The sequence below is a fragment of the Microcebus murinus genome, chromosome 8 (genome assembly GCF_040939455.1).
Source record: "Microcebus murinus isolate Inina chromosome 8, M.murinus_Inina_mat1.0, whole genome shotgun sequence".
NCBI lineage: Eukaryota > Metazoa > Chordata > Mammalia > Primates > Cheirogaleidae > Microcebus > Microcebus murinus.
In genome coordinates, this window is record NC_134111.1 from 98,647,013 (window position 1) to 98,935,370 (window position 288,358).

The 288,358-nt window shown below is 39.7% G+C and overlaps 4 protein-coding genes, 2 long non-coding RNA genes and 1 pseudogene across 13 annotated transcripts in view; 5 read left to right on the forward strand and 2 right to left on the reverse strand.

Annotated features, from left to right (window-relative positions):
* The first annotated feature begins 1,406 nt into the window (after positions 1-1,406).
* On the forward strand, positions 1,407-38,837 carry LOC105862860 (nuclear body protein SP140-like protein). Its single transcript, XM_012749455.3, has 9 exons — positions 1,407-1,538; positions 14,718-14,880; positions 15,964-16,132; positions 18,267-18,350; positions 31,268-31,414; positions 32,295-32,357; positions 36,635-36,739; positions 37,242-37,384; positions 38,562-38,837. The coding sequence occupies exons 2-9, from the start codon at positions 14,719-14,721 to the stop codon at positions 38,601-38,603; spliced, it is 915 nt and encodes a 304-aa protein (XP_012604909.2). The 5' UTR covers positions 1,407-1,538; position 14,718; the 3' UTR covers positions 38,604-38,837.
* Positions 29,312-29,860, reverse strand: LOC105862861 (chromobox protein homolog 3 pseudogene; annotated as a pseudogene).
* A 5,729-nt stretch (positions 38,838-44,566) lies between the features above and the next one.
* On the forward strand, positions 44,567-70,185 carry LOC105862859 (nuclear body protein SP140-like protein). Of its 4 annotated transcripts, none has more exons than XM_076006023.1 (11): positions 44,567-44,714; positions 45,937-46,232; positions 49,390-49,552; positions 50,631-50,799; positions 52,896-52,979; positions 53,360-53,422; positions 53,832-53,969; positions 59,030-59,092; positions 67,992-68,096; positions 68,599-68,741; positions 69,924-70,185. In XM_076006023.1, exons 3-11 carry the CDS (start codon positions 49,391-49,393, stop codon positions 69,963-69,965), a joined length of 969 nt encoding a protein of 322 aa, XP_075862138.1. In that variant the 5' UTR covers positions 44,567-44,714; positions 45,937-46,232; position 49,390; the 3' UTR covers positions 69,966-70,185. The 4 variants fall into 4 exon arrangements, with proteins under 4 accessions (XP_075862138.1, XP_075862139.1, XP_012604908.3 ...); XM_076006024.1 differs by having other exon boundaries at positions 44,567-44,689; XM_012749454.3 differs by lacking the exon at positions 45,937-46,232.
* A 5,978-nt stretch (positions 70,186-76,163) lies between these two features.
* LOC105862858 (nuclear autoantigen Sp-100-like) lies at positions 76,164-166,394 on the forward strand. Of its 5 annotated transcripts, none has more exons than XM_076006026.1 (13): positions 76,164-76,714; positions 94,157-94,319; positions 95,394-95,562; positions 97,678-97,761; positions 98,151-98,213; positions 98,617-98,766; positions 99,229-99,303; positions 110,093-110,239; positions 110,897-110,995; positions 131,373-131,435; positions 132,517-132,621; positions 164,002-164,144; positions 165,328-166,394. In XM_076006026.1, the coding sequence occupies exons 1-13, from the start codon at positions 76,683-76,685 to the stop codon at positions 165,367-165,369; spliced, it is 1,335 nt and encodes a 444-aa protein (XP_075862141.1). In that variant the 5' UTR covers positions 76,164-76,682; the 3' UTR covers positions 165,370-166,394. The 5 variants fall into 5 exon arrangements, 4 of the variants coding, with proteins under 4 accessions (XP_075862141.1, XP_075862140.1, XP_075862142.1 ...); XM_076006025.1 differs by lacking the exons at positions 164,002-164,144; positions 165,328-166,394 and adding exons at positions 133,121-133,263; positions 134,447-134,990; XM_076006027.1 differs by lacking the exons at positions 164,002-164,144; positions 165,328-166,394 and adding exons at positions 133,121-133,263; positions 134,447-134,990 and having other exon boundaries at positions 76,164-76,584.
* Positions 137,374-148,823, reverse strand: LOC142872390 (uncharacterized). The gene is made up of 3 exons (XR_012920631.1): positions 148,634-148,823; positions 143,081-143,159; positions 137,374-137,461 (listed from the first exon to the last, which is right to left on the reverse strand). It is a non-coding gene; the product is annotated as an uncharacterized LOC142872390 (long non-coding RNA).
* On the forward strand, positions 149,222-163,995 carry LOC109731000 (uncharacterized). The gene is made up of 4 exons (XR_012920630.1): positions 149,222-149,440; positions 158,723-158,776; positions 162,271-162,333; positions 163,394-163,995. It is a non-coding gene; the product is annotated as an uncharacterized LOC109731000 (long non-coding RNA).
* A 5,683-nt stretch (positions 166,395-172,077) lies between the features above and the next one.
* Positions 172,078-288,358, forward strand: part of LOC105862812 (uncharacterized) — a 121,097-nt gene continuing 4,816 nt past the window's right edge. The window contains exons 1-35 of the mRNA XM_076005400.1: positions 172,078-172,439; positions 182,767-182,929; positions 184,058-184,226; positions 186,367-186,450; positions 188,531-188,593; positions 188,996-189,145; positions 191,941-192,033; positions 193,514-193,594; positions 200,682-200,744; positions 202,172-202,276; positions 202,774-202,916; positions 204,104-204,141; positions 209,173-209,395; positions 210,565-210,905; positions 211,103-211,281; positions 211,552-211,648; positions 233,068-233,210; positions 234,257-234,331; positions 235,894-235,977; positions 236,480-236,575; positions 237,466-237,540; positions 239,094-239,177; positions 245,873-245,994; positions 246,037-246,071; positions 249,161-249,222; positions 252,955-253,101; positions 254,099-254,173; positions 265,252-265,335; positions 268,254-268,370; positions 269,044-269,100; positions 269,313-269,366; positions 279,952-280,008; positions 285,045-285,149; positions 285,513-285,655; positions 286,835-286,870. Of these exons, the coding sequence (XP_075861515.1) occupies positions 172,408-172,439; positions 182,767-182,929; positions 184,058-184,226; positions 186,367-186,450; positions 188,531-188,593; positions 188,996-189,145; positions 191,941-192,033; positions 193,514-193,594; positions 200,682-200,744; positions 202,172-202,276; positions 202,774-202,916; positions 204,104-204,141; positions 209,173-209,395; positions 210,565-210,905; positions 211,103-211,281; positions 211,552-211,648; positions 233,068-233,210; positions 234,257-234,331; positions 235,894-235,977; positions 236,480-236,575; positions 237,466-237,540; positions 239,094-239,177; positions 245,873-245,994; positions 246,037-246,071; positions 249,161-249,222; positions 252,955-253,101; positions 254,099-254,173; positions 265,252-265,335; positions 268,254-268,370; positions 269,044-269,100; positions 269,313-269,366; positions 279,952-280,008; positions 285,045-285,149; positions 285,513-285,655; positions 286,835-286,870 (3,675 nt within the window). The 5' untranslated portion in view covers positions 172,078-172,407. The remainder of the gene's footprint in view (positions 172,440-182,766; positions 182,930-184,057; positions 184,227-186,366; positions 186,451-188,530; positions 188,594-188,995; positions 189,146-191,940; positions 192,034-193,513; positions 193,595-200,681; positions 200,745-202,171; positions 202,277-202,773; positions 202,917-204,103; positions 204,142-209,172; positions 209,396-210,564; positions 210,906-211,102; positions 211,282-211,551; positions 211,649-233,067; positions 233,211-234,256; positions 234,332-235,893; positions 235,978-236,479; positions 236,576-237,465; positions 237,541-239,093; positions 239,178-245,872; positions 245,995-246,036; positions 246,072-249,160; positions 249,223-252,954; positions 253,102-254,098; positions 254,174-265,251; positions 265,336-268,253; positions 268,371-269,043; positions 269,101-269,312; positions 269,367-279,951; positions 280,009-285,044; positions 285,150-285,512; positions 285,656-286,834; positions 286,871-288,358) is intronic.

Genomic DNA, 288,358 nt, shown 5'->3' on the forward strand with positions numbered 1-288,358 from the left:
ACAAATACTGTTCTGCTATATACCCCTGTTTTGATTATTATTGTGATGCTTATTATTTTATGTCTTTGTAATTGCTAGATGTATTGCCATATGAGATAATTGTATCATGCTTTCATGTTCAGACAAGCCCATGTAAACTATGCATATTCCCCCAAGCAGCCCTAGGACCGAATTGTACTGAGGTACAGAATATTAAGGCCTGCTTGGGGTCATATAAATTTATAAGGCTTGAGGTATGCACCCATTTCCTGGAGAAGTTGGCCACTTCTTGAGGAAATGGGAATTGACAGCTCTGAGCTATGTGCCTGGGGACTGTTTATCTTGGGCTGTCCAGGGATGTTTACCCTAGGCTCATGCCCGGAACTGATATGTGAGACCAGTCACTACAGGCCCCAGTTCCTGGCCAGATCTGGGACCTCGGTGACCAGAGCATATGCCTTTTTGGCGCCAAAAGCCTTCCTTTGTTCAAACCACTATATAAGCAGTATAAGAAAGTCCCCGAGCAGCTTTTTCAGCCACCTCTCAGCCGCTTCTTGTCTATCTAACATCTCCGTGTTGCCTGAGAGACTGCCCGTGAGAATTAGGTGTTGAGATTACCCGTGGTGATAAGCCTCCCGTGCTGATAATGGGATCCTAGTGGTATGATTACTCTTTTTTTTTTTTTTTTTTACATTCCATACTGACTTTATTATTCCTACTCTTTACAATAATTGTTCTAGAAGGTTTTGATTTTTTTTTTAATTTTTAAATTTTCTTTTCTTTCTTTCTTTTTTTTGTGTGTGTTCTTTCCCTGTGGTACTTTTCTCTTACTTTCTCTCTTTTTCTCTTCTCCCTTAATAAATGGAAGTAAAACTGGTGTGGCTTGTGGTGGTGTGTCCTGCGGATCGAGCTTAAATTAGAAAATAGTCTGTGCACAGCGATTGATAAAATTAATTATCAATACACCAGCCCTGTGTGCAAATGAGCAGACCTAACTCGGTCCAGTCCAGACTCTCCCACTAGCCCAGGAGAAGATTTGAAGTTTCTGGCTTTCCCTCCAACCTCCCGCCCACTACCCCAGCCATCTCAGCAAGGGGAAAGGAAACATGGAGTTTACCCCCACTCCCAGTAGCCTTGCCACTTTCTTGGAAGGCAGAAGCAGCTGAGGGCTATTTGGGTTCGAGTGGATGTTTTTTCTGTCCTTTACACAAACATGTGGGCTCCTGGGAGCTGGCCCTGCTCATCCTGGGGTCCTCCTTCCCTGCTCCTCCAGGTCTTGCCCAGGGCCTCTTCCCATCCCTCTGCCACATTTCAGGAAGCTGAGAACCCTTTGGTGTCATGGAGGAGACACACAGTGTCCACGGCTCGCCATGAGCTTGGACCAATACTTTCACTTCTTATTTCCCCATTTGGGCGGAGCCGTCTCGGGGTAAGTCAGTCTGTCAGCTGACTTTCTGCCCAGAGTCCGGGCAGCCACAGGGGACACATACCAGGCAGACGGGAGGGATTGAATGCCCGGCTCTGAGGATAGCAGGTGGGCGCTGCGACCTGAGCGACAGGTGAGTCCTTATCTCCCTCCTCATCCCTGACAATATTGCTGCTTTCATGCCGTTAGTGCAGTTCCTGTCTAAAGCTTCACTTGAGTTGAGTCTTGCTTTGCTAGGACACAGGTATGCAAAATAATGAAATCAAAGTGTATATAATGCGGAAATTGTGTTTTTAAACTGCAACAGGACAGCTGTTGGTGTGAGTCCAGCTTGAAATAACACATGTGGCTTCCTTGTTTGCAGCTGCTGCTCAGCTGGCCAGGACTCTCTGAACACAGGAGTCCTTTGAGGCAGGGATGTGTTATATCCCCATGAGCTCTTAGCCCTCTCGTGTCCCTCTGCCTTCTTCTACCTTCACATAGGTCATGTCAAAGAAAGTAGCTCAGAAAATAGAAGCTCTGGGATAAACACCTGGCTTACTTCAAACATCGGATTCCGTGGTCTCACCTGTCCTGGCACAGGGGGTCCTGCCACTCCTGGGCTGTTCCCATGACTGGCTTGGGGTCTGATTTTTTCCTCTATTTTCCTTGGTCAGAAGAAGGAAAAGGACGAGAAAGGCCCAGGATGGCAAAAGACGAGTGCAGGCTGAATATTTTTAGCTTCACTTTAATTTCGTGTTTCAGGATGCTGGATACCTCTGCAAAGAAAAGGGATAGAAATCCTAACTTTTCTCTAGTAATGGGTTCAGAAAGAACACTACCTTATTTTTTAATTTAAAAATTTCTCAACACAAAAGAAACACATTATACATGGTTGTTCATAAAGCTTCAAACAATGTAAAAGTACATAGACAGAAACACCCTCTTCACCACTCGCCCCCCATCCCCAGTAGCTTCCCTTTCTGGTCTCATGGAGAGTCTTGTGTTCAGCCTTCCTCATCTTTTTCTACACATTTACCTATATAACATGTGTTTCATAAACACAAAATTTGTGTTCCAGTCTTGTAATAAATGGGATCATGTTTCACATGCTTTTCTTTTTCACTTATCTTAATAGTGGAAATCTTAGACATCTTTTCACCTTAATACATGTAGACCTACCCCATTCTTTTTAATAGTGACATGCCATTCCATGGAATTGATATATCATAATTTTTTAACCCTTTCCCAATTGAAGGACATTCAGGTTGTTTTCAATTGTTCACTTTTACCACTAGGTTGTAATAACAATGATTATCTATTTCTTTTTGGGTTTTCTTTTGCATGTATACAAGTATTTAACTTGTGTCAAAACCTAAATAAGTGGAATTATGGAGGCAATGGGTGCTGATAGTTACTTCTTACAGATCCTGCCAAATTGCCTAAGTGGCTGAATCAATGTACCTTTCTTCCAATAGCAAATGAGACAGATGAGCCGTCTCCCAACATCTAGCCAAACTTTACAGAGCTATGGATAAGGAGTTGCTCCTGATTTAATTTGTATTTTCCTGATTATGTGGAAGTTGAACAGTTTTTTATGTTTATTGGCCATTTAAATTCCCGCTTCTATGAAATGTTCATTTATTGTTGCAAGTGTTATTCAGTTGAGGTGTTTGTCCTTTCTTTCATGATATGAGAGAGTTATCTAAATATTCCAATAAGGATACATATACTTTTCTTGTCCTTTAACTGTATGGTGACTTTTATCTTACCAAGGCTTAAAAGTTGAGGTATCCATCTATCATGGTATTAATTTTATAAGAGAGATGCATGCTCATTGCTACAAATAAAGTCCTGGGGAAAGTTACTGACAAATTCCATGAGCACTGCCAGGATTAAGGTAGTCCTTGTGATCTTCAAGGTGGCAGATTTGATTCTACCTTTATTCAAGGAGAAATTTCCTCTGCAGTATCTCTGAAAACATTTTCTTTTTCAACTTTCAGGGCCAATTATTCTCTCTCTTTTTTTTAATTTCAGAATATTACGGGGGTACAAATGTTTAGGTCACATATATTGCCTTTGCCCCACCTGAGTCTTAGATTGATGGAACTTAAACTTTGAATACATCTTGTCTGCGCCCCTAGTGCTTTGAACTATTCAGTTTTTTACTTTGTGTTCGTACTGGCTGTCTCTTCCTTTTCTCCATGGACATTATTTAAGTCTTTGTAAGTTTTGTTTCTTGTAATTTGTGATTAAAAAAAAATTGGATTGTGTTTCTTTTTCATGGGGATCTTCTTTTCTACAGCTCTGTAAGCCCCGCTTTAACTCATATTTCGTTAAATATTTGGGGGCATTAAGCACTGTGGAGATATTCTTATTGTCTTTAGATTGCATTCTGTGTTCCTTTGTTTCTTCCTGCGCCTGCCATGCGTGGCTTTACAGACCATCTTTCTATGCTTCGCCCCAAACTTCACACTTCCTCAGTCACAATCTGAGTGAACACTTTGTCACGTTTCCTGCCTTGTCTGAGAACAAATTGTGTCCTATCTGCGCTACAGTTTGAGGGCTCTATTTTCATTCTTGCCAATTTTTCTGAGGACATGATTAATTTACTAAACCATCCTTTTCCCCACTGATTTGCAATGCTATCCTTTTCATTAACCAAGTTGCCATAGAGGCAGGTACTTTCTGTGTCTCTTCTCTGCCATTGGTCTGTGATTGCCTCTGCTTGTCCCAGAACTACACTGTCACAAAGGTGACAGCGTCCCAACAACTCCTGATACATGCTACAGCAAATATTCTCCTCCTCTCCTTCCAAAGTGTCTTGACCTCTGTGCTTCCAAATCAGCTTCTCAAAATCTTATTGTGATTTTGTATGAGATTGCATGGAGTCAGTGGATCCGTTTGAAGGAAATTGACATCTTAACAATATTATGTCTTCCATGTCATGAATGTGGTATCTGTATACTGCTAATTTTAGAGTATTTTCTAATAAAATTTCTATTTTACTGTCTGATGGTTTTGTATTAATATTTCTAGATTTTTCCATTGATATTTGCTATTTTTATACTATTATAAACTACAGTAGTCCTCCTTTATCCACAATTTTGATTTCCATCGTTTCAATTACTAGTAGTCAACTGAGGTCTGAAAATATTCAATGAAAAATTCCAGAAATAAACAATTTATAAGTTAGAAATTGCATGCCATTCTGAATAGTGTGGCGAAATCTCATGCAGTCCCTCTCAGTCCCACTTGGGGTGTGACCCATCCCTTTGTCCAGCACCTCTACACTCTAGATGCCACCCGCCTGCCTGTTAGTCACTTAGTAACTGTCTCAAGTATCAGAGCAACTGCTGTAGTATTGCAGTGCTTCTGCTCAAGGAGCCCTTATTTTACTTAATAATGGCCCCAACGTAGGACAGTGGTGATGCTGGCAACCAAGATATGCCACAGAGAAGCCATAAATTGCTTCTTTTAAGTGAAAACATTAAAGTTATATAATATAAGGAAAGAAAAGAAAATTGTATGCTGAAGTTTCCTAAGAGCTACAGTATAATGAGATATTTTAAGAGAGCGACCACACTCACGTAGTAGGCACTATTGTACTATATTCTCTCTTATGTATGAACATGTATAGGTGACCCCTGTTCTGATCCGTGGTTCTATTTTTTATTTGTTTCCTACTGAAATGTTTTAGTTACTGTGATTTTATAGGTAATGTTCTGTAACCTATCTTTCTGGGATTCTGTTGAGAGACACTGAATGAAAAAATAAATTTAGGAAGAATTTACATTTTAGACAACTCTGAATGATCCCAGCTACAAACATGTATATTTCTTCATTTATTCAAGTGTTCAAGTATTTGAAGTTTCTATAGTAATGTTTAATGGGTCCTGTGGTATTCTCATTGTATCAACTTAGTGCTAGGCATATAAAATTTAATTTGTGAGTGGAAGTTCATTTTTCTTTTACATTTCCTAATTATTTATTGCTGGCATAAGGGAAATCTATCAGTTTTTGTTTGTTGATCTTGCACATAGGAATTTTACTAAGTGGTCTTCTTCTTCCTAATATTGTCTTGTATTTTTCTGGAGAAATAACTACATATTCAAATATAGTAGGAGTTCTGTCTTTTCCTTTTCAAAATGTATACCTCTATATTTTTCTTTTTCTTGTTTATCTTTCTTTCTCCCTCTTTTTTTTTTTTTTGTGTGTGTGTTTGTCTTAGTGTATTAGACATGACTGCCAGTTAAATACTGAATAGCAGTAAAAATGACCATTTTAATTTTGTTCCTGATTTTAGGGGAATGTTTATAATGTTTAAATTGAGGGTTTCTGATACATGCCCTTTATCCCTGTGGTCCCCAACCCCCAGACCATGAACCAGTACTGCACAGGAGGAGGTGGGCGTCCTGTCAGATCAGCAGCAGCATTAGATTCTCACAGAAGCACAAACCCTACTGTAAACTGTGCATGTTAGGAATCTGGGTCTCGTGCTCCTCGTGAGAATCTAATGCATGATGATCTGAGGTGGTGATGCTAGTGCTGGGGAGCGGCTACGAATAGAGATTACCATTAGCAGAGAGGTTTCACTGCACAGAGACCATAATAGACAAATTGCTTGTAGACTCATATCAAAATTCTATCAGTCAGTTTTAAGTGACAAGCTGCATCTGGTGGCAGGCTTTATAGTGGCCAGTGAGCATCTTACTTCAACTGTAAAGCTGTATTTGGTGGCAGGCTTTATAGTGGCAAATGAGCTGATGTACTTCAATTGTACAGCTGCATCTGGTGCAGGCCTTAAGTCAGAATCCGACACTTATTTCAGTCTGTACATGGCCTGCCCATTGTTTTATTTACCATTTCCATCCATGCCTCTTTCCTATACTGTGCACTTGTCTCAGTCACAGTTTTGGTAAGCCCACTAGGTAGCGCTAGCAAAAATAAGTAAAAAACAAATGTTGCTGGAGAGCTTCTTTGAAAGGGGGGAAAGACCCAATGATGAGACAGAAGATAAGGAAGGACTACCTACCAAAAAAAAAAAAGCAGCCTTTAAAAGAAAATATCAAGAGTCCTACTTAAATTACAGGCTCATTGCAACAGGTGATTCACATGACTGACTATCCAAGAAGTCATGAAACCTTCAAAACTGCTTCAACACATGAAGACCAAGCACTCTGCATTAACAGACAAGACTTTGGAGTTTTTCAAAAGAAAAAAATGTGAACACAAACAATTATTTTTTTTTGTTTTAATTTCAGCATATTATGGGGTACAAATGTTTAGGTTATGTATATTGCCCTTGCCCCACCCAAGTCAGAGCTTCAAGTGTGTCCATCCCCTAGACAGTGTGCATTGCACTCATTATGTGTGTATATACCCAACCCCTCTTCACCCCTCCCATCTGCCCGACACCTGATGAAATGTTATTCCCATATGTGCACTTATGTGTTGATCGGTTATAACCAATTTGCTGGTGGATACATGTGGTGCTTATTATTCCATTCTTGGTATATTTCACTTAGTAGAATGGGTTCCAGCTCTATCCAGGATAATACAAGAGGTGCTATATCACCATTGTTTTTTGTGGCTGAGTAGAACTTTATGGTATACATATGCCATGTTTTATTAATCTACTCATGTATTGATGGACACTTGGGTTGTTTCCACATCTTTGCAATTGTGAATTGTGCTGCTATAAACATTCGAGTGCAGATGTCTTTATTATAGAATGTATTTTTTTCCTTTGGATAGATGCCTAGTAGTAGGATTGCTGGATCAAATGGTAGTTCTATATTTAGCTCTTTGAGGTATCTCCAAATTACTTTCCACAGGGGTTTACTAATTTGCAGTCCCACCAGCAGTGTAAGAGAGTTCCAATCTCTCCACATCCATGCTAGCATTTGTTATTTTGGGACTTTTTGATAGAGGTCATTCTCACTGGACTTAGGTGATATCTCACTATAGTTTTGATTTGCATTTTCCTAATAATTAGAGATGTTGAGCACTTTTTTATATGTTTGCTGACCATTAGTATATCTCTTTTGAAAAGTTTCTGTTCATGTCCTTTGCCCATTTATTGATGGGATTGTTTGATTTTTTTCTTGTTGATTTTTTTAAGTTCTACATAGATTCTTGTTATTAGCCCTTTACTGATGTACAGAAAGCAAATATTTTCTCCCATTCTGTAGGTTGTCTGTTCGCTCTAATGATAGTTTCCTTGGCTGTGCAGCAGGTTTTTAATTTGATAAGGTCCCATTTATTTATTTTTGTTGCTGCTGTGATTGGTTTTGGGGGGATCTTCTTCATAAATTCTTTTTTGTTTTTTCTTGAGACAGAATCTCACTGTGTTGCCCAGGCTACAGTGCCATGTCATCAGCCTAGCTCACAGTAACCTCAAACTCCTGGGGTCAAGCGATCCTCTTGCCCCAGCCTCCCAAGTAGCTGGGACTACAGGCATGCACCATCATGCCTGGATAGTTTTTTCTATATATAGTTTTAGTTGTGCAGCTAATTTCTTTCTATTTTTTTTAGTAGAGACAGGGTCTCACTCTTGCTCAGGCTGGTCTTGAACTCCTGAGCTCAAACGATACTCCCACCTTGGCCTCCCAGAGTGCTAGGAGTACAGGTATGAGCCACAATGCCCAGCCCATAAATTCTTTGCCTAGATGATATCTAAAAGAGTCTTCCTAATATTTTCCTCCATAATTCTTAAAGTTTTACACCTTAGGTTTAAATGTTATCCAAAGTGAGTTGATTTGTGGGAGAGGTGAGAGGTAGGGATCCAGTTGCAATCTTCTGCATATGGATATCCAGTTTTACCAGCACCACTTATTGAATAGAGATTCTTTCCCCCAATGTATACTTTTGTCTGCTTTGTCCAAGATTCGATGACAATATGAGGGTGGTTTTATATATGGGATCTCTATTCTATTCTAAAGGTCTATATCTCTGTTTTTGTGCCAATACCATGCTGTGTTGGTTACTACAGCCTTGTAGTAAAGCATGAAGTCTGGCAGACTGATGCCTCCCAATTTGATCTTTTTGCTTAAGATTGCTTTGGCTATAAGAGATCTTCTCTGGTTCCAGATGAAGTGTAGAATTATTTTTTCTAAATCTGTAAAGAAAGATGGTGGAATTTTGATAGTGATTACATTAATTCTGTAAATCACTTTATGCAGAATGGACATTTTAACAATATTGATTCTACCAATCCATGAGCATGGTAAGGATTCCCATTTGTCCACTTTTAATGAAGTTTCAGGTTCCAAGTGCACCACAGTTACATAACAATTTCAGAAGAATTGATTTAATTACTATTTTTTTCAAATTCAGGGCACTGAATATATTTTCATTTATTTATATTTTATTTAATTTCCTTCAATAAGATTTTATAGTTTTCTTCATATAGATCTCATACCTTTCAAAATTTATAAATATATGCATATTTATTTGTTTTTGTGCCTGAGATTTTATTTTTTTCAATTTATGTTTTTTCAAATGAAATCTCTACATTTTACATATCCATTTTTATTAATATTTCTTGGCAACTTATTTTTCTAGTTCTTATGAATTTTATTAGTTCTCTAGTGTTTCTGTGTATATAATCATAGAACATATAATGTACACTATTTTAGTATTTATAACAATTATTTCATTTTTAGATTCTATTGCATTAGCTAATGTTTCATGTTTATTCTAGCATTTCCTGGTTTTAGAGACTTTATATTGTGTTAGTTTTTATTTCATATAGAGTTTTTATAAAAATAGCTCCTAAGACTTATCAACTTCTCTTTTAAAATCATTTGTGGATACATTTACTTTTTCTCCTTTTATTTATTGATGTAAAATTATAGAGAGATTTCTTAATGTTGAACCATCTTTGTTTTACTCATTCTCATTACTTTTCTCTTTTTTCTTATGTTTTTAAATAATCTCTAGCTACAAGTTTTATATCATCTTTGACAAGACACAATGTGCTCTGTTTTATTTTCTAAAATCTCTAAGTAACTAATTTTCTTTAACATGTAGTGTATTTAGCTTCTACTGACTTATTACTTATTGAGACTTCTTTTGTGACCAAGATTATGCTCAATATTGGCATATATTTCAAAGATATTGAGAAAGCATGTTCTCTGTGTTTAAGCCACAAGATTAAGTAATAAATTATTTAAATTTATCCAGAGCCTATATATTTTGCCTATGTAAAGAGTCCAAAACTGGAGGTGAATTGTTTTCCAATGCCAATAAAACATATGTCCTGTTATTTTTTTTCTTGACTTTTGATTTAACATTGATGGGAACACCCTTGCTTTGTGTATTGTTTGCAGTTGCATCCCATAACATGCTTATCTTTGATTTTGACAAATTTGGGATCATTTTGTCTTAGTTGTGCTTTCAGTTGGATTCTATGCCTTTCAATATTATCATTTTTTCATTTACATTTAGTGTTATAAATAATTTTTCATACCTTTGAAAAACTATGTTTTATAACTCATTGATTTTTTTCTTTTTGTCTCTAAAAATGCAAACTGTATTATGTGCTTTTTAATTTTATTTTCAGTCTTTCATAAGTCTTTATAGGGTCTAATTTTACTCAATTAGTTGTTGCTTTCAACTTTTCAAACTCATTCTTTAATCTATATTTCTGTAATCATCATAGTTGAATTTAAAACCATATAATTCACCTACATTGTTTCATGCATGAAATAAATCATTTAACTCACATTTCCCTTTCCCAGTTAATTCAATGTTGTGAAGTTATTCATATAATTTGAAGCTTTACATTCAAATAATTACTATTTGGAATTTTTCTCCCATTCCTACCATATCTCTGTTTCTCGTATAGTAATTTTTTTTCCATTTTTAAACATTATTCTTTCTAATATTGGAGTATTTCCTCAAATGTATGTTGATTTGTGTATCTACTCCAACTTAAGAAGAGACTCTGGAAATCAACCAATGTGATTTACCAAATTAAAGAATAAAAATAAAATTTATATGAATATCTCTGTAGATACACTTGATAAACTTCCACATCTATTCATGCTAAAATTCTAAGCAAATTAAGAATAGTATTTATTACCTTAATGTGTTTCAAAATGTATATTTATGTGTATTTAATATATGTGTGTGTATACAGGTACATAAAACATCATACTTAATGGTGATACTCAATGCTTTCTCTCTAAAATTGGAAATAAGGCAAGAAAATCCCTTCTCACCACTTCAGCATTGTATTTAAACTCTTAACCAGTGCAATAAGACAAGAAAAAAGAAATAATTGTCAGAAAATAATCACTAAAATGTTCTTATTTGCTGATGACATGATTATTTTCTATAAAATCCCAAGAAAATGTAGAAATGCTTTACTAGGACTGATACACAAATTTAGCAATATCACAAATATTTGGTTAATATTTTTCAAACAATTCTATTTCTATATAACACTAATAATCAATTTAAAAAGCAATACTATTTAAAGTAGCATCAAAAAAGAATAAAATAAGGCCAGGAGTGGTGCTCACACCTGTAATCCTAGCACTCTGGGAGGCTGAGGTGGGTGGATTGCTCAAGGTCAGGAGTTCAAGAGAATAAAATAACTAGGTATACATTTAATGAATAGTGTATTCATGACTTACATACTGAAAACTATAAACAGTGCTAGGCAAAATTAAATAAAGCTAAATAAACGAAGATATATACAATGTTAACAGGTTGGAAGCTCAATATTCTTAAGATGTCAATTCTTCCAAATTTATCTGTTGCCCCATAGAGATGTTGCCTCATGAAGATGTTGCTCCATAGATTAATATTGCTATATAGAGACAGAAATGATTTCAAGAGTTTTGCAGGGCTTTGCCCTGAAGGAATATGTGAATGTGTTAGTTTGCATATCAAAAGCTGCTTTGCCTCAAGAGGGCACCTCAAAGGTCAGTGACAGTTGCTTTTGAAGGTGAGGCTGCAGTCTCAAACTTGTGGCTTTCACCTGTTTTGTATGACAAAGCAGGTTTGCATGGAGCCATGAGATGAGAGCTGATCAAAGAGTGCCCACCCCACAGATAGACACCTGCAGCTAAAAGCAGTCAGCCTAAGGGACAGTTCCTGCTTCACTCCTAACTACCTGTCTCAATCCACAATATTTAGATAAAGAAATATAGAGCCACTATATCTCTGTTTAGCCTTTCTGCTAAGTAATAGCTTTATCTTAGAACTTAAAGGTTTGTCTTAGAAAGATTTTGTAACTGTTTGCTCATATAGATAGAGTTAATTAAGGGATTTCTACAAGCCTTTTAGGAGACTTTTAACCTAAAACAAACTACCTGTTATTATGTAAATCTGTTACTCCTGGCAACCAATCACTGTACCAATAAATACCCATGTGAAACTTTACTCTGGGCCTCACAGATCATGGGAATGCTGTGGGGTTTCTGGAGCCTTCACCTATAAAAATCTGTGCTTTATAATACTGTACTTTTGTCTCTGTGTATTCTTCTATTTCTCTATTCTATTATTTTCTATTATTTCCTTGTCCTTTGCAATGACCCCAGCCTAAGGGACCCAATTTTTTGCTGGGAGCGTAGCTACGGCCCCACAAGTTCAGTTCAAACCCTATCAAAATCCAAAAGGCTTTTCTTGTAGACATTGGCAAATTGATTTGAAAACATGTATGTAAAACCAAAGAACCTAGAAAAACCAAGACAATTTTTCTATTGACTTCAAGGTTTTCTTTAAGCTCTAGTTTTCAAGCCAAAATAATGTTGCCATTAGGGTAGACAAACAGGTCAATGATGCAGCATGGAAAGCCCAGAAAAAGACTCATGTTTATATTCATAATTGCTTTTGGAATTGTTTCATGACCTTGGGGTGAGCAAACATTTCTTACATAGTACACTAAAGTTATTAGTGTAACTAAAGTTATTAGTGTACTATGTAAGTAACTAAAGTAATTAACCATAAAAATAAAAAAAATGATAGACTAGACTTTCTCAAAATTAAAAATGTCTCCTCATTAAAAAACATGCTTAAGAAAATGAGAGGCAAGCCATAGACCTGTAGAACATATTTATAACACATAAGCCAAACAAAAAACTCCCATGTATATTACACAAAAAAGCTTCTACTCATCAATAAGGAAAAGAAAACTTAATAATATAAATGGGCCAAAGACTTAAACAGACATGCATACACAAACATATACATGTATATATCCAGTAAGCACATAAAAATATGTTTGATATCATTAGTAATTAAATAAATACAAATTAAAACTAAAATACAGTATCATATCATACACTCTACAATAGCTGAAATTAGAAAGACCATCTCTACAGGTGTGTGCAAAACAGTTTGGTAGGTTCTACAATAGGTACACATACAGCTACACAAGGACCCAGCAATTCCGCTCCTAGGTATTTACCCAAGAAAAATGAAAACATCTTGCCACAAAAAAACTTATACAGTTTTATTCACATTAGTCCCAAATTGGAATCAACCTATATGTCCATCAACAAGAAAATGAATAAACAAATTGTGGTAGATTCACAACATGGAATACAGCTCAAAAATTATAAAAAAAGAGTAAACTGCTGTTCAATGCAACAACATGGTTGCTGAGCAGAAGGTGGCAGGCACAACAGCATATATTATGTGTTATCCCTTGATGCGAAATTGAATAACAGGTAGTATTAACATATGGTGAAAGAGATGCCAGCAATGTTTGCCCCTGAGAGGCTGCCTGGCTGTAGGTAGTCTGCATGGAGGTTGACAGGCAAGGGATGCACTGTTCTGTGCTTCATTTTTCAAATAACACATCAAGTTTTAGCCCTATGTCTTCCTCTCAATCTCCACTGCCTCTTCAGAGTTCTGCAGGGCACACTAACTGTTTTCTGATCTCTGGGAGCATCCTCCACCTACAATAGCAAGTCTCTCCTCTGGTTGAAATATTTCATATACTCATTGTTCCCTACTATTCTCTTTGTCATTGTGAATCTAATTCCTTTCTTAGCACTTTATTGGGGTCTTCAATAAAAGAGAAGATATGCTTCTCCCTACACTACATTTTTTTTTTTTGAGACAGAGTCTCACTATGTTGCCCAGGCTAGAGTGAGTGCCGTGGCATCAGCCTAGCTCACAGCAACCTCAAACTCCTGGGCTCAAGCAATCCTCTGTCTCAGCCTCCCAAGTAGCTGGGACTACAGGCATGTACCACCATGCCTGGCTAATTTTTTCTATATATATTAGTTGGCCAATTAAATTCTTTCTATTTATAGTAGAGACGGGGTCTTGCTCTTGCTCAAGCTGGTTTCAAACTCCTGACCTCAAGCAATCCGCCCACCTCGGCTTCCCAGAGTGCTAGGATTACAGGCGTGAGCCACCGCGCCTGGCTCTTACACTACATTCTTTAAGCAGAAACTTTTTTTTATAGGAATTAAAAAACAATGGTGTGGCATTATTATTCCCTGCTGTATTTTGGGTACTGGGAAGTGCTGATAATTTCCTTGTGCTTTGATGAAGGAAGTTGATGAGTTTTCATAGCATTTAGGAATATAGAGATGTTGCTTAAAATATTACCATAGCAACGAAGTGATCAACTAGAGCCAGAATTACAGACTAAGGTGTAACATTAATTTCACAAGAAACAGCAGCAATTTCTGAAATTCAGACGCCTAAAAAAATTCACTATGTATAACACTAGCACAAACAAATTTATATTAACACAAAGCAGAAACACCTGTCCCAGGAGATATCACTGATATATTTGTGAAATTCTCAATTTATGCCTTATCATATCATTATCATTATTAAAACACATAATATTTATCAATTAAGTTTACGATGTAGGATGGTATTTCTCCCTTAACAGCTTGTTTTTATCTTTCTGACATTGTTTTATCTTTCAGATATTTATTTTCTCTTGATTGTTAATTAAGATGCATTTTTAAGATTGAATTTTATATTTATACCATTGTTTTTCATTTTTCTTTGGATGACCTGGTTACTCCATCTTAATTTTATAGGAATTAGATTTTTTTTTTAATTCAAAAATGTTCCAGTTATGTTTAGGTGAAGATATCTTTACGATGGCTTTGATCAGGATGGACAGGAATTTTTCAGTCCTATATAGTAGTCATTCTTAACCTCCATGCTTTCTTCTATTGCATATTTGTTTGTTGCTTCAATTCCATTTACCCTGGCCTCTACCCAGGACCACCTATTTTATATATGTTGATTCTTCAAAGCCTATCCTTAACACATGAAATCTTACATCCTCTACAAACATGTCAGAATTTTGATGACTATTTCTATGTGGTATCTTTTTTTCCCCTAGGATGGCCACAGAAGAGCAAAACATAGAGGACAGGCTTATCTATGACCCTATATTCACTCACTTCAAAAAACATAAGGTGGAGATTTCATGTGCAATAAGAAAGACATTTCCATTCCTTGAGCTCCTCCGTGACCATGAATTGATCACAGAAAAAATGTTTGCAGTAAGTAAAGTTTATTATGCCATAATCTGCTAAACCAGCTCCAAATTAAATTGAGCTTTGATATCCTAGACCTAAACTTTGGGGTACAAGTAGCTGAGGGGTGTTCTATGAGTGGGGAACATTTTCAAGTGTTTCTGTAAGTGCTCCTGTAAGGCAGGGGGGGAGGGGAGAAGCAGAAATCACCAAAGATGATCCTGCTTCTCACTGAGGGAGTGGGGTCCCTGGTGCCCTGTGGTGTCAGGGTGAATGGCACTGGAAATATGCTGGGTCAGAAATAGACACACTCCATAAACGTACAGTGTCTCGTAGGGAAACACACACTAGAACATAAACTAAAAATTCAATATAATTTTATGGATTCATGAACAGTTTTAATAAATTGATTTACTGAAACAGTAATTGGCATGAAATTTTATTTGAGCTAATTAAAATATCTAGATTTAAGAACATTAAAACCCACAGGAATTCGTGTCTGGTTAGGACAAACTTGGGAGTAGATGTTTGCGATTCTTTCTCCAACATCTTTTAGGGTTCTTTTTCTTTTTCCATTTTTTAATTTTTTACATTTGGGTAATTTCACCAATAGGCCCTGTTGGAGACACAGAACAGCGAGTATTCTCTTTGCCTATGAGTATGCCTCCTCTGTGGCCAAGTTCATGGCAAGGGGAGAATGGTCACCTGGTTTCCCTGAGCCCTTCAGGCCAAGACAGTCCTGGGGAAAGGGCAGAGAGTGTCCATCAAACAGAACAGACACTCATCACCTGCTAAGTCTATTCCCAAACATCTTAGCCAGGCTCTTAAAGGGCTACACATCCTTTACGTTTAACCCACTTTTATTCTTCAAAACTGCTTCTTTTTGCATCTAATATAAATGAGGTTGAAGAGATCAGACTCATCAATGGATATTTTTAAGGAGGATGGATTTATTTGTTTCATTTAGTAGCTATGTGAATATATAAAAATTACAAAGCATTACATGAGAAGATACCTACATAGGGAAACTGGAATACATCAATCATAAAATTAATTTCCACAGCTCTTTGAAGTCTGTCTTTGTATTTTTTCCATTCAATATTTTTTAAGGATTTTGAAGAATCTTGTAGAAACCTGGTCCCTGTAAAACAAGTGGTGTACAGTGTTCTCAGTGAGCTGGAGAAGAACTTTAACCTAGAAGTTCTGAAGATAATGTTCAGTAACATCAACATGAAGGAGTACCCTGCTTTAATTCCTATTCGTGAAAGCTTCAAAAGTGGTAATTAGATTTACTACCTACCTTTTGAGGTCCAGGGCCAATTTTTTTCAATAAGCATATATTGTTCTTCCATCACACACTGTGCTGAGCAGTAAGGATATAGTAGTTAACAAAACAGGCATGTCATGATCCTTCTTGAAGCTATGGATGTAATAGCTATGGTATCACAACCATCTGGAGGTCTGCTTAACTGGACATTTAGACTCACAAGACAACCAGAGCTACACTGATACCAGCTTTACTAAGAAGAACATAGAATAAACAACACAGAATCCCAACAGGGCAGCATCAGTTGCTTCTCTTCAGTGGGAGCCTTTGCAGTGATCTACACAGTAGTCCACCAAGTTGACTGTGACTTACCTTGAGTGACAGCTTACCTGTGGTTGAAGGATTCACCTTGGTCTACCACCACATGCCTGTGAGAAGCAATGTCTCTTTTAACAGCTCCACAGTCATAACTTTTAGGGACCACACAATGGATAAGCTGAGTTATAAGAGTTGCCACATTGAAGAAAGGCCAAAATATGGCTTCCACCAGTTATTTGTAGTTGATATTTAGTCTATCCCAATGTGACAGTTATGGGTCTTTTCTAAGCCCAGTGTTTCCCTAGTAACAGAGCAAAAAAGCCACAACTTCCAGATTAATGAAGAAGGAAGTAAACCCTGGGTCAAATGTGCCTTTAATAAAGGTAAATTTACCCTTTATCCACAAGGGGTGAAGCAAACACTAACCAAATGATCACAAAACTGATTGGTCTGCCAGTGACTATTTTTGGTGGCATGTAAAACTAACAGTTTCATTCTAGACTTTCTCCTGATAAGGCATATTTTACTATTTTATTGGGACAGAGTAAAGAGGATGCCCTCCATTTTTTTTTAACTTACCTAGAAAACTTTTTATTTCAACATAGTTTGGTCTCAACCCAATTCTCCAAATAAGGCTAGAGACATCACAGGAAAGGTGGGCACATGCCCTGAGCAGGGTGGATGCTGAGGGAACAGGAATATAAGTGTGGGAGCATATCTGCAAAACAGAACAAATCAGATTTGGCCAAATCCAAAAGTGCAAAGAGTGTAGAAGCTGATTCAACAGAAATAAGTTGGAGAAACATTTTGAAGGATCTGGCAATGAATGCTAAGGAATTTGAAGTTTATTTAAGAGGCAATAAAGAGACATTCCAGGTTTATAAGCAAGGGAAAAAAATTTCAGGATGTATATATGGCTTGTTGGTTTGTGTCAATAGTAACTTTATCTACTTAGGAATAAAATAATTTTTATAGCACATCATTCAAATCAGAAGAGGAAATTAAAGGCAGGCAAATACATGGGCACAAATTTCAAGTCAATATTATATTTGATGTCCCCAGGCTGTGGGAGCCCGTGGAATGGTGGCACCTTTACTGTTCACATCTCAGGGGCTCCCATACTCTCCATGGACTACAGTTCCTCCTCCCTGTTCCCAGAGCAGCTCCCAGAGCTTGGGTGATGCACACTGAGGGTAACCGCTGGCCAGGGCACTGCCCACCACCTCACTCAGTGCAGTTGCCCCCCCCCTCAGGGAGACACTGCTTCCTCCTGGACCCGGAAGTCCATGCGAGCTGCCCCTGTGTCCTCTGTCATGTTTCTTTGGGAATCGCTCCTCCCCCTTGACAAAGTTAAACCAAAAACTTCCTCTTTTCTAGCCCCATTACTAAAGCTGTTGGGGATTTCTGTTTTATAATCAGCTCTTTCCAGGCCCTAGACCTTCTCCCCAAGAAATCCCTGTTTCTTCCTTCATTTGAACAGGTCAGAAAACACACTTCACTTTTATTAGTTATTGTGAAATGTGCTCTCCCTGCCATCTGAAAATTTTTCTGGGCAAGTAACATGGCTCACAATGTTTTTACTTCTCCTTTACCCTTAAATCTTGAGTATCTCTTTTCAGTGTGGGAGACAAAGTCTTCCTTGACAGGATCTTCTCCTTTCTGTCCAGGGGATGGTGGGAGAACATTGAGTCATGTGGGACCCACTGAGCTCTTAGTGACTCAAGGGTGGAAATTCCAAAATGTACAATTTACAGATGTTGTCGCTGGTCTCTAGTGGAGATAACTAACTCCCTTCTCTCTCCCATTGACTCTGTCTCTGGCTCTTCAGTGCTCCCAGACAAATGGTGTTTACAAGAAAGTCCTGAAGAAGGGAGAGAGGAGGGGCCCAGCAGCCAACTAACCCTGGAACAAGGTAATAACGACAGGGCAGAACGTTCTCAGCTGCTAAGAGGAAAAGGGGCCCCAGGTGCTGAGTGGAGACTGTGACTCGGGGAAGAATGAGGAAGGACCGTGGGGACGGCAGGGCAGGGAGTCTGTCTGAGCTCCCACCCAGGCGTGGGGTCCTGGAGGAGCAGCCATCACAAGACACTGCTGGCCCAAAAACAGGATGAAGGGAGCGAGTGTGTCAGTAGCCAGACAGAAAGACACTAACTGCCTGGAAGTAATGGTGACGTAGAGAGGTCCCTGCAGCAGAAGATCCCTGTGAAGCTGTGAAGGGCTAAGAACTGTGGCCCATGGTCAATACTAAAGAGAAGGCTCTGGGTGAAAGACAAACACCGTCTTAGTCATCTGAGCCCTCACACTCACAGCACTTCTGGCAGTGTACGTGGGGGGTCTTCCCCACACCAACCAGTTCTCCAAGTGTCCTCTGATTTAATTCAGTTCTACCAGAGTTAGCACAGACTGTGCATGTTAAGGGCTCAGTCTCACAGGACTGTCCCTCACTTCAGACGCCAGTCACAGGTCTCAGGTTCTGACCTGTGCTCCTTACCAACTGGCTATAAATCGAAGGTTCCCATGGCCTTCACTTTGGGTTTGACACTTGGCTAGCACAGCTCACAGGACTCAGGGAAACATTTACACGTTTGCCATGTTTGCCAATGTATTGTAAAAAATAAAACTCAAGAACAGCCAAATTAAAGAGATGCATAGGGCAACGTATGGGGAAGGGTCACACAGCTTCCGTACCCTCTCTGGGCTCACCCCCCCCCCCAGCACTTCCATATGTTTGCCAGTCCAGAAGCACTCTGAACCCAGTCATCTAGGGTTGTTACAGAAATTATGTTATATAGTTATGATTGATAAAATAATGGGCTGTAGGAGATCAAGTCAAGCTCCATTCCATACTCCCCTCTCTAAAGGCCAGGGGGAAGGGCTGAAATTCCCATCCTCTAATCATGTGTTCACTTCCTCCACCTCCTTCACCAGCCCTCCATCCATAGGGATTTTCCAAAAGGCACCTCATTAAAATAATCTGAGTGTAGCTGAAAGGGGCTTGGTTTATCTATGACAAAAGACGCTGTTTTCACCTTAAAGAGATGCATAGGGCAACGTATGTGGAAGGGTCACACAGCTTATGGGGAAGGGTCACACAACGTATGGGGAAGGGTGCTGGTTTATCTATGACAAAAGACGCTGTTTATCTATGACAAAAGGGGCTTGGTTTATCTATGACAAAAGACGCTGTTTTCACCTTAAAGAGATGCATAGGGCAACGTATGAGGAAGGGTCACACAACGTATGGGGAAGGGTCCCCAACGTATGGGGAAGGGTGCTGGTTTAGTGCTGCCACTGGAGATAGTGTTATTTATGTGTCCATCTTGCAGACAGGGAAACTGAAATCTAGGGAGAGCACATGTGGATTTTGCCTATGGTCAGATGAGCAAGTATGAACCCAGGTGTTCTGAACCCAGAGCCTGTGCTTAACCCAGTGCTGCTTACCCAGATAATCTAACAGGAAAGGCAGAAACATGGAATACAAATTAGGACATATATGCAGAGATAAAAATACAGAGAAAAGAATAATAGCAAGAGCTGCAGGAAGTGGAGGCACATCAGATGCTGAAACCCCATGGAAAGGTCCACAGTAAAGAGTGAACAGAAGGGGATGAAAGGTGGTGAGGCCGAGGTGACCATGACTTGGCAGGAACTGAGGCAGGGGCATCTCTGAGACAAAGGCAAATTCACTTTGGCTGGGGATGTCAAGACAAGCCATGGCCACTTACCAGAGTGTGAGGTGGCCTGCCTGAGGCCTCTCAGCCGGGGATGCGGCTGACCAGGTGGATCTGCCAGTTCCAGATGGGCTCTGCATTGAGACTTAGACGGCTCTTTAACTCCTACACTATAAAGACTAAAAAGGGACTAGGGGAAAAGGGCAAAATCCATACTTCAATTTCTGAAATAAACTTCTAATTTCTTTCTTCTTCTTTTTTTTTTAATGCCAATGCTATATTTTTATTTTTTTTATTTTGGCATATGATGGGGGTACAGATTTTAAGGTTTCAATAAATGCCCTTTCCCCCTGCCCCCCACAAGTCTGAGCCTCCAGCATGACCCTCCCCCAGACGGTGCACATCTCACTCATTAGGCAGTAGCCACAATCAAGCAGACACAGGCAGAAAACTGTGAAGCAGGCACATGAGTAAAACATCCAGGCCCAAAGCCAGCAGGAACTGGCAGCAGTATGGGAAGAGGAAACCCTCCCAGGCAACACGGAGGATAAAGACCTGTTATTTAAATCCTGAACTTGAAACACTTCAGATGCAAAGACTGAAAATTCTGGGCAATCAGTTACACAAGAGGCAGCCCCACAGCACATTCCAGAATGGGATGAGGTAATAAAGAACATAACAGTCAACAGAAACAGACCAGTGGAAAAGGAGGAACCTGAGTGTGGTCCAGACAGGCTTAGAAAGGAGTTTTCACCAGTTCCTGGGAGAAAGAAATTAGAAGTTTATATACATAAACTTCTAATTTCTCTGCCTGTGTCTGCTTGATTGTGGCTACTGCCTTAGTGCTGTGACCTCCATCCAGCAGTGGCCCATGCTGTGGTGGTGGAGGGGACAAGGAGAGATGAGCAGCAGGGGAAAAATAAAATATCTATGAATAAAAACATGGTTTAGGTACAACCCCACCTGAGAGTGGACTCTTGGAGCACCTCTGTGAAACAGAATAGGCAAACACAAGGAGACATGACATGATCAGAGACAAAAATGATGCACTAGGACACCAATGAGCAAATCAACAATGTGCCCAAGACACTGAGCCAGCAGATAAGACTGACTCACTGGGTTTGCATGAGTGTGGAGGGGCTGGGGGAGGGGCCTGGCTGAGGGCAGGGAGTGGACTAATGCAGGGCACAGGAAGACAGTTATTTAACAATGGGGAAAATCACACAGATGCAGAGAGTGCAGGAATGGAGCCTGATATCCTGATGAACAAACCTGGAGGAAGAAAGTTATAAAAGAAAACTGGAAGACAAGGGGGAAAGAGTTGCAGAACTCACCAGGAAAGAGAAACAGAAACAAAAAGCAAAAGGAGAAGTTAGAGAGAGGCTGGCCATGGGCTCAGTGAAGCACAGACACCTTCAAGGGTGGAGGCAGCAAGAGATGCAGACAGGGCTATTAGGTAGAAACTTGAGAAGGAAAGAGAGGCAGGGTGAGGTATAACAGAATGGAAATAGGACAGAGCAAGGCTGTGTTGTATCTCAGCTGTGCTCTCTATTGTCTTCAGAGTCCTGTGGACCAGTAGTGACTAATGGAGATGCAAGAAAGGAGACATCCAGCCCATTGCTCTGGGATGAACAAAATAATTATTACTTACCTATAAATTTTCTTTTTTTTTCAGATGCTCTATATTTTTTGTTTGTTTCTTTTTTACCATGTATTTGTTTAAATTCACAACAAAAAAATTGTATATATTTATCATGTGCAATGTTCTGAAATATGTATACATTGTGAAAAGGCTAACTTGAGGTAATTAATATATAAATTACCTCACATGTTTATCATTTTTGAGAGAAGAACTATTAAAGTCTATTCTCTTAGTAATTTTCCAGAATCCAATGCATTATTAACTATAGTCACCACGTTGTGCCATAGATGTCTTGAGCTGACTCTTCCTACCTAACTAAAATTTGTATCATTTGAGCAACATCTCCCCAAACCCCTTCTCCACCAACCATTCCCCTTTACCAACACATACTCTCACTCCTATGAGTTCAAATTTTCTACACTCTGTGTATAAATGAAGTGTTAGATATTTGTCTCTGTGTGTTTGGCTTATTTCACTTAACACAATGTCCTCCAGGTTCACCATGTTGCTGCAAATGACAGGATTTCCATGGTTTTTAAGGCTGAATAGTATTCCATTGCGTGTCTATGTATCACATTTCTTTATCCATTCATCCATTGATGGATACTTAGGTTGATTCTAAATCTTGGCTGTTGTGAATAATGCTGCAATGAACATAGGAGTGCAGACATCTCCGCAGTGTGCAGACAGTCCTTGATTTATAATTTATGATAGGTTTATCAAGGTGTTAAATGCATTTTTTGCTTACATTATTTTTTATTTAGAATGGGATTATTGAGATGTAGCCCCATCATAAGCCTAGAAACATCTGTATTGATTTCATATCCTTTGGATATATGTCCAGTAGGGGGATTGCTGGGTCACATGGTAGTTCTATTTTTAATTTTTTGAGGAAACTCCATATTGTTTTCCATAATGGTTGAACTAATTTACAATGTCACTAAAAATATGCCAGGATTCCCTTTTCTCCATATCCTCACCAACGTTTCTTATGTTTAGTGTTTGCTAACACCCATTCCAACAGGTCTGAGGTGATATCTCATTGTGATTTTAATTTGCATTTTCTTGATTAGTGATACTGAGCATTTTGATACTGTTGACAATTTGTATGCGTTCCTTTGAGAGATGGCCATTCAGATCCTTTCCCCATTTTTAAATTGGCTTTAAATTGGTCTATTTGTTTTTATTTTACTATTGAGTATTTTGAGTTCCTTATATATTTTTGGATATTAACCCCTTATCAGATGTATGGTTTGCCAATATTTTCTCCCATTCTGAAAGTTGCCTCTTTACTATGTTGATGGCTTCCTCAGCTATACATAAGCTTGTTAACATGATGTAGCCCCATTTGTTTATTTTTGCTTTTCTTGATTATGTTTTGGTGTTCTAACTGAAAAATCATTGCTCTGACCAATGTCATGGAGCTTTCCTGCTATGTTTTCTTTTAGTAGTTTTACAAATCAGGCCTTACATTTAAATCTTTGGTCCATTTGGAGTTTATTTTTTTATATGGTGTGAGATAAACATCTAATTTCATTCTGCATGTGGATATCCAGTTCTCCTGATACTATTTATTAAATAGACTCTCATTCCCCAGTGTGTGTGCTTGACATCTTTGTTTTAAATTGATTGACCATAAATGCATGGATCCAGTTCCCTATATTTGTTCCATTTGTCTATGTCTCTATTCTTATGTCAGTACTATCCTGTTTCAATTACTATGGATTTGTAGCATATTTTAAAGTCAGATAGTGTGATGCTTTCAGCTTTGTTCTCTTTGTTTAAAATTGCTTTGGCTATACAGGGTCTTTTGTGCTTCCACACAAATTTTAGATTTGTTTTTTCTATTTTGTGAAAAACACCATTGGAATTGTCATACAGATTGCATTAAATCTGTACAGCACTTTGAGTAGTATGGAAATTTTAACAATATTAATTCTTTCAATCCATAGACATAGGATATCTTTCCATTTCTTTGTTTCTTCTTCAATTTCTTTCATCAATGTCTTAGAGTTTTCCATGTAAAAATATTTCATTTCCTTGATTAAATTTATTCTCAAATATTTTTTGTACTTATTATAAATTGGATTGTTCTCCTGATTTATTTTTCAGATACTTTATTGTTTGTGTATAGAAATGCAACAGATATTTGCACATTGATTTTGTATCTTTCCACTTTATTGAATTTGTTTCTTAGTTCTAGCAGTTTTTTGGTAAAGTATTTAGAGTTTTCTACATATAAGATCATGTCATCTGCAAATAGGGACAATTTAACTTCTTCCTTTCCAACTCGGATGTCTTTTATTTCTTTTTATTGCCTAATTGCTCTGGATAGGGCTTACATTACTATATTGAGTAGGAGTGGTGAAGAAAATGTATCCTAATACTATTCCTGGTCTTAGAGGGAAAGCTTTCGACTTTTCTCTGTTGAGTATGATGTTAGCTGTGAACTTATCATACAAGACATTTATTATGTTGTGGTCCATTTCTTCTATAGCTAATTTGTTGAGAGTTTTTATTATGTTGAGGGTTTTTACTATGAAAGAATGTTGAATCTTGTCAAATGCTTTTTCTGCATCTATTGAGATGATCATATGGTTTTTGTTCTTCATTTTGTTAAGGCAGTGGATGACCTTTATAGATTTGTGTATCTTGAACCATCATTGCATGCCAGGAAGAAATCCCAGTTCATCATAGTGAATATCTCTTTAATGTGCTATTGAATTTGATTTGATAGGTTTTTGTGGAGGATTTTCATCTATGTTATTAAGGATATGGGCCTGTAGTTTTCTTTTCTTGTTGTGTTTTTGTCTGGCTTTGGTATCAGGGTATTGCTGGCCTCAAGAAATGAGTTTTGAAGTATCCCCCATTCTACATTTTTAAAATTTCATCGTATTATGAGGGTACAAATGTTGTTAAGATTACATATATTGCCCTTGCCACCCCTCCCCTCCCCCCAGTCAGAGCTTCAAGCGTGTCCATCCTCCAGGTGGTGCGCATCACACTCATTATGTAAGTATACACCCATCCCTTCCCCCCTCCTCCCACCTGCCCAACACCCGATAAATGTTTTTTTTTTTTTGGACATTTTGGTTACATTTTATATCTTTGCCTCTCCCTAGGAAGGGTTAAAGGTATGCCCTTCCCCTCCACAATGCTCACCACATCCCTAAGATGTGGGTCTACTCCCCTACCCCCGAATCCCTGGTGAACACTACCACCATTTGAGCATCATAGTTTTAATCAGTCAGTACCAATTTGATGGTGAGTACATACGGAGCCCATTTTCCTGATCTTGTGTCAACTCACATTGGATAATGGGCTTAAGCTTAATCTAAGATCGTTTAAGCGGTGCTAGCTTGCTGTCGCTTCTTAGAATTAAGTAATATTCCATTGTGAACATAAACAAATTGTAATTATCCACTCATGGATTGACGGACACTTGGGTTGTTTCCACGTCCTTGCAATAGCAAATTGTGCTGCCATAAACATTTGGGTGCAGATGTCTTTATGATAGAATGCCTTATGCTCTTTTCGGTAGATGTCTAATAATGGTATTGCTGGGTTGAATGGCATTTTTATTTTTAGTTGTTTGAGGTATCTCCAAATTCTTTTCCACAGAGGGTGCACTAATATGCAGTCCCACCAGCAGTGTAAGAGTGTTCCTGTCTCTCCACATCCTCACCAGCATTTGTTGTTTTGGGATTTCTTGATACAGGCCAATCTCACTGGGGTTAGGTGATATCTCATTGTGCTTTTGACTTGCATTTCTCTAATGGTTAGAGATGTTGAGCATTATTTAATGTGTTTCCAGGCCATTATTCTGCCTTCTTTGGAGAAGTTTCTGTTCATTTCTATTGCCCATTTCTTGATGGGGTTGTTTGATTATTTCCTGTCAATTCTTTTGAGTTCTAGATAGATTCTTGTTATTAGACCTTTATGAGGAGTGTAGAGAGCAAATATTTTCTCCCATTCCGTGAACTAGACAAGGATACCCACTATCTCCTCTTGTATTCTACATTTTTTAAAATAAGAGTTTGAGAAGAATTTGTATTAGTTCTTTAAATGTATGGTAGAATTCATCAATGAAACCATGTGGTCCTGGGCTTTTGCTTGCTGGGATGTATTTGATTATGGATTAAATCTCTTTACTTTATATTGATCTGTTCAGATTTTTCTATTTCTTTGTGATTCAGTCTTGGTAAGTTGTATGTATCTAGGAATTTATCCAATCATTTCTTCTAGGATATCCAATTTGGGTATAATTTTTCATAGTATTCTCTTATGATCCTTTGTTTCTGTGGTATGAGTGATATTGTCTCCTCTTTCATTTCTGATTTTATTCATTTGAGTCTAATTTCTGTTTTTCTTACTCTATCTAAAGCTTGGCCAATTTTGTTTATCTTTTCAGAAAACCAACTCCTTGTTTTTTTATCTTTTTGTTGTTTTCCTAGCCTCTATCTCATTTATCTCTGATATATTTATTATTTATTTATTTCTGCTAGTTTAGTGTTTAGTTTTTCTTCTTTATCTAGTTTCTTGAGGTATAAGATTAGTATTATTTGACATCTTTTCTCTCTCTTGGTGTAGATGTTTATTGCTATCAACTTTCCCACTTAGAACTGCTCTTACTGAATCCCACAAGTTTTGGTATGTTGTATTTCCATTTTCTTTACCTGAGGATATTTTAAATTTTCTTCAGGAGCATGTTGTTTAATATCCATGTGCTTGTGAATTTTCCAAAATTATTCCTACTATTCACTTCTAGTTATATATCATTATGGTCAGAGAAGATACTTGACATAATTCCAGACTTTTTGACATTTTTAAGATTTGTTTTATGGCCTTTCATTTGCTCTATCCTGGAGAATGTTCCATGTACAATTAAGAAGAATGTGTATTCTTCTGCTGTTGGTTAGACTACTTTGTATATGCCTGTTAGGCCAATTTGGTCTAAAGTTTAGTTTATGTTTAATGTTTTCTTATTGATTTTTTGTCTGGATGATCTGTCCATTCTGATAGTAAGGTTTTTGGGGTTCCCTACTATAATTGTATTACAGTCTATCTTTCCTTTGAATCTATTAATATTTCCTTTATGTATTTAGTTGCTTGGGTATTGGGTGCATTTACATTTATAATTGTAAATCATATATCATCTTGATAAATTGACCCCTTAATCATTATATAATGACCTTTTTATCTTCATTTATAGTATTTGACTTGAAGTGTATTTTACCTGATATAAGGATAGCTACTCCTTTCTTTAGTTTCCATTTGCATGAAATATCTATTTCAATCTTTTCACTTTTATTCTATGTATGTCCCTAAGGAAGAAATGAGTCTCTTGTCAGGTCCATATATTTGGGTAACTGTTTTTTATTCCCTCAGCCCTTCTTTGTCTGTTGATTGTGAAATTTAATCCATTCAAATTTAAGGTTAATTACTGATCAATAAATAATTACTACTCCCATTTTTAAAATTGCTTTCCAGTTGTTTTATTTATCCTCCTTCCTTTCTTTCACTCTTGCTGTCTTCCTTAGTGTGTAGGTGATTTTTCTCTAGTGTTAAACTTTCATTTCTTTTTATTTTTGTATATTTACTATGGGTTAGTTTGTGGTTAACATGAAACATATAAAAAGCATCTTATAACAGGCTACTATAAGCTGAAAACAATTTAACTTTGATCACATACAAAAATTCTGCACTTTTACTCTACCTCCTAATTTAAATTTTTGAAGTCACAATTTACTTCTTTTTATATTGTGTCCCTTTAAAATTATTGTAGATATTATTTTTACTTTTTATCTTTTATCCTTCTTACTTGAGAAACAAGTGATTTTTACACAACTGTTACTATTAGAGTCTCTGTATTTTGACTGTGCTCTTATTTTACCAGAGAGTTTTATACTTTCTTGTGTTTTTATATTATTAATCAGCAACATTTTCTTTCAGCTTAAAGAACTTTTAGATTTCTTGTAAAACAGGTATGGTGGTAATGAATTACCTCAGCCTGTGCTTTTCTGGGAAATCTATGTTTGCTTCATTGGTAAAGGACATTTCTTTCTTTTTTTTTTTTTAAGGAATATAAAATTATTTATTGACCACTGTTCACCAATATTTATAATAAATTAAACGATATACAGTTGAGTAATATTCTGATTACTACAAGCTTGTTTTTGCTGGCTTCTGTAGAGGCAGTAACCCAAATACTGAAAAGATTGAGCCTACATGTAAGAAATGAGTCAGGGTAAGGAAAAAACATGCAGGTCAATAGTTTAGGTTACTAAAAGTTAGTTTACCCATTTATGTCAGCAGGTCTGAAACTGCCAACATTTCTAATCATCTGATTAAGTTTCCATGAGCCAAGTCTCAGATATTCCATTAATCATAAACTTTTGGTCAGTGCAGCACAGGGATTTCAAGTTTTTATAAAAGAATTGCTCACTAGGAGAATCTTTAATGTGCCTTTAAACTAAGTCTTGTTTACTGTATTAGAAGACACTAGTATTTGTTCAGTTTCCTCATCTGGGTGGGGAGATTGTTGATAGCAATAAAGCTTTTTCTTTTTCTTTTCTTTTTTTTTTTTGAGACAGAGTCTCGCTTGTTGCCCAGGCTAGAGTGAGTGCCATGGCGTCAGCCTAGCTCACAGCAACCTCAAACTCCTGGGCTCAAGCAATCCTGCTGCCTCAGCCTCCCAAGTAGCTGGGACTACAGGCATGCGCCACCATGCCCAGCTAATTTTATATATATATTAGTTGGCCAATTAATTTCTTTCTATTTATAGTAGAGACGGGGTCTCGCTCTTGCTCAGGCTGGTTTCGAACTCCTGACCTCGAGCAATCCGCCCGTCTCAGCCTCCCAGAGTGCTAGGATTACAGGCGTGAGCCACCGCGCCTGGCTTAAAGCTTTTTCTTTTAGAAATTTTGCAAACTCAATGTTACATTTATATGAATATATATGTAGATACAGATTCTGATATGGCTGCCTTTAAATTATACAATTAATTATGAACCAATTATTTAGTTTGAAATGTTATGGCTTCAGGAAAATTTTCAATTGTAAGGTTGCTCAGAATGATAGCATCGCAAATACATGGGCTTACCTGTGATTTTTGCTTTGGTGAATGTTTAAAAACAAAGAGAATCATTTACATATGCATTTTACATATACACACACAAAAAATTAAAAAACCCAGAATGGTCCTTAGGCATGAGTTCAACACAAGTTCTGACTGAATAATGGCTATGGAAAATTTCCCAAGTATTTAGAAAATCTGTTCTTTAGTGAAAAAGAAATAGTATACCATGGTATCATATGTTCTTTTCTGATAAAGAAAGCAACTACAGAAAGCTTTTATTTGTTCAAAGTAACCAGTGCTATTGATGCAACTCCCCCCAACAACTCTCTCAATACTACTTTCAAAACAAATGTATCAAACTTGATTTATTAGATGTAGTTATTTTTTCACATTAGTAAATCAAAAACCAAGACCCAGATTATATCTATATCTATATCTGTATTTGTATCTGTATCTATCTATATATATATTAATGCAAACAATTATTGAGGTTCATCTTCTGGACAAGAATGCCAAGTTAGTCTCTCTTCATAAAAAGCAATTACAATTTGAGGACACTTCATATTTGCCTCTTTTGCCAGCACCAGATCTGCCTCATCTGAATCTTTCCATTTCATAAGAAACATTAATTCTCCACTGCTATCTGTGGCACCAATTATTCTTTCAGGATCAAGACCTCTGGCAAAGTCTCTTGGTTTGTCAGCAGCATCTCTTTTCTTCTTTAATTTGCTATCATCAGATTCACTGTCAGACAAAGGTTTTCTTTTTATACCATCTTTTTCTTTACCAGCTTTTTGAGAATTAAGAAATGCTTCAATTAACTCCGGACAATCCAAATTTTCTTTAGGTTCCCAAGTATTGTCAGCATCTGTAAATCCTTTCCACTTTAGGAAATACTCCACTTTCCCATTTACATGTCAATCCATTACTTTTTCCACCCCAAATTCTTCAGACTCTGCCTTTTCAACCTTTTTACACTTCCCATTCTGTTTCTTTCCCATTTTTTGCAATGTAGTTTTATTGGAGACCATTTTTTTTTAAAACAGAGTCTCACTTTGTTGGCCAGGCTAGAGTGCCATGGCATCAGCCTAGCTCACAGCAACCTCAAACTCCTGGGCTCAAGCAATCCTCTTGCCTCAGCCTCCTGAGTAGCTGGGACTACAGGCATGTGCCACCATGCCAGGCTAATTTTTTCTATATATTTTAATTGGCCAATTAATTTCTTTCTATTTTTAGTAGAGACAGGGTCTCACTCTTGCTCAGGCTGGTTTTGGACTCCTGACCTTGAGCAATCTGCCCATTTCGGCCTCCCAGAGTGCTAGGATTACAGATATGAGGCACCGTGCCCAGCCAGAGGCCATTTTTTATTGCAGACTTGAAGAGCTATTATTCACCACCTGTGAGCTATTCCAGATCTCAGGTCTATGGTATCTCATGACATTTCTTAAAATTACAGTATTCTTAGTGGGCAAGATTATTTTTCCTTTAGTATTTTAAATATTTCATCCTACTCTCTTTTGGCTTATAGATTTCTGCTGAGAAATGTACTCCTAGCCTTATTGAAACACCCTTATATGCCGTTTGCTTCTTTTCTTTTGCTGTTTTCTGGATCTTCTCATTGTACTTAACTCTTGGCAGTTTGCTTATAGTATGTCTTAGTTTAGTTTTGTTTAGATTGAATCTAATTTAACATTTCTGACCTTCCTGTACATAAAAATTTATGTCCTTCCCAAGATTTGGAACATTTTTTGCTATTATTTCTTTTAAAAACTTTCTACCTCCTTTGTCTTTTTCTTCTTTTTTATGAATTCCTATGACTCAAGTATTAGCTATTTTAATGTGTCTCACAAACCCTGCAAACATTTTTCATTCTTTTTTCTTCTCTGACTGTATATGTTCAAATAACCTGTCTTTGAGTTCACCATTTCTTTCTTTTACACTATCAGTTCTGCTGTTGATGCTCTCTGTTGCCTTTTTCATTTCATTTATTGTATTTTTCAGCTCCAGAATTTCTGTTTGATTTTTTAAAAATAATGCCAATATCTCTATTAAAATTCTCCTTTTGGAAGTTTATTGTCTCCCTGATTTCAGTGAATCATTCCTCTATATTTTCTTGAAGTTTTCTCAGATTCCTTAAAATAATTGTTTTGAATTCTTTGTAAGACAGTTTGTTATTTCCATGCTTTGGGATCAACTACCAAAAGATTGTGTTTTATGGTGGTTTTATATCTCCTTGGTTTTTTATGTTTCCTGTTGCCTTACATTTATGTCTGTGCATTTGAGGAAGTAGGGACTTATTCCAGTCTTTGCCAACTGACTTTGTCTGGAAAAGACTCTGAGCCCATACAGAGACTTTGGGAAGAGGGGGTTATCAATGGTAGTGAAGAGCCCAGTGAGAAAACAAATGAAAATTCTTCATTCCTTACAATTTGGCCCAGGGGCAGAGCTCTCTCACCAAGGACTCCAAAGTAATACCTGTTTGGTGCCATTGATGAATATAATGAAGGAAAAACCAGTTTTTAACTTAGAAGATAAGCAGCAAGCCCAAGCAAGAACTAACCACAACCAGACATCTCAAATAATAGGTAAGGCTGACTGGATTAATTTGCAGCTGTAAATCACAGGTTACCAGATAAGGGGCTCAGACACTTCATCAGGGCCCATTGAGGCAGTCCAGGTAGGCTGGGATGGAGGCAAGAAGGGGAGGGGGCCAGTACCTCAAGCAGTGAGCCCTCAGATTAACAAAATAAAGTCCCTAGGATTTGGGAAAATAACAAAAGATGGAAATGGAGGTAATAAGTATTGATGTTGGAGAGGTTATTTCTTAAGGAAGAGAGGAAGGCATAGGGAAGAGTCAAAGAGTAGATTAATAAAATGTGGTATATTTAAACCACAGAGTACTACTCAGCCACAAAAAATGGTGATCTAGCACCTCTTGTATTATCCTGGATGGAGCTAGAGCCCATTCTACTAAGTGAAGTATCACAAGAATGGAAAAACAAGCACCACATGTACTCACCATCAAACTGGTATTAACTGATCAACACTTACATGCACATACAGTAGTAACATTCATCCAATGTTGGACAGATGGGAGGGGGGAGGAAGGGATATGGATATTCACATTTAATGGGTGTGGTGTGTACCATCTGAATGATAAACACACTTGTAGCTTTGACTGAGGCAGACCACAGGCAATATATGTAAACATGCATCTGGAATGACTTACTTATTTGTGGACACACCCAGTCAACATATATTAATATATCAGAAACTACATTCTTCTGAGATATTTTTAAGGTCAATCCTTTATGCTATATTTAACTCCACATCTCTTAGACCTTGGGACTTGATTTCTACAAATTCCCTGAAAAGTTACAATTGAATGATGTTTTGTAAAACTCTAGTATTTGTGATGCAATGGCATAAACAAGAGATGTTGGTGTTATTTTTTTACTTTCTCAGAGAGAAAAACTGCCATCCCTGGAACTTTGAGGAGAAGAAGAAAGAGAAGACGCAGAAAAAGAGGTAAAAAAGTGATCAAAACACTTTTAATAGTTAACCATCTAGATTTTTATTTTATATTCTGTGCACTGAGTGAAAAATCAGTTTTCTTAATTGGCTTATGGCAGCCAGTACGGGAGTTACAAACTTGGCCACAAGGTCATTTTAAGACCTTCAATACCTGCTCCAGCTAAATCCAATCCCTAGTGCCCCACTCACGTGGTGTGTGGGGATCCCTGAGCAACGTACGAAGTATCATTTTTATTGATTCATTGAGTGATATGTAATAGATGTACATGCTTTGGGTGTGTGGGTGATAATCTGATAGTTTCATATAATTGAATCAGAGTAATTGGGATAGCCATCACTTAAAATGCTGATCTTTACACTAGGAACATTTGAATTATTCTCTCCTAGCTATGTTAGAATGTACAATTAATTAATATTAACCCTACATCTCCTACTGATCTATCAAATACCAGGTCTTATTTTGTCTATCTAACTGTAGATTTGTACCTATTAATCAACCTCTGCTCATCCTCCCTCCTGAAGTGAGAAGTTTCTTCTAGAAACCCCCACCCTGAGCTTCCCTTTCAGCCACAGAAAAAGCTTAGGTGAGGGAGAGTGAAGCAAAGCAGACTGCAAAACAGGGGACAGACACCAGCCTATTTGGTGCCACATCCGCTACTCTTGTTGCCATCCTGCTCTCTGCTCCCCCAGGTGATGCCTCAAATAGGAAGACAAGCCTAAAATTTGACAGATTTTTCACCATCTCCATAACTTCAAAGCAATAAAAGGTCTAGAAATGTCTCCTCAAATCACCAGGAGGCAAGTCATTGTGGGAGCAGTGGATGTGGCCACCAAGATTAAGAGCTCAGATTCTGTTGCCCCAGGCTGCTGCGGTGGGCTTTTGGAGGGTGGAGCAGAGGAAGAAATTATCTATAGGTATTTTAAAAGAAGACCTTGAAATGTAACTAATTCCTGGGGAAGATCCCTCCAATCTATTTAAATTAGAAAAGAAGGATCTTTTGTGTGGAACAAGAGAAGACCTCGTATATCCAAAGCAATCTTAATCAAAAAGAACAAATTGGGAGGTATCAGTCTCCCAGACTTCAAACTTTACTACGTGGCTATGGTAACCAAAACATTATGATACTTGCAGAAGAACAGAGATATAGACGTTGGAATAGGATGAGGAGTCCAGATAAAAAACCATCCTCATATAGCCATCTAATCTTCAACAAAGCCAGAAAAAAGTATATATTGAGGAAAAGAATCTCTATTCAATAAGTGGTCCTGGGAAAACTGGATATCCACATGCAGAAGATTGCAACTGCATCCTCACCTTTCACCTCTCACAAAAATCAACTCATGATGGATAGCAGATTTAAACCAAAGGGGCGAAATCTTAAGAATTCTGGAAGAAAGTGTTGGGAAGATTCTTTTAGACATCAGCCTAGGTAAAGAATTTATAAAGAAGACCCCAAAGCAATCACAGCAGCAACAAAAATAAACAAGTGGGACCTGATCAAATTAAAAACCTTTTGCACAGCCAAGAAAACTACCTACAAAATGGTAGAAAATATTTGCTTTCTGCATATCAATAAAGGGCTGATAACAAGAATCTATATGGAACTTAAGAAAATCAACAAGAAAAAATCAGATAACCTCATCAATAAATGGGCAAAAGACATGAACAGAAACTTTTCAAAAGAGACAGACTACTGGTCAGCAAACATGTAAAAAAGTGCTCAACATCTCTAACATTAGGGAAATGCAAATCAAAACTATAGTGAGATATCACTTAAGCCCAGTGAGAATGGTCTCTATCAAAGAGTCCCAAAATAACAAATGATTGAAACACTCTTACACTGCTGATGGCACTGCAAATTAGTACAACCCTATGGAAAGTAATTTGAGGATAACTCAAAGAGCTAAAAATAGAACTACCATTTTATCCAGCAATCCCATTACTAGGCATGTATCCAAAGGAAAAAAATGACATTCTGTAATAAAGGCATAAGCACTTCATGCTTATAGCAGCACAATTCACAATTGCAAAGATGTGGAAGCAATGCAAGTGCCTATCAATACAAAAGTGAATTAATAAAATGTGGTACATGTAGAAGACTGAAAAAGGATCCACACCTTTCACCTCTCACAAAAATGAACTCACACTGGGTAACAAACTTAAACCTAAAGTGTGAAACTATTAGAATTCTAGAGGAAAATGTTGGAAATACTCTTCTAGATATTGGCCTAGGTAAAGAATTTATGAAGAAGATCCCAAAGGCAATCACAGCAACAACAAAAATAAATGAATGGGACCTGATCAAATTAAAAAGCTTCTGCATAGCCGAAGAAACTGTCAAGAGAGCAAACAGACAACCCACAAAGTGGGAGAATATTTTTGCAAGCTACATATCCGATAAAGGGCTGATAACTAGCTATTTAGAACTCAGGAAAATCAGCAAGAAAAAATCAAACAACCCTATCAAAAAGTGGGCAAAGGGCAGGAACAGAAACTTTCCAAAAGAAGACAGAATGATGGCCAACAAACATATGAAAAAATGCTCAACATCTATAATCATCAGGGAAATGCAAATCAAAACCACAATGACATATCATTTATCTCCAGTGAGAATGGCCTTTATCAAAAAGTCCCAAAACAATCGATGTTGGCATGGACATGGAGAGATAGGAACACTCATACATTGCTGGTGGGACTGCCAACTAGTTCAACCTCTATGGAAAGCAAAATGGACATTCCTTAAAGCAATATAAGTAGATCTACCATTTGATCCAGCAATCCCATTACTGGGCATCTACCCAAAAGAACAAAAGTCACTCTATGAAAAAGACACCTGCATCTGAATGTTTATAGCAACAGAATTGCTATATTGTCATGGATGTGGAGAGATAGGAACACTCCTATACTGCTGGTGGGACCGCAAACTAGTGTAACCTTTGTGGAAAGCAATATGGAGATACCTGAAAGATACAAGTAGATCTACCATTTGATCTAGCAATCCCATTACTGGGCATGTACCCCAAAGAACAAAAGACATTCTATAAAAAGACATCTGAACTCAAATATTTATAGCAGCAGAATTCACAATTGCAAAGCTGTGGAAACAACCCAAGTGCCCATCAATACATGAGTGGATTAATAAAATGTGGTATATGTATATCATGGAGTACTATTCAGCTATATGAAACAACAGTGATATAGCACCTCTTGTATTTTCCTGGACAGATCTGGAACCCATTCTACTAAGTGAAGTATCCCAAGAATGGAAAAGTAAGCACCACATGTACTCACCAGCAAATTGGTTTCACTGATCAACACCTAAGTGGACATATAGGAATAACATTTATTGGGCGTCTGGCAGATGGGAGGGGAGAGGATGGAGGAGGGGATGGGTATATACATACATAATGAGTGGGATGCGTACCATCTGGGGGATGGGCATGCTTGAAGCTCTGACTGGTGGGGGGGCAGTGGAAGCGGGTGGAAAGGCACCACATGGAACCTGGACATTTGTACCCCCATAATATGCTGAAATAAAAAAAATTGTAAATAAAAAAATGTGATATATATATATATATATATATATATATATATATCATGGAATACTACTCAAGTACATAAACAATGGTGAACTAGTACCTCTTATATTAACCTGGATAGAGATTAAGCTCATAGTTTGAAGACAAGTATCCCAAGGATGGAAAAACATGCAGCACACGTACTTGCCATCAAATTGGTATTAAATAATCAACACTAGGTGTTCACGTGGTAGTAACTCTCATGGGGTGCCGGTCAGGTTGGGCAGTGTGCGGGGCAAATCCACAGCTAATGGAAGTGGGGCATGCACTGTGTGCCCCATTACAAGCATGAAGGACATGCTTATAGCCCTGGTTTTAGCCAGGCAAATGCATTACACATAACAAAAATGTTTGCACCCCCATAATATCCTGAATTAAAATAAATAAATAGATAAATAAAATTTAAAAATAAAAGCTGTTCATCATCTTTGAGACTTCTATGAGGTTCATGCTGAAAATTTACAAGACACATAGTTTTGTGAAAGCCAAAAGCAGTGTTTTGTGAATCTCTATTGATTTCTCACAAATATATACTGGTTATAAAAGGATTTGTATTTAATTAATTAATTTTAATAGATTTGCATTTACTTATAAACTTCTATCTTAATAAAAAAAGAAGGATCTGAGGATGGGTGGGAGAGATGCTGCCCAGTTGTAGAGGAAGTTAGAATAAAAAAATTGTTTCCTTTCAGGTCCAAGAATTCCCAAAGATGAAAGTATGAATTTTCTACTTCCTGAGCTTCCCGTGATTTGTGGTGACATAAAGGGGATTCTGTATAAGGAGAAATTTCAACAAGGTGAGTTTCCTGGTCTTCTAGGATTTTCAACTGGAAAATACCCATGCAAATAGCACACTGTTGAGGAATAGATATCTGCTTTGGGGGACTCCAAGATCACCCCAGGTCTCATTTACTAGGAGCTCTCCTAGGACTTGGTACAAAGTCACACTCACAGCTCGGGTCTGTCAGACTGAAAGGACACAAAGCAAAGTCAGCAAAGAGAAAAGGCACGTGGGGCAAGGTCCAGAGGAAACCAAGAGCCAGCTTCCAAGAGTCCTCTCTGGGTGGAGTCTCACAGGACTCACTATGCAAATAGCAGAGAAGTATATACACATGGCAGGGAGTTCCTTCCTTCCACGGCCTATCAGCCTGAGTGTGGGGCCCCTGAAGACTGAGGGGACAATTCAGACTTTCCTGCTACTGATCCTGAACCCAAAGTGGTGGCTCCAGATCCAGTGTGGGGGGAGGCCAAGTGCAGGTGTTTTCACGGTCGGGAGCTCACCTTGTCTTGGTCTTCCAGGAACCTCAGTGAAGTGTATAAAGAGTGAGACTGGAAGATGGTTAACTCCCAGGCGATTTCAAGGTCGAGGAGGCTACAATGAATCCTGCAACTGGAAGCTAAGCATACGCTGCGGTGGATTTACTCTGAAAGAACTAATTAAGGTATTCCACTGACAAACAGCTCTAATCAAGGTTTTGGCTGTTACACCAGGCTTTAGCAGAAATTCTCAGTGTCCAGAAAACCAACAGACTCTCCTTGCCCAAGGCCCAGTGCATATGCTGTTACTATTAATAACATTTCCCCCAGGTGTGACTGTGACTGGCTTATACTACAGCTTACTCCTCTAAGCACAGTAACTCTTCTCCTTCTGAAGGTAGGACAGTAAATTGTGCACTTGACTCTGCCATGAATAAAATGTGCAGTGTGGTCACATGGAGGTAACTTAAATTCGTGGGAAAGGGGTCCTAAACTTTGGGGATCAATGTTAAACGTAACATAATAGAATTGTATATCAGAAAATAATACATCAGGATAGTTCCTACTTTACACAATATATCTACAAATATTCCTTTACATAAGCCACCTCAAATTTGTTCTTGAAAGAGAATACAAATATTGCATTTTAAACTATCTGCTTTGCTCCTCATATGAATCCCCTGATGTAGACAAAGCAGGGACAGGGTTTGCTGCAGAGGAACCTGTGTCTTTTGACTCCAGCTACCATGGTTTCTCAGTTGCTCACCTCAGACAGCCCTTCCCTGGGCCACTCTAACCACAAAGAAAAGGTCTGTGTTAAGCAAATGTTTGCTGAGACACATCTAGAGCCACGAGGGAGCACAGGTGTGAGCCCTACCTGGGCAGGGGCTGTGCCTTAGGAGCCACAGGCTGCACAGTGCGAGTGCTCTGAAGAGAGACACCTGCAGGGAGGGATGCGGCAGGAAGGAAGGTCATTTCTGGCTTTGAGGTTGATGACAGTTTCCTGGAACACTTTGCGATGAGCTGGGTGTAAAGAGCAGAAGAGTTCTTACAAGTGAAAATGTAGAACAGGACATTCTACATTCATAAGAAAGGATGGCATGAAAATCTGCTCCATAAAGTGCCAACAAGTTGTGGATATTGAGGCGTGATACATTCACTGGACTGACTGTGGACATCATGAGGCCAGAGAAGTAGTCTGAACACTTCCTTTATCCTCTAATCCCTGAGGAATCATGGAAGATACCTTGAATTGAGTTGAAAGTGGGATATGCAAGTAGAACTATCTGGATGACATTGAGAAATGTTGAGACATAAAATAAAAACAAGGACCCACCCTATCATTAATCTCTTGTCTTTCAGAAAGAATATCTACCAAATCCACCAAGAGGCAGAAAAAAGTGATTATCAAGTGACTTCTGCTGATGCCTCATCGCTAATGTTGTTGGTTTCCATCTCTGTAGACTTGCTGTCTTTAAATTGACCAATCATGATAAATCTTGACTGTATAATATGGTGCTTGTGCAGTTCCTGCTTTCAAACATTATATAATGTATAAGGCTGGGACTTAGGGCCACAAAACATTTGAGATAAAGGTGGGAACAATCATTAAAAATAAATACGACAGATGTCTTTTTAGTAGAATGTCTTTTGTTCTTTTGCATAGATGCCCAGTAATGGGATTACTGGGTCAAATGGTAGTTCTACTTGTAGCTCTTTGAGGTATCTCTGTATTACTATCCACTGATACACTGAGGTTGTCCTATTTTGCAGTCCCACTGGCAATGAAAGAGTGTTCCTATCTCTCCACATCCAAACCAACATTTATTGTTTTGGGACTCTTTGATAAAGGTCATTGTCACTGGATATAAGATGTTTGAAGCTCTTATATGTAACCTAAACATTTGTACCCCCTTAATATACTGAAATAAAAAAAACACATAAATAACACAAAATTAACCATGTGGGTATGATTTAATAACAGATCTGAATGCCATACTTTCTCAAAATTAAATATAAAAGATGGAGCTGGAGTTGGAAAAGCAAGTGTGATTATGAAATGCACAAAATACAATACATGGAACAACTATTATCTTTACAACCTCTACTTAAAAATTGATTGTTTTTCTTTGGTTTTTATAGTTTCTGTCTTTAATAAAATAAGAATGAAGCAAAAGTTCCCGTAGAAACATTCAATGCTCATTACAGATAACCTAACGTAGAGTTCGCTAGGAATGTGTGTATAGCCATATTCACCCAGGGAAGCAAACAACAAAACACTGTCTTGTTCTTTCTTTTGTCTTGTTGCTCCACTACATACACACACACACACACACACACACACACACGCACGCACACGCACACAGGTTTTCCTTCAGGCCACCCTTGAGAGCAGAGTGAGTGGGAGGCAGAAGTGTCCTGCAAAGCTGCTGACCAGGAGAATGGTTTCCTGTGTGCGGAGGCTCTCTGCCCCACCAGAGACGCTGTGCAGACCTCACTGCCATCCAGGAAGTGAATCCTCCCTCCATGGAAGTGGCATGTGGAGTTCACGGACCACAGTTCTCCAGCTGGGTGATTTCCAGGGCAGGTGGTGAGAGCCTGTGTGCTCTCCACGGCCTCTCCAAGGCTGAGCGTGAGGGGAACCTGGGGAAGGAAGGAGGTGGACGAACTTCCACTTTCCTAACCTCTGACACCAGTGACCTTGCATAACTCTGCCACACCAGGACATCGTGGTTTTCACAGAGCTGGCTTCTGGGGCTATTAGCTACCCTGGCTTGATGACTAGAGACTCAGTGACTAGGTCCCGCAGCCACTGGGATTTCTGGAGAAGGAGACATTATTTGATCTATTTCTTAAGGCCAAATATGTCTTTCAGGTGCCAGAGTAAAGGGAAGCTCAGTTCCCGCCAATCAACTGAGTTGGCCTCCCCCATCCCTTCATTGCAGGCTCCCTCTCTCTATTCCCTGTGGCTCCAGGGCCCTACAGGGACAACTGCCTCAGTTCTCAGAGGGTCTCTCCAAAGGGTCTCCTTCCCCAGACCCTTGACTTCTGATGCTCCTGTCACTCACAGCATGACATGGCAGGTGCTGCTGTTGGCAGCTTCCCTGCCCCTAAGTTTCCTGTTAAACCTGCTGGTGGTAGATGACAGGCTCTGGATAGTAAGGCATAAAAGTCCAAGCTGATCATTTACTGGCTGCTAAGAAATCTCTTCTCCCGAGTGACAACTGTGTTCACTCGTTCACACACTTATGTGTCCATTCAACAAACAAACATGCAGCAACTACACAGGCCCACGTGATGGGGCCAGTCATGGCAATGCAAAGCAGGACCAAAGACAGCCTTAGGGGCTGTGTCAGCCACGTTGTCTTAACTGTGGGATAACTAGTGGGGTGAGGTGAGGGATTCCAGGCCACTCAGATACTACACCAGCTCTTGGCCGAAAGGCCAAGAAGTAACAACCCAGGCCAAACAGAGACACTGACAAGTCCTCTTCTCCCATCATTGCGCCTTGGATCACACTGGGTGCTTTGTCTGTGGCCTCTGCCCTGGCTGGAGGTAAACGCTGAAGCAGTCACTGTTCCAGAGCAGAAAGAGGCCGAGTCACTCCACAGATATCCAAGCTCAGTGCAGAGTTTCATGAGTTGTCCTTCTGAAACCCCCACAATTTTTGGGAATTAAAACTTGTATTCCATCCCCAGGCCAGCTATCAAAGGGGTAGAAAAATGTTCTTTGCTATTTGTTCCTCATTATCTTTAATCAAGATTGTCCAGACAAGGACAAGGACTACAAGATCATAGTCACTGGAGATAAGGTCACTGTCGCCTAAGAACCAAGACCCAAGACCAAAAATACCAATTATAGTTTAGCAACAATAGCCCACAGTGACACTGGTCAAGCAGGCCCAAGCTCCACTGCTGAAAATCCCATTTTAAAAAGCCCGTGTTTCTGCTTAAAGAGAGGATGGTAGTCTTTGAGACACCATACGCTGTCCTCATTTGCCAGCAGATTAATAAATTCCCTTTGTCCTCAAACCACTATATTCTCATTGATTCCACCTCAGGGACAGAAACGGAACGTTGGGCTGTGTTTGGACAGCTACAGTCTTGAGAATAGAAACATTTTCAGTTTCCACAAACAGAGCACAGCTATAAGGAGACTGTAATGCCAATCACTGCCTCTCGAGGGGAGTGTGTACATGGCCAGAGCTAAGTTGGGGAGGCGAGTGGGTACTGGGCAGGGGTGACAGGGACACTGGGCTACTAAAATGAGAGGCGGAATCACAGGCCCTTCCTTGCCTTGCGCGCACACAGTGTGTCTGTGGCTGGCCTCGCTGGCTGGGCTGGTCATGGGAAAAGTACATGAGCTGGCGTCAGTGGGTCATGGGAGTCTGTGCCAGGGCACAGGGGATAGGCGCCTTGTCCTGTTGTGCATACAACAGGGGCTTAAACTGAAGAAGTACGGGGGACCATGCAGACTGTCAGTGGGGACCAGGGTTTTGTCGCCCTGGCCCAGCCCCCTTCCTCCTCCTGCTGCACAAGGGCTGAGCTTCCTCGGGGTGTTTCCCATGGATGGTCCCTGGACCTTCAGCAGGTGCCCAGAGGGACTTCCTGTGCTCCCCTACCCTTCCTCTCTCCCTACAAGCCCTCACCCTTCAGCCTCTTCCTCCTCTGCCATGACAGCTCTTCCCCCTCATCCCCTTTTCCAGGGATCCACTCCCTTCCAACTGAAATAATCACATTTGCACCCCCAACAATGCCTCTGGCATCCTCCAAACCTGCAGCCTCAGGTGTCCAAAGCCTCCACCACCTGAGCTCTGCCAAGCAGAGGACCAGGAGAGGGAGAGCAGAGTTGGGCTCAGTTTCACCCTAGGCCCGAAAAGCTGAAATATGGCCACCAATGCCCGCTGAGCCCAGGGGATAATTGCATGACAATTATGCAATTGCAGTGGTGTTATGTCCCCAGCCTCTGCCCATCTGGGCACATGTAGGACAGAATCTGAGGAGAGAGATGTATACTTATAAGCTTGACCCCTTTAGGGTGTGAGAGCTTCTCCAAATTGTATCACTTTTTCATACCTGAGTTCCAAGCCAACTGAGAGGTAGGCAAAAAGGGGAGACGGATGTGGATCAAAATACCAGTTTTATTCTGACAAAAGCTGCAGTTGGGGGTGTGGCTTTGATATGTGGCAATAAAGGCATCACGAATACTGAAGCCTAGAATTGGGCTTATCCACATGGCCTCAGGCTGCTCCAAGCACCCACTCCTCACCCCACCCCCATGCAGGTCCCTGTCCCTGTGCTCCTGAGCTAGGAGAAGCCAGCAGAGCCCTGGTCCCTGCAGACAGGATGACTCCAGGGAGACCCAACAAGGGGCAGACAGTCCCATTCCCCAAGGCCCCCAGTCAGAGAAGTATCACCTGTGAGACAGGAGGGGTCAGGAAGAGACCGGTGTGTGGCCCTGATTGGTGTGTGGCTCCCAGAAGGAAACGCTGCAGCAGGACTGAGTGCTCCCCTGAAGATCCGGGGCTCCTGCTCTTCACTCCCCATTTCTACCCCCTGGAGGGAAGCCAGGTTCTCCATCCTCAGGTCTCACTGGGCACCTTTGCTCTGTGTGCAGCTGCGTCCTGCCCTTGAACTCTTCAGTCCAGGATGCAAACTCCTTTAGTCATGGGGGATGCACCTCTGGTCCCCACAGGGTCCCTCCCAGCTTGGAAAATCACCTCGACTTCTAAAGTCTGAACCGAAGCTAGCTCTTGTTGAAGTTTATGAAGCCCCTCACCTTGCCAGGTCCTCTACTGGTGGGGCAGCACCGGCATGGGAGTGTCCACCTGAGAAGGTCACCCTGTGTATTGCCCCACCTAGCACGCTGCCCATTGCCCTGGAATTGCAGGTGCTGACCTTAGCAGACCCTGAGCAGACCCAGGAAAAGCTGGCACATTTCTGTCAGTGCTGGCTCAGCTGTGGCCTGGGCCTGCCTGCTGCCTAGGGACAAGAGCAGAGAGAGATGGGACGCCACAGCAGGCTGGTCCGGTCTGTGCCTGGCCTAGTTGGGGCCACCGTGCCATGGTGGAGGCTGGGAGCAGACGGCAGCTGTGCCCAACAGAGGCTCAGCTCACCAGCTCCTCTGCCCACAGTAGGGGGTTGGGGACAGAGACACAGAGAGAGAGACCTGAGGGTGTGCAGCACCTGGTAGGCACAGGGACCCTGCCCTCTGGAGAAGATGTCCTCATCAGTGTCCGGGAGTCTGTCCCAAGCAGGCTGGTGCTCACGTGCTCCTTTGGGGACAGAAAGAGCAGACGTGGACGAGGGTGGAAACCCCTTCTCCCACATTGTCACGTGTGACCGACAGTCACCCTGTCCACAGCTGGAGGGGGCGGATTCAGTGGGAGCCGATGTGGAAAACATCCCTGGAGCCCTGTCTCCCCGGCCCGAATCCCGCCTGCTCCCCCCGCTCCCCGGCCCTGGATCCCAAGGCCCCGGCCCCGAATCCCGCCTGCTCCCCCTGCTCCCCGGCCCTGGATCCCAAGGCCCCGGCCCCGCGGCCTCCCCGTCTCCGCCTTGGCTGCTGGGCGGACGCGGGCGTCGTCCAGGTCGCTGCGCACCCTGTGCGGACCGAGGGCTCCGAACCTGAACGCACCGTCTGGCAGTGACGCAGCTCCGAGGCTAAGTCCCCCGGCCGGTCACCTGCCCGTTCCTTCTGGATCACCTGGCTCCCACCTCCAGCTCCCCAACGAGAGCGTTCGCCCTCTCAGGTCCCGGTGGCTTCCTCGAAGCTCAGGCGTCTCTCCTTCACCCCGGGGTTGTAGCAGCCCCGCAGTCAACGCGCCTTCAACCCTCGCGCCTACGACGTCAGCCGCTGTCAGCACTTGGCTCCAGCCTCCCGCCCCAGCGCGCCCTCCCGCGTCCGATGCCGCGTCTCGGCTCTCGCCAGCCCGTGTGCGCATGCGCAGACCTGACTCGTCCGTCCGGGCTCTGCCACGGGCCTGGGAGAGAGTCGAAGTTTCTGGCTTTCCCTCCAGCCTGCCCCCACCACCCCAGCCTTCTCAGCAAGGGAAGAGGAAACATGGAGTTTACCCCCACTTCCAGTAACCTTGCCACTTTCTTGGAAGGCAGAAGCAGCTGAGGCCAGTTTGGGTTCTAGTGGATGTTTTTTCTGTCCTTTGCACAAATTCGTGGGGCGCCTGGAAGCTGCCCCTGCTGGTCCTGGGGTCCTCCTTCCTGGTACTCCAGGTCTTGCCCAGGGCCTCTCCCCGTCCCTCTGCCACATTTCAGGAAGCTGAAAACCTTTTGGTGTCAAGAAGGAGAGACACGGTGTCCACGGCTCGCCATGAGCTTGGACGAATACTTTCACTTCTCATTTCCCCTTTTGGGCGGAGCCCTCTCTGGGTAAATTAGTCTGTCCACCGACATTCTGCCCAGAGTCCGGGCAGTGACAAGGGACACAGGCCAAACAGATTGGAGGGTTTGAACGTCCCGCTCTGAGGACACCAGGTAAGGGCTGTGACCTGAGCACCAGGTGAGTCTTTATCTCCCTCCTCATCTCTGGCAATATTGCTGCCAGAGTGCAGTAAATTCGTGCCGTTAGTGCAGTTCCTGTCTAAAGCTTCACTTGAGTCCTGCTTTGCAAGGCCACAGGCATGCAATACAATGAAATCAAAGAGTATATAATAAGGAAATTGTGTTTTTAAACTGCAGCAGGACAGCTGTTGGTGTGAGTCCAGCTTGAAATAACACACGTGGCTTCCATGTTTGCAGCTGCTGCTCAGGCCAGGACTCTCTGAACACAGGAGTCCTTTGAGGCAGGGATGTGTTATTTCTCCATGACCTTTGAACCCTCATATGATCCTCTTCTTTCTTCTACCTTCACATAGGTCCTGTCAAAGAAGGTAGTTTAGAAAATAGATGCTCTGATAAACACCTGGCTTACTTTAAACATTGGATGCTGTGGTCTCCCCTGTCGTGGAACAGGGGGTCCTGCCTGTCCTGGGCTGTTGCTATGACTGGCTTGGGGTCTGAGTTCTTCCTCCATTGACCTTGTTCAGAAGAAGGAAAAGGAAAAGACAGGCCCAGGAAAGGAAAATGCTAGTGCAGGCTGAATATTTGTATTTTTACTTTAATTTCCTCTTGCAGGAAAGGGGATATCTCTGAAAGGAAAAGGGATAGAAACCCTATCTTTTCTCTAGTAATGGATTCAGAAATAATACTGCTTATTTTTTAATTTAAATTTTTATAAAAAAGAAATTGATATACCACAAAAAGGAATTGATATACCACTATTTTTAAAGCATTTATTTATATGTGTATTTATTTATGAAACAGAGTCTCTCTGGCTGGAGTGCAGTGGCCTCATCAGAGCTCACTGCAACCTCAAACTTCTGGGCTCAAGTGATCCTCCTGCCTCAGTCTCCCAAGTAGCTGGGACTACAGGTGCATGCCACTATGCCTGGTGAATTTTTCTATTTTTAGTAGAAATGGGTTTTGTTCTTGCTCAGGCTCGTCCTGGACTCCTGAGCTCAAATGATAGTCCCATCTTGCTGATATACCATAATTTTTTAACCCTTTGCCAATTGAAGGACATATAGGTTGTTTTCAGTTCACTTTTAGTAATAATCTGTAATAACAGTGATTACATATTTATTTTGGGTTTTTTTTGCATGTATACAAATATTTAACTTGTGTCAAAATCTAAAAAAGGGGAATTATTGACACAATGTGTGTTAACATTTACTTGTTTATAGATTCTACCAAATTGCCTTTCCTAAGTGGCTGAATCAATCAATATATTTCTCTACCAATGATGAAACGAACAGGCCATCTCCCAACACCCAGTCAAACTTTGCAAATCTGATGGATAAAAAGTTGCATCCTGTTTTAATTGGTATTTTCTTGATTGTGTGGGAAATTGAACAGTTTTTCATTTTTATTGGCCATTTAAATTTCCTCTTCTATGAATTACTCATTTTTTTGCCAATGTTATTCAATTGAGATGTTTGTCCTTTCTTTCATCATATGAGAGAGTTCACTAAATATTCCAGTAAGTATAAATATACTTTTCTTGTCTTTTATCTTAATAAAGCTTAAAATTTAACATATAGACCTATCTTGGTCCTGATCTTATAAGATAGATGCACACTAATTGTTATAAATAAAGTGATGCAGAAAGTCACTGACATTCCATGAGCACTGCCAGTTTTAAGGTAGTTCTTATGATCTTCAAGGTGGCAGATTTGCTTCTACCTTTATTTCAGGAGACGTTTTTTCTGCTATATCTCTGAAATTTTTTTTCTCTTTCAATTTTTAGGCCAAATTATTCTTATATTGGAGTAACTTTAGCTTTCACAGCTAAAGTTTATCTATTGCCTAGTGCTTTCATCTTTTCAGTTCTTTACTTTGTGTTAATAATGGTTGTGTCAAACTTTTCCTCCATGACAATTATTTAATTTTAATAGGTTTTTGTTTCTTGTGATTTCTAATTTTTTTTAAAAAATTGAGTTTTTCTTTTTGGGGGGATCTTAATTTGTTTCTACAACTATGCAATCTCCACTTTACCTCATTATTTTGTTAATTTATTGTCCCATTTTCACCTTCTTGCTTAGGTTTTGTCTGACATTAAGCACTGTGGGGACATCCTGCTTACCTTCTTCAGATTGCATTCTGTGTTCCTTTGTTCTCCCCTGCGCCTCTTCTGGCTGTTGTGCTTCACCCCAAACTTCTCACTTCCTCAGACTCTATCTGGGTGAAATGTGTTTTTTCACATTTCCTGCCTTTGCTGAGGCCAAATTGCTTCCTATCTGAGCTACAGTTCAAAGGATGTATTTTAATTCTTAACAATTTTTCTCAGGACATGATTAATTGATTAGACCATCGTTTTTTCCACTGATTTGCAATGTTACCCTTTTTGTTAACCAAATTGCCATACAGGCAGGTGCTTTTCTGTGTTCTCTGTTCTCTGCCATTGGTCCGTGGTTGCCTCTGCTTGTGCCAGAACTACACTGTCACAAAGGCGACAGCGTCCCAACAACTCCCGATACATGGTGGAGAAAATCTTCTTCTCCTCTCCCTCCAAAGTGTCCTGGACTTTTGTGTTTTCAAATCAACTTCTCAAAATCTTATTGGGATTTTGTGTAGGATTGCACTGAGTCTATGGACCAATTTCAAGAGAAGTGACATCTTTACAATATTATGTCTTCCATCTCATGTGTATGGTATATGTATATTACTAATTTTAAAATATTTTCTAATAAATTTCTATTTTTCTATTTGAAAGCTTTGTACTTATAGATTTCTTGGTAGACATTTGATATCTTTATGATATTATAAACTACAATAGTCCTCCCTTATGCATAATTGTGTTTTCCATGGTTTCAATTAACCTATGGTCAACCAATGTCTGAAAATATTCAATGGAAAATTCCAGAAATAAACAATTTATAAGTTATAAATTGCATGCCTTTCTGAATAGTGCGATGAAGTCTCATGTAGTCCTACTAAGTCCCACCTGAGACGTGACCCATCCCTTTGTCCAGCACCTCTACCCTGTAGGTGGGACCCACCTGCCTATTAGTCACTTAGAAGCTGTCTGAGGTATCAGATCAACTGTTTGGTGTCGCAGTGCTGTGTTCAAGGAGCCCTTTTTTTACTTAATAGTAGCCCCAACGTAGGAGACTGGTGATGCTGGCAACCTACATAATGCCATAGAGAAGCCATAAATCGCTTCCTTTAAGTGAAAATGTGAACATTCTAGATGATAAGGAAAGAAAAGACAATTGTATGCTGAGGTTCCCTAAGATCTACAGTACAATGAGATATTATGAGAGAGAGAGAGACCACCCTCACACGGTATGGAGTGCTGTAGTATAGGTGACCTCTGTTCTGACCTATGGTTCTAGTTTTTGTTTTTTTCAATACTGAATTGTTTTTCTCACTGTGATTTTATACATAATGTTCTGCAGCCTATCTTGCTAGGATTCAATTCAGAGACACTGAATGAAAAGTTAAATTTAGGAAGGATTTACATTTTAAACATCTCTGAATGATCCTGGCTACAAATATGTATATTTCTTCATTTATTCAAGTGTTGTGAAATCTTTGTGATTTGTTTTTTGTCCTTGATGTTCTAGATTTTCATGATAATATATCTAGGTATGTGCTTTAAATATTCATTCTCTGAGCCTATAGGCTTTTAAAAAATGTATGTAAAACTGTGTTATATAAGAATAGCACAAACGAATATCTGTTAACGCAAACCAGAACTGGATGTCCCAGGAAATATCATTGATATATTCATGGAATTCTGAATTTATACCATATCATTGTTATTATACCACATAATATTTATGAATTAATTTTTTGACTTAGGATGATATTTTATGACTTAGGATGATATTTCTCCTTTAACAGCTTGTTTTTATCTTTCTGAGATTGTTTTTTCTTTCAGAGATTTATTTTTCTGAGTTGTTAATTAAGATGCATTTTTAAGGTTGGAATTTATTTTTATGCCATTGTTTATCATTTTTATATGGATGACCTGCTTACCCCAACTTGATTTTATATGAATTTAGAATTTTTTTTTTTTTTTGAGACAGAGTCTCATTTTGTTGCCCAGGCTAGAGTGAGTGCCATGGCGTCAGTCTAGCAACCTCAAACTCCTGGGCTCAAGCAATCCTCCTGCCTCAGCCTCCCAAGTAGCTGGGACTACAAGCATGTGCCACCATGCCCGGCTAATTTTTTCTATATATATTAGTTGTCCAATTAATTTCTTTCTATTTATAGTAGAGACGGGGTCTCACTCTTGCTCAGGCTGGTTTGGAACTCCTGACCTTGAGCAATCCGCCCGCCTTGGCCTCCCAGAGTGCTAGGATTACAGGCGTGAGCCACCGCGCCCAGCCTAGATTTTTTTAATGAAACAAATATTCTAATTATGCTTAGGTGAAGATATCTTTACAATGGCTTTGGTCAGGATGGACAGGAATTTTTCAGTCCTATATATTAGTCTTTCATAACCTCCATGCTTTCTTCTACTATGTCTTTGTTTGTTGCTTCAATACCATTTACTCTGGCCTCTACTCAGGTCCACCTATTTTATATGTGTTGGTTCTTCATAGCCTTTCGTTCACATATAAAAATCTAACATCCTCCACAGACATATCAGAATTCTTATCACTGTTTTTACATGGTATTCTTTTTCCTAGGATGCCCGCAGAAGATCAGAACATAGAGGACAGGCTTAACTATGACGGTATATTCAGGCACTTCAAAAAATTGAAAGTGAAGATTTCACGTGCAATAAAAAAGACCTTTCCATTCCTTCAGCTCCTCCGTGACCATGAATTCATCACAAATCAAATGTTTGAAGTAAGTAAAGTTTATAATATCACAATCTTGTAAACCAGCTCCAAAGTAAATTGGGCTTTGATGTCCTAGACCCAAACTTCGGGGTACAAGTAGCTCACTGAGTGATGTTCTATGAGTGGGGTATCTTTTCAAGTATTTGGTAAGTGCTCCTGTAAGGCAGAGGGGGAGGGGAGAAGCAGAAATCACCAAAGATGATCCTGCTGCTAACTGAGGGAGTGAGGTCCCTGGCACCCTATGGTGTCAGGGTGAATGGCACTGGAAATATGCTGGGTCAGAAATAGACATACTCCATAACTGTACAGTGTCTTGTAGGGAAACACACAATAGAACATAAATTAAAAATAATTATAATGAATTGATCCCTAATTTAAATAAATTGATTTATTGAAACTAATTAGCATGGCATTTTATTTCAATTCATACCAATTTAAAATATCTAGATTTAAGAATATTAAAACCCACAAGTATTTGTGTCTGGTTAGGACAAATTCGGGAGTAGATGTTTATTATTCTTTCTCTAACATCTTTCAGGGTTTTTTTTCTTTCCTTTTTTAATCTTTTAAATTTGGGTAATTTCACTAATAGGCCCCATTGGAGACACAGAACAGCAAGTCTTCTCTTTGCATATGAGTATGCCTCCTCTGTGGCCAAGTTCACAGCAAGGGGAGGATGGTCACCTGGTTTCCCTGAGACCTTCAGGCCAAGTCATTCCTGGGCAAAGGGCAGAGGGTGTCCATCAAAAAGAACAGCCACTTATCACCTGCTAAGTCATTCCCAAAACATCTTGGCCTGGCTCTTAAAGGGTTACACATCTTTTAACTTTAACCCATTTTTATTCTTCAAAATTGCTGCTTTGTACATCTAATAAATGAGGGTGAAGAAATCAGACTCATCAATGGGTAATTTTAAGGAGGAAGGCTTTGCTTGTTTCTTTTAATAGTTGTATGAATATTAAAAAATTATAATACTTTATATATAAGAACATATGTGGGGAAATTGGAATACATTAATCATGAAATTACTTTCCAATGCTTACTGAAATGTGTATTTATATTTCTTCCATTTGATATCTTTTAAGGATTGTGAAACATCTTGTAAAAACCTGATCCCTATAAATAACGTGGTGTACAATGTTCTTGAAGAGCTGGAGAAGAACTTTAACCTAGAAGTTCTGAACATACTGTTCAGCGATGACAACATAAAAGAATATCCTGCTTTAATTCCTATTTTTGAAAGCTTCAAAAGTGGTAATTACCTACCTTTTGAGGTTCAGGGCCAATTTTCTACAATAAGCATGTATTGATCTTCTACCATGTGCCACACTCTATGCTGACCAGTGGGGACACAGTAGTTAACAAAACGGCGTGTCATGAGCCTTCTTGAAGCTTATGGTACAACAACCACCTGGAGGTCTGATTAACTGGACCTTTAGACTCATATGACAATGAGAGCCAAGTCAGCATCAGGTTTACTTAGAAGAACATAGAATAAGCAACAGAAAATCCAGCAGGGCAGCAGCAGTTGCCTCTCTTCAGCAGGAGCCCCTACACTGGTCTACACAGCAGTCCACCAGGTTGACTGCTGCCTATCTTGAATGACAGCTTAGCTGTGGTTGCAGGATCCCCCTTGGCCTGGCGTCACATGCCCGTGGGATTCAATATCTCTGATAACAACTCCGCAGTCATAGCTTTCAGGGACCCCACAATGGATGTGCTGAGTTACAAGAGTTACCACGTTGAAGGAAAGCCAAAGTTACCACTTCACACCAGACATTTGTAGTTCATGCTTAGTCTTTCCCAGCCTGCCAGTCATGGGCGTTTTCTAAGCCTCGTGTTTGCCTCATAACACAGCAAAAAGGCCACAATTTCCAAAGTAATAAGCAAGGGAACTAACCCTGGGTCAACTGTGCCTTTAATAAAGGCAAATTTACCCTACATCCACAAGGGCTGAAGCAAAAATTAACCAAATAATCCCAAAACTGATTGCTCTGCCAGGGATTATGTTTGTTCGTATACAAAACTAACGGTTTGACTCTAGGCTTTTTCCTGAGAAGGCATATTGTACTGTGTCATTGGGACACAGGAAAGAGGATGCCTCCATTTGTTTTACTTGCCTAGAAAACTTTTTATTCCAACACAGTTTGGACCCAACCCAGTTCTCCAAATAAGGCTAGAGACATCACAGGAAAGGTGGGCACATGCCCTGAGCAGGGTGGATGCTGTGGGAACAGGAATATAAGTGTGAGAGCATATCTGCAAAACAGAACAAACTGGATTTGGCCAAACCCAAGGGTGCAAAGCAGTGTAGGAGCTTCCTCAACAGAAATAATTTGGAGAAAAAGTTTGAAGGGTCTGGCAATTTAAGCTAAGGAATTTGAAATTTATTTAAGAGGCTATAAAGAATATGCTATAGGTTTATGAGCAAGGAAAAAATTTTAAGCAGGTATATATGGCTTGTTGATTCATATCAATAACAACCTTATCTAATTAAGAATAAAATTATTTCTATAGCAAGTCATTCAAATGAGAAAAGAAAATCAAAGAAATACAAATACTTGGGCACAAATTTCAAGTCATTATTGTATCTGTAACCAAGATGTCCCCAGGTGCCGAGTGCCAAGTGAATGATGTTACCTTTTCCCTCACATCTTAGAGGCTCTGATCCTCTCTGTGGACTACAGGCACCACCCCCTCCCTAGGCTCTGAGCAACTCCTTGTGCTTGTGATACACAGGCAGAGAGGCTCACACTGGCCAGGGCACTGCCCACCACCGTGCTCAGCTCCGTTGCCCCGTTGCCCTCAGGGAGATGCTGCCTCTTCCTGGACCCTGGAGTCCATGTGAGCTGCCCCGTGTCCTCTCTCATGTTTCCTTGGGAATCGCTCCTGTCCCCCCCCCCAACCACTTAAGCCAAAACCTTCCTCTTGCCTAGCCCCATTGCTAAAGCTGTTGATGATGTCTATTTTAAAATCAGCTCTCAAGGATCCAAGACCTTCTCCCCAAGAAATCCCAGTTTCTTCCTTAGTTTGAACATGTCAGAAAACACACTTCACTTTTATTAGTTATTGTGAAATGTGCTCTCCCTGCCATCTGAATATTTATTTGCAAGTAACATGGCTCACAATGTTTTTACTTCTCCTTTAGTCTCAAATTTGAGTATCTTTTTTCTGTGTGGGAGACAAAGTCTTCCTTGACGGGGTCTTCTCTTTTCTGTCCAGGGGATGGTGGGAGAACCTTGAATCATGTGGGCTGGAAATTCCTAAATGTACCATTTACAGATGTTGTTCTTCGCCTCTGGTGGCGATAACTAACTGCCTTCTCTCTCCCGCTGACCCTGGCTCTTCAGTGCTCCCAGACGAATGGCGTTTACAAGAAAGTCCTGAAGAAGAGAGAGAGGAGGGGCCCAGCAGCCAACTAAGCCTGGAACAAGGTAATAATGACAGGACAGAAATTTCTCAGCTGCTAAGAGGAAAAGGGGCCCCAGGTGCTGAGTGGAGATTGTGAGTCGGGGAAGAATGAGGAAGGACCATGGGTCGGTAGGGCGGGGAGTCTGTCTCAGCTCCCACCCAGGTGTGGGGTCCTGGAGGAGCAGCCATCACAAGACACTGCTGGCCCACAAACCAGGATGCAGGGACTGGAATGAGTCCTCCCACAGGAGGTACAACTGACCTGGTGGGTCTGATGGGCCCTCCACTGAGACTTAGAGGGGTCTTTAATGCCTATACTGTAAAGGCTAAAAAGGGACTGGGGGAAAAGGGAAAAATTCATACTCAATTTCTGAAATAAGCCTCTAATTTTTTTTTCCCCCAGGAACTGGTGAAAACTCCTTCCCAAGCCTGCCTGGACCACACTCAGATTCCTCCTTTTCCACTGGTCTGTTCCTGTTCACTGTTCTGTCCTTTGTTGTCTCATCCCATTCTGGAATGTGCTGTGGGGCTGCCTCTTTGTTTATCTGATTGCCCAGAATTTTCAGTGTTTGCATCTGCAGTGTTTCAAGTTCAGGATTTAAATAACAGGCCTTGATCCTCTGGGTTGCCAGGGAGGGTTTTCTCTTCCTAGACCCCTTGGACACACCTCCTGCCAGTTCTTATTGACGCTGGGCCTGGATGTTTTACTGATGTGCCTGCTTCATAGTTTTCTGCCTGTGTCTGCTTGACTGTGTCTACCGCCTTAGTGCTGCGACCTCCATCCAGCAGTGGCCCTTGCTGTGGTGGTGGAGGGGACAAGGACAGATGAGCAGCAGGGGAAGAATAAAATATCCATGAATCAAAACGTGGTTTAGGTACAGCCCTACCTGAGAGCGGACTCTGTGAAACTGAACAGGCAAACACAAGGAGGACTGATACAAACAGAGACAAAAATGATGCACTAGGACACCAACAAGCAAATCAACCATGTGCCCAAAAGCCTGGGCCAGCAGGTAAGACTGACTCATGGGGTTTGCCTCAGTGTGGAGGGGCTGGGGGTGCCCAGGCTGAGGGCAGGGAGTGGACTAATGCAAGGTGCAGGAAGACAGTTATTTAACAAAGGGGAAAATCACACAGACGTAAAGGGGGCAGGAATGGAGCCTGATATCCTGATGAACAAACCTGGAGGAAGAAAGTTATAAAAAAAACCCTGAGAGACAAGGGAGAAAGAGTTGCAGAGCCTCACTAGGAAAGAGAAACAGAAACAAAAAGCAAAAGGAGTAAGAGAGAGGCTGGCCATGGACTCAGTGAAGCACAGACACCTTCACAGGGTGGAGGCAGCAATAGGTGCAGACAGGGCTATTAGGTAGAAACTTGAGAAGGAAAGAGAGGCAGGGTGAGGTATAACAGAATGGAAATAGGACAGAGCAAGGCTCGACTGTATCTCAGCTGTGCTCTCTATTGTCTTCAGAGTCCTGTGGACCAGTAATGACTAATGGAGATGCAAGAAAGGAGACATCCAGCCCATTGCTCTGGGATGAACAAAATAATTATTACTTACCTATGAATTTTCTTCTTTTTCAGATGCTCTATATGTTGTTTCTTTTTTGCCATCTTTTTCTTTAAATTGACAAAAAAATGTGTATATTTATCATGTGTGATGTTCTGAAATATGTATACATTGTGAAGAGGCTAACTTCAGCTAATTAATATATAAATGACCTCACATATCATTTTTGTGATAACTCTTGAAGTCTATTCTCTTAGTAATTTTCCAGAATCCAATGCATTATTAACTATAGTCACCACGTTGTGCCATAGATGTCTGGAGCAGACTCTTCCTACCTAACTAAAAGTTTGTATCATTTGAGCAACATCTCCCCAACCCCCTTCTCCACCAACCATTCCCCTTTACCAACACATACTCTCAACCTCTATGAGTTCAACTTTTCTACACTCTGTGTATAAATGAGGTGTTAGATATTTGTCTCTGTGTGTTTGGCTTATTTCACTTAACACAATGTCTTCCAGGTTCACCCATGTTGCTGCAAATGACAGGATTTCCATGTTTTTTAAGGTTGAATAGTATTCCATTGCGGGTCTATGTATCACATTTCTTTATCCATTCATCCATTGATGGATACTTAGGTTGATTCTAATTCTTGGCTGTTGTGAATAATGCTGCAATGAACATAGGAGTGCAGACATCTCCGCAGTGTGCAGACAGTCCTTGATTTATGATTTATGATAGGTTTATCAAGGTGTTAAATGCATTATTTTATTTACATTATTTTTTTATTTAGAATGGGACTGCTGAGATGTAGCTCCATCATAAGTCTGGAAGCATCTGTATTGATTTCATATCCTTTGGATATATGTCCAGTAGGGGGATTGCTGGGTCACATGGTAGTTCTATTTTTAATTTTTTGAGGAAACTCCATATTGTTTTCCATAATGGTTGAACTAATTTACAATCTCACTAAAAATGTACCAGGGTTCCCTTTTCTCCATATCCTCACCAACGTTTCTTATGTTTAGTGTTTGCTAACACCCATTCCAACAGGTCTGAGGTGATATCTCATTGTGGTTTTAACTTGCATTTTCTTGATTAGTGATACTGAGCATTTTGATACTGTTGACCATTTGTATGCGTTCCTTTGAGAAATGTCTATTCAGATCCTTTCCCCATTTTTAAATTGGCTTTAAATTGGTTTATTTGGTGTTTATTTTTACTATTGAGTGTTTGACTTCCTTATATATATTTTTGGATATTAACCCCTCATCAGATATATGGTTTGCCAATATTTTCTCCCATTCTGAAAGCTGCTTCTTTTCTCTGTTTATGGTTTCCTTGGCTATACATAAAACTTGTTAACACAATGTGTCCCATTTGTTTATTTTTGCTTTTCAGATTATGTTTTGGTGTTCTAACTGAAAAATCATTGCTCCGACCAATGTCATGGAGCTTTCCCACTATGTTTTCTTCTAGTAGTTTTGCAGTTTCAGGTCTTACATTTAAATCTTTGGTCCATTTGAGTTTATTTTTTTATATGGTATGAGATAAACATCTAATTTCATTCTGCATGTGGATATCCAGGTCTCCTGATACTATTTATTAAATCAACTCTCATTCCCCATTGTGTGTGCTTGGCACATTTGTGTTTTGTTTTTTCTTTTTTCTTTTTTTTTTATTTTGGCATATTATGGGGGTACAGATTTTAAGATTTCAATAAATGCCCCTTCACCCCCCCCCACAAGTCTGAGTGGCACGTTTGTTTTAAATCAATTGAATATGAATGCATGGATCCAAATTCTCTATTTTTGTTCCATTTGTCTATATCTCTATTTTTATGCCAATACTATTCTGTTTCAATTACTATGGCTTTGTAGCATATTTTAAAGTCAAATAGTGTGATGCTTTCAGCTTTGTTCTTTTTGTTTAAAATTCTTTTGGCTATTCAGGGTCTTTTGTGCTTCCACACAAATTTTAGATTTGTTTTTTCTATTTTTGTGAAAAACACCACTGGAATTGTCATACAGATTGCATTAAATCTGTACAGCATTTGAGTAGTATGGACATTTTAACAATATTAATTCTTTCAATCCGTGAACATGGGCTATCTTTCCATTTCTTTGTTTCTTCTTCAATTTCTTTCATCAATGTCTTAGAGTTTTCCATGTAAAAATATTTCATTTCCTTGGTTAAATTTATTCTCAAGTATTTTTTGTACTTATTGTAAATTGGATTGTTCTCCTGATTTATTTTTCAGATACTTTATTGTTTGTGTATAAATGCAATATATTTTTGCACATTGATTTTGTATCCTTCCACTTTACTGAATTTGTATCTCAGTTCTAGCAGTTTTTTGGTGAAGTATTCAATGTTTTCTACATATAAAATCATGTCATCTGCAAATAGGGACAATTTAACTTCTTCCTTTCCAATTTGGATGTCTTTTATTTCTTTTTATTGCCTGATTGCTCTGGATAGGGCTTACATTACTATATTGAGTAAAAGTTGTGAAGAAATATTATAATATTATTCCTGGTCTTAGATAGAAAGATTTTGACTTTTCTCCATTGAGTATGATGTTAGCTGTGGACTTCTCATACAAGACTTTTATTGTGTTGTGGTCCATTTCTTCTATAGCTAATTTGTTGAGAGTTTTTATTATGTTGAGAGTTTTTATTATGAAAGAATGCTGAATGTTGTCAAATGCTTTTTCTGCATCTATTGAGATGGTTATATGGTTTTTGTTTTTGATTTTATTAAGGAAGTAGGTGACCTTTATAGATTTTTGTATGTTGAACCATCATGGCATGCCAGGAAGAAATACCAGTTCATCATAATGAATATCTATTTAATGTGCTATTGAATTTGATTTGCTAGTATTTTGTGGAGGATTTTCATCTATGTTATTAAGGATATGGGCCTGTAATTTTCTTTTCTTGTTGTGTTTTTGTCTGGCTTTGGTATCAGGGTATTGCTGGCCTCAAGAAATGAGTTTTGAAGTATCCCCCTTCTACATTTTTTTAGAAGAGTTTGAGAAGAATTGGTATTAGTTCTTTAAATGTATGGTAGAATTCAGCAATGAAACCATGTAGTTCTGGGCTTTTGCTTGCTGGGATGTATTTGATTATGGATTAAATCTCTTTATATTGATCCATTCAGATTTTTCTATTTCTCTTTGTGATTCAGTCTTGGTAAGTTGTATGTATCTAGGAATTTATCCAATCATTTCTTCTAGGATATCCAATTTGGGTATAATTTTTCATAGTATTCTCTTATGATCCTTTGTTTCTGTGGTATGAGTGATATTGTCTCCTCTTTCATTTCTGATTTTATTCATTTGAGTCTAATTTCTGTTTTTCTTACTCTATCTAAAGCTTGGCCAATTTTGTTTATCTTTTCAGAAAACCAACTCCTTGTTTTTTTATCTTTTTGTTGTTTTTCTAGCCTCTATCTCATTTATCTCTGATATATTTATTATTTATTTCTTTCTGCTAGTTTAGTGCTTAGTTTTTCTTCTTTATCTAGTTTCTTGAGGTATAAGATTAGTATTATTTGACATCTTTTCTCTCTCTTGTGTAGATGTTTATTGCTATCAACTTTCCCACTTAGAACTGCTCTTACTGAATCCCACAAGTTTTGGTATGTTGTATTTCTATTTTCTTTACCTGAGGATATTTTAAATTTTCTTCAGGAGCATGTTGTTTAATATCCACATGCTTGTGAATTTTCCAAAATTATTCCTATTATTCACTTCTAGTTATATATCATTATGGTCAGAGAAGATACTTGACATAATTCTAGACTTTTTGACTTTTTTAAGATTTGTTTTATGGCCTTTCATTTGATCTATCTTGGAGAATGTTCCATGTACAATTAAGAAGAATGTGTATTCTTCTGCTGTTGGTTAGACTACTTTGTATATGCCTGTTAGGCCAATTTGGTCTAAAGTTTAGTTTATGTTTAATTTTTTCTAATTGATTTTCTTTCTGGATGATCTGACCATTCTGAAAGTAAGGTTTTGAAGTTCCCTACTATAATTGTATTACTGTCTATCTTTCATTTGGATCTATTAATATTTCCTTTATGTATTTAGTTGCTTGGGTGTTGGGTGCATTTATAGCATAATTGTATATTATATATCATCTTGATAAATTGACTCCTTAATCATTATATAATGACCTTTTTTAGATGGGAGGGGCAGATGGGGCTGTGGATATTCACATCTAATGGATGCGGTGTGCACCATCTGAGGGATAAACATGCCTATAACTGACTGGGGAAGAGTAAAGGCAATATATGTAAACATGCATTAGGAATGACTAACTCTTTTTTGGACACCCCCAATCAATATATATTAATATATCAGATGCTACATTCTTCTGAGATATTATTAAAGTCAATCCTTTGTACTATCTTTAACTCTACATCTCTTAGTCCTTGGGACTTGATTTCTACAAATTCTCTGAGAGTTACAATTGAATGATGTTTTTCTAAAACACTAGTATTTGTGATGCAATGTCGTAATCAAGAGATGTTGGTGTTATTTTTCTACTTTATCAGAGAGAAAAACTGCCATCCCTGGAACTTTGAGGAGAAGAAGAAGCAGAACAGGCAGAAAAAGAGGTAAAAAGAAGTGATCAAAACACTTTTAATAGTTAACCATCTAGATTTTTATTTTATATTCTGTGCTGTAAAAAATCAGTTGTCTTAATTGGCTTATGGGCAGCCAGTACGGGAGTCACAAACTTGGCCACAAGATCATTTTAACAACTTTAATACCTGCTCCAGCTGAATCCAATCCCTAGTGCTCCACTCACGTGGTGTGTGGGGCTCCCTGAGCAACGTGAAGTATCATTTTTATTGATTCATTGGGTGATACAAAACAGATGCACATGCTTTGGGTGTGTGTGTGTGATAATCTGATACTTTCATATAATTTAATCAGGGTAATTGGGATAGCCATCACTTAAAATGCTGATCTTTACACTAGGAACATTTGAAATATTCTCTCCTAGCTATGCTGGATTGTAGAATTAATTAATATTAACCCTACATCTCCTACTGATCTATCAAATACCAGGTCTTATTTCATCTATCTAACTGTAGATTTGTACCTATTAATCAACCTCTGCTCATCCTCCCTCCTGAAGTGAGAAGTTTCTTCTCTTAAAATTAAAAGAAAGACCTTGAAGTGTAACTAATTCCTGGAAAGATCCCTTCAATCTATTTAAATTAGAAAAGAAGGATCTTTCGTGTGGAACAAGAGAAGACCTCGTATAGCCAAAGCAATCTCAATCAAAAAGAACAAATTGGGAGTTATCTGTCTCCCAGACTTCAAACTTTACTACATGGCTGTGGTAACCAAAACATTATGATACTTGCACAAGAATAGAGATATAGACGTTTGGAATAGGACAAGGTGTCCAGATAGGAAACCATTCTCATATAGCCATCTAATCTTCAACAAAGCCAAAAAAATTTATACATTGGGGAAAAGAATCTCTATTCAATAAATAAAAAGAAAAAAAGAATCTCTATTCAATAAGTGGTGCTGGGAAAACTGGATATCCACATGCAGAAGATTGCAACTGCATCCCCAACTCTCGCCTCTCACAAAAATCTACTCATGATGGATAACAGATTTAAACCAAAGGCACGAAATGTTAAGAATTCTGGAAGAAAGTGTTGGGAAGATTCTTTTAGACATCAGCCTAGGTAAAGAATTTATAAAGAAGACCCCAAAGCAATCACAGCAGCAACAAAAATAAACAAATGGGACCTGATCAAATTAAAAACCTTTTGCATAGCCAAGAAAACTACCTACAGAATGGGAGAAAATATTTGCTTTCTGCACATCAATAAAGGGCTGATAACAAGAATCTATATGGAACTTAAGAAAATCAATTAAAAAAATCAAACAACCCCATCAATAAATGGGCAAAAGACATGAACAGAAACTTTTCAAAAGAGACAGACTACTGGTCAGCAAACATATAAAAAAGTGCTCAACATCTCTAACATTAGGGAAATTCAAATCAAAACTATAGTGAGATATCACCTAAGTCTAGTGAGAATGGCCTGTATCAAAGAGTCCCAAAATAACAAATGCTGGCCTGCAGATTATTCAAGATGGTAGACGAGAAACACCACCAGACAGAGTGTCTCTGCAGAAAAGACAGATTCTAGGAGAAATGAGAAGAAAGAAGCAAGCAGATGAACATACATAGGAGGAGGGTCAGGAGGAGGTGTACCTGAGACCATGGGAGACTCCACAGGAGGAGGCTGGGGTGGAGAACTGGAAGCAGACACATCCCTAGTAGCCTGGAGACCAGGGGCAAGGGTAGGTGGAGTGGTTAACTTTCCCCTCCCTTGCATCTCAGACTGCTTGTGGGCTCCCCAGCGGTTGGAGAGACCTGCAGACACCAGCGTAGAGATGGCCACTGCCAGTGAGCGGTAAGCCTATAGCAGAAACGGCACCAGTCTCCCAACTCCCGCGGGGCACCTCCCTGTGCACAGACTTGAGCTGGGCGGCAGGTTCCATATTGCCTCATTCTCCCCTCCCCCATCCCTATCCACAGCTGCCGAGAGAGACAATATAGCCACCAGCCAGAGGCACCTCCAGGGAACAGGACCTTCCCTTTTTGGGCCCTACAGCTGACTGAGGGGAACTAGACAGTGAGCTCCCTACCTGCCAGTCCTCCCAGGTGCTGCTGGCCCGGTGATCCCAGGAGAATGGGGCAGACCCTGAGGCTGAGAGACATCAACCCAGCTTGGGCTCCCTGTGGGTGAATTGGGACCAGCACTCCTCTCCCTGGTGTGGATGTAGTTTGAACTCTGAGCCCCAGAGGTCAGACCTGCCGACCAGATCCCATGCACCCAGGTCTTGAATGCCAGGGGCACAGAAGGGTTATACCTGAACAGCCTATTGAGGTCTGTGTGCCTTCAGGGGAAGATCAGCATCCTTGAGGGCAACCCTCCTCCAAAATGGGGAGGCTGTGCACCCAGCCCAGGAGGCGATACTGTGCAGGGAACCTCCCGGCCAGCATCACAGCCAGGGGAGGCCTGGTGGCATAAGGACTGGCCTGGTGGAAGAGGCCCAGGAGTAGCCATGGAGTTGGGGAGGGTGGAAAGAAGCAAAACCCGATCCAGACTGCAGGTCTCAGACAGCCCCACCCCCACATGCAGACTTTCTGACTGAGAGGGGCCATTCCAGCCCCTCCCTCACAGCTTTTCTCAGAAGCAGAGAACAGAACTTTGACCCCTGATAACAGCATTGATCGTGCCTGAGGGCAGGCTTGCCCAAACCAGCTCCGCCCAGATTCACTCCCAGACCATCCCTGAGGAGGAGAAAAGGACACACTTGGAAGTCCCAGGGCCCCACCCACCACCTGAGGCACTAGAGTGCCTTCCTAGAGGAACAAGAGCTGGTTACAGGACACAAAAACAACAGTGTAGCCTGTTCCTCCAAGCAAGCACCACCTACAGACAGGGAGGACATCCTGCACACCCTTTTAACCACACCTACTGACTCATCATACAGGGAGTGGTCGAATCTCACCTACAGACACCACTTACCAGCTCAGAAACTAAACAAGGCGTGTGAATACCCAAACGAAATCCTAAAGGAAAGAAGCAACAACTGATCCAGATAGGAAGAAATCAGTGAAGGAACTCTGGATATGTGAAGTCCAAATGGAAACCACACCCCCAAAGAGGAGCACCAGCCCCTTAGAAATGGACACCAATCAAAATCAGGCAATCAAAATGACAGAAGAGGAATTTCGAATGTGGATCATAAGAAAATTCAATGACCTGCAAGGACAACTCGATAACCAACACAAAGAAAACACAAAGAGACTCCAGGACCTGGACCAAAAATTCATTAAAGAAATTGATACAATGAAGAAAAGTTTAACCGAACTCCTGGAAATGAAGAATCAATTCAGGGAACTACAAAACACAGTGGAAAGCCTCAAGAACAGGGTAGATCAAACAGAAGAAAGAATCTCAGAGATTGAAGATAACACCTTCCAATTAAATAAGTCAGTCACAGACATAGAGCAGAGAAACAAGAGAAAAGAGCAAAGCCTACAAGAGATATGAGATTATGTGAAGAAACCTAATGTGAGGGTCATGGGATTGCCAGAAGGGGAAGAAGAAAACACTCAAGGGTTGGACAAACTATTTGAAGATATAATAGAGGAAAATTTCCCAGGCCTTGCTAAATATCTCCAGATACAAGTTCAAGAAGCCCAAAGGACCCCTGGGAGATTCAATACAAACAGGAAGACCTCACAACATGCAGTCATCAGATTGACCAAAAGATCAACTAAAGAGGCCCTTCTAAGAGCTGTAAGAAAAAGAAGAAAGTAACATACAAAGAAAAGCCAATCCAAATAACACCAGACTTCTCTACTGAGACTTTATAAGGAAGGAGAGACTGGGGCCCCATTCTCACTCTTCTGAAACAAAACAATGCCCAGCCTAGGATCTTACTCCCTGCAAAATTAAGTTTTGTATGTGAAGGAGAAATCAAGACATTCTCAGATAAGCAAAGACTGAGGGAATTCACCAAGACAAGACCAGCCCTTCAAGAAGTACTTAAAGCAGTGTTACCCAGGGATCAACACAAACACTCACGAATGTAAATCTACTCAAAGCTAAAGATCAAAGCCCAGATACCATAATGGCTCAAGAGAGAAAACAAAGCAACAAAGTTCAACCCAACATAATGGACAGAAATATGCCCCACCTATCAGTTATCTCCATAAATGTGAATGGCTTGAACACCCCACTCAAGAGACATAGTCTGGCCAAATGGATAAAAAAAACACAAGCCAAGTATCTGCTGCCTTCAGGAAACACATCTAACCTGCAAGGATGCAGTGAGACTAAAGGTAAAGGGGTGGAGAACAATATTTCAAGCAAATGGAAGCCAAAAGAAAGCTGGTGTGGTGGTGCTGATTACAGATAGCTCAGTTTTTAAATCAACAAAAGCAATAAAAGACAAAGATGGTCACTATATAATGGTAAAGGGTAAAGTTCAACAAGAAGACATAGCAATTCTAAATATGTATGCACCCAACATTGGTGCACCCAGATTCATAAATCAAACCCTACTGGATCTAAACAAATGGATAAACAACAACACCATAATAGTTGGAGACTTTAACACCCCACTGACAGCACAGGACGGATCCTCCAAACAGAAAATCAACAAAGAAATAATGGACTTAAACAGAACCCTAGAAAAACGAGCCTCACTGACATTTACAGGACATTCTATCCCAAAACCACTGAATATACATTCTTCTCATCAGCTCATGGGTCATTCTCTAAGATTGACCATGTCCTAGGACACAAAGCACATCTCAAACAATTTTTTAAAAAAATAGAAATTATACCATGTATCTTTTCAGACCACAGTGGAATAAATGTAGAAATCAATCCTAACAGGAGTCCTCATTTCTACACAAAGTCATGGAAACTAAACAACCTTCTGCTGAATTATCACTTCATAAATGAGGAAATCAAGATGGAAATCAAAAGATTCTTTGAACTAAACGACAAAGGTGACACAAGTTACCGAAACCTGTGGGACACAGCTAAAGTAGTCCTGAGAGGAAAGTTTATTTCCATAAATGCCGATATCCAAAAGTTGAAAAGATCACAAATAGACAACATAATGAATCATCTCAAAGAGCTGGAAAAAGACGAACAGACCAACCTCAAACCCAGCAGAAGAAGTGAAATCATTAAGATCCAATCAGAACTAAATGAAATTGACAACAGGGAAACTATATGGAAGATTAATAAAACAAAAAGTTAGTTCTTTGAAAAAATAAAACTGACACACCATTGGCTAAACTAATGAAAAGCAGAAAAGAAAAATCTCTAATAAGCTACATCAGGAACAATAAAGGAGAAATTACAACTGATGCCACAGAGATATAAGATATAATTTATGAATACTACAAAAACCTCTATGCACACAAACTGGAAAATGTGGAGGAAATGGACAATTTCTTAGAAACACACAGCCTCCCTAAGCTCAACCAGGAAGAAATAGAATTCCTGAACAGACCAATATCAAGTACTAAAATTGAAAGAGCAATAGAAAACCTCCTACAAAGAAAAGTCCTGGACCAGATGGTTTCACACCCGAATTTTACCACACCTACAAAGAAGAACTGGTGCCTATCCTGCAGAAATTATTCCACAACATTGAGAAGAATGGAATCCTCCCCAACACATTTTATGAAGTGAACATAACCCTGATACCCAAACCAGGAAAGGATGCAACAAAAAAAGAAAACTACAGACCAATATCCCTTATGAATATAGATGCAAAAATTCTCAACAAAATCCTAGCCAATCGAATACAGGTGCTTGTCAAGAAAATAATTCATCACAGCCAAGTGGGCTTCATCCCAGGGATGCAGGGATGGTTCAATATAACGCAAATCTATAAATGCAATTCACCATATAAACAGAAACAAAAACAAAGACCACATGATCCTCTCAATGGACGCAGAGAAAGCATTTGACAAAATTGAACACCCTTTTATGATAAGAACGCTCAACAAAATAGGCATAGACGGGGCTTACCTAAAAATGATACAAGCCATGTATGACAAACCCACAGCCAATATCATACTGAATGGGGAAAAATTGAAAGCATTCCTACTTAGAACTGGAACAAGACAAGGTTGCCCACTATCTCCACTCCATTCAACATAGTGCTGGAAGTCCTCGCTACAGCAGTCAGACAAGAGAGCAGAATTAAGGGCATCCAAATGGGAGCAGAAGTGATCAAACACTCACTCTTTGCTGATCACATGATATTATACATAGAAAACCCCAAGGATTCAACCAAGAGACTCCTTGAATTGATAAATGAATTTGGTACAGTCTCAGGATACAAAATCAATACACAGAAATCAGAGGCATTCATATACACCAACAACAGTAAAAGTGAGAACCAAATCAAAGACTCAATTTCCTTCAAAATAGCAATAAAGAAAGTAAAGTACCTTGGGATATATTTAACTAAGGAGGTAAAAGACCTCTACAGAGAGAATTATGAAAAACTGAAGAAGGAAATAGCAGAGCACGTAAATAGATGGAAGAATGTACCATGCTCCTGGTTCAGTAGAATCAACATTGTTAAACTGTCTCTACTACCCAAAGTGACCTACACAGTCAATGCAATCCCTATCAAAATACCATCATCATTTTTCACAGATATAGAAAAAATAATTTTATGCTTCATATGGAACCAGAGAAGACCCTGTATAGCAAAATCAATCCTAGGCAATAAAAACAAAATAGGAGGTATCAATTTACCAGATTTCAAACTATACTACAAGGCTATAGTAATTAAAACAGCTTTAGACTGACACAAGAACAGGGACATTGACCATTGGAACAGAACAGAGAACCCAGATATAAAACTATCCTCATATAGCCAACTAATCTTTGACAAAGCAGACAAAAACATACACTGGGGAAAAGAAACCTTATTCAATAAATGGTGCAGGGAATACTGGATAGCCACATGTAGAAGACTAAAACAAGACCCACACCTTTCACCTCTCACAAAAATGGATTCACGCTGGGTAACAGACTTGAACCTGAGGGGTGAAACTATTAGAATGCTAGAGGAAAATGTTGGGAATACTCTTCTAGACATTGGCCTAGGCAAAGAATTTATGAAGAATACCCCAAAGGCAATCACAGCAACAACAAAAATAAATGAATGGGACCTGATCAAATTAAAAGGCTTCTGCACAGCCGAAGAAACTGTCAAGAGAGCAAACAGACAACCCACAGAATGGGAGAAAATTTTTGCAAGCTACACATCTGATAATGGGCTGATAACTAGACTCTATTGAGAACTCAGTAAAATCAGCAAGAAAAAATCTAACAACCTTATCAAAAATGGCCAAAAGAGATGAACAGAAACTTCTCAAAGAAGACAGAATAATGGCCAACGAACATATGAAAAAATGTTCAACATCTGTAATCATCAGGGAAATGCAAATCAAAACCATAATGAGATATCACTTAACTCCAGTGAGAATGGCCTTTATCAAAAAGTCCCCAAACAATAAATGTTGTCGTGGATGTGGAGAGATATACTGCTGGTGGGACTGCAAACTAGTGCAGCCTCTGTGGAAAGCAATATGGAGATATCTTAAAGAGATACAAGTAGATCTACCATTTGATCCAGCAATCCCATTACTGGGCATCTACCCAAAAGAACAAAAGTCACTCTATGAAAAAGACACCTGCACTCGAATGTTTATAGCAGCACAACACATGATTTCAAAGATGTGAAAACAACCCAAGTGCCCTCAATAAATTAGTGGATTAATAAAATATGGTATATGTATACCATGGAGTACTATTCAGCTCTAAGAAACAACGGTGATATAGCACCTCTTCTATTTTCCTGCATATAGCTGGAACCCATTCTAATAAGTGAAGTGTCCCAAGAATGGAAAAGTAAGCACCACATGTACTCACCAGCAAATTGGTTTCACTGATAAATACCTAAGAGGACATATAGGAATAGCATTTATTGGGCATTTGGCTGATGGGAGGGGGGAGGAAGGGATGGGTATATACATACAAAATGAGTGTGATGTGCACCATCTGGGGGATGGACATGCTGGAAGCTCTGACTCCAGGGGGGTGGAAGTGGGGGGAAAGACAGCACATGTAACCTGGACATTTGTACCCCCATAATATGCTGAAATTTAAAAAATTATAAATAAAAAACTGTGGCATATATATATATATATATATATATATATATACACACACCATGGAATACTAATGAACTACAAAAAACAATGGTGAACTAGTACCTCTTATATTAATCTGGATAGAGATTAAGCCCATCCTCTGAAGTTGAGTATCTCAAGGATGGAAAAACATGCAGCACATGTACTCGCCATCAAATTGGTATTAAATAATCAACACGGAGGTGTTCATGTGGTAGTAACTCTCCTGGGGTGCCAGTTAGGTTGAGCAGCGTGGGGACAAACCCACAGCTAATGGAAGCGGGGGATGCACTGTATGGGGGAAGGACATGTTTGTAGCCGTGGTTTGAGCCAGGCAAATGCATTACATGTAACAAAAATGTTTGCACCCCCATAATATCCTGAATTAAAATAAAAATAAATAAATAAAATAAAATAAAAAAGAAAAGTTGTTCATCATCTTTCAGACTTCTATGAGGTTCATGCTGAAAATTTACAAAACACATAGTATTGTAAAAGCCAGAAGCAGTGATTTGTGAATCTCTGTTGACTTCTCACAAATATATATTGCATTTATATTTAATTAATTTAATTATTAAATAAAAGGATTTGCATTTAATTAATTAATTTTAATAGATTTGCATTTACTAATAAATTTCCATCCTAATAAACAAAAAAGAAAGATCTTAGGATGGGTGGGAGAGATGCTGCCCAGTTGTAGAGGAAGTTGGAATGAAAAAATTGTTTCTTTTCAGGTCCAAGAATTCCCAAAGATGAAAGTATGAATTTTCAACTTCCTGAACTTCCTGTGACCTGTGGTGACATAAAGGGGATTCTGTATAAGGAGAAATTTCAACAAGGTGAGTTTTCTGGTCTTCTAGGATTTTCAACTGGAAAATACCCATGCAAATAGCACACTGTTGAGGAGTAGATATCTGCTTTGGGGGACCCCAAGATCACCCCAGGTCTCATTTACTAGGAGCTCTCCTAGGACTTGGTACAAAGTCATACTCACAGCTCGGGTCTGTAAGACTGAAAGGATACAAAGCAAAGTCAGCAAAGAGAAAAGGCACGTGGGGCAAGGTCCAGAGGAAACCAAGAGCCAGCTTCCAAGAGTCCTCTCTGGGTGGAGTCTCACAGGACTCACTATGCAAATAGCAGAGAAGTATATACACATGGCAGGGAGTTCCTTCCTTCCACGGCCTTTCAGCCTGAGTGTGGGGCCCCTGAAGACTGAGGGGACAATTCAGACTTTCCTGCTACTGATCCTGAACCCAAAGTGGTGGCTCCAGATCCAGTGTGGGGGGAGGCCAAGTGCAGGTGTTTTCACGGTCGGGAGCTCACCTTGTCTTGGTCTTCCAGGAACCTCAGTGAAGTGTATAAAGAGTGAGACGAGAAGGTGGTTCACTCCCAGGCAATTTCAAAGTCGAGGAGGCTACAATGAATCCTGCAACTGGAAGCTAAGCATACGCTGCGGTGGATTTACCCTGAAAGAACTAATTAAGGTATTCCACTGACAAACAGCTCTAATCAAGGTTTTGGCTGTCATACCAGGCTTTAGCAGAATTTCTCAGTGTCCAGAAAACTATCATGACTCTCCTTGCCCAGGGCCCAGTGCATATGCTGTTACTATTAATAATGTTCCCCCAGGTGTGACTGTGACTGGCTTATACTACAGCTTACTCCTCTCAGCACAGTAACTCTTCTCCTTCTGAACATAGGACAGTAAATTGTCAACTTGACTCTGCCATGAATCAAATGTGCAGTTTGATCACATGAAAGTAACTTAAACTGGTGGTAAAGGATGCTAAACTTTGGGGATCAATGTTAAACGTAACATAATGGAATCATATATCAGAAAATAATACATCAGGATAGATAGTTCCTACTTTACACAATATATCTACAATATTCCTTTACATAAGCCACCTCAAATTTGTTCTTGAAAGAGAATACAAATAATTGCATTGTAAACTAGCTGCTTTGCTCCTCATATGAATCCCCTGATGTGGACAAAGCAGGGACAGGGTTTGCTGCAGAGGAACCTGTGTCTTTTGACTCTGGATACAGTGATTTCTCAGTTGCTCACCTCAGACAGCCCTTCCCTGGGCCACTCTAACCACAAAGAAAAGGTCTGTGTTAAGCAAATGTTTGCTGAGACACATCTAGAGCCACGAGGGAGCACAGGTGCGAGCCCTACCTGGGCAGGGGCTGTGCCTTAGGAACCACAGGCCTGCATAGTGCGAGTGCTCTGAAGAGAGACACCTGTAAGGAGGGATGCAGCAGGAAGGAAGGTCATTTCTGGCTTTGAGGTTGATGACAGTTTCCTGGAACACTTTGCGATGAGCTGGGTGTAAAGAGCAGAAGAGTTCTTACAAGTGAAAATGTAGAACAGGGCATTCTACATTCATAAGAAAGGATGGCATGAAAATCTGCTCCATAAAGTGTCAACAAGTTGTGGATATTGAGGCGTGATACATTCACTGGACTGACTGTGGACATCATGAGGCCAGAGGAAGTAGTCTGAACACTTCCTTTATCCTCTAATCCCTGAGGAATCATGGAAGATACCTTGAATTGAGTTGAAAGTGGGATATGCAAGTAGAACTATCTGGATGACATTGAGAAATGTTGAGACATAAAATAAAAACAAGGACCCACCCTATCATTAATCTCTTGTCTTTCAGAAAGGATATCTACCAAATCCGCCAAGAGGCAGAAAAAAGTGATTATCAAGTGACTTCTGCTGATGCCTCATCGCTAATATTGTTGGTTTCCATCTCTGTAGACTTGCTGTCTTTAAATTGACCAAGAATGATAAATCTTGACTGTATAATATGGTGCTTGTGCAGTTCCTGCTTTCCAACATTATATAATGTATAAGGCTGGGACTTAGAGCCACAAAACATTTGAGATAAAGGTGGGAACAATCATTAAAAATAAATACGACAGATGTCTTTTTAATAGAATGCCTTTTGTTCTTTTGCATAGATGCCCAGTAATGGGATTACTGGGTCAAATGGTAGTTCTACTTGTAACTCTTTGAGGTATCTCTGTATTACTATCCACTGAGGTTGTCCTATTTTGCAGTCCCACTGGCAGTGAAAGAGTGTTCCTGTCTCTCCACATCCACACCAACATTTATTGATAAAGGTCATTGTCACTGGAGATAAGACGTTGAAGCTCTTATATATAACCTAAACATTTGTACCCCTGTAATATACTGAAATAAAAAATACATAAATAACACGAAATTAACCATGTGGGTATGATTTAATAACAGATCTGAATGCCATACTTTCTCAAAATTAAATATAAAAGATGGAGCTGGAGTTGGAAAAGCAAGTGTGATTATGAAATGCACAATACAATACATGGAACAACTATTATCTTTACAACCTCTACTTAAAAATTGATTGTTTTTCTTTGGTTTTTATAGTTTCTGTCTTTAATAAAATAAGAATGAAGCAAAAGTTCCCGTAGAAACATTCAATGCTCATTACAGATAACCTAACGTAGAGTTCTCTTGGAATGTGTGTATAGCCATATTCACCCAGGGAAGCAAACAACAAAAAACACTTTCTTGTTCTTTCTTTTGTCTTGTTGCTCCACTACATACACACACACACACACACACACACACACACACGCACGCACACGCACACGCACACAGGTTTTCCTTCGGGCCACCCTTGAGAGCAGAGTGACTGGGAGGCAGAAGTGTCCTGCAAAGCTGCTGACCAGGAGAATGGTTTCCTGTGTGCGGAGGCTCTCTGCCCCACCAGAGACGCTGTGCAGACCTCACTGCCATCCAGGAAGCGAATCCTCCCTCCATAGAAGTGGCATGTGGAGTTCACAGACCACCGGTCTCCTGCTGGGTGGATTCCAGGGCAGGTGGTGAGAGCCTGTGTGCTCTCCACGGCCTCTCCAAGGCTGAGCGTGAGGGGAACCTGGGGAAGGAAGGAGGTGGACGAACTTCCACTTTCCTACCCTCTGACACCAGTGACCTTGCATAACTCTGCCACACCAGGACATCGTGGTTTTCACAGAGCTGGCTTCTGGGGCTATTGGCTACCCTGGCTTGATGACTAGAGACTCAGTGACTAGGTCCTGCAGCCACTGGGATTTCTGGAGGAGATATTATTTGATCTATTTCTTAAGGCCAATATGTCTTTCAGGTGCCAGAGTAAAGGGAAGTTCAGTTCCCGCCAATCAACTGAGTTGGCCTCCCCCAACCCCTCATTGCATGCTCCCTCTCTCTATTCCCTGTGGCTCCAGGGCCCTACAGGGACAACTGCCTCAGTTCTCAGAGGGTCTCTCCAAAGGGTCTCCTTCCTCAGACCCTTGACTTCTGATGCTCCTGTCACTCACACATGACATGGCAGGTGCTGCTGTTGGCAGCTTCCCTGCCCCTAAGTTTCCTGTTAAACCTGCTGGTGGTAGATGACAGGCTCTGGATATTAAGGCATAAAAGTCCAAGCTGATCATTTACTGGCTGCTAAGAAATCTCTTCTCCCGAGTGACAACTGTGTTCACTCGTTCACACACTTATGTGTCCATTCAACAAACAAACGTGCAGCAACTACACAGGCCCACGTGATGGGGCCAGTCATGGCAATGCAAAGCAGGACCAAAGACAGCCTTAGGGGCTGTGTCAGCCACGTTGTCTTAACTGCGGGATAACTAGTGGGGTGAGGTGAGGGATTCCAGGCCACTCAGATACTACACCAGGTCTTGGCCAAAGACCAAGAAGTAACCCAGGCTAAGCAGAGACAGTGACAAGTCTTCTTCTCCCATCATTGTGCCTTGGATCACACTGGGTGCTTTGTCTGTGCCCTCTGCCCTGGCTGGACACAAACGCTGAAGCAGTCACTGTTCCAGAGCAGAAAGAGGCCGAGTCACGCCACAGATATCCAAGCTCAATGCAATGTTCCATGAGTTGTCCTTCTGAAACCCCCACACATCTTGGGAATTAACTCTTGCATTCCATCCAGGTCAGTGATCAAAGGGGCAGAAAAATGTTCTTTGTTGTTTGTTCCTCATTATATTTAAACAGGATTGTCCATAGAAGGACAAGGACCACAAGATCATAGTCACTGGAGATAAGGTCACTGTCGCCCAAGAACCAAGACCCAAGAACAAAAACACCAATTCATAGTGAAGCAACAATAGCCCACAGCGACATTGGTCAAGCAGGTCCAAGCTCCGCTGTCCCGGCCCGCGGGACCTTCTGTTACTCGTGGGGTCAAGGGGGACCGTGCCTGAAAGAGATAGGCGAGAGAAAGGAATGAGACCAAGCAAAGTGTTGTCAAGGTCTACTTTACATAGATTTTCTGCTGGTTTTATAATCATACAGAAACAAGGAAGTATGAACAGAAAAATAGAGTGGGGGGATGATGAGGCTCGGGTTTGGGTCAATCAGCCCCAATCAGCATCTTATGGCATCGAAACTGTTTGTGACTGATCACTCAACCTCAACTGGCAGGGGGTCGGGAACAATTGCAGGTAGCACACCCTGGAGCAAACAATTGCAGGTAGCACACCCTGGAGCAAGCACGTCATGGAATGCATTCTTCTCGGAGCTATAGCTGGAGGGTTGGGTGCTTATTTTCGTCCTGGGAATTTTCCAGGGCGAGGCCCGTGCGTAGGACAAGTCGTTGGGGTGTTGAGGGTCTTAGTCTCTAACACTCCGCTGCTGAAAATCCCGTTTTAAAAAGTTCTGTGTTTCTCCTTACAGGGAGGATGGTAGTCTTTGAGACACCATACACTGTCTTCATTTGCCAGCAGATTAATAAACTTCCTTTTCCTTTGTCCTCAAACCACTATATTCTCACTGATTTTGCCTCAAGGACAAAAACAGAAGGTTGGGTTGTGTTTGGACAGCTACAATCTTGAGAAGAGAAACATTTCATTTTGTTTCCACAGAGCATGGCTATAAGGAAACTGTAATGCCAATCACGGCCACTAGAGGGGAGTGTGGATGTGGCCAGAGCTCATTCAGGGAGGATAGTGGGTACTGGGCCGGGGTGACAGGGTACTGGGCCTGGGTGACTCTGGGCTACAAAATTAGAGATGGAATCACAAGACTTTCTTTGCCTCGTGCACACACAGTGTGTCTGTGGCTGGCCTCGCTGGCTGGGCTGCTCATGGGAAAGATACATGAGCTGGTATCAGTGGGCCGTGGGAGTCTGTGCCAGGGTACAGGGGATAGGTGCCCTTGTCCTGTTGTGCATACAACAGGGGCTTAAACTGAAGGACTGTGGGTGATGATGCAGCCTGTAGGTGGGGACCGAGATGTGGCCCTGGGACAGCCTCCATCCTCCACCTGCTGCACAAGGACTGTGGGCTTCCTCAGGGGGCTTTCCCATGGATGGTCCCTGGACCTACAGCAGGTGCCCAGAGGGACTTCCTGTGCTCCCTCCCTTCCCCGATCCCCACAAGCTGTCACCCTTTAGCCTCTTCCTCCTCTGCCATGACAGCTCTTCCCACTCATCCCCTTTTCCAAGGATTCACTCCCTTCCAACTGAAATAATCACATTTGCAGCCCCAACAATGCCCGCTGAGCCCAATTGCATCAAGAATATGCAATTGTAGGGGTATATGTCTCCAGCCTTTGCCCATCTGGGGCACAGGTAGGACAGAACCTGAGGAGAGAGACATATACCCATATGGTTGAACCATTTGGGGTGTGAGGGGATCCCTCCAATTGTATCACTTTTTCCTACCTGAGTTTCAAACCAACTGAGAGGTAGGCAAAGAGGGGAGACAGATGGGGATCAAAATACCAGTTTTGTTCTGATAAAAGCTGTAGGGTGGGGTGTGGCTCAGACCAGTGGCAATAAAGGCATCACTAAAACTGAAGTCTAGATTTGGGCTTATCCACATGGCCTCAGGCTGCTCCAACCATCCACCGCTCACCCCACCCCCATGCAGGTCCCTGTCCCTGTGCTCCTGAACTAGGAGGAGCCAGCAGAGTCCTGGTCCCTGCAGACAGGATGACTCCAGGGAGACTCAACAAGAGGCAGACAGCCCCATTCTCCAAGGCCCCCAGTCAGAGAAGTCTCCCCTATGAGACAGGAGGGGTCAGGGAGAGACCCAGCATGTGGCCCTGATTGGTGTGTGGCTCCTAGAAGGAGACACTGCAGCAGGACTGAGTGCTCCCCTGAAGGTCCCAGGCTCCTGCTCTTCACTCCCCATTTCTACCCCCTGGAGGGTAGCCAAGTTCTCCATCCTCATGTCCCACTGGGCACCCTTGATGTGCCTGCAGCTGCCTCTACATTTGAACTCTCTGGCCAGGATGCCGACTACCTTAGACATCACGGGGGTGCACCTCTAGTCCCCATGGTGTCCCTCCCAGCTTGGAGAATCACCCTGACTTCTAAGGTCTGAACTGAAGCTGCTCTCGCTGAAGCTTATGAAGCCCCTCACCTTGCCAGGTCCCCTGTTCTGTCCTTCCTCAATGACTCCTCTCTTGCTCCCGAGTTTTCCAGACTCCATTAACATGAGCTACTTCTGTGACAGCAGAAAGGTTCCCCGTAGCCACTGCTCCTTATAGCCACGGAAAATGCCCCAGGAATTCCGTTATTTCTTTCCCATCACTCCAGCAGGATTTTAGAAGTTCACCCTGTTTCTTAATTTGATCCTATCCCTTTCCTAATCGCAGTGGGTCTGACATTGTTGTCTGGATCAAAGAAACATTGCTTTCTCCTCAAAGACCTACAGATTCTTCATAAACTGTCATTGCTTTTGCAGAGTGTATGTCGTGCTCACCTTTCTCTACCCCCACCTGCATGAATGTCCCCTTCCCCATTGCCAGGGGCAGCACTGGCATGGGAGTGTCCACCTGAGACGGTCACCCTGTGTATTGCCCCGCCTAGCCTGTCGCCTGTTCTCCTGGAATTGCAGGTGCTGACCTTAGCAGACCCTAAGAAGACCCAGGGAAAAGCTGGCACATTTCTGTCAGTGCTGGCTCAGCTGTGGCCTGGGCCTGCCTGCTGCCTAGGGACAAGAGCAGAGAGGGGACGCCACAGCAGGCTGGTCCGGTCTGTGCCTGGCCTAGTTGGGGCCACCGTGCCATGGGGAGGCTGGGAGCAGACGGCAGCTGTGCCCAACAGAGGCTCAGCTCACCAGCTCCTCTGCCCACAGTCGGGGATTGGGGACAGAGACACAAAGAGAAGGAGACATAAGGGTGGGCAGCACCTGGTAGGCACAGGGACCCTGCCCTCTGGAGAAGATGTCCTCATCAGTGTCCGGGAGTCTGTCCCAAGCAGACTGGTGCTCACGTGCTCCTTTGGGGACAGAGAGAGCAGACGTGGACGAGGGTGGAAACCCCCTCTCCCACATTGTCACGTGTGACCGACAGTCACCCTGTCCACAGCTGGGGGGGGCGGATTCAGTGGGAGCCGATGTGGAAAACATCCCTGGAGCCCTGTCCCCCCGGCCCCGAATCCCGCCTGCCCCCCCTGCCCCCCGGCCCTGGATCCCAAGGCCCCGGCCCCGCGGCCTCCCCGTCTCCGCCTTGGCTGCTGGGCGGACGCGGCGTCGTCCAGGTCGCTGCGCACCCTGTGCGGACCGAGGGCTCAGAACCGAACGAACCATCTGGCAGTGACGCAGCTCCGAGGCTAAGTCCCCCGGCCGGTCACCTGCCCGTTCCTTCTGGATCACCTGGTCCCCACCTCCAGCTCCCCAACGAGAGCGTTCGCCCTCTCAGGTCCCGGTGGCTTCCTCGAAGCTCAGGCGTCTCTCCTTCACCCCGGAGTTGTAGCAGCCCCGCAGTCAACGCGCCTTCAACCCTCGCGCCTACGACGTCAGCCGCTGTCAGCACTTGGCTCCAGCCTCCCGCCCCAGCGCGCCCTCCCGCGTCCGATGCCGCGTCTCGGCTCTCGCCAGCCCGTGTGCGCATGCGCAGACCTGACTCGGCCGTCCGGGCTCTGCCACGGGCCTGGGAGAGATTCAAGTGTCTGGCTTTCCCTCCAGCCTGTCGCAAATACTCCAGCTGTCACAGCACGGGGAAGAGGACACATGGAATTTACTCCCCCCCCTCCACCACGTGCACTGTGCTGCCCCCTTGAGGCCAAAGCAGCTGAGGACAATTAGGGTTCAAGTTGATGTTTTTTTCTGTCCTTTGCACAAAAACGAGGGTTCCTCAGAGCTGGCCCTGCTTGTCCTGGGGTCCTCCTTTCCTGGTCCTCCAGGTCTTGGCAAGGGCCTCTGGCCATCCTTCTGCCACAATTCTGGAAGCTGAGAATCACTTGGAGTGAGGGGAGAAACACAGTGTCCACAGCCTGCCAAGGGCTCGGCAAAACAGTTTCACTTCTCTTTTCCCCATTCGGGCGGAGCCGTCTCTGGGTAAGTCAGTCTGTGGGCAGAATTTCTGCCCAGAGTCCGGGCAGCCACAGTGGACACAGGCCAGGCAGACGGGAGGGACTGAAGGCCAGGCTCTGAGGATGGCAGATGGAGGCCACGACCTGGCTGTCAGGTGAGTCTTTATCTCCCTCCTCATCTCTGGCAACATTGCTGCATTTGTGCCTTTAGTGCAGTTCCTGTCTAAAGCTTTACTTGAGTTTAGTCCTGCTTTGCAAGGACACAGGTATGCAATATAATGAAATCAAAGAGTATATAATGAAGAAATTGTGTTTTTATACTGCAGCAGGACAGCTGTTGGTGTGAGTCCAGCTTGCCGTAACACACGGGGCTTCCTTGTTTATACCTGCTGCTCAGCTGGCCAGGACTCTCTGAACACAGGAGTCTTTGAGGCAGGAATGTGTTGATGGGATGTGTTATTTCCCCAACACCTCTGAACCCCCTCGTGTCCCTCTTCCATCTTCTACCTTCACATAGGTCATGTCAAAGAAGGTAATGTAGAAAATAAACATTCCGGCAAACACCTGGCTTACTTTAAACATTGGATGCTGTGGTTTCACCTGTCCTGGCACAGGTGTCCTGCCACTCCTGGGCTGTTGCTATGACTGGCTTCGGGTCTGATTTCTTCCTCCATTGACCTTGAGCAGAGAAGGAAAAGGAAGAGAGAGGCCCAGGACAGGAAAATACTAGTGCAGGATGAATATTTCTATTTTTACTTTAATTTCCTTTGCAGGAAGGGGGATACCTGTGAAATGAAAAGGGATGGAAATCCTATCTTTTCTCTAGTAATGGGTTCAGAAATAACACTGCTTAATTTTTAATTTAATTTTTTTATAAAAAAGAAATATAATACACATTCATGTTCATAAAGTTTCAAACAATGTGTAAGTACATAGGGGAAAAGATCTTCTCCACTCACCTCCCACAGCAGCTTCCGTTCCTGGCTCCACGGAGAGTGTTGAGTTTAGCCCTCCACATCTTTTCCTATGCACTTACCTATGTACAGTGTGTTTTCCTAAATACAAAATTTGTGTTCCTGTGTTGTAATATGTTGCGAATGCTGTTCTTTCTGCATTTTCACTTATTTTAATAGTGGAAATCTTAGACATCTTTTCATTCAAATGCATATAGACTTGCCTCATTCTTTTTACCAGCTAAATGCTATTCCATAGAATTGATATATCACTGTTTTTAAAACATTTATTTATGTATTTATTTAGTTATGAAATAGAGTCTCTGTGGCCCTGGCTAGAGTGCAGTGACATCATTGTAGCTCACTGCAATCTTAAACTTGTGGACTCAAGTGATCCTTTTGCCTCACAGTCTCCCAAGTAGCTGGGACTACAGGTGGGCACCACTGTGCCCAGCGAATTTTGCTATTTTCAGTAGAACCTGGGTTTAGCTCTCGCTGAGGCTCCTCCTGAACTCCTGAGCTCAAAAGATAGTCCCATCTTGGCCTCCCAGAGTGCCCAGATTATAGGTGCAGCCACTGCTGCTGGATGATATACCATAATTTTGATCCCTTTCCCAGTTGAGGGACATATAAGTTGTTTTCAGTTCACTTTTACCAATAAACTGTAATAACAATGATTACATTTTTTTTTTGGTTTTTTTTTTTGCATGTATACAAGTATTTAATTTGTGTCAAAACATAAAAAGAGGGAATTATTGACACAGCAGATGTCAATATTTACTTGTTTATAGATTTTCAATTCTGAAAAATTGCCTTTCTAGAAGTGACTGAATCAATCAATATTTTTTTCTACCAATAGTAGATGAAATGAACAAGCCATCTCCCCACACCCAGCCAAACTTTGCAAAACTGATGGGTAAAAAGCTGCATCCTGTTTTAATTGGTCTTTTCTTGATTATGTGGCAAATTAAACAGTTTTTCATATTTATTGGATATTTAAATTCCCCCTTCTATGGATTACTTATTTATTTTTTTGCCAATGTTATTCAATTGAGATGTTTGTTCTTTCTTTCATGATATGAGAGAATTCATTAAATATTCCAGTAAGTATAAATATACTTTTCTTGTCTGTTATCTTATTCAATATTAAAAGTTAACATATAGACCTATCATGGTACTGATTTTATAAGATAGATGCACACTAATTGCTATAAATAAAGTGATGCAGAAAGTCACTGACATATTCCATGAGCACTGCCAGGTTTCAGGTAGTTCTTGTGATCTTCAAGGTGGCAGATTTGCTTCTACCTTTATTTCAGGAGAAGTTTCTTCTGCTATATCTCTGAAAACTTTTTCTCTTTCAATTTTTAGGCCAAATTATCCTTACATTCAGCCACTTTAGACTTTGCAGCTTTTATCTGCTGCCTAGGGCTTCCATCTTTTCAGTTCTTTACTTTGTGTTAATGATGGTTGTCTCAAACTTTTGATCCATGACAATTATTTAATTTTAATAGGTTTTTGTTTCTTGTAATTTCTAATTTTTTAAAAATGGAATTTTTCTTTTTCAGGGGGATCTTAATTTGTTTCTACAACTGCGCAATCTCCACTTTACACCATTATTTTGTTCATTTATTGTCCCATTTTCATGTTCTTGCTTTATTTAGGTTTTGTGTGGCATTAAGTACTATGGGGACATCCTGTTTATCTTCTTCCAATTGCAATTCAGTGTTCCTTTGTTCTCCCCTCTGCCTGCCATGGCTGTTGTGCTTCACTCCAAACTTCCCACTTCCTCAGACATAATCCGGGTGAAATGTTTTTGTTTCTGTTTTCTTTCACATTTCCTGCCTTGTCTGAGGCCAAATTTTTCCTTTCTGAGCTACATTTGAAGACTCTATTGTGATTTTTAGCAGTTTTTCTGAGGACACGATTAATTGATTAAGCCATCCGTTTCCCCACTGATTTGCAGTGCTACCCTTTTCTTTATCCGAGTTGCCATAGAGGCAGGTGCTTTTCAGTGTTCTCTCTTCTCTGCCATTGGTCCGTGGTTGCCTCTGCTTATGCTAGAACTACACTGTCACAAAGGTGACAGCGTCCCAACAACTCCTGATACGTGGTAGAGAAAATCTTCTTCTCCTCTCCCTCCAAAGTGTCTTCTGCTTTTGTTTTTCCAAGTCAGCTTCTCAAAATCGTATTGAGATTTTTAAAATTTAGTATCTATTTTTTTCTTTTTATTTCATCATATCATGGGAGTACAAATATTGTTAAGGTTACATGTATTGCCCCTGCAAACTCTCCCCCCTCCCCTCCCACCGAGTCAGACCTTCAAGTGAGTCCATCCTCCAGGTGGTGCACATCGTACGCATTATGTAAGTACACACCCATCCCCTCCTCCCCCCTCCCACCTGGCCAACACCCGATAAAAGTTTTTTGTTTGTTTGTTTTGTTTTTGACATTTTGGTTACATTTTGTATCTTTGCCTCTCCCTAAGAAGGGTTAGAGGTATGCCCTTCCCCTCCACCATGCTCACCACATCCCTAAGATGTGAGTCTACCACCCCCAAGTCCCTGGTGAGCACTACCACCATTTGAGCACCATAGTGTTCATCAGTCAGTACCAATTTGATGGCGAGTACATGTGGAGCCCATTTTCCTGATCTTGTCTCGCCTCACTGTGGATAATGGGCTTAAGCTTAATCCAGGATAGTATAAGTGGTGCTAGCTCACTGTCGTTTCTTAGAATTGAGTAATATTCCATTGTGAACATATACCAAATTTTGATTATCCACTCATGAATTGATGGGCACTTGGGTTGTTTCCATGTCCTTGCATCAGTCATCCTGACTTCAAGCTGTACTATAAAGCAATAATAGTTAAATCAGCCTGGAATTGGCACAAGAACAGAAACACTGATATTTGGAATAGAACTGAGATTCCAGAGATGAAACCATCTGCATATGGTCACTTAATCTTTGATATAGCAGACAAATATATACCATGGGGAAAAGAATCTCTCTTCAATAAATGGTGCTAGGGAAACTGGATAGCTACATGCAGAAGACTGAATCAGGATCCCTGCACCAATTTACATTCCCACCAACAGTGCACAAGGATTCTCTTTTCTCTCCTTCCTTGCTAACATTTTTATCTCCACATTTTTATAATAGCCATCCTAACAAGTGTGAGGTGATATCTCATTGTGGTTTTAATTTACATTTCTCTGGTAATTAGTGATGTTGAGCACATTTTCATCTACCTGTGGGCCATTCATTAGTCTTCTTTGGAAGAATGTCTATTTAGGTCTCTTGCCCATTTTTTCAATTGGATTATATTTGAGGTTTTTTTTTTTTTTTTTTTGTATTGAGTTGTATGAAGTTCTTATATATTTTGAACATATAAAGGTTACTATTATCAGGTAAATGGTTTGCAAGTATTTTATTCTGTTCTGTAGTTGCCTTTTTAAAAAATTTTGGAATATTATGGGGGTACAGATTTTAAGGTTTCAATAAAGGTCCTTTCCCCCCTCCCCCCACAAGTCTGAGTTTCCAGCATGACCATCCCCCAGACGGTGCACATCTCACTGATTATGTATTTATGTACCCGCTCCCTCTCCCCTGCCCAATTCCCTATTACTGTAGTACCTATGTGTCCACTTCGGTGCTGCTCAGTTAATACCAGTTTGCTGGTGAGTATATGTGGTGCTTGTTTTTCCATTCTTGGGATACTTCACTTAGTAGTATGGGTTCCAGCTCTAACCAGGAAAATATAAGATGTGCTATATCACCGTTGTTTCTTAGAGCTGAATAGTACTCCATGGTATACATATACCACATTTTATTAATCCATTCTTGGATTGATGGGCACTTGGGCTGTTTCCACAGCCTTGCAATTATGAATTGTGCTGCTATAAACATTCGAGTGCAGGTGTCTTTTTTGTAGAGTGTCATTGGATCTTTTGGGTAGATGCCCAGTAATGGGATTGCTGGATCAAATGGTAGAATCACTTGTATCGCTTTAAGGTATCTCCATATTGCTTTCCACAGAGGTTGAACTAGTTTGCAGTCCCACCAGCAGTGTAAGAGTGTTCCTCTCTCTCCGCATCCACGCCACCATTTGTTATTTGGAGACTTTTAGATAAAGGCCATTCTCACTGGAGTTAAGTGATATCTCATTGTGTTTTTGATTTGCATTTCCATGATGATTAGACATGTTGAGCATTTTTTCATATGTTTGTTGGTCATTCTTCTGTCTTCTTTAGAAAAGTTTCTGTTCGAGTCCTTTGCCCACTTTTTAATAGGGTTATTTGATTTTTTCTTGCTGATTTTCATGAGTTCTAAGTATATTCTACTTATCAGCCCCTTATCAGATGGGTAGGATGCAAAAATTTTCTCCCATTCTGTAGGTTGTCTGTTTACTTTCATGACTGTTTCTTTGGCTGTGCAGAAGCTTTTTAGTTTGATCATGTCCCATTTATTTATTTTTGTTGCTGCTGTGATTGCATTTGGGGACTTCTTCATAAATTCTTTGCCTAGGCCAATGTCTAGGAGAGTGTTTCCACCATTTTCCTCTAGAGTTCTAATAGTTTCATACCTTAGGTTTAAGTCTGTTATCCAACGTGAGTTGGTTTTTGTGAGAGGTGAAAGGTGTGGATCCTGCTTTAGCCTTCTACAGGTGGCTATCCAGTTTTCCCAGCACCATTTATTGAAAAGGGATTCTTTCCCCAGCGTATGTTTTTGTCTGCTTTGTCAAAGATTAGATGGCTATATGAGGATGATTTTATATCAGGATTCTCAGATCTGTTCCACTGGTCAATATTCCTATTTTTGTGCCAATACCATATTGTTTTAATTACTACAGCTTTGTAGTATAGTTTGATATCTGGCATATTAATGCCTCCCATTTTGTTTTTGTTGCCTAGAATTGCTCTTGATATTCGGGGTCCTCTCTGGTTCCATACGAAGCATAAAATTATTTTTTCTATATCTGTGAAGAATGCTGATGGGATTTTAATAGGTATTGCATTGAATCTGTAGATCAGTTTGGGTAGTATAGACATTTTAATGATGTTGAGTCTGCCAATCCACGAGCATGGTATGGATTTCCATCTGTTTATATCCTCTGCTATTTCCTTCCTCAGTGTTTCATAGTTCTCCCTGTAGAGGTCTTTTACCTCCTTGGTTAAGTATATTCCTAGGTACTTTAATTTCTTTGTTGGTATTGTGAAGGGAATTGAGTCTTTAATTTGGTTCTCAATTTGATTGTTGTTGGCATATACGAATGCCTCTGATTCTGTGTATTGATTTTGTATCCTGAGACTTTACTAAATTCATTTATCAGTTCCAGGAGTTTCTTGGTTGAATCTTTGGGGTTTTCTAGATACAATATCATATCATTAGCAAACAGTGAAAGTTTGATCTCTTCTGCCCCAATTTGGATACCTTTCATTCCACTTTCCTGTCTGATTGCTGTAGCCAGGACTTCCAGCACTATGTTGAATAGAAGTGGAGATAGTGGGCAACCTTGCCTGGTTCCAGTTCTAAGTGGGAATGATTTCAATTTTTCCCCATTCAGTATGATGTTGGCTATGGATCTGTCATATATGGCTTGTATCATTTTTAGGTATGTTCCTTTTATGCCTATTTTATTAAGTGTTCGTATCATGAAGGGTGTTGAATTTTGTCAAAAGCTTTTTCTGCATCTATTGAAAGAATCTTGTGGTCTTTGTTTTTGCTTCTGCTTATGTGGTGAATTGCATTTATAGATTTACATATGTTGAACGTATGTTGAACATCCCTGCATCCCTGGGATGAAGCCCACTTGGTTGTGGTGGATTATTTTTTTGATAAGTATCTGGATTTGGTTAGCTAAGATTTTGTTGAAAATTTTTGCATCTATATTCATTAGGGATATTGGTCTGTAGTTTTCCTTTTTTGTTGCATCCTTTCCTGGTTTTGGTATCAGAGTAATATTCACTTCATAAAAGGTGTCGAGGAGGTTTCTGTTCTTCTCAATGTTGTGGAATAGTTTCTGCAAGATAGGTACTAGTTCTTCTTTGTAAGTGTGGTAAAATTCAGGTGTGAAACTATCTGAACCAGGACTTTTCTTTTTAGGGAGATTTTTAATTGCTGTTTCTATTTCAGCTGTTGAGATTGGTCTGTTCAGGGAATCTATTTCTTCCTGGTTGAGCCTAGGGAGGCTGTGTGTTTCTAGAAATTTGTCCATTTCCTCCACATTTTCCAGTTCGTGTGCATAAAGATTTTTGTAGTACTCATAAATTATATCTTGTATCTCTTTGGGATCAGTTGTGATATCTCCTTTTTTGTTCCTGATGGAGCTTATTAGAGATTTCTCTTTTGTGCTTTTCGTAAGCTTAGCCAGTGGCGTGTCAATTTTGTTTATTTTTTCAAAGAACCAACTTTTTGTTTTATTAATCTCCTGAATAGCTTCCCTGTTTTCAATTTCATTTAGTTCTGATTTGATCGTGTTGCCTTTTCATGCTGTTTATTGTTTCCCTTGCTGTGCAGAAACTTTTTAGTTTGAAGTAGACCCAAATGTTTATTTTTGCTTTTGTTGCTTGTGCTTTTGGTGTCATATCCTAAAAAACTTTGCTGAGACTCTTGTTAAGGATGTTTTTTCCTGTTTTCTTCTAAGAGTTTTATGAGTTTGGGTCCTACATTTATGTCTATTTTATAAATATTTTTTATTTCAGCATATTATGGGGGTACAAATGTTAAGGTTACATATATTGCCCATGTCCTGCCTCCCCCTGGAGTCAGAGCTTCAAGCGTGACCATCCCCCAAACGTTGCACATCTCACTTATTAAGTTTGTATATTCCCATCCCCTCCTCCCCCTTCCCACCTGCCCGACACCTGATAAATATTATTCCTATACATCCACTTGAGGTGTTGATCTGTTAATATCAATTTGCTGGTGAGTACATTTGGTGTTTGTTTTTCTGTTCTTGAGATACTTCACTTAGTAGAATGGGTTCCAGCTCTATCCAGGAAAATACAATATGTGCTATATCACCATTGTTTTCTTAGAGCTGAATAGTACTCCATGGTATACATATACTACATTTTATTAATCCACTCATGAATTGATGGGCATTTGGGTTGTTTCCACAACTTTGCAATTATCAATTGTGCTGCTATAAACATTCGAGTGCAGGTATCTTTTTTTGTAGAGTGTCAGTTGATCTTTTGGGTAGATGCCCAGTAATGAAATTGCTAGATCAATTGGTAGATCTACTTGTATCACTGTAAGGTATCTCTGTATTGCTCTCCACAGAGGTTGAACTAGTTTGCAGTTCTACCAGCAGTGTAGGAGTGTACATTTATGTCTTTAACCCACTTTAAGTTAATTTCTTTGAGTATTATAATTTCATTGTTTTACATATGGATATTCAGTTTTCCCAGCACCATTTATTGAAGAGACTACCCTTTCCCCATAGTGCATTCTTGGCATCATTGTCAAATATTAGTATATATGTTTGTTCATTCGTGGGCTCATGATTCTGTCCCATTGGTTTCTATGTGTGTTTTCATGCCAGTATCCTGTAGTTTTGGTCACTATTGCTTTGTAATACAGTTTGAAATCTGAGATGCCTTCAGCTTTGTTCTTCTTTCTAAAGACTTCTTTTGGCCAGGTGAGGGGCTCATATATGTCATCAATTCAGAGGCCGAGGCAGGAGGATCCCTTGAGCCCAGCAGCCAGCCTAAGCAAACACAGTGAGACCTCCACTCTACAAAAAATAGAAAAGGTAGTAGGGTGAGGTTGTGCCTGTAGTCCTGTGCTCCAGGGAGGCTGAGTCACGAGGATGGCTGGAACATGGGAGTTTGAGTATGCAATGAGCTATTATGTTGCCACTGTATTCTAGCTTGCCAACAGAATGAGACCTTGTCTCAAAAAATTTTTTTAAAATGTAAAAAATTCGGCTGGGCACGGTGGCTCATGCCTGTAATCCTAGCACTCTGGGAGGCCAAGGCAAGAAGATCGCTCAAGGTCAGGAGTGCAAGATCAGCCTGAATAAAAGCGAGACCCTGTCTCTACTAAAAATGGAAAGAAATTAGCTGGACAACTAAAAATATATAGAAAAAATTAGCCGGGCATGGTGGTCCATGCCTGTAGTCCCAGCTACTTGGGAGGCAGAGGCAGAAGGATGGCTGGAGTCCAGGAGTTTGAGGTTGCTGTGAGCTAGGCTGATGCCATGGCACTCTAGCCCAGGCAACAGAGCAAGACTCTGACTCAATAAAAAAGAAAAATTAAAACATTCAGTAAAATAAAAAATAAATAAAGATTGATTTGGCTATTTGGGGTCTTTTGTGATTCACTACAAATTTTAGTTTTGTTTTTTGTGTATCTGGGAAAAATGGCCTTTGAATTTTGATTGGGATTGTACTGAATCTATAGATCACTATGGGTAGTATGGACATTTTAACAATATTAATTCTTCTGACTCATGAACATAGGATACCTTTCCATTTCTTTCTGTCTTCTGTAGTTTTTGTTCATCAATGTCTTGTAATTTTCAGTGTGTAAAGCCGTCACTTTCTTGGTTAAATTTATTCTTAAGAATTTATTCTATTAATACTGCTATAAATAAGATTGCTTAATTTTTCTTCAGATAGTTTGTTGTTAGTATATGGAAACATAACTGATTTTTTTTATTTCAGCATATTATGGGGATACAAATTTTAAGGTTTCAAATAATGCCCTTGCCCTCCTCCCTCTACAAGTCTGAGCTTCAAGTGTGACCATCCCCCAGATGGTGCACATCTGACTCATTGTGTATGTATATACTTGCCCCCTCCACCCCCCCTCACCTGCCCAATACCCAGTTAATGTAATTCCTATGTGTCCACTTAGGTGCTCATCAGTTAAAACCAATTTGCTGGTGAGTACATGTGGTGCTTATTTTTCCATTCTTGGGATACTTCACTTAGTAGTATGGGTTTAAGCTCTATCCAGGAAAATACAAGATGTGTTATATCACCATTGTTTGTTAGAGCTGAATAGTACTCCATGGTATACAGATACCACATTTTATTAATCTACTCATGTATTGGTGGGCACTTGGGTTGTTTCCACAGCTTTGCAATTGTGAATTGTGCTGCTATAAACATTCAAGTGCAGGTGTCTTTTTTATAGAGTACCATTTGATCTTTTGGATATATGCCCAGTAATGAGATTGCTGGATCAAATGGTAGATGCACTTGTATTGATTTAAGGTATCTCCATATTGCTTTCCATAGAGGTTGAACTAGTTTTCAGTCCCACTAGCAATGTAGGAGTGTTTCTATCTCTCTGCATCCACACCAACATCTATTGTTTTGGGACTTTTTGATAAAGGTCATTCTTACTGGAAATAAGTGATATCTCATTGTGGTTTTGATTTGCATTTCCCTGATGATTAGAGATGTTGAACAGTTTTTCATATGTGTGTTAACCATTATTCTGTCTTCTTTTGAAAAGTTTCTGTTCATGTACTTTGCCCACTTTTTGATAGGGTTGTTTGATTTTTTCTTGCTGATTTTCATTAGTTCTAAGTAGATTCTAGTTATCAGCCCCTTATCAGAGGTGTAGGATGCAAAAATTTTCTCCCATTCTGTAGGTTATCTGTTTAGTTTCATGGCTGTTTCTTTGGCTGTGCCAAAGCTTTTTAGTTTGATCATGTCCCATTTATTTATTGTTGTGCTGCTGTGATTGCCTTTGGGGACTTCTTCATAAATTCTTTGTCTAGGCCAATGTCTAGGAGAGTGTTTCCACCATTTTCCTCTAGAATTCTAATAGTTTCATACCTTAGGTTTAAGTCTGTTTCCAGCCTGAGTTGATTTTTGTGAGAGGTGAAAGGTGTGGATCCTGCTTTAGCCTTCTACAAATGGCTATCCAGTTTTCCCAGCACCATTTATTGAATAGGGATTCTTTTCCCCAGTGTATGTTTTTGTCTGCTTTGTCAAAGATTAGATGACAATATGAGGATGGTTTTATATCAGGGTTCTCAGATCTGTTCCACTGGTCAAATATTCCTATTTTTGTGACAATACCAAATTGATTTAATTACTACAGCTTTGTAGTATGATTTGATATCTGGTATATTAATACCTCCCATTTTGTTTTTATTGCCTAGAATTGCTTTTGATATGCAAAGTCTTCTCTGGTTCCATACAAAGCATAAAATTATTTTTTCTATATCTGTGAAGAATGATGTTGGGAGTTTAATAGGTATTGCATTGAATCTGTAGTCAGTCTACAAAACCTTTATGTACACAAACTGGAAAATGAGGAGGAAATGGACAAATTTCTAGAAATAGACAGCCTCCTTAGGCTCAACCAGGAAGAAATAGAATTCCTGAACAGACCAATATCCAGAGCTGAAATAGATACAGCAATTAAAAATCTTCCTAAAAAGAAAAGATCTGGCCCAGGTGGTTTTATACACGAATTTTACCATACTTACAAAGAACTGGTGCCTATCTTGCAGAAATTATTCCACAACATCGAGAAGGATGGAATCCTCCCCAACACATTTTATGAAGCGAACATAAACCTGATACCAAAACCAGGAAAGGATGCAACAAAATGAAAACTACAGACCCAATATCCCTTATGAATATAAATGCAAAAATTTTCAACAAAATCCTAGCTAACCAAATCCAGATGCTTATCAAGAAAATAATACATCACGAGCAAGTGGGCTTCATCTCAGGAATGCAGGAATGGGTTCAACATATGTAAATCTATAAATGTAATTCACCAGATAAACAGAAACAAAGACCATATGATTCTTTCAACAGATGCGTAAAAAGCTTTTGACAAAATTCACCCTTTTATTATAAGAACACTTAATAAAATAGGCATAGAAGGGACATACCTAAAAATGATACAAGCCATATATGACAGACCCATAGCCAACATCATACTGAATGGGGAAAAATTGAAAGCATTCCCACTTAGAACTGGAACCAGGCAAGGATGTCCAATATCTCTACTTCTATTCAACATAGTGCTGCAAGTCTTGGCTATAGCAATCAGACATGAAAGTGGAATGAAAGGTATCCAAATTGGGGAAAACAGATCAAACTTTCACTGTTTGCTGATGATATGATATCATATTTAGAAAATCCCAAGGATTCAACCAAGAAACTCCTGGAATTGATAAATGAATTTAGTAAAGTCTCAGGATACAAAATCAATACACGGAAATCAGAGGCATTCATATACACCAACAACAATCAAATTGAGAACCAAATCAAAGACTCAATACCCCTCACAATAGCAACAAAGAAAATAAAGTACCTAGGACTATACCTAACTAAGGAGGTAAAAGACCTCTACAGGGAGAACTATGAAACACTGAGGAAGGAAATAGCAGAGGATGTAAACAGATGGATAGCCATACCATGCTCATGGATCGGCAGACACAACATTATTAAAATTTCTATACTATACAATTGATTTTTGTATGTTGATTTTGTGTCCTGCAACTTAACAGAATTATTTTATTTTCCTAATAATTTTTTTGCAGAGTCTTTAGGGATTTTTATTAATATATATGACACCATGTGATTTGGAAGTAGAGACAATTTTACTTCATTCCTTCTGATTTAGATGCCCTTTATTTCTTTTTCTTGCCTAAATGATCTGGCTAAGACTGTCAGTACTATGTTGAATAGAAGTGTTAAGAATGGGCATCCATGTTTTGTTTCTGGTCTTAGAAGAGAAGGTTTCAGCTTTTTATTGTTGTGTATGTTGTTAGCTGTGGGCTCATCATATATGGCCTTTATTGTGTTGAGATACATTTGTTCTATACCTAATTTGTTAAAATTTTTTATCATAAAAGGATGTTGGATTTTTCAAATGCTTTTTCTGCATCTATTACAATGTTCATATAATTTTTGTCCTTTATTCTACTAATGTTGTATATCACATTTATTGATTTACATATGTGGAACCATCCTTGCATCCCAGGGATAAATCCCATTTGAGCACGGTGAATGATCCCTTTACCATACTGTTGAATTTGGCATTCTAGTATTTTGTTCACAGATTTTGCACCTATGTTCATCAGGAATATTGGTCTATAATTTTCTTTTCTTCTAGTGTTCTGAGATAGCTTAGGTAGCAGGGTAAATATACCCTCATAAAATTAATTTGGAAGTATTTCCTGATTTTTTTTTTGGAGGAGAGGGAAGAGTTTGAGAAGCATTGGTATTAGTTCCTCAATAAATATTTAATAGAATTCACTTGTAAAGCTATATGGTTCTGGGTTTTTCTTTCATGGGAGGTTTCTGATTACTGATTCAATATTCTTACTCATTAGTGGTCTGTTCACATTATACATTTATTCATAAGTCAGTCTTAATAAATTGTATGTGTCTAGAACTTTATCCATTTCTTCTAGGTTACCTAATCTATTGTTATATAATTGTTGATAGTGGTCTCATGATCCTTTGTATTTTTATGGTATCGATTGTAATATTTACTTTTTATTTATTTATAAGTTTATTTATTTGAGTTCTGACTCTTTTTTTCCCTTGGTTAGTCTAAAGATTTGTCAATTATGTTTCTCTTTTCAAAGAACCAACTCTGAGTTTATTGACCTTTTCTATTGTTTCTCTATACCCTATTTATTTCTGCTCTAATGTTTATTATTTCCTCCTTTCTGTTTAACTTTGGGCTTACTTTGTTTTCTTTCTCAGGTGTAAAGCTATGTTGTTTGAGATCTTTCTTTTCTCCAAATGTAGGTGTTCATAAAAGTCCCCTACTATTCTTGTATTGCTGTTTATTTCTCCTTTCAGTTCTGTAGCATTTTCTTTATATATTTAGGTGCTTCAATGCTGGATGTATAAATACTTGTAAGTGTTACATCCTCTTGATGAATCTGTCTCTTTTTCCATATATAATGATCTTCTTTGTCTCTTGTGACAATTTTTGACTTAATATATATTTTGTTTGTTATAAATATGGATGAATATAGTCACTCCTGCTTTCTTTTGGTTACTTTTTACATGGGATATCTTTTTTCCATTTCTTCACTTTCAGCTTTCATGTGTTGATAAAGCCAAAATGAATTTCTCGTATGCAGCAAAATTTTGAATCTTGGTTTTTAAAATTATTTTCAAGTTCCTCTTTTCATTCTTCTTTTTTTAGCTTCCTTCGTGATTTAATGACTCTTTGTGGTGGCATCCTTTGATTTCTTTCTCATAATCTTTTGTTTATCTACTACAGATTTTTCCTTTCTGTATTCCATGAAGGTTATTAAAAAAATCTACTAGTTATACCATCCTATTTTAAGCTAACAAGTTTGGACACAAAACTCTATACTTTTACTTCTCTCCCCATTTTAGCTTATTGATGTTAATATTTGCATCTTTTTTGTATTATGTACTTAATAACAAAATATCAGTTACATTTATCTTTAATTTGTTTTGTTTTTGTTTTATAACAGAATGTAAAGTGATTTATGCACAATTATTATAATATTAGAGAATTCTGAGTTTGTATATTTACTTTACTGGTGAGTTTTGTATATTCATATATTGTTATGTTCTTAATTAGTGTCCTCTCATTTCTGCTTTAACAACTCCCTTTAGCATTTCTTGTAAGACAGGTCTAGTGGTAATGAAACTCTCCACTTTTGTTTGTTTAGAAAAGATGTATAAATACTTTTTATACATCTTAATTTATAATATATATATATATCTTTAATTTGTACATTAAAAGATATATAAATACTCCTTCATTTATGTAGGACAGTTTTTCCAGGTATAGTATTCTTGGTTGGCAGTTTTTCTCTTTCTTTATTTTGAATATATCTTCTCCATCTCTCCTGGCCTGCATGGATTCTGTTGAGAAATCCATATGGGGGCTCTCGTCCCACCCCCCCACCACGTTCTCTCATTTAATTTTGCACACTAGACACACAGTATTAACACAGCCCCTGCTAGTCTCAGGGAAGAAAGGATATTTTTGCAGATGTAGAAAAAGTAATTCTATGCTTCATGTGGAACCAGAGAATACCATGTGTAGCAAAAGCAATCTTAAGCAAAAAGAATAAATTGGGAGGCATCAATTGACCAGACTTCAAGTTTTACTACAAGGCTATGGCAGCTCTCTTAGATATGATGAGTTACTCTTTTCTTGCTGCTTTCAAAATTCTCTCTTTTTTAAAAATCTTTTGACAGTCTAATGATAATGTTTCTTTTTAATTAATAGATTGGAGTCTTGTATATTAATATGATATATATTAATAGTGTGTCATATGTGTTAAAATGTTTTTCTATGCTGTCTTTTGTATCTTTATTGCTTTTTTAAAACATTTAAATGTAGTAACATAAATCTTCCTCTAGCTATTTTCTTTTCATATTTTTCTTCTCTGACTGAGATATTTGTTCTGTCATATAAATATTTACAACATTTCATCCAATTTTCAACCACAAAAAGACTTCTACAGTTTTATTCATACTAGTCCCAAACTGGACTCAACCCAAATGTTCTTCAACAAGAAAATGAATCAACAGATTGTGATAGGTCCACAAAATGGAATACCACTCAAAAATTTGAAAAAAGGACTAAACTGATATTCATTGCAACAACACAGATGCTGAGCAAAACATGGCAGACACAAAAGCATACATTATGTATTATTTTATTTGTGTAATATCCAATAACAAACAGTATTAACATGGTGAAAGAAATGACAGCAATGTTTGCCCCTGAGAGGGGGCCTGGCTGTAGGTAGGCTGCATGGGGGTTGACAGGCAGGGGATGTGCTGCTCTGTTCTTCATTTTTCAAATAACACACCAATTTTTAGCGCTGCATCTCCCTGTCAATCGCCACTGCCTCTTCACAGTTCTGCAGGGCACATTAACTGCTTTCCTGATCTCTGGGAGCATCCTCCACCTACAATAGCAAGTCTCTCCTCTGGTTGAAATTTTTCATCTACTCATTGTTCTCTACCATTCTCTTTGTCATTGTGAATCTAATTCTTTTGTTAGCACTTTAGTGGCGTCTTTAAAAAGTGGAAGATATGCTTCTCCCTAATCTACAATCTTTAGCCAGAAACATTTTTTACAGGAATTAAAAAACAATAATGTTGGGGAAGGGAACAAAAAAATTTAAAAAAGGAAAAGAAGTAAAGAACAATAAGTGATATTATTATTCCCTGCTGTGTTTTGGGTACTGGAAAATGCTGATAATTCCCTGCTGGTTTGACAAAGAAAATTTATGAGTTGTCACAGCATTTAGTAATACAGAGATGTCGATTAAAATATTATCATAGCAATAAAATGATAAAATAAGAGCCAGAATTACAGACTCAGGTGTAACATTAATTTCACAGGAAACAACAGCAATTTCTGAAGTTCGGATACTGAAAAATATTTACTATATATAACAATAGCACAAACAAATTTATGTTAACACAAAGCAGAACTGGATTTCCCAGGAAATATTATTGATATGTTCATGAAATTCTGAATTTATACCTAATCATATCATCATTACTATACTGCATAATATTTATGAATTAATTTTATGATTTAGGATGATATTTCTGCTATAACAGCTTGTTTTTTCTTTCTGAGATTGTTTTTATCTTTCAGAGATTTAATTTTTTTGGTTGTTAATTAAGATGCATTTTTAAGGTTGTATTTTATTTTTATACCATTGTTTTTCATCTCTGTATAGATGACCTGATTACTCCATCTTGATTTTGTAGGAATTTCAATTTTTTTTATTTCAGCATATTATGGGGGTACAAATGTTAAGGTTACACATATTGCCCCTTGTCCCCACTACCTGATCGAGTCAGAGCTTTAAGAGTGTCCATCCCCTAGATGGTGCGCATCTCACTCATTATGTATGAATATACCCATCCCCTCCTCCACCCTCCCATCTGCCCGACGCCCAATAAATGTTATTCCTATATGTCCACTTAGATGTTGATCAGTGAAACTGTTTTGCTGGTGAGTACATGTGGTGCTTCTTTTTCCATTCTTGGGATACTTCACTTAGTAGAATGGGTTCCAGCTCTATCCAGGAAAATACAAGAGGTGCTATACCACTGTTGTTTCTTATAGCTGAATAGTACCCCATGGTATACATATACCACATTTTATTAATCCACTCATGTATTGATGGGCACTTGGGTTGTTTTCACATCTTTGCAATTGTGAATTGTGCTGCTATAAACATTCAAGTGCAGGTGTCGTTTTTATAGAGTGTCTTTTGTTCTTTTGGATAGATGCTCAGTAATGTGATGGCTAGATCAAATGGTACATCCACTTGTATTGCTTTAAGGTATCTCCATATTGCTTTCCACAGAGGTTGAACTAGACCCAATTTTAAATTTTTTTAATTAAAAAATATTCTAGTTATGTTTAGGTGAAGATATGTTCACAATGGCTTTGATTAGGATGGACAGGAATTTTTCAGTCCAATATATTAGTCTTTCATAACCTTCATCCTTTCTTCTACTATGTCTTTGTTGCTTTAATTGAATTTACTTTGGCCTCTACTCAGGTCCACCAATTTTATATGTGTTGGTTCTTCATAGCCTTTCGTTCATATATAAAATCTTACATCCTCCACAGACATATCAGAATTCCCACGACTGTTTTTACATGGTATCCTTTTTTCCTAGGATGTCCACAGAAGACCAGAACATAGAGGACAGGCTTAACTATGACCTTATATTCAGTCACTTCAAAAGATTGAAAGTGAAGATTTCATATGCAATAGAAAAGACATTTCCATTCCTTGAGCTCCTCCGTGACCATAAATTCATCACAGATAAAGTGTTTGAAGTAAGTAAAGTTTATAATGTCACAATCTGGTAAACCGGCTCCAAAGTAAATTGGGCTTTGATATCCTAGACCCAAACTTTTGGTGAAAATAGCTCACTGAGTGGTGTTCTATGAGTGGGATATATTTTCCAGTATTTTTTGTAAGTGCTCCTGTAAGGCAGAGGGGGAGGGGAGCAGCAGAAATCACCAAAGATGATCCTGCTTCTAACTGAGGGAGTGGGGTCCATGGCACCCTGTGGTGTCAGGGTGAATGGCACTGGAAATAAGCTGGGTCAGAAATAAGACATACTCCATAACTGTACAGTGTCTTGTAGGGAAACACACAATAGAACATAAACTAAAAATTCAAAGTAATTTTATGGATTCAAGAATAATTTTAATAAATTGATTTACTGAAACAGTAATTAGCATGGCATTTTATTTCAATAATACCAATTTAAAATATCTAGATTTAGGAACATTAAAATCCACAGGAATTCATGTCTGGTTAGGACAAATTTGGGAGCAGATGGTTGCTGTTCTTTCTCCAACATCTTTCAGGTTTCTTTTACTTTCCTTCTTTAATTTTTTTAATTTGGGTAATTTCACCTATATGACCCATTGGAGACACAGAACAGCAAGTACTCTCTTTGCACATAAGTATGCCTTCTCTATGGCCAAGTTCACAGCAACGGGAGAATGGTCACCTGGTTTCTCTGAGCCTTTCAGTCCATGTCATTCCTGGGGAAAAAGGCAGAGAGTGCCCATCAAACAGAACAGCCCCTCATCACTTGCTAAGTCTAGTCCTAAAATATCTTGGCCTGGCTCTTAAAGATTAACTTTAATCCATTTTTATTCTTCCAAATTGCTGCTTTTTACATCTAATAAATGAGAGTGAACAGATCAACTCATCAATGGGTAATTGTAAGGAGGAAGGCATTACTTATTTATTTTAGTAGTTGTATGAATATTAAAAACTTATAAAACCTTATATAAGAAAATATGTAGGGAAATTGGAATACATTAATCATAAAATTACTTCACAATGTTTGTTGAAATCTGTATTTATATTTTTTCCATTCAATATTTTTTAAGGATTGTCAAACATCTCGGTTAAACCTGGTCCCTGTAAGTAATGTGGTGTACAATGTTCTCGCTGAGCTGGAGAAGAACTTTAACCTAGAAGTTCTGAAGATATTGTTCAGTAACATCAACATGAAGGAGTACCCTGCTTTAATTCCTATTCGTGAAAGCTTCAAAAGTGGTAATTACCTACCTTTTGAAGTCCAGGGCCAATTTTGTTCAATAAACATACATTGTTTTTCCACCACACACTGTGCTGACCAGTGGGGAGATAGTAGTTAACAAAACAGGCATGTCATCAGCCTTCTTGAAGCTTATGGTACAACAACCACCTGGAGGTCTGCTTAACTGGACATTTAGACTCATATGACCATGAGAGCCAAGTTGGCATCAGGTTTACTTAGAAGAACATGGAATAAGCAACACAGAATCCCAACAGGGCAGCAGCAGTTGCTTCTCTTTAGCAGGAGCCCCTAAATTGATCTACACAGCAGTCCACCAGGTTGACTGCTACCTGCCTTGAATGACAGCTTAGCTGCGGTTGCAGGATCCACCTTGGGTAGCACCATATGTCCGTGGGATTCAATATCTCTAATAACAACTCCGTAGTCATAGCTTTCAGGAACTCCACAATGGATAAGCTGAGTTACAAGAGTTACCACATTGAAGGAAAGCCAAAGTTACCACTTCACACCAGACATTTGTAGTACATACTTAGTCTTTCCCAGCCTGCCAGTCATGGGTGTTTTCTAAGCCCAGCGTTTGCCTCATAACACAGCAAAAAGGCCACAATTTCCAAAGTAACAAATAAGGAAGTTAACCCTGGGTCAAATGTGCCTTTAATAAAGATAAATTTACCCTCAATTCACAAGCTGTGAAGCAAACATTAAAATAATCCCAAAAGTGATTGCTCTGCCAGGGATTATTTTTGGTGCAATGCAAAACTAACGGTTTGACTCTAGGCTTTTTCCTGAGAAGGCATATTTTACTGTTTTATTGGGACACAGTAAAGAGGATGCCCTCCATTTCTTTTACTTGCCTAAAAAAAAATTTTATTCCAACACAGTTTGGTCCCAACCCAGTTCTCCAAATTAGGCTAGAGACATCACAGGAAAGGTGGGCACATGCCCTGAGCAGGGTGGATGCTGTGGGAACAGGAATATAAGTGTGAGAGCGCATCTGCAAAACAGAACAAACTGGATTTGGCCAAATCCAAGAGTGCAAAGCAGTGTAGGAGCTTATTCAACAGAAATAATTTGGAGAAAAAGTTTGAAGGGTCTGGCAATTAAAGCTAAGGAATTTGAAATTTATTTAAGACACTATAAAGAAATGCTATGGGTTTATAAGCAAGAAAATAATTTTAAGCAGGTATATATGGCTAGTTGATTCATATCAATAGTAACCTTATCTAATCAAGAATAAAATTATTTCTATAAGAACTCATTCAAATCAGAAAAGGAAATTAAAGAAATCCTATTATGTGGGTACAAATTTCAAGTCAATATTGTATCTGTAATCAGGAGGTCCCCAGGCTCTGGGTGCCAATGGAATGATATTACCTTTACTCCTCACATCTTAGAGGCTCTGATCCTCTCTGTGGACTACAGGCACCACCCCCTCCCTGGGCTCTGAGCAACTCCTTGTGCTTGTGATACACAGGCAGAGAGGCTCACGCTGGCCAGGGCACTGCCCACCACCTTGCTCAACACAGTCACCCTGCTGCCCTCAGGGAGACACTGCCTCCTCCTGGACCCTGAAGTCCATGTGAGCTGCCCCTGTGCCCTTTGTTATGTTTCTTTGGAAATCGCTCCTCCTCCCTGACACAATTGAGCCCAAACCTTCCTCTTCTAGCCCCATTACTAAAGCTGTTGGGGATTTCTATTTTATAATCAGCTCTCTAGGACCCAAGACCTTCTCCCCAAGAAATCCCTGTTTCTTCCTTAGTTTGAACAGGTCAGAAAACACACTTCACTTTCATTAGTTATTGTGAAATGTGCTCTCCCTGCCATCTGAATATTTATTCGCAAGTAATGTGGCTCACAATGCTGTATTTCTCCTTTAGTCTCAAATTTGAGTGTCTATTTTCTGTGTGGGAGACAAAGTTCCTTGACAGGGTCTTCTCTTTTTTGTCCAGGGGATGGTGGGAGAACCTTGAGTCATGTGGGACCCACTGAGCTCTGAGTGACACAAGGGCTGGAAATTCCTAAATGTACAATTTACAGATGTTGTCACTGGTCTCTGGTGGAGAAAACTAACTGCCTTCTCTCTCCTGCTGACTCTGTCTCTGGCTCGTCAGTGTTCCCAGACGAATTGTATTTACAAGAAAGTGATGAAGAAGAGAGACAGGAAGGGCCCAGCAGCCAACTAAGCCTGGAACAAGGTAATAACGACAGGACAGAATGTTCCCAGCTGCTAAGAGGAAAAGGGGCCCAAGGGGCTGAGTGGAGACTGTGACTCGGGGAAGAATGAGGAAGGACCATGAGGACAGCAGGGCGGGGAGTCTGTCTGAGCTCCCACCCAGGTGTGGGGTCCTGGAGGAGCAGCCATCACAAGACACTGCTGGCCCACAAACCAGGACGAAGGGGCTGGAGTGAGTCCTCTCAGCCAGAGGTGCAGCTGACCTGGTGGATCTGACAGTTTCCTATGGGCTCTGCACTGAGACTCACAGGGGTCTTTAACTCCTACCCTATAAAGACTAAAAAGGGACTGGGGAAAGGGCAAAACTCATACTTAAATTTCTGAAATAAACTTCTAATTTCTTCCCCCCAGGAACTGGTGAAAACAGTTTTCCAAGCCTGCCTGGACCACATTCAGATTTCTCCTTTTCCACTGGTCTGTTCCTGTCGGCTGCTATGTCCTTTGTTGCCTCATCTCATTCTGGAATGTGCTGTGGGGCTGTCTCTTTGTGTAACTGATTGCCCAGATTTTTCAGTATTTGCACCTGCAGTGTTTTCAAGTTTAGGAATTAAATAACAGGTCTTTATCCTCTGGGTTGCCTGGGAGGGTTTCCTCTTCCCATAACCCTTGGACACACCTGCTGCCAGTTCTTTTTGACAATGGGCCTGAATGTTTTACTCATTACCCTGCTTCACAGTTTTCTGCCTGTGTCTGCTTGACTGTGGCTACAGCCTTTGACCTCCTCCTGCGGTGGCCCATGCTGTTGTAGTGGAGGGGACAAGGAGAGATGAGCAGCAGAGGGAAAAATAAAATATCTATGAATCAAAACATGGTTTAGGTACAACCCCACCTGAGAGTGGACTCTTGGAGCACTTCTGTGAAACAGAACAGGCAAACACAAGGAGAAATGACACAACTGGAGAAAAAAATGGTGCACTAGGAGGGCAACAAGCAAATCAACAATGTGCCCAACAGCCTGAGCCAGCAGGTAAGACTGATTCAATGGGTTTGCATGAGTGTGGAGGGGCAAAGGGGGCCCTGGCTGAGGGCAGGGGAGTGGATTAATACACGAGGTGGGGAGACAATTATTTAACAAAGGAGGAACTCTCATAGACACAGAGAAGACAGGAATGGAGCTTGATATCCTGTTGAACCGACCTTGAGGAAGAAAGTTATGGAGGAAAACTGAGAGATAAGGGGGAAAGAGTTGAAGAGCCTCACCAGGGAAGAGAATCAGAAACAAAACCAAAAAGGAGGATTTAGAGAGAGGCTGACCATGGACTCAGTGAAGCACAAACACCTTCATAGAGTGGAGGCAGCAATAGATGCAGATGGGGCTCTTAAATAGAAACTTGAGAAGGAAAGAGATGCAGGGTGAGGTGTAACGAAATATAAACAGGACAGGAAATAGGCTCAATTGTATCTCAGCTGTCTGCTCTATTGTTTTCAGTGTCCTGTGGACCAGTAGTGAATAATGGAGATGCAAGAAAGGAGACACCTGGCCTATTGCCCTGTAATGAAGAAAGTAATTATTAATTACCTATAGATTTTCTTTTTATTTCATATGCTCTATATTATTTGGTTGTTTATTCAATTTTACCATGTTATCTATTTCTATAAATTGATAAGTAAAAAAGTGTATACATTTTTCATATACGACATTGTTTTGAAATATGTAGACATTGTGAAAAGGCTAAATGGAGCTAATTAATATATATATAGACTCACATACTTGTCATTTTGTGATGAGAACACTTAGTCTATTCTCTTAGTAATTTTCAAGAATACATTACTAACAATTGTCACCAAGTTGTATGGTAGATCTCTTGAACTTATTCTTCCTGTCTAATTGAAACTTTGTATCCTTTGACCAACATTTCCCCAATCCTCTTTTTCCACACCTGCCCCCTATTTACCACCACATATCCTCAACTTCTGTGAGTTCAACTTTTCTACACTCTGTGTATGGGTGAAATATGCTGTATATGTCTCTGTGTGATTGGCTTATTTCCCTTAACAGTGTCCTCCAGGTTCACCCATGTGGCTGCAAATGATGAGCTTTCCTGCTTTCTTTAAGCTGAGTAATATTCCATTTTGAATATATGTATTACATTTCTTTATCCATTTATCCTTGATGTATACTTGGGTGATGTCTAATCTTGGCTGCTGTGAATAGTGCTGCAGTGAACATGGGAGTGCAGACATGTCCTCAATGTGCAATCAGTCCCTGACTTATGATGGCAAAACATAGGATTTTTCAACTTTATAATGGTTTTATCAAGGTATTAAATGTGTTTTTGATTTACAATATTTTTTGATTTACAATGGATTTATGGAGATGTAGCCCCATCATAAATCTAGAAGCATCTGTATTAATTTTGTAACTTTTTGATATATACCCAGTAGGGGGATTGCTGGATCATATGTTGCTACTTTTTTTATTTTTTGAGGAAACTCAATGCTGTTTTCCATAATGGTTGAACTAATTTTCATTTCCACTAACAGTGTGCAAGAGTATCCTTTTCTCTACATCTTTGTCAAAATTTGTTATCTTTAGTTTTTGATAGCAGCCATTCCAACATGTATGAGGTGATATTTCTTTGTGGTTTAATTTGAATTTTCTTGATTATTAGTGATAGTGAGCATTTTGATACTGTTTATCATTTATATGTGTTCTTTTGAGAAATCACTATTCAGATCATTTTCCTATTTTTAAAGTGGTTTGAAATTAGTTTATTTGTTTTTTTTATTTTTACTATTGCATTGTTTGTGTGCCTTATATATTTTGGATAGTAACCCCTCATCCAATATATGGTTTGCCAATAATTTTTTCTATTCTGTAAGCTTCCTCTTTATTCTGTTGATGGTTTGAACAACAAGGTATACAAAAGCTTTTTAATGTGATTTAGCCCCACTTGTTTATTCTTGATTTTGTTGATTGTATTTTTGGTGTTATAACTGAAACATTGCTGCTCAGATCAACATCATGGAGATTTCCCCCTATGTTTTCTTCTAGTTGTTTTACAGTTTCAGTTCTCATATTTAAATCTTTAATACATTTTGAGTTGATTTTTTTGAGGTGGGAAGTAAAAGTCTAATTTCAGTCCTCTGCAAGTGGTTATGGTATTGTTCTGATACTATTTATTCAAGAGACTGCCATTTCTCCATTTTGTGTGCTTGGCACCATTGTTGAAAATCAATTGATCATAAATGCATGGATTCTAACTTTCAATTTTTTTGTTCTATTTGTCTATGTCTCTATTTTTATTCCAGTATCATCCTGTTTCAATTAGTATACCTTTGTAGTATATTTTGAAGTCAAATAGTGTGATACTCTCAGATTTATTCTTTTGTTTAAAATTGCTTTGGCTACACAGAGTCTTTTGTGCTTCCACACAAATTTTAGATTTGTTTTTTCTATTTCTATGAAAAACACTATTGAAATTTTCTTACAGATTGCAAGAATCGGTAGAGCACTTTGAGTAATATGGACATTTTAACAATATTAATTCTTCTAATCCATGAATATGGGGTATCTTTCCATTTCTTTGTTTCTTCTTCAATTTCTTTCATCAGTATCTTAGAGTTATCAGTATACAAATATTTCCCTCCTTCATTAAATTTATTCTTAAGTGTTTTTTATACTTATTGTAAAATGGATTGTTCTCATAATTTTTTTTTCATATACTTTGCTGTGTATTAAAATGCAACTGATTTTTGCATGCTGATTTGTGTCCTTCCACTTTACTGTATTTGTTTATTAGTTCCAGCAGTTTTTTGGTGAAGTTGTCAGAGTTTTCTACATATAAGATCATATCATCTGTAAATAGGGAAGATTTAACTTCTCCTTTTCCAATTTGGATGCCTTTCATTTCTTTTTCTTGCCTAATAGCTCTAGATAAGACTTGCAGTATTATATTGAGTAGAAGTGGTGAAGAGATGGCATCCTAATCTTATTCCAGATCTTAGAGGGAATGTTTTCAATTTTTCACTGTTGAATATGATGTTAGCTTTAGGTGTAGGGGACTGGCATATATTTTACTAGTTTAAGAATTAAAGTTAGTGAGTAATGTACGTGTTCTTCCCAGAGTGTTTGAAAGTAATCTGTTCCAGACAAGGTCCTTGTGATAAACAAAGGTGTTGCCTAGAGGCATAACAAAGGACCTGAGCTGCGACTAGCAAGAGTGGCCCTGCCCCACAGCATTGGGGGTCTGGAGGCCACACAATAAACATGTTGTTCCAGTGATTGCTGCATACACCCCATAAGATGGCTGGTTAGTCAATGACGGGTAAGACCCCTCAAGGGAGGGGTGACCTGAGCCATGCACAGCTGCTGGGGTTCAGCAGAAGATCTTAGGGGGTCACCCTAAGAGAAGCTGGGGATGAGAAATGCCCCCTGTGGCTCACCTTACCCATCCTTGCTAATCTCGGTCCTTTATCTATGCCTAGTGCCTAGAGCAACCACCTTGAAATTCTGAATCAGGGGATATCTGCTTCCCTAAGGCTACGCTTCCAGAATTTATGGCTATCACTGCCATACCTGGGTGGTCACGTACAAGGAACTAACTTTAATTTTTTAGAGTATAAAAATAAAACTGACCCGGTGTATTATTACTCAAGTCAACCGTCTGTCTGTGTGTCCACGTTTTTCTTTGCGTTCTGTGTTTGTGTTTTGTGTTCTGTGTTCATCCTCCATCCTGTAAATGGGCCACAACAACAGGCTTGTCATATATGACCTTTATTGTGTTGTGATACTTTTCTTCCATAGCTATTAATAATTTGCTGAGAGGTTTTATCATGTTGAGAATTTTTATCAAGAAAGAATGTTGAATCTTATCAAATGCTTTCTTTGCATCTATTCAGATGATTATATGGTTTTTGTCCTTCATTCTAACAATGCATGGTGTGAATTTTATAGATTCATGTACATTAAACCATCATTGCATCCTAGGGACAAATCCCACATCCTCATAGTGCATATCTCTTTAATGTGTTATTGAATTTTATTTGATAGTATTTTGTTGAGAATTTTTCATCTATGTTTATTAGGGGTTGGACCTATAATTTTCTTTTCTTATAATGTTCTTGTCTGGCATTGGTATCAGAGTCATGCTGGCCTTATATGAGTTCGGAAGTATCCTTTCTTCCATAGTTTCATATTTAGAGAAGAATTGGTATTACTTCTTTAAGTGTTTACTAGAACTCAGCAGTGTAACTATCTGGTTCTGGGCTTTTGTTTCATAGGAGTATTTTATTATGGCTTAAATCTCCTTATGTCTTATTGATCTTTTCAAATTTTTCTAATTCTTTGTGATTCAGTCTTTGTAGATTTTATGTATCTATTAATTTGTACATTTCTTCTAGGTTATCCAATTTGTTGATATATAATTGTTCATAATAGCCTCTTATGATTCTTTGTATTTCTGTGGTATGAGTTGAATTGTCTCCTCTTCCATTTTTATTTTATTCGTTTGAGTCTTCTCTCCTTTTTCTTAGTCTATCTATAGGCTTGTGAAATTTGTTCATCTTTTCACAAAACCAAGTCTTTATTTCTTGATTTTTTTTTGTTTTCCTAGTCTCTATCCCATTTATCTCTGATCCAAGATTTATTACTTACTTCTTTCTGCTAATTTTAGGCTTAGTTTTTCTTCTTGTTCTAGTTTCTTGAGATGTACTGTTAGATTATTTGAGATCTTTCTTCTTTCTTGAGGTGTTTATTGCTATAAAATTTCTCTCTTAGAATTGCTCTTGATGAATCTCATAAGTTTTGGTGCATTATATTTCCATTTTCATTTATCTCAAGATATTTTTAAATTTCCCTTTTAATTTATTCATTGACCTATTGGTTATCATTAGTATAATTTCCATGTGTTTGTGAATTTTCTAATTTCCTCCTGTTACTTATTTCTAGTTTCATAACTTGTGCTCAGAAAACGTACTTGATATAATTTCAACAATCTTGGCTTTCTTAAAACTTGTCTTGAAGCCTAACATATGATCTATCCTGAGAAATACTCCATATGCAGTTAAGAAAAATGTGTATTCTTCTGCTGTTGGATAGAATGTTCTGTATAAACCTAGTAGGTCCATTTGTCTAAAGTGCATTTTAATTCCAATGTTTCCTTATTGATTTTGTGTCTCAATGATCTGTCTCTTTCAAAAGTAGTGTGTTGATGTTCCCTATTATACTTGTTACAGTTTATCTTTCCTTCAGATCTATTAATATTTTCTTTATGTATTTCATTGCTTGGGTGTTGGGTGCATTTGATTTGTAATTGTTATATCATCTTGAAGTATTGGCCCGTTCATCATTATATAATGATCTTTTTGTTTACATTTATAGTATTTGATTTAAAGTTTATTTTACATGATACAAGCATGACTACATCATCTTTCTTTGGTTTCCATTTGCATGGAATATCTTTTTCCATCTTTCACTTTCAGTCTATGTGTGTCCTTAAAGGTGAATTGAGACTGATATAGGCTGCATATATTTGGGCAATATTTTTATTCACTCAGCCATTCTGTCTGTTGATAGGATAATTTAGTCCATTTAAATTTAAGGTAATTGTTGATAGGAAATAATTACTACTGCCCTTTTGTTAATTGTTTTCTGGTTGTTTTGTACATCCTTTATTCCTTTCTTCCTTTTTTACTATTCCTTTGTGAGTAGGTGATTTTTCTCTACTGTTAAACTTTGATTTCTTTTTGTCTTTTGTGTATTTTGTATAGGTTTGTTTGGGGTTACCATGAAGCTTACAAAAAACATCTTATAGTTATTACAACCTATTTTAAGCTGATAACATCTTAAATTTGATCACATACAAAGATACTTCACCTTTACTCTACCTCTTCACATGAAATATTTGACATCATAATTTACATCCTTTTATACTGTGTATCCCTTAACAAATTGTTGTAGCTATTATTTTTTATTTTGATTTTTTAAAATTCATACTCAAGCTACAAGTGATTTATGAATCACCATTATTATTAGGATAATCTGTATTTTGACTCTGCACTTATTTTACCAGTGAGTTTTATATTATTAATTAGCAACCTTTTCTTTCAGCCTAAAAATTCCTTTTAGGATTTCTTGTAAGACAGGTCTTGTGGTAATGAATAATCCCAGCTTCTGTTTATCTGGGAAAGTCTATGTCTCCTTTATTTCTCAGGGACAGCTTTGCTAAGTACAGTATAGTTGGTTGGCAGATTTTTTTCTTTTAGGACTTTCAGTATATTATCCTATTTTCTATTGCACTGAGTGTTTCTTCTGAGAAATCCAATACTAGCCTTATTGGAACTCTGTTATATGTTATTTGATTCTATTCTCTTGCTGCTTTCAGGACCTTCTGTTTGTCCTTGGTTCTTGACAGTTTTATTGTATTATGTGTAAATGCAGTTTTGTTTGCATTGAATCTGATTGGAGATCTCTGGCCTACCTGTACCTGGAAATTTATTGGTTTCCCAATACTTGGAACATTTTCTGCTTTAAATTCTTTAAAATTCTTTAAATAAGCTTTCAAGCCCTTTGTCTTCTCATTTATGAATATCTATGACTAAAATATATGTTCATTTGATATGTCTCATAAATACTGTAAGCTTTCATTATTTGTTTTCATTCTTTTTTCTTCTCTGAAAATATATGTTCAAATAACCTGTCTTTGAGTACACTGATTCTTTCTTTGCATGATCAGTTCTGCTGTTGATGCCCTCTGTTGCCTTCCTCATTTAATTCATTGTATTTTTCAGCTCCAGAATTTCTGTTTGATATTGTTTTAATAATGTCAATATGTCTGTTAAATTTCTTGGTCCTTTATTGTCTTCCTGATTTCAGTGAATTTTTTCTCTTTATTTTTTTTAACTTTGCCGAGATTCCATAAAACAATTATTTTGAATTCTTTGTGAGAGAATTTGTTATTTCCCTTGCTTTAGGGTCAATCACAACAAGATTATTGTGTTCTTTTTGTGGTGTTATATCTTCTTTTTTCTTGTTGCATTACATTTATGTCTGTGCATTTTAGGAAGTAGGAACTTATTCCAGTCTCTAATGACTTTGTCTAGGAAAGCTTTCACCTCATCCAGAGATTTTGGGAAGGCCATTTGGCATAATCCAAGGGCAGGTTTCCTACAGGAGTTTTCAGACAGGTTAACCTGGTGCCTAGGACAATTAATGGCAGGCCTATGCTCAGATGGGACTTGAGCCAGTCTGTAGGGCTCTGCAGTACTCGTGTAGGCTCTTGAGACACTAGAGTAGGCCTGAAGTCCAGTTGCATTGGGTCTTATCTGGTAATGGGTCAATGAGGCCAGGAAGGTACTCAGCCAAATTGGAGACTGAATCTGCAGAGATGGCTTGAGGTTGAGGCTGTAGGATTCAGCCTGGGGTCAGGGTGGTCTTAGAGGTTCAAACAGAAATATCAGCCTAGAGTCTGGGGTCTTGGAAACCAGCCTGGCACTGGGTTTTACTAAAGATGAGCCTGCTGTTTTGGTCCAGGACAATGTCTGCTAATCACAACCTTCTCCTTTCCCCAAACATATGATATCTCTCTCAACACTATACTGTCTGGGTTTGTGGGATGGTTGACAAAGAAAATGTAAAACTGTTCCTCCTGTCTTTTTCAATGTATTGTTTCTTATTTATGTTCTACACCTAGCTGCTGTAATTTCTCATCTGGTATCCTCAGCTATTGTGAAGGTGTTTTCATTAGTCTCATGCATGGATAATTGTTCACATTGATGTTTCTACAGGGGTAAAAGTGCTGGAGGGTCCTATTCTGCCGTCTTGCTCTGCTCCTCCCCAGTATCATAATCATATCTTTGTTTCTCTTTGTTTTCTTTTCTTCCCAAAAATTCATATGTTGAAACATATCTTTGTTTTCCTACCAGAGCACAAACTTTATTTTGTATCCCCACACAAACTACCTACTCCCACCACTACACACAGCCTCAGGCTGCTTTTAGCAGGTGTGAAATTCAAAGGAGAATGATAGATTTCTTTAATGGAGGGGATATCCCTGGGTAGGCCATAGAAGAAAAGAGAATACAAAAAAAGGTCAACTGGGGAAATACTAAATAACAAAGTACAGTTGACCCTGGAATTATGTAGGGGCTGGGGAACCAATCCCCTATATAGCCAAAAATTGTAACATAACTTCTGACTCCCCCAAAAGTTAACTCTTCATAGACTACTGTTGACTGGAAGCCTTACCAATAAAAGAAACAGCCAATTGACACATATTTTGTATATTATATGTATTACATACTGTATTCTTACAATAAACTCTCTAAGAAAATGTTTTTCAAAAATCAAAAGGAAGACAAAATACATTCATTAAGTGCAAGTAGATCATCATAAAAGTCTTCATGAGGATGAAGACTCATCTTCATGTTGAGTAGGCTGAGGATGAGGAAGAAGAGGAGGGGTTCATCTTGCTTCTCAGGGATGGTAGAGGTGGAGGAAAATCTGCATGTAAGTGGATCTGTGTGGTTCAAACCCATGTTGAGAAGTTCAAATCTGTGTTGTTGAAAGGTCAACTGTACATCAGTGAAACAGACTTTAGAGAAATTGACATGGAATCCAAACATTGCCATATCATGGGGTTGGCAAAAAAAATAGGTTGCAAGTTACATTTCAGAGGTTATAATATAATCAAAATGCAGAAATCATTCCCAATGCTGCCTTATTTAGATTTTCAAACAAGGCAGCCACACTGAAGGGCCTTCAGGAGGGAACTGCAAGCCTGGGTTTTCAGATGTGGTAAATGAGGGCCCTGGGTGAAACCTGTGGTGAACACTGGCGTGTTTGAGATGAGGAAAATACAGACAGACAAAAAGTGATAGAGGAGAGGCATGCGGAGGTAGCAGTAATGATAAGAAACAGGCTGGGCCCAGTGGTTCTCATCTGTAATCCTGTGATTCTGGAGGCTGAGGCAGAAAGATCTCATGAGCTCAGACTCTGAGTTTGCAGTTAGATATGGCTATGTCACCACACTCCAGCCTGGATGGCAGAGCGACATTCTGCCTCAAAACGAAAAAATTAAGGAACAAAGGTAGATTAGCAATAGGTAGGAGATGTAGCAGAGATGGAGCAAATGAAATCTCAGTTAGGGAACAGCAGGGCTGGCACTAGGTGAGGCAGTAAGGCCTCAGGGCTCAGTGTGGCAGAAGGATCTCACCCTCAGCAACTGACTCTAAGTGATTCCTCAAATTTTAAGGCACCCCAAGGTGCCACCTTTGCCTCACCCTAGTTCTGAGGCTGAGAGTCACATATTTAAAATAAAAAAGGAATAGGGAAAAAGGGTAGGAATAGAGAAAGATACAGAGAGGAATAAATACCAAGAAATAAGAAAAAGTGGGGAAGGCTTAAAGAGAGCTATGTAGAGAATGAGTTAAAGGAAAGTGAATGAGAAATGGGTGGAGAGCATGACACGCAGAGAGAGGAGACACATCATGACGCTGTCTGAATTGAAGGGACAGTCACCGGAAAGGAGGCCCAGGGTTGTCCCTGTTACCGTTGGGAAGGGCGAGGTGTGTCATTATCAAAATGGCCCCTGTGACCCCTCAGGTTGCAATAGGCCTCCCCTCGGGCATCTCATCCTCTGCTCGGCTCAGTCCCCACCTGCTGATCCCTAAACACGCATCTCCAGCTTAGACCTGTCCTCTAGGCCCATGTCTCCAAGTGCCCGAAGATCATTATTCAAAGATCAGAAGGACATTTCTCTTGGAGGCCGTATCAGTTACCTATGGCTGTGTCATGTCACAAATCATCCCAAAACTTGGTGGCTTAAACAATCATCATTTTATTTGCCATGTCTGTTAATTCCAACTTTAAATATCTCCAACTTGTCCCCCCAGTCCAGGTCCCCGTCACTCTCACTGAAACCAGGGGACCTGTCACCCATCTGACCTCGTCCTTCAGTCTTGCTCCCCTAAGTCCATTCTCTGCACTTCAGCTGGGTGGACCTTTCAAAATAGAAACCGGTTCATACAGCTTTCCTGTTTAAACCCAGTGCCTGCTTGTGGCCCTTGGCGTTAGGTCCGCGCTGCTTGCTGTGCATGTGGAAGGACGCCTGCCGTGCCCCACACATGCCCGTCACTCGCCTCTCACCGTTCGTGCCCGTTCCCGCTGAACCAGACTCCGCTAGTCACTTGAACTTGCCAAGTTCTCTCTCTTTTACATCTCCCTTCACATATGCTTTTGGAAAAAGGTCTCGTGTAATCTTCCAAAGTAGAAAATACACATGCCCTACAACTCAACATTTAAACTCGTCAGCAGAAACCAAGAGAAATATGTCTTACCTTCATCAAAACACATAGAAAAGCATGTTTGTGATAGCATTATTCATAAAAGCTAAACACTCGAAACTGCACCAATAGATAAATACTTCATGGCTTATTTGTATAATGGAATACAATGCACCAGTGAACATGATTACAGAAAATAAATACACATGACTTTCATAAGCATATTTAAATATATATATATAAATTTTCTGGGATTTGGCTTCTTTTGGGATGATATGTATATACATACATATATGTGTATATATATAGAGAGAGAGAGACAAAGCAAAGAGAGAGAGTAAGAAGAAGAGAGCATGATTCCATTTATATAAATTGCATAACAGCCAAAATTAATTTCTGTATTGGGAGCAAGGTGGTGGTTGGCCTTAAGCAAGACTGTAGGGACAGTTAGTGAGAGGTGTCACTAGGAGGCTTCTGAGGTATTGGGGAAATCCTATTTCTTGACCAAAGTGAAATGCTAACTTTGTGATCATTCAAAACCCACTTTTATCTATGTATGTTATTCTGCAATTATGATTGTTTATTTACTATTTATTTATTTATTTTAAAACATGGTCTTGCTCTATCAACCATCCTGGAGTACAGTGGCACAATCATAGCTCCCTGCAATGTTAAATTCCTAGGATGAAGTTATGCTCTAACATCAGCCACCTGAGTAGCTGGGCTACAGGTGTGAGCCACCACACCTGGCTAATTCTGCTTATTTTTTGTAGAGATGGGGTCTAGCTATGTTGTCTAGGCTGGTCTCAAACTCCCACTTCAAGCTATCCTATAATTTTTATTTTTTTAAAAAAGGCTAGGAAAATTAGCCATCAAAGGATGTGAAGACTAGGTAGGGAAACATAGGAAAAACAAAGGAAGAAATAGAGTTAAGTAATAGGGGGGAAAAAAAAGGGTGGCGGGGGCCTCTTTCTACCCAGCAGTGAAATTGAGGGAGGAGTTATCAAAGGCAGTGAAGGGCCCACTGGGGAGACAAATAAAAATGCTTTGTTTCCTACAATTTTGTCCAGGGGAAGAGCTGTCCAGCCACGGACACCAAATGAATTCCTGTTTTGTGCCTCTGGTGAATATAATAAAGGAAATACCACTTTTTGACTCAGAAGATGAGCAGCAAGCCCAAGCAAGCACTAAACATAACCAGGCATCTGACACAATAGGTAAGGCTGACTGGACTAATTTGCAGCTGTGAATCACAGGTTACCAGGTAAGGGGCTCAGGAACTTCATCAGGGCCCACTGAGGCAGTCCAGGTAGCCTGGGATGGAAGAGGGAAGGGGATGGGGCCAGCAGGTCAAGCAGTGAGCCCTCAGCTTAACAGAAGAAAGTCCTTAGGAATTGGGAAAATTCCAAAACACAGAAATGGAGGTAATAAATATTGATGTCAGAGAAGCATGTATAAAGGAAAAGGGGAAGGTATAGGGAAGGAGTTAAAGAAAAGGAAATAATTCGGGAGCCAAGATAGTCACAAGAGGAGAAGGAGAAAGAAACGCATCAAGACAAGGAGAGGTAAAGAGACACCACTGCTAGAGACAGAGGCAGAAGCAGGGGAGATGGGAAAAATGAAGAGAAGGTTCAGAAATAAAATGAGAGTGAAAGAAAAGTAGAATGAGGGTGGAGGTGAGAACAGTGCCAGTGGATAGGCAAAGCTGTACTCCCTCCATGTGTGAATTTTATCAGCTTTTGATTTAAGACCTGGAAACACCTGCAGGTCACATTTATTCAAGAAGGAGACCAGAGCCTTGAGGATTTTTTTGCTGTTTATTTTTGTTCCTGTTTTTGTTTTTGTTTTGAGATTGCCTTTCACTGTATTACTAGGCTGCGGTGCAGTGGCATCATCACATCTCCCTGTAACCTCAAACTCCTGGGCTCAGACGATCATTCTGCCTCAAGACTCCCAAGTAGCTAGGACTGCAGGTATGCAGCACCACACCCGGCTAAATTTTTTATTTTGTGTAGAGACAGGGTCTCCCTATATTGCCCAGGCTGGTCTCAAACTCCTGGCCTCAAGGGACCTGCTTGCCAGGGCCTCCCAAAGTGCTGGCATTACAGGCAAGGGCCACTGTCCCCAGCCCCTAGTGCTCTTTTTAAAAAAATCATTTGTTTATTTCAGAATATTATGGGCTACAAATATTTAAATCACATATATTGCCTTTGCTCTTCCTGAGTCAGAACTACAAGTGTATCTATCCCCCAGACGATGCACACCGTACCCATTAGATGTGAATATCCACATCCCTCCTCCTCCTCCTCCCTCCCACCTGCCCAGCACCTGTTGAATGTTACTACTATATGTGCACATAAATTTTGATCACTTAATACTAGTTTGATGGTAAGTGTGGTGCTTTTATTTCCATTGTTGTGATATTTCCCTTAGTATAATGGCCTTCAACTTTCTCTAGGATAATAGAAGAGGTGCTAGATCACCATTGTTTTTTGTAGTTGAGTAGTACTAATCCAATATATATTTATGTCACATTTTATTAATCCACTCATGTATTGATGGACACTTGGGTTTTTTCCACATCTTCGCAATTTTGAATTATGCTGCCATAAACATTCTAGTGAAGATGTCTTTTATAGAATATCTTTCTTTCCACCGGGTAGATGTCCAGTAATGGGATTGCTGGATAAAATGATAGTTCTACTTGTAGTTCTTTGAGGTACCTCCATATTACTTTCCACAGAGGTTGTACTAATTTGCAATCCTACCAGCAGTGTATGAGTGTCCCTTTCTCTCTGCATCCACGCCAATATTTATTGTTTTGGGACTTTTTGATGAAGGCCATTCTCACTGGAGATAAGTCCACATTGTGGTTTTGAGTTGCATTTCCCAGATGATTAGAGATGTTGAGCATTTTTTCACATTTATTGGCCATTAATTTGCCCTATTTTGAAAAGGTTCTGTTCATGTCTTTTGCACACTTATTAATGGAGTTGTTTGCTTTTTTTCTTGATGATTTTCCTGAGTTTTATATAGATTGTAGTTAACAGCCCTTTATCAGATGTGTAGCTTGTGAAAATTTTCTCCCATTCTGTAGGTTGCCTCTCTAGTCTTGTGATACTTTCCTTGGCTGTGTGGAAGCCTTTTAAATTGATCAGGTCCCACTTATTTATTTTTGTCATTGCTGTGATTGCCTTTGGAATCTTCTTCATAAATTCTTTCCTTAGTCTGATGTCTATGAAAGTTTTTCCGACATTTTCTTCTATAATTCTTATTGTTTCATGCTTAAGTTGAAGTCTGTTATCTATCGTTAGTTGACTTTTCAGAGATGAGGTGCGGATCCATTTTCAGTCTTACACATGTGGCTATCCAATTTTCCCAGCACCATTTATTGAATAAGGATTCTTTTCCCAAGTGTATGTTTTTGTCTGCTTTGTGAAAGATCAGATGGCTATATGAGAATGGTTTTATATCTGGGTTCTCAGTTCTGTTCCACTGGTCTCTGTCTCTGTTCTTATGCCAGTCCCATGCTATTTTAGTTGATATAGCCTTGTAGTATAGCTGGAAGTCTGGTAAATTGATGCCTCCCAATTTGTTCTTTTTGCTTAAGATTAATTTTGCTATACGGTATCTTCTCTAGTTTCATATATCTATGAAAAACAATGATGGTTATTATTTTAATAAGTATTGCATTGACTCAGTAGATCACATTGGGTAGTATAGACATTTTAACAATGTTGATTATGGTGACCTATGAGCATGGTATGGTTTTCCACCTGTATATATCCTGTGTTATTTCTTTCCTCAGTGTTGTATAGTTCTCCCTGTAGAGGTCTTTCACCTTCTTAGGTAAATATATTCCTAGATATTTTATTTTATTTGTTGCTATTGTGGAGGGTATTAAGTCTTGGATTTGGTTCTGAGATTGCCTGTTGTTGATATATAGGAATGCTATTGATTTTTGTTCATTCATTCCATAACCTGAGGCTTTGCTAAATTTATCAATTCCAATAGTCTCATGGCAGAATCTTAGGGGTTTTCTCGGTATAAGATCATATTGTCAGAAAAGAGCAATAGTTTAATGACTTCTGCCCCAATTTGTATGCCCTTGATTTCCTTCTCTTGTTGCACTGTTCTGGCTAGGAATTCCAACACTATGTTGAATAGAAATTGTGAGAGAGGGCAACCTTTTCTTGTTTTCCTTCTAAGCTGCAATACTTTCCATTTTTCCCTGTTCAGCATGATGTTGGCTGTGGATTTGTCATATATGGCTTTTATCATTTTTAGGTTGGTCCTGTCTACACCTATTTTGTAAAGTGTGCTTATCATAAAACGGTGCTGAATTTTGTCAAATGCTATTTCTGTGTCTATTGAGAGGATCATATAATCTTCATTTTTTTCTATTTATGTGGTGAATAATCTTTATAGATTTGCATATCTTGAACCATCCCTGCATCTCTGGGATGAAGCCCACTTGGTTGTGATAGATTAATTTTTGATAAGCATCTGAATTCAGTATTCTGGGATTTTATTGAGAAATTTTGCATCTATATTCATAAGGGATATTGGTCTGAAGTTTTTTTTGTTGTTGTTGAGTCCTTCCTTGGCTTTGGTATCAGGGTGATGTTGGCTTCATAAAAATCCTCCTCCGGGGACAATTCCTTCTCATTTGATGTTGTGGAATGATTTTGACAGGATAGGAACCAGGTCATTTTTTTAGGTCTGGAAAAATGGGGTATGAAACCATCTGGTCCAGGAAATTTTTTCAGGAGCATTTTCTATTGTGGCTTCAATTCTGGTAGTTGATATTGGTCTATTCAGGAATTCTCTTTCTTCCTGATTGAGCCTAGAGTGGCTGTGCATTTCTAAGAATTTGTCCATTTCTAGCACATTTTCCAGTTTATGTGCATAGAGATCTTTATAGTATTCATAGATGATTTTTTTGTATTTATGTGATATCAGTTGTAATTTTTCCTTTTTCATTCCTGATTGAGCTTATTAGAGTCCTTTCTTTCTGTTTCTCATCAATATAGCAAGAGACATGTCGATTTTGTTTATTTTTTCAAAGAGCCAACTTTTTATTTTATTAATCTTCTGTGTAGTTTTTTTGTTATTGATTTCATTTAGTTCTGCTTTGATCTTGGTTATTTCTTTTCTTCTTCTAGATTTGGGATTGGTTTGCTCATCCTTTCCAGTTGTTACAGATGACTTATTAGATTGTTGATTTGTGACCTTTTTGTCTTTTGGATGTGGGCATTTATGGACATAAATTTTCCTTCAGGACTGCTTTAACTGTATCCCTCAGATTTTGATAAATTATATCTCCTTTATAATTTAGTTCAAAGAATCTTTTGATTTCCATCTTAATTTTCTGCTTAACTGAATAACTGTTCAGCAGAAGGTTGTTTAGCTTCCACAGCTTTGTGTACAGATGAGTGTTTCTATTGGAGTTGATTTCTAATTTTATTCCACTGTGGTCTGAGAATATGCATGGAATAATTTTTATTTTTAAAAATTTGTTGAGATATGTTTGGTGCCCTAGGTTATGGTCAATCTTAGAGAAAGTCCCATGAGATGATAAGAAAAATGTATATTCAGTACTATTAGAGTAGAATGTTTTGTAAATGTCAGTTAGTCAATTTTTTCTAGAGTTCTTTTTAAGTCCATTGTTTCTTTGTTTATTTTCTGTTTGGAGGACCTGTCCTGTTCTGTCAGAGAGGTGTTGAAGTCCTTGACTATTATAGTGCTGCTGTTTATCAATTTGTTTAGATCAAGTAGAGTTTGCTTTATCAATCTGGGTGCACTTAAGTTGGGTGCATACATATTTAGAATTTTTATGTCTTCTTGTTGATCTGTACCCTTCACCATTATATAGTGACCATCTTTGTCTCTTATTACTTTTGTTATTTGAAGACTAAGTTATCTGAAATCAGAACTGCTATGCCACTTTTCTTTTGGTTTTCATTTGCAAGCAATATTGTTTTCCAACCCTTCACCTTGAGTCTGAATGCGTTCCTGTGGGTTAGGTGTGTTTCCTAAAGACAGGGGACACTTGGCTTGTGTATATTTATCCATTCTGCCAGCCTATGTCTCTGTGAGCTGTTCAAGCCATTTGCATTTATTGAAAGAATTGTTAAGTGGAACAGAATTCTGTTCATCCTGTTGAGTTGAACTTTGTTGCCTTGTGTTTTCTTTCTTGAGCTGTTGTGGTGTCTTGCCTTTGACCTTTGGATTTTAGATTTTTAGATTTTACCTTGTCTATTTTGTCTATTGTACTGATCTGTGTGTAACACTGTTTTGAGTACTTCCTGGAGAGCAGGTCTCGTCTTGATGAATTCCCTTAGTCTTTGCTTGTCTGAGAAGGTCTTTATTTATTCTTTGTATAAGAAACTTAGTTTTGAAGGATTCCAAATTCGAGGCTGGACATTTTTCTGTTTGAGAAGACTGACACTGGGGCCCTAGTCTTTTCTGGCTTGTGATGTCTCAGTTGAGAAGTGTGCAGTTAGTCGATGGGTTTTCCTTTGTAGGTTACCTGCTGCTTTTGCCTTATGGCTTATAGTAGGGTGTCTTTTGTGTTTATTTTGGCTAGTTGGATATCTATGTGTTATGCTGTCTTCCTGTTTGCCATGAATCTCCTAGGAGTCCTTTGAGCTTCTTGTACCCAGATTTCTAGATTTCTAGCAAGACCAGGGAAATTTTCCTGCATTATGTAATCAAGTAATTTATCCCACCCATATGTATTTTCTTCTTTACACTCAGGGATGCATATGATTCTTATGTTATGCCTCTTCATATAATACCACATTTCTTGGAGATTTTGCTCTTTCTCTTATTTCTCAACACTATCTCTGCAACTGACTTTTTAAATTGAAAGGTATTGTATTCAATCCCTAAGATTCTTTCTTCTACTTGATCTACCCTATTCTTGAGGTTTTCTACTGTGTTTTAAAATTGCTTGAATAAATTCTTAATTTCCAGAAGTTCTGTTGATTTTCTTTATTATTTCCTTAGTGAATTTTTCATTCATTTCTTATGTGTGTCTGTGGTTTCTTTGTGTTAGGTAACTATTTTCTCTTGCATTTTATTGGGTTTTCATATAATCCATGTTTGAAAGTCTTCTTCTGTCATTTAGTGTTCTCATTTGGTTGGTATCCATTGCTAGAGAGCTGGTGTTCCCTTTTGGGCATGTCCTTTCAGTTTCAGTCTTCATACTTCTGGGGTTCTTTCACCAGTTCCTTCCCATCTGGAGCAGCTGTTGCTTCTTACCTTTGGATTTTCATTTATATAATGACATGCCCAGTTTTGTCTCTGAGCCAGTAGGTGGTGGTTCTTGTGGGTGAGAATGGACTACACCCTGTATGATGAGTTAGTAAATGCAGTAAAAGGGTGTGCAAATGGAACTTCCTCTCCGTAGGTAGTGCTTGCCAGGTTGAGCAAACTGCAGTGTTGTTTTTGGGTCCTGTGACCAGTTCTAGTTCCTCTAGGGAAGCACTCTTATGCCTGTTATAGTGAGTGGGGCCCTAGAACTTCCAGATTTTTCCTTTTTGTCCACCTCAGCAGGGATCAGTGGGGAACGGAGGCTGGGTGGGGTTGGTTTGGGTGAGCCTGCCTTCTGGCTCAACAAATGCTTTTATGATGCATCAAAGTTCTGTTGCCTGCTTCTGGAAGAGCTTCTAGGAAGGAGCTGAAGTGGCCCTACTAAACCAGAAAGTATGCATGTGGAAGTGGGGCAGTCTGAGACCCACATTCTGGCAGTCTGGAGCAGGCCTTGCTCCTTTCCACCCACCCCTATTCCTGGTTTCTCCCAGTCCTCTGCCAACATGCAGGATCTCAAGCCAGCTGAGCTCTCCAGGTACTGTGATGTGGATCAGGAGTTTCCCTACTCAGGATTACAGCCTGAGCTGGAAGCATGGCCTCCCTTGAGAGATGGGGTGCCCCTCTAGCATGCTGTAGCTAGGACCCACTCTGATCTGCCCCTGAAGGCATACACACCTCATTAAGCTAGTTCACAAATATCCCTTATATGCCCTCAGGCAAAGCAATGGAGACATGGATGTACAGGATCTGGTCTGCAGACATGTTCCCCTAGCCCCAGAGATCAATTCCTGACTATGCCAGGGAGAAAAATGCTAGACACTGTCATCCTTCTTGCCTAGATAAGGAAACACAACTACATAAATATTTCAAGATAATCTACAAAGACTCATGAGAAATGAAAGCAAATTCAGGACTAGAATCCTGGATTCTTAGTTTTTTCAGAATCAATTATCAAAATGTTGTAATATCTCAATCCTATTTACAGTATAAGTTGTCATATGATTTATAAATCTTTATTGTACAAATTGGTAATTTTTATTTTCTAAGTCCAGAGAATATTAGAAACATGCCACTCTAGATAAAACATACCAGGAAAAGACCAAAAAAATTAAGGAAGGAAGGAAGGAAGGAAGGAAGGAAGGAAGGAAGGAAGGAAGGAAGGAAGGAAGGAAGGAAGGAAGGAAGGAAGGAAGGAAGGAAGGAAGGAAGGAAGGAAAGAAAGAAAGAAAGAAAGAAAGAGAGGAAGGAAGGAAGGAAGGAAAGAAGGAAGGAAGGAAGGAAGGAAGGAAGGAAGGAAGGAAGGAAGGAAGGAAGGAAGGAAGGAAGGAAGGAAGGAAGGGAAAAGAAAAGAAAAGAAAAGAAAAGAAGGAAGGAAGGTTGATTCATCTTGATGTTGCAAAAGAACAATGTGTTAAATACATTCATTCTAATTGCTCACTGTATCTTTCAAAGTAAAACAAAAATTTGCTTCCTTTTTTAGACAGTGCACCCTCTAACTTTAATCTTGGTGTTAGCAAACTGCTCTAAAATGTGGTCCTCAAATGTATCTATGCCTCAAACACAAAAGATGATTTCTCAACCTTGTAAACAGTTAAAGGAGTCCCCTGGATAGGTGTGGGTAGAGGAGGCTCAGCACTATAAACAGAGGATCTTCATGGTCTCCTTGTGTGGAAAACAGAGGCAGAAGTGAAGGAAATGTGAAATGACAGGAGAAGGGGTAAAAAATAATAGAGAGCAGTGCAGCAAAGCAAAGGTCAGCAAAGCAAAGTTGCCCCTTGTCAATGAATTGTCTCTGCCTGTTGGGATGGGAATGGAGCATCACTCACCTACAAGGCAGGTAACTTAGAAGGGAAGACCAGCTTGACCTGTGTGCCGCCAGGACTTGCATGGATTTGCAAGGTTTTTCCAAGTTTTCTTATTAGGAAATGTCTTTGGCCACACACTATAGAAATTCTTGGGCTATTGAATATCTAGAGTCCAAATCCAGAGCTCTGTTTTCCTCATGAATTTTATCCTGAACATTCTCCATATGCCTTGATCCTATAACTTCTAGAATATCATTTGCTGCATTTAACCTCGCTGGACCTATTGGGAAATGGAAAGTGTCAGGAAGGCGTTATAAACTATTGCTCAATTGGATAGGTCCAATGGAAATGGATATTTAAAATGCAGGAAAAACCTGTGAGTAAAATGATGGCCTTTTTTACTACACACTATTGTATTTATTAATGCTAAAGAGTTGGAATCATTTATTTATTCTCTACCACCACCCTTTATATTTGATGGAGCACTGTCAGCACAGGATTCCTGTGTCTGTTGATATGTTGTGATTGGTCACAAGCTCAGAAAGTCTTCTAAGTATAATTCTTGCTGTTATTTAATTAATAATGTCAATATTTCAAGCATATTTATTGATATCAGTGGGGAGAGAATAATAAAAATCACAAAGAGACAGAGAGAATAGGGATAGAGTCAGCTGTATGGTATACACAATACCAAGAAAGATAGACCCAAAATGAGTGAACACAGACATAAAGTGGAGCAGCAATTAAGAGCATTATGATGACAAGAGAAAAAGCAGCACAAGAGACAAGAAATATCGGGGCAAGACAAGCTCACAAAGTCAAAGACATAGAGTTGGAAATGTATAGAGACAGAACAATGGGTAGAAAAATGAGAAGTGAGGGTGAGAATGGAGAGTGGCCAGACAGGAAAAAAAAAGAGCAAATCTCTGTTGGATGTGAGCTGTAGTCACTGGAGTAAGTGTATTTACTTCTCTGCTCATCTGAGCTCTGAAAATAGTTTAGCCTGACCACATTGAGTTGTTTTTCCTGGTCACCATCTATAGTTTATTATTTTCTTATTTGTCTTCAATGTCCTATGAATCCAAAGCTCTTCAAATGAATACAGAAAGTCAGATTAAATGCAGCCTGTTAGCCTGTTATGGAGAAGGCAATTTTTATATTAGCTAGCATGTATCTTTGTTTTCCTACGTGCATGGAGGAAAGCTCTTTCTTCTTTTCCTTACCTCTCCCCCAAAACATTTACAGATAAAAAATACACACATAGGCACCACACACACAAACTTCCACACAGGCTGTGACTGCTTTCAACAGGTTTGAATCAGGCAAAGGAGAAAGGAGAGTTGGGTCTCTCACTGAAGGAAGGAGATGCTGAGTGGATCATATAAAGAGAAAGAATGGAAAAAAAATAGGCTGTGGTCAGTAAATGAAATGACATCAGAATTAGCTTCAAGTTTTTTGGACTGGACATAGAATCTAAATATATCACTAGTTAAGGAGTTTTGTGGGGGAAGAGGGATGATTAAAGTCATAGCAGAAACATCTAAATAAAGTTGATGACTGATTGACAGGCTTGCAATGCAGAAAGCTCATAAGGAACTGACAGAGGCAATAGAGCTCGCTATGTGGTCAGTGTCAAAAGAGCAGGCATTTGGTGATGATGAAAGTAGTCTGTGAGATTAAGCTGAATACAGGTGGAGAAAATATGGACACCACCCAGAGAAACAGAGTGAGGCCCTGTCTCTAGAAAAAAATAATTTTTTAAAAAAGTTAGCCAGGCATGGAGGCTGCACCTGTAGTCCCAGCCACTTGGCAGGCTGAGCCAGAAGGATTGATTGAGCACAGCAGTTCAAGGTGACAGTGAGCTGTGATCATTCCACTGCACTCTAGCCTGGACAACACAGCTAGACTCAGTCTCAGAGAAAAAAACAGAAAGAGAGAAAAGAAAAGAAAATACAGATAAAAATAACCATTGAATTTATAAGACCAGCCAAAAGATCCCAATAATATTGAGAGAGAACACAAAGGGAAGTGATGGTAGAAAAAGTATCCCCTCACTAACAAAACTAGATCTAGAGGTATAAAATGGAAATTAAGTGGAATGAGATAAATGCAGGGGATTATGAATGGATTAGAATTAAACATGAGGCACAATGAGAAATATACAGAGAAAGAGTTAAAAGATGATAGACAAATAGAGGAGAGAAGGGACAGTGTAAAAGAGAAAGAGGAGAGAGATAGAGAAATTGTGGGATCTGATATGATCATGAGAGAAAAGCAACTTTGGCACAAGGCTTGGTTCCCAGTAGCAGTGAGTTTTCAGAGTAAGTTGTCCCCACGTATCAAAGTGGCCCCTGTAACTCACCCAGATCACAAAAGTCCTTCCCAAGGCATTTCATACTTTTCTATCTCTTTTGTCACAACCTCCAACCTGATAATTCCTAAACATATATCTCCAGCCAGCTCTGTCTTCTAAACTTCTACACTCATTCATCCAAGTGGTAAATGCCTCTCTCCAAGGTCCTGAAGGCCATAGGCTTCTCAAATACGATGTCTCTCAAGATGTACAAACTTCAAATTGAACTCCGCCAAAACTGAGCACATTGTCTTTTCCCCTCAAAACCAGCCTCTGCATCTCCAGTGTTCTCCATCAGTGAAACACACTGTTAATTCACCCTTTCTTTCAAGTTGAATTCTTGGGTTCGCCCATGAAAGGAAAGGACAAATACAAGTGAGGAACAAGAAAAGAGAAAGAGATTTCAGAGGTATATCCATGCTTTAATGAAGCAGTGGGTAGTCACTAATGCTTGTAGACGGAAGGGCAAAAATGAAACTATTTACAAATCACAATTTAGGATTCAGAGCTACAAATACTTGAAAAGGAGAAGTGTTCTTGTGTCAAGTGTTTTTCAAAAGGTGTGCCAGGAACTCAAGAGGCAACAGTACAAACTAGACAAACATCTGACATGATGGATAAGGCTGCCCAAGGGTCTTGGGATGAATATGGCTGAGCGGATACCACAGACACTGGGAAGGGCTGTGACAGGTGATCAGAGTTCATACGAACATGAAACACCCTCTGACACAAAATAGGAAGTCGGCCCACAGACCCCAAGTGTCAGAAGTTTGAAACTCTGAAATCGGAGCTCCTGATTTCTGCACAATTGACTGTGAAAACATTGTGACAGGGAACAGGCCAGGCCAGATCCTGTTCTCTGCTTGGCCTGACTCTTTTGGGAACCGCAGGGAAGCAGGAGATCATGACAGAGTCATGTTTAACAGGATGGGCTCTCGTGGTTATGTAGGAATGATGTACAAATATGCTAGTTAAAAATGGCATCTCATTTGCTATGTTAGCTACATTACTACATATCAATACTAAAGTTTTGGATTTATACAGTGACTTTCATCCTTGTTCACAGAAAAAAAGAAAGCCACGTTCTTCTTTTGGTAGGTAATAGTGTTACTGTGTCACACCTTGAAAAGGATTAAAAAGCCAAATGGTCTTGTTACCTGTCAGGAAAAAGACCTCAGATAACTACTCTTAAAACAAAAATGTGCAGTTTTGAAGGATGTCCTCCTGCATGTTATTGATTTATATGGTGATTTCCTATTAACTTATTTGATCTTCACAAAATATTGGAAACCTGAACAGAGTAACTGTTGCTCTCCCTGTTTTGTAAATGAGGAAATTGGTGCATGTAAGTAATTAGAACTTTTCAAAGTCTTAGAGAACTAAAAGAAGATCTTAGATATCAATTCAGTACCTGTTTGTTTCCTTTAGAAGGAAGACAGGGAAATGATACTCAGAACATCACTGTAAATTCAATCCTTTCACATAGTGTGAATTTTCATAAGATTTGTAAGTTTTATTTATATATTACAGTTCTCTGACCACCACCTGTCACTTTCTAGATACCACAGATTCTGGAAACAACTCAGCTTCGGGAAAACACAGTGGGAGAAGAAGTAAACATAAATGAGAATGTACTTAATTTTTATGTTACATATTAACTATTTTTTAATGTTAAGGTTTATTACTATTTTCTATACCTTTTATGAGACAAAATATAAATGCCTTTGAAAGTAGCAATTTATTTATTAAAAATTCTCATATCTTCATGTTTTTATTCTGATTTCAGCATATGTTTCTTGCAAACATTGGTGTATATTTTTCCATAATTTTCTATACATGTATTAACACATTTTGCAACATAAGTTCATGTCTTCAAATGAAGTAATTTTCTACATATTTTTATTTTCTTGCTTTTTAAATTAATATGTCATAGTTAGACAAAAAAATTTAATACTTTTAATTGAAATATAAAAAGACATTTCAGTATAGCTTTAACTTGCATTGTTTTCATTTTTAGTATGGTCAGGAAATTTTTATTTTCTATTAGTCATTTGTTTGTCTTCTTTGTAGAACTCTTTGTTGTAGAATGCATTAAGTGTTTTGTGCTGTGGTGTTTATCTTGTTTTTTTGCTATGCTGAATGAATATAGAAATACTTATATGGGAGAGACACAGGGCCTCACACCTGGAATCCTGGCATTTTGGAAGGCTAAGACAGAGGATTGTTTAAGGCCAGAAGTTCAAGATCACCCTGCCCAAAATACGGAGACCCTGTCTCTACACACACAAAAGAATTTTAACTTATTAGGCATGGTGTCACACACCAGCATTCCTACTTGGGAGTCTAAAGCAGAAGGATTGCTTAAACCCAGAAGTTTGAGGTTGCTGTGAGCTATGATTAGGCCACTGCACTCCAACCTGGGTGACAGAGAGAGATACTGTCTCAGAAAGAAAGAAAGAAAGAAAAGAAAGAAAGAAAGAAAGAAAGAAAGAAAGAAAGAAAGAAAGAAAGAAAGAAAGAAAGAAAGAAAGAGAGAGAGAGAGAGAGAGAGAGAGAGAGAGGAGAGAGGGAGAGGGAGAGAGGGAGGGAGAGGGAGAGGGAGAGGGAGAGGGAGAGGGAGAGGGAGAGGGAGAGGGAGAGGGAGAGGGAGAGGGAGAGGGAGAGGGAGAGGAGAGGGAGAGGGAGAGGGAGAGGGAGAGGGGGAGGGAGGGAGGGAGGGAGGGAGGGAGGGAGGGAGGGGAAAGGAAAGGAAAGGAAAGGAAAGGAAAGGAAAGGAAAGGAAAGGAAAGGAAAGGAAAGGAAAGGAAAGGAAAGGAAAAGGAAAGGAAAGGAAGGAAAGGAAAGGAAAGGAGGAAAGGAAAGGAAAAGGAAAGGAAAGGAAGGAAGGAAGGAAGGAAGGAAGGAAGGAAGGAAGGAAGGAAGGAAGGAAGGAAGGAAGGAAGGAAGAAGAAAGAAAGAAGAAAGAAAGAAAGAAAGAAAGAAAGAAAGAAAGAAAAGAGAGAGAGAGAGAGAGAGAGAGAGAGAGAGAGAGAGAGAGAGAGGGAGAGGGAGAGGGAGAGGGAGAGGGAGAGGGAGAGGGAGAGGGAGAGGAGAGAGGGAGAGGGAAGAGGGAGAGGGAGAGGGAGAGGGAGAGGGAGAGGGAGAGGGAGAGGGAGAGAGGGAGAGGGAGGGAGGGAGGGAGGGAGGGAGGGAGGGGAAAGGAAAGGAGAGGAAGAGAAAGGAAAGGAAAGGAAAGGAAAGGAAAGGAAAGGAAAGGGAAAGAGAAGAAAGGAAAGGAAAGGAAAGGAAAGGAAAGGAGGAAAGGAAAGGAAAGGAAAGGAAAGGAAAGGAAGGAAGGAAGGAAGGAAGGAAGGAAGGGAAGGAAGGAAGGAAGGAAGGAAGGAAGAAAGAAGAAAGAAAGAAAGAAAGAAAGAAAGAAAGAAAGAAAGAAAGAAAGAAAGAAAGAAAGAAAGAAAGAAGAAAGAAAGAAAGAAAGAAAGAAGAAGAAAGAAAAAAGAAATACTTCTATGTTATATGTATTAAATGTTGGTCTTTATATTTTTCATATGCTGTTTTTCAGGTTTGTTAGAGTAAACTTTTGTCTTAGAGAAGTTTTAAATTTTTAGGCAGTTAAACTTGTCAGCCTTTTTCTCACTGGTACCTGAATTTCATATCATAGTTACAATAGCCATTTCTTCCTCAAGATTTAAAAATTATTGTTTTATATTTGATTCTAAAATTTTTGGAGTACCTGATTACTTTTAATGTTCACATGTATAATCCACATGGGATTTGCCTCTTTGTGTATATAAGGTGGGAATTTAAAAAATATTCTCCATGTTAGCACATCATGATTTCAGTCATCAGTTTGATCACACAGTACCTTCAACTGACTATATTCTGTTTTTCTTTTGTAACCAAAGGGGCTACAAAAGATAGAGGAGAATTCAGAGTTCTGCCTGATATTCTTCCTTGTTTTTCCTGGTATTGTGCTTTATATTTCCATATAACTTTTGGAATCAGATTTACTCAATTTAAAGAGGCCATCTATTGCCTCTAAAGAGGCCATCCAAAGAGGTACTTGGATTGGGATTACCTTAAATTTACAAATTAATGTGAGGAGAATTTCCATCGTTATGGTGAGACTGCCTCCCCAGAGCACCATGTTGGTCCATTCATTCAGACAGTCCTAGGCACCTTCAATAGGGCTTTAACATTTCCTGATACAGGTGATGCAGACTTTCTGGTAAGTTTAGTCTGCAATATGCTGTTGTTGTTGCTTATTAGTGCTTATTAGGTAGTTATTTAGTACTTATTTGGTAGTTATTACGAGACCCAAGAATGGTTAAATTCTTTTTTCTTTTTATCTCAGCATATTTTGTGGGTACAAATGTTTAGGTTATATGTGATGCCTTCCCCAGGGTCAGAGCTTCAAGCGTGTCCATCCCCCAAATGGTGCATATCACACTCATTATGTATGTACAAACCCATCCCCTCATCCCCCCTCTCATCTGCTGGACACCTGATAAATGTTATTCCTATATGTCCACTTAGGTGTTAATCAGTTAATACCAATTTGCTGGTGAGTACGTGTGGTGCCTATTTTTCCATTCTTGAGATACTTCACTTAGGAGAATGGGTTCCAGCTTTATCCAGGTAACTACAAGAGGTGCGATGTTACCATTGTTTCTTATAGCTAAATAGTACTCCATGGTATACATATACCACATTTTATTAATCTACCATGTATTCATGGACACTTGGGTTGTTTCCATATCTTTGCAATTGTGAATTGTGCTGTTATAAACATTCGAGTGCAGATGTCTTTTTTACAGAGTGTCTTTTGTTCTTTCAGTAGATGCCCAGTAATGGGATTGCTGGATGAAATGGTAGATCTACATGTTTCACTGTAAGGTATTGCCATATTGCTTTCCACAGAGGTTGCAATAGTTTGCAGTCCCACCAGCAGTGTAGGAGTGTTTCTATCACTCCACATCCACACCAACACTTATAGTTTGGGGAATTTTTTATAAAGGCCATTCTTACTGGATATAAGATATATCTCATTGTGGTTTTGATTTGCATCTCCCTGATGATTAGAGATGTTTAGCTTTTTTTATGTTTTTTTGGCAATTATTCTGTCTTCTTTTGGAAAGTTTCTGTTCATGTCCCTTTGCCCACTTTTTGATAGGATTGTTTGAATTTTTCTTGCTGATTTTCCTGAGTTCTACATAGATTCCAGTTATCAGCCCTTTATCAGATGTGTAGCTTGTGACAGTTTTCTCCCTTTCCGTAGGTTGTCTTTTTGCTCTCGTGACAGTTTCTTTAACTGTGGAGAAGCTTTTTAATTTGGTCAGGCCCCATTTATTTATTTTTGTTGTTGCTATGATTGCCTTTGGGGTGTTCTTCATAAATTCTTTGCCTAGGCCAATGCCTAGAAGAGTATTTTCTACATATCACCCTAGAATTCTAATAGTTTCACACGTTAGGTTTAAGTCTGTTGCCCAGTGTAGCTGATTTTTGTGAGAGGTGAAAGGTGTGGATCCTGTCTTGGTCTTCTACATGTGGATATCCAGTTTTCCTAGCACCATTTATTGAATAAGGATTCATTTCCCCAGTGTATGTTTTTGTCTGCTTTGTCAAAGATTAGATGGCTATATGAAGATGGTTTTATATATGGGTTCTCTGTTCTATACTACTGGTCAATGTCCCTGTTCTTGTGTTAGTATGAAGCTGTTTTAATTACTATAGCCTTGTAGTATAGTTTGAAGTCTGGTAAATTGATACCTCCCATTTTGTTTTTATTGCCTAGGATTGTTTTGTTATACAGGGTCTTCTCTGGTTCCATACAAAGCATAAAATTATTTTTCTATATCTGTGAAAAATGATGATGGTATTTTAATAGGGATTTAATTGACTGTGTAGATCACTCTGGGTAGTATAGACATTTTAACAATGTTGGTTCTTCTAACCCATGAGCATGGTATGGTTTTCCACCTGTTAATGTCCTCTGCTATTTCTTTCCTCCGTGATTCATACATAGTTCTCCCTGTAGAGGTCTTTTACCTCTTTAGTTAAATGTATTCCTAGGTACTTTATTTTCTTTGTTGCTATTGTGAATGGAATTGAATCTTTGATTTGGTTCTCAGTTTGACTGTTATTGGAGTATATGAATGCCTCTGATTTGTCTGTATTGATTTATTATCTTGAGACTTTACTGAATTCATTTATCAATTCAAGGAGTTTCCTGGTTGAATCCTTGGGGTTTTCTAGGTATAATATCATATCATAAGCAAAGAGTGTGAGTTTGATCTCTTTTGCCTCCATTTGGGGTCCCTTAATTCCACTCTCTTGTCTGATTGCTATAGCACAGACTTCTAGCACTATGTTGAATAGAAGTGGAAATAGTATGCAACCTTGCCTATTCCAGTTCTGAGTGGGAATGCTTTCGATTTTTCCCCATTCAGTATGATGTTGGCTGTGGGTTTGTCATATGGCTTTTATCATTTTTAGGTAAGCCTTATCTATGCCTATTTTGTTAAGCATTCTTATCATAAAAGGGTGTTGAATTTTGTCAAATGCTTTTTCTGTATCTATGGAGAGGATCATATGGTCTTTGTTTATGCTTCTTTTTATGTGGTGAATTACATTTATAGGTTTGCATATGTTGAACCATCCCTGCATCTCTGGGATGAAGCCCACTTGATTGTGATGGATTATTTTTTTGATAAGCACCTGGCTTCAGTTAGCTAGGATTTTGTTGAGAATTTCTGCATCTATATTCATAAGAGATATTGCTCTGTAGTTTTCTTTTTTTGTTTCATTCTTTCTTGGCTTTGGTATCAGGGTGATGTTTGCTTCATAAAATGTGTTAGGGAGGATTCCATCCTTTTCGATGTTGTGGAATAATTTCTGCATGACAGGCACTACTTCTTCTTTGTAGGTGTGATAAAATTCAGGTGTGAAACCATCTGGTCTGGGATTTTTCTTTTTAGGAAGGTTTTTTTTTTCTAGTATTTTTGCATCTTGTCATTTTATGTTTAGCTCTTTATTTGGAACTTAAATAGAAATTCCAAATAGAAATTGGAATTTGGAAATAGAAATTTGGAATTTATGGCTTTTTTTTTTTTTGGCATATTATGGGGGTACAGATTTTAAGGTTTCAATAAATGCCCTTTCCTCCCCTCCCCCCACAAGTCTGAGTTACCAGCATGACCATCCCCCAGATGGTACACATTATGCACTATCATTATGTATGTATATACCCGCCCCCCCGCCCCACTCCCCCCCTGCCCAATACCCTATTACTGTAGTACCTATGTGTCCACTTAGGTGCTACTCAGTTAATACCAGTTTGCTGGTGAATATATGTGGTGCTTGTTTTTCCATTCTTGGGAAACTTCACTTAGTAGTATGGGTTCCAGCTCTAACCAGGAAAATATAAGATGTGCTATATCACCATTGTTTCTTAGAGCTAAATAGTACTCCATGGTATACATATACCACATTTTATTAATCCATTCTTGGATTGATGGGCACTTGGACTGTTTCCACAGCCTTGCAATTATGAATTGTGCTGCTATAAACATTCGAGTGCAGGTGCCTTTTTTGTAGAGTGTCATTGGATCTTTTGGGTAGATGCCCAGCAATGGGATTGCTGGATCAAATGGTAGATTTACTTGTATCACTTTAAGGTATCTCCATATTGCTTTCCACAGAGGTTGAACTAGTTTGCAGTCCCACCAGCAGTGTAGGAGTGTTCCTCTCTCTCCTCATCCACACCAGCATTTGGTATTTGGAGACTTTTTGATATAGGCCATTCTCACTGGAGTTAAGTGATATCTCATTTTAGTTTTGATTTGCATTTCCCTGATGATAGAGATGATGAGCTTTTTTTCATATGTTTGTTGGCCATTCTTCTGTCTTCTTTAGAAAAGTTTCTGTTCAAGTCCTTTGCCCACTTTTTAATAGGGTTATTTGATTTTTTCTTGCTGATTTTCGTGAGTTTTAAGTATATTCTAGTTATCAGCCCTTCATCGGATATGTAGGATGCAAAAATTTTCTCCCATTCTGTAGGTTGTCTGTTTACTTTCATGACTGTTTCTTTGGCTGTGCAGAAGGTTTTTTATTGCTGTTTCAATTTCAGTACTTTATATTGGCGTGTTCAGGAATTCTATTTCTTCATGGTTGAGCCTAGGGAGGTTGTGTTTTTCTATGAGTTTGTCCATTACCTCCACATTTTCTAGTTTGTATGCATAAAGGTTTTTATAGTATTCATAAATTATATCTTGTATCTCTGTGGCATCAGTTGTAATTTCTCCTTTATTTTCCTGATGGAGCTTATCAGAGATTTTTCTTTTCTGCTTTTCATTAGTCTAACCAAAAGCATGCCAATATTGTTTATTTCTTCAAAGAACTAACTTTTTGTTTTATTAATTTTCCATATAGTTTCCCTGTTGTCAATTTCATTTAGTTCTGATTTGATCTTAATGATTTCACTTCTTCTACTTGGTTTGGAGTTGGTCTGTTCTTCTTTTTCCAGCTCTGTGGGTAGATTCATTAGTTTGTGTATTTGTGATCTTTCCGACTTTTTGATATAGGTATTTATGGAAATAAACTTTCCTCTCAGGACTGCTTTAGCTGTGTCCCACAGATTTTGATAACCTGTGTCTCCCTTTTCATTTAGTTCAAAGAATCTTTTGGTTTCCATCTTGATTTCTTCATTTATGAAGTGATCATTCAGCAGAAGGTTGTTTAATTTTTATGACTTCTTGTAGGAATGAGAGTTTCTGTTAGGATTGATTTCTACTTTTATTCCACCATGATCTGAAAAGATACATGGTATAATTTCTATTTTTATAAATTTTTTGAGACATGTTTTGTGTCCTAGGATTTGGTCAATCTTAGAGAATGTCCCATGAGCTGATGAGGAGAGTGTATATTCAGTGGTTTTGGGGTAGAATGTCCTGTAAATGTCAGTCAGGCCCATTTGTTCTATAGTTCTGTGTAAATCCATTATTCTTTATTTTCTGTTTGGAGAATCTGTGCTGTGCTGTCAGTGGGGTGTTAATGTCTCCAGCTATTATGATGTTGTTTTTTATGTATTTGTCTAGATCAAGTAGAGTTTGCTTTATGAATCTTGGTACATCTAAGTTCGGTGCACACATATTTAGAATTGTTATGTCTTGTTGTTGAACTGCACCCTTAACCATTATATAGTGACCTTCTTTGTCTTCCATTAGTTTTGTTGATTTCAAAACTAAGTTATATGAAATCAAAACCACCACGCCAGCCTTCTTTTGGGTTCCATTTGCTTGAAATATTGTTTGCCGCCTCTTTGCCTTTAGTCTAAACGTATCCCTGTAGGTTAGATGTGTTTTCTGAAGACTGCAGATACTTGGCTTGTATTTTTTTTTTATCTAAGAATGGCTAGATTGTATTTTGTCCAGGCATTTTAATTACTGGAGGTAAAATAGCAACAAGATGCTAGAACAAGCTGGCTGACAAAGAACCATTGTAAAGCAAAGTTCAGCAGCACTTTATTACATATGATCTGGTCTTCAGCCCAAACTTCTCCATGTCAAGAACTAGGAGGGAGTAAAATGAGCTGCTCTTTCTTTGCTCTAAAGTTGTTTGCCCTCCATAGGTTTTGACTGAAAGGAGAGTCTAGCTATCCCTCTAGTCCTGGAAGGGAGATTTAAGCAGACAGAGCCTGAGAACAAGAGAATATGTGTTGGTTGATAATGGCCATCACTGAACAGACCCAGGTTATAACCAGCATCAGGGCTGCAGTTTGACCACCTTATGGGGAAGGAGAAAGCAGGCAGAACACAGGTGTTTCCTCCTGGGACAGTGGGGAGGAGGAGGGAGGGCAGGAGAGAGTTAGAGCTGGCCAGTTCTCCTGTGTGCACCTACCCCATCAGCACCGTGAGTGACAGGAGGGAGGGTCCTACACAGAGGCACACCTGTGTGGATGATCTTTTAGCCCTGGCAGCCACATCAACTACCACACTTGGCCCAATCACTTTCTTTGATACAGATAAATGTAGAGTAATTTTTATTGAGAGACAAGGAGTGTTAAGAAAGCTTCATTTACCTTCCTGAGGTCTCCATTTCCCCCACTTGTTTCTTTTAAATCTTTAGTTCAATAACCAAGGTTATAATTATTTTATGCAATTTTAGTAATCTATTTTGTCTACTTGTCTCAATGTCTTAATAAAATTCCTGAGGGAAACACTTTGTGAAATAGAATATGCTTCATCTTGGGATGTGATTCCTCTTGGGATGTGAATTATCAATACATGTCTTATAGTACCACTTTTATCTTGATGGGTTAAAAAAATCTCTGGGTATTTGGTATGACAAAAGCCCAGAAACTAAAATAACATCACCAACCCCTAGTCTTCTTTGTGCTTGACTGAAGGAGAGAATCCTTTCTCGCTTACTGTGCTTGGAATCTGTTAGAAGGAAAGAACATTCATTTAGGGTATCAGGAAGAAGTTTTCTCCTGGGTCCTGCACAGGGCAGGATAGAAGCCATGGGCACACTGCGTTGGGCATAAACCTTCAGGAAGAGAGAGCTTTCACTTGGTGTCGCTGACATCAACATTCAAACACATTCGAAGGACACAGACCTAGACATGCATCTGGAATGACTCACTCTTTTTTGGACACACCCAATCCGCATATATTAATATATCACATACTACATTCTTCTGAGATATTTTTAAAGTCAGTCCTTTGTGCTACCTTTAATTCTATGTCTCGTAGACCTGTGGCCCTAATTTCTACAAATTCCCTGAAAAGTTATAATTGAATAGTGTTTTTATAAAGCACTACTGTTTGTTATGCAATGTCATAAACAAGAGATGTTGGTGTTATTTTTCTACTTTCTCAGAGAGAAAAACTGCCATCCCCAGAGCTTTGGAAGGAAGAAGCAGCAGAACAGGCAAAAGAAGAGGTAAAAAGAAGTGATCAAAACACTTTTAATAGTTAACCACATAGATTTTTATTTTATACTCTGTGCTCTGAGTGAAAAATCAGTTTTCTTAACTGGCTCAGGGGAAGCTAATATGGGAGCCATAAACTTGGCCACAAGTTCATTTTAAGAACTTCAGTACCTCCTTCAGCTGAATCTAATCCCTAGTGCCTCACTCACATGGTGTGTGGGGCTCCCTGAGCAACGTTAAGTATCATTTTTATTGACTCATTGACTGACACATAATAGATGTACATGTTTTGGGTGTGCGTGTGATACTATGATACTTTCATATAATCAAATCAGGGTAGTTGGGATATTCGTCACTTAAAATACTGATCTTTACACTAGGAACATTTGAATTATTCTCCTCTAGCTATGTTGGAGTGTACAATTAATATTAACTGTACATCTCCTACTGATCTATCAAATACCAGGTCTTATTTCATCTGTCTAACTGTAGGTTTGTTCCCATTAATCAACGTCTGCTCATTCCCCTCCTGCAGTGAGCAGTTTTTTTCTACAAACCCTGGCCTGACCTCCCTTTGAGCCACAGAGAAAGCTCAGGTGAAGGACAATGAAGCAAAGCAGACGGCTAAGGGGGAGACAGACACCAGTCTCCCTGGTCCCCCATTGGCTGCTATGCTGCCATCTTGCTCTCTGTTCCCCCAGGCAATGCCTCAAATAGGGAGACAAGACTAAAATTTGACAGGTTTTACTCCATCTCCATAACTTCAAAACAATAATAAGACTGGAAATCTCCCTTCAAATCACCAGGGAGAAAGTGATTGTGGGAGTGATGGATGGGGCTACCAAATAGAGAGCTCAGAATCTGCCTCTTCAGGCTGTTGGGTGGGATTTTGGAGGGTGGAGCAGAGGATGACATTACCTACCGGTATCTAATCTGCCATAAAAGAAAGACCTTAAGACATTAAAGTGTAACTAATTCCTGGGAGAAATCCCTGCAATTATTTTAAATTATAAAAGAAAAATCTGAAGACAATGGGAGAGACGCTGCCCAGTTGTAGAGGAAGATGGAATGAAAAAAAATGCTTCCTTGCAGGTCCAAGAATTCCCAGAGATAAAAACATGAATTTTCAACTTCCAAAACTTCCTGTGACCTGTGGTAAAGCGAAGGGGACTCTATATAAGGAGTTATTGAAAAAAGGTGAGTTTCCTGGTCTTCTAGGATTTTCAACTGAAAAATACCCACACAAACAGCACACTGTTGGGGAGTAGATATCTGCTTAGGGTGGTCCCAAGACCAGCCCCAAGACTTTGCTAGGAGCTCTCCTAGGACTTGGTACAAAGTCACACTCACAGCTCAGGTTTGTAAGACTGAAAGGTTGCAAAGCAAAGCCAGCAAATGGGAAAGGCATCTGGGGAAAAGTCCAGAGGAAATCTAGAGCCAGCTTCCAAGAGTCCTCTCTGGGTGTTGTCACACAGGACTCACTGCTTGAAGGTCAGAGAACTATACACTCATGGCAGGGAGTTCCCTCCTTCCCCAGCCTTTCAGCCTGAGTTGGGACTCCTGATGTCCGAGAGGACAATTCAGACTCTCCTGCTACTGATCCTGAACCCAAAGTGGTGGCTCCTGATCCAGTGTCGGAAGAGGCCAAGTTTGGGTGTTTTCATGGTGGAGAGTTCAGCTTGTCTTGGTCTTATAGGAACTTCAGAGAAGTGTATATACAGTGAGACTGGAAGTTTGTTGACTCTAAGGGAATTTGAAGTTGAAGGAGGCCTTGAAAAATCCAGCAACTGGAAGCTAAGCATACGCTGCGGTGGATATCCCCTGAAGGAACTGATAAAGGTATTCTACTGACAAACAATTTAAATTGAGGATTTGGCTGTCACACCAGGATTTGCAGAATTTCTCAGTGTCCAGAAAACCATCATGACTCCCCATGCCCAGGTCCAATGCTTACACTGTTACTATTAATAACATTGCTCCAGGTGTGACCATGGCTGGCTTATACTGCAGCTTACTCCTCTAAGCACAGTAACTCTTCTCCTTCTGAAGGTAGGACAGTAAATTGTGGACTTGACTCTGCCATGGATAAAGTGCAATTTGATCACATGAAAGTTACTTAAATTGGAGAGCAAGTGGTCTTAAACTTTGGGGACTAATGTCAAAGGGACATAGTATAATTATGTATCTGAAAATAATACATCAAGATAGATAGTTCCTATATTACACAATATTTTGATAATATTCCTTCTCATAAGCCACCTCAAATTTGTTCTTTAAAGAGAATACAAATAAATTGCATTTTAAAGTAGCTGTTGTGCTCCTCATATGAATCTCCTGATGTGGACAAAGTAGGGACAGGTTTTTGCTGCAGGTGAACCTGAGTCTTTTGACTCCATATACAGTGATTCTCGGTTTCAAACCTCAGACAGCCCTTCCTTGTGCCACTCTAACCATAAATAAAAAGTATTTCTTAGGAAAACATTTACTGAGGTACCTCTAAAGCCATGAGGGAGTACAAGTGTGAGCCCTACCTGGGCAGGGGGCTGTGCTTTAGGAACCACAGGCCTGCACAGTGTGAATGCTCTAAAGAGAGATACCTGCAGTAATGGATGCAGTAGGAAGGAAGGTCATTTCTGGCTTTGAGGTTGATGACAGTTTCTTAGAACAGTGTGCATTGGGCTGGGTCTTAAAAGCATAACAGTTGTGAGAAGCAAAAATGTAGAACAAGGCATTCTACATTCATAAGAAAAGATGGCATGAAAATCTGCTCCACAGAGTGTCACTAAGTTGTGGATAACGAGGTGTGATACATTCACTAGACTGATTGTGGACATCATCAGGCCAGAGGAAGTAGTCCCAACACTTTCTTTATCCTTTAATTCCTGGGGAATCATGGAAGATCCCTTGAATTTGAGTTGAAAGTAGAATATGCAAGTATAAATATCTGGAAAAGACATTAGAAATATTGAGCCCATAAAATAAAAACAAGGACACATCATATCATTAATTTCTTTTCTTTCAGAATGGATTTCTACAAAATCCACCAACAAGCAGAAAAAAGTGATTATCAAGTGACTTTCTGCTGATGCCTCATCGGTCATATTGTTGGTTTTCCATTGCTGTGCCCTTGCTGTCTTTAAATTGACCAATCATGATAAAATTTAATTGTATAATATGGTGCTTTTGCAGTTGCTGCTTTCAAACATTATGTAATGTATAAGGCTGGGACTTTGATGAACAAAACATTGGAGATAAAGTGGGAACAATCCTTAAAAATAAATAAGACTAGGTCAAATGGTAGTTCTATTGTAGCTCTTTGAGGTATCTCTGTATTACATTCCACAGAGGTTGTCCTAGCTTGCAGTCACACCAGCAGTATGAGTGTTCCTATCTCTCTGCATTCACACCAACATTTACTGTTTTGGGACTTTTTGATAAAGGCCATTGCCGCTGGGGATAAGACACTTGAAGCTCTTATATGTAACCTAAGCATTTGTACCCCAGTAATATGCTGACATAAAAAAACTAAAAACAAAACAAAACAAAAATAAATAAATAACACAAAATTTACCTTGTGAGTCTGATTTAATAACAGATCTGTATGAAACACTTTCTCAAAATTAAATATAAAAATGGAACTGGAGTTGGAAAAGCAAGCATGATTTTGAAATGCCCAAACAATACATTGAACAATTATTGTCTTTACAACTTCAGCTCAAACACTGATTGTTTTTCATTAGTTTTTATAGTTTCTGTCTTTAATGAAATAAGAATGAAGCAAAAGTTTCCCTAGTGTTGAGGGCTGAGTCTGGTGTTATGCCTTATACTAATCATTCACTATAGCCTGTAATGTCCGTGTGCTGCCTGACGCAGTGGTAGTCAGCATTTTCTTCAGACATGGTTGCTGCCTTGTGACATGATAAGAGGCCTGAGTTGTTGCACATAAGCAAATGCTCCAAACTCCCACACAGAGGGCCCCCGCGGTGGGAGTCTGGAGGCCATGAGAACTAGAACAAGAAGAACTCTCCCAAGAACTGGCCCCCAGTTGATGGCTGGTAGTCAATGATGGGTAAGACTCCCCATGGGGGAGGTGACCTAAGACATACACAACCGTGAGGGCCAGGGAGGAGCCACCATCTGGGATTGAGACCAAGAAGCACTTCAAATGGCTGCATTGTTTTATGTTGCCTATCTCAGCCTTGTCTTTTGAACTCTGTCCAGCACCTTAACTTTAGTAACCATTTGAGGTCTGAGAATATGGGACCATTGTTCCCTTGTGAAACAACTCCAGAATTGACTGATATCGCTGCTATGCTCAGTTGCTCATGTACAGGGAACTAACCTTGGGTATGGGGGTTATAAAAATAAACTGACCAGTGTATTGAACACTCAAGTTCTGTGTTCATCCTCCGTCCTGTAATCAGGCCACGTCACCTAGAAACATCCTATGGTCACTTCAGATGACCTAATATAGATTTTCCTTGGAACGCATGTGTAGCCATATTCACCCAGGGAAGGAAACATAAAAAAACACCTTCTCTTTTTTTATTTTATCCTTTTCCTCTACTACATACACACACAGACACAGACAGACAGACAGACACACACACACACAGGTTTTCCTTCAGGTCACCCTTGAGAACTGAGTGACTAGGAGGCAGAAGTGTCTTGCAAAGCTGCTGACCAGGAGAATGGTTTCCTGTGTGCAGAGGGTCTCTGGCCCCACCAGAGACGCTGTGCAGACCTCACTGCCATCCAGGAAGTGAATCCTCCCTCCATGGAAGTGGTATGTGGAGTTCACGGACCACTGGTCTCCAAACTGGATGGATTCCAGGGCAGGTGGTGAGAGCCTGTGTGCTCTCCATGGCCTCTCCAAGGCTGAGCGTGAGGGGAACCTGGGGAAGGAAGGAGGTGGACGAACTTCCACTTTCCTAACCTCTGACACCAGTGACCTTGCATAACTCTGCCACACCAGGACATCGTGGTTTTCACAGAGCTGGCTTCTGGGGCTATTGGCTACCCTGGCTTGATGACTAGAGACTCAGTGACTAGATTCTGCATCCACTGAGATTTATGGACAAGGAGACATTATTTGATCTATTTCTTAAGGCCACATATTTCTGTCCAGATAGTGAAGGGAGACTCAATTTGGGCCAATTAATTGAGTTAGCCTTCCCATCCCTTCATTGCAGGCTCCTTCTCTGTATTTCCTGTGGCTCCATGGTAGGGGCAACTGCCTCAGTTCTCAAAGGGTCTTTGCAAAGATTCTCCATCCCCAAACTCTTGGCTTCTGATGCTCCTGTCACTCACAGCATGACATGGCAAGTTCTGCTGTTGGCAGCTTCCCTGCTCCTAAGTTTCTTGTTAAACCTGCTGCTGGTAGCTGAAGGGCTCTGGGATAGTAAGATATAAAAGTCCAAGATGATTATTTACTGGCTGCTAAGGAATCTCTTCTCTTGAATGACAACTGTGTTCATTTGTTCATGCACTTATGTGTCCATTCAACAAACAAATGTGGAGCAACTACACAGGCCCACGTGATGGGGCCAGTCATGGCAATGCAAAGGAGGACCAATGGCAGCCTTAGGGGCTTGTCAGCCACATTGTCTTAACTGGGGGATAACTAGTGGGGTGAGGTGAGTGACACTAGGCCACTCAGATACTACAACAGCTCTTGGTCAAAGGGCCAAGAAGTAACTCGGGCCAAACAGAGAAAGTCCTCTTCTCCCATCACAGTGCCTTGGATCACACTGGGTGCTTTGTCTGTGGCCTCTGCCCTGGCTGGAGGTAAAAGCTGAAGCAGTCACTGTTCCAGAGCAGAAACAGGCTGAGTCATTCCTCAGATATCCAAGGTCAATGCAAGCCCTTGGGATTCAAGAGAAAGTGGAGAGGTGCTTTCGTTCAGGAAGAAGAGCTGCAGCACTGGGGACCTTGGAGGCATTTTATCTTCTGGTCTGGGTCACTGGGGAGCTTCAGAAAGCAGTGGACTTCTCTTCTGCAACGCTGCACAGCCTTCAGACTCTGGGCCCTGTGGTCACTGAGGGTACGAGAGATGGATTATCAACCTGATTCCCTTTGCAGGTCTTCTGAGTGGGATGCTGCTTTCTAATTTACAGAAAAATGCCTAAGGGAAGGAGGAGAATAATGAGGAAAAATTGGCAGACTATAAGCAGCCTGTGAGCAATCCGCTCACAAGGAAAGGATCGTAAGTTGCAGGCAGATGCTCCCTACAGATAGCTCTTATCAGAAGGAACATTGCGAAACCCCAGAGAAGTGCTGTAGGATGCTCAGAGTGAAGGAGACGCTGACAGGTGATTCACTTGACAAGGTCAAAATGATCTGTGGGGAGACATCTACACATGAGGAAGATAGGGAGGATGAAGACCTGGGGTGCCATGCTCACCCCTCAGGCACTGCGGCATGAGTCGTGAGAGGGCTACCTCCACCACCACAGACACTGTCTGGACTGACTGGGGAGCTGCCTATAGTCTGTGCATGGTCATTGCACTGGAGAACAGGTGCAGTAAGGATCTGGTGGCTGTCAATCCCAGGTTTTTACAGCTGATTCTACCCTGAGCTCTCAGTTACATAGCACCAAGTTAGCACAGGACTCAGCTTTTCAGCAATAGCCTTCATATCTCCCTTACCAGGCTTTGAAGAGGGCAGGCAGAGACAGATGCTCCCCTGGGCTGTGCCCTGTGTCTAGGAGTCTAGCACCCCTCCCCCCAGCATGCTGGGATCTGAGCAGACGAGATTCCTTGGTCCCTACAGGCTTGATCTTGGAAGTTTTGGGTGACCGCCTCAGCACGACTTGGCATGAGGGGAGAACTATGTGGTCCCTGGGCTGCTAGAACCAAACCCTGCCCATACAACTGGACATCTATGGTGCCTGAGCTGGTGAAACACCTGGTGCCTGGGTTGCTCTGCCTCTACAAACCCCAATTCTGGCCCTGAGGCACTCACCCTTCAACCCAAGGCTCCATACCTGTGGCTCCAGAGGTCCTTCCAGGCCCAGATCACTGCCTCTGAGACTCCAGCACTGCACCTAGTATCTAAGATCCCACCCCTGAATATCTACCCCTGGGCCAGCAGATCTGTCCTGAGATCCAACATCCCCCCAGGGACCTGCAAGCTTCAATCTACCATTACACCTGGACCTGGTTTGAGCAAGTCCCCAAAGCCCAGGCACCCATGACAACAACCTAGATAGCAGCCACTGTCACCTCTGTAGGGAGAGCCTGGAAAGAGCAATCCTTACAATGCCACCCTTCATGGGGAGTTTCTAACCCAATCCCTAACAGGAACCTCCTACAATAATCTGGGGAATAATCCACACCCCACACAAAGATTGTCCAGCACTGGCTTCAACTGTGGCATTCCCAGGTGAATGGGACAAAACAGAACAACTACACTATAGGCTTATAGGGCACACAGTTTTCCCCTGCTGAGTCAACATTTCAGACTAGGAAAAATGTACAATATAGGGACTGCCCCTTCTTCTAATGAAGCAGGAGAAGTCCCAATAAAGGACAATAAGTGCTCTCTAAACCTATTTACACTGAGTCGAGAAAAGAGATGTCAAATGAGAAGAAACTAGCAAAAATACCTGACAACATGATAAAAAAAAAAACACATACAATTTGACACCCTCACGTCATCACAATGTGGCTACAGTAATGGATTCCAACCAAAGAAAATAGCTAAATTGAAAGAAATGGAATTCAGAGTATGAATGGCAAATGAGATGTATGGAATTGAAGAATAAGTTGAAAACCAACAAAAAGGAGCCAAAAGAATATTTCAGTAAATCAATGAATAAGTTCCTAAAAATCTAAACAATATAAGAAATGATATAATAGAACTTAAGGAGATGAAAGAGTAATTTAAAGAATTTTGAAACATAGCAGAAAGCTTCAACAGATTAAACCAAAGAGAAGAAAGACTCTCAGAGATTGAGACAAGGCTCTCAAGCTACTCCAATCATTTAAAGAGGCAGAAAAGGGAATAAAAATGAGTGAGCAATCACTTAAAGAGATATGGGACTATGCAAAGCAAACTAATATACAAACCATAGGTTTTGCTGAGGGAGAAGAAGAAATAGTTAAAAGTATGGGAACTTTATTCAAGGGAATTGTTGAGAAAAACTTCCCTGGTATTGCCAGAGATTCGGAAACCTAGATACAAGATGATCATCAAACACCTGGAAGATTCATAGCAAATAGGACATCGCTAAAACACACAGTAATCAACCTGACCAAAGTCAAAATGAAGGAGAAAATTCTACAAACAGCAAGATGAAAGAAACAACCAGCCTACACAGGAAAACCCATCAAGCTAATGGCACTCTTCTCAGCTGAGAGTTTACAGGGCAGAACACGTTGAGGCTCCATCTTCAATCTTTGTAAACAGAACAACCGCAAGCCTAGAATTTTGTATCCTGCAAAACTAAGTTTCACAAGTGAAGGAGAAAGAAAGTCTTTTCCAGGTAAGCAAACCCTGAGAGAATTCGTCACGACCAGGCCTTCTCTGCAGGAAATAATTAGCTCTGCATCATATATGAATCAGCAAAATAGATACCCACCAGTGTACAATCACCCAACAAAGCTAAAGCTCATAGCTCTTATAAAACAATAGCACAAGGAGGAAAACAAAGCAATGAGGTTCTGTCTACCATGATGAACAGAACAGCATCCCACATATCAGTTCTATCAATCAATGTTATGGTCTGAATGTTCCACTGAAAATACAAAGGCTGGCTGAATTGATGGGAAGAACATCCAAGTCTGCTGTCTCCAGGAAACATATCAAAACCACAATGACACACACGGACTCAACATGAAAGGGTAGGAAAAAATATTCCACACAAATGGAAACAAAAAGAGAGCAGGTGTAGGCATATTCATATCAGATAAAATTGATGTTAAATAAAAAATGGTAAAGAAAGTGAAAGATGGTCATTATATAATGATAAAGAGAGCAATTCAACAAGAAGACGTAACAATCCTAAATATATATGCATCTAACACAAGAACTTCCAGATACATAAAGCAAATTCTATTAGAGCTAAGCAAAAAATAAATACTAGCATCATAATTGCCAGGGACTTCAATACCCCACTATCACAGCTGGACAAATCATCAAGGCAAGAAAGAAAGAAATTCTGGAGTTAAACTAGACTCTAAAATTAATGGACCTAACAGACATTTACAAATATTCTACCCCCAAACTACTGAATACACATTCTTCTTTTCAACACATGGGACATTCTCCAAGACTGATCACATGTTAGTTCCCACAACATGTCTCAACAAATTCAAAAAACTCAAAATCATACCATGTATTTTCTCAGACCATAGTGGAATAAAACTAGAATCCAATTCCAAAACAAACACCCAAATCCACACAAAGTCATGGAAATTAATCAACCTGCCTCTGAATAATTATTAGATCAATAATGAAATTAAGATAATTAAAAATTCCTTGAAGTTAAGGAGACAAATGAGACACAAGGCACTAAAATCTATGGGATTCTACAAAAGTATTTCTAAGAGGAAAATTCATAGCCTTAAATGCTACATTAAAAAGATAGAAAAATCACATATTAACAACCTAATATCACAGCTCAAAGAACTAGAAAAGGAAGAGCAAAGCAATTCCAAAGCCAGCAGAAGAAACGAAATAACAAAGTTCAGAGCAGAAGTAAATGAAATTTATATGAAAAAAAACAAAACAAAACAAAGAATCAATGAAACAAAAATTTGGTTCTTTGAAAGGATAAACAATATCGATAGACCACTTGCCAGATTAAGCAAGAATAGAAATGACCCAAGTAAGGTCCATCAGAAATGAAAAAGGACATAGTACAACTGATATCACAGAAATCCAAAACATACAAATATAAAACATCATCCATAAATACTATAAAAATCTCTACACACATAAAGTAGAAAATGTGGAGGAAATGGACAAATTCCTGGAAACATACAACCTCCCAAGACTCGATGAGGAAGAAATAGAATGCCTGAACAAACCAATAATGAGCAGCAAGATTGAAACTGTAATGAAAAATTTCCAACAAAAAAAAGCCCCAACCCATATGGATTCAGAGATGAATTCTACCAGAGCTACAAAGAAGAGCTTGGACATATACTACAGAAATTATTCTGTAACATCAAGAAGGAAGGAATCCTCCCTAATTCATTCTATAAAGACAGTATCACCTTGATACCAAATTCAGGAAATGACACACCACCACCACCTGCAGACAGGTATCCCAATTATGCTTTTGTGGTCTTGCATGGTCATGGTGCCATCTGGATGGAAAGGGGCTCCTGATGGCAGGAAATAAAGATATTAAGTGTGTCACTGAAATAATAGCTCTGATATTGGCTGTGGCTGAGCCCAAGCAGGTGGCCACCATGCACTTTCCTGGTCCCCAAAAAGGAGACACTTATGTTGCAAAACAAAGTCAGGCCACTGACAAGGCTGCCAAGAAGATGGCTAAAGGTGATCTTTCCCTTGGGGTGATCTTTTCCTTGGGGCTCCTGATACCTCAACTAGATTTAGATTAATAGAAACCCCACTACACTGATGAGGATGGAAAGACAGCTAAATGCTGGGGCTTTGACACTTGGGATGACACAGCGAAGTGGAGACAAAATTCTCATGGACTCAGACTTCTACCCAAAGCTTGGCTCAGCCCTTTTGAGGCACCTTCATGAATATACACATTAGGGGCATGATGCCTTAATGGACTTGGTGGGGACCTCATTTAAGAGGACCCCATTAACAACAAACTGTCCAACAAATAACTCAAAGCTGCTTTCTGTGCTTAAAACAATCCAAAAACAGAAAAGTGACCTCCTCCACAGGGAACCCACTATAATGGGACCCACCCTTTCAATGATTGGCAAATTGATTTCACTCAGATATCAATACAATGTCTGGAAACTTCAAATACCTGCTTGTATTAGTTGATACTTTTGCAGGCTGGGTAGAGGGTTACCTTACTCAAATGGGGAGAGCATCTGCAGTTACCGAAATCCTTCAGAAGGAACTCATTCCAAGGTATTGTCTCTATTCCTCCCTACAAAGTGACAATGGAACCTCCTTTATATTGGAGGTAACTCAACAAGTAATTAAAGTCCTCCATCTAGAATGTAAATTGCATGCATCCTTGCGACCTCAATCTATAGAAAAAATGGAGAAAATGAATCATACTATAAGGAAAACTATGGCAAATTGATGCTGGAAACCCAACTAAAATAGGACAAGGGGTTGCTGCTTGACCTCTTCCAGAGGAGGGTAGCCCCTAGAAGCAGGCTTATGATAAACCCCTATAAAATAGAGAGAGACCCTGCCTAGTGCCCCAAGGTAAGAATGGTAGTAGCACCATAAGTGAAGAAAACAGAGTAAAGCATTATGTCAACCAAATAAAATAAATACTAACCATTATACATGAGTTTGCCTCTTTGAAGTCCCCTCCCAAGTTGGGAGCACCCTGACCCTTTTAACCAGAAGACCAGGTGACCAGGTGTTGCTTAAAGCCTGGAAAGAACAAGGACTTGAACAACAAGAGGCAGAGAAATGGAAGGGACCGTATGAAGTAATTCTCACAAGTCACACCTCATTGAAATTGTCAATGGATCAATCTTACCAGAGTAAAGAGATGTCCTGTGGAAGAAGAAGACACAAGCCTCCAGTGGATGAGCCAGTCTTTAGGCAATCTGAAGTATCTGTATAAGAAAGAGGAAAAATCAAAATGTTGATATTTTTGCTAACTTTTCTTTGGCTATTTGTTCTGTCTATAGAATGGAGAGACACCTCCTTAGTGAGGATTTCCTAAACCATAATCTCCTCCTTTGCTAACCTGTCTCACTGCTGGTTTTGTCATCCTAAACCTCAGGTGGTGCAAGACCATTCTGATCACATAGTTATTCCTGTATATAATTTCACTGATATACCTTCCTACACTATGAATTTGCAGAAGCTGGTCTCTTGATCACCTACTGGATACAACTAACAGTGCCGTAATCAGAGGCCCCATTTTTCTTTCTTACCCAGCCCCATACCAGATACTATGGACAAGGCAACAGTAAGAACCTACAGTCTCACTGGTGCACTATCTATTGATCTACCAGTCTCCCCAAATTGACTACTCATTTTGTTAATAAGAATGGAACAGATACAGTCTTTTCAGCCCCATGTTCTCTAGATTTCCCTGTTAATAAGTGCTTTAACTGCTCTGGTAAGGACCATGGAACTCCCATTTGTACCATAGTATGCCAGGAAAAAATGTATCCCCAAGGCTTAGGAAAATCACCAATCTGTCAGCTTTAGGAAGGACAATATAGGCTTCCTTATACAGACCTTCGGTTTAAGAATGTAACCTTACTGCTACCGGAGAACGGCTCTATAAACCTTTGAACAGGAGCAGATACAATCTGTGCACCCCTTGGATCCATTTTTGTCTATGGAGGCAAAGTAGGACCTCTTGGAGCTCATAATTGCTGAAATAGCTGGACAGTGGGGGCACTTGTTTATTAGGGATTCTCACCACCCCTTGTCAGTCCATAACAGATCTGAGACTGCTCACTGGACTAACTCCCTAAAATTATTTTCATGAATAACAAGGGAAATTTTAGATGGGGACTCCATCTGAAGAACGGACCCCAAAACAGTATTTCTTGGGGAGGAATCCGAGATGAAGATGAGTACTTCTTTGGGTATAGTCTACTTCCCTGGTGGGGAATGGAAGCTCATCAACACTTGCTTGACACCTGTCTGTGACCTTGAGGATTGTTGACAATGAAATTGCATTGGTGATAGCTGCTCAACAAAAACCTTTAGACCCTTTAGCTCAAGATCTTGATAATCCCATTGCTTTGGACTACATTTTAGCAGAACAGGGATATGTCTGTGTTACAGCTAATTCTAATTCAGTATATCCCAGAGGGAATCCCAGATGGAGATGGGTACTTCTTTGGGTCCGGTCTACTTCCCTGGTGGGGAGTGGCAACTCATCAATGTGTGCTTTGCAACCTGTCTGTGACCTCAAGGATTATTGACAATGAAATTGCATTGGCAATAGCTGCTCAAAAAATCTCTTTAGCTCAAGAAGATCCTGATAATCTCATTGATTTGGACTATATTTTAGCTAACAGAGAGGTGTTTGTGTTATAGCTAATTATTCATGCTGTGCTTATAGAAATTCCTCTCCAGAGGTGGAAGTACATCTTCACAAAATAAGGCAGCAAGCTACCTGGTCATAGCAAATTGTAGAACGTGGAGATCTGGTGACAAGGAGAGGTGATTGGTTTTCTAATATTTTCTCTTGCCTACCAAGTGAACTACAAGCCCTCTTATCAGGTATCCCCCATTTCATGTCGTGAGTCTTCACAGTTGTAGTTGTTGCATAAGCCCTTCATCATTAGGAGATGCAGGTAATCTCCTGCATCTGTTATTTTTGTAAAGCTACCGCTAAGGCATTTACAGAAAGAGCAATGGCATAAAAAAGTACAAACGTTCCATCTAAAACATCACCCCAGTTCAGCAGGAAGCAGGTCGATCACTACGTCACCCTTCCTCACACAGCTGTGGAAGGATGAAATTGACAGTGGGGAATGTGCGGCAGAGGAAACGGTGGAAAAAAAGGCAAAGGAATGTTCCACGAGTTGTCCTTATGAAACCCCCACCCTTTTTGGGAATTAACACTTGCTTTACATCCCCAGGCCACCGATCAAAGGGGCAGAAAAATATTCTTTGCTGTTAGTTCTTTATTATTTTTAGACAGGATTGTCCATACAAGGACAAGGACTACAAGATCATAGTCACTGGAGAAAAGGTCACCATCGCCCAAGAACCAAGACTCAAGACCGAAAACACAAATTATAGTTTAGCAACAATAGCCCAAAGGGACACTGGTCAAGCAGGCCCAAGTTCCACTGCTGAAAACCCCTTTTAAAAATCCCTGTGTTTCTGCTTACAGGGAGGATGGTAGTCTCTGAGACACCAGTTTGCTACCCAAGTCATTTGCCAGCAAATTAATAAACTTCTCTTTCCTTTGTCCTCAAGCCACTTCATTCTCACTGATTCCACCTCAGGCACGAAAACAGAACATTGGGTTGTGTTTGCACACCTACAATCTTGAGAAGAGAAACATTTCTGGTTTCTGTTTCCCCAAACACAGCCCAGCTCTAAGGAGACTGTAATGCTGATCACGGCCACTGGAAACAAGTGTGGACATGGCCAGAGCTAAGTCGGGGTGGAAAGCACAGGACTGGGCCCGGGTGACAAGGACACTGGGCTGCTAAACTGAAAGATGGAATCACAGGCCCTTCCTTGCCTTGTACGCACAGAGTGTGTCTGTGGCCAGCCTCGCTGGCTGGGCTGCTCATGGGAAAGGTACATGAGCTGGTATCAGTGGGCCGTGGGAGTCTGTGCAGGGGATAGGTGTCCTTCAACTGTTGTGCATACAACAGGGGCTTAAACTGAAGGATTATGGGTGATGATGCAGAGTGGAAGTGGGGACTGGGATGTGACACTGGGCCAGACTCCTTCCTCCTCATGCTGCACAAGGACTGTGGGCTTCCTCAGGGGAGTTTCTCACCCCTGTTCTCTCAGCAGGTGCCCAGATGGACTTCCTGAGCTCCCCTTCCCTTCCCGGATCCCCAGAAGCCCTCATCCTTTAGCCTCTTCCTCCTCTGCCATGACTGCTCTTCCCATTCATCCCCTTTTCCTAGGATTCAACTTTGCACCCCCAACAATCCCTCTGGCATCTTCCAAACCTATAGCCTCAGATGTCCAAAGATTCTACCACCTTAGCAATGCCAAACAGAGGACCAGGAGAGGGAGATCAGGCTTGGGCTCAGTCTCACCCCAGGCCCTAAAAGCTGAAATATTGCCACCAATGCCCGCTGAGCCCAGGGGATAATTGCATCATGATTATGCAATGGCAGGGGACTATGTTCCCAGCCTCTGCCCAACCGGGGCACAGGTAGGACACAACCTGAAGAGAGAGTCATATACCCATATGCTGGAAGCATTTAGGGTGTGAGAGCCCCCCGCAAATTGTATCCCTTTTTTGTACCTGAGTTCCAAACCAACTGAGGGTTAGGCAAAGAAGGGAAACAGATGGAGATCAAAATTCCAGTTCTATTCTGATAAAACCTGGAGTGGGGGGTGTGGTGTTGATGTATAGCAATAAAGCGTTACTGAAACTGAAGTCTAGATTTGGGCTTATCCACATGGCCTCAGGCTGCTCCAACCACCCACTCCTCACCCCACCCCCATGCAGGTCCCTGTCCCTGTGCTCCTGAGCTTGGAGGAGCCATCAGAGCCCTGCTCCCTGCAGATAGGATGACTCCAGGTAGACCCTACAAGGGGCAAACACTCCCATTCCGCAAGGCCCCCAGTCAGAGAGGTATCACCCGTGAGACAGGAGGGGTCAGGGAGAGACCCAGCGTGTGGCCCTGATTGGTGTGCAGCTCCTAGAAGGAGACACTGCAGCAGGACTGAGTGCTCCCCTGAAGGTCCCAGGCTCCTGCTCTTCACTCCCCATTTCTACCCCTGGAGGGTAGCCAGGTTCTCCATCCTCATGTTCCAGTGGGTGCTGTTGCTGCGCCTGCAGCTGCCTCCTGTCTTGAACTCTCCAGTCCAGGATGTGGACTACCTTACTCATTGTGGGGGTGCACCTCTGGTCCCCACAGGGTCCCTCCCAGCTTGGAGAATCACCCCAACTTCTGAAGTCTGAACCGAAGCTGCTCTTGGTGAAGCTTACAAAGCCCGTCACCATCCCAGGTCCTCTGCTGTGTCCTTCACCAATGACTGCTCTCCTGCTGCCAAGTCTTCTGAGCTCCAGGTTACGTGAGCTACCTCTGTGACAGCAGAAATGTTCCCTGTTGCCAATGCTCTTTACAGCTACATAAAATGCCACAGGCGTTGCATTATTTCCTTCCTATCAGTCTAGCAGGATTTTAGAAGTTCACCCTGCTTCTTAATTTAATCCTATCCCTTTCCCAATCCCAGTGAGTCTGACATTGTTGTCTGGATCAAAGAAACTTTGCTTTCTCCTCAAAGACCTACAAGTTCTTCATAAACTGTCATTGCTTTTGCAGAGAGTGGTGCCTGCTCAGCTTACTCTACCCCATCTCATGAATATCCCCTTACCCACTGCCAGGGGCAGCATCGGCATGGGAGTGTCCACCTGAGAAGGTCGCCCTGTGTATTGCCCCACCTAGCCCGCTGCCCATTGCCCTGGAATTGCAGGTGCTGACCTTAGCAGACCCTGAGCAGACCTGGGGAAAATCTGGCACATTTATGTCAGTGCTGGCTCAACTGTGGCCTGGGCCTGCCTGCTGCCTAGGGACACCGAGAAGAGAGAGAGGGGACGCCACAGCAGACTGGTCTGGTCTGTGCCTGGCCTAGTTGGGGCCACCATGCCATGGGGAGGTTGGGAGCAGACGGCAGCTGTGCCCAACAGAGGCTCAGCTCCTCTGGCCCACAGTCGGGGGTTGGGGACAGAGACACAAGAGAGAAGGAGACATAAGGGTGTGCAGCACTGGGTAGGCACAGGGACCCTGCCCTCTGGAAAAGATGTCCTCATCAGTGTCCTGGAGTCTGTCCCAAGCAGACTGGTGCTCACGTGCTCCTTTGGGGAAACTAGGCTAACTAGGCCAGGCACAGACCACGCCAGCCTGCTGTGGCGTCCCCTCTCTCTCTTCTCTGTGTCCCTAGGCAGCAGGCAGGCCCAGGCCACAGCCGAGCCAGCACTGACATAAATGTGCCAGATTTTCCACGGGTCTGCTAAAGTCAGCGCCTGCAATTCCAGGATAATCCTGCAATTCCAGAGCAGACGTGGACGAGGGTGGAAACCCCTTTCTCCCACATTGTCACATGTGACCGACAGTCACCCTGTCCACAGCTGGAGGGGGCGGATTCAGTGGGAGCCGATGTGGAAAACATCCCTGGAGCCCTGTCCCCCCGGCCCCGAATCCCGCCTGGCCCCCTGCTCCCCGGCCCTGGATCCCAAGGCCCCGGCCCCGCGGCCTCCCCGTCTCCGCCTTGGCTGCTGGGCGGACGCGGGCGTCGTCCAGGTCGCTGCGCACCCTGTGCGGACCGAGGGCTCAGAACCTGAACGCACCGTCTGGCAGTGACGCAGCTCCGAGGCTAAGTCCCCCGGCCGGTCACCTGCCCGTTCCTTCTGGATCACCTGGCTCCCACCTCCAGCTCCCCAACGAGAGCGTTCGCCCTCTCAGGTCCCGGTGACTTCCTCGAAGCTCAGGCGTCTCTCCTTCACCCCGGAGTTGTAGCAGCCCCGCAGTCAACGCGCCTTCAACCCTCGCGCCTACGACGTCAGCCGCTGTCAGCACTTGGCTCCAGCCTCCCGCCCCAGCGCGCCCTCCCGCGTCCGATGCCGCGTCTCGGCTCTCGCCAGCCCGTGTGCGCATGCGCAGACCTGACTCGGCCGTCCAGGCTCTGCCACGGGCCTGGGAGAGATTCAAGTGTCTGGCTTTCCCTCCAGCCTGCCCCCAGTACGACAGCCTTCTCAGCAAGGGGAAGAGGAAACATGGAGTTTACCCCCACTCCCAGTAGCCTTGCCAACTTCTTGGAAGGCAGAAGCAGCTGAGTCCAGTTTGGGTTCGAGTGGATGTTTTTTCTGTCCTTTGCACAAACTCGTGGGCTACTGGTAGCTTCCCTTGCTTGTCCTGGGGTCCTCCTTCCCTGGTCCTCCAGGTCTTGCCCAGGGCCTTTCCCCCTCCCTCTGCCACATTTCAGGAAGCTGGGAATGCTTGGAGTGAAGGGGGAGACACAGTGTCAGCAGCCCGCCATGAGCACAAATGAATACTTTCACTTCTCTTTTCCCCTTTTGGGCGGAGCCGTCTCTGGGTAAGTCAGTCTGTGGGAAGAATTTCTGCCCAGAGTCCGGGCAGCCACAGTGGACACAGGCCAGGCAGACGGGAGGGACTGAAGGCCAGGCTCTGAGGATGGCAGATGGAGGCCACGACCTGAGTGTCAGGTGAGTCCTTATCTCCCTCCTCATCTCTGGCAACATTGCTGCTTTTGTGCCTTTAGTGCAGTTCCTGTCTAAAGCTTCACTTGAGTTTAGTCCTGCTTTGCTAGGACACAGGTATGCAATATAATGAAATCAAAGTGTATAGAATGAGGAAACTGTGTTTTTAAACTGCAGCAGGACAGCTGTTGGTGTGAGTCCAGCTTGCCGTAACACACGTGGCATCCTTGTTTGCAGCTGCTGCTCAGCTGGCCAGGACTCTCTGAACACAGGAGTCCTTTGATGCACGGATGTGTAGATGGGATGTGTTATTTCTCCACGACCTCTGAGCCCTCTCATGTCCCTCTGCCTTCTTCTACCTTCACATTTGTTATATCAAAGAAGGTAGTTTAGAAAATAGATGCTCTGGTAAACACCTGGCTTACTTTAAACATTGGATGCTGTGGTCTCACCTGTCCTGGCACAGGGGTCCTGCCACTCCTGGGCTGTTCCCATGACTGGGTTGTGGTCTGAGTTCTTCCTCCATTGACCTTGGTCAGAAGGAGGAAAAGGAAGAAAAAGGCCCAGGACGGCAAAAGTCTAGTGCAGACTGAATAATTTTATTTTTTACTTGAATTTCCTGTTGTAAGATGGGGGATACCTGAAAGGAAGAAGGATAGAAATCCTATCTTTTCTCTGGAAATGGGTTTAGAAATGCCACTGCTTAATTTTTAATTTAAAAGTTTTTATAAAAAAGTAATATATTATACATTCATGTTCATAAAATTTCTAACAATGTGGAAGTACATAGAGGAAAAGATCTTCTGCACTCACCCCCTGTAGTAGCCTCCTTTCCTGGCCCCGTGGAGAGTCTTGAGTTTAGCCCTCCACATTTTTTTCTATGCACTTACCTCTATACGCTGTGTTTTTGATTTTTTTTCTTTCTGTTCTCAGTTATTTATTTATTTATTTCCCAAATTCTGTGGGTACAAATATTGTTAGGGTTACATATCTTGCCCCTGCCGCCCTCTCCACCTGGCTCTGCCAGAGCTTCAAGCGTGTCCAGTCTTCAAGTGGTGAGCCCTGCACCCACCATGAAAGTGCGTACCCTTCCCCTTCTCCCCCCTTCTACCTGTTCACCTCCCATTAACAAATTTTTTTTTTAGACACTTTGGTTACAGTGTGTTTCTTTGCCTCTTCCTAAAAAGGCCCGTCAATTCAAGAATGGATAACTAAAATGTGGTATATACTCACAATGGAATATTACTCAATCCCAAGAAACGATAGTGAACTAGCACCGTTTATGCTATCGTGGATTAAGCTTAAGCCTGTAATACACTGTGTTTTTTAAATACAAAATTTGTGTTCCCATCTTGTAATAAATGAGATTATGTTGCACATGCTGTTCTGCATTTTTACTTATATTAATAGCCAAAATCTTAGACATCTTTTCACCTAAATGCATATAGACTTACCTCATTCTTTTTACCAGCTAAATGCTATTCCATAGAATTGATGTACCACTATTTTTTAAAAATTTATTTATGTATTTATTTATTTATGAAACAGAGTCTCTCTGGATGGAGTGCAGTGGCCTCATCATAGCTCACTGCAACCCACTCTAGCCCAGGCAACAGAGTGAGACTCTGTCTCAAAAACAAAAACAAAAAATTTTAAAAATTCAGTAAAATAAAAAGTAAATAAAGATTGATTTGGCTTATTTGGAGTCTTTTGTAATTCTCTACAAATTTAGTTTTGTTTTTTGCATATCTGGGAAAAATGGCCTTTGAATTTTGATAGGGATTGTACTGAATCTATAGATGACTATGACATTTTAACAATATTAAGAATCTATAGATGACTATGACATTTTAACAATATTAATTCTTCTGACCTGTGAACACAGGATATCTTTCCATTTATTTGTGTCTTCTGCAGTTTTCTTTCATCAATGTCTTATAATTTTCAGTGTGTGAAGCCCTCACTTTCTTGATTAAATTTATTCTTAAGAATTTATTGTTTTGATGCTGCTGAAAATAAGATTGTTCGATTAATTTTTCTTCAGATAGTTTACTGTTAGTGTATGGAAATACAACTGATTTTTGTATGTTGATTTTGTGTCCTGCAACTTAACAGAATTCATTTGCTTTTCCTAATAAGTTTTTGTAGCGTCTTTAGGGATTTTTATTAATATATGTGTAACACCATGTGATCTGGAAGTAGAGACAATTTTACTTCTTTCTTTCTGGTTTGGATGCTTTTTGTTTCTTTTTCTTGCCTAAATGATCTGGATAGAACTCTCAGTACTGTGTTGAACAGAAGTGGTAAGAGTGGGCATCCTTGCTTTGTTCCTGGTCTAAGAGGAAAAGCTTTCAGCTTTTTATTGTTGTGTATGTTGTTAGCTGTGGGCTCATCATATATGGCCTTTATTGTGTTGAGGTACATTTGTTCTATACCTAATTTGTTAAAATTTTTATCATAAAAGGATGTTGGATTTTTCAAATGCTTTTTCTGCATCTATTACAATGTTCATATAATTTTTGTCCTTTATTCTACTAATGTTGTATATCACATTTATTGATTTACATATGTGGAACCATCCTTGCATCCCAGGGATAAATCCCATTTGATCATGTGAGTGATCTTTTTACCATACTGTCGAATTTGGCTTGCTAGTATTTTGTTGACAAATTTTGCACCTATGTTCATAAGGGATATTGGTCTATAATTTTCTTTTCTTGTAGTGTTCTGAGCTGGTTTAGGTATCAGTGTAATTGTACCCTCCTAAAATGAATTTGGAAGTGTTTCCTGATTTTTTTTCTTTCCTTTCTTTCTTTTTTTTTTTTTTTTTCTTTTTTGGAGAGGAGGGAAGAGTTGGAGAAGCATTAGTATTAGTTCTTCATTAAATACTTAGTAGAATTCACCAGTAAAGCTATCTGTGCTTTTCTTTCGTGGGAGGATTCTGGTTACTGATTCAATATTCTTATGCATTAGTGGTCTGTTCAGATTATCCATTTATTCATAAGTCAGTCTTGGTAAATTGTATGTGTCTAGAACTTTATCCATTTCTTCTAAGTTATCCAATTTATTGTTATATAATTGCTGATAGTGGTCTCATGATCCTTTCTATTTTATGGTATCAATTGTAATGTTTCCTTTTTCATTTATTTGTAAGTTTATTTATTTGAGTTCTGACTCTTTTTTGTCCTTGGTTAGTCTAGGTAAAGATTTGTCAATTATATTTATATTTTGAAAGAGCCAACTCTGAGTTTTGTTGACCTTTCCTATTGTTTTTCTATACCCTATTTATTTCTGCTGTTATGTTTATTATTTCCTCCTTTCTGTTTAACTTTGGGCTTAGTTTGTTTTCTTTCTCAGGTGCAAAGCTAGTTTGTTTGAGATCTTTCTTTTTCCCAGATCAGGTGTTCATAAAAGTCTCCTACTTTTATTCTATTACTGTTTTATTTCTCCTTTCAGTTCTGTTAGAATTTTCTTTATATATTTAGGTGCCTCAATGCTGGATGTATAAATACTTGTAATTGTTATATCCTCTTGATGAATCTGTCTCTTTTTCCATGTATAATGAAATTCTTTGTCTCTTGTGATAATTTTTGGCTTAATATATATTTTGTTTGTTATAAATATGGCCGAATATAGTCATCCACTGCTTTCTTTTGATTACTTTTTACATGGGATATCTTTTTTTCATTTCTTCCCTATCAGCCTTCATGTGTTCTTAAAGCCAACATGAATCTTTTGTATGCAGCAAATTGTTGGATCTTGGCTTTTTCAATTATTTTCTGACTATTTTGAAATTCCTTTTTTTGTTCTTCTTTCTTTTAGATTCCTTTGTGATTTGATGGCTTTTTGTGGTGGCATTCTTTGATTCCTTTCTCATAATCTTTTGTTTATCTAGTATAGATTTTTCCTTTTTGATTTCCATGAACTTATAAAATCTACTAGTTATTCCATCCTATTTCTACTCTAACAATTTGATTATATATAAAACTCTTTTACTTCTCTCCCATTTTAGCTTATTGATGTTAAAATTTGCACCTTTTTAATATTATGTACTTAATAACAAAATACCAAAGTTTTCCTTTTTTTGTTTTTTGTTTTATAACAGAATGTAAAGTGATGTATGCACAGTTATTACAATATTAGAAATTATGAATTTGACTATATATTTATTTTACTGATGAGTTTTGTATATTCATATATTGTTATTTTCTTAACTAGTGTCCTCTCATTTCTGCTTGAAAAACTCCCTTCAACATTTCTTGTAAGACAGGTCTAGTGGTAATGAAACCTACAGCTTTTGTTTGTTTAGAAAAGTCTTTATCTCTCCTTCATTTCTGTAGGACAGTTTTCCCAGGTATAGTATTCTTCGTTGGCAGTTTTACTCTTTCAGTATTTTGAATATATCATCTCCATCTCTCCTGGCCTGGAAGGTTTCTGCTGAGAAGTCCATATCGGGCCTTTCTCTCTTTTTTGCCCCCATGTTCTCTCCTTTAATTTTGTACCTTAAAGGCACAGTGTTGACATAGCCCCTGCTAGTCCCAGAGCAGAAAGGACTTTTTGCAGATCTAGAAAAAAATAATTCTATGCTTCATATGGAACCCGAGAAGACCACATATAGCAAAAGAAATCTTAAGCAAAAAGAATAAATTGGGAGGCATCAATTTACCAGACTTCAAGTTATACTGCAAGGCTATGGGGCTCTCTTATGTAAGATGAGTTACTCTTTTCTTGCTGCTTTCAAAATTCTTTTTTTAATCTTTTGACATTCTAATGATAATGTTTCTTTTTAATTAATAGATTGGAGTCTTATATATTAATATGAGATATATTAACACTGTGTCATTTGTTTTACAAATATTTTTATATGCTGTCTTTTGTATCTTTATTGCTTTTTAAAAATATTTAAATGTATTAAGATAAATCTTCCTCTAGCTATTTTTTTTCACATTTTTCTTCTCTGACTGAGATATTTGTTCTGTCATTTCAATATTTACATTATTTTATTTAGTTTTAATCGAATTTCAGGTTACAAGTCCACCACACTTATATAATAATTTCAGATGAATTAAGTATTTTAAATTACAATGTTTTTCTTCTAGTTGGGGTACTTTATATATCTCCATTTATTTAAATTTGATTTTATTTATTCCCATAAGATTTTATAGCTTCCTCCATATAGCTACCATACCTTTCAGATGTTTATAAATACATGCATGTGAGTTTCCTATTGTGCCTGAGATATTTTTTCCATTTATGTTGTTTCAAATGAAAGTTTTATATAACTATTTTTATTCATACTGCTTGGCAACTAATTTTTCTAGTTCTTATGGATTTTATTAGGTATCTCGGGTTTTTATGTGTATAATCATATAACATATAATGTTATATACTATTTATCATTTCTAATAATTATTTCATTTTTATATCGTATTGCATTAGCTAAAGTGACATATATATGTATATATATGAAACTTTAGCTATATATATAAAAATAATGCTGGTAATGGTAGACATTCCTGTATTTTTTTCTATTTCAATAACTTTATCTTTTTAATGTTTGTTATAAAACATTTTCCAGTTTTAGAGACTTTATATTATGTTAGTTTTTATATTATATAAATTTTTATAAGATTAGCTATTAGGATGTATTAAATTGCCTTTTAAAATCACTTGTGGATATATTTACTTTTTATCCTTTTATTTACTGATGTAAAATTCTAGAGAGATTTCCTAATATTGAACCATTTTTGCTTTATTCATTCTCACTACTTTTCTCTTTTTTATGTTTTTAAATAATCTCTAGCTGCAAATTTTATTTTGTCTTTGACATGACAGAATGAGCTCTGTTTTGTATTCTAAAATCTCTAAGTAACTTACTTTCTTTAACATGCAGTGTCCTTATCTTCAACTGATATAACTTAGTAAGACTTATTTTGTGGTGAAGATTATGCTCAATATTGTTATATATTTCAAAGATATTGAGAAAAAAAATGTGTTCTCTGTTTTTAAGTCACAAGATTAAATACTAAATCATTTAAAATTACCCAGATCCTATATATTTTGCATACATAAAGAGTCAAAAACTAGAGGTGAATTGTTTTTAAATATTCACAAAATATTTATCCCATTACTTGTTTATTGAATTTTGATTTGGCATTCATGGGAACATGCGTACTTTGTTTATTGTTTGTAGTTGCATTCCTTAACTTTGTGTTACTGTGTCTTAGTTGTGTTTTCAGTTGGATTTTATGCTTTTCAATATAATCATTTTTCATATATTTAGTGTTATAACTAATCATTTATAACTTTTAAAAATTTTATCTTTTATAACTCATTTTTTTTCTTTTATCACTTGAAAAATGCAAACTATGTTATGTGCTTTTTATTTTTATTTTTCAGTGTTTTATAAGGCTTTATAGGGTCTAAATTTACTCAACAAGTTGTTACTTTCCACTTTTCAAATACATTCCTTAATCTGTATTTCTGTAATTGTTGTAGTTAGATTGGAATCCATATTGTTCAAGCATATTGTTTTCATGCTTGAAGCAAATCACTTAACTCACATTTCCCTTTGCCAGTGAACTCAATGTTGTGAGTTTGTTTATAAAATTTGAAGCTTTACATTCAAATAATTACTATTGGAAATGTTTTCCTATTCCTACAATATTTCTATTTCTGCTATAGTAAATTTTTTTGCCCTTTTAAAAGTATTATTCTTTCTAATATTGGAGTATATCCTCAAATGTCTGTTGATTTGTGTATCTATTTCGACTTAAGAGGAGGCTCTGGAAATCAACCAAGTTGATTTAAAAATTAAGGAATAAAAATGAAAAATGACATGAATATCTCAGTAGATACACTTGATAAAATTGAACATCTATTCATGATCAAATCCTAAGCAAATTAGGAATAGGTGAGCCTATTCCCTTAGCCTATTTCAAAATATATATTTTTGTATATATCATGGATGTGTGCATATGTACACATATACATAAAACATTATACTTAATGCTGATACTGAATGCTTTTTCCCTAAAATTGGAAATAAGGCAAGGCAGTCCATTCTCACCATGTCAGTTGTATTTAAACTACTAACCAGTGCAATAAGACAAGACAAAGGAAATAATGTCAAGAAAGAATCAGTAGTCTTTATTTGCTGATGACATAATTGTTTTCTATAAAACCCCAAGAAAATCTAGAAATACATTACTAGAAGTAATACACAAATCTAGCAATATTATAAATGCATGGTTATTATTTTTCAAACCAATTCTATTTCCTTCTAACACTTACAAGCAATTTGGAAAGCAAGACTACTTAAAGTAGCATCAAAAAGAATAAAATAAGTAGGAATTCATTTAATGAATACATGATTTATATACTGAAAACTATAAATATACTAGACAAAAATAAATAAAACTAAATAAATGAAAAGATATACAATGTTAACAGATTGGAAGCTCAATATTGTTAAGATGTCAATTATTCCAAATTTATCTGTAAGTTCAGTGCAACCCCTATCAAAATCCAAAAGGATTTGCTGGTAGACATTTGCAAATTGATCTGAAAAGATATATATAAAACCAAAGAACCTATAAAATCCAAGAAAATCTTTCCTAATTAACTTCAAAATTTTCTTTGAGCTCTAGTTTTCAAGCTAAAATGATGTTAGCATATAGGTAGACAAATAGGTCAATGGTACAGCATGGAAAGCCCAGAAATACATTCATGTTTATATTATAAATCGCTTTTTTAATATTTTCATGACCTTGGAGGAGGCAAAGATTTCTTAGATAGTACACTACAGTCATAAACTATAGAAGAAAAAAATGAGAGATTGGGCTTCCTCAAACTTAAAAATATCTCCCCATGAAAAAACATGCTTCAGAAAAGGAGAGAAAAGCCACAGACTATGAGAACATATTTATAATACATAAATCACAGAAAACATTCCTATCCATATTATATCAAAAATCCTTCTACCCATCAATAAGTAAAAGAAAACTTAATACTATAAATGGGCCAAAGACTAAAACAGATATGCACACACATATACATACACATACTTATAAACATATCCAATAAGCACATGAAAATATGCTTGATTTCATGAGTCATTAAAGAAATACAAATTAAAACTAAAATAAGGTATCATATCATACACACTAGAATAGCTGAAATTAGAAAGATCATCTATAATGGTCTTTGAAAAACAGTTTGGTAGGTTCTAAAATGCTTACACATGCTCCTACACAATGAGCCAGCAATTCTACTCCTAGGAATTCATCCAAGAAAAATGAAAACATATTACCACAAAAAGATACTTCTACAGTTTTATTCATACTGGTCTCAAACTGGACTAAACCCAAATGTCCTTCAATAAGAAAATGAATAAACAAGATTGTGGTAGATTCACAACATGGAATGCCACTCAACAATAACAAAAAGGAACAAACTGCCCTTCAATGCAACAGCATGGGTGCTGAACAAAACATGGCAGACACAAAAGCATATATTATGTATTATTCCATTCATGTGAAATCCAATAACAGTATTAACACGGTGAAATAGATGACAGCAATATTTGCCCCTGAGAGGCTGCCTGGCAGCATGTAGTCAGAATGTGGGTTGACAGGCAGGGGATGCACAGACCCCATGTGTCAGAAGTTCAAAAGTCTGAAATCAGAGCTCCTGATTCCTGCAGGATTGACTGTGTACACACTGTGACAAGGAACAGGCCTGGTCCAGGCCAGAGTCCTGGTCTCTGCCTTTGCTTGGCCTGACCCTTTTGGGAGCTCCAGGGAATCAGAAGAATGGGCTCCCTTGGTTATGTAGGAATGATGCAGAAATACAGGGGTAAAAATGGTATCTCCTTTACTATACTAGCATATCAAGAGTAAAGTGTTGGATTTATACAGTGACTTTCACCCTTGTTCACAGAACAAGGAAAGCCATGTTCTTCCATTGGTAGATAAGAGTGTCACTCTGACACAACCTTGGAAAGGCCTAAAAAGACAAAGGATTCTGTTACCTGTCAGTAAAAAGACTTCAGATAACTACTCCTAAACTAAAAATGCATAGTTTTGAGCTTTTTCAAAGTCCTAGAGAACTAAAGGAAGACCTTATATATCAGTTCAGTACCTGTTTGTTTCCTTTAGAAGGAAGGCAGGAAGTGATACTCGGAACATCATTGTAAACGCAAGCCTTTCACACAGTGTGAATTGTCATAAGATTTGTAACTTTTATTTACAAATTACAGTTCTCTGACCACCACCTGTCACTTTCTAGATGCCACGGATGCTGGAAACAATTCTGCTTTGGAAAAACACAGCGGAAAAAGAAGTAAGAACAAATAGGAATTTGTTGATTTTTGTGTGACAGATGAACTATCTTTTAATGTTAAGGTTTATTATCATTATTTTCTATAGCTTTCATGAGATAAAAAATCAATGCCCTTAAACTAACAATTTATCTTTTTCAAAATTCTCATATCTTTATGTTTCTTTTTGTTCTGATTTCAACATATGTTTCTTGTAAATATTGGTGTATATTTTTCCATAATTTTTCTATACATGTATTAACACATTTTGGAATATAAGTTCATTTATTTAAATGAAATAATTTTATACATATTTTTATTTTCTTGCTTTTTAAACTAATATATTTAGACAATAAAAGACTTAACATTTTTAATTGAAATATAAAAAGACTTATTTCAGTATAGCTTTAACTTGCAGTGTTTTCATTTTTAGTGTGGTGAAGAATTTTTGTTTGTTTGTTTGTGTTTTTGCTATGGTCATTTGTTTTTCTTCTTTGTGGAACTCTTTGTTGTAGAATGCAGTCAGTGTTTTCTGTTTTAGTGTTTATCTTTTTCTTACTATGCTGAATGACTATCGAAATTCTTATATTGGCCAGGCACAGTGGCTCACGCCTGGAATCCCAGAACTTTGGGAGGCTAAGATGGGAGGATTGCTTGAGGCCAGGTGTTCAAGACCAGCCGAGCCAAAATAAGAAAACCTTTTATCTACAAAAAAAAATTTTTTTAAGTTACTTGGGCATGGTGGTACAGCCCTGTGTTCCTAGCTACTTGGGAGCCTGAAGGAGAAGGATTATTTAAACCTAGAAGTTCGAAGTTGCAGTGAGCTATGATTAGACCACTGCACTCCAGCCCGGGCAACAGAGCAAGATACCGTCTCTAAAAAATAAAAAAAGAAGAAGAAAGACAATAAAAAGTAATACTTTTATGTTATATGTATTACATTTTGGTCTTATATTTTGTCCCATTTGCTGTTTTACTTTCAGGTTTGTCAGGGGAATCTTTTGCCCTGGAGAAGTTACAAATATTTACGCAGTTAAACTTGTCAGCCTTTTTCTCACTGGTGCCTGGATTTCATATCATATTTACCACAGCCATTTCTTCCCCAAGATTTAAACAATTATTGTTCTATATTTGATTCTAGAATGTCTGGAGTACCTGATTACTTTTAATGTTCACATGTATAATCCACGTGGGATTTGCTTCTTGGTGCATTTGAGGTGGGAATTTAAAAAAATATTCTCTATGTTATCACATCATGATTTGAATCGCCGGTTTGATTACACAGTACCTTCACCTGTCTGTATTCTGGTTTTCTTTTATAATCAGAGGGGCTACAAAAGATAAAGGAGAACTCAGAGTTCTGCCTGGTAGTCTTCCTTGTTTTTCCTGGTATTGTGCTTTATATTTCCATATCAATTTTAGAATCAGATTTGCTCAATTTAAAGACACTATCTATTGGTACTTGTGGTGGAATCACCTTAAATTTACAATGTAATGTAAAGAAAGTTTCCATCGTTATGGTGAGACTGCCTGCCCAAGAGCACCATGTTGGTACATTCATTCAGATGGTCCTTTGCACCTTCAGTAGGGCTTTAATATTTCCTGACACAGGTGATGCAGGCTTTCTGGTAAGTTTACTCTGAGATTTGTTGTTGTGGTTGTTGCTTATTAGTGCTTATTAGGTAGTTATTTAGCGCTTATTCGGTAGTTATTAAGACTAGTAGACCCAAGAATAGTTAAAGTCTATTTTGTTCAGGCGTTTTACTTCCTGGAGGTAAAATAACAACAAGGTGCTAGAGCAAGCTGGCTGACAAAGAACCATTGTAAAGCAAAGCCTGGCAGCACTTTATTACATATGATCTGGTCTTCAGCCCAAACTTCTCCATGTCAAGAACTGGGAGGGAGTAAAATGAGCTGCTCTTTCTTTGCTCTAAAGTTGTTTGCCCTCCATAGGTTTTGACTGAAAGGAGCATCTAGCTATCCCTCTAGTCCTGGAAGGGAGATTTAAGCAGAGAGAGTCTGAGAGCAAGAGAATGTGTGCTGGCCAATAATGGCCATCACTGAACAGACCAGGTTACGACCAGGGCCAGGGCTGCAGTTTGACCACCTTATGGGGAAGGAGAAAGCAGGCGGAGCACAGTTGTTCCCTCCTGGGACAGTGGGAGGAGGAGGGAGGGCAGGAGAGAGTTAGAGCTGGCCAGTTCTCCTGTGTGCACCTACCCCTTCAGCACCGTGAGTGGCAGGAGGGAGGGTCCCACACAGCCACACCTGTGTGGATGACCTTGTAGCCCTGGCAGCCACATCAACTACCACACTTGGCCCAATCACATTCTCTGAAGCAGATCAATGTAGAGCAATTTTTAATGAGAGACAGGCAAGGAGTGCTAAAAAAGGCTTCATTTACCTCCTTGAGGACTCCATTTCTCCCACTTGTTTCTTTTAAATCTTTACTTCAATAACCAAGATTATACTACTTTTATGCAACTTTAGTAATCTCTTATCTCTGTATGTTTCCATAATGTCTTAATAAAATTCCTGAGGGAAACACTTTGTGAGATAGAATATGCTTCATCTTAGGATGTGATTCCTCCTGCGATGTAAATTATCAGTGAATGTCTTACAGTACCATTTTTATCTTAATGAGGTAAAAAAAAAAACTCTGAGTAATTGGTATGGCAAAGGCCCAGAAACGAAAATAACATCATCAACCCCAAGGCTTCCTTGTGCTTGATTAAAGGACAGATTCCTTTCCAGCGTACTGTGGTTGTAATCTGTTAGAAGCAGAGAGCATTCATTTGGGGTATCGGGAAGAGGTTTTCTCCTGGGTCCTACACTAGGCAGGATAGAAGCCAGAGGCACACTGCGATGGGCACAGGCCTTCAGGAAGAAAGAGCATTCACGTGGTGTCCCTGACATCAACATTCAAACACATTTGAAGGACGCAGATGTAGACATGCATCTGGAATGGCTCACTCTTTTTTGGACACACCCAATCAACATATATTGATATATCACATACTACATTCTTCTGAGAGATTTTTAACCACTTCGGTACGGTGCTCACCGGCCGCAAAACCTTGCCCGCAGCTGGCACTAATGTCCGCACGACTATGCTGTGCATTGACGAGGAACCCGTTTTGCTCTTGTGTGATGAGGAAAGCTTTAAAGCACTGAAAGCTGTTTTACTTTACAGGCATCTTTACGTGTAATGTAAATCAGAATAGGTAACATAGACATATATGGTTTCATTATGTTATTTTTTAAATGTTTACAATTTTATTTTGATAAATGAAAAATCAGAAAAGTCATATCACGGCTATCAGCTAAAGTCGACACTCTACCGAAGTGGTTAAAGTCAATCCTTTGTGCCACCTTTAACTCTACATCTCTTAGACTTGGGGCCTTAATTTCTACAAATTCCCTGAAAAGTTGCAATTGAATGGTGTTTTTGTAAAACACTATTATTTGTGATGCAATGTCATAAACAAGAGATGGTGTTATTTGTCTACTTTCTCAGAGAGAAAAACTGCCATCCCCGGACCTTTCAAAAGAAGAAGCAGCAGAACAGGCAAAAGAAGAGGTAAAAAGAAGCGATTGAAACACTTTTAATAATTAACCATCTAGATTTTTATTTTATACTCTGTGCTCTGAGTGAAAAATCAGTTTTCTTAACTGGTTTAGGGGAAGTTAGTACGGGAGCTACAAACTTGGCCACAAGTTCTTTTTAAGATTACGAATACCTGCTGCAGCTGAATCCAATCCCTAGTGTCCCACTCACGTGGTGTGTGTGGCTCCCTGAGCAACGTGAAGTATCATTTTTATTGACTCATTGAGTGATACATAATAGATGTACATGTTTTGGGGGGTGTGTGTGATAATCTGATACTTTCATATAATTGAATCAGGGTAATTGGGATAGCCATCACTTAAAACACTGATCTTTACACTAGGAACATTTCAATTATTCTCTTCGAGCTATTTTGGAATACAAAATTAATATTAACTGTACACTCCCGACTGATCTATCAAATACCAGTTCTTATTTCTTCTGTTTAACTGTAGATTTGTCCCCATTAATCAACCTCCTGCCAGTGAGCAGTTTTTTCTAGAACTCCCGCACTGAGCTTCCCTTTCAGCCACAGGGAAAGCTCAGGGGAGGGACAGTGAAGCAAAGCAGACGGCCAAGGGGGAGACAGACGCCAGCCTCCCTGTTGCCCATGTGCTGTCCTGCTGCCATCCTGCTTTCTGTTCCCCCAGGCAATGCCTCAAATAGGGAGACAAGACTAAAATTTGACAGGCTTTACTCCATCTCCATAACTTCAAAGCAATAATAGGGCTGGAAATCTCCCTTCAGATCACCAGGGGGAAAGTCACTGTGGGAGCAGTGGATGTGGCCACCAAGCTTGAGAGCTCACATCCTGCCTCCCCAGGCTGTTGGGTGGGATTTTGGGGGGTGGAGCAGAGGATGACATTACCTACCGGTATCTAATCTGCCATGAAAGAAAGATCTTGAAGTGTAACTAATTCCTGGGAAAAATCCCTGCAATTATTTAAAATTATAAAAGAAATATCTGAAGAGGGTGGGAGAGATGCTGCCCAGTTGTAGAGGAAGATAGAATGAAAAAATTGCTTCCTTGCAGATCAAAGAATTCCCAAAGATGAAAGTATGAATTTTCAATGTCCTGAACTTCCTGTGACCTGTGGTAAGGCAAAGGGGACTCTATGTAAGGAGAAATTTTAAAAAGGTGAGTTTCCTGGTCTTCTAGGATTTTCAACCAAAAAATACCCACACAAATAGCACACTGTTGGGGAGTAGATATCTGTTTTGGGGGACCCCAAGACCAGTCCCAGGTCTGATTGGCTAGGAGCTCTCCTAGGACTTGGTACAAAGTCACACTCACAGGTCGGGTCTGTCAGACTGAAAGGATGCAAAGCAAAGTCAGCAAAGGGAAAAGTCACCTGGGGCAAGGTCCAGAGGAAACCAAGCGCCAGCTTCCCAGAATCCTCTCTGGGCAGAGTCACACAGGGCTCACTACGCAAATGGCAGAGAACTATACACACATGGCAGGGAGTTCCCACCTTCCCTAGCCTTTCAGCTTCAATGTGGGGCCCCTGAAGACTGAGGGGACAATTCAGAATCTGCTGCTACTCATCCTGAACCCAAAGTGGTGGTTCGAGATCCAGTGTGGGCGGAGGCCAAGTGTAGGTGTTTTCACTGTCAGGAGCTCAGCTTGTCTTGGTCTTACAGGAACCTCAGAGAGGTGTATAAAGAGTGAGACAAGAAGATGGTTCACTCCCAGGGAATTTGAAGTTACAGGAGGCTACAAGACATCCAGCAACTGGAAGCTAAGCATATGCTGCGGTGGATTTACCTTGAAAGAGCTGATAGAGGTATTCTAGTGACAATTTAAATCGAGGATTTGGCTGTCACACCAGGCTTTAGCAGAATTTCTCAGTGTCCAGAAAACCATCATGACTCCCCTTACCCAGGGTTCAATGCATATGCTGTTACTATTAATAATGTTCCCCCAGGTGTGACCGTGGCTGGCTTATACTACAGCTTACTCCTCTAAGCACAGTAACTCTTCTCCTTCTGAATGTAAGACAGTAAATTGTGGCCTTGACTCTGCCATAAATAAAAGGTGCAGTTTGGTCACATAAAAGTAACTTAAATTGGAGAGAAAGGGGTCCTAAACTTTAGGGATCAATTTTAAAAGCAAAATACTACAATTATATATCTGAACTAGTACATCAGGATAGATAGTTCCTACATTATACAATATTTCCACAATATTCTCTTTCATAAGCCACCTCACATTTGTTCTCGAAAAAGAATACAGATAAATTGCATTTGAAACTAACTGCTTTGCTCCTCATATGAATCCCCTGATGTGGACAAAGCAGGGACAGGGTTTTTGCTGCAGAGGAACCTGTGTCTTTTGACTCCAGCTACCGTGATTTCTCAGTTGCATACCTCAGACAGCCCTTCCCTGGGCCACTCTAACCACAAAGAAAAGGTCTGTGTTAAGCAAATGTTTGCTGAGGCGCATCTAGAGCCACGAGGGAGCACAGGTGCGAGCCTCTACCTGGGCAAGGGCTGTGCTTTAGGAGCCACAGGCCTGCACAGTGCGAGTGCTCTGAAGAGAGACACCTGCAGGGAGGGATGCAGCAGGAAGGAAGGTCATTTCTGGCTTTGAGGTTGATGACAGTTTCCTGGAACACTTTGGGATGAGCTGGGTATAAAAAGCAGAACAGTTCTGATAAGCAAAAATGTAGAACAGGGCATTCTACATTCATAAGAAAGGATGGCATGAAAATCTGCTCCACAAAATGTTAATAAGTTGTGGATAATGAGGCGTAATTCATTATCTGGACCTATTGTGGACATCATCAGGCCAGAGGAAGTAGTCTAAATACTTCCTTTATCCTTTAATCCCTGAGGAATCATGGAAGGTACTTTGAATTTGAGTTGAAAGTGGGATATGCAAGTGGAAATATCTGGAAGACGTTCAGAAATATTGAGCCCATAAAATAAAACAAGGACCCATCATATCATTAATCTCTTTTCTTTTAGAAAGGATATCTGCAAAAACCACCAACAAGCATGAAAAAGTGATTATCAAGTGACTTTTTCCTGATGCCTCATCAGTCATATTGTTGGCTTTCCATCACTGTAGCCTTGCTGTCTTTAAATTGACCAATCTTGATAAAATTTAATTGTATAATATGGTGCTTTTGCAGTTGCTGCTTTCAAACATTATATAATGTATAAGGCTGGGACTTTGACCAAGAAAATATTTGAGATAAGGTGGGAACAATCCTTAAAAATAAAGAAGACTAGGTCAAATGGTAGTTCTATTGTAGCTCTTTGAGGTGTCTCTGTATTACTTTCCACAGAGGTTGTCCTAGTTTGCAGTCACACCAGCAGTATGAGTGTTCCTATCTCTCTACATCCACGCCAACATTTATTGTTTTGGGATTTTTTGACAAAGACCATTGTCACTGGAGATAAGATGCTTGAAGCTCTTACATGTAACCTAAACATTTGTACACCCATAATATGATGAAATAAAAAAATTAAAAAGAAAACAGAACAAAAATAAATAGATAACACAAAATTGACCTGTTGAGTGTGATTTAATAACAGATCTGAATGAAACACTTTCTCAAAATCAAATATAATAGATGGGGTTGGAGTTGGAAAAGCCAGCATGATTTTGAAATACAGAAAACAAGACGTTGAACTATTGTCTTTACAAATTAAACACTGATTGTTTTTCATTGGTTTTTATAGTTTCTGTCTTTAATGAAATAAGAATGAAGCAAAAGTTTCCATAAAAACATCCGACGCTCCCTACAGATGATCTAATGTAGATTTCCCTTGGAACATATATGTAGCCATATTCACCCAGAGAAGCAAACAACAAAAAACACCTTCTCTTTCTTCCTTTCATCTTTTTCCTTCACTACATGTATATACACACACACAGACACAGACACACACACACACACACACACATGCACACACACGCACACACAGGTTTTCCTTCAGGCCACCCTTGAGAGCAGAGTGACTGGGAGGCAGAAGTGTCCTGCAAAGCTGCTGACCAGGAGAATGGTTTCCTGTGTGCGGAGGCTCTCTGGCCCCACCAGAGACGCTGTGCAGACCTCACTGCCATCCAGGAAGCGAATCCTCCCTCCATGGAAGTGGCATGTGGAGTTCACGGACCACTGGTCTCCTGCTGGGTGGATTCCAGGGCAGGTGGTGAGAGCCTGTGTGCTCTCCACGGCCTCTCCAAGGCTCAGCGTGAGGGGAACCTGGGGAAGGAAGGAGGTGGACGAACTTCCACTTTCCTACCCTCTGACACCAGTGACCTTGCATAACTCTGCCACACCAGGACATCGTGGTTTTCACAGAGCTGGCTTCTGGGGCTATTGGCTACCCTGGCTTGATGACTAGAGACTCAGTGACTAGGCTCTGCAGCCACTGGGATTTCTGGAGAAGGACACATTATTTGATCTATTTCTTAAGGCCAAATATGTCTGTCCAGAGAGACAAGGGAGACTCAGTCTGGGCCAATTAATTCAGTTGGCCTCCCGCATCCCTACATTGCAGTCTCCCTCTCTCTATTCCCTGTAGCTCCAGGGCCCTACAGGGACAACTGCCTCAGTTCTCAGAGGGTCTCTCCAAAGGGTCTCCTTCCCCAAATCCTTGGCCTCTGATACTTCTGTCACTCACAGCACCACATGGCAGGTGCTGCTGTTGGCAGCTTCCCTGCCCCTAAGTTTCTTGTTAAACCTGCTGCTGGCAGCTGACAGGCTCTGGGATAGTAAGATATAAAAGTCCAAGCTGAGTATTTACTGGCTGCTAAGAAATCTCTTCTCTTGAGTGACAACTGTGCTCATTTGTTCACACACTTATGTGTCCATTCAACAAACAAATGTGGAGCTACTACACAGGCCCACGTGATGGGGCCAGTCATGGCAATGCAAAGGAGGACCAAAGGCAGCCTTAGGGGCTGTGTCAGCCACATTGTTTTAACTGCAGGATAGCTAGTGATGTGAGGTGAGGGATTCTAGGCCACTCAGATACTACACCAGCTCTTAGCCTAAAGGCCAAACAGAGACAGTGACAAGTCCTCTTCTCCCATCATTGCGCCTTGGCTCACATTGGGTGCTTTGTCTGTGGCCTCTGCTCTGGCTGGAGGTAAACGCTGAAGCAGTCACTGTTCCAGAGCAGAAAGAGGCCGAGTCACTCCACAGATATCCAAGGTCAATGCAGTATTCCCGTGAGTTGTCCTTCTGAACACTCTATACATTTTGGGCATTAAAACTTGCATTCCTTCCCCAGCCCATTGATCAATGGGGCAGAAAAATGTTCTTTGCTGCTTGTTCTTTACTATCTTTAAACAAGATTGTCCATACAAGGACAAGGACCACAAGATCCTAGTCATGGGAGGTAGGTCACTATCGCTCAAGAACCAAGACCCAAGACCAAAAACATCAATTATAGCTAAGCAACAATAGCCCGCAGTGACATTGGTCAAGCCGGCCCAAGTTCCACGGCTGAAAACCAGCATTTAATAGGAATAACATTTATTGGGTGTCAGGCAGGTGGCGGGGAGGGGATGGGTATATACATACACAATGAGTGTGATGCGCACCAACTGGGGGATGGACACGCTTGAAGCTCTGACTCTAGGGGGGTGGGGGGCAAGGACAATATACGTAACCTTAACATTTGTGCCCCCATAATATACTGAAATAAAAAAAGAAGAAAAAGAAATATAGATAAAATATGAAATATCCATACAATGGAATATTATTAAGCCATAAATAAGAATAAAGTACTAATACATGGTTCAATATGGATGAACCTTGAAAACATGTAAGTGAAATAATCTAGTCACAAAGGTCATATTTTGTATTTCCTTACGTGAAATGTCCAGAAGAGGCAAACTCAGACACAGAAGGTAGATGAGTGGTTGCCAGGGATGAGAGTCAGGGGAATTTGAAACGCTAATAAGCAACTGGGTTTCTTTCTGCAATAATGAAAATGTTTTCAAAATTAGTGGTGATGGTTGCGTAACACTGAATGTACTAAGAACAACTGAATTGTACACAAAATGCTGAATTGTATCTTATGTGAATTATGTCTGAAAGAAACACATATTTAAAAAATCTAAGAAGAAGAAAAGAAAACCCGTGTTTCTGCTAAAAGAGAGGATGGTAGTCTTTGAGACACTAGTACACTATCCTCATTTGCCACCAAAGTAATAAACTTCTCTTTCCTTTGTCCTCAAACCACTTCCTTCTCATTGATTCCATCTCAGGAACAAAAACAGAACTTTGGGTTGTGTTTTGACACCTATGGTCTTGAGAAAAGAAACATTTACAGTTTCTGTTTCCCCAAACAGAGCTCAGCTCTAAGGAAACTGTAATGCCGATCATGGCCACTAGAGAGGAGTGTGGGTGTGGCCAGAGCCAAGTCGGGGAGGAAAGTGGGTACTGGGTGGAGGTGACAGGGACACTGGGCTGCTAAAATGAGAGACGGAATCACAGGCCCTTCCTTGCCTTGTGTGCACACAGAGTGTCTGTGGCCGGCCTCGCTGGCTGGGCTGCTCATGGAAAAGATACGTGAGCTGGCATCAGTGGGCCGTGGGAGTCTATGCAGGGGATAGGTGTCCTTCAACTGTTGTGCATACAACAGGGGCTTAAACTGAAGGACTATGGATGATGATGCAGCCTGTAGGTGGGAACTGGGATGTGGCCCTGGCCAGCCTCCATCCTCCACCTGCTGCACAAGGACTGTGGCTTCCTCGGGGTGTTTCCCATGGATGCTCCCTGGACCCTCAGCAGGTGCCCAGAGGGACTTCCTGTGCTCCCCTTCCCTTCCCTTCCCCGATCCCCACAAGCCCTCACCCTTCAGCCTCTTCCTCCTCTGCCATGACAGCTCTTCCCACTCATCCCCTTTTCTAAGGATTCACTCCCTTCCAACTGAAACAATCACATTTGCACCCCCAACAATGCCTCTGGCATCCTCCAAACCTGCAGCCTCAGGGGTCCAAAGCCTCCACCACTTTAGCCTGATAAGCAGAGGACCAGGAGAGGGAGAGCAGGCTTGGGCTCAGTCTCACCCCAGGCCCTAAAATCTGAAATATGGCCACCAATGCCTGCTGAGCCCAGAGGATAATTGCATCACGATTACGCAATGGCAGGGGGCTATGTCCCCTGGCCTCTGCCCATCTGGGTACACGTAGGACAGAACCTGAAGAGAGAGACATATACCCATACACTTGAATGGTTTATGGTGTGAGAGGACCCCAAATTGCAGACCATTTTTCTAACTGAGTTCAAGCTGACAAAGAGGTAGGCAAAAAGGAGAGACAGATGGTAGTAAAAGTATAAGTTTTGTTCTCATAAAAGCTGCAGTGGGGATGTGGCTCAGGGTGGCAATGAAGGCATCTCTAAAACTGAAACCTAGAATTGGGCTAATCCACATGGCCTCAGGCTGCTTCAACCACCCGCTCATCACCCCACCCCCATGCAGGTCCCTGTCCTTGTGCTCCTGAGCTGGGAGGAGCCAGCAGAGCCCTGGTCCCTGCAGACAGGATGACTCCAGGGAGACTCAACATGGGGCAGACGGTCCCATTCCCCAAGGCCCCCAGTCAGACAAGTCTCCCCCATGAGACAGACAGCAGGGGTGGCAGCAACGGAGAGAAACGGAGAGACCTGGCGTGTGGCCCTGAGTGGTGTGCGGCTCCTAGAAGGAGACGCTGCAGCAGGACTGAGTGCTCCCCTGAAGGTCCCAGGCTCCTGCTCTTCACTCCCCATTTCCACTCCCTGGAGGGTAGCCAGGTTCTCCATCCTCACATCCCAGTGGGTGCTGTCACTGCGCCTGCAGCTGCCTCCTGCCCTTGAACTCTCCTATCCAGGATGCCAACAACCTTAGTCATCTTGAGTATGCAGCTCTGGTCCCCACAGGGTCCCTCCCAGCTTGGAGAATCACCCCACTTCTGAAGTCTGAACCAAAGCTGCTCTTGGTGAAGTTTATGAAGTGCACCACCTTGCTGGGTCCCCTGCCCATGTCCTTCCTCAATGACTCCTGTCCTGCTGCCAAGTCTTCCAGGCTCCAGGTAACATGAGCTACCTCTGTGACAGCAGAAACGTTCCCTGATCCCACTGCTCCTTACAGCCACGGAAAATGCCCCAGGAGTTCCATTATTTCTTTCCAATCAGTCCAAGAATATTTTAGAAGTTCACCCTGCTTCTTAATTTGATCCTGTCCCTTTCCCAATCGCAGTGGGTCTGACATTGTTGTCTGGATCAAAGAAACGTTGCTTTCTCCTCAAAGACCTACAGGTTCTTCATAAACTGTCATTGCTTTTGCAGAGTGTGGTGCGTGCTCAGCTTTCTCTACCCCCACCTGCATGAATGTCCCCTTCCCCACTGCCAGGGACAGCACCCGCATGGGAGTGTCCACCTGAGACGGTCACCCTGTGTATTGCCCCACCTAGCCCGCTGCCCATTGTCCTGGAATTGCAGGTGCTGACCTTAGCAGACCCTGAGCAGACCTGGGGAAAAGCTGGCACATTTCTGTCAGTGCTGTCTCAGCTGTGGCCAGGGCCTGCCTGCTGCCTAGGGACAAGAGCAGAGAGAGATGGGACGCCACAGCAGGCTGGTCTGGTCTGTGCCTGGCCTAGTTGGGGCCACGGTGCCATGGGGAGGCTGGGAGCAGACGGCAGCTGTGCCCAACAGAGGCTCAGCTCACCAGCTCCTCTGCCCACAGTCCGGGGTTTGGGGACGGAGACAGAGAGAGAGAGACCTGAGGGTGTGCAGCACCTGGTAGGCACAGGGACCCTGCACTCTGGAGAAGATGTCCTCATCAGTGTCCGGGAGTCTGTCCCAAGCAGACTGGTGCTCACGTGCTCCTTTGGGGACAGAAAGAGCAGACGTGGACGAGGGTGGAAACCTCCTTCTCCCACATTGTCACGTGTGACCGACAGTCACCCTGTCCACAGCTGGGGGGGGGCGGATTCAGTGGGAGCCGATGTGGAAGACATCCCTGGAGCCCTGTCCCCCCGGCCCCGAATCCCGCCTGCTCCCCCTGCTCCCCGGCCCTGGATCCCAAGGCCCCGGCCCCGAATCCCGCCTGCTCCCCATGCTCCCCGGCCCTGGATCCCAAGGCCCCGGCCCCGCGGCCTCCCCGTCTCCGCCTTGGCTGCTGGGCGGACGCGGGCGTCGTCCAGGTCGCTGCGCACCCTGTGCGGACCGAGGGCTCAGAACCTGAACGAACCCTCTGGCAGTGACGCAGCTCCGAGGCTAAGTCCCCCGGCCGGTCACCTGCCCGTTCCTTCTGGATCACCTGGCTCCCACCGCCAGCTCCCCAACGAGAGCGTTCGCCCTCTCAGGTCCCGGTGACTTCCTCGAAGCTCAGGCGTCTCTCCTTCACCCCGGAGTTGTAGCAGCCCCGCAGTCAACGCGCCTTCAACCCTCGCGCCTACGACGTCAGCCGCTGCAGCCACTTGGCTCCAGCCTCCCGCCCCAGCGCGCCCTCCCGCGTCCGATGCCGCGTCTCGGCTCGCGCCAGCCCGTGTGCGCATGCGCAGACCTGACTCGGCCGTCCAGGCTCTGCCATGGGCCTGGGAGAGATTCGAAGTTTCTGGCTTTCCCTCCAGCCTGCCCCCACCACCCCAGCCTTCTCAGCAAGGGGAAGAGGAAACATGGAGTTACCCTGCCGCGCCCACCCACCCGCCGCGTGCACTGTGCTGCCCTCTGGAGGGCGGAAGCAGCTGAGGGCAATTAGGTTCCAGTGGATGTTTTTTTCTGTCCTTTGCACAAAAACGAGGGTTCCTCAGAGCTGGCCCTGCTTGTCCTGGGGTCCTCCTTCCTGGTCCTCCAGGTCTTGCCCGGGGCCTTTCCCCATCCCTCTGCCGCACTTCAGTAAGCTGAGAATGGCTTGGAGTGAAGGGGGAGACACAGTGTCCAAAACAGGTCCTAAGCTTGGAAAAATACTTTCACTTCTCTTTTCCCCTTTTGGGCGGAGCCGTCTCTGGGTAAGTCAGTCTGTGGGAAGAATTTCTGCCCAGAGTCCGGGCAGCCACAGTGGACACAGGCCAGGCAGACGGGAGGGACTGAAGGCCAGGCTCTGAGGATGGCAGATGGAGGCCACGACCTGACTGTCAGGTGAGTCTTTATCTCCCTCCTCATCTCTGATAACATTGCTGCTTTTGTGCCTTTAGTGCAGTTCCTGTCTAAAGCTTTACTTGAGTTTAGTCCTGCTTTGCAAGGACACAGGTATCCAATATAATGAAGTCAAAGAGTATATAATGAGGAAATTAGGGTTTTAAACTGCAGCAGGACAGCTGTTGCTGTGAGTCCAGGTTGCCTGGACTCACACGTAGCTTCCTTGTTTGCAGCTGCTGCTCAGCTGGCCAGGACACTCTGAACACAGGAGTCCTTTGAGGCAGGGATGTGTTGATGGGATGTGTTATTTCCCCATGACCTCTGAACCCTCTCATGTCCCTCTGCCTACTTCTATGTTCATATAGGTCATGTCAAAGAATGTTGTTTACAAAATAGACACTCAGAGGTAAACACCTGGCTTACTTTAAACATTGGATGCTGTCGTCTCACCTGTCCTGGCACAGGGCAGGGTGGCTCCTGGGACTCCCAGGATGTTGTCCTGACTGGCTTGGGGTCTGATTTCTTCCTCCGTTGACCTTGGTCAGAAGAAGGAAAAGGAAGAGAAAGGCCCAGGAAAGCAAAAGACTAGTGTAGGCTGAATATTTCTGTTTTTACTTGAATTTCCTGTTGCATCAAGGAGGATACCTCTGAAAGGAAAAAGGATAGAAATCCTGTCTTTTCTTTAGTAATGGGTTCAGAAATAACACTGTTTAATTTTTAATTTAAATTTTTTTTTATAAAAAGTAAATATACATTCATGTTCATAAAGTTTCAAACAAATGTGAAAGTACATAGAGGATAAGATCTCCCACTCACCCCCCATGGTAGCTTCCTCTCCTGGCCCTGTGGAGAGTCTTGAGTTTAGCTCTCCACATCTTTTCCTATGCACTTACCTCTATACAGTGTGTTTTTGTAAATACAAAATTTGTGTTCCCATCTTGTAATAAATGGGATTATGTTGCACATGCTGTTCTTTCTGCATTTTCACTTATCTTAATAGTGGAAATCTTGGACATCTTTTCACCTTAATACATACCTCATTCTTTTTGCCACTCTTTTAAAAAAATTTATTTATGTGTTTATTTATGAAACAGAGTATCTGTGGCCCTGGCTAGAATGCAGTGACATCATCAAAGCTCACTGCAACCTCAAACTCCTGGGCTCAAGTGATTCTCCTGCCTCAGTCTCCCAAGTAGCTGGGACTACCAGTGCATGCCACTGCACCCAGAACATTTTTCTATTTTAGTAGAAACAGGGTTTTTCTCTTGTTCAGGCTGGTCCTGAACTCCTAAGCTCAAACAATAGTCCCATCTTGGCCTCCCAGAGTGCTGGGATTACAGGTGCAGCCACTGCTGCTGGCATACCATAATTTTTTAATCCTTTCTCAGTTGAAGGACATACAGGTTGTTTTCAGTTCACTTTTACCAATAAGCTGTAATAACAATGATTACATATTTCTGTTTTTTGCATGTATACAAGTATTTTGACACAACTTGTGTCAAAACAAAAAAGGGGAATTATTGACACAGCAGATGTTAATATTTACTTGTTTATAGATCCTGCCAAATTGCCTAAGTGGCTGAATAAATCAATATATTTTTCTACCAATAGCAGATAAAATGAACAAGCCATCTCCCCACACCCAGCCAAACTTTGCAAAGCTGATGGGTAAAAAGTTGCATCTGTTTTAATTGGTATTTTCTTGATTACGTGGGAAATTGGACAGTTTTTCATTTTTATTGGCCATTTAAATTCCCTCTTCTATGAATTACTTATTTATTTTTTTGGCCAATGTTGTTGAATTGAGGTGTTTGTCCTTTCTTTCATGATATGAGAGAATTCATTAAATATTCCAGTAAAATATACTTTTCTTATAAATATACTTTTCTTGTCTTTTATTAAAGCTTAAAAGTTAACATATAGACCTATCATGATACTGATTTTATAAGATAGATGCACACTAATTGCTATAAATAAAGTGATGCAGAAAGTCACTGACATATTCTGTGAGCACTGCCAGGTATAAGGTAGTTCTTGTGATCTTCACTGTGTCAGATTTGCTTCTATCTTTTTTTCAGAAGTTTCTCCTGCTATATCGCTGAAAATTTTTTCTCTTTCAATTTTTAGGCCAAATTATTCTTACATTGGAGCAACTTTAGCCTTCACAGCTTTTTTTTTCTTTATATACATATATTTTTTTTCTTTTTTTTTTTTTTTTTTTTTGAAAGAGGGTCTTGCTCTGTTGCTCGGGCGTGGCGTCAGCAACCTCAAACTCCTGGGCTCAGGAGATCCTCCTGCCTCAGCCTCCTGAGTAGCTGGGAATACAGGCTTGCGCCACCATGCCCTGCTAATCTTTTTTTCTATATATGTTTTTAGTTGTCCAGATAATTTTTTTCTATTTTTAGTAGAAACAGGGTTTTGCTCTTGCTCAAGCTGGTCTCAAACTCCTGACCTCAAGCAATCCTCCCATCTCAGCCTCCCAGACTGCTAGGATTACAGGCGTGAGCCACCGCGCCCGGCCAGCTTCACAGCTTTTATCTGCTGCCTAGTTCTTCCATCTTTTCAGTTCTTCACTTTTTGTTAATAATGGTTGTCTCAAACTTTTCCTCCATGACAATTATTTAATTTTAATAGGTTTTTGTTTCTTGTAATTTCTAATTTTTAAAAAATTGATTCTTTCTTTTTGAGGGGGATCTTAATTTGTTTCGACAACTGCGCAATCTCCACTTTATCCCATTATTTTGTTAATTGATTGTCCCATTTTCATGTTCTTGCTTTATTTAGGTTTGGTGGCATTAAGCACTGTGGGGACATTCTGCTTATCTTCTTCCGATTGCAATTCTGTGTTCCTTTGTTCTCCCCTCTGCCTGCCATGGCTGTTGTGCTTCACTCCAAACTTCCCACTTCCTCAGAGTAATCCGGGTGAAATGTTTTTGTTTTTGTTTTTTCACATTTCCAGCCTTGTCTGAGGCCAAATTATTTCCTACCTGACCTACAGTTTGAAGGCTCTATTTTCAATCTTAACAATTTTTCTGAGGATGCGATTAATTGATAAAACCATCCTTTTCTCCACTCCCTTTTCCTTAACCAAATTGCCATGTAGGCAGGTGCTTTTCTGTGTTCTCTCTTCTCTGCCATTGGTCCGTGGTTGCCTCTGCTTGTGCCAGAACTGCACTGTCACAAAGGTGACAGTGTCCCAACAACTCCTGATACATGATAGGGTAAATCTTCTTCTCCTCTCCCTCCAAAGTATCTTGCACTTTTGTGTTTCCAAATCAGCTTCTCAAAATCTTATTGGGATTTTGTATGAGACTGCGTTGAGTCTATGGACCAATTTCAAGAGAATTGACATCTTTACAATATTATGTCTTCCATCTCATGTATATGGTATATGTATATTACTAATTTTGAAATATTTTCTAATAAATTTCTATTTTTCTATTTCAAGGCTTTGTACTTCTAGATTTCTTCATAGATATTTGATATCTTTATGCTATTATAAACTACATTAGTCCTTCCATATCCATAATTTTGTTTTCCATGGTTTTGATTAACCAGTGGGCAACCAAAGTCTGAAAATATTCAATGGAAAATTCCAGAAATAAACAATTTATAAGTTATAAACTGCATACGATTCTGAATAGTGTGATGAAATCTCACCCAGTCCCACTCAGTCCCACCTGGGATGTGACCCATCCCTTTGTCCAGCAACTCTACGTTGTAGATGCCACCTACCTGCCCATTAGTCATTTAGAAGCTGTCTTGGTTATCAGATCAGCTATTGTGGTATCGCAGTGCTGTGTTCAAGAAACCCTTATTTTACTTAATAGTAGCCCCAATGTGGGACAGTGGTGATGCTGGTAACTCAGATATGCTATAGAGAAGCCATAAATTGCTTCCTTTAAGTGAAAAAATGAACATTCTAGAGGATAAGGAAAGAAAAAACAATTATTGCTGATGTTGCCTAAGATCTACAGTATACTGAGGTATTTTGAGAGAGAGACCACACTCACATAGTAGGGAGTACTGTACTCTCTTCTCTCTTCCGTATGAATCTGTATAGGCGACCTCTGTTCTGACCTATGGTTCTATTTTTCATGTTTCAATACTGAAATGTCCTACTCACTATGATTTTTTAGGTAATGTTCTATAACCTATCTAGCTAGGATTCAATTTAGAGACATTGAATGAAAAGTTAAATTTAGGAAGACTTTACATCTTAACTCTGAATGATCCCAGCTATAAATATGTCTATCTCTTCATTTATTCAAGTGTTCTGAAATCTTTATGATTTGTTTCTTGGCCTTGATGTTCTAGATTTTCTTGATAACATATCTAGGTATGTGCTTCAAATATTCATTCTCTGATCCCATAAAAAAAATGTATGTAAAACTGTTTATTTATTTATTTGTGGGAAGGTAAAATTTTCAGTTAAAATTATATCCAACGTTTAAGAACATTTGTCATTCTACAGAAAAGCATACTGTAATACAGGGGTCCTCAAACTTTTTAAACAGGGAGCCAGTTCACTGTCCCTCAGACGGTTGGAGGGCCATTGGAGAGTGCGGGGCACATTCCACACATGCGCACTGTGGGCCCCAGACGAGTCAGCTGCTAAGCAGGACAGGCAGCAGCAGCGAAAACACCCGGAGGGCGAGATAAATGTCCTTGGCGGGGCGGAATGTGGCCCACAGGCCGTAATTTGAGGAAGCCTGCTGTAATACTTTGGAAACACAGAACATGATATAAATTGCTTGAATTAAAAAGTGACCATGGCCAGGTGCAGTGGCTCATGCCTCTATTCCGAGCTCTCTGGGAGGCTCAGGTGGGCGGATCCTTTGAGCTCAGGAGTTCCATACCAGCCTGAGCAAGAGGGAGACCCTGTCTCTACTAAAAAGTAGAAAAAATTAGCTGGGCATGGTTGTACATGCCTGTAGTCCCAGCTACTTGGGATACTGAGGCAGGAGAATCGCCTGAGCCTAGAAGTCTGAGGTTGCTGGGAGCTAGGCTGATGCCACGGCACTCTAACCCAGGCAACAGAGTGAGATCCTGTCTCAAAAAAAAAAAGGGATTGGAAGTAAAATATTGGGTTGTGATTGCCTTTTTATTTCTTTCCTTTTTTTCAGTGTAATTGAGATATAATTAACAAAGTTGGATAAATTTAAGGTGTACAGCGTGATCATTTGATATACATATACATTTATGTTGTTTCAAATCAAAACTATAAGTTTTATTTTATTTTTTTATTTTAGCATATTATGGGGGTACAAGTGTTAAGGTTACATATATTGCCCATGCCCCCCTCCCCCCTTGAGCAAGAGCTTCAAGCATGTCCATCCCCCAAACGTTGCACATCTTACTCGTTGTGGTTGTATATACCCATCCCCTCCTCCCGCCTCCCACCCTCCCAACATCCGATAAATGTTACTCCTATATGTCCACTTAGGTGTTGATCCGTTAATACCAATTTGCTGGGGAGTACATGTGGTGCTTTTTCTTTCCATTCTTGAGATACTTCCCTTAGTAGAATGGGTTCCAGCTCTATCCAGGAAAATACAAGAGGTGCTATATCACTATTGTTTCTTAAAGCTGAGTAGTATTCCATGGTATACATATACCACATTTTATTAATCCACTCATAAAACTCTAAGTTTTATATATCTATTTTGTATTCATATTTCTTGCCAACTAATTTTTCTAGTTCTTATGGATTTTTTTAGGTATTTAGGGCTTCTATGTATATAATTATATAACATATAATGTTATATACTATTTTAGCATTTTCACTAATTATTTCATTTTTATATCTTATACATTAGCTAAAGTGATGTATATATATGTGAAACTTTAGCTATATATATAAAAAATAATGGTGGTAATGGTAGACATTCTTGTATTTTTTCTATTTCAATGACTTTTTCTTTTTAATGTTTATTGTAACACTTCCCAGTTTTAGAGACTTTATATTATATTAGGTTTTTGTTTCATATAGAATTATTATAAAATTAGCTGCTAGGATTTATTAAGTTCCATTTTAAAATTAATTCTGGATGTATTTACTTTTTATCCTTTTATTTACTGATATAAAATTCTAGGGAGATTTCCTAATGTTGAACCATCTTTGTTTTACTCATTCTCATTACTTTTCTATTTTTTCTTGTTTTTAAATAATCTCTAACTAAATAAAAATCAAGTTTTATTTTGTCTTTGACATGATAGAATGAGCTTTCTTTTATTTTCTAAAATCTCTAAGCAATTTATTTTCTTTAACATGCAGTATCCTTATCTTCAACTGATTGTAACTTAATGAAATTTCTTTTGTGATTAAGATTATGCTCAATATTGATTATGTATTTCAAAGATACTGAGAAAAAATGTGTTCTCTGTTTTTAAGTCACAAGATTAAATAATAAATCATTTTAAATTACCCAAACCCTATATATTTTGTATACGTAAAGAGACAAAAACTAGAGGTGAATTGTTTTTCATTGTTCACAAAACATTTATCCCATTACTTGTTTATTGAATTTTGATTTGGCATTTTTGGGAACATGCTTACTTTGTTTATTGTTTGCAGTATATTCCTTAACTTGCCTATCTTTGATTCAACAAATTTTGTGTTACTTTGTCTTAGTTGTGTTTTTAGTTAGATTTTATGCCTTTCAATATCATCATTTTTTCATATACATTTAGTGTTATAACTAATCGTTTATAACTTTTAAAAATTTTATCTTTTATAACTCGTTTCTTTCTTTTGTCTCTCTAAAAATGCAAACTATGTTATGTGCTTTTTTATTTTTATTTTTCAGTGTTTTATAAGGCTTCATAGGGTCCAAATTTACTCAACTGGCTGTTACTTTCAACTTTTCAAATTTATTCCTTAATCTGTATTTCTGTAATTGTCATAGTTAGATTGGAAACCATATTGTTCAAGCATATTGTTTTCATGCTTGAAACAAATCACTTAACTCACATTTCCCCTTACCACTTAACTCAATATTGTGACTTTGTTTGTAATATTTGAAGCTTTAAATTCAAATAGTCACTATTGGAAATTTTTCTCCTATTCCAACAATATCTCTATTTCTACTATAGTAACTTTTCTGCTCTTTTTAAAATATTATTCTTTCTAATATTGGAGTATTTCCTCAAATGTCTGTTGATTTGTGTATCTATTCCTACTTAGGAGGAGGTTCTGGAAATAAACCAAGATGATTAACAACTAAAGAATAAAAATGAAAAATCATATGAATATCTCAGTAGGTACACTTGATAACATTGAAAGTCTATTCATGATAAAATTATAAGCAAATTAGGAATAGGTAAAACTCCCTTAGTCTATTTCAAAATATATATTTTTGTATATATAACGTATGTATGTATATATACATATACATAAAACATCATACTTAATGCTGATACTCAATGCTTTTTCCCTAAAATTGGAAACAAGGCAGGGAAATCGATTCTTACCCCATCAGCTTGTATTTAAACTACTAACCAGTGCAGTAAGACAAGACAAAGGAAATAATTGTCAGAAAAGAATCAGTAAAATAGTCTTCATTTGCTGACGACATAATTATTTTCTATAAAATCCCAAGAAAATCTAGAAATACTTTACTAGAAGTAATACACAAATTTAGCAATATTATAAATGCATGCTTAATATTTTTCAAACCAATTCTATTTCCATATAACACGGACAAGCAATTTAAAAAGCAGTACTACTCAAAGTAGTATCAAAAAGAATAAAATAACTACGAATGTATTTAATGAACACATGACTTATATACTGGAAACTATAAACAGTGCTAGGCAAAATTAAACTAAATAAATGAAAAGATACACAATGTTAACAGATAGGAAACTCAATATTGTTAAGATGTCAATCCTTCCAAATTTATCTATAAGTTCAATGCAAACCCTATCAAAATCCAAAAGGCTTTTCTTGTAGACATTAGCCAATTGATCTGAAAAGATATATGTAAAACCAAAGAACCTAGAAAATCCAAGACAATTTTTCCTAATTGACTCCAGGATTTTCTTTGAGCTCTAGTTTTCAACCAAAATGATGTCAGCATATGGATAGACAAATAAGTTAATGGTACAGCATGGAAAGCCCAGAAATACATTCATGTTTATATTGTAAATCGCTTTTTGAATATTTTCATGACCTTGGGATAGGAAAAGATTTCTTAGATAGCACACTACAGTCATTACTCATAAAAGAAAAATATGAGAGACTGGACTTCCTCAAACTTAAAAATGCCTCCCCATCAAAAAACATGCTTAAGTAAAGGAAAGCTTCAGACTGTGAGAATACATTTATAATACATAAGTCACAGAAAACATTCCTATCCATATTATATAAAAAATCCTCTACCCATCAATAAGTAAAAGGAATCTTAATAATATAAATTGTCCAAAGAGTGGAACAGATACGCACACACATACACACACACACACACACACACATATATATATCTCCAATAAGTACATCAAAATGTGCTTGACATCAAGAGTCATTAAAGAAATACAAATTAAACCTAAAATAAGATATCATATCATACACACTAGAATAGCTGAAATTAGAAAGACCATCTATAATGGTCTTTGAAAAACAGTTTGGTAGGTTCTAAAATGCTTATACATGCTCCTACACAATGACCCAGCAATTCTACTCCTAGGTATTTATCCAAGAAAAATGAAAACATCTTACCACAAAAAGATACTTCTACAGTTTTATTCATACTAGTCCCAAACTGCACTCAACCCAAATGTCCTTCAACAAGAAAATGAAAAAACAAGATTGTGGTAGATTCACAACATGGAATACCACTCAACAATAACAAAAAGGAACAAACTGCTCTTCAACGCAATAACATGGGTGCTGAACAAAACATGGCAGACACAAAAACATATATTATGTATTATTCCATTCATGTGAAATCCAATAACAGTATTTACCATGGTGAAATAGATGACAGCAATATTTGCCCCTGAGAGGCTGTCTGGCTGCATGTAATCAGAATGTGGGTTCACATGCAGGGATGCACTATTCTGTTCTTCATTTTTCAAATAACGCATCAATTTTTAGCCTTGTATATTCCTCTCAATCTCCACTGCCTCTTCACAGTTCTGCAGGGCACATTAACTGCTTTCCTGATCTCTGGGAGGAACCTCCACCTACAATAGCAAGTCTCTCCTCTGGTTGAAATTTTTCATCTACTCATTGTTCTCTACCATTTTCTTTGTCATTGTGAATCTAATTGCTTTGTTAGCACTTTAGTGGGGTCTTTAATAAAGGGGAAGATATACTTCTCCCTAATCTACAATCTTTAGCCAGAAAAATTTTATATAGGAATTAAAAAGCAGTAATGTGGGGAGGGGGAACAAAAAAGTTTGAAAAAGAAAAAGTTGTAAAAAACAATAAGTGGTATTATTATTCCCTGCTATATTTTGAGTACTGGGAAATGCTGATAATTCACTTCTGGTTTGACAAAGAAGGCTTATGAGTTCTCATAGCATTTATGATACAGAGATGTTGATTAAAATATTATCATAGCAATAAAATGGTCAAATAAGAGCCAGAATTACAGACTCAAATGTAACATTAACTTCATAGGAAACAGCAGCAATTTCTGAAGTTCAGATGCTGAAAAATATTCACTATATATAACAATAGCTCAAACAAATATATGTTAACACAAAGCAGAACTGGATGTCCCAGGAAATATTATTGATGTATTCATAAAATTCTGAATTTATACCTAATCATATCATTGTCATTATTACACTGCATAATATTTATGCATTAATTTATGATTTAGGATGATATTTCTCCCTTAACAGCTTGCTTTTCTATTTCTGAGATTGTTTTTATTTTTCAGAGATTTAATATTTTCTTGGTTGTTAATTAAGATGCATTTTCAAGGTTGGAATTTATTTTTATATCATTGTTTTTCATTTCTCTATGGATGACCTGCTTACTCCATCTTGATTTTCTAGGAATTTAGATTTTTCGATTAAAATAATATTCTAGTTATGTTTAAGTCTAGTCTATGTTAAGTCTATCTTTACTATGGCTGTCATCAGGGTGGACAGGAATTTTTCAGTCCTATATATTAGTCTTTAATAACTTCCATGCTTTCTTCTATTATGTCTTTGTTTATTGCTTCAATACCATTTACTCTGGCCTCTACTCAGGATCACCTATTTTATATGTGTTCATCCTTCATAGTCTATCACTGATACATAAAATCTTACATCCTCCAGAGATGTATAGGAATTCTCATGACCATTTTTACATGGTATCCTTTTTCCCCAGGATGTCCACAGAAGACCAGAACATAGATGGCAGGCTTAATTATGACTATATATTCAGTTACTTCAAAAGATTTAAGGTGAAGATTTCACATGCGATAGAAAAGACATTTCCATTCCTTGAGCTCCTCCGTGACCATGAATTCATCACAAATGAAATGTTTGAAGTAAGTAAAGTTTATAATGTCACAAACTGGTAAACAAGCTCCAAAGTAAACTGGGCTTTAATGTCCTAGACCCAAACTTTGGGGTGCAAATAGCTGACTGAGGGGTCCTCTATGAATGGGGAACATTTTCAAGTATTTCCTTAAGTGTTCCCGTAAGGCAGAAGGATAGGGGAGAAACGGAAATCACCAAAGATGATCCTGCTTCTCACTGAAGGAGTGATGTTCATGGCACCCTCTGGTGTCTGGGTGAATGGACTGGAAACAAGCTGGGTCAGAAAAAGGGACACTCCACAAATGTACAATGCTTTGTAGGGAAACACACAATCGAACATAAATTAAAAATTAAAAATAATTTTAATAGATTGATGCCTAATTTTAATAAATTGATATACTGAAATAGTAATTAGCATGGCATTTTATTTCAATTAATATCAATTTAAAATATCTAGATTTAAGAGCTTAAAAACCCACAGAAATTCGTGTCTGGTTAGGACAAATCTGGGAGTAGATGTTTGCTATTCATTCTCCAACATCTTTCAGGTTTCTTTTTTTTCCTTCTTTAATTTTTTTAATTTGGGTAATTTGACCAGTAGGGCATGTTGGAGACACAGAACAGCAAGTATTCTCTTTGCACATGAGTATGCCTTCTCTGTGGCCAAGTTCACAGCAAAAGGAGGATGGTCACCTGGTTTCTCTGAGCCTTTCAGTCCAAGTCATTCCTGGGGAAAGGGCAGAGAGTGTCATCAAACAGAACAGCCCCTCATCACTTGCTAATCTATTCCTAAAACATCTTGGCCCAGCTCTTAAAGGGTTACACATCCTTTAACTTTAACCCACTTTTATTATTCTTCAAAATGGCTGCTTTTTACATCTAATAAATGAGGATGATGAGATCAGATTCATCAATAGGTAATTTAAGGAGGAAGGCTTTACGTGTTTCTTTTAGTACTTGTATGAATATTAAAGTTTATAAAATTTTATAATTTTTTATTTAATTTTATTTTAAATTTTATTAATTTTTTTATATAAGAAAATATATAAGGAAATTGGAATACATTAATCATAGAATTTCTTTCCAATGCTCGTTGAAATCTGTGTTTATATTTTTTCCATTCAATATTTTTTAAGGATTGTCAAGCATCTTGTAGAAACCTGGTCCCTGTAAATAACGTGATTTACAGCATTCTTGATGAACTGGAGAAGAAATTTAACCTAGAAGTTCTGAAGATATTGTTCGACGATGACAACATAAAGGAATACCCTGGTTTAATTCCCATTTATAAAACCTTCTTAAATGGTACTTAGGTTTATTTCCTACCTTTTGAGGTCCAGGGCCAATTGTTTACAATAAGCATGTATTGAACTTCTGCCATGTGCCACACACTGTGCTGAGCAGTGGAGACATAATAGTCAACAAAACAGGCATGTCATGAGCCTTCTTGAAGCTTATGGTACAACAACTACCTGGAGGTCTGCTTAACTGGACATTATACTCATATGACAAGGAGAGCCAAGTTGGTATCAGGTTTACTTAGAAGAACATAGAATAAGCAACACAGAGTGTCAGGAGGGCAGCATTAGTTGCTTGTCTTTAGCAGGAACCCTTACACTGGTCTACACAGCAGTCCACCAAGTTGACTGCTACCTGCCTTGAATGACAGCTTAGCTGTGGTTGCAGGATCCACCTTGGCCTGGCATCACATGCCCGTGGGATTCAATATCTCTGATAACAACTCCACAGTCATAGCTTCAGGGACCCCACAATGGATAAGCTGAGTTACAAGAGTTACCACATTGAAGGAAAGCCAAAGTTACCACTTCACACCAGACATTTGTAGTTCATGCTTAGTCTTTCCCAGCCTGCCAGTCAATGCGTGTTTTCTAAGCACAGTGTTTGCCTAGAAACACAGCAAAAAGGCCACAATTTCCAAATTAATAAACAAGGAGGTTAACTCGGGATCAAATGTGCCTTTAATAAAGGTAAATGTACCCTTTATCCACAAGAGGTGAAGAAAACATTAACCAAATAATCACAAAACTGATTGCTCTGCCAGGGATTATTTTTGATGCTATACAAAACTAACGGCTTGACTCTAGGCTTTTTCCTGAGAAGGCATATTTTACTGTGTTATTGGGACACAGTAAAGAGGATGCCCTTCCATTTGTTTTACTTGCCTAGAAAACTTTTTATTCCAACACAGTTTGGTCTCAACCCAGTTCTCCAAATAAGGCTAGAGACATCACAAGAAAGGTGGGCACATGCCCTGAGCAGGGTGGATGCTGTGGGAACAGGAATATAAGTGTGAGATCATATCTGCAAAGCAGAACAAACTAGATTTGGCCAAACCCAAGAGTGCAAAGCAGTGTAGGAGCTTCCTCAACAGAAATGAGTTGGAGAAATATTATGAAGGGTCCTGTAATTAAATCTAAGGAATTTGAAATTTACTTAAGAAGCTATAAAGAAATACTATAGATTTATAAGCAAAGAAAAAAATTTAAGCAGGTATATATGGCTTGTTGATTTATATCAATAGTAACCTTATCTAATTAAGAATAAAATTATTTCTATAGCAAGTCATTCAAATCAGAAAAGGAAATTAAAGAAATCCAAATACTTGGGTACAAATTTCAAGTCAATATTATATCTGTTACCCGGACGTCCCCAGGTGGTGGGTGACAAGGGAATGGTGTTACCTTTACTCCTCACATCTTAGAGGCTCTGATCCTCTCCGTGACTACTGGGACCATCCCCTTCCTGGGCTCCAAGTGGCTCCTTATGCTTGAGATACACAGGCAAGGAAGCTCACACTGGCCAGGGCACTGCCCACCACCTTGCTCAGTACAGTACCCCTTTCATCAGGGAGAGGTTGCCTCCTCCTGGACCCTGAAGTCCATGCAAGCTTCCCCTTTGTCCTCTGTCATGTTTCTTTGGGAATCGTTCCTCCTCCCTGACCCAATTAAGCCAAAACTACCTTCTTTGGTAGCCCCATTGCTAAACCTGTTGGGGTTCTATTTCGTAATCAGCTCTCTAGGACCCAAGACCTTCTCCCCAAGAAATCCCTGTTTCTTCCTTAGTTTGAACAGTTCAGAGCACTCACTTCACTTTTATTAGTTATTTTGAAATGTGCTTTCCCTGCCATCTGAAAATTTCTTGAAGTAGCATGGCTCACAATGTTTTCAGTTCTCCTTTACCCTTAAATCTTGAGTATCTCTTTTCTGTGTGGGAAACCAAGTCTTTCTAGATGAGGTCTTCTCATTTCTGTCCAGGGGATGGTGGGAGAATGTTGAGTCATGTGTGACTCACTGAGCTCTCACTGACCCAAAGGGTTGAAAATTCCTAAAGGTACAATTTCTAGATGTTGTCCCTGATCTCAGCTGGAGATAACTAATTTCCTTCTCTTTTCTTCTCTCTCCTGACTCTGTTTCTGTCTCTTCAGTGCTTCCAGACAAATGGTATTTACAAGGAATTGATGAAAAAGGGAGAGAGGAGGGGCCCAGCTGCCAACTAACCCTTGAACAAGGTAATAACGACAGGGCAGAACGTTCTCAGCTGCTAAGAGGAAAAGGGGCCCGAGGTGCTGAGTGGAGACTGTGACTCGAGGAAGAATGAGGAAGGACCGTGGGGATGGCAGGGCGGGGAGTCTGTCTGAGCTCCCGCCCAGGTGTGGGGTCCTGGAGGAGCAGCCATCACAAGACACTGCTGGCCCAAAAACCAGGATGAAGGGACGGGAGCGAGTGTGTCAGTAGCCAGATGGAAAGACACTAACTGTCTGGAAGTGATGGTGATGTAGCGAGGTCCCTGCAGCAGAAGATCCCTGTGAAGCTGTGAAGGGCTAAGAACTGTGGCCCATGGTCAATACTAAAGAGAAGGCTCTGGGTGAAAGACAAACACCGTCTTAGTTATCTGAGCCCTCACACTCACAGCACTTCTGGCAGCACATGTGGGGGGTTTTCCCACACCGACCAGCTCTCCAGTTCTCTGCAGATGCCAAGTGTCCTCTGATTTAATTCAGTTCTACCAGTGTTAGCCCAGACTGTGCATTTAATGGCTTGGTCTCACAAGACTGTCCCTCACTTCAGATGCCAGTCACACGTCTCAGGTTGTGGCCTGTGCTCCTTACCAACTGGCTGTAAATCAAAGGTTCCCATGAGCTCCTCTTTGGGTTTGATACTTGGCTATCACAGCTCACAGGACTCAGGGAAACATTTACACATGTTTGCCAACTTATTATAAAAAAAATACAACTCAAGAACAGCCAAATTGAAGAGATTCATAGGGCAAACTATGGGGAAGGGGTGCACAGCTTCTGTACCTTCTGTGGGTGAAACACCCTCCCGGCACTTCCATTTGTTTGCCAGCCCAGAAACACTCTGAACCCAGTCATCTAGGGTGGTTATAGAAATTCCATTATGTGGTCATGATTGATCAAGTAATTGGCTATAGTTTATTAAGTCGACCTTCATCCCCAGCTTCCCTCTTTGGAAGCTGGGGGAGGGGCTGAAAATCCCAATCCTCTAATCCTGTGTTTGTTCCCCCCCCCCACCCAGTCTCCTTCATTAGAGGTTTTCCAAAAGTCACCTTAAGATAACCACAGGTGTAGTTGAAAGGGGCTTATTTTATGAATGGCAAAATATGCTCTTTTCACTATTAACGCATAGGATATTACTAGGGTTTTAGGAACTCCAGCCAGGAGCAGAGGAAGTCAAAATACATATTTCATATGACATCATGATATCACACTTCTTGATGGCAGAAGAAAGGACTAATGTAAATGTGGGGAACCCTGTTCAAGAGCAGGAATATTCACAGAGAAATGAAGTCAGATAAAGGGACACAGAGGAAGAGGTTCCCATGTGGAGAAGAAGACCTGGGTACTTTGAGAGAGAGAGGCAGGGGGAGGGGAAACCAAAGACAAAAGAGAGGCCCTCTTTAGCAGCAGTTCACTGAATAAACATCTGCTCCATGGCAGCTGCTGGTTCAGTGCTGATGGCTGCCACTGGAGATTAGTGTTACTTATGTGTCCATCTTGCAGAGAACGAAATTGAAATCTAGGGAGACCATGTGTGGATTTTTCCTAGGGTCAGATGAGCAAAGATGAACCCAGGTGTTCTGAACCCAGAGCTTGTGTCTAACTCTGTGCTGCTACCCAGATAATCGAACAAAAAAGGCAGAAACATAGAAGAAAAATAGGTATATGCACACAGAGACAAAAATACAGAGAAAAGAATAGCAAGACCTGCAGGAAGTGGAGGCAAATCAGAGGCTGCATCCTCATGGAAAGGCCAACAGGAAAGAGTGAGCAGAAGGGGCACAGGCAGGGTGGAACTGAGGGAGGGACATTTCTGGGACAAAGGCAGGTTCACTTGGGCCACAGATATCAAGACAAGCCATGGCCACTTACCAGAGTGCAAGGTGGCCTGGCCAAGGACTCTCAGCCAGTGGTGCGGCTGACCTAGTGGGTCTGCCAGTTGCCAGTGGGCTCTGCACTGAGACTTACAGGGGTCTTTAACTCCTACACTATAGAGACTAAAAAGGGATTGGGGAAAAGAGCAAAACTCATACTGTAATTTCTGAAATAAACTTCTAATATCTTCCCCCAGGAACTGGTGAAAACTCCTTTCCAAGCCTGCCTGGACCACACTTGGATTCCTCCTTTTCCACTGGTCTGTTCCTGTTGACTGTTATGTCCTTTGTTGCCTCATTCCATACTGGAGTGTGCTGTGGGGCTGCCTTTTTGTGTAACTGATTGCCCAGAATTTTCAGTCTTTGCATCTGCAGTGTTTCAAGTTCCGGATTTGAATGACAAGTCTTTATCCTCCATGTTGCCTGGGAGGGTTTCTTCTTCCCATACCCTTTGGACACACCTGCTGCCAGTTATTGCTGGCTCTTGGCCTGGATGTTTTACTCATGTGCCTGCTTCACACTTTCTGCCTGTGTCTGCTTGACTGTGGCTACTGCCTTAGTGCTTTGACCTCCATCCAATGGTGGCCCACACATTTGAAGGGACAAGAAGTGATGAGCAGCAGGGGAAAAATAAAATATCTGTGAATCAAAACATGGTTTAGGTACAACCCCACCTGAGAGTGGACTCTTGGAGCACCTCTGTGAAACAGAACAAGCAAATACAAGGAGACATGACACAACCGGAGACAAAAATGATGAACTAGGACACCCACAAGCAAATCAACAATGTGCCCAAGAGCCTGAGCCACCAGGTAAGACTGACTCACTGGGTTTGCATGAGGCTGGGGAGCCCTGGCTGAGGGCAGGGAGTGGACTAATTCAGGATAGAGGGAGACAATTATTTAGTAAAGGGGAAAATTGCACAGACACAGAGAGGACAGGAATGCAGCCTGATATCCTGATGAGACAGACCTGGAGGAGGAAAGTTAGGAAGGAAAACTTGGAGACTAAGGGGAGAGTTGCAGGGACTCACCAGGGAAGAGAATCAGAAACAGAAAGCCTCCTGGAAAAGGAGGCTTTAGAGAGAGGCTGGCCAGAAACTCAATGAAGTACAGACACCTTCACAGGGTAGATGCAGCAATATATCCAGAGAGGGCTCTTATGTAGAACCTTGAAAAGGAAAGAGAGGCAAGGTGAGGTATAAGAGAATGGAAATAGGACAGAGCAAGGCTCGATTTCTTCTCAGCTGTGCTCTCTATTGTCTTCAAAGTCCTGTGGACCAGTAGTGACTAATGGAGATACAAGAAAGGAGTCACCCAGCCCATTGCCCTGTGATAAACAAAATAATTCTTACCTATCTGGGCCGGGCTCGGTGGCTCATGTCTGTAATCCTAGCACTCTGGGAAGCCGAGGCGAGCAGATTGCTCAAGATCAGGAGTTCGAAACCAGCCTGAGCAAGAGCGAGACCCCATCTCTACTATAAATAGAAGAAATTAATTGGCCAACTAATATATATAGAAAAAATTAGCCGGGCATGGTGGCGCATGCCTGTAGTCCCAGCTACTCGGGAGGCTGAGGCAGCAGAATTGCTTGAACCCAGGATTTTGAGGTTGCTGTGAGCTAGGCTGACGCCATGGCACTCACCCTAGCCTGGGCAACAAAGCGAGGCTCTGTCTCAAAAAAAAAAAAAAAAAGAATTCTTACCTATCTATAAACTTTCTTTTTATTTCAGATGCTCTATATTTTTTATTGTTTATTTAATTTTACCATCTTAACCATTTCTATAAATTGACAAATAAAAAAGTGTATATATTTGTCATATATGGCATTATTTTGAAATATGTAGACATTGTGAAAAAGGCCAAATGGAGCTAATTAGCATATATGGGCTCACATACTTGTCATTTTTGTGGTGAGAATACTTAATCTATTCTCCGAGTAATTTTCAAGAATACATTACTATTGTCATCATGTTGTATAGTAGATCTCTTGAATTTATTCCTCCTGTCTAATTGAAACTTTGTATCCTTTGACCAACATTTCCCCAAACCCCTTTTTCCCCAACCTCCACCCATTTATTATCACATACTCTCAACTTCTATGAGTTCAACTTTTCTACAGTCTGTGTATGAGTGAGATACACTATATTTGTTTCTGTGTGTTTGGCTTATTTCTCTTAACACGGTGTCCTCCAGATTCACCCACATTGCTGCAAAAGAGATTTCCTTCTTTCTTAAGGCTGAATAATATTCCATTGTGTATATATGTATTACATTTGTTTAACCATTTATTCTTGATGGATACTTGGGTTGATGCCCAATCTTGGTTGTTGTGAATAGTGCTGCAATGAACATGGGAGTGCAGACATCTCCTCAATGTGCAGTCAGTCCCTGACTTATGATGGCTCAACTTAGGCTTTTTCAAATTTATGATGTGTTTATCAAAATATTAAATGCATTTTTGACTTATAATACTTTTGATTTATAATGGATTTATGGAGATGTAGCCCCATCATAAATCTAGAAGCATCTGTATTAATTTCATAACCTTTGGATATATATACCCAGTGGGGAATTGCTGGATAATATGTTACTAATTTTTAATTTTTGAGGAAACTCAATACTGTTTTCCATAATTGTTGAACTAATTTTCATTTCCACTAACAATGTATAAGGGTTCCCTTTTCTCCACAGCCTTGCCAGCATTTGTTATCTTTAGTCTTTGATAGTAGCCATTCCAACAGGCATGAGGTGATATTTCTTTGTGGTTAATTTGCATTTTCTTGATTATTAGTGATACTGAGCATTTTGATACTGTTTATCATTTATATGTGTTCCTTTGAGAAATTACTATTCAGATCATTTTCCTATTTTTAAAGTAATTTAAAATTAGTTTATTTGATTTTTTATTTTTTTATTACTGAGTTGTTTGAGTTCCTTATATATTTTGGATAGTGACCCCTCATCCAATATGCAGTATGCCAGTATTTTTTCCCATTCTGTAAGCTTCCTCTTTATTCTGTTTATGGTTTGAACAACAAGGTATGCAAAAGCTTTTGAACGTGATATAGCACCACATGTTTGTTTTTCTTGTGTTGATTGTGTTTTTGGTGTTATAACTGAAAAATTGTTGCTCAGAACAATGCCATGAAACTTTCCCTCTATATTTTCTTCTAGTAGTTTTACAGTTTCAGTTCTAATATTTAAATCTTTAATCCATTTTGAGTGGATTTTTTTAAGATGTGAAGTAAGGGTCTAATTTCATTCCTCTGAATGTGGAAATGCAGTTGTTCTGATACTATTTATTCCAGAACTGCCATTTTCCCATTCTGTGTTGAAAATCAATTCAATATAAATGCACAGATCCTAACTTTCTTTTTTTTGTTGTTCTTTTTGTCTATGTCTCTATTTTTATGCAAGTTTCATCCTGTTTCAATTATTATAGCTTTGTACTATATTTTCAGGTCAGTTAGTGTGATACTCTCAGATTTACTCTTGTTTAAAATTGCTATGGCCATACAGGGTCTTTTGTGCTTCCACACAAATTTTAGATTTGTTTTTTCTATTCTATGAAAAACACTGTAAATGGGTTTTGCTCCTTTCTACAGGCACCATCTGTGAGGACTCTGAGAAACCCAATGATGGAGATGGGCCCCTGGGAGCCTCCATCTCAGCACTGGAAGGTGAACGTGATAAGAAAGGTTAGGAGAGCAAGGCTTGGGCTGTGGGAATCTGAACTATGCGTTACTATTTCCTGATGCACTTTATTATGAGTCCTTTCTATGCTTTGGATGCAGTTTATCCTAAGGTCTCATTCTTTGCATTTATTTTACTTGAGCCTTTTGGGAAGTACAAGAAGACAAGAAATTGTTATAAATTTATTTTTGAGGATTAGGCTTATTAATTGATGGACTCTATTAATCAATATATGTACCCAAACATTGATTATATAGTAGAAATATGACAGCAAAGTGATAAGTTTATTTTTAAAACTGACTGGTTACAGTGCCTGAAATGTGTTAGATTTATTCATTAATTTCTACAGAGAACAGAAAGCTAAATACTCTTTTACAGGTAGATCATTTTGTCATCTGACTATAAACTGTGAATAGTGTCAAAACACAAATCATCCAAATACTTAGTGTTAGGAGAAATAAAGATTTGTGGTAAAGTATCCTGAGACCTGAAGAATTGTTTTTGACAGAGTTCTTTGGCAAGTCATGGCATATGTAATGATTTTTCAAAAGACTTTGGCAAATAGTATTTTTTTCATTACAATAACCATAAAGGATAAGCAGGATAGGCACTGTCATCTTTGTTGCCTAGATAAGAAAACACAGTCACATAAATGTTTCAAGGTCATCTATAAAGACTCATGGAAAATTAAAGCAAAGTCAGGACTAGAATCCTGGATTTTTAGTTTTTTCAGAATCAATTATCAAAATGTTGTGATATCTCAATCCTATTGCAGTATGAGTTGTCATATGATTTATAACTCTTTAGTGTACAAATTGGTGATTTTTGCTTCTAGATCCAGAGAATATTGAAACATGCCACTTTAGGTAAAACACACTAGGAAAAGACCAAAAGAAAAATACAAATGTTGACTCATCTTGATGTTGCAAAAGAACAATGTGTTAAATACATTCATTCTAATTGCTCACTGTATCTTTCAAAGTAAAATGAAAATTTCCTTCATTTTCTAGTCCATGCACACTCTAACTTTTATCTTAGTTTAAGAGAACTGCTCTGAAATGTGGTCCTTAAATGTGTCTATGGCTCAAACAAAAAAGATGATTTCTCAGCCTTGTAAATAGTTCAAGGAGTCCCTTGGATAGGTGGAGGTAGAGGAGGCTTAACACCTTCAACACAGGATCTTCCAGGTCTCCTTGTATGGAAAGCAGAGGCAGACATGAAGGAAATTTGAAATGACAGAAGAAGTGGAAAGAAGTAACAAAGAGCAGTGCAGGAAAGCAAAAGTCAGCAAAGCAAAATTGCCCCTTGCCAGTGAATTGTCTCTGCATGTCGGGATGGGAATGGAACATTACCTACTAGGCACACAACTTGGAAAGGAAGACCAGCGTAGCTTGGTTGCAGTCCAGGACTTGCATGGATTTGCAAGGTTTTCCAAAGATTTTTTTATTAAGGGATTTCCCTAAAAGATCCTATTCCTTTATGCAGTCATCAGTGACTATGGCTCTTCAGATTTGGGAAAGAAAGAGGCCCAAGAAGCCACTCGTTCACGACCCCAGATTGCACCAGGTAAGAATATTGAAGTTGCAATTCCTGGGCTATAGAATATCTAGAGTCATAATCCAGAGGTCTGTTTTCCTGATGAATTTTATTCTGAACAGTCTCCATATGCCTTGATTCTATAACTTCTAGGATATCATTTTCTGCATTGAACTTCACTGGCCCTCTTGGGAAATGAAAAGTGTCAGGAAGGCATTATAAACTGTTGTTCAATTGAATAAGTCCTTTGAAATTGTATATTGAAAATGTAGCAAAAACATGTGAGTAGACGGTCTGTTTTACTACTCACTATTGTATTTTTATTAATGCTAAAGAGTTGGAATAATGTATTCATTGTCTACCATCACCCTTCATATTTGATGGAGCACTGTCAGCATAGGATTCCTCTGTCTGTTGATATGTTGTAATTGGTCACAACCTCAGAAAGTCTTCAAAGTATAATTTATGCTATTATTTAATTAATTAATGTCAATGAAAATATTTCAACCATATTTGTTGATATCAATGGGGAGGGAACAATAAAAATCAAAAAGAGACAGAGAAAATAGGGATGGAGCCAGCTGTATGGTATACAAAATACCTAGAAAAATAGAACCAACATGGATGAACACAGACATAGAATGGAGCAGCAATTAAGATCATTACAATGACAAGAGAAAAAGCAACACAAGAGACAAGAAATATCAGGGCAAGATAAGCTCACAAAGTCAAAGACATAGAGTTGGAAATGTATAGAGTCCGAACAAGGGTTTGTAAAAATGAGAGGTAAGGGTGAGAATGAAGAGTTGCCAGATAGGAAAGGAGAACAAATCTCTGTTGAACAGGAGGTGTAGTCACTGGAGTAAGTGTATACCTTTATCTGCTCATCTGATCTCTGAAAATAGTTCAACATGACCACATTGAGCTGTGTTCCCTGGTTCCCTGGTCACCATCTATAACTAATCATTTTCTTATTTGTCTTCAATGTCCTATGAATCTAAAGCTCTTCAAATGAATACAGAAAGAGTCAGAAGAGATGCGGCCCATTATCCTGTGATGGAGAAGACAGTTATTATCTTAGCTAGCATGTATCTTTGTTTTCCTACATGCCTGGAGGAAAAGCTCTTTCTCCTTTTTCTAACCTCTCCCCAGAAACATTTACAGACACAAATACGCACATGGACACAACACACACAGACTTCTGCACAGGCTGTGACTGCTTTCAGCAGGTTTGAGTCAGGCAAAAGAGAAAGGAGGGTTGGGATTCTCAGCGAAGGAAGGAGACACTGAATGGATCATATAAAAAGAAATAATGGAAAAAAATAGGCTGTGGTCAACAAATTAAAAGACATCAGAATAAACTTCAAGTTTTTCTTCGTGGACATAGGATCTAAATATATCACTAGTTAAGGAATTTTGTGGGGGGAAAGAGATGATTTTCAAGATACCTCTCATAAGTTATAGCAGAAACATCTAAAGTTGACAACTAATTGACAGGGTTGCAATGTAGAAAGTTCATAAGGAACTGACAGAGGCAATAGAGCTGGCTGTGTGCTCAGTGTCAAAAGAGCAGGCATTTGGTGATGGTGAAAGTAGTCTGTGAGATTATACTGAATACAGGTGGAGAAAATATAGATACCACCCAGGGAAAGAGAGTGAGGACCTGTGTCTACAAAAACAAAAATTTAAGTTAGCCAGGCATGGTGGCTGCACCTGTAGTCCCAGCCACTTGGCAGGCAGAGGCAGGAGGAAAGGTTGAGCCCAGGAGTTTGAGGCGGCAGTGAGCAGTGATCATTCCACTGCACTCCAGTCTGGACAACAGAGTTAGGCCCAGTCTTAAAGAAAAAACAAAAAGAAAATAAAGAAAAGAAAATACAGACAAAGATAATTGTTGAATTCATAAGACCAACCAAAAGATCATGATAATATTGAGAGAGAACAGAAAAGGAAGCTATGGTAGAAACAGTATCCCCTAAATAATAAAACTATATCTAGAGATATAAAAAGGAAACTAGGTGGAATGAGATATATGCAGGAGGTTATGAATGGAGAGGAGTGAAACATGAGAGACTACAAGAACTATGTGGAGAAAGAGTTAAAAGATGAGAGAAAAATGGAAGAGAGAAAGGACAGTGTAAAAGAGAGAGGGGGGAGAGAGAGAAAAACTGTGGGATCTGAGATGATGGTGAGAGAAAAACAACTTTAGCACAAGGCTTGGTTCCCAGTAGCAGCGAGTTTTCAGGGGTAGTTGTCCCCACGTATCATAGTGGCCCCTGTAACTCACCCAGATCACAAAAGTCCTTGCTGAGGCATTTCATACTTTTCTGTCCCTTCAGTCACCACCCCAAACCTGACGATTCCTAAACATGTATCTCCAGCCAGCTCTGTCTACTAAACTTCTGCACCCATTCATCCAAGAGGTGAAAGCCTCTGTCCAAGGCTCTGAAGGCCATAGGCTTCTCCTGTTAATGTCTCTCAAGATCTACAAACTTCAAACTGAACTCCTCCGAAACTCAGCACATCATCTTTTCACCTAAAAACCAGCCTCTGCTTCTCCAGTGTTCTCCGTCAGTGAAACACACTGTTAACTGATTCCTTCTCGTTGAAATTCTTGGGGTCATTCTTGAAAGGAAAGGAGAAATATAGTGAGGAACAAGAAAAGAGAAAGAGATTTCAGAGGCATATCCGTGATTTAATATAGCAGTGGGTAGTCACTAATGTTTGAAGAGGGAAGGGCAACAATGAAACTATTTACAAATTAAAATTTAGGAGCAGAGCTAAAAAGACCTGAAAAGGAGAAGTGTTCTTGTGTCAAGTGTTTTTCAAAAGGTGTGCCAGGAACTCAAGAAGCAACAGTACAAACTAGGCAAACACCTGACATGATGGATAAGGCTGCCCAAGGGTCTTGGGATGGACAGGGCTGAGCGGACACCACAGACACTAGGGAGGGCTGTGACAGGCGATCAGAGTTCAAGAAGAACATGAAGCAGCCTCTGACTCCCAACAGGAAGTGGGCCCACAGACCCCAAGTGTCAGAAATTTCAAAGTCTGAAATCAGAACTCCCGTTCCTGCACAATTGACTGTGAACACCCTGTGACAAGGAACAGGCCTGGTCCAGGCCAGAGTCCTGGTCTCTGCATTTGCTTGGCCTGACCCTTTTGGGAACTGCAGGGAGGCAGGAGATCGTTATAGAGCCATGTTTAACAGGATGGGCTCTCGTGGTTATGTAGGGATGATGTAGAAATATGCTGGTTAAAAATAGTACCTCAATTACTATATTAGCTATACTACTATATATCAATACTAAAGTGTTGGATTTATACAGTGACTTTCACCCTTTGAAGGATGTCCTCCAGCATGTTACTGATTTATATGTTGATTTCCTATTAACTTATTTGATCTTCACAAAATATTGAAAACCTGAACAGAGTAAGCATTGCTCTCCCTGTTTTGTAAATGAGGAAATTGGTGCATGTAATTAAAACTTTTTCAAAGTCTTAGAGAACTAAAGGAAGACCTTAGATATCAGTTCAGTACCTGTTTATTTCCTTTAGAAGGAAGGCAGGAAATGATACTCAGAACATCATTTTAAACGCAAGCCTTTCACACAGCGTGAATTGTCATAAGATTTGTAATTTTTATTTATAAATTACAGTTGTCAGACCAAGATCTGTCACTTTCTAGATACCACGGATTCTGGAAACAATTCAGCTTTGGAAAAACACAGTGGGAAAAGAAGTAAAAATAAATGATAATGTACTTAATTTTTATGTTACAAATGAACTATTTTTTAATGTTAATATTTATTATCATTATTTTCTATACCTTTTATGAGACAAAATATAAATGCCTTTTAAAGTAGCAATTTATTTTTTCAAAATTCTCATATCTTCATGTTGTTTTTTATTCTGATTTCAGCATATGTTTCTTGTAAACATTGGTGTATATTTTTCCATAATTGCTCTATACATGTATTAACACATTTTGAAATATAAGTCCATTTATTTAAATGAAGTAATTTTATACATATTTTTATTTTCTTGCTTTTTAAACTAATTTATCGTATTTAGACAATAAAACACTTAACATTTTTATTTGAAACATAAAAAGACTTATTTCAGTATTGCTTTAACTTGCATGGTTTTCATTTTTAGTGTGGTGAGGAAATTTTTATTTGCTATTGGTCATTTGTTTTTCTTCTGTGTGGAACTCTTTGTTGGAGAATGCAGTCAGCGTTTTCTGTTGTGGTGTTTATCTTTTTCTTACTATGCTCAATGAATATAGAAATACTTATATGGGGGAGGCACAGGGGCTCACACCTGGAATTCCAGCATTTTGGGAGGCCAAGACAGAAGGATTGTTTGAGGCCAGGAGTTCAAGACTAGCCTAGCCAGCATAGGGAGACCCTGTATTTACACACACAAAAAAAAATTTTATGTTACTTGGGCATGGTGTGACACACCTGTAGTCCTAGCTACGTGGGAGGCTGAAGCAGAATGATTGCTTAAACCCAGAAGTTTGAAGTTGCAGTGAGCTATGATTAGGCCACTGCACTCCAACCTGGGCTACAGAGAGAGATACTGACTCTAAAAAAAAAGAAAGAAAGAAAAGAAAAAGAAATACTTTTATGTTATATGCATTAAATGTTGGTCTTACATATTTTGTCCCATTTGCTGTTTCTTTTTAGGTTTCTTAGGGGAATCTTTTGTCCTAGAGAAGTTTTAAATTTTAGGCAGTTAAACTTGGCAGCCTTTTTCTCACTCGTGCCTGGATTTCATATCATATTTACAACAGCCATTTATTTCTCAAGATTTAAAAATTATTGTTCTATATTTGATTCTAGAATATTTGGAGTCCCTGATTACTTTTTTATTTTTTTTTAATTTCAGCATATTATGGGGGTACAAATGTTTAGGTTACCTGTGTTGCTTTTCCCCCTCCTCCCCTGAGTCAGAGCTTCAAGCGTGTCCATTCCCCAGATGGTACACATTGCACTCATTATATATGTATAATACAGCCCCTCCCCCATCTGCCTGATGCCCAATAAATGTTATTCCTATATGTCCACTTAGGTGTGTATCTGATTACTTTTAATGTTCACATGTATAATCCAGTGGGATTTGCCTCTTGGTGTATATGAGGTTGGAATTTAAAAAATATTCTCTATGTTATCACATCATGATTTGAATCACCAGTTTGATCACATTGTACCTTCACCTGTCTGTATTCTGTTTTACTTTTGTAACCAAAGGGGCTACAAAAGATAAAGGAGAACTCAGAGTTCTGCCTGGTATTCTTCCTTGTTTGTCCTGGTATTGTACTTTATATTTCCATATCAATTTTAGAATCAGATTTACATAATTTAAAGAGACCATCTATTGGTACTTGTAGTGGAATCGCCTTAAATTCACAATGTTATGAAAAGAGAGTTTCCATCATTATGGTGAGACTGCCTGCCCAAGAGCACCATGTTGGTACATTCATTCAAACGGTCCTTTGCACCTTCAGTAGGGCTTTGACATTTCCTGATATGGGTGATGCAGGCTTTCTGGTAAGTTTAGTCTGCCATTTGTTGTTGTTGTCACTTAACAGTGCTTATTAGGTAGTTATTAAGACTGGTAGATTCAAGAATGGTTAAAGTCTATTTTGTTCAGGCATTTTAATTCCTGGAGGTGAAATAGCAACAAGGTGCTAGAGCAAGCTGGCTAGCAAAGAACCATTGTAAAGCAAAGCTCAGCAGTGCTTTATTACGTATCATCTGGTCTTCAGCCCAAACTTCTCCATGTCAAGAACTGGGAGGGAGTAAAATGAGCTGCTCTTTCTTTGCTCTAAAGTTGTTTGCCCTCAGTAGGTTTTGACTGAAAGGAGTCTAGCTAACCCTCTAGTCCTGGAAGGGAGATTTAAGCAGAGAGAGTCTGAGAGCAAGAGAATGTGTGCTGGCCAATAATGGCCATCACTGAACAGACCAGGTTACGACCAGGGCCAGGGCTGCAGTTTGACCACCTTATAGGGAAGGAGAAAGCAGGTAGAGCACAGTTGTTCCCTCCTGGGACAGTGGGGAGGAGGAGGGAGGGCGGGAGAGAGTTAGAGCTGGCCAGTTCTCCTGTGTGCACCTACCCCTTCAGCACCGTGAGTGGCAGGAGGGAGGGTCCCACACAGCCACACCTGTGTGGATGACCTTGTAGCCCTGGCAGCCACATCAGCTACTGCACTTGGCCCAATCACATTCTCTGAAGCAGATCAATATAGAGCAATTTTTATTGAGAGACAGGCAGCAATTTTTATTGAGAGGAGTGTTAGGAAAGCTTCATTTACCTCCTCAAGGTCTCCGTTTCCCCCACTTTATTTGTTTCTTTTAAATCTTTAGTTCAATTACCAAGCTTATAATTATTTTATGCAATTTCAGTAATCTCTTTTCTCCACGTGTCTCCATAATGTCTTAATAAACTTCCTGAGGGAAACTCCATGCGAGATAGAATATGCTTGATCATAGGATGTGATTCCTCTTGGGATGTAAATTATCAATAAATGTCTTACAATACCATTTTTATCTTGATGAGGTTAAAACAATCTCTGAGTAATTGGTATGGCGATAGCCCAGAAAATAAAATAACGTCATCAACCTCAAGGCTTCCTTATGCTTGACTGAAGGACAGATTCCTTTCCAGAGTACTGTGGTCACAATCTGTTAGAAGGAAAGAGCATTCATTTGGGGTATCGGGAAGAGGTTTTCTCCTGGGTCCTGCACTAGGCAGGATAGAAGCCACAGGCACACAGCGATGGGCACAGGCCTTCAGGAAGAAGAAGCATTAACTTGGTGTCGCTGACATCAACATTCAAACACATTTGAAGGACGCAGACCTAGACATGCATCTGGAATGACTCACTCTTTTTTGGACACACCCAATCAATATCTATTACTATATCAGATACTACATTCTTCTGAGAGATTTTTACCTCAATCCTTTGTGCTACTTTTAACTGTGCATCCCTTAGACCTGGGGCCTTAATCTCCACAAATTCCCTGAAAAGTTACAATTGAATGGTGTTTTGTAAAACACTACTATTTGTGATGCAATGTCATAAACATGAGATGTTATTTGTCTACTTTCGCAGAGAGAAAAACTGCCAATCCCGGACCTTTGAAAAGAAGAAGCAGCAGAAGAAGCAAAAGAAGAGGTAAAAAGAAGTGATTCAAACACTTTTAATAGTTAACCATCTAGATTTTTATTTTATATTCTGCTCTGAGTGAAAAATCAGTTTTCTTAACTAGCTTAGGGGCAGCTAGTGTGGGAGCCACAAACTTGGCCACAAGTTCATTTTAAGAACTTCAATACCTGCTCCAGCTGAATCCAATCCCTAGAGCCTCACTCACATGGTGTTTGGGGCTCCCTGAGCAACGTGGAGTTTGTTTTTTATCAATTCATTGGAGTGATCCATAATAGATGTACATGATTTGGGGCTGCATGTGAAAATCTGATACTTTCATATAATTGAATCAGAGTAATTGGGATATCCATCACTTATAATACTGATCTTTACACTAGAAACATTTGAATTATTCTCCTCTAACTATGTTGGAATGTATAATTAATATTAACCATACGACCCCCTCCTGATCTATCAAATACCAGGTCTTATTTCTATCTACCTGTAGATTTGTCCCCATTAATCAACCTCTGCTCATCCCCCTTCCTGCAGTGAGCAGTGTCTTCTAGAACTCCCCTGCCCTGAGCTTCCCTTTCAGCCACAGGGAAAGCTCAGGGGAGGGACAGTGAAGCAAAGCAGACGGCCAAGGGGGAGACAGACGCCAGCCTGTTCCGTGTCCCTATTCGCTGCCCTGCTGCCATCCTGCTCTCTCTTCCCCCAGGCGATGCCTCAAATAGGGAGACAAGACTGAAATTTGACAGGCTATTCTCCATCTCCATAACTTCAAAGCAATAATAGGGTTGGAAATGTCTCCTCAGATCACCAGGGGGAAAGTCACTGTGGGAGCAGTGGATGTGGCCATCAAGCTTGAGAGCTCACATCCTGTCTCCCCAGGCTGTTGGGTGGGAATTTGGAGGGTGGAGCAGAAGATGACATTACCTACTGGTATCTAATCTGTCATGAAAGAAAGAGAAGAAGTGTAACTAATTCCTGGGGAAAATCCTGCAATTATTTTAAATTATAAAAGAAGGATCTGGGCTGGGCACGGTGGCTCCGGCCTGTAATCCTACCACTCTGGGAGGCCCAGCTGGGCGGTTCACTCAAGGTCAGCAGTTTGAAACCAGCCTGAGCAAGAGTGAGACCCCGTCTCAAATAAAAAATAGAAACAAATTAATTGGCCAACCAAAAATATATAGAAAAAATTAGCTGGGTATGTGGTACATGCCTGTAGTCCCAGCTACTCAGGAGTCTGAAGCAGGAGGATCACTTGAGCCCAGGTGTTTGAGGTTGCTGTGAGCTAGGCTGACGCCACAGCATTCTAGCCCAGACAACTGAGTGAAACTGTGACTCAAAAAAAAATAAAATTAAATAAATAAAAAAAGAAGGATCTGAAGAGGGTGAGAGAGATGCTGCCCAGTTGTAGAGGAAGATGGAATGAAAAAATTCCTTCCCTGCAGTTTCAAGGTTTCCCAGAGATGAAAGTATGAATTTTCTACTTCCTGAACTTCCTGTGACCTGTGGTGACATAAAGGGGATTCTGTATAAGGAGAAACTGAAACAAGGTGAGTTTCCTGGCCTTGTAGGATTTTCAACTGGAAAATTTCCACACAAATAGCACATTGTTGGGGAGTTGATATCTGCTTTGGGGGACCCCAAGACCAGCCCCGGGTCTGATTTGCTAGGAGCTCTCCTAGGACTTGGTAGAAAGTCACACTCACAGGTCAGGTTTGTAAGACTGAAAGGACACAAAGCAAAGTCAACAAAGAGAAAAGGCACGTGGGGTGAAGTCCAGAGGAAACCAAGAGCCAGCTTCCAAGAGTCCTCTCTGGGTGGAGTCTCACAGGACTCACTGCTTGCAGGTCAGAGAACTATACGCACATGGCAGGGAGTTCCCTCCTTCCCTGGCCTTTCAGCCTGAGTGTGGGGCCCCTGATGACTGAGGGGACAATTCAGACTTTCCTGCTACTGATCCTGAACCCAAAGTGGTGGCTCCAGATCCAAAGTGGGGGAGGTGCAGGTGTTTTCATGGGTGGGAACTCAGCTCGTCTTGGTCTTACAGGAACCTCAGAGAAGTGTATAAAGAGTGAGACGAGAAGGTGGTTCACTCTCAGGCGATTTGAAATTAAAGGAGGCTATGAAAAAACCAGCAACTGGAAGCTAAGCATACGCTGCGGTGGATTTACCCTGAAAGAACTAATAGAGGTATTGTACTGACAAACAGTTTAAATCAAGGATTTGGCTGTCACATCAGGCTTTCCAGGATTTCTCAGTGTCCGGAAAACCATCATGACTCTCCTTGCCCGGGGGCTAATGCATATGCTGTTCCTACTAATAACATTGCCCCAGGTGTGACCATGGCTGGCTTACACTACAGCTTACTCCTCTAAGCACAGTAACTCTTCTCCTTTTGAAGATAGCACATTAAATTGTGGCCTTGACTCTGCCATGAATAAACTGTACAGTTTGGTCACATGAAAGTAACTTAAATTGGAGAGAAAGGGGTCATGAACTTTCACGGCAATGTTAAAAATAACATAGTAGAATTATATATCTGAAAATAATACATCAGGATAGATAGTTCCTACATTACACAACATTTCAACAATATTTATCTCTCATAAGCCACCTCAAATTTGTTCTCGAAAGACAATGCAAATAAATTGCATTTGAAACTGGCTGCTTTGCTCCTCATATGAATCCCCTGATGTGGACAAAGCAGGGACAGGGTTTTTGTGCAGAGGAACCTGTGTCTTTTGACTCCAGCTAATGTGATTTCTTAGTTGCACACCTCAGACAGCCCTTCCCTGGGCCACTCTAACCACAAAGAAAAGGTCTGTGTTAAGCAAATGTTTGCTGAGGTGCATCTAAAGCCATGAGGGAGCACAGGTGCGAGCCCTACCTGGGCAAGGGCTGTGCTTTAGAAGCCACAGGCCTGCACAGTGCGAGTGCTCTGAAGAGAGACACCTGCAGGGAGGGATGCAGCAGGAAGGAAGGTCATTTCTGCCTTTTGAGTTTGAGGATGTTTTCTTGGAACAGTTTGGATGAACTGGGTATAAAAAGCAGAACAGTCCTGACAAGCAAAAATGTAGAACAGGACATTCTACATTCGTAAGAAAGGATGGCATGAATATCTGCTCCACAAAGTGTTAATAAAAGCTGTGGATAATGAGGCATGATACATTCACTTGACTCATTGTGGACATTATGAGGCCAAAGGAAGTCATCTAAACACTTCCTTTATCCTTTAATCTCTGAGGAATTGTGGAAAGTACCTTGGATTTGAGTTGAAAGTGGGATATGCAAGTGGAAATATCTTGAAGACGTTCAGAAATATTGAGCCCATAAAATAAAACAAGGACCTATCATATCATTAATCTCTTTTCTTTCAGAGAGGATATCTGCAAAAACCACCAAAAGGCAAAAAAAAGTGATTATCAAGTGACTTTCTGCTGATGCCTCATCGCTAATATTGTTAGTTTTCCATCGCTGTAGCCTTGCTGTCTTTAAATTGACCAATCATGATAAAATTTAATTGTATAATATGGTGCTTTTGCAGTTGCTGGGTTCAAACATTATATAATGTATAAGGCTGGGACTTTGAGCAACAAAACATTTGAGATAAAGGTGGGAACAATCCTTAAAAATAAATAAGACAGATGTCTTCTTTTTAGAATGTCATGTGTTCTTTTGGATAAATGCCCTGTAATGAGATTACTGGATCAAATGGTAGTTCTACTTGTATCTCTTTGAGCTATCTCCAAATTACTTTCCACAGAGTTTGTACTAATTTGCTGTCCCACCAGCAGTGGATGAGTGTTGCTATCTCTCTGCATCCATACCAACATTTATTGTTTTGGGATTTTTTGATAAAGGCCATTATCGCTAGCTATAAGAGATATCTCATCGTGGTTTTGATTTGCATTTCCCTGATGATTAAAGAGATCTTATATGTAACCTAAACATTTGTACCCGCGTGATGTACTGAAATAAAAAAAATTAAAAACAAAACAAAAAATAAATAACACAAAATTGATCTTGTGAGTGATTTAATAACAGATCCGAATAAAACACTTTCTTAAAATTAAATATAAAGGATGGGTCTAGACTTGGAAAAGCAAGCATGATTTTGAAATGCACAAAACAATACATTGAACAGCTATTGTCTTTAAAACCTAAAATTAAACACTGATTGTTTTTATTGGTTTTTATAGTTTCTGTCTTTGATGAAACAAGAATGAAGCAAAAGTTCCCTAGAAACATCCGATGGTCACTTCAGATAACCTAATGTAGAATTCCCTCCAAACATATGTGTAGCCATATTCACCCATGAAAGCAAAAAACAGAAAATGCCTTCTCTTTCTTTCTTTTGCCTTTTTGCTTCACCACATACACACACAGGCACAGACACACACACACACACACACACACACACGCACAGGTTTTCCTTTGGGCCACCCTTGAGAGCAGAGTGACTGGGAGGCAGAAGTGTCCTGCAAAGCTGCTGACCAGGAGAATGGTTTCCTGTGTGCGGAGGCTCTCTGCCCCACCAGAGACGCCGTGCAGACCTCACTGCCATCCAGGAAGCGAATCCTCCCTCCATGGAAGTGGCATGTGGAGTTCACGGACCACCAGTCTCCTGCTGGGTGGATTCCAGGGCAGGTGGTGAGAGCCTGTGTGCTCTCCACGGCCTCTCCAAGGCTGAGCGTGAGGGGAACCTGGGGAAGGAAGGAGGTGGACGAACTTCCACTTTCCTAACCTCTGACACCAGTGACCTTGCATAACTCTGCCACACCAGGACATCGTGGTTTTCACAGAGCTGGCTTCTGGGGCTATTGGCTACCCTGGCTTGATGACTAGAGACTCAGTGACTAGGCTCTGCAGCCACTGGGATTTCTACAGAAGGACAGATTATTTCATCTATTTCTTAGGGCAAAATATATCTGTCCAGAGAGTCCAGGGAGACTCAGTTGGGCCAATAAATTGAGTTGGCCTCCCCCATCCCTTCATTGCAGTCTCCCTCTCTCTATTCCCTGTGGCTCCTGGGCCCCACAGGGGTGACTGCCTCAGTTCTCAGAAGGTCTCTCCAAAGGGTCTCCTTCCCCAAATCCTTGGCCTCTGATGCTCCTGTCACTCGCAGCTGCACATGGCAGGTGCTGCTGTTGGCAGCTTCCGTGCTCCTAAGTTTCTTGTTAAACCTGCTGCTGGCAGCTGACAGGCTCTGGGATAGTAAGATATAAAAGTCCAAGATGATTACTTACTGTCTGCTAAGAAATCTCTTTCCCTGAGTGACAACAATGTTCATTTGTTCATGCACTTATGTGTCCATTCAACAAACAAATGTGGAGCAACTACACAGGCCCACGTGATGGGGCCAGTCATGGCAATGCAAAGGAGGACAAAAGGCAGCCTTAGGGGCTGTGTCAGCCATGTTCTTTTAACAGGGGCATAACTAGTGGGGTGAGGTGAGGGATTCTAGGCCACTCATACCATACCAGCTCTTGGCCAAAAGGCCAAGAAGTAACAACCCAGGCCAAACAGAACAGTGACAAGTCCTCTTCTCCCATCATTGTGCCTTGGATCACACTGGGTGCTTTGTCTGTGGCCTCTGCCCTGGCTGGAGGTAAATGCTGAAGCAGTCACTGTTCCAGAGCAGAAAGAGGCTGAGTCATTCCTCAGATATCCAAGGTCAATGCAAGCCCTTGGGATTCAAGAGAAAGTGGAGAGGTGCTTTCGTTCAGGAAGAAGAGCTGCAGCACTGGGGACCTTGGAGGCATTTTATCTTCAGGGCTGTGTCACTGGGGAGCTGCAGAAAGTAATAGAGTTATCTTCTGTGATGCTTGCACAGCCTCCAGACTCTGGGCCCTGTGGTCACTGTGGTGAACGAGAGATAATTATCAGCCTGATTCTCTTTGCAGCTCTTCTGAGTAGGATGCTGCTTTCTAATTTACAGAAAAATGCCTAAGGGAAGGAGGAGAATAAGGATGAAAAGATGGCGGACAAGAAGCAGCCTATGAGCATGCCACTCTTAAGGAAAGGGTCGTAAGTTGCAGGCAGATGCTCCCTACTGATGGCTCTTCTCAGAAGGAACATTGTCAAACCCCAGAGAAGTGCTGTGGGACGCTCAGTGTGAAGGAGAAACTGACAGGTGATTCACGTGACAAGGTCAAATGATCTGTGGGGAGACATCTACACATGAGGAAGATAGGGAGGATGGAGAGCTGGGGTGCCACGCTCACCCCTCAGGCACTGCGGCATGAGTCGTGAGAGGGCTACCTCCACTGCCACAGACACTGTCTGGACTGACTGGGGAGCTGCCTCGAGTCTGTGCATGGTCATTGCACTGGAGAACAGGTGCAGTAAGGATCTGGTGGCTGTCAATCCCAGGTTTCTACAGATGATTGCACCCTGAGCCCTCAGCCACATAGCACCAAGTTAGCACAGGACTCAGCTTTTCAGCAATAGCCTTCATATCTCCCTTACCAGGCTTTGAAGAGGGCAGACAGAGACAGATGCTCCCCTGGGCTGTGCCCTGTGTCTAGGAGTCTAGCACCCCTCCCCCCAGCATGCTGGGATCTGAGCAGAGGAGATTCCTTGGGCCCTAGAGACTTGATCTTGGAAGTTTTGGGTGACTGCCTCAGCATGACTTGGCATGAGAGGAGAACTCTGTGCTCCCTGGGCTGCTGGATGCCTGTGCAACTGGGCATCTGAGGTCCCTGAGCTGCTGGATTACTCTGTGGCCTGGGACCCCTGCTTCTGCAAACCCAATTTCTGGCTCTTAGGTACTCACCCTTCAATCTGAGGTTCCATACCTGTGGCTCCAGAGCTCCTGCCAGGCCCAGATCACTGCTTCTGAGACTCCAGCACTGCACCTAGAATCCAAGACCCCACCCCTGAGTATCCACCCCTGGGACAACAGATCTGTTCTGAGATCCAACGACTCCCCCACAGGGACCTGCAAGCCTCAATCTACCATTACACCTGGACCTGATTTGAGCAAATGCCCATAACCCAGGCACCCATGACGACAACCTAGATAACAGCCACTGTCACCTCTGTAGGGAGAGCCTGGAAAGAGCAATCCTTACAATGCCACCCTTCATGGGGAGTTTCTAACCCAACCCCCAACGGGAACTTCCTACAATGATCTGGGGGATAATCCACCACCCAACACAGAGATCATCCAGCACTGGATTGAACTGTGGCATTCCCAGGTGAATGGGACAAAACAGAACAACTACACTATAGGCTTATAGGGCACACACTTTTCCCCTGCTGGGTCAACATTTCAGACTAGGAAAAATGTACAATATAGGGACTGCCCCTTCTTCTAATGGAGCAGGAGAAGTCCCAATAAAGGACAATAAGTGCTCTCTAAACCTATTTACACTGAGTTGAGAAAAGAGATGTCAAATGAGAAGAAACCAGTAAAAATATCTAACAGGAAAAAAATATACAGTTTGATACTCGCAAGTCATCACAATGCAGCTACAGTAATGGATTACAACCAAAGGAAATGGCTAAATTGAAAGAAATGTAATTTAGAGTATTAATGGCAAATAAGATGTGTGGAATTGAAGAACAAGTTGAAAACCAACAAAAAGGAGACAACAGAATATTTCAGGAAATCAATTAATAAGTTGCTAAAGATCTAAACAACATAAGAAAGGATATAATAGAACTTAAGAAAATGAAAGAGTCATTTAAAGAATTTTGAAACATAGCAGAAAGCTTCAACAAATTAAACCAAAGAGAAGAAAGATGCTCAGAGCTTGAGAAAAGGCTCTCAAGCTAACCCAATCATTTAAAGAGGCAGAAAAGGGAATAAAAAAGACTGAACGATCATTTAAAAAGATATGGGACTATGCAAAGCAAACTAATATACAAACCATAGGTATTGCTGAGGGAGAAGAAGAAAGAGCTAAATGTATGGGAACTTTATTCAAGGGAATTGTTGAGAAAAACTTCCCTGGTATTGCCAGAGATTCGGAAACCTAGATACAAGATGATCATCAAACACCAAGAAGATTCATAGCAAATAGGACATCGCTAAAACACATAGTAATCAACCTGACCAAAGTCAAAATGAAGGAGAAAATTCTACAAACAGCAAGATGAAAGAAACAACTAACCTACACAGGAAAACCCATCAAGCTAATGGCACACTTCTCAGCTGAGATTTTACAAGGCAGAATGCATGGAGGCTCCATCATCAATCTTTGTAAACAGAACAACTGCAAGCCCAGAATTTTGTATCCTGCAAAACTAAGTTTCACAAGTGGAGGAGAAAGAAAGTCTTTTCCAGTTAAGCAAACACTGAGGGAATTTGTCATGACCAGCCCTTCTCTGCAGGAAATAATAAAGGCATCACTAAAACTGAAACCTTGATTTGGGCTAATCCACATGGCCTTAGGCTGCTCCAACCAACCATCCCTCACCCCATGTCCCTGTGCTCATGCAGACAGGTTGACTCCAAGGAGACCCAACAAGGGGCAGACACTCCCATTCTGCAAGTCCCCCAGTCAGAGAAGTCTCCACCACGGGACAGAAGGGGTCAGGGAGGGACACGGCATGTGGCCCTGATTGGTGTGCGGCTCCCAGAAGGAGATTCTGCAGCAGGACTGAGTGCTCCCCTGAAGGTCCCAGGCTCCTGCTCTTCACTCCCCATTTCCACCTGCTGGAAGGTAGCCAGGTTCTCCATCCTCATGTCTCATGGGCACCATTGCTGTGCCTACAGCTGCTCTGTCCCTTGAACTCTCCAGTCCAGAATGCCAACTACCTTAGTCAGTGGAGGAATGCACCATTGGTCCCTACCGGGTCCCTCCCTACTTGGAGAATCACCCCCACTTTTGAAGTCGGAACCGAAGCTGCTCTTGCTGAAGTATATCAAGCCTCTCACCTAATCAGGCCCCCTGCCCATTGTCCTTCCTCAATGACTGCTCTCCTTCTGCCCAGTTTTCCAGACTCCAGTAACATGAGTTTCCTCTGCGACAGCACAGAGGTTCCCTGTTGTCACTGCTCCTTACAGCCACAGAAAATGCCCCAAGAGTTGCATTATTTCTTCCCATAAGTCCAGCAGGATTTTAGAAGCTCTCCCTGTTTCTTAATTTGATCCTGTCTCTTTCCCAATCGCAGTGGGTCTGACATTGTTGTCTGGATCAAAGAAACTTTGCTTTCTCCACAAAGACCTACAGATTCTTCATAAACCGCCATTACTTCTGCAGAGTGTGGTGCATGCTCAGCTTTCTCTAGCCCCGTCACATGAATGTCCCCTTCCCCACTGCCAGGGACAGCACCAGCATGGGAGTGTCCACCTGAGACGGTCACCCTGTGTATTGCCCCACCTAGCCTGCTGCCCATTGTCCTGGAATTGCAGGTGCTGACCTTAGCAGACCCTGAGCAGACCCAGGAAAAGCTGGCACATTTCTGTCAGTGCTGGCTTAGCTGTGGCCTGGGCCTGCCTGCTGCCTAGGGACAAGAGCAGAGAGTGAGGGGACGCCACAGCAGGCTGGTCTGGTCTGTGCCTGGCCTAGTTGGGGCCACGGTGCCATGGGGAGGCTGGGAGCAGACGGCAGCTGTGCCCAACAGAGGCTCAGCTCACCAGCTCCTCTGCCCACAGTCAGGAGTTGGGGGAGAGAGACACAGAGAAAGGGAGATCTAAGGGTGTGTGGCACCTGGTAGGCACAGGGACCCTGCCCTCTGGAAAAGATGTCCTCATCAATGTCCGGGAGTCTGTCCCAAGCAGACTGGTGCTCACGTGCTCCTTTGGGGACAGAGAGAGCAGAAGCGGACGAGAGTGGAAACCGCCTTCTCCCACATTGTCACGTGTGACTGACAGTGACCCTGTCCACAGCTGGGGGGGGCGGATTCAGTGGGAGCCGATGTGGAAAACATCCCTGGAGCCCTGTCCCCCCGGCCCCGAATCCCGCCTGCCCCCCCTGCTCCCCGGCCCTGGATCCCAAGGCCCCGGCCCCGCGGCCTCCCCGTCTCCGCCTTGGCTGCTGGGCGGACGCGGGCGTCGTCCAGGTCGCTGCGCACCCTGTGCGGACCGAGGGCTCAGAACCTGAACGCACCGTCTGGCAGTGACGCAGCTCCGAGGCTAAGTCCCCCGGCCGGTCACCTGCCCGTTCCTTCTGGATCACCTGGCTCCCACCGCCAGCTCCCCAACGAGAGCGTTCGCCCTCTCAGGTCCCGGTGACTTCCTCGAGGCTCAGGCGTCTCTCCTTCCCCCCGGAGTTGTAGCAGCCCCGCAGTCAACGCGCCTTCAACCCTCGCGCCTACGACGTCAGCCGCTGCCACCACTTGGCTCCAGCCTCCCGCCCCAGCGCGCCCTCCCGCGTCCGATGCCGCGTCTCGGCTCGCGCCAGCCCGTGTGCGCATGCGCAGACCTGACTCGTCCGTCCGGGCTCTGCCACGGGCCTGGGAGAGAGTCGAAGTGTCTGGCTTTCCCTCCAGCCTGCCCCCAGTACGACAGCCTTCTCAGCAAGGGAAGAGGAAACATGGAGTTTACCCCCATTCCCAGTAGCCTTGCCAACTTCTTGGAAGGCAGAAGCAGCTGAGGCCAATTTGGGTTCGAGTGGATGTTTTTTCTGTCCTTTGCACAAACTCATGGGCTCCTGGGAGCTGCCCCTGCTTGTCCTGGGGTCCTCCTTCCTGGTCCTCCAGGTCTTGCCCGGGGCCTCTGCCACATTTCAGGAAGCTGAGAAGCGCTTGGAGTGAAGGGGGAGACACAGTGTCCACAGCCCGCCATGAGCTTGAATAAATACTTTCACTTCTCATTTCCCCATTTGGCCGGAGCCGTCCCTGGGTAAGTCTGTGTATTGTTTGACTTTCTGCTCAGAGCCCAGGCCGTTACCCTGGACCCAGGCCAAGAAGACTGGAGGGACTGAAGGCCGGGCTCTGCGGATGGCAGGCGGGGGCCACGAGCTGTACATTGGGTGAGTCTTTATCTCTCTCCTCATTCCTGGCAATATTGCTGCTTTTGTGCCTTTAGTCCAGTTCCTGTCTAAAGCTTCACCTGAGTTGAGTCCTGCTTTGCTAGGACACAATATGCAGTAAAATGAGATCAAAGAGTATATAATAGGGAAATTGGGGTTTTAAACTGCAGCAGGACAGCTGTTGGTGTGAGTCCAGCTTGCCGTAACAAACGTGGCTTCCTTGTTTGCAGCTGCTGCTCAGCTGGCCAGGACTCTCTGAACACAGGAGTCCTTTGAGGCAGGGATGTGTTATTGCCCCCATGAGCTCTTAGCCCTCGCATGTCCCTCTGCCTTCCTCTACCTTCACATAGGTCTTGTCAAAGAAGGTAGTCCAGAAAATAGATGCTCAGAGGTGAACACCTGGCTTACTTTAAACATTGGATTCTGTGGTCTCACCTGTCCTGGCCCCGGGGGTCCTGTGACTCCTGGGCTATTTCTGTGACTGGCTTGGGGTCTGAGTTCTTCCTCCATTGATCTTGTTCAGAAGAAGAAACAGGAAAAGAAAGGGCCAGGATGGCAAAAGACTAGTGCAAGCCGAATATTTCTATTTTCACTCTAATTTCCTGTTCCAGGATGGAGGATACCTCTGAAAAGAAAAGGGATAGAAATCCTGTCTTTTCTCATTTATAAAGCTTCAAACAACGTAGAGGTACATGGTAGCTTCCTTTCCTGGTCTTGTCAAGAGTCTTGAGTACAGCCTTCCTCATCTTTTTCTATGCATACAAGAATTATGTTCCTGTCTTGTAATAAATGGGATTACATTGCACATGTGATTATTTTGGCCTTTTCACTTATATTAAGAGTGAAAATCTTAGACATCTTTTTACCTTAATACATATAGACCTATCTCATTTATTTCACCAGCTATTAATACATGCTATGCCATAGAATTGATATACCATAATTTTTTAACCATTTCCCATTTGAAGACTATTTAGGTTGTTCACTTTCACCAACAAGCTATAATAACAATGTTTATATGTTTTGAGTTTTTTGCATGCATACAAGTATTTAACTTGTGTCAAAACCTTAAAAAGTGGAATTATTGAGGCAAAGAATGCTAATATTTACTTGTTTATAGATCTTGCCAAATTGCCTGTCCAAATGTATGAATCAATGTATTTTTCTACCAATACCAGATGAGACAGACAAGCCATCTCCCCACATCCAGCCAAAACTTTGCAATGCTGATGAATTAAGGAGTTGCATCCTGTTTTAATTTGCATTTTCCTCATTACATAGGAAGTTGAAAAGGTTTTCATTTTTATAGGCCATTTGAATTCCTCTTCTATAAATTATCCATTTTATTTCTTGCCTGTGTTATTCAGTTGAGGTGGCTATCCTTTCTTTTATGATATGAGAGCTCGCTAAATATTCCAGTGAGCATAAATACACTTTTCTTGTCTTTTAACGTTGTGTGTGGTGACTTTTATCTTATTAAGGCTTAAAATTAGACCTACCATGGTATTGATTTTATATGATAGATGCACACTCATAGTTATAAATAAAGTGATGCAGAAAGTTGCTGACATATTCCACGAGCACTGCCAGTTTTTAAGGTAGTTCTTATGTTCTTGAAGGTGGCAGATTTGCTTCTACCTTTATTTCAGAGGTTTCTTCTCTAATATCTGTCAAAATTTTTTTTAATTTTTAGGCCAAATTATTATTTTATTGGTACAACTTTAGCCTTAAGAGCTCTTCTTTGCCTGCTAGTACTTTCATCTTTTCAGTTTTTTATTTTGTGTTCACAATGCTTGTCTCAAACTTTTCTTCCATGACAACTATTTAATTATTAGTAGGTTTCTGTTTCTTGTAACTTTTAATTTTTTTAAAAAAATATTGATTGTATTTCTTTTTAAGGGGGATCTTAACTTGTTTCTATTGCTCTGCAATCTCCACTTTAACCCATATTTTGTTGATTTATTGTCCCATTTTCACGTTCTTACTTCATTTAGGTTTTTGTTTGGCATTAGGCACTGTGGCAATATTCTTCTTATGTTCCTCAGGTTTCATTCTATGTTTCTTTGTTCTCTCCTATGCTTGCCATGGCTTTAAAACCTGTCTCACTTCATCCCAAACTTCCCGCTTAATCAGTCATAATCTGAGTGAAAATATTTTTTCACATTTCCTGCCTTGTCTGAGACCAAACTGTTTCCCATCTGGGCTACAGTTTGAAGGATTTCTTTTGGCTCTTAACAGTTTTTCTGAGGACATGAATAATTGATAAAACCATCCTTTTCCCCACTCATTTGCAGTGCTATGCTTTTCCTTAACCAAGTTCCCATACAGGTGGGTGCTCTTCTGTGTTCTCTCTTCTCTGCCATTGGTCCGTGATTGCCTCTGCTTGTGCTAGTACTATACTGTCACAATGGTGACAGCGTCCCAACAACTCCTGATACATGGTACAGCACATGTTCTTCTTCTCCTCTCCCTCCAAAGTGTCTTGACCTTTGTGCTTCCAAGTCAACTTGTCAAAACCTTACTGGGATTTTGTATCTGATTGTATTGAGTCTATGAATCAATTCGAAGAGATTTGACATCTTTACAATATTAAGTCTTTTGTCTCATGAATATGGTATGTGTATATTACTAATTTTAAAATATTTCCTAATGAAATTTCTATTTTTTTGTCTGAAGGTTTTGTACTTCTAGATTTTATTTATCTTTATGCTATTATAAACTATAGTAGTCCTCCCTTATCCGTGATTTTGTTTTCCATGGTTTCAATTATCAGCGGTCAACTAGGTTCTGAAAATATTCAATTGAAAATTCCAGAAATAAACAATTTGTAAGTTAGAAATTGCATGCCACTCTGAATAGTGTGTTGAAATCTCATGCAGTCCCTCTCAGGGGTGTGACCCATCCCTTTGACCAGCTTCTCTACACTGTAGATGCCACCCACCTGCCCATTGGTCACTTAGAAGCTGTCTCAGGTATCAGATCAACTGTTGTGTTATCACAGTACTTGTGCTCAAGGAACCCTTATTTTACTTAATAATGGCCCCAATGTAGGATGGTGGTGATGCTGGCAGCCCAGATATGCCATAGAGAAGCCATAAATCTCTTCCTTTAAGTGAAAAGGTGAAAGTTCTAGGCAATCAGGAAAGAAAAGAAATTGTATGCTGAGGTTGCCTAAGATCTACAGTGCAATAAGATATTTTGAAAGAGAGAGACCACACTCACATAGTAGACACTATTGTACTATATTGTCTCCTATGTGTGATTCTGTATAGATGACCCCTGTTCTGACCTATGGTTCCATTTTTTATTTGTTTCCTACTGAAATGTTTTAGTTATTATGATTTTATAGGTAATGTTCTGTAACCTATCTTGCTGGGATTCAACTGAGAGACACTAAATGAAAAGATAAATTTAGGAAGAATTTATATTTTAAAAAACTCTTGATGATCCCAGCTACAAACATGTATATCTCTTCATTTATTCAAGTTTTCAGGTATTTGAAGTTCTATAATAATGTTAAATGAGTCCTGTGGCATTTTCATCAGATCAACTTAGTGCTAGGCATTTTTAAATTTTATTTGTATATACCCATCCTTCCTCCCACCTGCCTGACACCAGATAAATGTTTTGTTTTGTTTTTTAACATTTGGTTACATTTTATATCTTTGCCTCTCCCTAGCAAGGGTTAGAGGTATGAAATGAGTGCGATGGGCACCACCTGGGGGATGGACACCCTTGAAGCGCTGACTCGAGGGGGGAGGGGAGGTAAGGGCAATATACATAACCTTAATATTTATACCCCCATAATATGCTGAAATAAAAAATTAAAAGAAAATTTTATTTGTAAGTGGGAACTCATTTTTATTTTATATTTCCTAATTATTTATTGGTGGCATGAGGAAGTCTATCAGTTTTTGTTTGCTGATCTTGTACAAAGGAATTTTACTAAGTGGTCTTCCTTCTGAAATTCTCTTGTATTTCTCTGGCGGAACAGCTACATATTCAACTATAGTAGGAGTTCTGTCTCCTTTTCAGAATTTATACCTCTATATTTTTCTTTTTCTTGTTTACTTCCTCTCTCTTATTTATTTATTTATTTTACAGTTTGCTATGTATGCACTTTATTAGAAGAAATAATCAGTAGAAAACAAACTGCAAAAAAATTTTTTAAATATTACCTCCAAGTCCAAACTATTATTCTATGCCACAAGAATAAAGTAACATTGTTCAAAAGTTCATAAGTCTGACATTGGAAATTTTTCCTGAAATAACAATAAAAGCTATTATCTCTTCTGGACGACTTTAAGCAGTTGCATTTATTCCATTTGCTCTTTCAAATGTATAAGTACAGTCATCATGAGATCTTACTTCCAGGTCCAAAGACTATGAGCTTCCAATACACGCAGGTGTTCAGCTGCTGGCCAGACTGTTAATTCCAAATTGTCAGGTCTCGAGCTGGCTGCATCAGAATCATCTAGGGAACTTTTAAAAACTTATATTACAGTACTCCACGCACAAAACTACTGAATTCACATCTTCAGGGTACAATCAGGAGTCTATTTTTATGGTTCCTAAGTGTTTGGGGTAAACCTTCAAGCTTAAGAATTGCTGAGTTCACTGGTATCTGGGATTTTTTTTGTTAATTTGAACGTAGATTGGGAGGACTGACCTAAGTTGCATTTAATGATTCTAATATTCTGTGGTTTAACAAATGTTAAATAATTCACACATTATAGTACAGTATATAACTAACACCTAGACCAAGGTATAGAAAAATCCCAGAACAGAAACCTTTTTGTTTACACATTCCCAAACACAATTCCTCCCTCCCAAGGAGAAGGAACCACTATACTGTTTATGAATATTATTTCCTGATTTTTCTTTATTGTTTTACCACCCATGTATATATCCTTAAACAAATGTTTATTTTTAATTTTATATAAACTGATTTATATTATATGATTTCTTTTACATCTGGCTTCCTTTTTTTCAAATTATGCTTGTGAGATTCATCCATATGATTGTGCAGCTGTAGCTCAGTCTTTTTCACTGTTTAATGTTCCATTGTCTTTTGTTTTCTTTCTTTTTTTTTTTTGTCTTAGTGCTTTAACCAGGACTGCCAGTACAATACTGTATAAAAATGACCATTTTAATTTTGTTCCTGAATTTAGGGGAATGTTTATAATGTTTAAATTGAAGCTTTCTGATAGATGCCCTTTATCAGAAGTAAAGTTCTGTTTTACTGAAAGTTATTTTAGTAAATAACTGGACAAGCAGAGTTTGCTCTTGGGGTCTGTGTTTGGGTGGGGTTATTGGCTGTGCTCTGAGGTTAGGTGGGGCCACTAGCTGGTCTCTATGGTTGGGTGTGTCTGTTGGCTAGGCTCTTTGATTACACAGGGCTGAACTGCCTTTCCCAACATTCATTCTAAATCTTACACACAAATAAAAGACTTTATTAGTTTGATTATTACAAAAATAGGACCATAATATATTAATCTGAATCTGATGTTTGTATTCAACAATAAAACTATGACCTTCTATCCAAATTACTAGAAAGCACTAACTATGTAATATTTCAATAGTATGTATTGACCATAATGTGCTCAACCATTCAGCCAAACAAACGACAAGGTTGTTTTCAGGTTGGAGGTACATGTTATTGTTTTTTTCTACTAAAAAAAAAATACGTCAATAAATACTTTTGTATTTATGAACATCTAGTCAACAAAAATATATTGAACGTCTTATATATATTAGGTACACAAGAAGAATCAATATACGAAACAGGCACAACCCGTGCCTTGTGGCATATATATTTTGGGGGAAAGAGAGACAATGAATAACAATGAACAATAAATAAAACAAATAAGCAATTCATTCAGTATGATGGTGAGTGATAAGGGCATGCTAAAAAGAAACAGAACCAGATTAAGGGCTTCGAAGTGCAGGGGCAACTGAGGGGTTGTGATTGTGATTTTAGATAGGTTCGTCAAAGCAAGTATCATTGAGAAGGTTACAAGGAGCAGGTACTGAAAGGAGACAACGAATTTAGTTCACTATATGAATATCTGGACAAAGACTATGCTAAATGGGGGAAACAACAGGTATCGAGTCCCTAATGCTGGAATATGCCTAGTGTAGTCAAGAAACATCAAAGAGGTTGGTGTGGCCAGAGAGAAGTGAGCAAGGGGAGAAGAGAGAAGGGCTAGATCATTTTAGACCCTTTGAACAGTGTAATAATTTGGCTTTAACTCTTGAAGAAATCGGGAGCCATCAACAGTTCTAGAGCTCTTGTTTCTATAGGATGCATGTTGGTGTTTCTGTATCTATAGGACAGATTCCAAAAGTGGGTCAGTCTGTTGTATATCTTAAAATTTGATAGATATTGCCAGATCTTTTCTGAAAAGGCTTAAATAATTCAGGCTTATGTCAGCAACACATGAGTGGCTGTTTCTCTGAATCCTCTCCCACACTGCAGAGTGTCACTAATGAAATTGTGTTTTCCAGTCTAATGGTTTCTCATTGACGTTTCAGTGTGTACGCATTCATATGTTTATTAAACATTTTAATTTTCTTTTCTTTAAGCTGCCTATTCAGGTCCATTTGAGGCAGGGTGTTTGTTATTTTTAATTAATAAACTGGAGTCTTTCTCTATTAATATCAGATATATTAATACTTTGTCATATGTTTTGAAAATGTTTTTCTATACAATCTTTTATATTTTATTGTTTTTTTTAAACAATTAACTCTATTAAGAGAAATCTTCCTCTAGCTATTTTCTTTTTGTATTTGTCTTGTCTGACTCAGATGTCTGTTCTGTCATATAAATATTTACATTATTTTACTCAGTTTTAATGGAGTTTCAGGTTGCAAGTGCACCACAATTACATAATAATTTCAGAAGAACTGATTTTTTATTACTAATTTTTTTTCTTATTGGGGCACTTTGTCTCTCCATTTACTTATATTTTATTTAATTTCCCTCAATAAGATTTAATTTTTTTTTATTTCAGCATATTATGGGGGTACAAACGTTTAGGTTACATATATTGCCTTTGCCTCACCTGAGTCAGAGCTTCAAGCATGCCCTTCCCCCAGACGGGGCATACCACACCTATTAGGTGTGTATATACCCATCCCCTCCACCCCCTCCCACTCCCTGACACCTGATGAATGTTATTGCTATATGTGCACTTAAGTGTTAATCAATTAATACCAGTTCGATGGTGAGTACATGTGGTGCTTGTTTTTCCTTTGATACTTCACTTAGTAGAATGGGCTTCAGCTTTATCCAGGATAATACAAGAGGTGCTATATCACCATTGTTTTTTGTGGCTGAGTAAAATTCCATGGTATACATATATCACATTTTATTAATCCACTCATGTTATTGATGGGCATTTGGGTTGTTTCCACATCTTTGCAAATGTTAATTGTGCTGCTATATGTCGTTTTTATAGAATGTCTTTTGTTCCTTTGTGTAGATGCGCAGTAATGGGATTGCTGGATCAAATGGTAGTTCTACTTGTATCTCTTTGTAGTATCTCCATATTGCTTTAAAAAATGTTGGCATGGATGTAGAGAGATAGGAACACTCTCTCTGCTGGTGGGACTGCAAACTAATTTCCCTCAATAAGATTTTATAGTTTTCTTCATATAGGTCCCATACCTTTCAGATGTTTATAAATATATGCATATGTGTTTGCTATGGTGCCTGAGATTTTTTTCAACTTATGTTGTTTCAAATGAAAAGTATAGGTTTTATATATCTATTTTTTATTCATACTTCTTAGCAAATTCTTTTTCTAGTTCTTATGGGTTTTATTGGGTCTCTAGGGTTTCTATGTACATAATCATAGTACATGTAATATTATATACTATTTTAGTATTTATAACAATTATTTCATTTTTATATCATATTGCATTAAAGTTTTATATATAAATAAAAATAATGGTGATAATGGTAGACATTCCTGTATTTTTCTATTTAAATGACTTTATCATTTTAATGTTTATTGTAACATTTCCTGGTTTTAGAAACTTTATATTGTGTTAATTTTTATTTTCATAAAAATAGCTGCAAGTACTTATCAAGTTTCCTTTTAACATCATTTGTGTGTATATTTACTTTTTCTCCTTTTATTTGTTGATGTAAAATTATAGAGGGATTTCCTAATATTGAACCATCTTTGTTTTATCATTTTCATTACTTTTCTCTTTTTTTCTGAGGCTTTTAAATAATCCCTAGCTGCAAGTTTTATTTCATCTTTGACATGACAGAATGTCCACTGTTTTGTTTTCTAAAATCTCCAAGTAACATATTTTCTTAAATATTCACTGTGTTTAGCTTCTACTGATTGTAACTTAGGACTTTTCTTGTGACCAAGATTATGCTCATATTGATATCTATTTCAAAGATATTGAAAAAAATATGTTCTCTGTTTTTAAGTCACAAGGTTAAATAATAAGTCATTTTTAATTCATCCAGAGCCTATATATTTTGCGTATGTAAAGAGTCCAAAACTAGAGGTGAATTGTTTTTCAATGCCCATAAAATATTTATCCCATTACTTGTTTCCTGACTTTTGATTTGACATTGATGGGAACACCCTTGCTTTGTGTGTTGTTTGCAGTTGCATACCTTACCTTGCCTATCTTTACTTTTAACAAATTTTGTGTCACTTTGTTTTACTTGTATTTTTAGTTGGATTCTATGCCTTTCAATATCAGCATTTTTTCTTGTGCGTTTAGTGTTATAAATAATCTTTTATGCCTTTTAAACATTGTATATTTTATTTTTTTTTACCATCAAAGATCAAGAGCAGGTAAAACATTTTATCTTTTATAACTCATTTTTTTCTTTTCTCTCTCTAAAAATGCAAACTATGCTATGTGCTTTATATTTTTCAGTGTTTTGTAAGACTTTAGAGAGTCTGATTTTACTCAATTAGTTGCTACTTTCAACTTTTCAAATTTATTCTTTAATTTATATTTCAGTAGTTGTCATAGTTGAATTGGAAAATATTCTGTCCAACCATGCTGTTTACATGCTTGAAACAAATCATTTAACTCACATTTCCCTTTACCAGTCAACTCAACAATGAGAGTTTGTTTATATAATTTGAAGCTTTACATTCAAATAGTTACTATTTGAAATTTTTCTCCCATGCCTAGGACATCTCTGTTTCTCTTATGGTAACTTTTTTTTCTCTTTTTAATATTATTCTTTCTAATATTGAAATATTTCCTCAAATGTCTCTTGAGTTGTGGTTATCTGTTCCTACTTAAGAGAAGGCTCTGGAGGTCAACCAATGTGATTTACCAAGAATAAGAAAGAAAAATAATATGAATATCTCAGTCATTACACTTGATAAAATTCAACATCTGTCCATGATAAAATTCTAAGCAAACTAGGAATAGGTGGGAACTACCTTAGTCTGTTTCAAAATATATACTTATGTATATACCGTGTTTCCCTGAAGATAAGACAGGGTCTTATATTTATTTTTCCTTAAGAAGACACCTTAGGGCTTATTTTCAGGGGATGTTTTATTTTTTTTAAGTACGGTACAACAATCTACATTTATTCAAACATAGTTAAGTCGTCTTCTTCTGGAACATCATCATGACTCTCCAAACCCCAAATTCCATCCTGAATTTCTTGCGACTCTATTTCCTTTAGAACCATTGGCCCCATCTCTCATGTTGAGCAATAGAGCTCTCATTAAATGAGCAGGGCTGGCTTATTTATCAGAGATCCAGTGAGCACTGGGTCCAGTCTGCACAGTGGAGCAGAAATGATCTCTCTGGGCTCAGTAGGAGACTGCTTGCAGAAGCTTTTCCCCTCTCCCCTGGTGTTTGTGGGGGATGAGAGAGGCCCACAGTGCTGAGTAAAATGGCAGCCACAGCTTTCCTTCTTCCCCCTGGGACACACAATACCTAAAGCGGAGCGTCCTGCTCCTCACTTCACTGAGGAGAATTTCCCCTCAAAGCCTCAGCTTGTAGCACACACAGGATGGCCAGGACCTGACAGGGGGAGCCGACCTTGTTGGTGGGGCTGCCCGCACCTTTCCAGTGACCTCTGGGATAGTAGCTATCATGATGGGGCAGATGAAAAAGGCTGCTCATCTTCTTTACCGCTCTGCCAGGAAATGCATGGGTTGTGCAGATATGCTGTGTAGCCACGCCCACCACTAGGGCTTATTTTCCGGGTAGGGCTTCTATTGCGCAAATGCTTAGAAATCCGGCTAGGGCTTATTTCATGGGTAGGTCTTATTTTTGGGGAAACATGGTGTAATATATATGTATGTATACACATGTACATCAAATATCATACTGAATGGTGATACTCAATGTTTTTTCCCTAAAATTGGAAACAAAGCAAGGAATTCTACTCTCAACACTTCAACATTGCATTTAGACTCCTAACCAGTACAAAAAGACAAGAAAAAAGAAATAATTGTCAGAAAAGAAACAATAGGCCGGGCGCTGTGGCTCACGCCTGTAATCCTAGCTCTTGGGAGGCCGAGGCGGGCGGATTGCTCAAGGTCAGGAGTTCAAAACCAGCCTGAGCAGGAGCGAGACCCCGTCTCTACTATAAATAGAAAGAAATTAATTGGCCAACTGATATATATATAAAAAATTAGCCGGGCATGGTGGCGCATGCCTGTAGTCCCAGCTACCCGGGAGGCTGAGGCAGAAGGATCACTCGAGCCCAGGAGTTTGAGGTTGCTGTGAGCTAGGCTGACGCCACGGCACTCACTCTAGCCTGGACAACAAAGCGAGACTGTCTCAAAAAAAAAAAAAAAAGAAAAGAAAAGAAAAGAAACAATAAAATAGTCTTTATCTGCTGATGACTTGATTATTTTCTATAAAATCCCAAGAAAATGTATAAATACATTACTAGAACTAAATCATAAATTTAGGAATATCATAAACACATGGTTAATATTGTTCAAACAATTCTATTTCCATATAACACTAACAAGCAATTTATAAAGCAACACTACTTAAAATACCATCAAAAAGAAAAAAATAACTAGGAAAGCATTTAGTGAACAGGATGCATGACTTATATGCTGATCTATAAACAGTGCTAGGCAAAATTAAATGAAACTAAATAAATCAAAACATATACAATGTTAACAGATTGGAAGCTCAATATTGGTAATATGTCATTTCTTCCAAATTTATCTATAAGTTCAGTGCAAACCCAATCAAAATCCAAAAGGCTTTCTTGTAGATATTGACAAATTCATTTGAAAAGATATATGTAAAACCAAAATCCTAGAAAGCCAAGACAATCTTTCCTAATTGACTTCAAGATTTTCTTTGAGTTCTAGTTTTCAAGCCAAAATGATGTCAGCATATGGGTAGACAAATAGGTCAATGGTACAGCATGGAAAGCCCAGAAACAGATTCATGTTTCTATTGTAAATAGCTTTTTGAGTATTTTCATGACTTTGGGATAGGCAAAGATTTCTTAGATAGTACACTAAAGTCATCGGCGCTAAAAGAAAAATAAATGATACATTGGACTTCTTCAAACTTAAAAATGTCTCCCCATCAAAAAACATGGTTAAGAAAAGGAAAGACAAGACATAGACTGTGAGAACATATTTACAATACCCAAATCAGACAAAAACTCCTATCCAGGCCGGGCGCTGTGGCTCACGCCTGTAATCCTAGCTCTTGGGAGGCCGAGGCGGGCGGATTGCTCGAGGTCAGGAGTTCAAAACCAGCCTGAGCGAGACCCCGTCTCTACTATAAATAGAAAGAAATTAATTGGCCAACTGATATATATATATAAAATTAGCCGGGCATGGTGGCGCATGCCTGTAGTCCCAGCTACCCGGGAGGCTGAGGCAGAAGGATCACTCGAGCCCAGGAGTTTGAGGTTGCTGTGAGCTAGGCTGACGCCACGGCACTCACTCTAGCCCGGGCAACAAAGTGAGACTCTGTCTCAAAAAAAAAAAAAAAAAAACTCCTATCCATGTTATATTAAAAAAAAAAAAAAACTTCTACCCATCTATAAGTAAAAGAAAACTTGATGATATAATTGGGCCAAAGATTTGAACAAACATACACACAAACATATACACATATATCTCCAATAAACACATGAAAATGTGCTCGACATCATGAATCATTAAAGAAATGCAAATTAAAACTAAAACAAGATATTATATCATACATACTACAATAGCTGAAATGAGAAAGATCATCTCTAATAGTCTTTGAAAAACAGTTTGGCAGGTTCCATGTTCCAAAATGCTTACACATGCTCCTACACAACAACCCAGCAATTGCACTCCTAGGCATTTACCAAAAAACACGAAAGCATCTTGCCACAAAAAGACTGGTACAATTTTATTCATACTATTCCCAAAATAGGATCAACCTAAATGTCCACCAACAAGAAAATGAATAAACAGATTGTTGTAGGTTCACAAGATGGAATACCACTCAACAATAAAAAAAGAGGACCAAACTTCTCTTCAGTGCAACAACATGGATGATGAGCAAAAAATGGCAGACACAAAAGCATACATTATGTATTATTCCATTTCTGTAAAATCCAATAATAGTATTGACATGATGAAAGAAATGACAGCAATGTTTTCCCTTGAGAGGCTTCCTGGCTGCATGTAGTCACCATGGGGGCTGACAGGCTGGGATGCACTCACTGTCCTGTCCTTTATTTTTCAAATAACACATCAACTTTTAGCCCTGTGTCTCCCTTTCAATTTCCACTGTCTCTTCACAGTCTGCAGGACACACTAATTGCTTTCCTGATCTCTGGGAACATCCTCCACCTACAATAGCAAGTCTCTCCTCTGATTGAAATATTTTATCTACTCGTTGTTCTTTACCATTCTCTTTGTCATTGTGAATCCATTTCCTTTGTTAGCACTTTAGTGGGGCATTAAATAAAAGAGAAGATATGCTGCTCCTCAATCTACAATCTTTAACCAGAAATTTTTTTTACAGAAATTAAAAAACAATAATGTGATATTATTATTCCCTGCGGCATTTGGGTAGTTGGAAGTTCTGATAATTGCCTTCTGGTTTGACAAAGAAAGCTTATGAGTTTTCAGCATTTAGGAATATAGAGATGTTGATTAAAACATTTTCATAGCACTAAAGTTATCAACTAAAAGCCAGAATTACAGACTCAGGCTTAAAACTACGTCCATATGAAGCAGCAGCAATTTCTGAAATTCAAATGCCTAGAAGTATTCACAATATATAATAATGGCACAAAGAAATTTATATTAACACAAAGCAGAACAAGATGTCCCAAGAGATATCACTGATATTTTCATGAAATTCTCAATTTATATCTAATCATATCATTAGTAAGCCACATAATATTACATATGAATTAATTTTATGTTGCAGGATATTTCTCCCTTAACAGCTTGTTTTTATCTTTGTGACATTGTTTTCATCTCTTCGAGATTTATTTTCTCTTAGTTGTTAATTAAGATGCATTCTCAAGGTTGGATTTTAACTTTTATAGCATTGTTTTTTATTTCTCTATGGATGACCTATTAAATCCATCCTGATTTTGTGGGAAGTTAGATTTTTTTATTAAAAAATATTCCAGTTATGTTTAGGTGAAGATATCTTTACAATGCCTTTGATCAGGATGGACAGGAATTTTTCAGTCCTATATATTAGTTTTCATAACCTCCATGCTTTCTTCTATTACATCTTTGTTACGTCAATTGCATTTACTCTGGCCTCTACTCAGGATCACCTATTTTATATATGTTGGTTCTTGACAGCCTATCATTAATATGTAAAATCTTACATCCTCCACAAACATCTCAGAATCTTGATGATCATTTTACATGGTATTCTCTTTCCCTAGGATAGCCAGAGGAGATCTGAACATAGATAGCAGGCCTACCTATGACCATATATTCAGTCACTTCAAAACACATGAGGTGGAGCTTGCCTAGGCAATAAGAAAGATATATCCATGCCTTGTGTTCTTCTGTGACCATAAATGAATCACAAATAAAATGTTTGAAGTAGGTAAAGTTTATTATGTCATAATCTGGTAAACTAGCTCCACATTAAGTTGAGCTTTGATATCTTAGACCCAAACTTTGGGGTACAAGTAGCTGACTGAGTGGTGTTCTATGAGTGGGGAACATTTTCAAGTGTTTCTGTAAGTGCTCCTGTAAGGCAGAGGGGGAGGGGAGAAGCAGAAATCACCAAAGATGATCCTGCTTCTAACTGAGGGAATGGGGTCCCTGGCACCCTGTGGTGTCAGGGTGAATGGCACTGGAAATAAGCTGGGTCAGGAATAGACATACTCCATAAATGTACACTGTCTTGTAGGCAAACACACAATAGAACATAAATCAAAAATAATTTTAATGAATTGATAAATAATTTTAATAAATTGCTTTACTGAAATAATCATTGGCATGGCATTTTATTTCAATTAACATACATTTAAAATATCTAGATCTAAGAACATTAAAACCCACAAGAAATTAGCATCCAGTTAGGACAAATTTGGGAGTAGATGTTTGCTATTTGTTCTCCAACAGTTTTCAGTTTTCTTTATCTTTCCTTTTTTAAGTTTTTTAGTTTGGGTAATTTCACCAATAGGCCCTGTTGGAGATACAGAACAGCAAATCTTCTCTTTGCCTATGAGTATGCCTCCTCTGAGGCCAAGTTCACAGCAAGAGCGAAATGATCACCTGGTTTCCCTGAGCCCTTCAGGCCAAGTCAGTCCTGTAGGAAGGGCAGGGGTTATCCAGCCAACAGAACAGCCACTCGTCACCTGCTAAGTCTATTCCTAAACATCTAAGCCAGGCTCTTAAAGGGTCACACACCATTTATCTTTAACTCACTTTTATTCTTCAAAATTGCTCCTTTTTACATCTAATGTAATGAGGGTAAAGAGATAAGACCCATCAATGGGTATTATTAAGGAGGGAGGATTTATTTATTTCATTTAGTAGCTGTATGAACATAAAAAAATTATAAAACTTTTCATGAGAAGATACATATGTAGGGAAGTTGGGCTACATTAAACATAAAATTAATTTCCAGGGCTTTTTGAAATCTGTATTTATATTTTTTCCTTCAATATTTATTAAGAATTCTGAACAATTTTGTAGAAACCTAGTGTCTGTACCAAGTATGGTGTACAGGGTTCTCAATGAGCCGGAGAAGACATTTAACCTAAAAGTTCTGGAGAAATTGTTCTGCAAAATCAACTTGGAGGAGTACTCTGATTTAATTCCCATTTGTAAAAGCTTCATAAATGGTAATTAGGTTTATTGCTTACCTTTTCAGATCCAGGGCCAATTTTTTTCAACAAGCACATATTGATCTTCTACCATGTGCCACACACTGTGCGGAGCAGTGGGGAGATAGTAGTTAACAAAACACGCATGTCATGAGCCTTCTTAAAGCTTATGGTACAACAACCACCTAGAGGTCTGCTTAACTTGACATTTAGACTCACAAGACAACCAGAGCCACACTGGCATCAGGTTTACTTAGAAGAACATAGAATAAACAACACAGAATCCCAACAGGGCAGCAGCAGTTGCTTCTCTTCAGCAGGAGCCCTTCCAGTGGTCTACACAGCAGTCCACCAAGTTCGCTGCTACCAGCTCAGCAGTGGTTGTAGGATTCACCTTGGCCTAGCACCACATGCCAGTGGGAGGCAGTGTCTCTTCTAACAGCTCCACATCATAGCTTTCAGGGACCACACAATGGATAAGCTGAGTTACAAGAGTTACCACATTGAAGAAAGGCCAAAGTTACGGCTTCCTATCAGGTATTTGTAGTTCATATTTAATCTTTCCCCATCTACCAGTTGTGAGTCTGTTATAAGCCCAGTGTTTGCCCAGTAACAGAGCAGAAAGGCCACAATTTTCAGAGTAAAGAACAAGGAGGTTAACCATGGATCAAATGTGCCTTTAATAAAAGAGAAGTGGGATTTTTTACCCTTTATCCACAAGGGGTGAAACAAGCATTAACCAAACAATCACAAAACTGATTGCTCTGCCAGCAACTATTTTTGGTACTATACAAAACTAACGGTTTGATTCTAGACTTTTTCCTGAGAAGGCATATTTTACTGTTTTATTGGGACACAGTAAAAAGAATGCCCTCCATTTGTGCTTCTACTTGCCTAGAAAACTTTTTGTTCCAACACAGTTTGGTCTCAACCCTGGCCTCCAACTAAGGCTAGAGACATCACAAGAAAAGTGGACACATTCCCTGAGCAGGGTGGGTGCTGTGGGAACAGGAATATAAGTGTGAGAGCATATCTTCAAAACAGAACAAATTGGATGTGGCCAAATCCAGGAGTGCAAAGCAGTGTAGAAGCTGATTCAAGAGAGATAAAGTGGAGAAATATTTTGAATGGTCTGGCAATAAAAGCTAAGGAATTTGAAGTTTATTTAAGAGGCAATAAAGAGAGGTTTATAAGCAAGGAAAAACTTTTAAGCAGGTATATATGGCTTGTTAATTTGTGTCAATAGTAACCTTATCTAGTTAAGAATAAAATTACTTCTTTAGCAAGTCATTCCAATCAGAAGAAGAGATTAAAGGAAACCAAATACGTGGGGACAAATTTCAAGTTAATATTGTATTTGTAACCAGGATGTCCCCAGGTTGTGGATGCCAAGGGAACGGTGTTACCTTTACTGCTCACATCTCAGGGGCTCTGATCCTCTCCCTGGACTACAGGGTCTCCCCTCCCTAGCCCCAGAGCAGCTCCCTATGCTTGGGTGATGGGCACTGAGAGTAACTGCTGTCCAGGGCACTGTCCACCCCCTCACCCACCTCAGTTGCCCCGTTGCCCTCAGAGAGATGCTGCCTCCTCCTGCACCCTGAAGTCCATGCGAGCTGCCCCCTTGTCCTCTGTTATGTTTCTTTGGGAATCGTTCCTCCTCCTTGACCCAGTTAAGCCAAAACCTTCCTCTTTTGTAGCCCCATTACTAAAGCTGTCAGAGTTTTCTCTTTTGTAATCAGCTCTCTGAGACCTAAGACATTCTCCCCCCAAATCCCTGTTTCTTCCTTAGTTTGAACAGGTCAGAAAACACACTTCGCTATTATTAGTTTTTGTGAAATGTGCTTTCCTTGCCATCTGAAAACTTTTTTAGGCGAGTAACATGGCTCACAATGTTTCACTTCTTTAGCCTTAAATATTCAGTGTCTCTTTTCTGTGTGGGAAATGAAGTCTTCCTTGACAGAGTATTCTCTTTTCTGTCCCAGGGGATGGTGGAAGGAAGAATATTGAGTCATGCGGGACCCACTGAGCTCTGAGTGATGCAAGGGCTGGAAATTCCTAAATGTATCATTTCCAGATGTTGTTGCTCTTCTCTGGCAGAGATAACTAACTGCCTTCTCTCTCACACTGACTCTGTCTCTGGCTCTTCAGTGTTCCCAGACAAATCGTATTTTCAAGAAAGTAATGAAGAAGGGAGAGAGGAGGGGCCCAGCTGCCAACATGGTAATAACAACACCCTTCAACATGGTAATAACAACAAGACAGAACTTTCTTAGCTACCAAGAGGAAGAGGGGCCTGAGGTGCTCACTGGAGATTGTGACTCAGGGAAGAATGAGGAAGGACCATGGGGACGGCAGGGCGGGGAGTCTGTCTGAGCTCCCACCCAGGCGTGGGGTCCTGGAGGAGCAGCCATCACAAGACAGTACTGGCCCAATAACCATGAGGAAGGGATGGGAGTGAGTGTGTCAGTAGCCAGATGGAAAGACACTAACTGCCTGGAAGTGATGGTGATGTAGTGAGGTCCCTGCAGGAGAAGATCCCTGTGAAGCTGTGAAGGGCTAAGAACTGTGGCCCATGGTCAATACTAAAGAGAAGGCTCTGGGTGAAATACAAACACCTGTCTTAGTTATCTGAGCCCTCACACAGCACTTCTCACAGCGCATGTGGGGGGGGTGGTTCCCACACCAACCAGTTCTCTAGTTCTCTGCAGATGCCAAGTGTCCTCTGATTTAATTCAGTTCTAACAGAGTTAGTGTAGATGGTGCATGTTAAGGGCTCAGTGTCACAAGACTGTCCCTCACCTCACACACCAGTCACAAGTCTCAGGTTATGACCTGTGCTCCTTACCTACTGGCTATAAATCAAAGGTACCCATGAGCTCCTCTTTGGGTTTGACACTTGGCTAGCACAGCTCACAGGACTCAGGGAGACATTTACACATGTTTGCCAATTTATTATAAAAAGTAAAACTCAAGATGAAGGAAATAGCAGAGGACATAAACAGGTGAAAGACCATACCATGCTCCTGGGTTGGCAGAATCAACATTGTTAAAATGTCTATACTAGCCAAAGTGGTCTACAGAGTCAATGCAATCCCTATTATAATACCATCATCATTTTTCACAGATATAGAAAAAACAATTTTATGCTTCATATGGAACCAGAGAAGAACCTGTATAGCAAAGGTAAATCCTAGGCAATAAAAAGAAAATGGGAGCTATCAATTTACCAGACTTGAAACTATACTACAAGGCTATAGTAATTAAAACAGCATGGGACTGGCACAAGGAGAGGGACATTGACCAGTGGAACAGAACAGAGAACCCAGATATAAAACCATCCTCATAAAGCCACCTAAACTTTGACAAAGCAGACAAAAACATACACTGGGGAAAATAAATGGTGCTGGGAAAGCTGGATAGCCACATGTAGAAGACTGAAACAGGATCCACACCTTTCACCTCTCACAAAAATCAACTTACGCTGGGTAACAGACTTAAACTGAAAGTGTAAAACTATTAGAATTCTAGAGGAAAACGTTGGAAATACTCTTCTAGACATTGGCCTTGGCAAAGAATTTATGAAGAAGACCCCAAAGGCAATCACAGCAACAACAAAGATAAATAAATGGGACCTGATCAAATTAAAAAGCTTCTGCACAGCCAAAGAAACTGTCATGAGTACAAACAGACAACCTACAGAATGGGAGAAAATTTTCGCAAGTTACACATCCGATAAAGGACTGATAGCTAGAATCTATTTAGAACTCAGAAAAATCAGCAAGAAAGAAATCAAACAGCTCTATCAAAAAGTAGGCAAAGGAAATGAACAGAAACTTTCCAAAGGAAGACAGAATAATGGGCAATAAACATATGAAAAAATGCTCAACATCTCTAATCATCAGGGAATGCAAATCAAAACCAAAATGAGTTATCATCAGTGAGAATCAATTTTATCAAAAGTCTCAAAACAACAAAGGCTGGCATAAATGTAGAGAGAAAGGAATACTTATACACTGTTAGTAGGACTGAACACTAATACAACCTATATGAAAAGTTGTATGGAGATACCTCAAAGAACTAAAAGTAGACCTAACATTTGATCCAGCAATCCCACTATTGGGTATTAACCCAAAGAAAAAAGTAATTTGTTAAAAAGACCAGTGCACCCTAATGTTTATTGCAGTACAATTCACAATGACAAAGATGTGGAACCAACCCATGTGCCCGTCTATACCTGAGTGTAATAATAAAATGTGATATATGTATACCATGGAGTACTACTCAGCCAAAAAAAAATGGTGAACTAATACCTTTTGTAAACAACTCAATGGAAAGCAAGCAGGTGAGAGAGGGCAGGAAGTTAGGTATAAATTCAAAAATAGCAGGTACAATGTATGCTGTAGAGGTGAGGGGCACACTTACAACTTTAACTCAAACCATGAAAAAGCAATTCATGTACCCAAAACATTTGTACCCCTGTAATATTCTAAATTAAAAAAAAAAAAAAAGGACATCTCTCTTTGGAGGCTGTATCAGTTACCTATTCCTGTGTCATTTAATGAACCATCCCAAAACTTGGTGGCTTAAAACAATCATTATATTATTTGCCATGTTGATTTATTCAGACTTTAAAATATCTCCAACCTGTTCATTTATCTCCATCCCCAGCATGATACCCCAGTCCACATCCCCATCACTCTCACTGAAGTGAGAGGGACAGTCACCGGCCTGGCCTTGTCCTTCAATCTTGCTACCCTCAAGTCCATTCTCTGCACTTTAGCTGAATGGACCATTTAAAAAATGGAAGCCAGTTCATACAGCTTTCCTGTTTAAACCCAGTGCCTGTTTGTGCACCCGGCATTAGGTCAGCGCTGCTTGCTGTGCATATGGAAGGACACCTGCCGTGCACCACACATGCCCGTCACTTGCCTCTCACCCTCTCGTGCCCCATTCCCACCACACCAGACTCCGTTAGTCACTTGAACTTGCCAAGTACTCTCTCTTACATCCTGGCCATTAAATATCCTTTTGGAAAACAGTTTTGTGTAATCTTCTAAACTTGAAAATACACATGCCCTAGAACTCAACAATTAAACTCCTCACCAGAAACCCACAGAAATATGTATTATGTTCACCAAAGCATATAGAAAAGCATTTTCATAGCAGCATTGTTTGTAAAAGCCAAACACTTGAAATAGCACCAATGGATAAATACTTCATGGCCTTTATCTATAATGAAATACTTTACAGCAGTGAAAATAATTATAGAAAATGAACATAGATGACTTTTACAAGCACATTGAATTATATATATATACACATATATATAAATTGGGGGGAATTTGACTTCTTCTGGGGAAATATGTATTCACACATATATACAAATATATATATAGATAGTGAAAGAGAAAGACAAGAAGAGAAAGAGAAGATCGCATGATTCCATTTATATAAATTACATAACAGCCAAAATTAATCCAGGTATTGTGATGTAAGATTGTTGTTGACTTTGAGCCAGGCTATAGGGACAATTAGTGGGAGGTGTCACTAGAAGGCTTCTGAGGTGTTAGGGTAATCTTGTTTCTTGACCAAAGTGATATGCTTAATTTGTGATCGTTCAAAAGCAACTTTTTTTCTCTGGATGTTATTCTGCAATTAGAGTTTTATTTTAAAATATTATTTTATTTGTTTATTTAGAGACAGGGTCTTGCTCTATCACCTAGGCTGGAGTATAGTGGCACAACCAGAGCTCACTGCATCTTTCAATTCCAGGATGAAGTGATCCTGCCACCTCAGCCACATGCCTAGCTAATTTTTTGTATTTTTTGTAGAGGTGGGGTCTCCCTATGTTCTCCACATTGGTCTTAAACTGCCCTCAAGAGATTCTATAATTATTATTTTTCAAAAAGGAAAAAAAATTAGTCATCAAAGGATAAGAAAAATAGGTGAAGGGAGAGGTTAAAAAACAAATACAGTCAAAAGAGCATGAAGGAAGGGATAAAGTGGAAAAATAGAAAGAAAAGGAGGGTGGGGAAGAAAACTTTCTCCCCAGCAGTGAAAGTAAGGGAGAGGAAGTTATCGATGGCAGAGAAGGGCCCACTAGGGAAACGAATAAAAATGCTTTGTTCCTTACAATTTGTCCCAGGAGCAGAGCTACCCAGCCAAGGACTCCAAATAATTCCTTTCCTGTGTGTCTGATGGATATAAAGAAGAAGCCACTTTTTAACTCAGAAGATGAGCAGCAAGCCCAAGCAAGAACTAATCATAACCAGGCATCTGACATAATAGGTAAGGCTGACTGGACGAGTTTGCAGCTGTGAATCACAGGTTACCAGGTAAGGGCTCAGGCACTTAATCGGAGCCCATCGGGGCAGTCCAGGTAGCCTGGGATGGAGACAGGAAGGGGAGGGGCCAGCACCTCAAGCAGTGAGCTTCAGCTTAACAGAAGAAAGTCCCTAGGATTTGGGAAAATTGCAAAAGACAGAAATGGAGGTTGTAAGTGTTGATGTGAGAGAGGCATGTATAAGGGAAGAGGGGAAAGCATAGGGGAGGAGGTAAAGAAAGGGAACAAATGAGGGAGCCAAGATATTCACAAGAGGAGATAGAGTAAGAAACACAAGACGGAGAGGTATAAAAGAGACACCACTGCCAGAGACAGGCAGAAGCAGGGGAGATGGACAGAACTAAGAGAAAGTTAATAAATAAAATGAGAGTGAAAGAAAAGTAGAATGAGGGTGGGAGTGAGAACAGTGCCAGTGGATGGGCAAAGCTGCCCTCTGCGTATAAATTTTGTCAGATTCTGGTTAAAGACCTGAAACAACCTCCATGTCACATTCACTCAAGAAATAGACCAAGTCCTTCAGTTAACTTCACTTCCCAGATCTTCCTAGTGCTTTTTATTTTTTCTTTTCATATATATATATATATATATATATAGAGAGAGAGAGAGAGAGAGAGAGAGAGAGAGAGAGAGACTGTGTCTCTATGTATCACCCAGGTGGAATGCAGTGGAATCACAGCTCCCTGCAACTTCAAATTCCTGAGCTCAAATGATCTTCCTGTCTCAGCCTCCCGAGTAGCTGGGACTACAGGTGTGCACGACCATGCCTTGCTAATTTTTACTTTTTTATAGAGAAAGTTTCTCCCTGTGTTGCCCAAGCTGGACATAAACTCCCTACCTCAAGGGATCTTCCGACCTGGGCTTTCCAAAGTACTGGCATTACTGGTGTGAGCCACTACACCTCACCCCTACTGCACTTGTTTTGGGAATTTCTGCTGTGTGGACCCCTTGGTCACGCCATGAGGCTCTTAATGGATTTCGCTCTTTTGGACAGTCATCACCAATGAGGACTCTGAAAAATGCAACGACGGAGACGAGCCCCTGGGAGCCCCCCTCTCCGCACTGGAAAGTGAGCCTGATGAGGAAGGTTGGGGGAGCAAGGCTCGGGCTGCGGGAATCTGAACTATGAGTTGCTGTTTCCTGATGCACTTTATTCTGAGCCCTTTCTGTACAATAGATCCAGTTTATCCTGGAATCTCATTCTCTGCACTTATTTAGCTTGACCCATTTTGGGAAGTGATTAGGGCAAAATATTGTCATAAATTTATTTTTGAGGATTAGGCTTATTAATTGATGGATTCTATTAATCAATATATGCACCCATACATTTATTATATAGTAGAAATAGGCAAGCAAAGTGGTGAGTTTTTATGTTAAAAAAACTGACTACTTACTATGCCTCTAAAGTGTTAGATTTATGCCAGGATTTCTATAGAGAACAGAAAGCCAATATCCCTGTATTGAAAGATCATATTGTCATCTGATCAGAAACTGTGAACAATGTCAAAAGATAATTCATCAAATGTCTAGTGTTAGCAGAAAGAAAGACTTGAGATAAAGTATTTTCATATGTGAAGTATTATTCCTAAAAGAGTTTGTTAGCAAGTCATGGCATATATAGTAGTGATTTTTCAAAAGACCTTTGAAAATTATATGTTTTTTCTTTACAATAACCTTAAAGAGTGAGCAGGATAGGCAGTGTTGACCTTGGTGCCTAGATAAGAAAACACAGTCACATAAATGTTTCAAGGTCATCTACAAAGACTCATGGAAATTAAAGGAAAGACAAGACTAGCATCCAGGATTCTCAGTTTTTTCCCTTGTAAAATGATAGATAGAAACAATTATCAAAATGTTGTATTACCTTAATTCTGTATGCAGCATGAGTTGCCATATGATTTATAGCTCTTTAGCATACAAATTGGTGATTTGTTTTCCTCTTTTACTTTCTAGATCCAGAGAAATATTAGAAACATGCCACTTTAGGGAAAACACTAGGGAAAGACCTAAAATAAATACAAATGTTGCCTCATCTTGATGTTACAAAAGAACAATGTGTTAAATACATTCATTCTAAGTGCTCACTGTATCTTCCTTCAAAGTAAAATATAAATTTGCTTCATTTTCTAGACAGTGCACACTCTAACTTTTATCTTGGTGTAAGCAAACTGCTCTAAAATGTGGTCCTCAGATGTGTCTATGGCTCAAACACAAAAGAAGGTGATTTCTCAGCCTTGTAAGCAGTTCAGGGAGGCACCTGGATGGCTGGGGGTAGAAGAAGCTCAAAACCTTCAAAACAAGATCTTCAAGGTCTCCTTGTACAGAAAACAGAGGCAGAGATGAAGGAAATGTGGAATGACAGGAGAAGGGGTGAGAAGTAACAGAGAGCAGTGCAGGAAAGCAAAGGTCAGCAAAGCAAAGTTGACCCTTGCCAGTGAATTTTCTCTGCCTGTGGGGACAGGAATGGAGCATCAGTCACCTACAAGGCAGGTAACTTAGAAGGGAAGACCAGCTTGACCTGGGTGCAGTCCAAGACTTGCATGGAATTTCAAGGTTTTTCCAAGTTTTCATATTAGGAAATTCCCTTGGTCGCACACTGAGATGCCTAAGGAATTCTATTCTTTTGTGCAGTGATCAAGGAATATGGATCTTCAAAATCACCTGAGAGAGAGGAAACCCAAGAAGCTACTTGCTCACAACCCCAGAATACGCCAGGTAAGAATATTAGAGTTGCAGCCCCTCCTGCACAGGCTATCTAAAATCCAAATACAGAGCTCTGTTTACCTGATGAATTGTACTCTGAACATTCTCCATATGCCTTGCTTCTGTAACGTCCAGGGTATCACTTTCTTCATTTAGCCTCACTGGCCCTATTGGGAAATGGAAGGTGTCAGGAAGGCATTATAAACTATTCTTTGATTAGATGGGTCCAATTGAATCATACATTGAAAATCTAGCAAAATCATGTGAGTAAAATGACAATCTGTTTAACTACACACTATCATGTATATTAATGCTAAAAAGCTGGAATAATGTTCTTATTCTCTACCCCCACCCTTTATATCTCATGGAGCACTGTCAGCACAGGATTCCTCTATCTTTCTGTCCATCAATAGAGCATCTTTGTAATCTAAATCCTGTCTACAATGTAAGTAGTCAGAAGGTTTATAATCCTTTTAATTATAATTTAATGGATTTATTTTCCTTTTCTTTCCAGATCCTGTGAATATTGGAAACACATCTACTTGTTGTATCCGCAAAAGGAAAAGACCACTCAGGGCCCAGATTGTTCAATGCCCCAACTGCAGTACAGGTTTATTCTTCACTCACATAAATAGAATAAAAGAGTTCCTGAGGCGAGGTTAGGGGCTGGTGGTCACAAGTTTAGGAAGCCTTCAAAGAATAATTTGTGCTGGTATTTAATTAGCGATGGGGAAAAAAATGACTTCAGATCAACTACACCCAAACCCATATTATAGTTAAATAGTTGGCTTACATTGTGATTTTTCATAAAGGAGGAAAGATAATTTGGTATAAAGGACAGAAAGCCAAGACAAAGAAGAAATGATCCAGGGGATGAAATTTTCTCAACTTTAGGCTCAAGTAATAGTCAGGGGTAAGAAATAAAATGAGAGTAAAGGAAAAGTAGAATAAGAGTTGGGGTGAGAACAGTGCCAGTAGATGGGCAAAGCTGCCCTCCGTGTGTAAATTTTATCAGCTTTTGGTTAAAGACCTAGAATACCCTGCAGGTCATATTCATTCAAGGAAGAGAACAGGGTCTTCAATTAACTTTGCTCCCCAAGTCTTCCTAGTGATATTTTTTCTTTTGAGACTGGGTCTCCCTCTATTACCAAGGCTTTTTGTGCAGAGGCGATCATAGCTCACTGTAACCTCAAACTCCTGGGCTCAGATGATCCTCCCACCTCAGCCTCAACTTCTTGAGTAGCTAGAAATATAGGCATGCACCACCACACCCAGCTAATTTTTACATTTTTTGCAGAGACAGAGTCTTCCCTATGTTGCCCAGGCTGGTCTCAAGCCCCTGGCTTCAAGGAAGCCTCCTGCCTGGGCCTCCCAAAGTGCTGGAATTACAAGCAAGGGCTACCACACCCGGCCCCTAGTGCTCTTATTATGGGAATTCCTGTTATGTGGACTCCTTGGTCATACTCTGAGACTCTGAATGGGTTTTGCTCCTTTGCACAGTCATCACCAATGAGGACTCTGAAGAATCCAACGACGGAGACGAGCCCCTGGGAGCCCCCCTGTCAGCACTGGAAAGTGAGCCTGATGAGGAAGGTTGGGGGAGCAAGGCTCGGGCTGCGGGAATCTGAACTATGAGTTGCTATTTCCTGATGCACTTTATTCTGAGCCCTTTCGATATAATGAATCCAGTATATCCTGGAATCTCATTCTCTGCACTTATTTAACTTGACCCTTCTGGGAAATGCAAAGAGGCAAAAATTTGTTACAAATTTGTTTTTGAGGATTAAGCATATTAATTGATGGATTCTGTTAATCAATATATATACCCATACATTGATTATATAGTAGAAATAGGCTAGCAAAGTGGTGAGTTAAAAAAAAAACTGGTTAGTTACTATGCTTCTAAGGAGTTAGATTTATACCATGATTTCTATAGAGAACAAAAAGCTAAATACTCCTCATTAGAAGATCATGTTGTCACCTGATCACAAACTGAATAGTGTGAAAAGACAATTCATCCAAATATCTGGTGTTAGCAGAAAGAAAGACTTGAGATAAAGTATTCTCACACATGAAGTATTGTTCCTCTTTTACGAACAAGTCATGGCATATATAGTAGTGATTTTTCAATACACCTTTGCAAATAGTATATTTTCTCTTTACAGTAACCTCAAAGGGTAGGCAGGATAGACAGTGTTGTCCTTGCTGCCTAGATAAGAAAACACAATCACATAAATGTTTCAAGGTCATCTACAAAGACTCATGGAAATTAAAGGAAAGACAAGACTAGCATCCAGGATTCTCAGTTTTTTCCTTTGTAAAATGAGAGAGACAAACAATATCAAAATGTTGTAATATCTCAATCCTATTTGCAACATGAGTTACTGTATGATTTATACCCCTTAAGCATATAAATTGGTGATTTGTTTCCCTTTTTACTTTCTAGATCCAGAGAATATTAGAAACATGCCACTTTAGGGAAAGCACACTAGGAAAAAACATAGGAACAAACACAAATGTTGCCTCATCTTGATGTTACAAAAGAACAATGTGTTAAATACATTCATTCTAAGTGCTCACTGTATCTTCCTTCAAAGTAAAATATAAATTTGCTTCATTTTCTAGACAGTGCACACTCTAACTTTTATCTTGGTGTAAGCAAACTGCTCTGAAATGTGGTCCTCAAATGTGTCTATGGCTCAAACACAAAAGAAGGTGATTTCTCAGCCTTGTAAGCAGTTCAGGGAGGCACCTGGATGGCTGGGGGTAGAAGCAGCTCAACACCTTCAGCACAAGGTCTTCAAAGTCTCCTTGTGCAGAAAACAGAGGCAGAGATGAAGGAAAGGTGGAATGACAGGAGAAGGGGTGAGAAGTAACAGAGAGCAGTGCAGGAAAGCAAAGGTCAGCAAAGTTGCCCTTTGCCAGTGAATTTTCTCTGCCTGTGGGGACAGGAATGGAGCATCACTCACCTACAAGGCAGGTAACTTAGAAGAGAAGACCAGCTTGACCTGGGTGCAGTCCAAGACTTGCATGGAATTTCAAGGTTTTTCCAAATTTTATTATTGGGGAATGTCTTTTCACACTATTCACACATTGAGACCTCTAAATAATCCTATTCTTTTGTGCAGTGTCCTATATCGATTACCTTCTCAAATCAATTGAGGGACAGGACACCCAAGCAAGCACTTGCTCAGGACCCCAGAATGCACCAGGTAAGAATACTGGAGTTGCAATTCCTGGACTAAAAAATCACAGAGCTCTGTTTTCCCGATGAATTATAAACTTATAGGGCACCATTTTGTGCATTTAACCTCACTAGCCCTATTGGGAAATGGTAGGTGTCAGGAGGGCATTATAAACCATTGTTTAATTGGATCGAACTAATTAAATTATATATTGATAATATAACAAAAATATTTTAGTAAAATTACAGTATTTTTTCCTGCACACTATTATATTTAATAATTCTTAAGAGTTGGAATAATGTACTTATTCTCTACCACCACACTTTATATTTGATAGAGCACTGTAAGTACAGTATTCCTCTATCGATTGCTAATATTGTCATTAGAAAAAAGCTTTGAAAATCTCCAAAAAATAATTTCTGCTGCTATTTAATTATTTATGAGAAAAATGACTTCAGGTCAACTACACCAAAACCAAAATTATAGTTATTTAGCTTACCTGTGACTTTTCATAAAAGAAGAAATATTATGTGGTGCAAGAAGACAGAGAGCCAAAACAAAGTAGAGATGAACACTGGAGATGAATTTTTTTTCTTCCTTATAGTTCATCATATTATGGGGATACAAATATTGTTAGGGTTACAAATATTGCCCCTGCCCCCCTCCCTTCCCACGACATGCCAGAGATCCAAGTGTGTCCAATCCTCACCGCACACATTACGTAGATATATGCCCTCTCCTCATCCCCCCTCCCGCCTGCCCACCACCAGATAAAAAGTGTTTTTTTGTTGTTTGTTTGTTTTTTGACATTTTGGTTACATTTTATATCTTTGCATCTCCCTAAGAAGAGTTAGAATTTTGCCCTTCCCCTCTAAAATGCTCGCCACATCCCTAAGATTAGGTCTCTCCCCAGCCCCCCAATCCCTGGTGAACATTACCACCATTTGAGAACCATAGTTTTAATTAGTCAGTACCAATTTGATGGCGAGTAGATGTAGAGCCCATTTTGCATGTCTTGTGTCGCCTCACTTTGGATAACGGGCTTGAGCTTGATTCAGGATAGCATAAATGGTGCTAGCTCACTGTCATTTCTTAGAATTGAGTAATATTCCATTGTGAGCATATACCACATTTTAATTATTCACTCATGAATTGATGGGTACTTGGGTTGTTTCCATGACTGTGCAATAGTGAATTGTGCTGCTATGAACATTCAGGTGCAGATGTCTTTATAATAGAATGTATTATGCTCTTTGGGGTAGATGCCCAACAATGCTATTCCAGGGTTGAATGGTATTTCTATTTCTAGCTGTTTGAGGTATCTCCAAATTCTTTTCCACAAAGGTTGCACTAATTTGCAGTCCCACCAGCAGTGTAGGAGTGTTCCTGTCTCTCCGCATCCTCACCAGCATTTGTTGTTTTGGGATTTCTTGATATAGGCCATTCTAATTGGGTTAGGTGATATCTCATTGTGGTTTTGATTTGCATTTCTCTAATAATTAGAGAAGTTGAGCATTTCTTTATATGTATGCAGGCCATTATTCTGTCTTCTTTGGAGAAGTTTCTGTTCATTTCCGTCGCCCATTTCTCAATGGGATTATTTGATTTTTTCTTATTAATTCTTTTAAGTTCTAGATAGATTCTTGTTATTAGGCCTTTATCAGAGGTGTAGAGAGCAAATATTTTCTCCCACTCTGTGGGTTGTCTACTTGCTCTATTGATGGGTTTCCTTGGCTGTGCAGAAACTTTTTAATTTGATCAGATCCCATTTGTTTATTTTTCATGCTGCAGTGATTGCCTTGGGGGTCTTCCTCAAAAATTCTTTGCCTAGACCAATGTCTGATAGGGTTTTCCCAACATCTTCTTCTAGGATTCTTAAGGTTTCATGCCTTAAGTTTAAGTCTGTTATCCATCTTGAGTGAATTTTTGTGAGAGGTGAGAGATAGGGATCCTGATTTGCTCTTCTGCATGTAGCTATCCAATTTTCCCAGCACCATTTATTGAAGAGAGATTCTTTTCCACATTGTATATTTTTGTCAGCTTTATCAAAATTAGATTACCGTATACTGATGGTTTAATCTCTGATATCTCAGATCTATTCCAGATATCCATGCTTCTGTTTTTGTGCCATTACCAGGCTGATTTAACTGTTATTGCTTTATAGTACAGTTTGAAGTCAGGAAGAGTGAAGCCTTCCAGTTTGTTCTTTTTATTTAAGATTGCTTTGGCTATACGAGTATTTTCTGGTTCCATACGAAGTGAAGAATTATTTTTTCTAGATCTGTAAAGAATGCTGATGGTATTTTAATGGGGATTGCATTGATTCTGTAGATCACTTTAGGTGATCTTGACATTTTAACTATATTGATTCTACCTATCCATGAACAAGGTAGATTTTTCCATCTGTTTATTTTTTTTTTATTTTAGCGTATTATGGGGGTACAAGTGTTAAGGTTACATATTTTTCCATGCCTCCCTCCCCCCTCGAGTAAGAACTTCAAGAGTGTCCATCCCCCAAACGTTACATTCCATCTGTTTAAATGTTCTGCAATTTCTTTTTTTAGGGTTTTTTAGTTCTCCTTGTATACATCTGTTGTATCTTTCATTAGGTATATTCCTAGATGTTTATTTTTCTTTGGGGCTATAGTAAAGGGTATTGTGTTTTTGATTTGAGTTTCTGCTTGATGGTTCTTGGCATATATGAATGCTTCTGATTTGTGTATATTGATTTTATAACCTGAAACTTTCTTTGCTTATTTTCTGTTTGGAGGATCAATCAAGATCATTCAATGGAGTGTTGAAGTCCCCTACTGCTATGGCAGTGTCAGGTAACAAGGTGTTTAGATTAGACAAGTTTTGCTTTAAGTAATTAGGTGCTCCTATATTGGGTGCATAGATATTAAGAATTGTTAAATCTTCTTTTTGGATCTTCCTTTCACCATTATATAATGGCCATCTTTATCCTTTTTTACTTTTGCTATTTTAAAGCTTATATTATCTGCAAATAGTATAGTTAACCGAACTTTCTTTTGACTCCCATTTGACTGGATAATAGTTTTCCATCCCTTGACCTTCAGCCAGTAGGCATCTTTGTGGGTTAGATGTGTTTCCTGTGGACAGCAGATACTAAGCTTGTGAATTTTTATCTACTGCCAGTCTGTGTCTCTTCGGAGGACAGTTTAAGCCATTTACATTTATTGAAAGGATTGAAATTGAAGGAAGATTACCATTCATATTGTTGGGTGGAGTCTTGTTGCTTTGTTTTACTCCTGGAGCCATCATGTAGTTCGAGATCTAAAGTCTAATTCTTTGACAATTTTACTTGGAAGAGTGTCTACTGCCCTGTTTGGTTAGAAATGCGGGTCTGAGAACTTCCTGTAGGGATGGTCTGGTCTTTGCAAATTCTTTCAGTGATTGTTTGTCTGAGAAGGACTTTATTTCTCCCTCATAGATGAAACTTAATTTTGCCAGGTAAAGAATTCTAGGTTGAGCTTTGTTCTGTTTTAGAAGATTAAGGATAGGCACCCACTCCCTCCTGGCTTGTAAGGTTTCAGATGAGAATTCTGCTGTTAGTCTGATAGGTTTACCTTTATAGGTCATTTGCTGCTTTTGTCTTGCTGCACGGAGAATTGTTTCTTTCACGTTTACTTTGGTCAGCCTAAAAACCACATGGCCAGGTGATTGCCTTTTCACATTGAGTCTCCCAGGAGTTCTGTGTGCTTCTTGTATTTGGATATCAAGATTTCTGGCCAGCCTGGCATATTTTCCTCCAGTATTCCGTGAAATAAGTTTTCCAGCCCTTGTGAGCGTTCCTCTCCCCCTCCCTTCTGGAATCCCAATCACTCTGAGATTCGGCTTTTTAACATAAACCCACACTTCCTGTAAACTTTGGTCTTATCTCTTGTTTCTGTGTTTCCTTTCTTCCTCTGATTTGCTTAGAGCATAGGCATAATCTTCAAGTTCTGAGATTCTTTCCTCTGCATGGTACATCCTGTTCTTCAGGCTTTCCACTGAATTCTAAAAATCCTTGATTGTTTCCTTCATTGCCAGAATTTCCGTTTGGTTTTTCTTGATAGTCTCAATTTCTTTGGAGAATCTTTCATTCATTTCCTGTATTGTTCTTATGGTTTATCTTATGTTGTGATTCTATTTTCTCTTCAATTCCATTTAGTTTTGTAGCAATCCATATTTGGAAATATTCCTCTGTCAGTTTACTCATATCATGTAAGTTGGTGTCAGATGATGGAGAATGAGTATTTTGCTTTGGAGGTGACTTTTCTCTCTGCTCCTTCATGTTTCCTGTAAACTTTCGCTGGTTCTTTCTCATCTGGGCGCTTTATTGAGGATTGGAGGTGCAGGGACTGGATAATGAGCTAGAATCTGGAATTTTGGAGGGATGATCCTTGGCAGATCTGTGCACATGTGCTATGGACCTGTACTGTCTTAGAGGAGTCTGAGCCTGTTGAGTTATCTTTGACCTGTTGTCTTCACCATCTTTTAATAGAGATTAGTGAGATTGGAACCGTTGCTTAGACTCCCCGGAGTTAAATCCCTCTTGTGAGCATGATTCCCCTATCAACTACTTGTATGAAGAGAGAGGCACTCTGATGAGCTATGAGGTTATTCACTCTTTTTGTTGCTTGTGGTTTGCGAGGGGAGGTCAGTTATCCAGCTTTTCCAATACCTATGTAATGAGCTCTAAACCCTTAAATGTGGTAAACAGGACCCTCAGCTTTTGGTGAGTGCTGTGCCTCTCCCAGGGGATCCTTGGGCCCTGTTACTTATTTAGTTGGGGTGAGATAAGCAACAGATCAGCAAGCTTAAGAGATTGTACTTCAGAGGTTGTTTGATCTGTGGCTAGAGGGGAGCTACTAAAAGTTATCCAAAGATCATTTGCTGCATATATGTGGCAGCTCCTCTTGGAAAGTGTCTTTTGGTGCAATTGTTAGGGATTCTTGTTGAGATTCTCCTTCTTAGAACTCAAGTCTATAATTTGGCAACTGCCTGGATACCAAGGATAAGCCCTTGTATTCTGCTCTTAACAGATGATCCAAACTTACTCACTGTAGTAGGGCATCCACTCTTTTTACTCCATCCCTCCAAGGATGGAGTTTCTCTGGATGGTGTGAAATAAAAGGATCAGGTCTGTTGAAGAGGCCCTGCCCAGGGGCACTGAGGGACACAGAACAGAGAGCGACCTGTTTGGCAACTCTGCTCCTGCATACGAGGGGTCAGGCCCTATGCTACGGGATACCAGTGGTCTGGTCGCAGACAAGGACCTTCTGCAATCCAGGTGGGCCTTAGTCCTAAAAGCGGACTCTCTCATTACTGCATGTTTCCAGGGCTGGGGCCTGATCCTTTGGCTGAAGACCCTGTCTTCCAGGTCACCTCCAGGATATGGGCTCGTATCTCAGCTTGGGTATCAGTCTAGAGAGGCTGTTACTAAACCCTTTCAGGGAGGGGTCTGGGCCTTTGGTGAAAAACAGGCCAGCAATGGATACTAAGCAGTAGGAGATAGAAGACTAGCCTCTGGTTTCAGCTCGAATAATGGTTTGTTTCACTACTCTGCCCGGGGGTAGAGTCTGTAGTTTTGGAGAGAAGCATCTATCTCAAAACCCCAGAATGTGCTGGGGGTACAGTTGTCCCACGTCAGAGTTGGAAAATCACTCTCTTTGCTATTTCCACCCTGTTAGGGTGGGTTCTATTCATTAGGAGCAAAGCATAGGAGGTGGGTGGGATGGGGAACTGCCTGACCTCACCAGGGGACACCACCTGGGGAGCAACTCTCTCCCTCTTCCCTCCCCTCTCTGGTGGGACTTGAGACACTGGGATCTGCCAGGAGGCTTCACCAAGGAGCGAACTCCTTCCCTCTTCTGCTCCCTCACCAACAGCACTTGAGCTGCCGGGGACCACTGGGAGGCTCCGCTGAAGGGTGAAAACTATCCCTTTTCCGTGTGTCACCAGCGGAACTTGGGCCACTTCAGACCCCTGGGGAAGATCTGTGGAGGATGACGCTTGTCCCCTCTTCCACCCCTTCTACGGCAGAGCTCAAGCAGCTAGGGTCCAGGGACAAGTTTCTGCCGAGAGGTGAAAACTTTCTGCGTGTCCCTGGCAGCAGGGCCACTGGAGACCCCCGGGAGCCCATCCCCTCTTCCGCCCTTTCTATGGCAGAGCTCAAGCGGCTAGGGTCCACAGACAAGTTCCACCGAGGGGTGAAAACTTTCTGCGCATCCCTGGCAGCAGGGCTTGGGCCACTGGAGACCCCTGGGGAGGATCTGTGGAGGGTGGCGCTCGCTCCCTCTTCCGCTCCCTCCCCTGCAGCGCTTGGGCCACCCAATTCTACCAGACAACTCAGTCAAATGAACAATCTGTCTCACTTTTCTGTCCCTTCACAAGCGAGGCATAAGACACTGGCGTTTATAGATCTCCCAGCAAAGGTGACCTTGCACCATGCCCTGGAGATTTCAAATTACTTTCCACTCCTGCCTCCTCTCCAACCTGCCTGCCTATCCATGTTACCTCTTCACGCTGTCTTCAGGCACTTCCCTGCTTGCATGGGTGTGGAGGGCGGTGAAGGAGAAGTCGTCCCCCTGTGAGAGGGATCACACAGCCATTTGGCTGGCCGCTGAGCACGGCCAGCTTGCACTCCAATCCCTGTTGTACCACTCGGATTCTTGGAAATTCATAGTAAATCCACTGAGTCACTTTCTTCCTTTTCCCAGCACTGCTGCCCCTTGAAGCTTCCCTGCAATTCCGTGAAGCCAATCCTGTGGGAAGACTACCCACTCCAGTGATTCAGGCTGCCTTCTTCACCTCCCACTCTAAGAGCAGAGAGCCAGGAAGTCATCCCTAATCTGCCATTTGTGACAATCTCTGGGGATGAAATTTGGACATAATTTCAAATTTCTTGACTTTTTTAAGGTTTGTTTTGTGACTTAACATATGATCTATCCTGCAGAATGTTTTATGTTCGATTAGGCAGAAGGGGTTGATCCAAGTGCAGTGGTGTTTAAAACTAATTGATCACAACCAGTTACAAATTCCTTTGTTCCTTCTCCACTCCCACTGCTTCACTTGACCAGCCTTTAAAAAGAAAAGAATGTATATTTTTCTGCTATTGGATAAAATCTTCTGTATATGGTTATTAAGTCCATTTGGTGTCTAAAGTGTAGTTTAAGTCCAATGTTTTCTTGTTGATTTTCTGCCTGGATGATCTGTTCCTTCTGAAAGCAAGGTGTTGAAGGTCCTTACTATAATTGTATTATAGTCAATTTTTCCTTCAGATCTATTTGCTTTATATATTTAGTTACTTTGGTGTTGAATGTATTTACATTTGTAATCATTATATCATCTTGATGAATTGACCTCTTCATCATTATATAATGACCTTTTTTATTTTCATTTATACTACTTGATTTGAATTTTGTATCACCTGATGTAAGTATAGCTACTTCATCTTTCTATGGTTTAAGTTTGCATAGAATATCTTTTTCCCTCTTTTCACTTTCCATCTATGTGTGTCCTCAAGAGACTCTTTGGATAGAGAGAGAGAGAGACTCTCTGTCCAAAGAGTCTCTTGTAGACTACATATATTTGGGTAATTATTTTTAATTCATTCAGCCATTCTATGTCTGTTGATTAGAGAATTTAATCCATTTAAATGTATGGTAATTATTGATAGATAAGTAATTACTACTGCCATTTTGTTAATTATTTTCTGGTTGTTTTGTAGGTTTTTTTTTTCCTTTCTTCCTGTCTTGCTGCCTTTCTTTGTGATTAGGTGATTTTTCTCTGCTGCTAAGCCTTGATTTCTTTGTATCTTTTGTATATTTACTATGAGTTAGTTTGTGATTACCTTGAAGCTTATAAAAAACATCTTATAGTTATAACAGGCTATTTTCAGCTTATAATAACTTAAACATGACCACATACAAAAATTCTGCACTTTTACTCTACTTCATTTTTAATTTTTGATGTCACAATTTACATATTTTTATACTGCACATCCCTCATCAAATTATTGTAGCTATTTTTATTTTTAATTTTTATCTTTTAACCTTCATATTCAAAATATATGTAAGTTATATACCACCATAACTATTGATTACTCTGTATTTTGACTGTGCACTTATTTTACCAGTAGTTTTATACTTTCTTATGTTTTTACATTATTAATTAACAATCATTTTTTTTCAGCACAAAGACCTCCTTTCAGCATTTCTTGTAAGACAGGTCTGGTGGTAATTAATTATCTCAGTTTTTGTCTGGGAAAGTCTATGTCTACTTCATTTCTAAAGGACAGCTTTGCCAAATACAGCTTTCCCTTTAGAACTTTGCGTATGTTATCCCACTTTCTCGGTCTGTAAGGTTTTTGCTGAGAAATCCAATACTAGCTTTATTGGAACTCCCTTATATGTTATTTGTTTCTTTTCTCTTGCTATTTTCAGGATCCTTTGTCCTTGATTCTTGACAGTTTTATTATAGTATGTCATAGTGTAGATTTGTTTGGATTGAAACTGATTGGAGATCTTTGACATTCCTGTATCTGGAAATTTATGTCTTTCCCCAGATTTGGAACATTATCTGGTATAATTGTTTTTCTGCTGTTTGTGTATTTTTGTTTCAAATTTTTCAGGGGTACAAATGTTTACATTACATGTATTACCATTGCACTGACCAAGTCAGAACTGCAAGCATGTCCATCCCAGACAGTGTGCACCCATTAGGTGCTCATTTACCCATCCCCACCTCCCTGCTGCCACCTGCCCATCACCAAATGAATGTTACTTCCATATGTTTACATAAGTGTTGATGAATTAGTATGTATTTGATGGTGAATACATGTGGGCTTGTTTCTCCATTCTTGTGATACTTCACTTAGAAGAATAGGCTCCAGCACCATCCAAATAACCTTTCAATCCCTTTGTCTCTCTCTTCTCCTTTATGAATGTCTATGACTCGGATATTTGCTCTTTTGATGTGTCTCACAAATCCTGTAAGCTTTTTTTTATTCCTTTTCATTCTTTTTTCTTCTTTGACTATATGTTTTCAAATAACATATCTTTGAGTTCACCAATTCTTTCTTTTGCATGATCAGGTCTCCAGTTGATGCCCTCTGCTGCATTTTTCATTTGATCTATTGCATTTTTCACCTTCATAATTTCTGTTTAATTTTTTTGTAATTTCAGTATGTCTGTTAGGTTTCTCGTTTGGTCATTTCTTGTCTTCCTGATTTCAGTGAATCATTTCTCTATTTTTCTTGAAGTTTCTTCAGATTCCCTAAAATAATTATTTTGAATTCTTTGTGAGACAGTTTGATATTTCCATTGCTTTGAAGTCAACTACCAAGAGATATTGTGGTCTTTTAGTGGTGTTATGCCTCTTTGGTTTTTCTTGTTCGTTGTTGCCTTACATTTATATCTGTGCATTTGAGGAAGTATGGACTTATTCCAGTCTTTGTAGACTGGCTTTGTCTGGGAAAGCCATTCGCCCCATCCAGAGATTTTGGGAAGGCCATCTAGCATGATCCAAGGGCATGCTTCCTACAGGGGTCCTCAGGCAGACTACCTGGTGCCTAGGACAACTGATGGACAGGCCTGTGATGGATGGGTTTTGCCTTGGGTGAGATTCTGCAGAGATCTTCAGCACTGGTGCAGACCTTTCAGGAAGTGAAGTGGGCCTGAAGCTCTGGGCTGCTGGGGACAGCCTGGGGCTGGGAAAAGTCTGATCTGGCACTGGGTCTCGTTTTTCACTGAATCCAGTCTGGACCCTGGCACCACTGAGGCTAGACTGGTAGTAGAAATAGCTGGACACTGAATCAGTAGCACTAGCCTGGATCTTGGGGCTGTATGGTTCATCCTGAGGCTAGGGTGGGCTTGGAGGTTCAGATTGTAATACTGGCCTAGAGTCTGAGGTCATGGGGGCCACCCTGGCACTGAGTTTTACTAAAGATGAGATGGTACTTAGGTCCAGAATATAGTCTGATGCTCACTTCCTTCTCCTTTCCCCAGGTATACCATATCTCTCTCAACATTATGCTGCCTGTGCCTTCGAGAGGATTGGCAAAGAAAATGTAAAAATTTTCTTCCTGTATTTTTCAATGTGTTATTTCTTATTTTTCTGCTACATCTAGGTGCTATAGTCTCTCATCTGGTTTCCTCAGCTCTTGTGAAGTTATCCTCCTCAGTTTCATTCATGGATACTTGTTCACATTGACATTTCCACAGGAAGACAAATGCTGGAGAGTCTTATTCTGCCATCTTGCTCTGCCTCTCCCCAATTTTCTTATTATATCATTATTGTCCTATGAGGGCAAAATCTTTCTTTTGTTTTTTCACACAAACTGTGTACTCCCACTCAAGACACACAACTTTCATGCACAACTTCAGGCTGCTTTATAGCAGGAGATGCAAGGGGAAAAGAGAGCTGCTTTCTTTAATGGAGGGGTATCTCTGGGTAGGGAATGGAAGAAGAAAGAGTACAATAAGGAGGTCAGCTAGGGACCACTAACATAGTACAGTCGACTCTTGTACTATGTAGGGGTTAGGGGTACCAATCCCCTGTATAGTAAAAATTTTCACATAATTTTTAGCTCCCCCAAAAGGTAACTATTTATAGCCTACTGTTGACTGGAAACCTTAATAATAATATAAACAAGTCAATTAACACATATTTTGCATATTATATGTATTACGTACTGTATTCCTACAATGAAAAAAGCTCTCAAAAGAAAACGTTATTAATACAATCAAAAGGCAGAAAAAATATATTCACTAAGTGGAAGTAGATCATCATAAAGGTCTTTATCCTCATCATCTTCATGTTGAGTAGGCTAAGAAAGAGGAAGAAGAGGAGGGGTTGGTCTTGCTTCTCATGGTTGATAGAGATAAAAGATAATCTCTATCTGCATATATCTCTATCTCTAATCTGCATATAAGTGGACCTGTGTAGTTCAAACCCATGTTGTGCAGTTCAAACACGTACTATAAAGTTCAAACCTGTGTTGTTCTAAGGTCAACTGTATATAAGTGAGACAGATTTTAGAGAAATTGACATAGAATCCAATCATTGCCATGTTGTGGGGTTGGTGAATGGAAATAAGTTGCAAGTTACTTTTCAGAAGTTATGCCATATTAAAAATGTGGAAATTATGCATGATGATGCCTTATTTAGATTTGCAAGGAATGAAACCCCAGTAAAGGGCTTTTAGGAGGGAACTGCAAGTCAAGGGATTTTTACGTGGTAGATGATGGCCCTGAGGGAGACTTGTGATGACAACTGAAATGTTTGAGATGAGGAAAATGAAGCCAGACAAAAAGTGATATAGGAGAGTCATGCAGAAGTAACATTAATAATTAAGAAACAGGCTGTGCCCAGTGGTTCACACCTGTAATCCTAGCACTCTGGGAGGCTGAGGCGGGAGAATTACTTGAGCCCAAGAGTCTGAAGATACAGTGTAGTATGGTTACGCTACCACACTCCAGCCTGGATGACAGAGCCTGTCTAAAAAAAAAAAAAAAATTAAGAAACAAAGGCAGGCTAGCAGGAGGTAGGACACATAACTGAGATGGCTCTACTGAAACCCCAAGTAGAAAACTGCAGACTCTACACCAAGTTTGGCAATAAGGCCCCCAAGGCACAGCATGGAAGAAGGATCTCACTCTCAGCGCCTGAGGCTGAGTGAGTTCTCAAAATTTAAGACACCCCCAGGCACCTACTTTGCCTCACCATAGTTCTGACCCTGAGAGGCACTATAAAAAAAATGTAGGGAAAAGGAGTGTGAATAGTGGAAAATACAGAGGGAAATAAATTGGAAGAAATAAGAAAAAATGGGGGAGAACTATGTAGAGACTGAGTTAAAGGAAAATGAATGAGAAATGGGTGGAGAGCATGACACGCAGAGAGGGAGAGAGGAGACACATCATGACGCTGTCTGAATTGAGGGGACCGTCACCGGAAAGGAGGCCCAGGGTTGTCCCTGTTACCGTTGGGAAGGGCGAGGTGTGTCATTATCAAAATGGCCCCTGTGACCCCTCAGGTTGCAATAGGCCTCCCCTCGGGCATCTCATCCTCTCCTCGGCTCAGTCCCCACCTGCTGATCCCTAAACACGCATCTCCAGCTTAGACCTGTCCTCTAGGCCCATGTCTCCAAGTGCCTGAAGACCATTATTCAAAGACCAGAGGGATGTTTCTCTTGGAGGCTGTATCAGTTCCCTATGGCTGTGTCATGTCACAAACCATCCCAAAACTTGGTGACTTAAACAATCATCATTTTATTTGCCATGTCTGTTAATTCCAACTTTAAATATCTCCAACCTGCCCATTCCTCTGCATCCCCAGCATGGTCACCCCAGTCCAGGTCTCCATCACTCTCACTAAAACCAGGGACCCGTCACCCGTCTGGCCTCGTCCTTCAGTCTTGCTCCCCTAAGTCCATTCTCTGCACTTCAGCTGGACGGACCTTTCAAAATAGCAACCGGTTCATACGGTTTTCCCGTTCAAACCCACTGCCTGCTTGTGGCCCCCAGCGTTAGGTCAGCTTGCTGTGTATATGGAAGGATGCCTGCCGTGCACCACACATGCCCGTCACTTGCCTCTCACCCCCTCGTGTCGTGTTCCCACCACGCCAGACTTCGTTACTTACTTGAACTTTCCATGTTCTCTCTCTTACATCTCTTTTCACATATGCTTTTGGAAACAGTTTTGTGTAATCTTCCAAAGTTGAAAATATGCATGTCCTAGAGCTCAACAATTAAATGCTTCAGCAGAAACCAACAGAAATGTGTATTGCCTTCATCAAAACACATAGAAAAGCATGTTCATAGCAGCATTATCCATAAAAGCCAAACACTTGAAACAGCAAAGGGATAAATACTTCATGGCTTATTTCTATAATGGAAAACTATACAGCAGTGAATATAATTATACAAAATACATGTAGATGACTTTCACAGGTATATTAAAGAAAAAATATATAAATATGGGGGTGTGGCTTCCTCTGGGGACACATGTGTATACATGCATACAAATAGAGAGAGAGACACACACACAGATGGAGAAAGACAGAGTGACAGAGAGAGAGAAGAGAGCATGATTCCATTTATATAAATTACATAGCAGCCAAAATTAGACCAGGTATTGGTAGATAAGATTGTTGTTGATTTTGAGCAAGGCTATAGGGACAGTAAGTGGGAGGTGTCACTATGAGGCTTCTGAGGTATTGGGGTAATCTTGTTTCTTCACCAAAGTGATATGCTTCCTTTGTGATCATTCAAAACCCACTTTTACCCCTGAATGTTATTCTGCAATTATAATTTTTATGTTACAATATTATTTTATTTGTTTATTTAGAGACAGGGTCTTGCTCTATCACCTAGGCTGGAGTGCAGTGGCACAAAAATAATAGCTCGCTGCATCCCTGAATTCCTGGGTCAAGCAATCTTTCAACCTCAGCCACACAACTAGCTAATTATTCTTATATTTTGTAGAGATTGGGTCTCACTATGTTACCCAGGATGGTGCCAAACTCCTGGCTTCAAGCAATCCTACGATTCTTATTTTTTAAAAAGGAAAAAAAAAAATTAGTCATCAAAGGATGAGATGAATAGGTAAAGGGAAAGGTTTAAAACAACACAGTCAAGAGAACACGAAGGAAGGGATGAAGTGGAGGAACAGAAAGAAAAGGAGAGTGGGGGGTGAAGCTTTCTTGCAGCAGTGAAATTGAGGGAGAGGGAGTTATCAATGGCAGTGAAGGGCACACTGAGGAGACAAATGAAAATGCTTTGTTCTTTACAATTTGGCCCAGGGGCAGAGCAATCCAGCCAAGGACTCCAAAGTAATTCCTATCCTGTGCACCTGATGGATAAAACGAAGAAAAAAACATCTATTAACTCAGGAGATGAGCAGCAAGCCCAAGCAAGAACTAACCATAACCAGGCCTCTGACATAATAGGTAAGGCTGACTGGACAAGTTTGTAGCTGTGAATTACAGGTTACCAGGTAAGCGTCTCAGGCACTTCATCAGGGCCCATCATGCCAGTCCAGGTAGCCTGGGATGGAGACAGGAAGGGGAGGGGCCAGCACCTCAAGAGTGAGCCTCAGCTTAACAGAAGAAAATCCTTAGGAATTTGGAAAATTACAAAAGACAAAAATGGAGGTAATATGTTTTGATGTTGGAGAGGCTGTTTCTGAAGGAAGAGGGATCGGCATAGGGTAGGAGTCAAAGAAAAGGAAAATAGGGAGCCAAGATATTCACAAGAGGAGCTGAAGAAAGAAACGCATCAAGACAACAAGAGGTATAAAGAGACGCCACTGCCAGAGACAGAGGCAGAAGCAGGGGAGATGGGTAGAACCAAGAGAAGGTTCAGAAATAAAATGAGAGTGAAGGCACAGTAGAATGAGGGTGGGGCTGAGAACAGTGCCAGTGGATGGGCAAAGCTGCCCTCTGTGTGTAAATTTTATTAGCCTTTGGTTTAAGACCTGGAACAACCTTCAGGTCACATTCATTTAAGGAAGAGACCAGGGCCTTGAGTTCACTTTGCTTCCCAGGTTGTCCTAGTGATCTTTTATTTATTTTCTTATTTTGAAACTACGTCTCCCTCTATCACCCTGGAGTGCAGTGGCACGATCATCCCTCACTGTAAACCGAAACTGCAGAGCTCAGACAATCCTCTTCTCTTGGCCTCCCAGGTAGCTGGGACTACAGGTGTGAACCATCATGCCTGGCTAATTTTTACATTTTTTTGTAGAAATAGGGTCTCCTTGTGTTGTCCAACAAGTCTGAAACTCCTGGCCTCAAGGCAGCCTCCTGCCCAGGCCTCCCAAAGTGCTGGGATTACAAGAAAGGGCCACCACACCCAGCCCCTAGTGCTCTTATTATGGGAATTCCCGTTATGAGGACTCCTTGGTCACACCCTGAGACTCTTAATGGATTTTGCTCTTTTGCACAGTTATCAGCAGTGAGGACTCTGAAGAATCCAATGATGAAGAGAAGCCCCCGAGAGCCTCCATCTCAGCATTGGAAAGTGAGTCTGATGAAGGTTGGGGGAGCAAGGCGTGGGCAGGAATCTGAACTATGCGCTACTATTTCCTGATGCACTTTATCCTGACCCTTTCTGTACAATGGATCCAGTTTATCCTGAAATCTCATTTTCTGCACTTATTTAACTTGATATTTTTAGAAAATGCAAGGAGACAAAAAAATGTTATACATTTGTTTTGGGGTATTAGACTTATTAACGATGGATTGTGTTCATCAATATATGTACCCATACATTGATTATATAGTAGAAATAGGTGAGCAAAGTGATGTGCTTTGCTCACTGTCTAATTACTGTGTCTATAAAGTGTTAGACTTATACCATGAATTCCACAGAGAACAGAAAGCTAAATATTCCTCTGTTGGAAGATCATATTGTTCTCTGATCACAAACTCTTAATATTGTGAAAAGACAACTCATCCAAATATCTATCGTTGGCCAGGCGTGGTGGCCCATGCCTGTAATCCTAGCACTCTGGAGGCCGAGGCGGGAGGATCGCTCAAGGTCAGGAGTTTGAAACGAGCCTGAGCAAGAGTGAGACCCTGTCTCTACTAAAAATAGAAATAAATTAATTGGCCAACTAAAATATATATATAAAAAATATTAGGCCGGGCGCTGTGGCTCACGCCTGTAATCCTAGCTCTTGGGAGGCCGAGGCGGGCGGATTGCTCAAGGTCAGGAGTTCAAAACCAGCCTGAGCAAGAGCGAGACCCCGTCTCTACTATAAATAGAAAGAAATTAATTGGCCAACTGATATATATATAAAAAATTAGCTGGGCATGGTGGCGCATGCCTGTAGTCCCAGCTACTCGGGAGGCTGAGGCAGAAGGATCACTCAAGCCCAGGAGTTTGAGGTTGCTGTGAGCTAGGCTGACGCCACGGCACTCACTCTAGCCTGGACAACAAAGTGAGACTCTGTCGCAAAAAAAAAAAAAAAAAAAAAAAAAAAAAAATTTTTAGCCAGGCATGGTGACGCATGTCTGTAGTCCCAGCTACTTGGGAGGCTGAGGCAGGAGGATTGCTTGAGCCCAGGAGTTTGAAGTTTCTGTGAGCTAGGCTGATGCCATGGCACTCTAGCCCAGGCAACAGAATGAGACTCTAACTCATAAATAAATAAATAAGTAAACAAATATCTAGTGTTAGCAGAAAGAAAGATTTGAGATAAAGTATTCTGAAACCTGAAGTATTGTTTTTGACAGAGTTCTTCAGCAAGTCATGGCATCTATAGTGATTTTTTTAAAGACTTTTACAAATAGTGTTTTTTTCTTTATAGTAATCTCAAAGGATAAGCAACATATATAATGTCATTCTCGTTGCCTAGATAAGAAAACACAATCACATAAATAATTCTGGATCATCTAAAAAAGACTCAAGGGAAATTAAAGGAAAGTCAAAACTAGCATCCTGGATTTTGAGTTTTTCCGTTTGTAAAATGAGAGATAGAATCAATTATCAAAATGTTGTATTATCTCAATCCTATTTGCAGCATGAGTTGTCATATGATTTAAAACCATTTAGTACAAAAATTTGTGATTTGTTTTCCCCCTTTGCTTTCCAAATCCAGGCAATATTAGAAACATGCCACTTTAGGGAAATCACACTAGGGAAAGACTTAAGAACAACTATAAATGTTGCCACATCTTGATGTTAGAAAAGAACAATGTGTTAAATACATTCATTCTAATTGCTCACTGTATCTTTCAAAGTAAACTGTAAATTTGCTTCATTTTTTGACAGTATACACTCTAACTTTTGTCTTAGTCTAAGCAAACTGCTCTAAAATATAGTCCTCAAATGTGTCTATGACTCAAACACAAAAGATGATGAATCCAAACAAACTTGAATTTACATTCTTTTCAGCAGCCCATGAATCCTACTCCAAAATTGATCACATCCTAGGCCGCAAATCAGATCTCAAAAAATTTAAGAAAATAGAAATTATACCTTGTATCTTCTCTGACCATAATGGTATAAAACTATAGTTCAATTCCTATAGAAACACTCAACCCCTCACAAAATCATGGAAACTAAACAATCTATTATTGAAAAATTATTGGGTAAAGGAAGAAATCCAGAGGGAAATCGAGAACTTCTTTGAACAAAATGATAACGGTGATATCTCTTACCAAAACCTGTGGGACACAGCAAAAGCTTACCTGAGAAGAAAACTAGTAGCAATTAACGCTCACATCCAAAAAAACAGAAAGCTTAGATATTGACAACCTAATGAATATGCTCAAGGAATTGGAAAAAGAAGAGCAAACAATTTCCAATCCTAATAGAGGACAAGAAATAACAAAGATCAAAGCAGAACTGAATGAAATGGAGAACGAGAGAACTATACTAAAAATCAACAAAACCAGAAGCTGGTTTTTTGAAAAGATAAACAAAATCAATGATGCTCTTGCTAGATTGATAAGGACCCAAAGGGAAAGGACTGTAATAAACTTAATAAGAAATTAAAAAGGAGAGATCACAACAGATACCAAAGAAATACAAAACATTATATTTGACTATTATAAAAAACTATATGCCCAAAAACTACAGAACAAAGATGAAATGAACAAAGTCTTGGATTTATACAACCTCCCTAAGATCATGCAGGAGGCAATAGAATTCCTGAACAGACCAATCTCAAGCTCAGAAATTGAAGCAGTAATTAAAAATCTGCCCAAACAGAAAAGTCCTGGGCCAGATGACTGCACTTCAGAGTTCTACCAAACATACAAAGATGAACTCATACCTATACTACAGAAACTATTCCACACCATAGAGAAGGATGGTATCCTTCCTAACTCATTCTACAAAGCCAATATCACCTTGATACCAAAGCCAGGAAAGGACACAACAAAAGAAAATTACAGACCAATATCCCTCATGAATACAGATGCAAAAATCCTAAATACAATTTTAGCGAATAGAATTCAGCAGCACATCAAAAATATAATTCATCATGACCAGGTGGGCTTTATTCCAGAGATGCAAGGATGGTTCAACATACGCAAGTCTATAAATGCAATTCACTTCATAAATAAAATCAAGAACAAAGACCATATGATTCTGTCAATAGATGCAGAAAGAGCATTTGACAAGGTCCAACACACTTTTAAGATAAAAACTCTTAACAAAATAGGCATAGATGGCTCATACCTTAAACTTATCAAATCCATCTAAGACAAACCCACTGCTAATATCATTCTAAACAGAGAAAAATTGAAATATTTCCCCCTTCGATCCGGAACTAGACAAGGGTGCCCACTATCTCCTCTCCTATTCAACATAGTGCTTGAAGTCCTAGCGATAGCAATCAGGCAGGAGGAGGGTATTAAGGGCATTCAAGTGGGGGCAGATGAAATCAAACTCTCGCTCTTTGCTGATGATATGATATTATACCTAGAAAACCCCATGGACTCTTCCAAGAGACTCCTAGACTTTATAACCAAATTTGGTAAAGTTTCAGGTTATAAAATAAATATATACTAATCAGAAGCTTTCATATATGCCAAGAACCATCAAGCAGAAACTCAAATCAAAAACACAATACCCTTTACTATAGCCCCAAAGAAATTTAAATATCTAGGAGTATACTTAACAAAAGATACAAAAGATTTATACAAGGAGAACTACGAAACACTAAAAAAAGAAATTGCAGAAGATTTAAACAGATGGAAAAATCTACCTTGTTCATGGATTGGTAGAATCAATATAGTTAAAATGTCAAGATCACCTAAAGTGATCTACAGATGGGTAGACCCATCAAAATACCATCAGCATTCTTTACAGATCTAGAAAAAATAATTCTTCACTTCGTATGGAACCAGAAAAAACCTGTATAGCCAAAGCAATCTTAAACAAAAAAACAAACTAGGAGGCATCAGTCTTCCTGACTTCAAGCTGTACTATAAAGCAATAATAGTTAAATCAGCCTGGTACTGGCACAAGAACAGAAGCATAGATATCTGGAATAGATCTGACATACCATAGATGAAACCATCAGTATACAGTAATATAATCTTTGATAAAGCTGACAAAAATATACAATGTGGAAAAGAGTCTCTCTTCAATAAATGGTGCTGGGAAAACTGGATAGCTACATGCAGAAGAGCAAATCAGGACCCCTACCTCTCACCTCTCACAAAAATTCACTCAAGATGGATAACAGACTTAAACTTAAGGCATGAAACCTTAAGAATGCCAGAAGAAGATGTTGGGAAAACCCTATCAAACATTGGCCTAGGCAAAGAATTTTTGAGGAAGACCCCCAAGACAATCACTGCAGCATGAAAAATAAACAAATCGGATCTGATCAAATTAAAAAGTTTCTGCACAGCCAAGAAAACCATCAGTAGAGCAAATAGACAACCCACAGAGTGGGAGAAAATATTTGCTCTCTACACCTCTGATAAAGGCCTAATAACAAGAATCTATCTAGAACTTAAAAGAATTAATAAGAAAAAATCAAACAATCCTATCGAGAAATGGGTGACAGAAATGAACAGAAACTTCTCCAAAGAAGACAGAATAATGCCATGCAAACATATAAAAAAATGCTCAACTTGTCTAATTATTAGAGAAATTCAAATCAAAACCACAATGAGATACCACCTAACCCCAGTAAGAATGGCCTATATCAAGAAATTCCAAAACAACAAATGCTGGCGAGAATGCGAAGAGACAGGAACACTCCTACACTGCTGGTGGGACTGCAAATTAGTGCAACCTTTGTGGAAAAGAATTTGGAGATACCTCAAACAGCTAGAAATAGAAATACCTTTCAACCCTGCAATAGCATTGTTGGGCATCTACCCAAAAGAGCATAAGACATTCTATTATAAAGACATCTGCACCCAAATGTTTATAGCAGCACAATTTACTATTGCATGGTCATGGCAACAACCCAAGTGCCCATCAATTCATGAGTGGATAATTAAAATGTGGTATCTGCTCACAGTGGAATATTACTCAATCCTAAGAAATGACAGTGAGCTAGCACCATTTATGCTATCCTGGATTAAGCTTAAGCCCATTATCCAAAGTGAGGCAACATAAGACATGCAAAATGGGCTCTACATCTACTCGCCATCAAATTGGTACTGACTGATTAAAACTATGGTTTTCAAATGGTGGCAATGCTCACCAGGGATTTGGGGGGGGGCACCCAATCTTAGGGATGTGGTGAGCATTTTGCAGGGGAAGGGCATAACTCTAACCCTTCTTAGGGAGAGGCAAAGATATACAATGTAACCAAAATGTCAAAAAAACCCCACTTTTTATCAGTTAGTGGGCAGGTGGAAGGAGGGAGGAGGAAAGGGGTGTATGCTTCCATAACATGTGTGATACACACCACTGGGGGATTGAACACATCGGGGAGGAGGCAGGGGCAATATTTGTAACCCTAGCAATGTTTGTACCTCCATAATATGATTAAATTTAAAAAAAAAGATGATTTCTCAGCCTTGTAAACAGTTCAAGGAGGCACCAGTAAACAAACAAAAGAAAATCCAAAAGTAAGAAGCAACAGCTTCTCCAGATAAGAAGGAATCAGTGAAAGAACTCTAGAACTATGAACAAGAGTGAAGGATACCCACAAAAGGCAACACCGACACTCTATCAATGATTACCAACCAAAAGCAGAGTATTAAAATGACAGATGAAGATTTCTGAACATGGATTGTAAGGAAGCTCAATGAAATACATGATAAAGTGGAAACCTGACACAAAGAAACCACAAAGACAATGTAGGAAATGAATGAAAAATTCACCAAAGAAATTCAATTATTAAAGAAATATCTAACAGAAATTCTAAAAATAAAAAATTAATTCAAGTAATTACAAAACACAACAGAAAGCCTCAAGAACAGTTAGATCAGGCAGAAGAAAGAATCTCAGAGCTTGAAGACAAAACCTCTGGAATAAACAAGTCAGTCCAAGAGATAGAGCAGAGAAATAATAAGAACACACAAAGCCTACAAGAAATATGGGATTATGTAGAGAGGCCTAACATAAGAAGTATATGCATCCCCAAGGGTAAAGAAGAAAATATACAAGGATTTGAAAACATATTTGAGGGAATAATTGAGGAAATTTTCCCTGGTCTTGCTAGAAATCTACATATGTAGATGCAAGAAGTTCAAAAGACTCCTGGGAGATTCATCACAAATAGGCAAACACCACTACACATAGTCATTAGACTGGCCAAAATAAACACAAAAGAGGTGACTCAATGAGTCATAAGGTGAAAGCAGCAGGTAACTTATGAAAGAAAAATCATCAGTCTAACTATAGACATCTCAACCTAGGCTTTACAAGCCAGAAGGGATTAGGGCCCCATTATTAGTCTTCTCAAATAAAATAATGGCCAGCCTAAAAATTTTTATACTGCAAAACTAAGTTTCATGTATAAGGTGGAAATAAAGACTTTCTCAGGTAAGCAAATGCTGAGGGAGTTTGGCAAATCAAGACCTGCCCTGCAGGAAGTACTCAGAACTGCGTTATACAGAGATCAGCACAATAGACACCCACCAGTGTAAAATCTCCCAAAAGCTAAAGGTCCAAGGCCAGATACCACAATTGCTCAAGAGATAAAGCAAAGTGACAAAGTTCTACTCAACAGGGTGAACAGAAATCCACTCCATTTATCAATTTTTTCAATAAATGTAAATGGCTTGACCTGCCCACTGAAAAGACATATGTTGACTTAATGGACAAAAAAATACAACAAGTATTCCAGGAAATACATCTAACCCAAAAGGACTCATTCAGACTCAAGATAAAGGAATAGAAAACAATATTTCATGCAAATAGAAACCAAAATAAAGCTGGTATAGCAGTTCTCATATCAGATAACATAGTCTTTAAATCAACAAAAGTAATGAAGAATGAAGGTGCTCATTATATAATTGTAAAGGAAACAATTGTCTTCAAAAAGAAGACATACCAATTCTAAATATTTGTGTACCTAACACAGGCATGCACAGATTCATAAAGTAAATCCTACCTGATCTAAACAAAATGATAAACAGCAACACTGTAATAGCTTGAGACTCCAATACTCCTCTGACAAAACAGGAAAGATCTTCCAAACATAAAATAAACAAATAAACAATGGACTGAAACAGAACTCTAGAACAAACAGGTCTCACAGACATTTACAGAACATTCTACCACAAAACCACTGAATATACGTTCTACTCATCAGCATGAAACATTCTCTAAAATTGATCACATCCTAGGCCACAAAACATGTCTCAACAAATTTTAGAAAATAGAAATTATGCCATACATCTTCTCAGACCACCATGGAATAAAATTAGAAATCAGTTCCACAGAAACACTCGTCTCTACACAAAATCATAGAAACTAAACAACCTTTTATCAAATGATAGGCAGGTCAAAGAGGAAATTAAGATAGAAATTATCAGATTCTTCAAACTAAATGACAAAGGGAATACAAGTTATCAAAATGAGTGGGATTCTGAAAAAGCAGTCCTGCAAGCAAAATGCATAGCCATAAATGGCTACATCCAAAGTATAGAAAGATCGAAAATCAACAATCTAAGTAATTGTCTCAAAGAACTAGAAAAGGATGAGTAAACAAATCCCAAACCCAGCACACAAAAAAAAAGCAAATAACCAAGATAAGAGCAAAACAAAATGAAATCAATAACAAAAGAACTCTACAGAAGATTAAAGAAACAAAAAGTTGGTTCTCTGAAAAGATAAACAATATTGACAGGTTTCTCACTAGATTAACCAGAAACATAAAAGAAAGGACTCCAAGAAGCTCAATCATGGAAAAAAGGGGAAATTATAACTGATACCATGGAAATACAAAACATAATCTCTGAAGAGTATAAAAATCTCTATACACATGAACTCGAAAATGTGCAGGACATGGACAAATTCTTAGAAACACACAGCCTCACAAGGCTCAACCAAGAAGAAATTTAGAATTCCTGAACAGACCAATATCAAGAACACAGATTGAAGCAGCAATAAACATTCTTCCAAAAAAAAAAAAAAAGTCTCTGACCAAATGATTTCACACCTAAATGTTACCAGACCTGCAAAGAAGAACTGGTACATATCCTGAAGAAACTATTCCAAAACATCAAGAAGGAAGGAATCCTCTCTAACATGTTTATGAAGCCAGCATCACCCTGATACCAAACAGATATATTCAGCAAAAAAAGAAAACTACAGACCAATATTACTCATGAATATAGATGCATAAACCTCAATAAAATCCTAGCAAATCAAATTCAGCTGCCCATCAAAAAAAAAATAATCCATCACAACCAAGTGGGCTTCATCCCAAAGATGCAGGGATGGTTCAACATACACAAAACTATAAATGTAATTCACTTCATAATGGAAGTAAAAACAAAGATCATATGATCCTCTCAATAGACACAGAAAAAGCGTTTGACAAAATTCAGCACCCATTTATGATAAGAAGACTTAACAAAACAGATGTAGACAGGGTTTACCTCAAAATGATAAAAAACCACATATGACAAACCCACAGCTAACATCATACTGAGTGGGGAAAATTGAAAGCATTCCTGCCTAGAAGTGGATCCAGACAAGGTTGCTCTCTATGAACACTTCTATTCAACATAGTGCTGTAAGTCCTGGCCAGTGCAATCAGACAAGAGAAAGAAAGAAAGCAGATACAAACTGGGGCATAAAAGGACAAACTATCACTCTTTGCTGATGATATGATCTTATATTGGGAAAACGCCAAAGATTCTGCCAAGAGACTAATGGAATTGATAAATAAGTTCAGCAAGGTATCAGGTTACAAAATAAATGTACACAAATCAGCAGCACTCATATATGCCAACAACAGTCAAGCTGAGAACCAAATCAAAGACTCAATACCTTTCACAATAGCAACAAAGAAAATAAAATACCTAGGAATATTTAACTAAGGAGGTCAAAGACCTCTACAGGGAGAACTATAAAACACTGAGGAAGGAAATAGCAGAGGATGTAAACAGGTGGAAAAACATACCATGCTCATGGATTGGCAGAATCAATATTGTTAAAATGTCTATACTACCCAAAGTGATCTAAAGATTCAATGCAATCCCTATTACAATACCAACTTCATTTTTTGCAGGTCTAGAAAAAATAAGTCCATGCTCCATACAGAACCAGAGAAGACTCCATATAGCCAAAACAACCTTAAGCAAAAAGAACAAATTGGGAGGCAACAATTTATCAGACTTCAAGCTATACCACAAGGCTATAGCAACCAAAACAGCATTTTACTGGCACAAGAACAGAGACATAGACCAATGAAACAGGTCTGAGAATCCAAATATAAATCCATCCTTATATTGTCACCTGATCTTTGACAAAGCAGAAAAAACATACACTGGGGAAAAGAATCCTTATTCAATAAATGGTGCTTGGAAAACTCAATAGCCACATGTAGAAGACTGAAACAGGATCAGCACCTATCACTGCACACAAAAATCATTTCATGATGGATAACAGACTTGAACCTAAGGCATGAAAACATAAGAATTCTAGAATAAAATGTTGGAAAAACTCTTATAGACATCGGCATAGGCAAAGAATTTATGAAGAATACTCCTAAAGCAATAACAGCAACAACAAAAATAAACAAATGGGACCTGATCAAATTTAAAAGCTTCTGCACAGTCAAGGAATCTATTATGAGAGCTAATAGAAAACCTACAGAATGGGAGAAAATATTTTCATGGTATACATCTGATAATGGGCTGATAACTAGAATCTATATAGAACTCAGGAAAATCAAACACAAAAAAATCAAAAAACTCCATTAAAAAGTGGAAAAAAGACATGAACAGAAACTTTCCAAAAGAAGATAGACTAATGGCTAACAAACATATAAAAAATGCTCAAGATCTCTAATCATCAGGGAAATGTAAATGAAAACCATAGTGAGTTATCATTTAACTCCAGTGAGAATGGCTTTTATCAAAAAGTCCCAAAACAACAAATGTTGGTGTGAATGCAGAGACATAAGAACACTCTTACACTGCTGGTGGGACTGCAAACTAGTACAACCTCTGTGGAAGTCATATGGAGATAACTCAAGGAACTAAAAGTAGAACTACCATTTGATCCAGCAATCCCACTACTAGGTATTGACCCAAGGGAAAAAACAAATTCTATAAAAAACATATCTGCACTAGAATGTTTATAGCAGCACAATTCACAATTGCAAAGATGTGGAAACAACTCAAGCACCCATCAGTACATAAGTGAATTAATAAAATGTGATATATTCATTCCATGGAGTACTAATCAGCCATTAAAAAGAATGGTGAACTAACAACCCCTTGTATTAACCTGGACAGAGCTGGAACCCGTTTTACTAACTGAAGTATCACAATAATAGAAAAACAATCACCAAATGTACTCACCATTAAATTAATACTAATCAATCAACACTTATGTGCACATATGGAAGTAACATTGGGGATCAGGCAGGTGGGAGGGAGGCAAGGATAGGTAAATTCACACCTAATGGGTATGAAACATGCTTTCTGGGGATGGGCATGCTTTTAGCTTTGACTTGGGCAGTGTAAAGGCAATTTGTGTACCCAAGGCATTTGTACCCCCATAATATTCTGATATAATTTTTAAAAGTTAAAAATTTTTAAAAAACAAAAATTTTTTAAAAGGAGGCACCTGGTTGGTGCGGGTAAAGGAAGCTTGACACCTTCAATGCAAGATCTTCAAAGCCTCCTAGCATGGAAAACAGAGGGAGAAATGAGGGAAATGTGGAATGACAGGGAGAAGGGGTGAGAAGTAACAGAGAGCAGTACAGGAAATCAAAGGTCAGCAAAGCAACGTTGACGCTTGCCAGTGAATTTTCTCTGCCTGTGGGGACAGGAATTGAGCATCACTCACCTACAAGGCAGGTAACTTAGAAGGGAAGACCAGTTTGACCTGGATGCAGTCCAAGACTTGCATGGAATTTCAAGGTTTTTCCAAGTTTTCATATTAGGAAATTCCCTTGGCCACACACTGAGACCCCTAAAGAATTCTATTCTTTTGTGCAGTGGTCAAGGAATATGGATTTTCAGAATCACATGAGAGAGAGGAGACCCAAGAAGCCACTTGCTCACAACCTCAGAATGCACCAGGTAAGAATATTAGAGTTGCAGCACCTCCTGCACAGGCTATTCAAAATCCAAATGCAGAGCTCTGTTTTCCTGATGAATTGTATTCTGAACATTCTCCATATGCCTTGCTTCTGTAACTTCTAAGGTATCATTTTCTGCATTTAACCTCACTGGTCCTATTGGGAAATGGAAAGTGTTAGGAAGGCATTACAAATTGATCTTTGATTAGATGGGTCCAATTGAATCATACATTGAAAATCTAGCAAAAATATGTTAGTAAAACGACAGTCTGTTTTACTACACATTGTCATATATATTAATGCTAAAGAGTTGAAATAGTGTACTTATTCTCTACCCCCACCCTTTATATTTGATGGAGCACTGTCAGCACAGTATTCCTGTATCTTTCTGTCCATCATCAGAGCGTCTTTGCGGTCCAAATCCTGGCTACAATGTAAGTAGTCAGAAGATTTATAATCCTTTTAGTTATAAATTAATGTATTTGTTTTCCTTTTCTTTCTATATATTGTGAATATTGGAAACACATCTACTTGTAGGATACACAAAAGGAAATCATCACATAGGCCTCAAAGTCTTCAATGGCCCAAGTGGAAACAGGTTTATTCTTCACTCACACAAATAGGATAAAAGGGTTCCTAACGGGCATAGTTCCCTTCTCCATACAGTCATTTAGGCCCAGAGATGGAGGCTCTGACATCTTTAAAATGTTGTTTCCTTGGTTTAGCTGGATGAGAAATGGATGTGGAAGCAGAATTGTGTACAAACAAGTGGAAAGGATAATAAGTGTAAGAATTGGTGACAAAAGGGAGTCCCTACCTTGGCAAAGTTGTCCCGAGCCCCAGCCATGGGGATGGCTCCTAGACCAATCATGACCAACAGGGCAGATGAAGGCAAAGGTGGCCCAGTGGTAGAAATATTTCAACCCCTCCTACATGAACTTCATTTTCCAATTTCCAGTAATGGGATTGCTGGGTCAAATGGTAGATCTACTTGTAACTCTTTGAGGTAACTCCATATTACTTTCCACAAAGGTTGTACTAGTTTGCAGTCCCACCACAAGTATATGAGTATTCCTATCTCTCTGAATCCACACCAACATTTATTATTTTGAGACTTTTTGATAAAGGCCATTCTCACTGGAACTAAGTGATGTCTCATTGTAGTTTAGATTTGCATTTCCCTGTTAATTAGAGATGTTGAGCATTTTTTCATATGTTTGTTGGCCATTAGTCTATCTTCTTTTGGAAAGTTTGTGTTCATGTCCTTTGCCCACTTTTGGATAGGATTGTTTGATTTTTTTTCTTGCTGATTTTCCTGCGTTTTATACAATTTGACCCAGCAATCCCATTACTGGGCATCTACCCAAAGGAACAAAAGACACTTTATAAAATAGACCACTGCACTCAAATGTTTATAGCAGCACAATTCACAATTGTAAAGATGTGGAAACAACCCAAGTGCCCATAAATACATGAGTGGATTAATAAAATGTGGTATACATATAACATAGAGTTCTATTCAGCCACAAAAAAACAATGATGATCTAGCACCTCTTGTATTATACTGGATAGAGCTGAAACCCATTCTACTAAGTGAAATATCACAAGAATGGAAAACAAAGCGCATGTACTCACCACCAAATTGGTATTAACTGAATTAACTGACCAACACTTAAATACACATATAGTAGTAACATCCACTGAGTGTTTGGCAGGTGGGAAGGGGGAGGCAGAGATGGGTATACACACACCTAACAGGTGCAGTGCACACCATCTGGGGATGGACAAGCTTGAAGCTCTGACTGTGGTTGGACAAAGGCAATATATGTAACCTGTATATTTGCACCCCTGTAATATGCTAAAATAAAAATACATAAATAAAAAATAAAATAAAATGCATGTGTAACCAAAAAAAAGTAAAAAAGAAAATATGGATGAAGTCAAAGATTGAAATTATATAACCAGCCAAACCAGACAAAGGATCAAGATAACCTTAAAATTTGTATCCCCAAAATATGCCGAAATAAAATATATATAAAAAAAGGATCAAGATAAGATTGAGAGTAACAGAGCTGAAAGAGAGAACAGAAAGGGAAATAATGGTAGAAAGAGGATCATCTTAATAATAAAGCTAGATTCAGAGATAGAAACAGAAAACTAGGTGGAATGATTTACATACAGTGAGTAATAAATGGAGATCTGTAAAAGATGAAGCATGATGAGAATTATGTAGAAAAAGAGTTAAAAGATGAGAGAAAAATGGAAGAGAGAAGAGGCAGTATAAAATGAAGAGAGGAAAGAGATGGAGAAATTGTGGGGTCTGAGATGAGCATGAGACAAAAGCAACTTTGGCACAAGGCTTGGTTCCCAGTAGCAGTGAGTTTTCAGAGTAAGTTGTCTCCAAGTATCACACTGGCCTCTGTGACTCACCCAGATTACAAAAGACCTGGCCCTGGCATTTCATGCATTCCTATAAGTTCAGTCACCACCTACAACTTAGTGATTTTAAACACATGTGTCCAGCCAGCCCCATCTTGAAATTTCTACACTCATTCATCCAAGTGATAGAAGGTCTCTGTCTGAGGTCCTGAAGGTTCTATCCTTCTCCACTTGAATGTCTCTCAAGATCTACAAAGTTCAAACTGAACTCCTCCAAAACTGAGCACATCAACTTTTCCCCTTACAACCAGCCTCTGCTTCTCCAGTGTTCTCCATGAGTGAAATCCACTGTTAATATACCCTTTCTTTCAAGTTGAAATTCTTGGGGTCATTCATGAAAGGAAAGGATAAATACAGTGAGGAACAAGAAAAGAGAAAGAGATTTCAGAGGTAGATCCATGCTTTAATATAGAAGTGGGTAGTCACTAATGTTTGGAGGGGATAGGTCACAAATGAAACTATTTACAAATTAAAATTTAGGAGCAGACTTACAAAGACCTGAAAAGGAGAAGTGTTCCTGTGTCATGTGTTTTTCAAGTGGAGTGCCAACAAGTCAAGAAGCAACAGCAGAAAGTAGCCAAACACCTGACATGATGGGTAAGGCTGCCCAAGGGTCTTGGGATGGACACGGCTGAGCGGACACCACAGACACTAGGGAGGGTTGTGACAGGTGATCAGAGTTCAAGAACAGCATGAAGAAGCCTCTGGCTTACCAGCAGGAAGTGGGCCCACAGACCCCAACTGTCAGAAGTTCAAAAGTCTAAAATCAGAGTTCCTAATTCCTGCACGATTGACTGTGAACACACTGTGACAAGGAACAGGCCTGGTCCAGGCCAGAGTCCTGGTCTCTGCCTTTGCTTGGCCTGACCCTTTTGGGAACTGCAGGGAGGCAGGAGATCAATATAGAGCCATGTTTAACAGGATGGGCTCTCGTGGTTATGTAGGAATGATGTAGAAATACAGGGGTAAAAATGGTATCTCATTTACTCTATTAGCATATCAATACTAAAGTGCTGGATTTATACAGTGACTTTCACCCTTGTTCGCAGAACAAAGAAAGCCATGTTCTTACATTGGTAGATAATAGTGTCACTTTGTCACAACCTCAGAAAGGCCTAAAAAAGCCAAATGGTCCTGTTACCTGTCAGGAAGAAGGCCTCAGATAACTATTCTTAAACTAAAAATGCATAGTTTTGAAGGATGTCCTCCAGCATGTTATTGATTTATATGGTGATTTCCTATTAACTTATTTAATCTTCACAAAATATAGAAAACCTGAACAGGATAACTGGTCCTATCCATTTCATAAATGAGGAAATTGGTACATGTAAGTAATTAACAGCTTTTCAAACTCTTAGAAATCTAAAGGTAGACCTTAGATATCAGTTCAGCACCTGTTTGTTTCTTTTAGAAGGAATACAGGGAAATGATATTCACAACATCATTATAAACTCAAGCTTTAACAGTGTGAATTGTCATAAGATTTGTAACTTTTATTTATAAACTACAGTTCTCTGACCACTACCTGTCACTTTCTAGATACCACGGATGCTGGAAACAATTCTGCTTTGAAAAAACACAGTGGAAAAAGAAGTAAGCACAAATATGAATTTACTTGATTTTTATGTGACAAATGAAGTATTTTTAATGATAAGGTTTATTGTCATTATTTTCTATACCTTCCCTGAGATAAAAAAAAAAATAAATGCCATTTGAACTAGCAATTTATCCTTTTCAAAATGCTCATATCTTTATGTTTGACTTTTATTCTGATTTCAAAATGTTTCTTATAAATGTTGGATTGTATCATTGCAGAATTTTTCTATGCATGTATTAACACATTTTGAAATATAATTATAGTTCTTTAAATGAAGTAATTTTTACACATACTTTTTATGTCCTTGCTTTTTAAACTAATATTCATACTGAGAAAATACAAGCATTTAATTTTTTAACTGAAATATGGAAAGACTTATTTCAGTGCTGGTGTAATGTGCATTGTTTTCATTCTTAACATGGTGAGGAGTTTTTTATTTGTTATTGGTCATTTGTTTTTCTTCTTCATAAAACTCTTTGTTGTAGAATGTAGTCAGTGTTCTCTGTTGTGGTGTCTATCTTTTTCTTACTTTGCTGAATGAATATGGAAATACTTATATGGGCCAGGCACAGTGTCTCATGCCTGGAATCCCAGCACTTAGGGAGGCCAAGATGAGAAGATCGCTTGAGGTCAGGAGTTCAAGACACAACGGGACCTCTCTGTACAGAAATTTTTTTTTACATAACCTGGGCATGGTGATGCATACCTATAGTCCTAATTACTTGGGAGACTAAGGCAGGAGAATTGCTCAAAGCAGGAATTCAAGGTTATAGTGAACTAGGGTATCATGCCGCTGCACTCCAGCCTGGGCAACACAGCGAGATACTATCTCTTAAAAATGAAAAAGAAAAAGAAATACTTATATGTTACATATATATTAAATCTTGATCATGTGTGTTTCTCTAATGTTTTGTCCCATTTGTTATTTTTCTTTTAGGTTTCTTAAAGGAATCTTTTGTCCTAGAGAAGTTTATATTTTTATGCAGTTAAATTTGTCAGGCCTTTTCTCACTGGTGCCTAGATTTCATATGGTATTTACAACAGCCATTTCTTCCTCAAGATTTAAAAAATATCGTTCTATATTTGATTCTAGAATGTTTGAAGTACCTGATTATTTTTAATGTTTACATGTACATCCACATGGGATTTGCCTCTTTGTGTATATGAGGTGGGAATTTGAAAAATATTCTCTACACTGTTGCATCATGATTTGAATCTCCAGTTTGATCACACAGTATCTTTACCTGTCTATATTCTGTGTTTGCTTTGGGTTTTTTTTCCATTTTTTTTATTTCAGCATATTATAGGGGTACAAATGTTAAGGTTACATATATTGCCCATGTCCCCTCTCCCCCCTCGAGTCAGAGCTTCAAGCGTGACCATCTCCCAAATGTTGCACATCTCACTCATTATGTTTGTATATACCCATCCCCTCCTCCCCATCCCACCCACCCAACACCCAATAAATGTTATTCCTATATGTCCACTTAGGTGTTGATCCGTTCATGCCAATTTGCTGGTGAGTACATGTGGTGCTTGTTTTTCCATTCTTGAGATACTTCACTTAGTAAAATGAGTTCCAGCTCCATCCAGGAAAATACAAGAGGTGCTATATTCTCATTGTTTTTTAAAGCTGAATAGTACTCCATGGTATACATATGCCACATTTTATTAATCCACTCATGTATTGATGGGCAACTGGCTTGTTTCCACAACCTTGCAATTGTGAGTGGCTAGAGAAGAGAAAGAACTCAGAGGTAGAACCATCCTGATGATTCACTGAGGGTAAATTTTAGGATGAACTCAGAAAGATCTCCCCTTACTCCTTTCCTAAATCCATTAGAACCTTTGATTAGAAATGCATTGAATTTCCAGATTAATTTAGGCAGAAGAGAGTTTTTTTTACCCTTTTATTCATGTCTTATTTAATGTTCTTGCACTAAGAATTTTCTTTGTACAACTCTTGCATTTTTGAAGTTTTATATGTTGTATAAATTTATGTGTTACCATGAATATTTCTTTTTTTTTCATTGTGTAATAACTAGAGTGAGTTTTTTTTTTAATTTCGACATATTATGGGGGTACAGATTTTAAGGTTTCAATAAATGCCCATTCCCCCCCTTTCCCCACAAGTCTGAGTCTCCAGCATGGAGTGAGTTTTAATGAGATGAATCTCTCAAAATTTTGATTTACGTGGAAGATCTGTAGTCATTTTATTACCTACTTAAATATGAGGGAATCAGAATGCCACTGATTTAATATAAAATTGCACAAGAATTTACACAGTTTAGAAATCCAGATGTCACTTAAACTATTACAGCCAGTCTCAGAAATTATCAAATGTCAAGATAATCAAATTACAGGTTTCTTTGGAAATTAGTTTCATGAGAAATGGCAATAATTTATATTTGGGGGGGAGGGAGTATTTCAAAACACCTTCAAATAATTCTCCGGAACAAATTTATATTAACAGATAAAAAAGAAAAAATGGAATGGTTATGAATAAACACATCTCCATATATTATATATTATTTATTATTTAATACAAAAGAATAAAACTTATTTTCTTCCGAAATTTCTCACTTTCTTTAACACTATCTCAAATAACATTCTTTATATTATGGTACAGAATGTTCCTCTCCTTTTACAACTATGGGTTGACAGGAATTTCCTTTCATCTTTTTCTGTAATTTCTTTTGTTATGAAAATATATGTTTTACACATCTGGTCTATAGAATTTCTTTAGTTTGCCTTCTAAGAAATGTAAGCCCAGACACCTCAATGTTATTGGCAGAAATAGCAAATGTCTGCAAAAGATTTCACCTTACAACAGTGACATAGGGTGCATACAGATTTTCTACTACAGCTCTCCCATTCTCCATTCTGAATCAGTTTGAGATCTTGTATCTTTTTGTTTTCAGATTTCCTTTCTTGTCTTCACCTAAATACATAATGAGAACAATTAGTTCAATATTTAGGTGAGGATGCGTGTGATATCTTTTTTCAAACTATATCTTATGTAATATTTTATAAGCATTACTAAAACTTATAGTCACTTATTATTGTCAACATCAATAAAATACCTTCTACATTTTTTTCTTTTATCTCGAAATACTGATGATCTCTTTCCTTAAACCCTTTGCATTTACCAGCCCCCATCCTCACGGATGTTAACACACTTCCTTTTCCATTGCTCTACTTACACCTCCCACACTGCCAATTCTCCCACAGCTTTTCTTCCCTGTAAATCAGACCTCAGCTGTACTAAAGGCTCAGTCTTTCTTCAAGGTACCTACCTGTTTTGGGTGATGATATACAAACGGGCTTCAAAACTGCCTATCATTGCCAGAGTGAGATACAGAATTTGGTGGAGCAGAAGGAAGAGCCCAATTTGGAGGATTTAGGGAAGCTCTTAAATAGAGGGGTAGAAGTCTTTGGTACAGATGCCAAGTATTTTGAAAGACTCTGGCCAAGTGCATGCTCACACTAAAAACTGGGTAGAATCTTGTTGGCTGCAGCTGAAGTTGTCATAGCTCAGCCTGTTGGAAATGGCAGGACATTTCATAGTGACCCTCACTTGCACAGGATAAAGTGTGAACCCAGAGCCTATGATGGTCTTCCTAGGAGCATGATTTGTGTGTCTTGATCAGTGAAGGATAGGATCCATGGCTGACTCCCTGACTTCCTTCAGGTGTCTGCTCAAGTGTTGACGTATTAGAAGTTTTTCCTGATCCTTCTATGTAAAATAGCACATCCTCTCCCCTCCACACACACTTCTAGCTCCGCTCTCTACTCCCTGACACCCTTTGCTGGTACACATTTCATCAGAGCACTCTGTCATCTTATGTACTTATTTCTTCATTGTTTGTCTCCCCACTAAAATGTAAGCTCTAGGCCAACAAGGACTTTGTTTTATTCACACTGTATCCCAGCACCTAAGATAGTGGGTTGATTCACAGTAAGTGCCCAATAAATAGCCATTGGATAAGCAACTACATGAATAAATTAATTCTAGCAGTTTGTGAAAATTTAATCTAAATATATGATACCATAAAGCATATACTTAAACAATAGAAAATATTAAAAATAAAAGAATGGATGAAGAAATGTCAGGAAACTACAAATTAGAAGTTTAGGGATTTTTCATTGTTTACTCTTTGTCATGAATGATGACCAATTATCTATCAATGGTGTTGGCTAACTCGGGTTCTCTGAAGGTCTCACTATGGGGGTGACGTGACTTCTAGACTGATGTTCTCAGTGGGCAGCAGGCTGGGATTCTCCCAGATTGGCCACAGGTGAGTGCCTTGCTGGCCTCACAGGAGAGGCAGGGGATAGGCAGCAGGTATGGGAAGCAGTGATGTAAAAGGAAAAGGAAGAGACCTCTACTCAGCAACCTGGGGCCTTAGACTTGCAAATATCTGTTCCCAGGCACATTGGTTTCTCCAGTCAAGAAGATCAAACTGGTAGGGCTTATATGAGGGTGGCCTGCAGTGATCACCTGATCATGGCCTTTCTGAGTGGGAGTTGCTGTCTGCCCCTTGCCTCCTAACACTTGGCAGGCCTTGGCATCACTGTGATCAAGTGAGTGACCTGGGAGAATGTGCTGCTCTTCAGACTGAGCGAATGGACTCACGCTCTTCTCTTGTCAACTGGGTCACCACGATCTCCTACAGGAGATCCCCCACCCTCTTTCATGTCACCCTTTGACCTCTCCTTTCACCTGATTTTTCATGTTTTCAATGTGCAGAAGAGTATATCTTTGTATAATCTGTCTATATTATCCTTTATAATTATGTTTTTTAATCTTGTTTTAAAAATCTTGGCCTAGCCTGAGGTTATGAAGCTCTTGTCCTACTTTTTCTACTTTATTGGGTATCTTGACCAATGAAGTCAGATCCAGTGAATAAATACTCTCTCTTCCGTTCCTAAGATGGACAGTCTGACAATCATTCTTCAGGGTTCTCCAGAGGGTCCCCAGCAAGACGGAGGCTCAGTTGACCACATTGGTGACCAGCCCTGTTGGCTCTGCCTCTCACCCTCCTCTCTTCCTGGTTTCTCGCCCTGATCCTAGTGATCACTTCAAAAAAAACTTACCAAACACAAATTTTTATCTCAAGAACTGCTTGTGGGAATACCAGGCAAAGATAACTTTATTTCAACATGTAGATATTTCATTCTTTTGGACCTGATTTTTTTAGTGTGGCATGAGGTAGGAGTCTGATTCATTTCAACATGGATAAGCAATTGTCTCAGCTTCTCCACTGATGTGTACTGTCACACATGGTATTTGTGTGGGGGGGAGCGGGGAGAGAGAGAGAGAGCGTGACTGCAAATCCAAATTTGTTTCTGGGCTTTCTAGTCTAATCTATTGCTCTATCTATACTGCATCAACATATATCATACTCTTTTAAGTACTATAACTTTATAATATCTTAATATCAGACAGGGTAAAGTCTCTCAACTTTTTTTCTTTTTCAAAATCATCTCAGCTATTATGGCTATTTTCTCCTTCTTATAAATTTTAATATCATTTTTTAAGCCTAAGAGATCCTGTTAAATTTTTATTGAAATTACAGAGAATAAATTTGGAGAGAATTGACATTTCTAAAATATTGACTTTTCCTACTCATGAACATTAGATATCTCACTATTTACTGTTTCCCTTTTAGATCCTTCATTCATCTATTCAACAAATATTTATTTCCAAAGCTGCTCAACAGGGGTAAAGAAGTGAGCAAATCCTCATGAAGCTTACATTTTACTGCAAGTATATAGACAATACACAAATAAGCATAATATTTAAATGGTGACAATAATATAAAGAAAAATAAAGAGTAGTGGAGGTATAGAGTGACAAGAAACATGCCATTTTTATAGGGTGGCCAAGGAAACCCTTACTGACAAGCTACATGTATTAATAACTCAAAATCTAAATGAGGTGAAGGACTAAGTCATGGAGCTGAGGCAGAGAAAACTTTAATTGCAAAGGCCTGAGACAGGACCAAGCATGGTTTTCAGGGAATGGGCAGGAGGCCACTGGCTGGAGAGGAGTCAGCTAGGAAGTGGTTTGTCAGGGGCTTGTGGATCTCACAGGACATGGTGAAGACTTTTAAGAGGAAAAGACATTGGAGAGTTTTGAGCAGGGGAATGATATCATCTGAGTTATATTTTTAAAGGCATGCTCTGGATTCCACACAGAGAATAGACTTTAGGAGGGCAAGGATGTGAGATCAGCAAGGAGGCTGTCGTAATGGTCTAGGCAGGGTCATGGCAGAGTGGACTAAGCTGGTATCAGTGAAGGTGTTCAAAAGCAGGAGGATTCTGAAAATACATGTATGCTTGAATGGGTATTCATGCATACATGTATATACATATACAGTCAATTCTCATTATTCCTGGTAGTTACATTCTACGAAATCACCACAAACACAGAATTAGTGAATATTAGACTATTGCTTCCAGTCAAAATACAGAATTAGGTCCCCATAAACCTCCGGTCACAACATTTTCATCAGCCAATCAATACATAACTTTGTTTTATGTCTGTTTCTGTTTAAAGACTCTTTATTTAATATGTATGGATTCATTAACATTGAACATGGCCAACAGCACTAAACCATGCCTGAGTGAAGATTATCTAACATACATATTTTCTGCCTAAGGCATATCACAGCCTCCTGCATTTAGGAACACTAGACAGAACACTTTTGTAGAACTCCTCAACACTATATCTGGGGACTATTTTAAACAGTGAAATCACCACCAAAAGACACAAATATCCTGAATTAAAAAAAAGTGGTCCTAAATTGAGCACTAGGATACTAATTGACAGTGTGAGAATTGAAGCAAGAAGGCAGAGCATCACCTTGTTTGACCTTACCTGAGGACCTGAAGGGGTAACTCAAATTTTCCACTGCTCTCTGTATGTCCACAAATGGCCAGGAAAGCACCGTGCGTATGATTTGAAGCTTCAGGTAAATTTAAGCTAGCAGGCAAATTTGCAACTATGGAATCTGTGAATAATGAGGATTGAGTGTATGTGTGTATATATATATTTGTGTGTGTGTATAGATACACATCCTTTGTAGACTTAATGTTTTGAAGTTAGATAATACAGTCACTTGATTAAAACAATTGGTATCATAAAACATTATACTAGCCAGTGGAAACTCTTGCTCCCACTTTCCATCTGACCATTTTCCCATCTCCTGCCACAGGTGGTCACTTTTATTATTTTCTTATGTATCTTTTAGAGCTTTTTAATGCAACTAGACAAAAATGAATATATATTCTTATTTACTCTGATTTACATAAAAGGTAGTACACAAAGTTCTGCATTCTTTTTTTTAACGTTGTCACTGTAGCTGTTTGATTTTTCCAAATCATCACAAAGAACACTTCAGCTGTACAGTGTTTCATTGTAGGAGTGAACCACAACTTATTTACCCAATTCCCTGTTGAATATATTGCTAGTGCAAAAATGTTGCAATGAACAACTATGCATATATGTCACTCTCATGTGTTCAAGTATAACTGTAGGATGAATTCTGCCATGTAGGATTACTGAGTCAAAAGATATTGAGGACACCTTTATAATCTTGATAGATATTGCCATATTGCCAATCATTGGTTTTTGTGTGAATTCACATTTCCTCTGGTAATGTGTAAGCATGATTATATCTCAAAAGCCTTATCAAAAGAGTATGTTGTCAAGGATTTGCCAATTTGACAAGTGAAAAAAATGATTTTTCCCTGTTGCTTTAATTTGCATATATTCATTGGTGAAGTTGAGTAGCTTTACATATATATTTAATAATATTGATTTATAATTTTTCTGTGAACTGTCTTTATATCCTTTCCCCCAGTTCTCTATTATGTTATTGTTCTTTCTTAACAATTTCTGATAATTATATTAGGTAGATTAACCTTTATAAGCTAGGTCGTAAATTTTTTCTCAGTTTGATATTTGTCTCTTGACTTTGCTTATCATGACTTTGGCTATGGAAAAAAATATATTTTTATGTAATTCACATTTATCAATCTATTGGATTGATATTGGATTTGGTGTCATGGTTAGAAAAACCTACTCCACTCAAGGTTTATAGAATAATTCTTCATTTTGTATAATATTATACGCTTTCATTTTTTATATTAAAATCTTTGATCCATTTGAAGTTTATGTTAGTTTATTGCGTGAAGAATAATTTTTTTTCTTTCCAGACCAGTATTCAGTTGTCCCAATAACATTTATTAAAATGCTCACTTTTCCCCAATAATTTAATTTGCTAGCTCTATTATATCTAAAATTCCCATAAATATTGGCACGTATTTCCAAATTTTGTTACGTTCACTTGGTATCTATTTTTATTCAAGCAACATTAGTTCAATGGCTTAGCTCTTGATATTTTAACTTCTAATGAATGGGACTGGCCTCCCTGGGTTCTGCCTGGTATTCTTAGTTTTTCCTGGTATTGTTTGTTATATTTCCATATCAATTTTAGAATCAGATTTATTCAATTTTTAAAAACTATCTATTGGTACTTGTAGTGGGATCATCTTAAATTTATAAATTTACATAGGGAGAATTTCCATCATTATGAAGAGACTGTCTCTCCAAGAGCTGGAGAGACAAGTTGGTCCATTCTGTTCAAACAGTTCTTCGCAACTTCAGTAGCACTTTGACATTTTTCCTGTGTTACAGAAATAGCTAACAATAGTTAACAATAGCTCAATAGTGAAGCCATTGAGCTGATGTTGCCTGAATAAAAGTAGATACCAAGTGAATGGTAAATGTTATGGGTAATAGAGACTTTCTGTTTAGTCTGAGATTTCTTGTTGTTGTTGTTGTTATTGTAAATGAGTTATTTTAACTAATTTTTACTCTCATGTAGGAAAGCTATTCATTTCTATATTTAAATTTTAAAACTTACTGAATTTTCCTACTATTGTACTATATTTTAAGTGCTTCTCTTGGCCATTCCAAGTATACAATTATTTAATCTGCTTTATTTTGTTGTACTTTTTCTAACTTTTCTGAGACAGACATTTAATTCAATTGGGGTCATTTTTTTAACTAATTCATTGTTCAAGGATATTATTTCTTCTGTGGGCACTGTATTAGCAATCTCCTATAGGTTCTCATAGGCACTGTTTTTATTATTGTTATTTGCTAGATATCTTGCCATTCGAATATGTATTTCCTCTTTGACTCAAAAATTAGGAGAGGGTGGGGAAATGTACATATTCTCTTTTCTGGGTATAGAGTTCAATGTGTATCAGTCATATCGACCTTATTAAATACATCATTTGTGTCTTCTATCCTTTTGTATTTTGTTCTCTGATCTCCCATAGGCTAAAAGAAGCAAAAATAGAGGCCAGGGGCGGTGGCTCACACCTGTAATCCTAGCACTTTGGGAGAACAAGGCAAAAGGATCGCTTGAGCCCAGAAGTTCAAGACAAGCTTGGGCAACACAGCAAGACTCTGTCTCTACAAAAAATAGAAAAATTTACCATTCATAGTAGTGCACACCTATAATCCCAGCAATTTGGGAAGCTGAAGCAGGAGGATTGCTAGAGTCCAGGAGTTTGAGGCTGCAGTGAGCTATGATCACATCACTGCCCTCCAGCCTGGGAGACAGAGCAAGACCCTTTTTTCAGGGAGAAAGAAAAAGTTGTGGAAAGTTCTATAGCAAATAAGATCTCCCTTGAAAATGATTTGATCTTTTTGCCTACTCTGCCTGTTCAATTCTTTCTTTATCTTTAAAGTCCAGTAAATTTGCTGGAATATATCTTAGTGTTAACTGTTTAGAGTAGGTTTCTCACCTACAGGATGAAAATATATGAACTTTTGATATGTACTTCCATTTTATGCAATAATTTCTTAAGTTTATTTTGAATTTATCTTTAAATATTTTTTCTATTATTTTGATTTTCTTCTTCAGGAACTTCACTGATTTGTTCACTGCCTTCCATTGATTATTTTCTCCCTAATTTTTTCTGATTGTTCTTAAAATTCCTTGTTTCCTTTTCTTATTTGTATAATCTATGTCCTTTCCTTTAATTTCCAAAATGTCTAATCTCCTTTATTCTCCTCCTAAATTTGTTTTTATTTCTCTGATGGAGTTTTTGTTTTCCCTTCTACTTCTTTCTTAACTACTAGCTGTCATAAACATGAGTTACAGCTTTAGCTTTTCAAGGCCTGCCTCTGAATTCCAAAAGGTTTACTTAAATGGTGATTTATGATATCTACTGTTGCTCAACCCTCTTGACACTATCAAGACACTATCTGCTGTCAGCTTCTGCCTGATTTCAGCTGCTTTTTGAATTTTCTGTATTGTGAATCATAGGACCTCATGTGGATATGTAAAACCATAGTGTAAATGGCTGGAACTGTGTAAATATTGTTTTGTGTAAATATTGTTATTGTTGTTTTCTGTGTGATGTTGGTAACTGGGGATTTAGTCCCACAAAAGTGGGAGGAAGCCTCAAAAATAAAATACTTGACAACTACTGATAAATAAAGCTTATAAATCTTCATTTATAGTTCTAAAGGATTATGTTCTTTCTTTTCTGTTGAAGGGGGAAAGAGAAGACATATAGCTAATGTAAAAAGTCTCCAGAGAAGTAAGAAAAAATGTGAGTATTCATTCCTTTGAGCTTGCTGTGGTCCTGACATTCCTGCCAGACGCCATGCTTGCTGTAGCCTGAACATCTCCTGTATCTCCTGAACACTCATGTATTGATGGGTGCTTGAGTTGTTTCCACATCTTTTTGATTGTGAATTGTGCTGCTACAAACATACAAGTGAAGATGTCTTTATTATAGAATGTCTTTTTTTCCTTTGGGTAGATGCCCAGTAATGTGATTGCTGGATCAAATGGTACTTCTACTTATAGTTCTTTGATATATCTCCATATTACTTTCCACAGAGGTTGTAATAGTTTGCAGTCCCACCAGCAGTGTAAGAGTGTTATTTTCCCTCCTAATCCACGCCAACCTTTGTTGTTTTGTGACTTTTTGAGAAAAGCCATTCTCACTGGAGTTAAGTGATAAATCATTGTGGTTTTGATTCGCATTTCCCTGATGATAGCAATGTTTAACATTTTTTCATGTTTCTTGGTCATTATTCCATCTTATTTTGAAAAGTTTCTGTTCATTTCCTTGACCCACTTTTTGATAGCGTTGTTGGATTTTTTCTTGCTGATTTTCCTGAGTTCTATATAGATTCTAGTTATTAGTCCTTTATCATATGTATAGCATGTAAATATTTTCTCCCATTCTTTAGGTTGTCTATTCACTCTAGTGATAGTTTCTTTGGCTGTTCAGATGCTTTTTAATTTGATCAAGTCCCATTTATTTATTTTTGTTGATGATGTGATTGTTTTGGGGATATCCTTCATAAATTCCTTGCCTAGGCAGATGTCTATAAGAGTTTTTCCAACATTTTATTTTATAATTCTTATGATTTCATGTCTTAGGTTTTAGTCTGTTATCCATTGTGAGTTGATTTTTGTGAGAGCTGAGAGGCCCTGATCCTGTTTCAGTCTTCTACATGTGGCTATCCAATTTTCACAGCACCATTTATTCAATAGAGATTCTTTTCCACAGTGTATACTTTTGTCTGCTTTGTCAAACATCAGATGGCTATATGAGGCTACATGAAGTTTTATATCTGGGTTTTCAGGCCTGTTCCATTGGTCTATGTCTCTGTTCTTGTGCCAGTACCATGTTTACTATAGCCTTGTAGTATAGCCTGAAGTTTGATAAATTGATGCCTCCCAATTTGTTCTTTTTCCTTAAGGTTGCTTTAACTATACGGGGTCTCCTTTGGTTACCTACAAAGCATAGAATTATTTTTTTGTAGATCTGCAAAAAATGATGTAAGTATTTTCATGGAGATTGCATTGAATCTGTAGATCAGGTTGGGTAGTATAGATATTTTAACAATGTTGATTCTGCCATTTCTTGAGCATAGTATGGTTTTCTATCTGTTTACATTCTCTGCTATTTCCTTCCTCGGTGTTTCATAGTTCTCCCCGTAGAGGTCTTTTACCTCCTTAGTTAAATATATTCCTAGGTATTTTATCTTCTTTGTTGCTATTTTGAAAGGTATTAAGTTTTTTACTTGGTTCTCAGTTTGACTGTTGTTGTATATGAATGCTATTGATTTGCATACATTGATTTTGTAACCCGAGACTTTCCTGAATTTAATATCAATTCCAGTAGTCTCTTGGTAGAATCTTTGGTGTTTTCCAGATATAAGATCATATCATCAGCAAGCAGCAATAGTTCGTCCTCCTATGCACCATTTGGATGCCCTTGATTTCCTTCTTTTGTCTGATTGCTCTGGCTAGGATGTACAGCACTATGTTGAATAGAAGTGGTGAAAGAGGGCAACCTTGTCTTGTTCCAGTTCTAAGTAGAATGCTTTCAGTTTTTCCCTCTTCAGTATGATGTTGGCTGTGGGTTTGTCATATATGACTTTTATCGTTTTTAGGTAAGTCCCATCTATGCCTATTTTGTTAAGCATTCTTTTCATAAAAGGATGCTGAATTTTGTGGAATGCTTCTCTGTATCTGTTGAGAGGATCATATGGTCTTTGTTTTTACTTCTGTTAATTTGGTGAATTACATTTATAGTTTTGTGTATGTTGAACTATTCCTGCATCACTGGAATGAAGCACACCTGGTCGTGATTTGATTATATTTTTGATTAGCAGCTTAATTCAATTTGCTAGGATTTTATTGATAATTTTTGCATCTATATTCATAAGTGATATTGGCCTGTAATTTTTTCTTCTTTTGTTGTTATTGAGTCTTTTCCTGGTTTTGATATCAGGTTGATGTTGGCTTTGTGAAATGTGTTAGGGAGGATTCATTACTTCTCAATGTTGTGGAATAATTTCTGGAGGATAGGCACCAGTTCTTCTTTGTAGGCCTGGTAAAATTCGGATGTGACACCATTGGGTCCAGGACTTTTCTTTTTAGTAAAGTTTTTTACTGCTGCTTCAATTTTAGTGCTTGATATTGGTATGTTCAGGTTTTCTATTTCTTACTGACTGAGCTTAGGAAGGCTGTGTGTTTCTAAAAATTTGTCTTTTTCCTCCACATTTTCAAGTTTATGTGCATAGAAATATTTATAGTATTCAGAGATGATATTTTGCATTTCTGTGGTATCAGTTATAATTTCTCTTTCATTTCTGATTAGGTTTATTAGAGTCATTTCTTTTCTGCTTCTAGTTAATCTAGTGAGAGACATATCAATTTTGATTATATTTTCAAAGAACCAGCTTTTTGTTTCATTAATCTTTTATATAGACCCTAATTTCTTTATGTAGTTGTACTTATTTTTGAGAAATATATGAGATTGAGAGTATTTCCAAAATCTGTCATGGAAAGAAAAAAGATACCACCACAAACAAATAATTTGTGATGAATCTGCAACCAGGTCCTAGGGTTCAAGGACTCCTTACAGTACAGCCTCTGCTGAACAGATAACTCTATAGTTGTCTATATTAAAAATCCTGTGTAACTCACAAGTGATGTAGCCAGCTGTCTGCTTGCCTATCACATGTGGTCATTGTGTGGACATAAGTCTACCACTTGACCTCTTCTGCCTTAGTTTACTCATCTGTAAGGTGAAATTAAGTGTGTTAGACTGACTGCCCTTCAAGGCCCATCCCAACTTCCTACCTGGCTTCACATTCTGTGAATCCACCACCTGATTCCCTAAGGACCATGGACAGCTTCCCCCACCCCACCCGACCCATCATCATACACATGAAGTGGGTTTAAGGGATTCCCTTATATCACTGGCTAGAAGGGTAGGAAAAGCAGCTCACCATTCTCAAGTTCGTTTTAAGACCTTAATACCTGTTTCTACTGAGTTAGATCCTTAGTCCCCACCACCACCTCCGGCAGGTAAAGGTTCTAAAATGCAAAGCCTGTGCTAGAATCATTTGCAGATGATTCTATATCACCACTGGGCTTCACTTTCAGCCAGGAGAAAGCTTCTGTGGAGGAGGGTGAAGAAAAAAGAAGACAGACATCATCTCCTGCCCAGATGCCCTATTGTGATCCTATTCTCCATTCAGCCAATCTCTGCCTCAAATTTATAGACAAGTGTGTCACCTAAAACTCTTCCTCAGGCCACATAACTATACATATATTTGGCTATAAATTCCCCGTGAGTATAGCAGAAGCCATGTATTCTACTGCCTCTCCAGAGTTGATGGTGGCCAACTTCCTTGGGAATCAGATATTGGATGGTGCTTCTAGAAGGTCTATATCCCTGCTGCAGTGACCCAGTCCAGCTCCCATCCACAGGGTCCCCACCAGGCCATGAAAATCATGCTTCTTCATTGACTTCTTTGCCGGCTCCCAGCTCAGCCCTCTGTCACCACTGACTCCTATAGCCATGACTTCAGCTTGGCAGCTCTCAGGGGTGAGTCTGGTAGTCTCTCCCTCCCTGGCAGCCCCAGAGACAGAGGTCCACCTCCTGCATGGATGTCTTAAATCCTTCTCACTTGGCTTGAGGGGAGGTGTCTGAGAATTCTCTCCAAAGAAATGTAGATTCTCTCATAAGGTCTGGTGGGGGGAATGCTGACTCTGGCAGAACCAGGCTTCCTATCCCCCACCATGTTCTATGCAGCAGTGATGGACTAGTAAGTTGCCTTAGAATATATGAGTAATGTGATCCTATTGCATTATCCTTGGACATTGAGGCCTCTGCTCATACCCCAAGATAACTGAAGAGTCACCTAAACATCCTGATATACTCCTTTGCACAGAATTATTAGTCTCAACTATTAACAACATTTTTAAAAAAATAAATTTTTATTTTACTTCTGACCATATTATTATTTTAAAAGATTAGCATAGAGTTTTAGTGGTTATTAGGTAGTTATTAAAACTGGTAGACCCAAGAATGGTTAAATTCTATTTTGTTCTTATCTTTACAGTAGGAACATTTGAATTATTCTCCTCTAGGTATGTTGGAATGTGCAATTAATTAATATTAACTGTACACCCCCTAGTGATCTATCAAATACCAGGTCTTATTTCTTCTATCTAACTGTAGATTTGTCCCCATTAATCGACCTCTGCTCATCCCTGCTCTTGCAGTGAGCAGTGTCTTCTAGAACTCCCCTGCCCTGAGCTTCCCTTTCAGCCACAGGGAAAGCTCAGGGGAGGGACAGTGAAGCAAAGCAGACGGCCAAGGGGGAGACAGACGCCAGCCTGTTCGGTGCCCCCATTCGCTGCCCTGCTGCCATCCTGCTTTCTGTTCCCCCAGGCGATGCCTCAAATAGGGAGACAAGACTAAAATTTGACAGGCTTTTCTCCATCTCCATAACTTCAAAGCAATAATAGGGCTGGAAATGTCCCTTACCACCAGGGGGAAAGTCACTGTGGGAGCAGTGGATGTGGCCACCAAGCTTGAGAGCTCAGATCCTGCTGCCCCAGGCTGTTGGGTAGGATTTTGGGGGTTGGAGCAGAGGATGACATTATCTACAGGTATCTAATCTGCCAGAAAAGAAAGACATTGAAGTGTAACTAATTTGGGGGGAAAATCCCTGCAATCATTTTAAATTATAAAGGAAGGATCTGAAGAGTGTGGGAGAGATGCTTCCCAGTTATAGAGGAACATGGAATGAAAAAATTGCTTCCTTGCAGATCAAAGAATTCCCAAAGATAAAAGTATGAATTTTCAACTTCCTAAACTTCCTGTGACCTGTGGTAAGGCAAAGGGGACTCTAAATAAGAAGAAATTAAAGAGAGGTAAGTTTCCTGGTCTTCTAGGATTTTCAACTGGAAAATACCCATGCAAATAGCGCACTGTTGTGGAATAGATATCTGCTTTGGGGGGCCCCAAGACCAGCCCCAGGTCTGATTTACTAGGACCTCTCCTAGGACTTGGTACAAAGTCACACTCCCAGTTCGGGTTTTTAAGACTGAAAGAATGCAAAGCAAAGTCAGCAAAGGGAAAAGGCAGGTGGGCTGAAGTCCAGAGGAAACCAAGGGCCAGCTTCCCAGAGTCCTCTCTGGGTGGAGTCACACAGGACTCACTGCTTGAAGGTCAGAGAAATAGGGACCTCAGCTTGTCTTGGTTTTACAGGAACTCAGCTTGTCTTGGTTTTACAGGAACGTCCAAGAGGTGTATAAAGAGTGAGGCTGGAAGATGGTTGACTCTCAGGGAATTTGAAATTCTTGGAGGCTACAGACTATCAAAGAACTGGAAGCTAAGCGTACGCTGTGGTGGATATACCCTGAAAGAGCTGATAGAGGTATTCTACTGGCAAACAGTTTGAATCAAGGATTTGGCTGTCATGCCAGGCTTTGCAGAATTTCTCAGTGTCCAGAAAACTATCATGACTCCCCTTGCCCAAGGCCCAATGCATACACTGTTCCTATTAATAACATTGCTCCAGGTGTGACCGTGGCTGGCTTATACTACAGCTTACTCCTCTAAGCACAGTAACTCTTCTCCTTTTCAAGGACAGTAGATTGTAGCCTTGACTCTGCCATGAATAAACTGTGCAGTTTGGTCACATGAAAGTAACTTAAATTGGAAGCAAAGGGGCCTCAATCCTTGGAGGCCAATGTTAAAAATAACATAGTAGAATTATATTTCTGAAAAGAATACATCAAGATGGGTAGTTCCTACATTACACAATATTTCTTTTCATAAGCCACCTCAAATTTGTTCTTGGAAGAGAATACAAATAAATTGCATTTTAAACTAACTGTTTTGCTCCTCATATGAATCCCTTGATGTGGACAAAGCAGGGACAGGCACTCTGCTGCAGGTGAACCTGTGTCTTTTGACTCTGGATACAATAATTTCTCAGTTGCTCACCTCAGACAGCCCTTCCCTGGGCCACTCTAACCACAAAGAAAAGGTCTGTGTTAAGCAAATGTTTGCTGAAACACATCTAGAGCCATGAGGGAGCACAGGTGCGAGCCCTACCTGGGCAGGGGCTGTGCCTTAGGAGCCACAGGCTGCACAGTGCGAGTGCTCTGAAGAGAGACACCTGTAGGAAGAGATGCGGCAGGAAGGAAGGTCATTTCTGGCTTTGAGGTTGATGACAGTTTCCTGGAACACTTTGCGATGAGCTGGGTGTAAAGAGCAGAACAGTTCTTACAAGTGAAAATGTAGAACAGGGCATTCTACATTCATAAAAAAGGATGGCATGAAAATCTGCTCCTCAAAGTGTCAATAAGTTGTGGATAATGAGGCGTGATACATTCACTGGACTGACTGTGGACATCATCAAGCCAGAGGAAGTAGTCTGAACATTTCCTTTATCCTTTAGTTTCACGGAAAACAGTCTCCATAAAGATATATTGAATTTGAGTTGGCAGTGGGACATCGAGGTAGAAATATCTGGAAGACAGTCAGAAATATCAAGCCCACAAAATAAAAACAAGGGCCAATTATATCTTTAATCTCTTTTCTCTTTCAGAATGGACATATACAAAACCCACCAAGAACAAGAACAGTAATTATCAAGTGACTTTCTTCTGATGTCTCATTGGTCATACTGTTGATTTTCCATTGCTGTAGCCTTACATTCTTTAAATTGACCAATCATGATAAAATTTGACTGTAAAATATGGTGCCTTTGCAGTTGCTGCTTTCAAATATTATATGATGTACCAGGCTGGCATGTCTTTGAGCATCAAAACATTTGAGATAGAGGTGGGAACAATCCTGAAAATTAGATAAGATAGAGCTGACTCATGAGTGTGATTTATTAACAGATATGAATCCCATACTTTCTTGAAATTAAATGTAAAAGACAGGGCTGGAGTTGGAAAACCAAGAGTGATTTTGAAATGCACAAAACAGTACATTTAACAATTATTACCTTTACGATCTCAACTTAAACACTGATTGTTTTTCATTGGTTTTTATAGTTTCTGTCTTTAATGAAATAAGAATGAAACAAAAGTTTCCCTAGAAACATTGCATGGTCACTACGCATGTGTAGCCATATTCACCCAGGGAGGCAAACAACAAAAAACACCTTCTCTTTCTTCCTTTCGTCTTTTTCCTCCACTACACACACACACACACACACGCGCGCACACACACACGCACGCACACGCACACGCACACAGGTTTTCCTTCAGGCCACCCTTGAGAGCAGAGTGAGTGGGAGGCAGAAGTGTCCTGCAAAGCTGCTGACCAGGAGAATGGTTTCCTGTGTGCGGAGGCTCTCTGGCCCACCAGAGACGCCGTGCAGACCTCACTGCCATCCAGGAAGCGAATCCTCCCTCCATGGAAGTGGCATGTGGAGTTCACAGACCACCGGTCTCCTGCGGGGTGGATTCCAGGGCAGGTGGTGAGAGCCTGTGTGCTCTCCACGGCCTCTCCAAGGCTGAGCGTGAGGGGAACCTGGGGAAGGAAGGAGGTGGACGAACTTCCACTTTCCTAACCTCTGACACCAGTGACCTTGCATAACTCTGCCACACCAGGACATCGTGGTTTTCACAGAGCTGGCTCCTGGGGCTATTGGCTACCCTGGCTTGATGACTAGAGACTCAGTGACTAGGTCCCGCATCCACTGGGATTTCTGGAGAAGGACACATTATTTGATCTATTTCTTAAGGCCTAATATTTCTGTCCAGATAATGAAGGCAGACTCAGTCTGGGCCAATCAATTCAGTTGGCCTCCCACAACCCTTCATTGCAGGCTCCCCCCCTCTATTCCCTGTGGCTCCAGGCACAGGGGTGACTGCCTCAGTTCTCAGAGCGTCTCTCCAAAGGGTCTCCTTCCCCAAACCATTGTCTTCTGATGCTCCCGTCACTCACAGCACCACAGCAGGTGCTGCTGTTGGCAGCTTCCCTGCCCCTAAGTTTCTTGTTAAACCTGCTGCTGGCAGCTGACAGGCTCTGGATAGTAAGATATAAAAGTCCAAGCTGATTATTTATTGTCTGCTAAGAAACCTCTTCTCCTGAGTGACAACTGTGCTCATTTGTGCCT

Excerpts from the sequence above, each read along its gene's own strand:
- LOC105862860 (XM_012749455.3), top strand. The coding sequence starts at position 14,719 with ATGGCCACAGAAGAGCAAAACATAGAGGACAGGCTTATCTATGACCCT. Across the intron at positions 36,740-37,241 it reads TAAGGAGAAATTTCAACAAG|GAACCTCAGTGAAGTGTATA; the intron begins GTGAGTTTCCTG and ends TTGGTCTTCCAG. Across the intron at positions 37,385-38,561 it reads CTCTGAAAGAACTAATTAAG|AAAGAATATCTACCAAATCC; the intron begins GTATTCCACTGA and ends CTTGTCTTTCAG.
- LOC105862859 (XM_076006023.1), top strand. The coding sequence starts at position 49,391 with ATGCCCGCAGAAGATCAGAACATAGAGGACAGGCTTAACTATGACGGT. Across the intron at positions 52,980-53,359 it reads CCAACTAAGCCTGGAACAAG|GAACTGGTGAAAACTCCTTC; the intron begins GTAATAATGACA and ends TTTTTCCCCCAG. Across the intron at positions 53,970-59,029 it reads CCAAAAGCCTGGGCCAGCAG|AGAGAAAAACTGCCATCCCT; the intron begins GTAAGACTGACT and ends CTACTTTATCAG.
- LOC105862858 (XM_076006026.1), top strand. The coding sequence starts at position 76,683 with ATGGCAGATGGAGGCCACGACCTGGCTGTCAG. Across the intron at positions 95,563-97,677 it reads TCGTGAAAGCTTCAAAAGTG|TGTTCCCAGACGAATTGTAT; the intron begins GTAATTACCTAC and ends CTGGCTCGTCAG. Across the intron at positions 97,762-98,150 it reads CCAACTAAGCCTGGAACAAG|GAACTGGTGAAAACAGTTTT; the intron begins GTAATAACGACA and ends TCTTCCCCCCAG.